Source organism: Phoxinus phoxinus (genome assembly GCF_949152265.1).
Source record: "Phoxinus phoxinus genome assembly, chromosome: 5".
Lineage (NCBI taxonomy): Eukaryota > Metazoa > Chordata > Actinopteri > Cypriniformes > Leuciscidae > Phoxinus > Phoxinus phoxinus.
Window position 1 is genome coordinate 811,595 of NC_136880.1, and position 220,906 is coordinate 1,032,500.

Sequence of the window (220,906 nt, forward strand, 5' to 3'; positions counted from 1 at the left end):
AGACTGACTGACTCCATCACGCCACAGACTGACCGACTCCATCACGCCACAGACTGACCGAATGCATCACGCCACAGACTGACCGAATCCATCACGCCACAGACTGACCGACTCCATCATGCTACAGACTGACCGACGCCATCACGCCACAGACTGACCGACGCCATCACGCCACAGACTGACCGACTCCATCACGCCACAGACTGACCGACTCCATCACGCCACAGACTGACCGAATCCATCACGCCACAGACTGACCGACTCCATCACGCCACAGACTGACCGACGCCATCACGCCACAGACTGACCGACTCCATCACGCCACAGACTGACCGACTCCATCACGCCACACACTGACCGACTCCATCACGCCACAGACTGACCGACGCCATCACGCCACAGACTGACCGACTCCATCACGCCACAGATTGACCGACGCCATCACGCCACAGACTGACCGACTCCATCACGCCGCACCCTTCCGACTCCATCACACCACAGACTGACCGACTCCATCACGCCACAGATTGACCGACGCCATCACACCACAGACTGACCGACTCCATCATGCCGCACCCTTCCGACTCCAACACACCACAGACTGACCGACTCCATCACGCCACAGACTGACCGACTCCATCACGCCAGAGACTGACAGACTCCATCACCCCACAGACTGACCGACTCATCACGCCACAGACTGCGCGACTCCATCACGCCACAGACTGACCGACTCCATCACGCCACAGACTGTCCGACTCCATCACGCCGCAGACTGACCGACTCCATCACGCCGCAGACTGACCGACTCCATCACGCCGCAGACTGACCGACTCCATCACGCCACAGACTGACCGACTCCATCACGCCACAGACTGACCGACTCCATCACGCCACAGACTGACCGAATCCATCACGCCACAGACTGACCGAATCCATCACGCCACAGACTGACCGACTCCATCACGCCACAGACTGACCGACGCCATCACGCCACAGACTGACCGACTCCATCACGCCACAGACTGACCGACTCCATCACGCCACAGACTGACCGACGCCATCACACCACAGACTGACCGACTCCATCACGCCACAGACTGACCGACTCCATCACGCCACAGACTGACCGACTCCATCACGCCAAAGACTGACCGACTCCATCACGCCACAGACTGACCGACTCCATCATAATGCAGACTGACCGACTCCATCACACCGCAGACTGACCGACTCCATCACGCCGCAGACTGACCGACTCCATCACGCCACAGACTGACCGACTCCATCACGCCGCAGACTGACCGACTCCATCACACCGCAGACTGACCGACTCCATCATGCCACAGACTGACCGACTCCATCACACCGCAGACTGACCGACTCCATCACGCCACAGACTGACCGACTCCATCACGCCGCACCCTTCCGACTCCATCACACCACAGACTGACCGACTCCATCACGCCACAGACTGACCGACTCCATCACACCGCAGACTGACCGACTCCATCACGCCACAGACTGACCGACTCCATCACACCGCAGACTGACCGACTCCATCACACCACAGACTGACCGACTCCATCACACCGCAGACTGACCGACTCCATCACACCACAGACTGACCGACTCCATCACGCCACAGACTGACCGACGCCATCACACCACAGACTGACCGACTCCATCACACCGCAGACTGACCGACTCCATCACACCACAGACTGACCGACTCCATCACGCCACAGACTGTCCGACTCCATCACGCCGCAGACTGACTGACTCCATCACGCCACAGACTGACCGACTCCATCACGCCACAGACTGACCGAATGCATCACGCCACAGACTGACCGAATCCATCACGCCACAGACTGACCGACTCCATCATGCTACAGACTGACCGACGCCATCACGCCACAGACTGACCGACGCCATCACGCCACAGACTGACCGACTCCATCACGCCACAGACTGACCGACTCCATCACGCCACAGACTGACCGAATCCATCACGCCACAGACTGACCGACTCCATCACGCCACAGACTGACCGACGCCATCACGCCACAGACTGACCGACTCCATCACGCCACAGACTGACCGACTCCATCACGCCACACACTGACCGACTCCATCACGCCACAGACTGACCGACGCCATCACGCCACAGACTGACCGACTCCATCACGCCACAGATTGACCGACGCCATCACGCCACAGACTGACCGACTCCATCACGCCGCACCCTTCCGACTCCATCACACCACAGACTGACCGACTCCATCACGCCACAGATTGACCGACGCCATCACACCACAGACTGACCGACTCCATCATGCCGCACCCTTCCGACTCCAACACACCACAGACTGACCGACTCCATCACGCCACAGACTGACCGACTCCATCACGCCAGAGACTGACAGACTCCATCACCCCACAGACTGACCGACTCATCACGCCACAGACTGCGCGACTCCATCACGCCACAGACTGACCGACTCCATCACGCCACAGACTGTCCGACTCCATCACGCCGCAGACTGACCGACTCCATCACGCCGCAGACTGACCGACTCCATCACGCCGCAGACTGACCGACTCCATCACGCCACAGACTGACCGACTCCATCACGCCACAGACTGACCGACTCCATCACGCCACAGACTGACCGAATCCATCACGCCACAGACTGACCGAATCCATCACGCCACAGACTGACCGACTCCATCACGCCACAGACTGACCGACGCCATCACGCCACAGACTGACCGACTCCATCACGCCACAGACTGACCGACTCCATCACGCCACAGACTGACCGACGCCATCACACCACAGACTGACCGACTCCATCACGCCACAGACTGACCGACTCCATCACGCCACAGACTGACCGACTCCATCACGCCAAAGACTGACCGACTCCATCACGCCACAGACTGACCGACTCCATCATAATGCAGACTGACCGACTCCATCACACCGCAGACTGACCGACTCCATCACGCCGCAGACTGACCGACTCCATCACGCCACAGACTGACCGACTCCATCACGCCGCAGACTGACCGACTCCATCACACCGCAGACTGACCGACTCCATCATGCCACAGACTGACCGACTCCATCACACCGCAGACTGACCGACTCCATCACGCCACAGACTGACCGACTCCATCACGCCGCACCCTTCCGACTCCATCACACCACAGACTGACCGACTCCATCACGCCACAGACTGACCGACTCCATCACACCGCAGACTGACCGACTCCATCACGCCACAGACTGACCGACTCCATCACACCGCAGACTGACCGACTCCATCACACCACAGACTGACCGACTCCATCACACCGCAGACTGACCGACTCCATCACACCACAGACTGACCGACTCCATCACGCCACAGACTGACCGACGCCATCACACCACAGACTGACCGACTCCATCACACCGCAGACTGACCGACTCCATCACACCACAGACTGACCGACTCCATCACGCCGCAGACTGACCGACTCCATCACGCCACAGACTGACCGACGCCATCACACCACAGACTGACCGAATCCATCACGCCACAGACTGACCGACTCCATCACGCCACAGACTGACCGACTCCATCACACCACAGACTGACTGACTCCATCACACCGCAGACTGACCGACTCCATCACACCGCAGACTGACCGACTCCATCACACCGCAGACTGACCGACTCATCACGCCGCAGACTGACCGACTCCATCATAATGCAGACTGACCGACTCCATCACACCGCAGACTGACCGACTCCATCACGCCGCAGACTGACCGACTCCATCACGCCACAGACTGACCGACTCCATCACGCCGCAGACTGACCGACTCCATCACACCGCAGACTGACCGACTCCATCATGCCACAGACTGACCGACTCCATCACACCGCAGACTGACCGACTCCATCACGCCACAGACTGACCGACTCCATCACGCCGCACCCTTCCGACTCCATCACACCACAGACTGACCGACTCCATCACGCCACAGACTGACCGACTCCATCACACCACAGACTGACCGACTCCATCACACCGCAGACTGACCGACTCCATCACACCGCAGACTGACCGACTCCATCACACCACAGACTGACCGACTCCATCACACCGCAGACTGACCGACTCCATCACACCACAGACTGACCGACTCCATCACGCCACAGACTGACCGACGCCATCACACCACAGACTGACCGACTCCATCACACCGCAGACTGACCGACTCCATCACACCACAGACTGACCGACTCCATCACGCCACAGACTGACCGACGCCATCACACCACAGACTGACCGAATCCATCACGCCACAGACTGACCGACTCCATCACGCCACAGACTGACCGACTCCATCACACCGCAGACTGACCGACTCCATCACACCGCAGACTGACCGACTCCATCACACCGCAGACTGACCGACTCCATCACGCCGCAGACTGACCGACTCCATCACGCCACAGACTGACCGACTCCATCACACCGCAGACTGACCGACTCCATCACGCCACAGACTGACCGACTCCATCACACCACAGACTGACCGACTCCATCACACCACAGACTGACCGACTCCATCACACCACAGACTGACCGACTCCATCACACCGCAGACTGACCGACTCCATCACGCCACAGACTGACCAACTCCATCACACCACAGACTGACCGACTCCATCACACCACAGACTGACCGACTCCATCACACCACAGACTGACCGACTCCATCACGCCGCTGACTGACCGACTCCATCACGCCACAGACTGACCGACGCCATCACGCCGAAGACTGACCAACTCCATCACGCCACAGACTGACCGACTCCATCACGCCACAGACTGACCGACTCCATCACGCCACAGACTGACCGACTCCATCACGCCACAGACTGACCGACTCCATCACACCGCAGACTGACCGACTCCATCACGCCACAGACTGACCGACTCCATCACACCACAGACTGACCGACTCCATCACACCACAGACTGACCGACTCCATCACACCACAGACTGACCGACTCCATCACACCGCAGACTGACCGACTCCATCACGCCACAGACTGACCAACTCCATCACACCACAGACTGACCGACTCCATCACACCACAGACTGACCGACTCCATCACACCACAGACTGACCGACTCCATCACGCCGCTGACTGACCGACTCCATCACGCCACAGACTGACCGACGCCATCACGCCGAAGACTGACCAACTCCATCACGCCACAGACTGACCGACTCCATCACGCCACAGACTGACCGACTCCATCACGCCACAGACTGACCGACTCCATCACACCACAGACTGACCGAATCCATCACGCCACAGACTGACCGACTCCATCACGCCACAGACTGACCGACTCCATCACGCCACAGACTGACGACTCCATCACGCCACAGACTGACCGACTCCATCACGCCACAGACTGACCGACTCCATCACGCTGCAGACTGACCGACTCCATCACGCTGCAGACTAACCGACTCCATCACACCACAGACTGACCGACTCCATCACACCGCAGACTGACCGACTCCATCACGCCGCAGACTGACCGACTCCATCACGCCACAGACTGACCGACTCCATCACGCCACAGACTGACCGACTCCATCACACCACAGACTGACCGACTCCATCACGCCACAGACTGACCGACTCCATCACACCACAGACTGACCGACTCCATCACACCACAGACTGACCGACTCCATCACACCGCAGACTGACCGACTCCATCACGCCACAGACTGACCAACTCCATCACACCACAGACTGACCGACTCCATCACACCACAGACTGACCGACTCCATCACACCACAGACTGACCGACTCCATCACACCACAGACTGACCGACTCCATCACGCCGCTGACTGACCGACTCCATCACGCCACAGACTGACCGACGCCATCACGCCGAAGACTGACCAACTCCATCACGCCACAGACTGACCGACTCCATCACGCCACAGACTGACCGACTCCATCACGCCACAGACTGACCGACTCCATCACACCACAGACTGACCGAATCCATCACGCCACAGACTGACCGACTCCATCACGCCACAGACTGACGACTCCATCACGCCACAGACTGACCGACTCCATCACGCTGCAGACTGACCGACTCCATCACGCTGCAGACTAACCGACTCCATCACACCACAGACTGACCGACTCCATCACACCGCAGACTGACCGACTCCATCACGCTGCAGACTGACCGACTCCATCACGCCACAGACTGACCGACTCCATCACGCCACAGACTGACCGACTCCATCACACCACAGACTGACCGACTCCATCACGCCGCAGACTGACCGACTCCATCACACCGCAGACTGACCGACTCCATCACGCCGCAGACTGACCGACTCCATCACACCACAGACTGACCGACTCCATCACGCCGCAGACTGACCGACTCCATCACGCCACAGACTGACCGACTCCATCACACCGCAGACTGACCGACTCCATCACGCTGCAGACTGACCGACTCCATCACACCGCAGACTGACCGACTCCATCACACCACAGACTGACCGACTCCATCACACCGCAGACTGACCGACTCCATCACGCTGCAGACTGACCGACTCCATCACACCGCAGACTGACCGACTCCATCACGCTGCAGACTGACCGACTCCATCACGCTGCAGACTGACCGACTCCATCACACCGCAGACTGACCGACTCCATCACGCTGCAGACTGACCGACTCCATCACGCCGCAGACTGACCGACTCCATCACACCGCAGACTGACCGACTCCATCACACCGCAGACTGACCGACTCCATCACGCCGCAGACTGACCGACTCCATCACGCCGCAGACTGACCGACTCCATCACGCTGCAGACTGACCGACTCCATCACACCGCATTGCTGCAGTCATGTTCATACTTTTCAGTTGGCCAGCATTTCTAAAAATCCTTTTTTTTTTGTATTGGTCTTGGGTAATATTCTAATTTTCTGAGATACTGAATTTGGGATTTTCATTAGTTGTCCGTTATAATCATCAAAATGAAAAGAAATAAACATTTGAAATATATCAGTCTGTGTGTAATGAATGAATATAATATACAAGTTGCACTTTTTTAATGGAATTACTGAATTAAATCAACTTTTTCATGATATTCTAATTATATGACCAGCACCTTTATAATGTTCACACAGGCATCTGAGATCACAATATGCATAGATAAACATATACAATATACAATTCAAAAAATAATGAACTAACCATCAGTTATCAAAAATTAAATAAATTGATTAGCTTGAGGAAAGACCATTTAAATCTGTTTTTCATACAACGGGGGAAAAAACATTTATAAATATGTATGTATATTTATACTGGGCAGCCTGTGATGCAAACAGCTAGTGTTTCAACATGCAGCTGTACACCGGAAACCTGGGCAAGCGAATAGTCCTCGAAATGATGAATGACCAATTTGTTTTACTGCTTATGCTCTTGGCACAGAGCTCCTGCAGAAAAAATAAGAATGGTAGGACCAGTCCGAAAGAACAAGCCAGAGCCGCCAAGTGCTCTGACCAATCCAAGAGACAGGGCTCGTTCTCATCTCTGTTCGCCGACACAGAGACACACGCCATCGTGTCCTACTGTCCGAAGATCCAACAGTGAGTGAACGAGAAGACAGGAAACCAGAGAAGATCTCATGTTACAACAGGACCAACAGTGGAGTGGACAATCTGGACAAGGTATTTGCTACTTTGTATTTTTTTTTATTGCTGATAATAACAACAATTATTATTGGAATTAAAATTAAAAAAAGTATTTTATACAATTATATATGCCTGTCTATAAAATAGTATATTGTAATATGTAATAATCACTTTGTAAATAAACACATTGTTAATAACTGCTATTCTAAGCTAAATGGCAGGTAAAGTGAATTGAACCGTCACTAGATGACAGCAGTAATACTAAATGTGTGTGTATGCTTGTGTGTGATATCCAGATTGTTGTAACACACACCTGTGGGAGGAAGACGGCTCGCTGGCCCATGCTGGTCCCTCCCATGATAAATAAACATCTGTGTATTTGGCAAATATTGCATTTATTTCACTTCAGCTGTGGTAAAGTATGCAAACACCACGTGAGCGGTCACTGCGGGAAGCAGAAAGTGTCTGACTTCACGTGTCCGTTTGCAGCTCCTCCTCGCCAGCACTCGCAACTCTCCCCGATCCCGTACATCCAGCCGAAGCCGATGTACAACACACTCTTCTAAACAATGATTAGTTAGTCATGTGACAATCACCTGATTACGCAATGTAGAGTAGTCACAAGAGAGAAGAAATTGTTAGATAAATATAGAGGAAAGAAAATAAAAAAATAAACCCAACATAATATGTAAAAATAATAATATATATATATAAACAATGCACTAAAGTGTAACAAATCAGAGTCAAAAATGTATTTCAAAACAGATTTTACAAGAACAATATTATATATATATATATATAATACATGTACAACAAAATATACAAATCAGAATCAACAATATATTCCCAATTTCAAAACTTGAATTTCACACACATATTATTTATATTAGAAATAATTATTATACATACTAAACCAACATTAATCATTGAATATCACATTTCTAAAACGAATACTAACACACATGCTGCATTATTTAACTGTGAAGTCTGAGTCTCTTCCTCCTGTATATGAATCACATTTACACATTAATCACACAGTTATTCTCCTCATAGACAGCAGTGAGACTCTTCTGTGGATCTCCTGATGGTTTCTGCTCCTCATGATGATTTCTCACTATGATATAACACATCTATCAGAGTTTGGTGATCGATCTTCATCAGGGATGTTTGGTGATTGATCTTCATCTCTGTAAAGTGGAACAGAAGAGAAAACAATCATTGTTCAGAGGAACAAAGTGCAAATTAGTCGCTATATTTCTAATATTTTTGAGCACAAATAAGTTACATTGAATTCCTGTAATCAGATTAATTACCAACTTTACATGATCTTGCATAGATATTTGTGTTTTAAATATACCGTAATAGATTTAAAACCTGAATAATGTTTGTGTGTGTGTGTCGGTGCGACTCCTATTGAGTCTCTGTAAAGGAGAAACTAATGAGTGTACGGCGTATGGAATAAACCACAGGGAGCAAATACTAATGTTACTTTGAGTTAAACACACACCTTTAGTTAAAGCCGCTTGTCCTCTAGTTTAAACATGTCTGTCGGCTCTTAGTAAATCACTGAGAGTAAAGTAAGTGTAGAGGAGTGTGACGTGTGGCTCGTCCCAGTAAAAACACACTGGAGACAGAGACATTTCTCCTGTGAGCTGAAGCTGGACCTGCACTGAGTTTAGCAGGAGTGCAGCGCTTTCCTACAATCTGACCAAGTCTGTTTTCACACTGAAATGATTCACTTCTACTGACACAGTTCATAAAGCAGGTGTTGATGTGTAAAGCTGTGACCGTGAGCTTCTGTTCTCTTTCCTCCTGTGTGTTCGACAGTTCAATAACTTCACATTGTGTTCTCACACAAACCCTTTGTTGCAATAAAGCTTAATGATAATTTCCTTTCACGAATGTTTGAAAGGTCTGTTCACATATCAGAGGAAAATGAAGATGTCTTTAATATCTCAGAGTGATGTTTCCTCACCTCAGGACACAGTTTGAGTCTCGTAGCTCGTCTCTGAGCCGCTGCTTTGAGTCTCCTATCTTATTGAGACTCAGATCAAGCTCTTTTAAAAACTGCAGTGCTTTTGAGTCAGTCAAAGACTGAGTTAGAGAAGAAACATCTGTGATGCCACAGCGATATAGACTAGAAAGACACAAACAGAGGAAGAGAGATTATCTTACAAACAAATCATGAATGTGAAGAATTTTACACAGATATAATGTGAACTCAGACTCACTGTGAGATATTGAGAATAAAGTGATTTAGTTTAAGAATAACAATAGTTCACATCTATGATGATCATCTTATTGAAGAGCTACAGCAGCATTTAGTGTCCAATAGTCTGTTCTGAAACCCAGTCACACTAGTTCTGTGCGCTGGAAGACACGGTTTCTTCTCTTTCATTTTAACTATTTATTTGACGTCGCTCTTCTTTATTCTCTGTTGAAAAGGCAGATTTCTGCATGTACACAATCAGTACATTGTATCAAATGCTGGAAATTAAACCATTACTATCTAGATAAAAACACATAAAATGTGAGCAATAGGGAAACTCCAGAAAGTGCACTGCTGTAAACAATGAAACATAAGCCCTGCTGTCTTCAGATAAATAAACTTCAGTCACACTGTAATTGCTGTACAGTATAATGACACTAACTGTAGTTTCTCCAGCTTGAGTTGTGGGTTCATCAGTAGATCACTGAGGTTTTTCACTCCAGAGTCTCCTAGTTTATTCCCGCTCAGGTCCAGTTCTCTCAGGTGTGACGGGTTTGAGTTCAGAGCTGAAGTCACATCAGAACAACCTTCATCTGTCATATCACACCAGCTTAAACTACATTAGCAGAGAGAGAAGAAAATAAGACAGGAGAAAAGAAAACTGTTTATTCTGTAACGTCACATCATCTTCATCAGCAAATAAAGCAGACAGAGGAAGAGATCTTCATCTTTATTTCACCAGATCTCAAAATACTACGGTGAAAATGTGTGCAGAAATATAATGTGAACTCAGACTCACTGAGAGATATTGAGAATAAAGTGTTTTAGTTTAAGGAGAGACACGGCAGGCAAAAACATCGGGTTTTCCACTGGTCAATTTTGAGATTTTGGGATATTTGTCTTCAATAACATGTCTTCTTTCAGACTTGTGCTGGAAAAAAGTCAGAAATACACATTTATGTCTTTATTTTACTGCACTTTGTCTGTTTGCGTGTGTAGATTTCTCATAAATTCAACAAAAGTTGGTGTTATAAATCATCCGCTGCTCCGCGATCTCTGTCTGCTCCTGTCATCACACACACACCGTTAGAAAGCTCTCTCTCTCCTGTACAATGCTGTCGGGTCCAAATATGGTCATTTCCTGTTTATCAGCAACCAATCGTGAAAGTAAAAGGGGGATTTAACTCTAAATGCGCAATCTCATTGGCTGATGCAATCTTTAAAGGGGCGGTATAATGCCCTTTTCACAAGATGTAAAATAAGTCTCTGATGTCCCCAGAGTGTGTGTGTGAAGTTTTAGCTCAAATACCCCACAGATATTTTTATATAGCATGTTAAAGTTGTCACTTTTTGAAGTTGAGCAGAAATACGTAGTTTAGCGTCTGTTCCTTTAATGCAAATGAGCTGCACAGGGGGCGGAGCTTCAACAGCTTGTGTCCTTTTACCTCACACACGCACGCACGCACGCACGCACGCACGCACGCACGCACACACGCACGCACGCACACACACACACACACACACACTGGAAATTTCTAAAACTTTTAGTTCATGTTCAACCCGGAGTCAGACGATGGAGAGACTCAAGAAGAAGTGACAACATGTAGAAGCAACAGGACATTTCTGAATGGTTAGTTGATGAGTTTATGCAGATAATTATTTTTTAAATATATGCAAATTAGCACATATTTAATTAGACAATGCCTAATTTGCATATTTAAACATTAAATTACAGAAAACTTGTAATACATTTTTTTCTCATCTTAATGTAGGCAATCAACTGGGAAAGTTTCATGGTGATATCTGCTAGTTACACATTTTACCCTATTCACCTGTAGTGTCTCGCCTTAAACTGTTGAAGTGATTTTAAGCATTTTGATTCTTGTATGTGAATGTGACTGACCTCAATATCTCCAGTTTACAGTGTGGATCCTTCAGTACGGCACATAAGTGCTTCACTCCTGAGTCTCCTAGTGTATTCCAGCTCAGGTTCAGATCTCTCAGGTGTGACGGGTTTGATCTCAGAGCTGAAGTCAGGATGAGACTCTGTTTCTCTGTAATTCTGCATCCATACAGACTGAAGACAGAGAAATAACAATAGTTCACATCTATGATGATCATCTTATTGAAGAGCTACAGCAGCATTTAGTGTCCAATAGTCTGTTCTGAAACCCAGTCACACTAGTTCTGTGCGCTGGAAGACACGGTTTCTTCTCTTCCATTTTAACTATTTATTTGACGTCTCTCTTCTTTATTCTCTGTTGAAAAGGCAGATTTCTGCATGTACACAATCAGTACATTGTATCAAATGCTGGAAATTAAACCATTACTATCTAGATAAAAACACATAAAATGTGAGCAATAGGGAAACCCCAGAAAGTGCACTGCTGTAAACAATGAAACATAAGCCCTGCTGTCTTCAGATAAATAAACTTCAGTCACACTGTAATTGCTGTACAGTATAATGACACTAACTGTAGTTTCTCCAGCTTGAGTTGTGGGTTCATCAGTAGATCACTGAGGTTTTTCACTCCAGAGTCTCCTAGTTTATTCCCGATCAGGTCCAGTTCTCTCAGGTGTGACGGGTTTGAGTTCAAAGCTGAAGTCAGGATGAGACTCTGTTTCTCTGTAATACTGCATCTATACAGACTGAAGACAGAAAGAGAAAAGAAAATGAATCAGATTTATGATGATCAACTAGCGTGTTTAGCTTCACCCAGCAGACTTTTGCTGACAAATAAACAGGGATATCCAGATGCAGGTAACACAGAGAAAGACTACACACTGCTCATTTAAATATACTACTTTATGTTCGTTTACACATTCATTTCATATCATTTTTAAAGGGTCATGAATTTTTTGAGATGTGAACAGATATGTACAGGCTGCACATCACTGAAAATAATAAAAGCACTTATAAGTTTGACCAAATAAGTGGAAATGGGTTAGTTTTGTGTTTTTCTGAGCAATACACATAAAAACAGCCCTAATAATATTCACAAATACACACATTTCTATAAATCAGTTTTTATGAATGAATGTTTTGCTGTAACTGTTGCTCTGGTCTTCGTCAACAACACGCGCTTGCGCCCCCTGCTGGTGAGGACGACTAACAGCAGATGGAGATTATGCTCGGTAATCTACTGCTTTTCCTGCAGTTCCTGGATGTCAATGTTGAATTTACTGTCGAATTTGAACCACTGAATTTGTGGAAGCGAATTTGTAAAGCGAAATAAAATGGACCGAATATTGCCTGTTGAAAATTATAGGTTGTATTTTTAAACAGTTTGAATATTTTGGAAGTGAAATATGAAAGGTGAATTTGGGTTATTGAATTTGTATTGTCCAGGAGTAATTAGCTGGTGAAGTGGATTCACTTATTGTAGAGTTAATGAAAGTTATCATGAGCATGGTAATGTTTTAAGCAGATGTCTTAACAAATGTCAGTAGACCGGGAAGATTTTAAAACGAGCCGTTCATTCATAAATACGCAAGATCCAGGGGTGATAGTAGAAACAAATCCTGAGCCTGAACTTTTTTCCCTGGGAGGTAAGCGGCCCCTAAGCCGAGATATATGATCAACATAATTGTCAAGCGGGATCCAGGGGTGTGCTCCCCTGGGAGAACATTTAGATAAATGGTCCCTTAAATGATTTTGATATTAAAATAATTTTTTACAAATATTTTTAATTAGGGATGCACCGATACCACTTTTTGCAGAACGAGTCCGATACTTTCCTTTTTGGTTCTCGCCGATACCGTAACCGATCCCTGCATTTTCACTACATTTGTCATTTTTAAATGTATTAGTAGATAAACCAAAATAATATAAATCATATCAGTTGGCTTAATTTGTTCATCAAATATATATTTCTTTCAGTTATTTTCAATCTTAATTAAGCCTGCTAAAATGCATTGTATGAGCTTCTGTTACTTTCACTCTTCATTCTATTGCTCTATCATATTTTATCTTTCATTTAATAGCACAGCACATATTTAGAGCAGCTCCAGAAGGGCTCAGTGCTGAGGATTGGGTCAGTGGTACACATTTAGACACCAGTGAAATACCAATTATTTCATCCAATGTTGATACTACAACAAAAACTACCAGCCTAATTAATGTGAATTAAAAACATCATTAAAGACAAGTAAGCAGTCAGCAACAAAATACGAACAAATAATCGAATTTCAAATAAATACAATAGAACAAAGACAGGCTACAAATGAATTAAACAGTGTTTTTAGAGTTGTTCGGGTAGATCTAACAGGTAGCCTACAGACATTTTAATAAAGTAATCAAATGTGAAAAAAATTGCATATTTATTACTGTATAAATGATATACAGATGTATATTTTTGTAAAGTTGAAAGGGTAGCCTAGTTAGTCAAGAGCAGCGAGTAATTTATTTGACCTTTGTTTATTAACATTAAAACACAGCAGCAGGTTTATTAAACAGCGGACCCCATTTAAACATGGCTACGTTCACTTGAGATAACCGACTTTGTTTACTAGGATACTCACCAAGACGGGCGTTTTTACATAATTTTGAGTGAATTCGTCCGTGCAAGTGCAAGACGTGAAAGACAATTTAATTCAGTATTTGAGCGCTGAGACACTGGTTTGCGCGGCGCGTGCTTTTGATGTTTGCGTTCATGGAACCAAACGTCCAGTAATAATGTAGGGAACCACTCGTTATACATAAATCAGGTAATACATAAATCAGTAATTTTTTACTTTACTTAAGTTACATATTTAGTTTTCATCCATATAACACGCGCTGAGTGTCGGCAATCAAGAGCATTTAACAGAATTGTGCGCGCCGGTTCTCTCTCTCTCTCTCTCTCTCTCTCTCTCTCTCTCTCTCTCTCTCTCTCTCTCTCTCTCTCTCTCTCTCTCTCTCTCGTCAGTTAACGTTAATAATAATCTACATGGCTCGTTGTGATGTCTGTGGGATGAGCTCGACCCTCTCGCGCGTCTGTTCCGCTGCGCGCTTAATCCACTGCACGGTTTTCTCTTGTCAGCTCGCGTATGGCGTTATATGTGAGCGAGTAATTGTAAGTTTTGAGCACAGAGAACTATATTTTGCAAGCACATTGCATTATATTTTGAACAGAAATTAACAATTTGCTCACAAAAACATCGTTTGAGCAAAGAAAAAACGATTCCGTGCTCAATGAATGTATTTGCTATTATCCATATTAACGTGCAATAATAACCCTCGCACGCAGTTTACTCAGGAGCTCTCTCTCAAACTTATTCTCTGCGCTCCTGTCAAGTCCCTCTCTCTCTCTCAACCCCTCTCTCTCTCTCTCTCTCTCTCTCTCTCTCTCAACCTCTCTCTCTCTCTCTCAACCTCTTAATTCTGTGCGCGCTCAACTCTTCACACACACACACGCGCGCTCAACTCTTCACACACACACGCGCGCTCAACTCTTCACACACACGCGCGCTCAACTCTTCACACACACGCGCGCTCATTATGCAATTGTAATTGCAGTGTAAAAACATTCTCCTCTGTATTAAGATTTTGACTTTTAATGACTTAATGACTTTTGTTAATTTCATTTTACTGATAAAAGCCATACGCCTTACTGTGAAAATAAATAAATGTAGACATAAAAACATATATACATAAATAAATGTGGAAATAAATAAAAGTGGAAATAAATAAATGTATAAATAAAAAAATGTGTGGAAAAATACAATTATACATAAATAAGGAAATAAAAGTATAAATACTCATTTATTTGTACTTTTTTTTTACATTTCTGTGTATATTTATTTGTATTTATTTATGTATTTTTGCTTTTTTACATTTCTTCGTATATTTATTTATGTATGTATTTATTTTTAATTAAGTCAGCTTTGGCATTCCATACTAGAGAAGACATCTATCCATAAAATTCCTTTTTCGTCTTTGTGCTGCGTGGTGATTGGAGACCAACAGCCAATCACAATTGACCTTTAATTTTCCGATTGGTTGATTTTGTGGCACACTTGTAACGCTGCTGTATGTTGAGCGCGCGTGTGTGTGAAGAGTTGAGCGCGTGTGTGTGTGAAGGGTTGAGCGCGTGTGTGTGTGAAGGGTTGAGCGCGCGTGTGTGTGTGTGAAGAGTTGAGCGCGCGTGTGTGTGTGAAGAGTTGAGCGCGTGTGTGTGTGAAGGGTTGAGCGCGCGTGTGTGTGAAGAGTTGAGCGCGCGTGTGTGTGAAGAGTTGAGCGCGCGTGTGTGTGTGAAGAGTTGAGCGCGCGTGTGTGTGTGAAGAGTTGAGCGCGCGTGTGTGTGTGAAGAGTTGAGCGCGCGTGTGTGTGTGAAGAGTTGAGCGCGTGTGTGTGTGAAGGGTTGAGCGCGTGTGTGTGTGAAGGGTTGAGCGCGCGTGTGTGTGTGTGAAGAGTTGAGCGCGCGTGTGTGTGTGAAGAGTTGAGCGCGCGTGTGTGTGTGAGGAGTTGAGCGCGCGTGTGTGTGTGAAGAGTTGAGCGCGCGTGTGTGAAGAGTTGAGCGCGTGTGTGTGTGTGAAGGGTTGAGCGCGCGTGTGTGTGAAGAGTTGATCGCGCGTGTGTGTGAAGAGTTGATCGCGCGTGTGTGTGTGTGAAGAGTTGAGCGCGCGTGTGTGTGAATTGTCAGATCACGCGAACCTGATTTATTTTAATTTTTTTTGCAGACACGTCTGTACGCCGGAAATCCGGCGTGACGCCGGAGCGAGAGAGCCTAAGTCCCGCCCCTCCGCTTCCGGCTCATGGGACCTTATTTCGGAAAAAATATGTATGGAAGTCAATGGCGAGAGATAACTTATCTTTTTATTCCGTCTGAACTGTCCCCTGAACTACACATATGATGTTTGTCAATTTAAAAGGTAAATATGAAAGTCAAGAAAGTCGCAGTTTGTCATAAAACAGAAGAGTAACGTTTAGTTGTATGTGAAAATCGCTCGATGAACTACATCTCTCGTCTCGCACTATGTAGCCTACGTCACAAGATCCGTTGCTCGTATGTGTGTATTCTGGCTCAAAACACGAGTCAGGCATGACGGCGTAACGTTAGGATTATAATGTAAGACTATAGAAAAAATGACAGACGTTAGCTTCAGTAAAGTTAGCTTCATTCATTGAGAGAAAAGGTATGACGTCGCATGTGCGCCTTCTGGGTTTGTAGTCTTTGTAATTACGTATTTTCACAGTCTTATACCTCAACAGTTTTACATCAAACTGCGACTTTCTTGACTTTAAAATGTATCTTTTAAATTGACAAACATCATATGTGTAATTCAGGGCACAATTCAAACGAGATCAAAATATTTGTTGTCTCTCGCCATTGACTACCATACAATATTTTTCCGAAATAAGGTCCCATGGTGGTCGACCGGAAGGGGAGGGACTTAGGCTCTCTATCAGGCCTGAAGATCGCTGTGAAATGCAGACCGGAAGTCAAAAGACAACGAGCGCAGCGCTGGAAAGGGGCTATACAGTATATGGTCTATATAATGAAGGTTGTGAAATAATTGGCTAATATTAACTCTACTTTTGGTGCTGTAATGATATTGCACATCACCGCGATAAAGTCCTCATCTGAGCTGCTTCAGCGGACTAACAACACTCAATGTCAATGTCACCATGTTTTAGATGACCAATCAAGTCAAAGTAGACGAGCTTTATGTTCACAGAAGCTGCGAGTCGAGCGCGAATTCCAGCGCCGCTTCACGACCCGCTTCAGTTAACGGCCATAAAGTGTGAGATATGATGTAAGCAGCGAAACTAAACCGCTGTTTTACGATAGAAGTTATGACCAACAGACAGAAATAATCAGTTTGCAAAGACTATCAATCAAAGCTCAGCTTTGGGAAGGGAAGATACACAGGTGAAGATAAGGAGACTGAGAGAAGAAGAAAGAGAGAATGTGATGAAGATGAGAGAGGAAGAGCAGGTATTGCATACTGTGCCCACGGTGAGATTATCATTATTACAATGGATTCATATTTAACACAGATATTATGTTCTTCGCTATTACAGCGGAAACTATAAACTCAGTTTAACAGCACAAGCACCTATTAAATATATTTCCATAACAGTATTATTGCATAAATATATATTTGTATACCTCGAATGTGTTTGAATACTTCACCAGTATCAGCACTGGGACTGTCCACTGTATTACTCCACTTGTCTGTGTAACTTGCATCATTAAGCCAGAAGGGGGCGACACGTGACTGTCTTTATGAGTGAGCAACTGAACCATTAATTGAACCGATTAGTCCAAAAACATTGATTAATTCAGGAAAGAAACAAGTTGCTGAAACTGATCTTTGATGCTCACACATATTGCTCATATGCCTCTGGACACAGAAGGATTGCATTTGATTGAAATGTAACATCTTTGCAAAATAATCATTGAATCATTTCTCATTCCTGTTTGGAATAAGTGATTGTGTTTTGTCCACAATAAGCATAACAACTATGCATTAAATTGTGTAGTGTGGATCATTCATTGCAACATTTAACCTAAAAAAAGCGCTATATAAATGTAACGAATTATTATTATGAGTATTAATCTGATTCTCAGGTTTAAAGGGCACCTATTATGACATTTAAAATGTTCCTAATGTTGTTGTGGGAGTCCCCAACAACAGTTCTACATGCATGCAATGACAAAAAACACTTTTGTTTTCGTATAATATGCATTTATTTGTACCTGATTTGCTCACCGACTCCCAAATGAATCGTTCAACGACTCGTTTTTCAAACCCCTCCTTTGCGCGACGCTAATCTGCGTTGATTGGTCAGATGACCCAGCAGTGTTTTCAGAGATAATACTTATTTTTAACACGGAGTGCAATGATGCTTTTATCAATTAAATTGTATTATAATAATGATTATAGTCCACTGCTTTATAGTTTGTAGTAAAAAACGAAAAATAAGATAAAGAATTTAATGTTATGTTAGCGAGCATAGCCCAGAGTTCATATTGTAAAAGCACAATCAGTCTTTGTTTGCGTTAGCCCGATGCATAAACATAACGTTTTTACAAAACAAAAAATGCAGTTACGTTACTACGAGGTATTATTCTATTCTATAGACAACTCCGAAAACAACGACAAACACTTCACATATCTCAATACAATTGTCATTGAAGACCTAGAAGCTAAACGGTGCTTACACAACAAACAAAATAATTATTAAGCATGCTACATAAAATATAAAAGCAACAATTATTAATAACACTTACAGGTTGTGATACGGAGGAGGAAGCTGATGCAAATACACTTGGAACTGAACCTTCCTTCAATATCAGCGGCTCGCGAATCCAAGTTTGATATTGCATTTAAAAAGCAATCGTCTTCAAAATGACGCGAACAAAGGCTCGGACTACAGATGGTACTCAACCAGAATGAGACTTTTACCGCCGCCGTTCCCGCGGCGGTAAAATTGCGGGGGTGTATTTGCTGCCTTTGACCGCTAAGTGGCGCTACAATCGCAGACTTTGAAAAGTGTCAGTTTATTCTCTCTATTGCGTAATCTGCCGCCGCGCCGCGGCTCATTGAGAGTGTTTGAAATGTGGTAAAACAGATCAATTCAAGTTAAACATGTAGTTAAATGAATTCATATAATCACAAGACTGAAATTAAATGTAGGCCTAATACATTTAATAAATAATGAAAACATTTCAACAAAACATTGCAATAGAAAAATATTAGACTACATCAATGAAGGCTTTGCAAGAGCAAGGACTTCAGCGGACCGATGATAGCGCAGTGGATAACGCAACAGTACGAGCATCACGGAGTTTCAAGCAATGCGAGATCGAATCTCACTAGCTTTTGCTGACACCGTTAAATGTTTTACCATTCTTGATGCTTAGGTAGGCCTAACTGTTTATTGAAGTCAAGCGTTTTGTTTAATTATCAATGGCACATTACAAATTTGCTAGATTCCAGTAGAGCCGCTGCACAGACGACAAAACTGATGAAGGAAGATTATCAGCCGATCGCGTCAGAAAATGAAAATGATGAAGCTATCTTTAATCTGCTAAATTATTGTTTTGTGAATCATCCACGAAATTGAGATGACTGACAATTGATTCCCGCCATAGCAAAGGAAGAAATTTTTAAAAACAGATCCTGGACATTTCAAGGTTTAAATAAAGTGTCGGGGGCAGTTTATTTATTTAAAACAGGGTTGCATCGAGTTAGAGTTTATTAAGTAAGAAACAGAATCTTATTCTTGCGACATTTTAAATCTGTATTGCCAAAGAAATTGCAGCTAAATAAACAATTAAAACAGTAGGCTAGTCTACAAAACGAAAATAACACGCGCTGAGTGTCGGCAATCAAGAGCATTTAACAGAATTGTGCGCGCCGGTTCTCTCTCTCTCTCTCTCTCTCTCTCTCTCTCTCTCTCTCTCTCTCTCTCTCTCTCTCTCTCTCTCTCTCTCTCGTCAGTTAACGTTAATAATAATCTACATGGCTCGTTGTGATGTCTGTGGGATGAGCTCGACCCTCTCGCGCGTCTGTTCCGCTGCGCGCTTAATCCACTGCACGGTTTTCTCTTGTCAGCTCGCGTATGGCGTTATATGTGAGCGAGTAATTGTAAGTTTTGAGCACAGAGAACTATATTTTGCAAGCACATTGCATTATATTTTGAACAGAAATTAACAATTTGCTCACAAAAACATCGTTTGAGCAAAGAAAAAACGATTCCGTGCTCAATGAATGTATTTGCTATTATCCATATTAACGTGCAATAATAACCCTCGCACGCAGTTTACTCAGGAGCTCTCTCTCAAACTTATTCTCTGCGCTCCTGTCAAGTCCCTCTCTCTCTCTCAACCCCTCTCTCTCTCTCTCTCTCTCTCTCTCTCTCAACCTCTCTCTCTCTCTCTCAACCTCTTAATTCTGTGCGCGCTCAACTCTTCACACACACACACGCGCGCTCAACTCTTCACACACACACGCGCGCTCAACTCTTCACACACACGCGCGCTCAACTCTTCACACACACGCGCGCTCATTATGCAATTGTAATTGCAGTGTAAAAACATTCTCCTCTGTATTAAGATTTTGACTTTTAATGACTTAATGACTTTTGTTAATTTCATTTTACTGATAAAAGCCATACGCCTTACTGTGAAAATAAATAAATGTAGACATAAAAACATATATACATAAATAAATGTGGAAATAAATAAAAGTGGAAATAAATAAATGTATAAATAAAAAAATGTGTGGAAAAATACAATTATACATAAATAAGGAAATAAAAGTATAAATACTCATTTATTTGTACTTTTTTTTTACATTTCTGTGTATATTTATTTGTATTTATTTATGTATTTTTGCTTTTTTACATTTCTTCGTATATTTATTTATGTATGTATTTATTTTTAATTAAGTCAGCTTTGGCATTCCATACTAGAGAAGACATCTATCCATAAAATTCCTTTTTCGTCTTTGTGCTGCGTGGTGATTGGAGACCAACAGCCAATCACAATTGACCTTTAATTTTCCGATTGGTTGATTTTGTGGCACACTTGTAACGCTGCTGTATGTTGAGCGCGCGTGTGTGTGAAGAGTTGAGCGCGTGTGTGTGTGAAGGGTTGAGCGCGTGTGTGTGTGAAGGGTTGAGCGCGCGTGTGTGTGTGTGAAGAGTTGAGCGCGCGTGTGTGTGTGAAGAGTTGAGCGCGTGTGTGTGTGAAGGGTTGAGCGCGCGTGTGTGTGAAGAGTTGAGCGCGCGTGTGTGTGAAGAGTTGAGCGCGCGTGTGTGTGTGAAGAGTTGAGCGCGCGTGTGTGTGTGAAGAGTTGAGCGCGCGTGTGTGTGTGAAGAGTTGAGCGCGCGTGTGTGTGTGAAGAGTTGAGCGCGTGTGTGTGTGAAGGGTTGAGCGCGTGTGTGTGTGAAGGGTTGAGCGCGCGTGTGTGTGTGTGAAGAGTTGAGCGCGCGTGTGTGTGTGAAGAGTTGAGCGCGCGTGTGTGTGTGAGGAGTTGAGCGCGCGTGTGTGTGTGAAGAGTTGAGCGCGCGTGTGTGAAGAGTTGAGCGCGTGTGTGTGTGTGAAGGGTTGAGCGCGCGTGTGTGTGAAGAGTTGATCGCGCGTGTGTGTGAAGAGTTGATCGCGCGTGTGTGTGTGTGAAGAGTTGAGCGCGCGTGTGTGTGAATTGTCAGATCACGCGAACCTGATTTATTTTAATTTTTTTTGCAGACACGTCTGTACGCCGGAAATCCGGCGTGACGCCGGAGCGAGAGAGCCTAAGTCCCGCCCCTCCGCTTCCGGCTCATGGGACCTTATTTCGGAAAAAATATGTATGGAAGTCAATGGCGAGAGATAACTTATCTTTTTATTCCGTCTGAACTGTCCCCTGAACTACACATATGATGTTTGTCAATTTAAAAGGTAAATATGAAAGTCAAGAAAGTCGCAGTTTGTCATAAAACAGAAGAGTAACGTTTAGTTGTATGTGAAAATCGCTCGATGAACTACATCTCTCGTCTCGCACTATGTAGCCTACGTCACAAGATCCGTTGCTCGTATGTGTGTATTCTGGCTCAAAACACGAGTCAGGCATGACGGCGTAACGTTAGGATTATAATGTAAGACTATAGAAAAAATGACAGACGTTAGCTTCAGTAAAGTTAGCTTCATTCATTGAGAGAAAAGGTATGACGTCGCATGTGCGCCTTCTGGGTTTGTAGTCTTTGTAATTACGTATTTTCACAGTCTTATACCTCAACAGTTTTACATCAAACTGCGACTTTCTTGACTTTAAAATGTATCTTTTAAATTGACAAACATCATATGTGTAATTCAGGGCACAATTCAAACGAGATCAAAATATTTGTTGTCTCTCGCCATTGACTACCATACAATATTTTTCCGAAATAAGGTCCCATGGTGGTCGACCGGAAGGGGAGGGACTTAGGCTCTCTATCAGGCCTGAAGATCGCTGTGAAATGCAGACCGGAAGTCAAAAGACAACGAGCGCAGCGCTGGAAAGGGGCTATACAGTATATGGTCTATATAATGAAGGTTGTGAAATAATTGGCTAATATTAACTCTACTTTTGGTGCTGTAATGATATTGCACATCACCGCGATAAAGTCCTCATCTGAGCTGCTTCAGCGGACTAACAACACTCAATGTCAATGTCACCATGTTTTAGATGACCAATCAAGTCAAAGTAGACGAGCTTTATGTTCACAGAAGCTGCGAGTCGAGCGCGAATTCCAGCGCCGCTTCACGACCCGCTTCAGTTAACGGCCATAAAGTGTGAGATATGATGTAAGCAGCGAAACTAAACCGCTGTTTTACGATAGAAGTTATGACCAACAGACAGAAATAATCAGTTTGCAAAGACTATCAATCAAAGCTCAGCTTTGGGAAGGGAAGATACACAGGTGAAGATAAGGAGACTGAGAGAAGAAGAAAGAGAGAATGTGATGAAGATGAGAGAGGAAGAGCAGGTATTGCATACTGTGCCCACGGTGAGATTATCATTATTACAATGGATTCATATTTAACACAGATATTATGTTCTTCGCTATTACAGCGGAAACTATAAACTCAGTTTAACAGCACAAGCACCTATTAAATATATTTCCATAACAGTATTATTGCATAAATATATATTTGTATACCTCGAATGTGTTTGAATACTTCACCAGTATCAGCACTGGGACTGTCCACTGTATTACTCCACTTGTCTGTGTAACTTGCATCATTAAGCCAGAAGGGGGCGACACGTGACTGTCTTTATGAGTGAGCAACTGAACCATTAATTGAACCGATTAGTCCAAAAACATTGATTAATTCAGGAAAGAAACAAGTTGCTGAAACTGATCTTTGATGCTCACACATATTGCTCATATGCCTCTGGACACAGAAGGATTGCATTTGATTGAAATGTAACATCTTTGCAAAATAATCATTGAATCATTTCTCATTCCTGTTTGGAATAAGTGATTGTGTTTTGTCCACAATAAGCATAACAACTATGCATTAAATTGTGTAGTGTGGATCATTCATTGCAACATTTAACCTAAAAAAAGCGCTATATAAATGTAACGAATTATTATTATGAGTATTAATCTGATTCTCAGGTTTAAAGGGCACCTATTATGACATTTAAAATGTTCCTAATGTTGTTGTGGGAGTCCCCAACAACAGTTCTACATGCATGCAATGACAAAAAACACTTTTGTTTTCGTATAATATGCATTTATTTGTACCTGATTTGCTCACCGACTCCCAAATGAATCGTTCAACGACTCGTTTTTCAAACCCCTCCTTTGCGCGACGCTAATCTGCGTTGATTGGTCAGATGACCCAGCAGTGTTTTCAGAGATAATACTTATTTTTAACACGGAGTGCAATGATGCTTTTATCAATTAAATTGTATTATAATAATGATTATAGTCCACTGCTTTATAGTTTGTAGTAAAAAACGAAAAATAAGATAAAGAATTTAATGTTATGTTAGCGAGCATAGCCCAGAGTTCATATTGTAAAAGCACAATCAGTCTTTGTTTGCGTTAGCCCGATGCATAAACATAACGTTTTTACAAAACAAAAAATGCAGTTACGTTACTACGAGGTATTATTCTATTCTATAGACAACTCCGAAAACAACGACAAACACTTCACATATCTCAATACAATTGCCATTGAAGACCTAGAAGCTAAACGGTGCTTACACAACAAACAAAATAATTATTAAGCATGCTACATAAAATATAAAAGCAACAATTATTAATAACACTTACAGGTTGTGATACGGAGGAGGAAGCTGATGCAAATACACTTGGAACTGAACCTTCCTTCAATATCAGCGGCTCGCGAATCCAAGTTTGATATTGCATTTAAAAAGCAATCGTCTTCAAAATGACGCGAACAAAGGCTCGGACTACAGATGGTACTCAACCAGAATGAGACTTTTACCGCCGCCGTTCCCGCGGCGGTAAAATTGCGGGGGTGTATTTGCTGCCTTTGACCGCTAAGTGGCGCTACAATCGCAGACTTTGAAAAGTGTCAGTTTATTCTCTCTATTGCGTAATCTGCCGCCGCGCCGCGGCTCATTGAGAGTGTTTGAAATGTGGTAAAACAGATCAATTCAAGTTAAACATGTAGTTAAATGAATTCATATAATCACAAGACTGAAATTAAATGTAGGCCTAATACATTTAATAAATAATGAAAACATTTCAACAAAACATTGCAATAGAAAAATATTAGACTACATCAATGAAGGCTTTGCAAGAGCAAGGACTTCAGCGGACCGATGATAGCGCAGTGGATAACGCAACAGTACGAGCATCACGGAGTTTCAAGCAATGCGAGATCGAATCTCACTAGCTTTTGCTGACACCGTTAAATGTTTTACCATTCTTGATGCTTAGGTAGGCCTAACTGTTTATTGAAGTCAAGCGTTTTGTTTAATTATCAATGGCACATTACAAATTTGCTAGATTCCAGTAGAGCCGCTGCACAGACGACAAAACTGATGAAGGAAGATTATCAGCCGATCGCGTCAGAAAATGAAAATGATGAAGCTATCTTTAATCTGCTAAATTATTGTTTTGTGAATCATCCACGAAATTGAGATGACTGACAATTGATTCCCGCCATAGCAAAGGAAGAAATTTTTAAAAACAGATCCTGGACATTTCAAGGTTTAAATAAAGTGTCGGGGGCAGTTTATTTATTTAAAACAGGGTTGCATCGAGTTAGAGTTTATTAAGTAAGAAACAGAATCTTATTCTTGCGACATTTTAAATCTGTATTGCCAAAGAAATTGCAGCTAAATAAACAATTAAAACAGTAGGCTAGTCTACAAAACGAAAATAGTTCAAAGCTACATAAATTAAGATTTCCTTTGCTTCTCTCGCGCTGGATCTCTTTTATTTTAGTTTATTTAGTCTCCCTGCACTGCGCGCGCCGGGGTCTCTCTCGACATTAAACAAGATTTCAGGGTAAAACCCCATTATACAGCTGATAATAGGCTACTGATGTCGCTGTGTGTCATCCATACAAATCACGAAAAAAAATGTTTTAACAAATGATTGAGTCTTGCTTCAAACAGAATGCCTGGTTGAATTCACCGTACAATAAAACGAGGTGGATCGCGAATAAAAGCGCTCTGTATCTGCTGCTCACTTGCATTCGTTTAGTTGGCAAGAACGCGTTTCGTCGATAGTTCATGTTTAGATAGCCTAATGCCAGATTGTTGACACACACACTACTCAAACGTGTTAAAATTCTACAAAACCAGTTGAAACAAATGGATTGAACACTTCAACTGAAAGTGTGTGTGAAACCTCTTTAAATACAATACATAAAACTACAATATTTATAATTTAAGGGCCTACATTTGGACACATCGAGAGATTTATCTTTAAAAGTAGCCTATTTTGCCTGGTCATCAGGCTCACTCTGCATATGAACAGAACATTAACACCTCCTGAACCCCCAACCCCCCACAGGCGATCTGAGTCTGAGACCGACTTAAAACAAAGAGAAGTCGGAATTCACACTAGACATTAGCATTAGGCTAGTAAAGTGTTGATAATGAAATAATTAAATTATTTAGGCTATGTAGGCTAATATTTCTGTCATAAAAGTTTATTAATAAACATTTTATTATTTCAATAATTGAAGAAATAAAACACTACCTCGGTTTGGGCCAGCTTTTTCCAAGCAAACCTAAATACAAACGCATGTTCATTTGTTGTCATGAATTCAATGTTCAACTCAATGTTAAATTCCACGGGGATCTTTGGATTACAACCAGGGTGCGCGATTTGTGAATTAGCTATTATTATTTTTTTATATATAAATCTCGAACCACAGTGCTTGCTGCTGCTAAACTAAATAACATTTATATAATAATTATGAACTTAAATGAAACAATATCGCAACATTTCGACAAATAAATTATCTGATCTATTTTTACAATTTAATTCAGGGTGATTTAGCCTAGAGACTACATTTAATTATAGCGAGATTTTCACCCTTGTCCGTTCATCATTGGGAAGCGCTCACATAATAGTTTGAGTAGATCCTCTGCACCTCTCGGTTTCATGGATTACCTAATCAGATAACATTTATTAAATATTTAAACATTTAAAGGCTTTAGACATAGCCAATTTCTAATCGTGACTGAGCGGAGGAAAGTGGCTTTCGGTTCATTTTTGTGACGCGCAGTTCCCAGAGACGACAGATACACTTTTGAATAAAAGTTTGAATATGAATAAAAGTTTACAGTTTTGAACGATGTAGGCTACTCTACTCTGATCTGTATGACTAAAAAACTACGGAGTAGCCTAAAGGGCCTAAGTTATTTTAGCTGTCTGTTATGAGAAAAATAAATCCAAATGAACGCGCAGCCGCGTCTGCCGAACACTAATTCAACATTCCAGAATAAAACCCGACTTTAGAACAATGGATAGCACCACTCGGCGTGGTGTGCCAACATACTTAATTAAAAACTTCAATATTTCATTCAAAATAATCTCAAAATGCTTTGTGACATTTTGAAATCCGTGCATGCATTAAGGCACTGGAACCATGAACTGAAACTGGTTCTGATTTTATTGTTTGTCGTTTAAACGTGCCTGTTGCATATCTTTACATATTTTAAATGGTCTATTGGTGAAGTTATTTATAGCATTGATTACTGTGGAGGGAGGATTCAAATAATTCAGCAGAAGCAGGGATGTTTAGACTAGAAGGAAATCCCCGTCCCCCTGGCAAATCGCACCTTGCTTAAAAAAACATGTTTTACAAACTCTTTATAGGAACCCAAAAAAAAAGGCAATGTATAAAAAAATGTTTTGTTTGTTTGATTGTCTGCATTAATAACAGGCTATGACATGCACTAATAGTCTAAAATAAAATGTCCAATAGTCTATGTTTGTTCGGGATTCGAACCTGTGTCATCCAAATGATCGATACGCAAGTTCTACCACTCGGCCATGAATTTACTTATTTAGAAATGCCCGGTTTATCCAATCTGTTCCAGAGAAGCGCTCATCATTCGTCTTATTCCTCAATAGAGTAGTAAACAAATAATCAGCTTCTTTGCACCTAATTTATTTTTGTTCGTTATTTTTGTTATTATTATTATTTTATCACGCTGCTCCCAACGGGCAATAAGCTTATGTCGCCCACCGACGTCTATAGCCTATAGGCTTCAATATGAAATAAAGGCTATAGCCTATTGTTCTCGTCTCTATTTTTAAATTATGATTCTATTTTTCTGTCCTAAACAATGTTCTACAGTAGCCTATTTCATCTGTCAATTGACATTAACCCCGCTTACATTTCAAAATACGGCAATAGCTGCTGTTTTGCACAATGTCCCTCTGCGCCACCTGGCGGTCATTTCGCGAATGACTTTGAAATGCGACTGGATTATTTTTACCGCGGTAGTTTTGCCGCGGTGCCTGTCGCGGCGGTAATAGGCATTCTGGTTGAGTACCATCTGTATACTTCTGTGGTATAGTGAATTGTAGCCACTTAGTCTTCAAATGCTCCTCCTTGGGCAGATGAAAAAAGTTTGCTTTTGAGAACTTCAGAACACAGCGTCTCGTCGCCATGATATTTCCCTGCTGGCCTTGGAGGCAATAAGTGGGCGTATCGTATTCAAATAACTTGACAAGTTGACGTCATCTAGTCAGAGAAAAAGCTTCGGTCTTCAAACGATTCATACAAATGACTCAGAGTCGACTCTCACTTTTGAAAGACAATAACTTTATATACGGTGCACTTTCATATTTCAAACTTTGCAGGATGTTTTTGTTCACTTAGATCTATGTTACACACTACATGAAAGGTACATTTCAAAATTCCATAATAGGTGCCCTTTAAGAATCTGTTTTCTGCTTGACTAATAATGTATGCTTCTGCCCACTGACATGCTTTTAAAGCTAATGATATCCATTTTTTGTCCTTCAAACACCTTAAATTGCACATGTGTAGATCAGGAAAATAAAAAATGTCCCCCGAACCCCCACAGCAACAGCAATTTTGGGACCTCAGTCTTTATAAAGTCCTGCGTACGGCCCTGCCTTCATGTTGCCATTGTCTTCTGTCTGGCTTTGTTCCCTGTGACTGCTGTTGGTGACCTTCATGTTTCTCAGTCAAGTCTTTGTTTTTTTTAGTTTTGTTCACGTTTATTTGAATACAAACAAAGCTTTTCAAAGCTTCAAATCAATTAAACCAATTTCGTGGCAAAATGATTCACTGTTCTGAAGTCAGTAAAAGTCCTGGCAGAAAACAAAGCCTAAGGATGAAGTGTGATGACACTGGTGAGTTTTGCAAGGGACTTTTACTGACTTTTCTCAACTCACCGAAGTGACGTCAACGTCCGGTCTAGCAGTAGCATAACCCATCAGGCAGGTGTTATTTTAATAAACTTATGATGTACATTGGAAAGTTTGTGAGTATGGAACCTATTTGCACTAATATAGAAGTTTGGTAATATTATGGACATTATTAGTAGGGCTGGGTATCGATTCAGATGTTCTGATTCGATTCGATTTCGATTCAATTTCGATTCCAGATTCGACTCAATTAATATAGATTTAAAACAAATCCTATATTTATTTATTTTTAAACGGTGAACATAAGTTTACGAGTGGTTAATTAATAAAAAGAAATAGAGCCACAAACCTGTACATTAAACTCTTTTTTTTATTTTAGTTACTCTTGGGTACATTAAAACCCAACTTCAAATGCATACAATGAATAGACAGGATTTTGATGCAAGATGAAAAATGTATGCTAAAAATTAGACAAGTCAGAACAGTCGCATGCCTTGATCAATCAGGATCAGGTTATTTTATGTTTAAGAGAAAACTAACATAAAATCTCACAGCATTAGCTGTAACATGGGGGCTGCAAGCCTAGAACACTGTAGAAAAAGTAATACTGGCTTTTGATGATAGGTATAAATAAATATGGGAAAAAAAAAAATCGATTTTTGGCCTTTGAGAATCGATTTTGAATCGACCACATTTTAAAAATCGATTAATCGAAAAATCTATTTTTTTGCCCAGCCCTAATTATTAGTGGGGTAAATTACGAGATACATATTTGGAGCCGTTAGCGCCTGCACTAAGCCATTCTGCGGATTTCTCTAAATAAGCTATAACTTTAATATTTACAATATTTCACAAACACTTGTTTAATCTCAGTAAATCTGCATGATTCATGGGTTCACAGAGATCATCACCCCCTCAGCGGTGAACCATTGACATTTTGAAATGTGTTGAAACAGTTATAACGTAACAAAGCCTCGATAACTGAAATCATGTGACTTTGCCAGTTTGATACACACTCCGACCCACTGATTTGAAACCAAAGATTTGTAAAGGTTTCGTAGCTTCATGAAGCGTGTTTCTAAAGCGCTCATCACTAGCGTTCAGTCAACTTGCCTTCAGTGGATCTTATTACAGGCAGACACTGATCACAGACTTTTAAAATGCACTTGTTAAATTATTACAAGTTACATTATATACTGCACCAAAATTTGACATTTAAAATTTTGTGAAATACAAACATTGATTGAAAGCAGTTATGAGCATTTCTGATTCTGATGTTACAAAAACATTGTTCTGCCTTTACAGTTACTGAAATAAATATTGACCCATGATCAAACTGTCTGTCTTAACCAAATATTTAAAGCTTGATATCACGTTTTAATTGTGTTTTTAATTTGCTGTTTAATTTTATTACTTTAAATTGTTGTGGCTCTTTGTGACGCTGAGGAAAAACTGCTCTGACTCAAACAAGTGAGGAAATATGATCATCAGCTAACATTACAACTAAAAGTAAAGTAATATTATAAATAAATGAGCAATACTCACGTCAGTGTGTTGAGTCGACAGTGTTTATCCTGCAGTAGAGCAGCGATCTGATTCACTCGTGTGTCTCCTAGTTCATGTTTACTCAGAGTCAGCTTTCTCTGGAGTAACGGGTTTATACCCACAACTCTATCCACATACTGACAGGCTTCCTCTGCAGCAGGACTCACAAACCTGCAGAAGAGTCAATTCAGTTCTCAACTCAATGTCTGTTGCACTACAAAAAAGATTGATACGATATATGTATTTTTATTTTTATTTGAACATTTAAATACACAAATAAACATAAATTTGAAGGAAACTAGAGCGACACTCAGTCCTAAAGCAAACTCATCACTTGGTCGCCTCCAGTTGGTACAAAATGCAGCTGCAAGGCTGCTGACCGGGAACAAAGAAATATGATCATGTCACCCCAATTTTAGCGTCCCTTCATCGGCTCCCGATTCATTTTAGAATTCAGTTTAAAATCGTGTTGTTTGTTTTTAAAGCTCTTAATGATCAAGCTCCATTTTATCTGACAGATGTTCTTACTCTTCTGTCATCTTCCAGATTAAGATCTGCAGACCAGGCTCTATTATCTATCCCCCGCTCCCGTTTAAAAACTAAGGGAGACAGAGCTTTCTCAGTTGCCGCCCCCGTCTATGGAATACCTTCCATTTACATTTTTAAATCAAAACTTAAAACGTATCTCTATTCCCTGGCGTTTTGATACTTAATATCCTTGTTTCACTGTTTGTTTTGTTTGGTTTTACGTTTCTGTGCTTTTATTTATTTATTTTTCATTACTATGTTCAGCACTTTGGATAGCTCTGCTATATTTAAATGTGCTTTATATATATATAATTTACTTACTTGCATAAGAACAGAAACGTCTCACAGAGCAGAAGGGCAAAAGCTCACTAGATCATGGTTTTCAGTATGAATACAGAGTGTGAAATTAAGAGAAATTAATTCTGGCTTTAAAACAGGAGAAGTGAGAAACGTCAGCACAGAGAACACTGGCTGTGAAACTGCATGTTTGTGAACATCTGGAGACTCATAGACCTGCTGTAGAGATGCAGTGAATCTGGGATTGATGCAAAACTATTGTATTCAGAAAACTATTTCACTAAAAGATTATCTAGAATTTTGATTTTATTTTATTTTTATTTATTTAATTTTATTTAATAGGGACACGTGTGAACAATAAACATGTACCACACTACAACATTTATAGCCAAGGCTAATTTGCAATGTCCGTCCCTAGAAGGGCTTTTCACATACATACATACAAAAATACATTTACAGTAACATTACCTAATTCTGACATTACATAAAGAATGTGCATTTGAGCGCAAACTAACAGTGATTACACACTTGATCTCTTTTTAAAATACGCTTAAGTTCATTTTTAAAAGCCCCCAGATCTGAGACCTGTTTCAGCTCGGTAGACGAGGAGTTCCAGAGTTTAGCACCCTGGACAGTAAAGGCTGACTGTCCGAAGGTCTTTTTTCTAACGGGCACTTTCACATTTCCATCGTGTGATGGAGCCCACTGATCGAAGTGGGACTATGTGACGTCTGAGAACATCAGGGGCTTGATTGTGCAAACATTTATACATTAATTTTAAGTTACAAAATTTAATAAAATTTTCAAAGTTAAAAAAGTTCAACCTCTGCAGTACTCCACAATGGTGTGTTCTGACAGATGTTTTATCTAATATTTTTATTGCTCTGTTGTAAATCAGTCTTAAAGGCCTGATTGTTGTGGCAGTTGCCTGTGACCAGGAGGTTATACAATAACTGAGGTGAGAGAAAATCATTGCGTGCATAAATGTATTTGCCGCATGAAATGGTAAACAGTGCCGTATGCTTCTGAAACTATACAAGTTTGCCCTGGCTGTTCTAGTGATCTTTTTAACATGACTTTCAAATGATAAATGGGAGTCCAGGATTAGTCCCAAATATTTTACTTCTTTAACCTGTGTAATATTTTGACCATTAATTGTCAGATGCAGTTCTTCCAAGGGGTGTGATCTGGAGTCAAAACAAACTGACACTGTCTTACTCAGATTTAGAGTTAGGCCTGAGTTTTGAAACCATACTGACACAGAGTTAATGTGTTGTTGCAACTGTGCAGTGATGGCCTCAACACTTTTGCCACTCACAAAAACAACTGTATCGTCCGCATACATTTGGAAACCTGCGCCCGGACAGCTGTTTGGTAAATCATTTATGTACAATGTGAAAAGCAGAGGCCCAAGAATTGATCCCTGGGGGACACCTGTTTTCAGTGTTGTAAAGGATGACTTTTCATTATTAATTATTACACATTGTTGTCTATGTTCCAAATATGACTTGAACCACTGTAAAGTTGTTTTGTCAAAGTTCAACTGGGATAATTTCTGTAAGAGAACATTATGATTAAGTGCGTCGAAGGCTTTTTTTATATCCATGAAAACTGCTCCAACTATTTGACCTTTGTCAATTGCTAGTTTAAGTTGTTCAATAAAATAGCAATTGGCCGTTTCCGTCGAATATTGTGGTCGGAATCCAAATTGTAGAGGGTGCAGTATGTCATTGAACTGTAAAAAAGACATTAGTTGATTGGCTACAATCTTTTCCAGAACCTTAGAAAAAATTGGTAAAATGCTAATTGGTCTATAATTGCATGCTAGATCTACCTTCCCGGATTTATATATAGGTAAAACCCCAGATTGTTTCCAATCATTTGGAAACTCTCCATTTTTAAAAGAGAGATTTACCAGTTTAGTTAAAGGTTTTACCAGTATTTCTTTATTTCTTTTTAGAAAGGAAGTATCAATGTTAAAAAGATCTTTGGCATGACTATTTTTTATTTTTTCAATGACAGCTAGCACCTCTTGCTCAGTTGTTTGTTCAAGGAAAAATGCATCAATTAAATTATTTGGTTGGTGATGTTCTACCCTGTTGTTCAAATCATAGCAATCCGACACTTCCTGAACCGACGAAATAAAGTAATCATTGAGTTCCTGGGCAATACGCTTACTATCATTTACAACCTCGTCCCCAATTTTAAGTTCACACAGGTGGGGTTGCTTTCCTTTAGGTTTCATAATGTTGTTAATTGTTTTCCACATCACTGACGGATTTCCTCTTGCCTCAGTAATTGCTGTGATATAAAAGTTGCTTTTAGCTAGTCTCATATCCTTTATCACGCGATTTCTTAGGCTTTTATATAGAACCATGTCAATGTTAAGCTTGCTTTTAATTGCTTGTTTTAGGATTTGGTCTCGCTGCTTCATAAGTTTTTTAATAGATTCATTTATCCAGGGTAGGGATCTCAATTTACCACTTTTCCCCTTTTTTAGGTATTTAGACAGAATTCCATCTATTTTATTCATGACTTGCTTACAGCTATTGTCCACCTCATCCCACTCCATGTTATTCCAATTTATTTCTTTTAACTCATTGTCCAATTTGGGAACATCATTTTTAGGAATTTTTAGTGAGTTATAGTTAGGCTTTTTGAGTTTTACAAAGCGTTTATTAGATAATTTTCTCACCATCAAGATCATATTATGATCTGACATTCCAGTCAAAAGGTTATAAGATTTCAGAATGCGTTCTTCTTTGTTTGTAAAAATTAATTCAATTTGCGTCTTACTCGATTTTGTAATTCTTGTAGCCCCTTTCACATGCTGCGTAAAGTCAAATTTGGTCATTAACATTTTTAATTTTCTCTTTTTACTTTTGTTAAACCAGTCAATGTTAAAATCGCCCATGACAATAATTTCGGATTTATATGATATTACCTTCAGCAGTTTCTCTAATTCATTACAAAATTGCTCATCATTAGTAGATGGTGGATTATACAACAGCAGAATAAGAAAATGCATTCTAGGAGAGAGAGAAATGTCAACACATAGGTATTCTATTGATGAGAAGTGTGCACAAAAATAAAATGGTTCATTTCAATTATCAAGGTATACTCCAGAATAGCAGCCCATATACTGACCCATAATGTCTATTTGACCTTTAGCTCGTATCACAACTAAACTGTGTTGACGTTTATCATCATCATGACAGAAGCATCTGATCTGAGGGTTGTTCCATAAAAGACGCCAAGAAAAGCGGGGATTAAACTCCAAAAGCCGACTTGAATGAACCTAACAAATAAGTTGGGGCTAAAGCGGTTTCATTAAAGGTCATTCAAGTTCACGCAATCCCACTAATTTGATCCAGGTTACATTTACATTTATTCATTTAGCAGACGCTTTTATCCAAAGCGACTTACAAATGAGAAACAATAGAAGCAATTAAACTAGCAGTAGGACAACAGTATGTAAGTGCTATGACCCTTCACAGTTCAATCCAACGCATTTTTTTTTTGAATAGATAAGAAAGTGTTAGTAGTATTGGATCAAGTGCTCAAGTGCTGCCGAAAAAGATACGTCTTCAGCAGTTTCTTAAAGATGGCTCCGGACTCAGCAGCTCTGGCTGAGTTAGGCAGATCATTCCTCCAGCAGGGAACAGTCATGGTGAAGGTCCGAGAGAGAGATCCAGTGCCTCTTTGAGATGGCACTACCAGACGCCGCTCACTTGCAGAGCGTAAGTTTCTGGATGGCACATAAGTCTGAAGTAATGAGTTCAGGTACAGGGGAGCAGTGCCAGTGGTTGTTCTGTAGGCAAACGTCAGTGACTTGAATTTGATGTGAGCGGCAACCGGCAACCAGTGCAATTTCGTGAGGAGAGGAGTGACGTGTGCTCTCTTCGGCTCGTTGAAGACCACTCTAGCTGCAGCTTCTGGATCAGTTGCAGAGGTTTGACAGTGCAAGCTGGGAGACCAGCCAGGAGAGCATTACAATAGTCCAGTCTGGAAAGAATAAGCGCCTGAACAAGGAGTTGTGTAGCATGCTCTGATAGGAAGGGCCTGATCCTCCTGATGTTGTACAAGGCAAATCTGCATGACCGGGCAGTGCTAGCAATGTGGTCTGTGAAATTCAATTGGTCATCAATTACAACTCCAAGGTTCCTGGCTGATCTTGATGGAGTTATGGATGACGAGCTGGATGGTGAAGTTGTGATTAAGTGCTGGGTTAGCCGGGATTACGAGTAGCTCTGTCTTCGCAAGGTTGAGTTGAAGGTGGTGGTCCTTCATCCAGCCAGAAATGTCTGTCAGGCAGGCTGAGATGCGAGCGGCTACCGTCGGATCATCCGGCTGGAATGAGAGGTAGAGTTGTGTGTCATCAGCGTAGCAGTGGTAGGAAAAGCCATGTTTCTGAATCATAGATCCTAGTGATGTCATGTAGATTGAGAAGAGAAGTGGTCCAAGCACTGAGCCCTGGGGCACACCAGTGGCTAGATGTTGGGTCTTAGACACCTCACCCCTCCACGACACCCTAAAGGACCTACCCGAGAGATAAGACTTGAATCACTGGAGTGCAGTTCCCGAGATGCCCTTCATCTTTAGGATTGACAGGAGGATCTGGTGGTTAACTGTGTCAAAGGCAGCAGACAGATCCAGGAGGATGAGAACTGAGGACTTGGAAGCTGCTCTTGCCAGTCTCAGAGCTTCAATTACTGAGAGCAGAGCAGTCTCAGTTGAGTGTCCGCTTTTGAAGCCAGACTGATTGTTGTTTATCTAGTCTAGGTTTATCTAGTCTAGATAACTGCGTGTGCACGCGTCTCTTAAGCAGCCCTAGAGGTCGATCATAGATCAAATCGATCCACCATCAAACTGCATATATTTTGTGCCGTTTTATGCGTTTGAAACATGGTGTTTGCAAAACTTACATTTCACAGGAATATTCTCCATCTGTAAATCGTAGAAAAATCGAGCAAATATTTCCATTTTGCTGCTAAACCTCATATTGAACGAGCGCTGCTGCGCGCTTGTGCGCCAAATCGGAGCGCGATAATTCTGACTATATACATTTTGCTTAGAAAAATAATAGGCTATGCGATATTTTATAACATCAGAAATATCTTCTAATTATAATAATTTATCTTTAGGATGTTGGATAAATTACAGTGAACTTATAGCTCATTACACTTATATTTTATACTTAAAATAACAACAAAAATTAAACGGAAGTAATTCAGGGAAGAATTTAAGAAACCAAATATAATAAAGATACAAAATATAGTTTTGGGTTTAGGACCTAAGCTACTTAATAAAGATGACTTATACTTATTTAGAATGCTGAGAATTACAGCTTTTAAAGCAAAAAAATAATTTATTTCATTTATTTTTTGGAGAAAGCAAGAATGTTTGGTTGGATTTAGTTTATACGGTACATTATGGAGAGGATAACATGAAATTAAGAGCAAAAGTATACATTTTGAAAAGATATGTGCAACTCTAAAATCAAAGAATATTATATAAAATAAAGGAATACATATTAGCCTATAACTAAATAACATTCCCTCCCTTTTAATTCTAGTTATTTGTTATTTTATTTATTTTATTATTTAATATTTAATATTTTATATTTAAATAATATTACTTGAATAACTTATTAGGAATTATGTGTCATTATAAGAGTTTGATATAAATATGTGAATGTTTAATTTTTCAATTTTTTTCATGGTAAAAGTGTCTAACTATGTACTTATTGGTTATTGTTCCAATTATGTGTTGGTGGGAATTATCACAAAAGAAAAAAAGTAGAAGGAAAAATAAGAAGGATTTATTGGGGGAAAATATTATGTCTTTAACCCCTTCCTCGGCACCCCCAATTTTGGCATACATGACATACCCAAAATAAAATGGTTGCAGCTTCTGAAGTCATTCTGAATAGACACATAACCAACATATATTTAGAAAGCCAACCCTTGAGAGTTTACAGTTCAAGACTCAAAATTAACCAGACTGTTATTAATATTGAGATATATAAGCTCAAACATAAAACAAAAACAACAAATATTAAGAATATATTTATTAAATGTATAAAAATATTATGTGAATTTAACTTATTACCACAACTAAAGTGTAGCCACAACTGTGGTCATGCTTGATTTCAAATCTGAGAATGATATATCTAAAATTATGCATTTTGTGAAGCCTATTGTGAGACCATATCAGGGGAGACTTTGGAGAAGGCTAAAAGATTCTCATCAAATATGTATTGCCTGTAATAAACACTCATTTACAGTCACTGACTAATGTCTGGAGAGGAGAACTGGCCCCATTCATGTTCTTTTCATTTAAATCGACCAACCTTTCACACCTCTGCCGGTATGAGACTTAATCTTCATTATTCTTTTGTCCTTATTCTTTTGTTTGAATCCAGCCAGATTATAGCCGTTCTTCTGGCATAATGCTTGGCCATTGACACCTAATGTACACGAATATTCCACCCATTAACTTTACTCTTGTTAGGAAACAAACAACACCACAAATATATTATTACTTTAAATGCGAATTCTTTAAAAAAAATATACATATAAGGAATAGAAAGGCTCCTGTAGCAGGTGCAGCACAACAAGTAGCTAACGTTAGCCTCCAGCTACATGACACAATTTAATTTATTAATATTACACTTTCATTTAAAGCTCACTTTAAAACACCATTGAGTATTTGTATCATATTCCGGTCGCGGTTTAAAATGGTTTCAAGTCAAAAAAAGATTTTGAAATATGTCATTTTTTGCATTTTATATGAAGCTATGAGCTATGCTAAACCCTTACCTTTATTTTTTATTCATATAAAAATACCCCGAATTGCACGAAAAGAACACACAAAACACATATACTTCAATCGTGCATTTAATAGCTTCTTGTTTCGGTGAAGAAATCTCACTTTCGCTTTGTTTATCACGGATATCCAGTATGATGAAGTGTAGACAGGACGCGTCATGCAGAAGAGGTCAGGTTGAACACGTGAGAGATGACTGACAGCTGTTCAGCAAATCATAGAGCTCCGAGGTCAAATCTCACGCGATCCAGGAAGAGGAGACACATATCTAGCTCCGTTCGCTGTTTGGCACTTTAGATCGCTTAAATCACTGGAAACTGAATAGAAATTTGTATTCTGTATGAATAAATAGTTTACTAGATTGTGATAATTATTCATTATTTCTCCAAATATGCGCACCATTCTAATAATTGCCCTGGCGGATTCTTTATATTTTATGTATTTGAACACAAATAAACCGGAGAAAACGAGAATGAATGTTTTATGAGTGATGATTTCTATTCAAAATAACGAACGTTACAGATTAATTATTTTGCACTAGCTGGCATAAATTAAGAAATAATGTCATAAACAGTGGTCAAATATCGAAACTGGAGTTTTAAACCTTCCTAAAAAAGGTAATATTGTCCAGTTTAAGTAAGAGTGTGATGTTTTAACTAGTAATGAAATTAACAAAACACGGACTATTGTAATGGGGTAAATCAAGTCTAATATAGTCCAATTACTAAGCACAGTAATCTTACCAGTTAAAATGTAATCTATGCTTTTGTAATTATTTATTGTAAATTTTGTGATTTTAACTTCTGCTTTAATAAGCTTTTTTATTCTATTGTAATGACCCGGCCGTCAGCACTAGCAGCTGGGTGCATTATGGGTAATTGTGTGTTGGGAGTTGATTTATGTGTTATTACAGCAAGATCGTTGAGTTTTTGTGATAGTAAAGTTATGTGTGTTATGTTCAAGTAAGGTCAGGTGTTCTTGGTTCATTACTGCCTTATGTAAAATGTGTCTCTTACCGTCATGGAGAGAGGTGTGTAAGGGAGGGACTTGGCGATAGGGCCTTGCCTGTGTGTTCGTTCTTTGATTAAAATAAATGGAGGAGAAAGACAACAGTACTGCCTCCTGCTGGTTTATTTTAACAATACTCAACCTGCTGAAACACTCATGGTCGTGCGGTGTATGGGACACGAGTGTTCATATCTCGTGCTAGTAATTAGCCTAGTAAAAGTGCAATAGCATAGCTTAGCTCCGGTTAGTCCCACGTTTTAGTGAAGAACTACAAGTTATTACAGTGGTGTCAGAAGTGGGATTCTAAAAGCTGTTTAGAAGACGCCATTATGGAGCGAAGTATAGGCGAATTAGAGCGTGCCATTCACGAGAACAGCATCATGCTAGAGCGTCTGACGAGTGAGACGCCGCGGAGGAGCAGGGCTCCGCACCAGCCTGACGGCGCCAGCGTTCACCGGACTGTGTACCGCTCTCCTAGTTGCAGGCAGAACGAACTTCCGGTCGTCTCACCGACACTCCAAATTAATGGCCGACTGGGCTCCCTCACACGATCGCCCGCTAAGCTGCCACGATATAGCGGGTTGACGCCCCTGGAGCCCTACCTGGCACAAGTCGACCTGGCCGCCCTCCACGATGGGTGGAGCTGTGAGGAGACAGCGATTCACTTGGCCCTCGCCTTGGAGGGCCCCGCACTCCAGGTCCTCATCGATCTGTCTCCTGAGGAGCGGCGTGATCTCCAGGCCCTCACTGCTGCTCTCAACCGCCGCTTCGGGCAGAGAACCTCCGCAGAACAGAGCAGGGAGGAGCTAACTAACCGACGTCGACGTGAAGGAGAGAGTGTGGGCGCTTTCGCCGCTGACATCCGGGTCTACGCCCGGAAGGGCTACCCTACCTTCCAGGTCGCAGCAAGGGAAGAGCTGAGCCTCCATGCTTTCCTGCGGGGTCTTACACCTGAGAGGCTCCGCCAACATGTCCGCCTATTGTCACCCCGAGATCTAAGTGAGGCGCTGAGAGAGGCTGAGAGAGCTGAGGAGGTGCTACAGGCTGGGCCGGCAACAGGTCAATCTCCACTCCAGCGTCATCTGACAAGAGCCGTAGAACGGGAGGTGGATGGGGTTCGATCTGAGGAAGAGGTCACCCGGGTTCAACCAGTGGAGACCCCCCGACGGAGGACGAGGCTAGACCGCAGCTACCGCTGCGGAGAACCGGGGCATTTCGCCAGGGACTGCCCTGCCCCGAGCCCCCGGCCCCGGGCAACGTCACCCCCGGGAAACGACCTCGGAGTGAGGCATTGAGGGGACCCTCACCCCATTACTCAGCACCCCTCCACTACGACTGCCCTACTGTGGGGCGCTGCGGGTTTGCCGGAGGACTGTACTTGGACTGTGTTGTTGACGGGCAGCCCTGCAGCGCCCTGGTAGATACGGGGTCCACCATTTGCTTGCTGCGAAAAGGACTGTTGTCAGGAACGTCCGGTCCTCTGCCGGAAGACTGGACCCCCACCATTACCGAACTGCTCACTGTCACGGGTGAAAGGACAGTAATGCCGGGAAAGAAACTGTTGTCTGTGGTGGTGGGGATGAGCCAGACAAGCCACGAGTTCTGGCTCGCCGATATCAGAGATGAGTGCATTGTTGGCTTGGACTTGTTAGCCCACTGGGGAGCACGTGTCGATGTGCCTGGGGCCGCCCTATGCTTAGGTAACGAGACCGTGCCGCTCCGATTGGGCCGGAGCCGTCATGGAAAAGCTCCGACCCCCAACCGCCACACGAGAGCGGCAGAGACTCAGGGGGAGCCCTATGGGAGTATTGAAGCTCAGACCACTGCATCTCAGCCACTACCACCACACGCTCCATCCGCCCCCCCGTCACCGGAAACTGTTGTTGCTGTTGAGGAGTTGGGGCGGCGAAGCAGTGAGCATCTGAGCACGACGCAGCAGGAGCAGCTACAGAATCTATTGGGGGACTTTGTGGACATTTTTGCAGCCCGTGAGGAGGACTGTACCAGAACAGCTCTGGTGCAGCATCAGATTGACACTGGCCCCGCTGCCCCCATTCGCTTGCGCCCCCATAGACTGCCTCTCGCCAAGCGCCAGGCTGCTGAAGAAATGATTAGAGAAATGGCAGCTAACGGCATTATTGAGCCCTCAGACAGTCCCTGGGCTGCACCCATGGTCATGGTGCGGAAGAAAACGGGCGCGTGGCGCCCTTGTGTGGACTTTCGGCGACTAAATGCGGTCACCCGCAAGGACTCATACCCACTACCGCGCATTGACGATGCATTGGATTATGTAGCTGGATCCTGTTGGTTCAGCTCTTTGGACTTGCGCAGTGGGTATTGGCAAGTGGAGCTGGCGACAGAGGCCCGGCCCAAAACTGCATTTACAATAGGGCAAGGACTGTGGCAGTTTAAAGTGATGCCCATTGGACTGTGTAATGCCCCAGCCACCTTTGAGAGGCTGATGGAGCGGGTCCTTAAAGACATTCCCCGCACCCGCTGTGTGGTTTACTTGGACGATCTGTTGGTCCATGCCAGAGACTTTGACCAGGCTGTCCACAACTTACGGGAGGTCCTGACGGCCATCCGTAACGCTGGGTTGCGGTTGAACCCGGCCAAGTGCAACATTCTCACCCGCCAGACGCAGTTCCTGGGACACGTGGTCAGTGAGAGCGGGGTGGCTACCGACCCGACAAAGGTGGCCGCGGTGAGGGACTGGCCCCCACCAACCAACATCACTGAGCTGCGGAGCTTCCTGGGCCTGGCCTCCTATTACAGGAGGTTTGTCAGAGACTTTGCAACCATTGCCAGCCCCTTACATCAGCTGACAAACAAGGGCCGGCGGTTTGGGTGGTCGGAGGACTGCGCTGCGGCCTTTCAACAGCTAAAAGCGGCTCTCATCGACGCTCCTGTCCTGGCCTACCCTGATCCCAACCAACCATTCCTTGTGGACACTGATGCCAGTAACGTGGGGGTCGGGGCCGTACTATCCCAGAGGAGGGAGAATGGAGAGCAAGTGGTGGCCTACTATAGTTGCAGCCTCAGTCGCCCAGAAAGAAATTACTGCGTCACCCGGCGGGAGTTGCTAGCGGTGGTCCTAGCCATCCGTCACTTCAGGCCCTACCTCCTGGGCACCAGGTTCACACTGAGGACAGACCACGCTAGCCTCACTTGGATGCTGAATTTCCGCCAGCCAGAGGGTCAGGTGGCAAGGTGGCTGGAGATCCTTCAAGAATATGACTTTGAGGTTCAGCACCGACCAGGGCGGCAGCATGCTAACGCTGACGCCCTCTCCAGACGTCCATGCTTTGTTGACGAATGTCGGTACTGCAGTCGCCAGGAAGAACAAGGTCTGGGGCCATCGTCGGCAGCAGTAAGGCCGGATGACTTCGGCGGAGATGGGGAACCGTTCACCACCGAGCAGCTGAGGCAACAGCAGGCAAATGATCAAGTACTGGTGAAGGTCAAGGGCTGGTTGGAGGCCCAAACACGTCCGGACTGGCCAGCCGTGTCCTCCCAGGGGCCCGAGATTAAAACGCTTCATTCTCAGTGGGGCAGCCTGGAGCTCCACGAAGGCGTGATCTACAGGCGGTGGCAGGCGCCGGGGGGGGGATTGACCGTCTGCAACTCCTGGTTCCCCATGCTCTGCGGCCGGTGGTCCTCCGTTGGGTTCATGGGGCAGCTGGAGCCGGCCATTTCGGGAACTCCAAGACAGTTCGGCGGCTGCGGCAACGTTTCTACTGGCCGGGATGTCGGCAGGACACAGAGCTGTATGTTCATTGCTGCGATATTTGCACGGCACAGAAGGGACCCAGCCAACGCTCTCATGCGCCACTACAGCAGTACCTAGTCGGGGCGCCTATGGAGAGGATTGGGGTGGACATCTTGGGTCCATTTCCCATCACAGATGCCGGCAACCGTTTTGTCCTGGTCGCTATGGACTATTTTACGAAGTGGCCGGAGGCATATGCAGTGCCAGATCAGAGTGCTTCCACTACGGCGCAGCGACTAGTGGATGAGATGTTTGCCCGGTTTGGGGTGCCGGACGAACTTCACAGTGACCAGGGGCGTAACTTTGAGAGCCGAGTGTTCAATGAGGTGTGCCAGCGATTGGGGGTGAAGAAGACAAGAACCACTCCCCTTCACCCTCAAAGTGATGGACTAGTTGAGCGGTTCAACCGCACCCTGGCCACCCAACTTGCCATCTTGACCAGCCAGCACCAGAGAGACTGGGACCAGCATCTACCTCTGGTCCTGTGGGCATATAGGACAGCAGTGCAGGAGTCAAGTCAGTGCACACCGGCGGCGCTGATGTTCGGGAGGGAGCTCCGCACGCCGGTGGACTTGGTGTTCGGGTCGCCCCCCGAGCCGGAGATTGCTGGTGGGCCAGAATTGGATTACTTCAGGAAATTGAAGGAACGTCTGAGCACGGTCCATCAAATGGCCAGGGAGGCTCTGGGGGACGCTGGAGCCCGCCAGAAGCGGGCATACGATGCCCGGGCCCATGGGCCTACGATTGGGCCAGGGGACAGAGTGTGGGTGTTCTGCCCCCAGAGGAAGCGGGGGTTGTCACCCAAACTGACTCATCATTGGCAGGGACCTGGGGAGATTTTGGATAAAATTTCGGAGGTGGTCTTCCGGGTCAGAATGCCTGGACGGGGTAGACGGGTGGTGCTTCATAAGGACCGATTGGCACCGTACCACCCACTGGTCCCAGAGCAAAAGACTGATGGAAGCCAGAGAGGCTCCCCGAAATCCACTCCCAGCGCCGAAACAGACAATAACGGACTCAGGGCTGAGCCTGGTGCTGGGGGTGGAACACCAGGGAGGCCTAAGCGTGTTCGACGCCGGCCGGGACATTTGTTGGATTTTGTTGTGGGAGATTAGGGTTGTGGGGACACTAACCCTCTTGGGTGGGGGCTATTGTAATGACCCGGCCGTCAGCACTAGCAGCTGGGTGCATTATGGGTAATTGTGTGTTGGGAGTTGATTTATGTGTTATTACAGCAAGATCGTTGAGTTTTTGTGATAGTAAAGTTATGTGTGTTATGTTCAAGTAAGGTCAGGTGTTCTTGGTTCATTACTGCCTTATGTAAAATGTGTCTCTTACTGTCATGGAGAGAGGTGTGTAAGGGAGGGACTTGGCGATAGGGCCTTGCCTGTGTGTTCGTTCTTTGATTAAAATAAATGGAGGAGAAAGACAACAGTACTGCCTCCTGCTGGTTTATTTTAACAATACTCAACCTGCTGAAACACTCATGGTCGTGCGGTGTATGGGACACGAGTGTTCATATCTCGTGCTAGTAATTAGCCTAGTAAAAGTGCAATAGCATAGCTTAGCTCCGGTTAGTCCCACGTTTTAGTGAAGAACTACAAGTTATTACACTATTTTAGATTGTAATGTTCTAATGTTCTTCTAATAACCATAAAAATGTACTACAGCTGCCAATTAAAACCAGAGAGAAATGTATTCATAAATCTTTAAAACTATCTAATTAAATCTTGGGCACAAAACATTCAGCCAGTAAGAAAAGAAAAACTGTAGGATATATATCAACGATAACATAAACATTTCATATACAATTTAACACGTTTGTAGGTCTATATTATCTCATTTATCATTGTAGCCTTATTTAAGTAGATTTTCTTGTATATTTATTTTTGGACTGATAGTGGTTAATAAAGTCAAATAATGTATGAGAGAATATCAGTCATTGTGTTCCTATTGGTCAGTGTTAGAGGATCTGTGCAGAGGATCTGTGCAACAACTGAGGCTTAGCCTGACAGTTAGCCTGCCCTGGACCAGGCTAGTTTCCCAGCATAAGTTGCCAGAGTAACTGAGTTTGAACTATTTTAAGTTTGCTTTATGAAAAATAATCAATCGACAATAAGTTTGACTAACCAAAATAAGCCTGGCTTGTATTCTAATCTTGTTTTATGGAACAACCCTCTGATCTTGATCATTTTGATGCAACAAATTGTCAAGCTAATTGTATAGCTAAAATAATATATTAGTTATGAATATTTAGCCTCCATATAACTAATTTAGTTAATTATTAGATTCCGTCTCACCTCAGTGTCTTCAGTTGACAGTCTGGATCCTGTAGTAAATCATTGAGCTCCTTCACTCCTGATTCTCCAGGATCATTCCCTGTGAGATCCAGCTCTATCAGGTGTGAAGGGTTAGATCTCAGAGCTGAGGCCAGAGCTTTATAACCTTCTCCTGTCACACTGCAGTTAGAGAGTCTAGAACAGAGGGGAAAACACTCAGCTGAATAATCAGTTAAACCTGAACAATATAAATCTGAATGATCGCTCTTCCAGTCGCCTCTTCAACAAGGAAGCCCATCTTAGTCGTCTTGTTAAAGGGATAGTTCACACAAAAATGAAAATTAGCCCATGATTTACTCACCCTCAAGTCATCCTAGGTGTATATGACATTCTACTTTCAGATGAATACAATCGGAATTATATTAAAAATATGTCCTGGCTCTTCCAAGCTTTATAATGGCAGTGAATGGCTGTATATTTTTCCATCAAAGTGCATCCATCCATGATAAAAGTGCTATGGGGGGTTAATAAAGGCCTTCTGAAGTGAAGCGATGGGTTCGTGTAAGAAAGATTTCCTTATTTAAAACTGTATCGACTAAAATAACTCGCTTTTTTATTAACCCCCCAGAGCCGTGTGGAGCACTTATTTTACAAGAAAAGATATTTGCCAATGGCCCTCAGGATCTGTAGCTCTTATTCTGATATTTAATGCTAGATCTTTCCTTTTCTTGGAACAAAATTAATGCTTAATGTCACTTCAATATTTCTCGATGGAAAAACACAACAACAATAAAATAGCAAAATGACAGGATTGATATGGTATACCAGGGTTTATACAGAGATTCTTAAATTGAATGTACTACCTTTTTACCACCTATTTTACTACCATCACAATATTTTTACTACCAACACGGCTTCAAACTCCAACTGTCGCAGTGTTAAGTAAAGTGACAAGTAAAGACATGAAATATCTTTCCAAAATGAATTAATAACATATTTAATCACAATTTAACCCCCTGGGGTCGGCAATCACGCCGGCGTGATCTGCTCGCTTTTTTTCTTATCAGTACAAAAGAGATTTAAAATACTCTGTTGGTTTTTATCTCACATTTAAGTGTTTTACATCATTCGATCCAGTTAAGTTTCTATTTTTTTATGTATACTCAGAATAAAAACAAGTGTTGTGTCTTTCGCCAAATAAAGAAAAATAAACATGATGCGCGTTCTGCCTTCTCTCTGTCAGTAAAGTCCATTCTGAAACGCGTCTGAAAATGAACTGTAACTCAGCGAATACTTGTCACTCAGGAACGAGAGATTTGTCTTTATAAAGCTAGAATTCTCTTCTTTTCAATGAAGTAATTTATATTAAAAAAAATATATTCTTAGTTTATGTAATCCGTTTGAAACCAAGGAGAGGCACGGTTTTTCATTCTTCCTTCATTATTTTTTATGAGCTGAGGCCGCCACGCCCCCCAGCGCTATTCACATGCTAATAGTTGAGGTGATCTATACGCATCGCACACGCCCCCGATCATTGCCAAGAAAAGACGCAGTTTCTCGTCAGATTCACGGATAGTTCATCGCGTTTTGAGGATGGCACGCTTCTCCGGTAAAGTCGTCATTCAGATGATTATGGACAGCGAGGAAGAATTCACCTTTTCCTCAGAGAAATATCGCATCAGACGGAGAACGGCTCCATTTTCAAGAGCGAATTGATCCAGCCGGAGATACAAGTTCGAGTAAGTTGTTTAGTGTTATATAATTCTTTTTCTGATTATAGAACTCATATGAATTTTCAGACTATATTTTGCTTAGTTTTGGTTAGCTTTTGACATCTTACAGGAAAGATTGCCTTACAATATCCCTAACATTCGTGTATATGGTCGTTTCAATGTGATATTACTCTCTAAACATATTTGTATTATATTTCAATCCGTTTTGATTAGCTTATGACACTGATTATCATGCTAAAAATACTGACTTTTGCGTAATGTAGCTTATTTGCGAATATCTGCTTAGGTGTAAATATGATTTCGTGCAAATATATTTCAGCATCCGGTAAAATGTGATACTGTCTAAATACTAGACATTATATTTTTATATATAAATGTTCGGTTTTGGTTAGCCTATGACACACGCTAAAATATTGCCACAGATGATTGTGAATACAGGTGTAAATGTTTGAAATGCTCTAAATGCGTGCGCAGATAATGGCCATCAACAGCTCGCGGTGACGCATCTATGGCCCATAAATAGATATTTCTCCGTCCTATGGCCCATCAACAGATATATAGACTACATGCATTGTGCGTCCATACCCATTAATCGCCCATCTTTGGATAATGTATGCTAACACAGTTGTTTTTATTTTTTTAGGAATGTGTTTGCATCACACTCTCCTTCTCCAGCAGAGGGACACGCAGGTGTCATTCAGTTCTCATTCGAGAATGATGGTAAGTGCACAGACGTAATATTTTACTGATGAAATGTAATTGTGTTTACAATATACATAATATACTCGTCATAATATACAAGTAGGGCCTACCTATTCTTGTGTGAAATTACAAAATCGGTTGTCTTTTTCTTAATCCATGGCCATAGTGATTGATAGCGATAATAATACAGTTTCTTTGATTGTGTTATCAACAGATGTGACAATGAACATGTCCAAGCACCGGTCCCGAAGAGAGCCATGGCAAACAAGCAACAGGTCCAAGTCCACCCTGTCATGGAAAACCGAGACTGATGTTGACATGGTTGCACAGACTGCGTGATTCCTGCCTGGGAAACTGGACCGCAAGTGACCTCTGTTTACTCACATTCGTCCATGAGTCTGTTTGTAACAGTATACACTACCTTTCTTTCTTTTTTTTAAAGGGTGTGTTAAGTTATATTGTTAGGAAAGATTTCTATTTTGAATAAATGCTTTTCTTTTTAATCAGTGAATCCGGAAAAAAATATCACAGGTTATAAAAAAATATTAAGCAGCACAACGGTTTCCAACATTGATAATACCTGATTATCAGATCATGATATTAGAATGATTTCTGAAGGATCATGTGACACTGAAGACTGGAGTAAGGATGCTGAAAATTCAGCTTTGATCAAAGAAATAAATTATATTTTAAAGTATATTAAAATAGAAAATCATTATTTTAAATTGTAATAATATTTCACAATATTACTGTTGTTTCTGTATTTTTTATCAAATAAATGCAGCCATCTTCCAAAAATATTAAAAATGGTAATGTGTCCAAACGTTTGACGGGTACTATATGTTTATATATGTACGGTAGCACTGTGGTCTTGTGAGGCACAACATTTAGTTCCTCCACATAGAGGAATTACAATAAAAACAGATTAAAAAACAAAACCTTTGAATGTCCTCTCATTCTCAGATTCTCCTCTCTGCCTCACAGCACCTTGATGGGGGGCATTAGCCATGGATGGGGGAGTGTCTATTGTCTCCCCTCATTCATATTCATGGCCATCAACACCCCTACGCATAAAGCAGTACTGGCACAAAAACTGACTTGCAAAGTTTAAATCATTATATTGTTGTTTTGTGAAAGAGTGATCAGAATGATTTTCACATCATTTTGTAGTAAACATTCTAGCCTACAAGAATGGTAACTCAAAAGTCTTGTGCCAAACTATTCAGTATGAGTTATATGAGCTCATTGCAGTGACACATTTTTTCCCAAAACTTACTAACCACGCATAATATTTTTTTTCTATAAAATGCAAACATGTACTTCCATTTTGCTCACATATTATTGTAGCAGAGTTTGTGCTGCAATACAGCATAATTATGTGTTGGCCAAAGGTATGTTGTAAGTAGCTGAAATAAGCACAAATGTCAGGGCATGTCAAAACCTCTCAAGGGCCCCAAAAACCCCTCAGACCCCAGGGGGTTAATGAGGCAATTATAACTTAATTTCAACACTGGGAGGGAGTTCAAACAAATAACTTCAACACTGGACACAAGCCAAGCACTGTCCAACACAGACAGACAGACAGACAGACAGACAGAGAGAGAGAGAGAGAGCAAATGTAGCAATGTCATGTAGAGAATTGTCGAGAGGCCTGGGAGAAGTTAGGAAGGCTCAGTACACAGGAGTGGTTTTCAAAAATGTTAGTGGTGGTTTATTTTTGAAGCTGGATTTCACAGCTGAAGGTGTAGTCTTCAAAGCACAAATAACAAAACAAAGTAACAAACAAAACAAACACTTAATGTAACATACTGGTGCTAAAAACAAAAGAAAAATGCTGTGAGCAGCAAAAACTGGCACTAAACAATGCCTAGTGGCACGTCCACAAAAATATTCAGCATGTCTCACCTCAGACAAGTTCAAGCGTTTGCACAGTGTACACAGGCTGCAACCTTTCTTAACCATACTCAGACAATGGCTTTAATATACCAGTTTCCCGCCAAACACTAGTGGGTCGAACCATTATCACGGGGTGGAATCTTTCGCCGTGACACTCATTACTGACTTCCCCAGCAAAACATTAGTACATAAATAATATAAATACTGTTCAAGAACTCATTTTTGACATACAATGATAATAATACCAACATGCATAACATACAATTAAAAACTCAAATACTTAACACCTCATAGCACTAATGTCCCCCTCCATTTTGTAAAATGGTACGTTCTGGCTATGCGCACTACCAGAACCCACCTCCAAAACACAGGCTCAGACAGGTAAGATCTAAAATGTGCTATAACATGCAAACTTACACAATAAAGAAATCATTTAAAACAAACAATGACTCTCTCTTATCCATCACAACATTAACACATTGAATACTTGATGTTGGGACTGTCTATCCACATATACATTATACTCAATACACCCATTCTGCAAGCAGCACACCAAATAAATTCAAACTAACCCTAGGCTGGCACTCTAGTGATGATGAGATTAACCTGGTTCATCATCACATACCCCCCTCCTCAAGACAGCCACTCTTCAAGAGAGGCGTGACAAAAAATCTGCAATAATGTTCAATGTTCCAGCCCTATATTGGACTTTGAATTTAAAAGGTTGGAGGGAAAGATACCACCTTGTAATTCTTGCATTACTGTCTCTCATTTTATTAATCCATTGCAAAGCCCTATGATCAGTTTCGAGAACAAAGTCTTTGCCAATCAAATAATATTTTAACGTGTCCAAGGCCCATTTAATGGCCAAAGCTTCTTTTTCAACAGTTGAATAGTTAGTCTCACGAGGAAACAGCTTCCTGCTAATGTACTGTACTGGGTGTCGATCTTGCCCTTCACCCTGTAACAGTACCACACCCAATCCCAGTCCAGATGCATCGGTTTGAACCACAAAAGGAAGGTCAAAGTTTGGGCTCTGAAGGACAGGATCTTTGCACAGACAAGCCTTTAGATCTTGAAAAGCTTGCTCACACTTTGAGGTCCACTTGACTTTTATGGGGCTACTCTTTCTTGTAAGATCAGTTAACGCTGCAGCTCTGCTAGCAAAATTAGGAACAAATCTCCTGTACCAACCCACCAAGCCCAGAAATGATCGAACACTCTTCTTCGTCGTTGGGGGTGCACACGACAAGATAGCATGCACTTTATCTACCTGAGGCCTGATTGATCCTCCTCCCACGACATAGCCTAAATAAGAGACTTCTTGCTTGGCGATCTGGCATTTCTTGGCATTGACAACCAAACCTGCTTGTTGGATCTTATTGAACACTTCAGCAAGATGCTCCAGATGTTCTTCCCACGAATCGCTGAAAATGACAATGTCATCTATGTAAGCTGCTGCAAAACTGTCCACTCCTCTCAGCACCTGGTCCACCAAGCGCTGGAAGGTTGCTGCTGCCCCCTGCAGTCCAAAAGGCATAAATTTAAAATGATATAATCCAGAAGGAACACTGAAGAGATTCTCTGGTACTCGTTTCAGGAACTCTTTCTGCTTTTTAGGTGTAAGATGATCTACTGCTGGAAAGGTAATGGATTTTTGATCCACTGGGAAGTATTGCTCCTCCAGTTCCTCTTCTTCATCCACCTTTCTTGCCCACAGCTGCTCTGACCATGAGCCTTTTCTCTCGTGCCACGGTCTTAAGAGGTTAATATGAAAAACTTGAGACTTCTTCCTGCGATCCGGTAGAGAGATCTCATAATTAGTAGCACTTAGTTTCCGTAACACTTCATATGGCCCCTGCCACTTTGCCAGTAATGAGCTGTCAGATGTGGGGAGGAGCAGTAGCACCTTCTGACCTGGACTTAACGTTCTCTTCCTGCTTGACTGATCGCACCATTGTTCCCTATCAGTCGGTCACTACTACGTAGGTCGTGACCGACCAATAGGAATCTCGCTAGAGAGGCAAATCTACTTCGAGTGAACTTAACAAGCCAATACACATTGGCGTGCAATCATTTGCATCAGCTGCGCAGTCTCGCAGCGCGGGTATATAACGAGCAGCTGGTGATTGCACTGTAGCTTTTTGCTTCGGAGCCAAGCACTTCAATGCTTCTGCTAGAGTGTGACTTCTTCAAAGCCTCTTCTTTGGACCTCTCCTTCCCGGTGCGGGCGTTACAGCACGGCAGCGCGAGCAGTCTTTATTTATTTATTTTTTCTCTCTCCTCTGTCTTTTTGTTTCTCTGGTTGAGCAAAAAACAAAAGCTGTTGTAACAGCTGGTAAGGTGCGCCGTCGAGCGCTCAATAGCTGTTTTCACAGCTGGTAAGACCTGCCAGCGAGAGAGAGAGAGACAGCGCACAGACAGGTGCACATTCCTGTCTGTGTCCGCAGTGACTGCTCCCCTGCGTGTTTCAGCATCAGTGAGAGCAGTCCCTGAAAGAGCTTACACAGATAGAACGCGTCTTTAAAAAAAAAAAAAAAAAAAAGATGTCGTTCTATCTGTGTGTTTCTGGGTGCGGTCGTTACCTGGGGTCACGGGATGGCCACGATCGCTGCCACGTGTGTCTGGGCATTGAACACGCGGAGGCAGCGTTCGCGGATGAGTCATGTACCCATTGTGGGATGATGACCATCTCGGAGCTTCGGTCGAGACTCTTGTCCCTGCAAAGGGGCGGAGTCCCTGTGCCTCTGCCTCGATCCAATCCTCCTCAGAGGCTTGCTTCGGGTAGTGGCGCGGGAGACCTGAGGATTACGGTGAGTGCGCTTCCTTCGGGGAACCAACCCCCTAGGGACCCTCACCCCTCTCATGCTCCGCAGCCAGTTGAGCCGCCATCGGAACGTGCTGGACCATCCACGAGGTGTGTACCAGTCGTTTCCTTGGGGGCTCCCTGCGACGATCAGATGTCGATCGCTGCATCGGAGGGTGGGTCAGACCTCTCCGCGGACGACGACTCGGCGCCGCTGCCCCCTTCGGGTGGGTCAGCGGTGCCCGAGACGGACCCGGAGATGATGGCCATGCTTTCCCGGGCCGCCAACAGGGTCGGGCTCGTGTGGAACCCTCCACCGTGTCCCGAACCCTCGAGGTTGGACGATTGGTATCTCGGGGTGGCACGTGCTGGTTCTCAGCAACCCACCCCAGTGCCTTTCTTCCCGGAGGTGCATGAGGAGCTCACAGGGACGTGGACGGCACCTTTTACTGCCAGAAACCGTTCCGGTGGCTCCTCCTCCCTCACCACCCTTGATGGCGGGGTAGCTAAGGGATACACGCGTATCCCGCCAGTGGAGCGGGCTGTTGCTATGCAACTGTGCCCCAACTCCACTTGGCGTGGAGAACCGTGTCTTCCTTCCCGGGCCTGTAAGTACTCGTCGGACCTAACCGGCAAGGCTTACAAGGCCTGTGGAGAAGCTGCCTCTGCCATGCACGCCATGGCGTTGCTGCAGGTTCATCAGGCCAAGGCACTGAAGAACCTGCACAAGGGTGGTCACGACCCACTGGTTCTCCAGGAACTTCGCACCGCAACGGACCTCGCGCTTCGTGCGACGAAGGTCACTGCGCGGTCAGTGGGTCGTGCGATGTCCACACTAGTGGTCCAGGAACGCCATCTCTGGCTGTGTCTGGCTGACATGCGGGAGACCGACAAGCTCCGGTTCCTTAACTCCCCCGTGTCCCAGACCGGCCTCTTCGGCGACGCGGTCGAGAACTTCGCCCAGCAGTTCTCGGCTGTACAAAAGCAGACTGAGGCCATTAGACACATCCTGCCGCGACGGTCAGCTGCTGCCTCCACCCCACCGCCCGCGGCCCCTCAGTCTGCTCGTCGCCGGGGGCGTCCTCCTGCGTCTGCCCCTTCTCCCGCGCCGCAGCAGCAGCCTCCACCTAAACGGCGCCGTGGAGCCAGTCGCAGGCAGGCCGCCCCGCCCGTCCAGGGCCCCGCCAAGAAGACCGGCAAGTCCAAGGGAAAGCGGCCCTAGGACGGGCGACCCAGAGATGGAAGGGACTGCTCTCCAGGAGACGATGACCGCATCGCTCCCTCCCCCGGAAGAGGGCCGGGTGGAAAATCCTCAGTTTCGTTTTGTTTGTGTTCTGCCGCTGGCCTCAAAACCAGCGGTACCCAAATTTTCAATAAAAGAGCAGTTTCTTACATCTCTGGGTCCGAAGAGGACCCGGAGAGCAGTGGGGGGAGAGAATCCTCACCACTCTCATCCGCCTCCTCTATCGCCAGCGGGCAGCAGTGTGCGGTTCGAGAACGCAACCAAGCCGCCTCCTGCACCTCCTGCCCCGTGGAACCAGGTAAGTGTTGCGCAGCACACTCACACTCCGCTCCGGGTCGCCTCCCAGAGAGAGCCTCCCGAACCGAGACCCTGTGTTCCACCTCGCTGCCCCACTCCGGGTACGCCTACGGTCCCTTTGGTCCCGCTTGTACGGTCTCTGCGAGCCTGGCTAGCGCTCCCCAGTCCGTCTCGCTGGCTCATTCGGACCATCAGGCTCGGCTATGCGATTCAGTTCGCCCGGCGTCCCCCCAAGTTTCGGGCCATCCACTCCACTACAGTGAGAGCAGCCGATGCCCATGTCTTGCGTGCGGAGATCGCAGTCCTACTGGCGAAGGACGCGATAGAGCCGGTCCCTCCAGCCGATATGAGGTCAGGACACTACAGTCCCTACTTCATTGTACCCAAGAAAGGTGGTGGGTTACGACCGATCTTGGATCTGCGAGTTTTGAATCGGAGCCTCCACAAGCTACCGTTCAAAATGCTCACGCAGAGACGCATTTTCGGATGCATCCGTCCCCAAGATTGGTTTGCAGCGATCGACCTGAAGGACGCGTACTTTCATGTCTCGATTCTTCCTCGACACAGGCCGTTTCTGCGCTTTGCGTTCGAGGGTCGAGCATATCAGTACAAGGTCCTGCCCTTCGGGCTTTCCCTGTCTCCCCGTGTCTTCACGAAAGTCACGGAGGGGGCCCTTGTTCCCATGAGAGAACAGGGCGTTCGCCTCCTCAACTATCTCGACGACTGGCTCATACTAGCACACTCTCGAGATCAGTTATGCGAACACAGGGACCTCGTGCTCAGGCACCTCAGCCAGTTGGGCCTTCAGGTCAACTGGGAAAAGAGCAAACTCGCCCCCGTGCAGAGGATCTCTTTTCTCGGTATGGAGTTGGATTCGGTCGCACAGACAGCGCGCCTCACAGAGCAGCGCGCCCAGTCGGTGTTGAACTGCTTGAACACGTTCAAAGGCAGGACGGCGGTCCCACTGAAACTTTTTCAGAGGCTCCTGGGGCATATGGCAGCGGCAGCAGCGGTAACCCCGCTCGGGCTGCTTCATATGAGACCGCTTCAGCACTGGCTTCACGGCCGAGTCCCGAGATGGGCGTGGCATCACGGCACTCACCGGGTGGCAATCACACCGGCGTGCCGCCAGACCTTCAGCCCGTGGTCAGATCCCTCGTTCCTACGGGCAGGAGTACCCTTGGAACAGGTGTCCAGGCATGCTGTGGTATTCACAGATGCCTCTGCCACCGGCTGGGGCGCCACGTACAACGGGCATGCAGTGTCAGGGGTGTGGACGGCTCCCCAACTGCATTGGCATATCAACTGCCTCGAGTTGCTAGCAGTACATCTCGCTCTGAGCCGCCTAAAGAGGCCGCTACAGGACAGAGACGTGCTGGTCCGTACGGACAACACAGCGACCGTTGCGTACATCAACCGACAAGGTGGTCTACGCTCCCGTCGCATGTCGCAACTCGCCCGCCATCTCCTCCTCTGGAGTCAGAAGCATCTGAGGTCGCTTCGAGCCATGTATGTCCCCGGTGTGCTCAACCGTGTGGCCGACGAGCTGTCACGAGCTGTGCTCCCGGGAGAATGGCGACTCCACCCCCAGGCGGTTCAGCTGATTTGGAGAGAGTTCGGGGAGGCTCAGGTAGACCTGTTTGCCTCCTCAGAAACCACCCACTGCCAGCTGTTTTACTCCCTGACCGAGGGAACACTCGGCACGGACGCACTGGCACACAGCTGGCCCCGGGGCCTTCGCAAATATGCGTTCCCCCCAGTGAGCCTACTTGCACAGACCTTGTGCAAAGTCAGGGAGGACGAGGAGCAGGTCCTTCTGGTGGCTCCCTATTGGCCCACCCGGACTTGGTTCCCAGAACTCATGCTCCTCGTGACAGTCCCTCCCTGGCCCATTCCTCTGAGGAAGGATCTTCTGACTCAGAGACGGGGCACCCTGTGGCACCCGCGTCCAGACCTCTGGAAACTCCATGTCTGGTCCCTGGACGGGATGCGGAGGTTCTAGGTGACTTACCCCCAGAGGTACTTAACACCATCACTTCTGCAAGGGCGCCGTCCACGAGACGTGTGTACGCCTTGAAGTGGAACCTGTTCGTCGAGTGGTGCTCTTCTCGCCGAGAAGACCCCCGAAGATGTTCGATAGGGTCCGTGCTTTCCTTCTTGCAGCAAGGGTTGGAGCGAAGGCTGTCTCCCTCCACCCTCAAAGTACATGCTGCCGCTATTTCAGCCTATCACGACCACATAGATGGCAAAACCGTTGGAAAGCATGACCTGGTCGTCAGGTTCCTTAGGGGGGCGAGACGATTAAATCCTCCTCGACCCCCCTCCATACCCTCTTGGGACCTTTCCCTGGTGCTTCGAGCACTTCAGGATGCTCCCTTTGAGCCATTGCAATCAGCGGACCTAAAGCTTCTCTCCATGAAGACTTTGCTGCTGGTTGCACTGGCCTCTGTCAAGAGGGTAGGGGACCTGCAGGCATTTTCGGTCGACGAATCGTGCCTAGAGTTCGGGCCGGGTGACAACCATGTTGTACTGAGACCCCGGCCTGGCTATGTGCCCAAGGTTCCTACCACTCCCTTCAGGGACCAGGTAGTGAACCTGCAAGCGCTGCCCCTGGAGGAGGCAGACCCAGCCCTGGCTTTGCTCTGTCCCGTTCGCGCTCTGCGTATGTACGTGGACAGAACTCAAAGCGTTAGGACCTCAGACCAGCTCTTTGTCTGTTACGGAGGCCAGCAGAAGGGTAAGGCTGTCTCCAAGCAGAGGATGGCCCACTGGATAGTGGATGCCATCGCCTTGGCTTACCAAGTTCAAGGCGTGCCCTGCCCGCTCGGGTTGCATGCACACTCCACGAGAGGCGTTGCATCCTCCTGGGCGTTGGCACGTGGCTCCTCGCTAACAGATATCTGTAGAGCTGCGGGCTGGGCGACACCTAACACGTTCGCTAGATACTATAGCCTACGTGTAGAGCCGGTCTCCTCCCGTGTTCTCACCCTAGACGGGTAGAAGCACTGAGAGGCCCGGCTCTGTCGGCTTGCTGCACCCTACTGTGCACCCTTATTCTCCAGTGTGAAAAACCTGTGAGTCCTCCAAACACCCTCGGGCCGGACATGGCGGAGCGTCCGGTGCCAGGCCTGTATCCGCTGAATCCTTGAGAACCGGATATAGGCTGGGTCCCATATGTGTGACCCTACGGGGATCCCATATGTGTATATTCTCCACGGCTGCTCCTAAACGGAAGCCCGTGTCTTTCCCTTGGGCTAAGTCACCCATTACTCATATGCTGTACAACCCTCGGGTTAGTCCATATGTTATCTCCACTTAACTCCTTGAGAATGTGGCTTCTGCAGCGTTCCCCTCCTTCAGTTCGGGCACGCTTTCCCAGTGTTATCCAAAAATCTCACTGTATGGGTTATCACAGAACAACAGTGACAGGTTCTCTCTGTGTAAAGCCTCCTCCTATCGTCCTTCCAGGCAAGAAGGTGTAGAGGCTTGCACAGGGCGCTGGATGGGGTGCAGCAGCTGTGGCGCTTTGGTAGGGATTCCTATTGGTCGGTCACGACCTACGTAGTAGTGACCGACTGATAGGGAACGTCTCGGTTACGTATGTAACCCTCGTTCCCTGAAGGAGGGAACGGAGACGTAGGTCCCGTCGCCACATCTGCTGCCGCCCGCCGGGGTGGCCAGGTTATCAGGCTTGGCTCCTCAGCAAAAAACTACAGTGCAATCACCAGCTGCTCGTTATATACCCGCGCTGCGAGACTGCGCAGCTGATGCAAATGATTGCACGCCAATGTGTATTGGCTTGTTAAGTTCACTCGAAGTAGATTTGCCTCTCTAGCGAGATTCCTATTGGTCGGTCACGACCTACGTCTCCGTTCCCTCCTTCAGGGAACGAGGGTTACATACGTAACCGAGACGTTTTTGATGTTGTTGCGCCTTAGTCATGTTGACTCTTACCAACTCTGCCATCGAGTCCATCTTCTCCCTCATCTTAATGACATACGACAAGATATTGGTTTGCTCACTTGCATTGTCTCCTTCCCAGGCCTCCTTTAAGACATCCAAGGGTCCACGAACCTGACGTCCGTAGAGCAGTTCGAAGGGTGAGTAGCCTGTAGATGATTGTGGAACTTCTCTATAGGCAAACATCAAGTACGGCAACCACTGGTCCCAGTCTGCACCTGTATCAGACACAAACTTGCGCAACATTGTTTTCAATGTCTGATTGAATCGTTCAACCATACCGTCAGTCTGAGGATGATAAGGAGTGGTCTTAATAGGGTGTATACGCAACATTGAATATACTTGCTTAATTTGTCTGGATGTAAAGTTGGTCCCCTGGTCTGTAATTATCTCCTTGGGTAAGCCTACCCGTGAAAATAACTGAACAAGGGCATTAACAACTTGTCTCGTCTTTGTGTTTTTAAGAGGAAAAACCTCTGGATATCTAGTAGCATAATCTGCGACAACCAGAATATACCGATTCCCTGTTCTACTCTTTTCTAACGGACCCACTATATCCATAGCAATACGAGAAAACGGGATGTCAATAATAGGGAGACTCACTTGCGGTGCTCTATCGCCCTTTCTAGCTGGACTTACCAACTGACACTCTGGACAAGACTTACAAAAATCCATTACGTCCATATACAGCCTGGGCCAATAAAATCTACTAGCAATTCTGGCTAGCATTTTCTGCTGGCCTAAATGCCCCGCCCACGGTACCGAATGACCCAACTGCAATACCTTCCATCTCATAGATTCAGGGACCACCAATCTCTCTCCCTCCTCGCGTACTAGGTACAGCCTATCCTCTTTAATCACAAAATGATCTTTCTGCAGAAAAGCTGATACGGTGTTTCCCTTGTCTACCTTCTCAAACAAAGGTTTCAGGGTTTTGTCTTGCCTTTGCAGTTCCACTATATCATGAGGAAAGCATTCAATATCCTCTATATGAGGTTCAGGCAACTTTTCGACCATTTCTGTACCCTCAACTTTGTTCTGACGCCTCTCACGTCTTGATTTCCTAGTTTTAGTACCCCCACCAAAAGGTAAGTCTTGCAACAGCTGTTTACAGGTCTTATCATGCTTAGCCTAGGCTCTTGTTACCACCCTAGCTTCTGCTATCTCCCTGTCATTCTGTAAAAGATCTACAAGTACGGGCACATCTCTACCTAAAATAACTGGATAGGGCGCCTGGTCCATAACACCAACTGACAGATAATAAGCCTGACCACTTATTTCAATTACCACATCCGTTTTCGGGTATTCTTTTTCCTCACCATGAATACAGCGGACTCTCACTTTGTCCTGCCTCAATACTTTAGCTTCACCCAAACATTCAGTCCTTACCAACGTTTGGCTTGAACCCGAGTCAACTAAAGCTTTAAAGAATTTAGTCCCGATTTTTACCTCTATTACGGTGTCTGTATTCGACTCCACCTCCTTTAACCCCAAAGCAGATCTTGGTACATAACAAAGGCGGGTATTAGTAACTTTCTGTAAAGGGCAATCTGCTTTCTTATGCCCTGGCTGGCCACATCCATGACAAACAATCACAGCTTTACCCTTATACTGATTAACTGTCCCCTGATGTTTACTAGTGTTCATACCAGAACTGATCTGTGATACACCGGTATTAGAACCCATATTGCTCAGACCACTACCCCAACCATCCCCAGACTTACCGGTTGGGCTGTTGTTATAGCTCCGCCATCGTCTTGGTTGATACACCGATCGTCTTGCAGCCATAAAGGTCTCTGCCATTTCTGCTGCTTGTTTAGAAGAGGTAGGGTTATTCTGTCTCACCCATGTTCTTGTCTCTGGATTGAGTAACTTGAGGAACTGTTCTAGCACTATCTGGTCACCGATCTCCTCCTTTGTACGACTCTTAGGATCCATCCACTTCTCATACAAGTCTCTTAGTCTTACTTGCAGTTCTCTTGGGGTCTCCTCTTCTTGAGTGCTGTACGATCTGAAGCGTTGTCTATACATTTCAACATTGATTTCAAACTTGTCAAGAATAGCCTGTTTGACAAAGCCATAGTTTAATGAGTTGTCAGGCTCCATGGCCACATAAGCTGCCCTCGCCTTACCAGATAAGAGAGGTAACAAATGCAACACCCAGTCTTGTCTTGGCCATCTGCACGCTTGAGCAATACGTTCAAAAGTTGTTAAATAGTGTTCTATATCCTCGTCATGGGTCCAAGGAAGCATTCTCGGGTTTTGGAAACATGGCATTGCAGGTCCTTGTCCCTCAGTTGGATTCTCGCCCGCCGACGCAGATCCCTCATCCTGTAAGGGTTGTCGACCTGTATGAATGGTTGAAGGCCGATGCACAGCTGTATCTGCTGATGTAGCTGCTGGTACTGCTACCTGTGCCACTGACTGACGTTGTTGTTGGTCTTGATGAACTTCCGACTGCAGTTGTGTAAACTGATGGTGAAGCACCTGCCATTTATGCTCTTGACGCTGCGCCTCTCTTTCCAAGCGATCCTCTCTTTGATGTTGCCTACGTAAAAACGTTTGCAGCATATCCATAAGTTGGTCAGTTGTGCTCCCAGTTACAACTTCACTTTGGTCTGGCATTGTGCCCGTAGCTTCGGACTCATCTGGAACTTTAGACTCATCCCTTGCCTTTGCTGCATCTTGCTTCTTTGGTGGCATTTTCGATTAACACCAACAGTTTCTCCTGCCACCAACTTGAAAAAGGGTTTGTTGCACCACCAAACATGCAGCCTTCCCATGTACTAGCCTCCTATTGGCCTGGAAACACCGCTGCCACCATGTGTCATGTAGAGAATTGTCGAGAGGCCTGGGAGAAGTTAGGAAGGCTCAGTACACAGGAGTGGTTTTCAAAAATGTTAGTGGTGGTTTATTTTAGAAGCTGGATTTCACAGCTGAAGGTGTAGTCTTCAAAGCACAAATAACAAAACAAAGTAACAAACAAAACAAACACTTAATGTAACATACTGGTGCTAAAAACAAAAGAATGCTGTGAGCAGCAAAAACTGGCACTAAACAATCCACACGTCCACAAAAATATTCAGCATGTCTCACCTCAGACAAGTTCAAGCGTTTGCACAGTGTACACAGGCTGCAACCTTTCTTAACCATACTCAGACAATGGCTTTAATATACCAGTTTCCCGCCAAACACTAGTGGGTCGAACCATTATCACGGGGTGGAACCTTTCGCCGTGACACTCATTACTGACTTCCCCAGCAAAACATTAGTACATAAATAATATAAATACTGTTCAAGAACTCATTTTTGACATACAATGATAATAATACCAACATGCATAACATACAACCAAAAACTCAAATACTTAACACCTCATAGCACTAATGTCCCCCTCCATTTTGTAAAATGGTACGTTCTGCTATGTGCTATAACATGCAAACTTACACAATAAAGAAATCATTTAAAACAAACAATGACTCTCTCTTATCCATCACAACATTAACACATTGAATACTTGATGTTGGGACTGTCTATCCACATATACATTATACTCAATACACCCATTCTGCAAGCAGCACACCAAATAAATTCAACTAACCCTAGGCTGGCACTCTAGTGATGATGAGATTAACCTGGTTCATCATCACAAGCAAGCTAAGCTACAATAAAATGACAAAAGTACACATCACATACCTACATCAAAGCTACTTTATTAAAACATTGAACTAATTTCACTCCAAGCCATGGCTATCTAGTGATCAATAAAACTGTAAGACAAACTAATAGGCAAAAATGTCAAGATAGCTTATTTAACTGTTCTTAATGCTTTAACTGCTACAAAACCATGGCAACACAAACCAACAAAAACATCCTCACGTAGCTAATTATAAAAACGGGAAGAGTGTATATTGTAGAAGAGCCACACTGTTTGGATGTATACTTCATTTAGGGCACATTGGGAGGACACTTATAAGATCACTAACGTTAACGTGGTTCAAACCACAGGAGCAAAATTAAGACCTGCTCCAAACAGTAGCAGCCTGGCAAAAAAAAAGGACAAATGACGTTGAAGGTGAATTTAAGGAAAGAGTTTTCCTGAAGTCTGATAATATTCACTATGAACTCGCCCTGCTTTCTCACCGCTGTCTCCTCTGCACGCTACCCAGCTCCCCCGCAGCAGCGTCTGTCATCACCATGGTTACGGCTTCAGCCTAGACCACAGCAGAAACTCCGCTGGGAAATGTAGTTTTTATGAATGCTACCATGTTACTTAATCGGTAAAATAGTTTCACTTCTGAAAAGCTATTGATGTAGAAAATAGCGACGCTACTGAGAAATGTAGGTAAACTAGTAACGGCGCTGTTTTGAATGCCGTTTTGAAGTCTTTAAACCGAGCGTCTTCCAGCCAGAGGTCCGAAAACTTGCACTTGCCCATATTTACTTGGTAAACTCGCGCGGAGCAGAGGTTTACCACCAAGCAAAGGTACCAGCTTGAACCGCCCAACATACACATCGCGTGACGTCATTCCGTTCACTCACGTCCGACCTTTCTTTTCTCTGTCTTTGGGTCCGACTCAAAATAAAAATAAATTCATGGAAGTTTAGTAAGGAAATAGGCCTGCACACGTAAGTTACCCTAATTGAAAACCATATAGACCCAGTTAGATGGGGCTTCGAAAATTTACTACCTCGTCAGATGACGTTTACTACTTTTTACTGGCCTTAATTTGGCATAATTTAATTTACTACCTTTTACAACCCCGCGGAAACCCTGTATACCCACGTTGTAACAAATAAATAAAAGATCTTTGAATTTTTCACAAAAGTTATATTGCGCTTTTGCCTCCGGCATCGTCCTGTCAGTCATCGCACCTCACTCTAGTCATGTGACTCCTGTGGCTCAACTTACCTCAGTATCTCCAATTTACACGTTATATTCTTCAGTCCAGTGCAGATCAGCTCCACTCCTGAATCCTGCAGATTATTACTGTTCATGTTCAGCTCTTTCAGATTGGTGTCTGATCCAAGAACTGCAGCCAGAGCTGAACAGCTTTTGTCTGTTAAGTTACAATCATTCAACCTACAATAAGTCACAACACAGAATTAGATGGAACACATACAATACATGTTCTATATACAAATATTAAATACATTTTACATTTATTTTGTTACATAAACAGCATATACAGCACAGAGGCTGAGTTAAACTAACATTCATCTTCAAAAACTACTATATCCTGTAGGGCTGTCACTTTTGTGAAAAAATCCTTTTCTATTTTCGAGACATAAGTGTTCATTGAATCGATTGTAAAATCGATTTTCCATGTCTAAAGACGTTTCCATTTTCAACGCCAAATATAGGCAAATCCACGGACAACTAACCGGCATTAGGACGGACGTAAAGAGGGCGCTTGAGACGCACAATATTTCTGATGATTTATTGGCATGAAATTTCGTGTACGATTACAAACAGGAGTGTAACATTCTCGAAAAGCAGAGTGGACTGCCATAACATCAATGAAAAACATTACTGCAGGCTTTAGCATGGCTGTTTTCACGATTAGAAATGTCAAACAAATGTCACCTACGTAGCCTGTAGCTCGAGTCTGTAAGCTATCTGTAGCCTATGCTTGAAATGTTCTAAATACTGGCGACACCTTATGCAGAAGTGCTATAATTGCTGTCATGTGTGTTTATCAGAACCTGCAGTTGCTGTGTGATGCGCGTTCGCTGCGGGCGTATCGTGACGAGCTGGACGCGCTCTGAGAGAAAGCGCCTTTCAGACAGGGCACGGCATTCGCGGCGCTATGAGACCCATTCATTTCAATGGCTTGCGAGACATTCTGTTTTGTGAAAGCAGCTCTTTTGTTTTTACCTCCAAAACACACCAACAATTGGTCAGATCTATGCCATTGGACTGTGCGGTTCAATGGCTGAGCCATTCAATAGGCTACAGATAGCGCGAGACGTTTTGTTGCTGGGTTGACCAAGCGGTGCGCACGCCGCGGTCAAAGTTCAATCGCGCAAATTGCGTTGTATCTGAAGCGCAACGCTAAACCTAGTTCCGCGCATTCTGCGTCCTGAAAGCCGTTAAAATCGATTCCCTATTTTCATTTTCGAAACTTGTGTTGGTTGGTCCGATCTATTGTGCAATCGATTTTCGAACAAAAAGTGACAGCCCTAATATCCTGTGCATTAGTGTATTTAATCAGTGACAAATTTCCTAAATAAAATGAAGCATGTTTGAAAACAATATTTGTGTAAAGCTTTTATAGCTATAGGGTTTTTTCTTTATTTATGTCACCTGATGGAGTTTAGGTTCTTGCCACTGTTGCCTCTGTCTTGCTTAGTTGGGGACACTTAATATTCAACAATATTAACTTCACATTGTACTAGTTGAACTGGTGCCTGACTAAAATTTATGAAATTGATGGAAACATGTTGAAATATGAACTATAGACAGGTAGGCAACCTTTCAATGATAAATAAATATAGCCTATACAACACAAGGATATTTTTATGTTCATAATAAAAAACAGCATGGTATAAAACTAGGCTATGAAATTTATGATGCATATTATAATGTTTAGACTAGTGTTTACTGTTAAATGCTGTGTTCATTGATATCTGCTCCAACTTGGATGTTTATAATGTGCTAGCAATAATGTTTCATAGTTTGGAGCGGTTCGATCGCTTCAATAATGTTCTCTGCACACTCTGTGGGTTTTGAAAAGCAAAACGCGCCAAACATGTTTTTACGCCAATCTCATTTCATAACGTCTAAGAGATATATTTATATGTTCTCAGTTGTTTTTTTGTTTGTTTTTTTACAGGGACTAGATGACACTGATGGAGTCCTGCTGACTTGGTAAAATGAAAAATCAAACAATATGGAAATGACAGGTATGTACTATGTTTCAGGAATAGCACAAAGGTGTGATCAATGTGTTCAATAATGTACTTTTTTTGTCCATTGTTGTGTATCTTTGGATTATGTTGTGTTGTAAATAAATCCAAAAAATCAAAAAGCCATTCTTTTTTTAAATTCACTCTTCATTCTTTGTGCAAGGTTCCTCATAATGATATGGCCTGATAGCACCTGATAGGGCCATTATGGGTCTTTGTCTTTCTCAGGTCTGAAGCACATCAATATGCATGGGTGGTTCACACATACAGCTTTCTTACACAAGACATGTCTTACAAATTTTAAATCAATATATTGTTTTATCTGAATGAGTATGCAGGATGATTTTGATTCAAATATTCTAGGCTACGTGATACAATTTTCAAAAGTCTTGTTAATAAATAATCAGTATGGGTTTCATGACCTTATTTCAGTGACAATTATATTTAAAAAAAATCACAAACCATGCATAAACGTTATTATCTCAAAACTACAAACTTTCACATACAAGCTGCTGACATATTATTGTAGCAGAGTTTGTTCTGAATACAGTGTAATAAGACTTTAGCCTAGAAAATGTCACAATTAACAGAAATAAGCTCAAATGTCAGTGTATGTCAGAACACCTCTAGGACCCAGAAAACACCTCAGACCCCAGAGGGTTAAAGGCCTTTCACTATAATTCTAAAAATACCTCCAATTCACATGTACTTGTCTCTTTAACATACAATCTTTAATGATTTAACCTAAGAAATTGTATTTGTTTTTAATATTTCAATATTAAGGTCAATCGATGGCTGATGCAGATATGTTAGAGAGCAGGGTGGCCAATGGGTGATATATCATTAATTTAAAGATAGTAAAAAAGCATCCTTAACAATTGCTGAAATTAAATTTATAATTATTTTACTTAATTACTAAATTAGAAAAATATATTCAAAAAGATTATATGAAAAAAAGAGAGATTTTGAACGATAAAAAACTTTTTTTGTAGAAAAAACATCTTAAAATGTGTACATCAGATATGATACAACAGGCTTTTGATAAATGTTTATTTGTAAATCTCTTGATCTACATATTGCATTAAAATAATATTACATTAAACTACAGTTTCTATTACTCATAGAAATAAACATTTAAAATATCTAATTACTGGGAGAAACAGAGGGACAACTAATATATGATGTGGTAATATATAAGTACTTTATTTAAAGCTGCAGTCCGTCGTTTTTCCTCTTTGTCGCCATCTCTGTTCGAAATCTGCAATTGCAGTTATTCGCGGAATTATTAAAGCTAGAGTAGGTAATGTTGGAGAGCTAGCCAGATTTGAAAGTGGCACCTCTTCTAAGCTCCACCCCCTCCTGTCAGTGCTCCGTCCAAAGCTACGCCCCCCCACAAACATGAACGCGCATCCACATTTGGAGTCAGCTGCATGTACCTACCAGTAATGCGCGGGTTGATCCAAAATGAGCGGGTGCCTGCGCCCGCGGTTACGAGTCATCCAAAAATATTTTTAATGATATTCGGTTCGCGGTCGGTCGGGTCGTTTACCTTTGTAATTTATATAGTACTAGACACAATGTTCTATGAAATACATAGGTCTACACTTTATTGGCTGAATAACTGCGCGAGGATGACGCACGAGCTCAGTCAGAGATGACAGCGGGAAATCCTTATTTACCTTTTGAATGTTGAGCGCGTTATTAACTTTTGAATAAAAGCTGACGCGGGACAAAATGCCCGATTTCCCAACGCGTTGAACTGAGCAATGCCATTGTGCCATTTTAATAGGCTACTTTTAAATGCATATAGCTCAGTAATGTCAGTTTTATGTAGCCTATTTGCTGAGAGGGGGGGGGATTTTTGTTGGGAAAGTCCGGGGAGAGACGCACACGTCGATTAGGCTGGATAAACACATGCAGCATCTTAATTGTTAAGAAAATGAAACGAAATAAATGAATAAATCAAGCCTTTATTACAAAACACTGGCGATATCATACAGCATTCTAAAAAATGCGCACCGCTAGTTCCTCCGTCTATGGCCCATGACGCGATGAGCATTTACTATAGCTAGGCTACTTTAAAAAACGCGGGTCGGGTAAAATATTTTCTTTCTTTTTTTTTGCAGTCCGAGTTGCGGGCGGGTTAGTTGAAAACGTCGGTCGGGTGCGGGTTGTTTATACATTGACCCGCGCATCACTGCTGTGCACGCAGTGGTGCTCGGGCACGAGACATGAAGGCATCTGATTGGTTCTTTACATTCGCACCGAATGGCAGTGATTGGTCAGAGTTTTTACTGTCCTACAGCTGCTACAGAGGTCAGATTTGTTTCATTCCTTTTTCTGAACACATAATGTATTGACTACTATCAGAATGGAAGGACCATTTCACCCAGTATAAAAAAAAATGTTTCTGAACAGGATTACCAACCCTACCTTTAACTGTGCGTGGGTAGTAAATCGGCATGAAACAGCGCGGATGAACACAATGTATTGAGGAGAACCTGTCGCTGTGGATACTGTACTGTCATCAGCAATCTCAGAGTATACCTTTTGAAAGTGTCAACATTAGAATTTTCATCGGAAAATGTCATCTGAACAAGTAAGTAACATTCACGTTTGTTCTGACCAAATTCGGGGGGTGGGGGGAAGCATTGCAGTAGCTATATCATGCTGATTAAATCTAACGATTGCTTATATCACGTCAAAACGTGAAAAATATATTTTTTCTGTAGCCACTCTGAAGTCCGAAGTCTTTGGGTTTTACAACTGGTAAATCTCCAGTTGTCACTGGTGATTGTCGCTTTAAACTTTCGGGATCCGCCATACCAAGTGCTAAGCTAAATCTCCACCTCCATCATCCACACACGCTAGCCGGGGACTCCTTCTCTATGTGTACAGAAGTGACGTAATGACGCAAAGACATGCTCGAAATTCCAGCGGAAATCCACCAGTACCACTGGAATTAAAATCATTATTACAAGCTTACCGTTTTGAATCGAGGTAAGGCAAGCAGATCGTTTTGAACACTGGCTGGTTACGTTTTTTTTCAAAAATGTCTTTTTTGATATTTTTAAACCCAAAAAAGTGCCGGACTGCAGCTTTAAGTAGCCTGTTTTATAAAAATCTCAATGTTTTATACTATAACCTTTCAGAATTTCATCTTACTTTTTGACAATATTAATAGCATCTGTACCAAATTACATTATTTCCCCCCAGTTTGGATATATTAATAAAATATGTCTTTTTTTCTTCCTCAATATGAGTATGAGCTAATATATATATTTTATTTTTATTTTTTTATATATATATATATTTTATATATATTATATAAGTCATACAAATATGGTGTATTATATGATACAAAACAAACATGCAAACATGTTTACATGGTATTTTATATTTTGTCTTAAGGTTTGATAAACTGTCTACACACAAAAAAAAAGGCGCGATGTCAGGCTTTACAGGTATAGGCTCATGTTTATGATGGGGAATCACTATAGAGTAATGTAGATAAATGCATTTTAGATGAGAGCTAAACATGACAAAATATATTAGAAGACTTACAGCGCTCTTTTGGAGGTTTTGATGACTGCCGATAATCTAATGAGACACTCGTCTGATTTCTTGAATTTCTGAAGCTCAAACTCCTCCAGCTCTTCCTCTGATGTCAACAACACATAGACTAAAGCAGACCACTGGGCAGGTGAAAGGTCACCAGATGAGAGACTTCCTTTGCTAAGGTGGGTCTGAATCTCTTTCACCAGAGTTTGGTCGTTCAGTTCATTCAGACAGTAGAACAGATTGATGGATCTCTCTGCAGGAAGATCATCTTCTAATTTCTGCTTGATGTACTGAACTATTTCCTTGTTGCTCTGGTCATTGCCGTCTTGCTGTGTCAACAGACCTCGTAAGAGTCGTCGATTGGACTGGAGTGACAGACCGAGGAGGAAGCGAAGGAAAAGGTCCAGGTGTCCATTGTCACTCTCGAGCGCCTTGTCCACTGCAGTCTTGAGAAAATCAATCATGGTTTCATTTCTGTTTTCCGGTTCTGTAGACTCATGAGCAAACACACTTGTCTTGTTGATGTCTAGAAACAGATGTGCATAAAGGGCTGCAATAAACTCTTGAATGCTCAAGTGAACAAAGCAGTACATGGTCCCAAGAACGATCCCTGTTTCCTCCTTAAAAATCTGGGTACACATGCCTGAGTACACTGATGCCTTATAGACGTCAAGACCACAGGCTTCCAGGTCTGTGTCATAGAAGATCAGGTTGCTTCTTTCCAGCTGATGAAATGCCAGTTTCCCCAGTGAAAGGATGGCGTCTTTATCCCAGGAAACATCTGGTGTGTATTCTCCATCATACTTTCGGCGGCTCTGCTGGATCTGAAAGCGGAGAAAGTGTGTGTACATTTGTGTCAGAGTCTTGGGAGTGTCTTCAGTGTTTGATTCCTGCAGTGTTTTAGAGATCTTCTCATCCGGAGTGTTTTTCACATCATTATTTCGTTTCTCCTCCAGAATGTTCTGGAGAACAGTGGCTGAAATCCAGCAGAAGACGGGGATGTGGCACATGATGAAGAGACTCTTTGATTGTTTAACGTGATCTATGATTGTGTTGGCTTGAATATCATCAGTGAATCTTTTTTTGAAGTACTCTTGCTTTTGTGCGTCGCTGAATCCTCGTATCTCTGTCAGCCGGTCGATGCAGTCAGGAGGAATCTTACTGGCAGCTGCTGGTCTGGTGGTGATCCAGATGAGAGCAGAAGGAAGCAGATTTCCCTTCATGAGGTTCGTTAGGAGAACATCCAGAGAGGCTGGAGATGATACATCACGCCACGTCTCATTACAATCAAACTTCAGAGGAAGGCGACATTCGTCCAGTCCATCTAGGATGAACAGCACTTTGAACTGATTCCTTCTTGTAAGGTTCAGTCCTTTTGTCTCTGGGAAAAATTGAGCTATAAGGTCCATCAAACTTAGTTTTTCTTTCTCCTTTAAGTTCATCTCTCTGAATGGAAGAGGAAATATGAAGCTGATATCTTGATTCTCTTTTCCTTCAGCCCAGTCCAGAACAAACTTTTGCACAGAGACTGATTTCCCGATGCCAGCGACTCCTTTTGTCAGTACAGTTCGGATCTCCTCGTTTTGTTCAGGCGCTTCAAACAAATGTGTGCATTCAACCTGTATCTCTTGTGCTTCATGACGCCTGGAAGCAACTTCAATCTGTCTCACCTCATGTTCAGTATTGACCTGTTCACTGCCACCCTGAGTGATATAGGGCCACAGAGATCTGTGTAGATGTTATTCAGAAGTGTGGAGTCACCTTGCTTCACAATTCCTTCAAACACACATTGATACTTCTTCTTTAGGCCACATTTCAGCTGAGGAATTAAGAACAGCTCACCTAAACACAGGAACAGAACATAGATAGTTTGAGTCTTCATTTTCTCTCCTACATTTATAAGAGACAATCTGACAGATGATCATGAGTCTCTCACCTTCTAGAGCATCAGCAGCTTCATCTTGCTTCATCTCTCTCAGGTAATGTAGTGTGAGATCAAGAGCTGATTCCTTGATACTGGATCTGTTCTCAATAAAGTCCTTCACAAAGTGTTGTGTGTTCTCTTTTTGTAATATTTTCTTTAACTTCTCCAGTTCATTTTTCAGACATGTGATTATTTTTCTCTCAAGATCCTACAAACAAAAGTAAGAGAAAAGACAGAGTAACACAATTTAAGCCAAATTGTACATCTACATTTGGTCAACACTATTTATTCAATAATTATAATATCTGTAAAAAAAATACAATTGAAAGACTAGCAAATAGAAAAAAAAGAAAAGGAAAAAAAAGTGCTTAAAAGGAAAAATAGTGATCTGGAGGAATTACATTACATTTATTTTTTCATAACATATGTTTATTCTAAATATGAAACATTTATAAACATGTGTTTTCCTACCTGAAAGATCCCTAGAAGATTGTCTTTGAAATTCTTGGGAGTCTGAACGTCTGAGTCTAATGTCTTATATTGAAGCCTGTAGTCAAATAAATACACAGAGAGAGAAATAAACATTAAATATTAAACAAATTAGGGGCCGTTATATAGACAGAAAGAAATTAATTAACGTTTGGTGTAGGTCTAGGCATAGAGATATCTGAACATCTTTGCCAAGCGCAAACCAGTACAGAAGTAATCAATAAATTATTGGGGAGGGTCATGCCTTTTTTCACAATCATTTTGGAGGGTCATAGAAAAATGTATTGCTTGCGAAGGGAGGGTCAAGTCTATTTTGACTATAGATCTCAAAACTCCTCTGGTGGCCCCTTAAATAAATAATGAACAGTCCCTTAAAAATAATCAACCAGTGATAGAAATGTGTCTTAGGTTAAAAGGCTCACATATACACAGTACAATCACACACATCACAAAACTCAATTAATCCAAAGAAAGTACCTTGTAATTAAATAAACAAAGGCTTAAATACAATATACTAATAAAAGTATTTGGTCTTATTTAAAATAGAAATTGCAGTATGAATAAAAGAGTTCCTGTAAGCTGTGAATACTCTGATATATATTTGATCTAAACATGTTTAATGATTGGTATTCACTGACACAACTTTTAAACACAGTCAACATGTGACAAAAAAATAGAAACTCATGAAATACCTTTTATTAGATGATGGTGTTTTCTCACTGAAGTCTGGTGGATAATCTTTAGACCGGTCACTCTTCAGAGACACAGAGCTGGACACATGTGAGCCTGATCTTACACTGATGACACAAAGAACAGAGAGAAAACACTTTACTGCAGTTGTCCATTTATGACTATGGTTGAATGGATGGATATACACATGTTTAGTTTCATGATCTGTTTTCCATAGTGAATGTATGCCTCTTGTGGCTGCCTGTGTAATTGTGTTACTGGAAAGAGTTTCATAAGATTCCCAGGAATTGAGTTTTATTGTGATTTATTGTTTTATTCAGTCAAGTTCAATCACATACACCACTGTGGACAAATAATGCAACCCTATAATGTAATATAAACACACAAAATACCTTTTATTAGATGATGGTGTTTTCTCACTGAAGTTTGGAGGTTTTCCTTTAGACCGATCACTCTTCAGAGACACAGAGCTGGACACATGTGAGCCTGATCTTACACTGATGACACAAAGAACAGAGAGAGAGAACACACTTTAGTAAAGGAGGATCAACTGTGTGTGAAACACATCTGTGTCTTTATCTAATCCTCCACAGAAATACACACACTACAGTTTTATAGATAACCATCATTTTATTTTACTGGCTCACATTGATTAACGATTTCTTTAATATACATGAGAGATTAAACATGTTCAAAGATACTTGCCACTAATGTATGAGAACATGCCAAGTTTTTGTTTATTGACAGAAATAGAGAGCAGAAATGTCTGTGCGACACAGTTTTGTTAGCATACTTGGTGACAAAAATACCCAATGTACCTCCAAAACACACACACACACACACACACACACACACACACACACACACACACACACACACACACACACACACACACACACACACACACACACACACACACACACACACACACACACACACACACACACACACACACACACACACACACACACAGCAATGTCAGACTTTTAACTCCTCACTTTTATCATTGTGTTAACATGAAAAGTGCAGTTAGGCCTCGTTTACACTGTCAGTGAAATAAGACCCAATTCCGATAGTTTGCTCATATGTGGCACAGATCGGATGTCTTCTATGACCGTGTAAACAGAAAAAAATTGCATGCATTCGGATATTTCGAGATCGGTTTCAGGCCTCATTCATATGTGGAAATAAATCAGATATGTGCCAATGCGACTGTCATGTAAACAGACAGATGGGGTTTTCTGAGGCGTTAGGCGACGTCTCCACGGTTTAATGACGAGAGAATCCCCGACGCACATCTGCTGAGGGACGGACGGGCCGACGAAACGTCGTAGGAGAGGAATGTGGACACACGCTGACACAGGGGCGGAGTGGCAATCGGGAGAGTCGGGACTTTTCCCGGTGGGCCGGTATTGTTTTGAGGCCGCGAGGGCCGGTCTGATAATAATTATACATTGCAAGTTAGCAACACCATCCGGCGGCCTGATGTGCGGCCGCTGCCCGCTGGTCAAACTGTGCAGCCTCTCTCTTTTTTCATCTCGCTGCACCTGGAAAAAATGAGCGCGTCGCTTCAATTATGAGCGCACTTGCCGCCCGCCTAAATAACGAACTCGAGCGCGCAAAAGACGCAATATGTGAACGGCCCCTTAAGCGTACTGGTAGCTCGCAAGCGACGTTTTGGAGACCCCTGGTCTAAATGATGGAAAGGCAAAAAAGAAAAGGGAAAGGTGGCGTTGAGAAGGGCAGACTCAAAAGGTAGCAATTCAATAAACAAATCAATCTAACCATATGTGACCAGTAGCGGTGGCTTTCTTAATCTAAATCTATTTTATAGATTCATAAAACAGTGGTGTAGTCTACCTCTACGTGATACGCAGGTATACGCCGTATAGAAAATGCCAAGTATTTCCGTACCCACTAAAAAAAGCGTGAGGATACGTAACAACTTCGTTTTGTGACAGAACTTTCACACTTTCATTCATAAATTCACCGCGTCTGTGTTTGCAATGGACACAGATCAAATCGCGTGAATATTAAAAACTCAAAGAGACTGCAGTTGTTCAACGCGTCTCTGGGAATGAGCGCTCAATGTGTGCTCTACTACACACACACACACACACACTGAAGCAAGCGCGTGCTTGTGTCAGCGCTTCACTGTAGCTATGAGGACATGATGTAGGCTACACATGTGAACTTCATCACAGAGCTGCTATGAGAGTCACTTCATGAGAATTTCACCATTTCATTTGATAAAACTATCGCCATTCATTCTTATCATGCACACACAGAAACTGTAATGTCTTTACGACAACCTGTCAAAATAAAAGTTCGGTATAAACTCAAAGAAATGATGAAAGAAATTGCACAGTAAAATGTAGGCCTACTGTAAAATAATAATAATGATGAAATCTATTAAAACTTATTTTAAAAAGGAATATCACACAAGTTTTCATGTTTTAATTTAAACAGTAAACTTGCCAAAACAATAACACAATTTTCTTTCAAAAGCACCATTTCTAAAAGTAAATTTGTATTTGTGCCTATAATGTTTTATTTTTATTTTTTTTATTGTCAGCTGATAAAACCTGTCACAGTATACTCACTACAAAAAACTAGACTACACCACTGTAACTCCCCCTGTAGGGCCGGTGGTCTACGAAATTTCCCGGTAGATTTTTTGGTCCCACTCCGCCCCTGCGCTGACACATATCAACATGTCAAATGTCGGACCCACTGCTCCTCGCTAAAGCCAATATTTAAACACAATATGCTCCCGCCAGTCCTGAGATCTCTCACACTGAAGCACATGCGCAGGCTGCAGTGATGCCACTTTACTTCCTCCTCCGCCTCAAAATCACGCTGATGTTTGGAGAACTCTGCATATATCGCAGAGCTAGCATCAAGCATACTTCACATTAATCTGTGCAAGAGAATTGAACCCTTTAAGCATGCGCAATGTTTCAGATCTATGGCAAGTGTAAACATGAATCGGATACAGTTGAAAGAACGTGAAACGGACGGTCAAAAAATCGGATAAAGCTAACAAATCAGAATTGGGCATCAAGACCTGCAGTGTAAACTATTTTCAGAATAATAACAATTTAACTTTTTTAATTGATTAATTTAAACTAATTATTAGGCTATAATTTGTACCACTCTCCGCGCCTCCCCTGGCATGCTCTGCCCCACACTTTGAAAACTGGGCTTTATAGATAATGTCAGAGTTAATTTAAGAAGTTCAACATTGAAGTTGTGCAAAGCATTTGCAAATATAAAGCAATGCTTGAAGTTGTGTTATTGACAGGGAAACACAAAGTCCAGTGGAGTTTAAACTGCTAGTGTGAAACAGACGCAGTCTTACCTGTGTTTCTCTGAGAGACTCATCTGAGAGAGAGAGTCCTTTCCTCTTTCCTCTGACATACTGCAGCTAAACTGACCCTGGAAACTGACCAGCACTGCTTTCTGCAACACTCAATCCTTCAGCATCACCTGCAAATCACACCATTTTACACAGAACATCTTATCTAATGCGGAGTTATCATCAACAACAGCAAAAACAATGTATACAATAAAGTGAGTTACAGAAAAATATATTGCCATGCAAAATAAGGAAATAATTCATCATTATTCTGATTATTTTATGAGTTTAACTGACTAAATATAAATTAATTGGGGAACCGGAACTGTGTTTAAAACTCTGAGTGGGAAAACTGAACCCGATTTGTTATATTCTCTATTACGGTTTAATATCATTTTACAATCATATTTACCCAATCTTTATTAATTTGTTGAATTGTTTAAATTAATTTGTGAATTGTTTAAATGGTTTAAATTGTTTAAACATTTAAAGCTACTTTAAGTTCACAATGGTGGTTGATTTCATTACTTTCAAATTATCCTAAAATAAATGAGTAAAAGTAACCAGAATTATAATAGACAAACTGTATAACTACTAATCATAATGGTTATATATGACCTGAAATATTCAGTTTGATTCAACAATAGATTGTTGTTCATAGGCTTCTGTCTGTACTGTAAATGTCTAGGCCTACTTCAAAAATACTTTCGATTTCACATAAAAAAAAAACAGCCTAAAACTGAAGAGGAAATGGGAGATATTTTTCAGAAAAATATTCGTTTTCAATAAACCTTTCTCAATAAAACTTTTTTGTGTGTTTTAACTAAAAGATTGTAATTTCTGGCAGATTCTTCTGTTCTGTTCGAACAGCCTTCTGTAACTTCACATTTAAATCACGCCTAATGTACAATATGAAGTTCCTAATGATAACAAATGACTTTAATGGAGTATGTATTAAACTTACTTGCAGTCTTGTCCACTAAGAAGTGAATTTATCAGTATTTTAAACTCAGTTCCGCTTGTTGTCAGTCCGCGCGCCTCGTTCTCAGAATCTCTCGCTGGTCTCGATGGATTGTGGATTAAACACAGAAATGGCCGCGAGTGTTATTAGATTTGGTAAGCATTGTGCTAAATTGACATCTGTAGAAATGTTTTCTTGATCATAAGTCAGATCTTATCAAATCCAGTGAGCAACAGGTTAATTTATTTGTTTACTTGCTGGTGCGTTGTTACTTTCGTTTTCCTCTTCTTCGTGTGTTTTCCAGGAGGGGTTGTAACAGCTGAACAGTTGCACACCGACACCTACTGCACTGGAGCGGTATATTATACCACATATATCTCTAAATCATGTTTAACCCTCTGGGGTCTGAGGGGTGTTTGGGGTCCTTGAGATGTCTTGACATGCCCTGACATTTCTTCTTCTTCTTTGGCTGCTTAACGGCGGATGCGGACTAACTTAGCGCACTACCGCCACCCTCCGGATAAATTGTGCCTGATCATCATTATGGCTTACATCTTCGGGAATATTGTAGCCTACAAGCTACCCCAAAAAAAAAAAAAAAACTATAATCTGTCTATGAGTCTGGTATTTTTTAAAAATTGAAACATATATTTTATTACTCTATGATCGGAAGCCTTAAACAAAATGCCTCTAAAGATAAACCTTTCTCCACTGTCCTCTATTTTCCTTTTAATTAAAATCCTTTCTCTATTAAATTTCCTACATATCATAAAGACATGTTCCACTGTTTCTGGTACATTACAAATCTCACATTTTCCTGAATTATGTTTTCCTATTAACTGTAGTGTTTTATTTAGTCCGGTGTGCCCTATTCTCATTCTTGTAAAAATTCCCTCTTCTCTTCGACACCTTGTTACCATACGCCCCTGACCAACCCCAGGATTTATAGTATAAAAAACCCTCCCTTTATCTCCCCTATCCCATTTATCTTGCCACAACTTTTTAACATGTTTTTAATCACTGACTTAGCCTCTGATTTTGATATTTTACATTGAATAGACACATTTGTCGCTTTCAAAGCCTGTTTAGCAAACGTGTCTGCCAACTCATTACCAGGCACACCAACATGAGCCGGAACCCAAACAAACTTTACATGCGTCCCCCCATTTTGAATACTATATAGCAAAGTCAATATCTCACATACAATATCATACCTTTCACTTGAGTTACCTAATTTAAAATGTTCTAAAGCTGACAACGAATCTGAACACACAACTACTCTTAGTGGTTTAATTTGTTCTATCCACTGTAACGCCATCAAAATTGCTATCAGCTCTGCTGAGTACACTGACACATGATCCGAAACTCTTGCAGAAAACTTAATATCAAACTCTGGTATCACATATGCTATTGCTACTTTCCCTGTATCTGGTTGCTTTGACCCATCAGTAAAGATTTGCACGTACCCATAATAGTTATCCACATACCTCATAGCCATTTGTCCACTATCCCCCTTATCATTTTTAATCTTTTCATGCAAATTTATATCAGTGTCTGGAACCGGTAGTAGCCACGGTGGATGCGGTGGATAGACCACCGATGGACTAAATTCGAAATTTCCTACAGCCGCCTGCTTAACCTTTCCATGTATGCTTGCACTAAACGACTCTCTTTTACTTTTGGTCTGCTCCCATGTTGGAATAAGGACACTTTTAGTTGGATGGTCTTCCATATGCCCCTTTAAATTAACATAGTATGACAATGACATTTGCAGTCGTCTCAACTCAAACGGCATTTCACCTACTTCAACCTGAAGCGCTGATATAGGGGAGGTTCTCATCGCTTGCCCTGACATTTGTGCTTATCTCAGCTACTTACAACATACCTTTGGCCAACTCTTAATTATGATGTATTCAGCACAAACTCTGCTACAATAATAGGTGAGCAAAATGGAAGTTACATGTTTGCATTTTATAGAAAAAAAAAATTATGCGTGGTTAGTACGTTTTGGGGAAAAAAATGTCACTGCAATGAGCCCATATAACTCACACTGAATAGTTTGGCATAGTTTAGTTTTCTTGTAGGCTAGAATGTTTACTACGAAATGATGTGAAAATCATTCTGATCACTCTTTCACAAAACAACAATATAATGATTTAAACTTTGCAAGTCAGTTTTTGTGCCAGCACTGCTTTATGCGTAGGGGTGTTGATGGCCATGAATATGAATGAGGGGAGACAATAGACACTCCCCCATCAATGGCTAATGCCCCGTCACGGTGCTGTGAGGCAGAGACGAGAATCTGAGAATGAGAAGAGATTGTTTTTCAATCTGTTTTTATTGTAATTCCTCTATGTGGAGGAACTAAATGTTGTGCCTCACAAGACCACAGTGCTACCGTACATATATAAACATATAGTACCAGTCAAACGTTTGGACACATTACCATTTTTAATATTTTTGGAAGAAGGCTGCCTTTATTTGATAAAAAAATACAGAAACAACAGTAATATTGTGAAATATTATTACAATTTAAAATAATGATTTTCTATTTTAATATAATTTTAAATATTATTTATTTATTTGATCAAAGCTGAATTTTCAGCATCCTTACTCCAGTCTTCAGTGTCACATGATTCTTCAGAAATCATTCTAATATCATTTGATAATCAGGTATTATCAATGTTGGAAACCGTTGTGCTGCTTAATATTTTTTTATAACCTTTGATACTTTTTTCAGGATTTACTGATTAAAAAGAAAAGCATTTATTCAAAATAGAAATCTTTCCTAACAATATAAGTCATTACTATCACTTAACACATCCTTTCAAAAAAAGAAAGAAAGGTAGTGTATACTGTACCAAAAGATTTTAAATAAATGCTGTTCTTTAAAAAAAAAAAAATTCATCAAAGAATCCTGAAAAAACTATCACAGGTTATAAAAAATACTAAGCAACAACTGTTTCCAACACTGATTTTTTAAAAAAATCATCATATCAGAATGATTTCTGAAGGATCATGTGACACTGAAGACTGGAGTAATGATGAATCACAGAAATTAATAACATTTTAAACTCAGAGTTGATGAGCATAAGAGACTTCTTCTAAAAACATAAAAAAATGTTTGCAAACTTTTGACGGATACCTATATAAAATTCTACATATACCTATATAACCTATATAGACATATATAACTGTATAAGCGGGAATAGATCCCGCCCTCTTGAAAATGCAGTTCGTTGTCTGTTTTGCAATCTTCTTCCTCTGAGGAAAAGGTGAATTCTTCCTCGCTGTCCAGAATCATCAGGTTTTTTTCTCCATTCTGTCCCTGATGGAGTTTTGGTTCCTTGCCGCTGTTGCCTTGCCTTCTGGCTTGCTTAGTTGGGGACATTTAATATTCAACAATATTATAGATCTGCCTTAAAGGTGGATGATGATGAAATTGTTTTTTTGTATTATTTTCATGTTATCACTGTGAAGCTGCTTTGATACAATCTGTATTGTAAAAAGCGCTATATAAATAAAGGTGACTTGACTTGACTTGACAAATCTCTCGTTCCTGAGTGACAAGTATTCGCTGAGTTACAGTTCATTTTCGGACGCGTTTCAGAATGGACTTCCCTGACAGAGAGAAGGCAGAACTCAGCCATATCACCCTGTAGCCCAATACTGGTTTCCCACTGAAGCTAAGCGGGGCTGAGTCTGGTTAGTACTTGGATGGGAGACCTCCTGTGAAAACCAGGTTGCTGCTGGAAGAGGTGTTAGTGTGGCCAGTAGGGGGCGCTCACCCTGTGGTCTGTGTGGGTCCTAACACCCCAGTGTAGTGACGGGGACACTATACTGCCAAAAGAGCGCCGTCCTTCGGATGAGATGTTAAACCGAGGTCCTGACTCTCCGTGGTCATTAAAAATCCCAGGATGTCTTTCGAAAGAGTAGGGGTGTAACCCCGGCATCCTGGCCAAATTTGCCCAGTGGCCTCTGTCCATCATGGCCTCCTAATCATCCTCCTATACTAATTGGCTTCATCACTTTCTCCTCTCCACCAGTAAGCTGGTGTGTGGTGGGCGTTCTGGTGCAATATGGCTGCCGTCGCATCATCCAGGTGGATGCTGCACATTGGTGGTGGTTGAGGAGATTCCCCCCCTACTATGTAAAGCGCTTTGAGTGTCCAGAAAAGCGCTATATAAATGTAATGAATTATTATTATTATTAACTCGCATCATGTTTATTTTTATTTATTTGGCGAAAGACAAACTAACTTTAAAGAACTAACTTTAGCTGGAAAATAACATTATTCAAGAACCTCTATAAAGCCAGTTACCTTAAATTATACGTTTATCTCTGTAAAGCAGCTTTGAAACAGTCTACATTGTTAACAGCGCTATATAAATGAAGATGACTTGACTTGACTTGATGGGCCATATGGGTGAATTGCATGGACTGTTGGTTTTAACTAGCACTCCTTGTGTCAGCAACTTTTCTACAATAGGTTTGATTCCCTGTATAGCTTCCTTATTGATCGGATATTGTTTGGTGACCGGAGGTGGAGTCCCTGTCAATTTAACTGGTTCTACACCTGTCAACAAATCACAATCATCCTTGTCTTTAGCCCATATTGGATGATTCTGTAAGAAAGCATACTCTGGAGGGATTACATTATTGGTAGAAACTTGTGCTGAGGAAATTTTAATGCTAGCAGATTCTGAGGACATGTCAAGTAAAGTTAGATGTACTTGTCTCAGGAGATCCATGCCTAAAATTGCACCTGTATTCAATGGAGCACATAGCAATTTTGTAGTCAGAGTTTTCGGGCCAAATTGTACCTCTATGGGTGGGGTTTCATACAAAACAGAATCTCACCTATTTCGCCAGTTAATTTCATGGAAACAGACACCAGTTATTCTGCCAAGAGATCTCTTATTTATTTTACATTTTATATAAGACATAGGAGGGAGTGACAGTGGACCAAACAAAGGTCTTCATTTCAGATCTCGGTCATCTGGACAAAGAGCTTAAGTTTTTATATGCTGACTAAAACAGAAAATTGCATTACCAGAGAAACATGAGGTTCCAATTAACATGGGAATGTATATACTATCCCGGTGGAAACTATACACTGCATACACTGCAGTCTCTAACTCTTCCCGCACACACTCAGTCACCCAAAGTCTCTCTCCCCCACATATGTATTCAGAAAAATATGATTCATAAAATACAATGATTACAAATGATTATGAATGTATATAAAAATTATAAAAAATACATAATACTACTGATTATGAATAAAAGTAATAATAATACTAAAAACAATATTAAATTATGAAATTTGTATTCTTCAGTCCCTCCACTGGAACTACGGCCATCAGTTCCACACCATCATTCCCAGGTTACGACCCTATTGAAGTGATAGTGAGAAAGAGAAATAGACCAAGAAATAAACATAAAAGACAGAAGAATATAAACAGAAATGAGAAAGAACAAGAACAAAGAACAAAACAACAAAGAACAAAGAACCCCAACCCATGTTATGTTCCTGCATACTATGTGTCATTTAATGTCTATGTGTATGCATTTAAAATTAACCCCAATCATCTAAAATAAAAATAAATAATGCTTCTGCCAGTGCCTGAACTCATTAAGTTCTTAACTCCTTCAGTTCCGGGCCAAAACAACAACCAAAATAAATGTTGATGTTAAAGGATCCTATCCCTTGGGGTTGAAAATCAGTAAGCGGGTGTTCATAGTTTGTGAGGTTGTGTTTTGTGAGTAGTGTAGTGTATTAAATCTTCTATTTCACACCGTATTTCCCATTTCGGTTTTATCAATATGTCTCGTATCGAGAATAACTTACAACAATCTCTAATCAATGTCACTGGACTTGATTCCTGAAATAGAAGCAGAAAAATAATGAATCATCCCTCCTTTTTCCAGTCTTTAAAGCTAATGGATGAAAATCTCAGGCTATAAGCCGTCATCATTTTGTTCATTCACTAAGCAAGGTTTAACTTGTGACTAATGATACCATCTATCTGTTCCTACACCCTTCCCTTTAATGCAAACACTTGTTCAGTTGTTAAGAGTATCTCATATGCTCCCTCCCACCTATGTTCAAATCCTTTCCTAGCAATACGTTTGACCATAACAAAACTGCCTAACTCGGGAGTGTGTGGAATGTCAGTAGTGGTGTGTGTTTCATCCCATTGCTGTTGAGCTTCTCGCACTTTCTTTTTACTGTCTTTGGTAGCTTTGTCCAGCATTTTGAGATAGCGTTGTAACTTCTCTTGGAACAAAGTAGAGTCTCCTTCTGTTCCCGCAGGTGGCGGAGCATCAGGAGGTAGAACCATTGCTCTTCCAGTCATCCGTTCAAAAGGAGTTAGTCCTGTTACTCTGTTTGGAGTTGCTCTCAAGTTCCACAGAATAGCAGGTAATAACGTATGCCAACCTTGGCCAGTCTGCAGAATGGCTTTGGTAAGAGCGGTTTTCAACGATCTGTTCACCCTCTCTACCATCCCTGAACTTTCTAGCCGATATGGAATGTGGAATTTCTGTTTAATCTCCATCAATTTCATTGCTTCCTTCATCAGTTTTCCAGTGAAGTGAGTTCCATTGTCAGAATCAAGTTCATATGGTAGAGAGGAAAAACTTCTTCCACCATTACTCGTGCTGCCGCTTCAACAGTGCAAGTTTTCGTAGGGAATGCTTCCACCCACCTAGTAAATCTGTCCATGATTACTAGAATGTATTGGTACCCTCCACTGGGTGATAAAGGTCCTGTGAAATCGATTTGGAGATGTGTCCATGGACCTGTTGGTCTGGGTGCATGTGACATTCGCACCTTTATAGATTTCCCCACATTTGCTGTCAGGCAGATTAAGCATCTCCTACAGTAATCATCAATGTCTCTCATCATTCGTGGCCACCACCACGTCTCGCTGATTTGAGCTTTCATTGCTTTTGCTCCAGCATGCACTTTTCCATGCTACAGCTGCATTAGCTCTCTTCTTGTTCCGATAGGCATCACCACTTGTCCTGTTGGAATTCTCCAGATACCTTGATCATCTTTCGCTCCTGCTTTTATCCATTGTTCTTTCTCCTCATCTGTCTCTGTTTGATATGAAAGAAGATGGAGCTCAGGAATATCTTTTCTGTTTTCCTGTACCAAGGTAACAGGAGTAAGAGTAAGTAGAGCTGCTTCTCTAGCTGCTGTATCTCCTGCTCTGTTTCCTTGACTTTTTTTGGACTTGTCAGATTGATGTGATTTTACTTTGATCACGGCTGCTTCTTTGAAACTTTTTGAACAACTGGCCTGAGTTTATTGTTGCACATCCAGGGATTTATTCTGTAAATGTGTTTCCATTGTAGCCTGGTCCTACCAGACTCTCGTACATCTCATTTGTACAGAGAGTCTGGACACCCTCCATTGAAAAGCGTTAACTTCCTTGAAGGGTGGGTACTCTGTTGAAGTTTAAAACTATTGGATCTGCCCAGAGCCACTCTGGATCTGCCATAACCAATCGCTAACGTTTGGTCGTGAGTCTCGTGACGTATGTCAACTCAAACTAGCGCACGACCTCAGCGTCATCATTCTCAACCACTCCCTCTGTTCGCTGGTTGGACCAGTAAAAAATGTATTGGAGAAAACCCAAGAATATACCGCAAGCCCAGACGTAGTACTGAAGGAAAATGAAAATTGAGCGGAAGTACGTAGGAGGGCGGAGCCAGGCTATTTCCATTGCAGTTTTAGTCACATATCTTCTTATCAGATAAAACAATTATTCGCCTGAATTGAGCGTTTGACATAAAACATAAAATATGTTTTTTATGTGCATTTTTAACATTTTTCAAATGTATGCACATCTTGGCATTTCCAACGTTTTTTATGCAATATCCCAAAATTTGCATATAGTTAGGTGGATAGAAACAAATGCCACTACACACAGTTAACATGTTTATTGTATCTGTCCACAAAGATGTAGAAGTAAATGACACTTCAGTTCATAGAATTTGATCTAGAATTTCATCACTACTGGCTTCTGCTCACTACGACAACTTTTGGCGACATTTCCTTCGATGAGACAGCAAAGCGCTGGATGTGACGAAGCTCCTTCCACACGGTGGGCAGCGGTGCGGCTTCTCTCCGGTATGAACTCTCTTGTGTATTTTCAGGTTCCCTGACTGACTGAAGCTCTTGGCACAATGTGAGCACTTGTAGGGTTTTTCTCCCGTATGGACCTTTTGATGCTCTTTCAGATATTTAGCTCTAGAGAAGCTATTCCCGCACACCGAGCACATGTGAGCTTTCTCGCCGGTGTGTATTTTCTGGTGCTCTTTCAGGTAGCCCAGCTGCGAGAACATCTTTCCACAGAAAGAACACAAGAAAAGCTTCTGGTGAATTTTCTGGTGTATCTTCAGGTGCTTGGCTGAAATGAAACTCTTCCCGCACTGGCCGCAGCCGAACGGTCTCTCTCCCGAGTGCGAGTGCTGGTGGTTTTTGAGGATGGTGGCCTGCGTGAAGCTCTTCCCACACTCGTGGCACGTGAATGGCCTCTCTCCGGAGTGAACGCGCATGTGGTTCTTGAAGTGTCCTTTGCGTATGAAGCTCTTGGCACACAGCAGGCAGGTGAAAGGCTTCTCTCCAGTGTGGATTCGGATGTGATTCTCCAGGCTCTCTTTGCGTGTGAAGCTCTTCCCGCAGTGAGGGCAGCTGAACGGCTTCTCTCCGCTGTGCGTTTGAAGGTGCCTCTTCAGATCTGCATTTTTGAAGAAGCTACTGCTGCACTTCAGGCATCTGAAATCACGCTCTCCAGTGTGGATTTTGATGTGGCTTTTAAGGTTCACTTTGAGTGTGAAACACTTCTCACACTGAGGGCAGATAAATGGTGGTTTATTGGCTCCTGTTCTTTTCTGGGAGAAATCGCTTTCGGTCTGTGACCGACTCAATGATTTTTCTCCTGTTATGACCTTCTGAGGTCTCTGATACTGATGATCCTCATCCACTTCATTCAGTTCTTCACACTCCACCTTCACTTCCGTCAGGTCTAAAATCAGTTCAGACAAATAAAAAACACAAGTGACCAACAGTTTCATGGCAGAAAGCATCAGGGCTCCAGATGAACACATAAACTGATCCAGTGAAAATTACAAGTCATATTATTATTGTACTGCACCAGTACAATCAGTTCAGTCACTAATAATGTTTACTAGGGATGCTCCGATCGATCATCGGCAGATCGGTATATGCCGATAATCAAATTCTATGACTCGATCAATAGTCACTAAATTAAGCACATCTCATGAACTGATCGCAATTTTTAATGACGTAAAACCGCAAAAAGTCGCCGCTGACGCACATGTAAACTGTATACAGATGAGGCTTTTGCTCCATGTTATGCTTTGCATGCATGTTATCCCGAGGTTTTCCGCAGCCTGTCGGATCCAGGCCGTATCCAGATCTGATGAAGGACCTTCGCCTGGACCCGAGGACAACACAGTGCTGAAGTGCCAAATAGCCTCTCCCCTGTGAAGTATCCCTTTACCACTCTACAGATAAAGCGTTGTCGGGATCATTTTGGTTTCGCGTATCTACCCCGAAGTGATACAATTCTGTATAAAAAATTTAAGGCCAGACAAGTAGTTTAAGGCTTGGTTTGTAGGGAATTACAAACCTACGCACATATATTCAAATGCGCATAACTATAGAATTCATCCTTAAAGTCTGTGTAGAGAGAACGGTGTCGTCTTTGCGGCCTCTAATTTAATAACTAATGATTGTTGCGACGGAAGTGAATCAATCAAAACTAACTTTAGTTGGAAAATATCTTTATTCAAGAACCGCTATGAAGCCAAAACAATCTCTGTTACCTTAAATTATCCGTTTATCACTGTAAAGCCGCTTTGAAACAATCCACATGGTTAAAAGCACTATATAAATGAAGATGACTTGACTTGACTTTGTAAGAGCAGGTTGTCTCTATTCAGACGAGCCATATACAACATAATGATGAAGAGATCTTGAGAAAATCCTCATAGATTGATATTGACATGCTGCTTAGCTAAAGCTATAGGACTTCCAGGATCACGTCACAGCATGATGTTTTTCAACATCATTTAAAAGTTCAACCAATGGGCACTGTTTTACAGCTGGAGCGCAAGTTTTTCTCAGCAGTGTTGTAACATAAGAGCCTGCAAACATGATCAAAGTTTAAAAAGGTCTTCAATCAAATGAGTCCATGTACTTAACGATACCTTTTTTTTGTAGTGTTATAAGTAGGGCTGTGAATTTTTGGGTAGACAGCAAATCGATTCGATTCGCGATTCATAGGTTATCGATTCAAGAACGATTTTTGCAAATTCAGAACGATTCGCTTCCAGACGATTCACATTAAAATTCAATGCGATTCGATTCAATTCTGCATTTTTATGCATTGAAAGCATTATTGAAATGCTACCCCCAATGTGTCTTAGTCAGGGTGTGAATTACACAGCTGCCTTCTGGAGGGTCAGAGACTGGGGAAACAACAACAACAACATTTTGTCCATTGTTAATGTTAGTTTTTAATGATGCTATTTTTATTAACCTAATTTTAATAGCCTATAAATTGCCATTTGTAGAAATTTACATAAGCCAAGACTTAAAAAGGCTTTAAAAGTATTGTTAGTTGCTAACTATTGTGTAGGATATTGTTAATGGATACACAACCTTATTAAAGTGTTCCTTGTAGCCTACATTAAACATGCTTCCATGGAGAGACTACCTAAAAATATCATGCACTTTCCCAACTAAAGCTAAACTATCTTTTCCTCATGAAAAAAGTAAGAAAAGCCCTCTGTTCCCTTTATACAGAACATTTCCTTATGATTCTGAAAGAAAACAGTGTCTACTTTTGCTACAGTAATGAACAAAACTTTAATGCGCATCTGATTGATAGATAAACCACACGCTCTTATTTCAGTGTTATTAATGTTGTAGTTATTTCAGCAGTTTCCTTCGTACATTCAGTTTAACGTCATGAATTTAAATTTGATTTGTCATTCATGATTCAGCAGAACTGCACGTATGCATTTTAGACACCTATTATGTGTTTGCTCTTTCCATGCAATAAATGCACGCCCTTGACTTTGTGGGGTTTTACTTCAACTGCTCAGGACTGGTAATGTCAATGCTATGACCCATTTCCGTAGAACTTATCTTAAAGAAAATAACGGTGATGTTTCCACATTTCACATATGATGTTTATTTCATAGTGCCCACTCAATGACTTGGCAGCTTTATCAATGGCTTGAGCGGTTTGACTCAGGACTATTGCTGTCTCGATAGAGAGCTGTCATCTGCTCATGTGAACAGCAGTAGCTGTCCTAAGGAGAGCTCAAACATGGACTTCTCAAAAATGTGTAGATGAGACCTATACGGACCGAGCACGAGTGCAATACAGTGAAAGATGGTAAAGAGTGCAGCGAGTATCTGGGAAGGAGAGCTGTGATTCACGATTCAAAAATACATGTTTTAAGATCGATGCATATGCATCGTCAGGATTTGTAATCGATGCATTGAGAAAACGAGTATATCGTTACACCCCTAGTTATAAACCATTACTTTAAAGTATTCCACTTAGATGTGAAATAAAAAAAAATGCCTTCAGGGTTAATTGTTAAGGGGTTAACAGTGATGGTCAACAGAGAGCTGATATATCACCTATATAAAGCTTGAATGATCTGGATTGGTATCGGACGATCATGACAAGAAATCAGTAGTCGGTCTCAGCTGCAAAACTCCTGATCGGAGCATCCCTAATATTTACAGGTGTACAGTATATCGGCAGTAGAGGTGTAATGTTACACACATTCGTACCGAAAATTTTTGGTATAGGTTTTTCGGTTCGGTATGAACGTCCAAGTTGTCCTACAAATAAAACATGCTTAAGAGGTATGGAGGTGTGACGAGATCTTGCGATATTAAAATGTGACCATATTTCTCATCTAGGGCTGTCACGATTATGAAATTTGGCTGACAATTAACCCTCTGGGGTCTGAGGTGTTTTCTGGGTCCTGGAGGTGTTCTGACATGCTCTAACATTTGTGCTTATTTCTGTTACTTGTGACATTTTTAATGGCTAAGGTCTTATTACACTGCATTCAGCACAAACTCTGCTACAATAATATGTCAGCAGCATGTATGTAAAAGTTTGTCGTTTTGAGATAATAACATTTATGCGTGGTTTGTGAAAATGACAAACAAAAAAAAGTCACTGAAATGAGGTCATGAAACCCAAACTGATTATTTCTTCACAAGACTTTTGAAAATTGTATCACGTAGCCTAGAATTTTTGTTTCAAAACTATGTGAAAATCACCCTGAATACTCATTCAGATAAGACAATATATTGATTTAAAATTTGTAAGACATGTCTTGTGTAAGAAAGTTTTATGCGAGAGGCGTAAACCATGAATATTGAGTGTTTTTACACCTGAGAAAGACAAAGACCCTCCCATAATGACCCTATTAGGAGCTCTCAGGTCCTATCATTATGAGGAACCTTGCATAAAGAATGAGGAGATTTAAAAAAAATGGCTTTTTGAGTGTTTGGATTTATTTACAACACAACATAATCCAAAGATACACAACAAATGGCAAAAAAAAGCACATTATTGAACACAATGGACTAAAGTCACACACCTTTGTGCCATTCCTGAAACATAGTACATACCTGTCATTTCCCAGGTGTTTGATTTTTCACTTTACCATGTTCTGCTCATGTTGAAGTCAGCAGGACTATACCCAAAAAAATTCAATAAAAAAAGCTGTTTACATGCTGATTTTAAGGAAAACTAGGGCTGCACGATTTTGGGAATACATTTTAGATTTGTTCTGGTTAAAATTGCTTTTTAAAATGTACAAAATACACACACACACACATATGTATATATATATATATATATATATATATATATATATGTACATAAAATGAACACCAGGTTTGTTGTGCCTTGTAGGTGCAGGGCTGCATAAAATAATAATAATAACATTAGTATAGCAGGCATCGTTATAAAGGAACACTTCAGTAACACTACACTAGAGAAAAATATATTGATTATCATATGTTACTTTAAATGTTTACAATCAATATGACGTTATGAAATGAGATTGGAGTAAAAACATGAAGCCTACGTTTGGTGCGTTTTGCGGATCGGCCGAATGTTTCTGTCTGAGCCCGGCCCGCGTCCGACAGGCATAAAGATATTCATGTCCGAGACCGATAGTTAAAATCCCATTTTTTTTTCTCATACTAATGACACATGTATGTTTGTTTGTGTGGAAAGCCCGCTTTTATTAAGCAACTGTAGGAAGGCATTCGGAAATGTTAACAGATGAGCGCATCAGTGCGCACGGAGCAACAAGCGCTCTTAACGCATGCACGTGTTTCGTTGTCACGGCTACATAAACAAATGTCCGCACACAGGAAGACAGATGTTATGGTAATATTTTACACAAAAAGTTAACGTTTGCATCAAGTGAAAGCATCAGGCACATTGGCTACCTACATAATAAGCTGTTTTAAATTTAAAATGTTCAATGCCTTATCGCGCTGATGTGGGCTCAGGTATCCATCCTCTATTTCAAACACACACACGCGACTGACTCAAACTCACAGCACGTGCAGAGAACATTGACTGAAGCATCGAGCAACAGTTCGACTGCAATGTGAACTTTATGCAACAATAACACCAACTAATATAATACAGAATTATTTCTTACCTTAAAATCTTTCTTGTCTTCAAATCGCGTTCTTCTTCTTCTGATGTAAATCCAATGTAATCTCACAGCGTGTCTTCCAAACTCGACGACAGCAGAGGATTAATGAAGTTCGGTGCATTGTTTTTGAGGTAATGAGCGCGTTCACGTGACGTGTGGAATATTTGCATGTCAATATCTTTTGCGCGTGTGGGTGTGGTCACATTAAAACTAATGAGCAAGCTTTTGAGAAACTGGATATCTTGTTGGTTTTATACAAATGACTTAAACAGAGAATATTTGGTTTCTTTTTGAATCAGACAATTTAAAACTACACACTTAAATGTTTATAAATATATAGAGCTCACAAATGTGTGACAAGTATTCGCTGAGTTTTGTTTATGTTTAGAGACGTGCTCAAGAAAAAAAAGTTCACAAGACGGAGAGGCAGAAGAGACATCTCACAGATTCTTTTTTAATATTTATTAAGTCTGTATGACCACACCTGACAGAGTATTTTAAGTTTATTTAGCTGCTATGTGAAAAAAATAGTGCAAATCACGCCGCTGTGATTGCCGACCCCAGAGGGTTAATGTCTACTGACATATCAGGGCCATTTTATGATTAATTGAAATACATTTCTTACATACGGTTCCTTTAAATATAATGTATATATATAAAGTATATATATAGAGTATATATATTTATATATATAAAAATATCGGCTTTATATCGGCCACCCTGCTCTCCAAGATATTGGCATCAGCCATCAAAAAAACAATATCGGTCGACCACTAATTCTAATATGATGATTTGATGCTCAAGAAACATTTCTGATTATTATCAATGTTGTAAAAAGGTATGTACATTTTTTTTGGGATTTTTTGATGAACTAAAAGTTCAAAAGAACAAAAACTTTCTGAAATAGAAAGATGTTGTAACATTATAAATGTCTTATTTACTGTTACTTTTGAATAAAAGCAGGGCTCGCAAAATCCCGGGGCTATTGTGTTTTCTAGTCGGGCTACCAAAAAACATTTTCGCCTATGCCTAGAACATACTCAAGTATGTGTGACGCTCATGGTGTTTAAAGCGTCTGCCGTCTCACTCACTATATGGACATGAACACATGAACATATCCAGAGCTGCTCAGAGAACTAAATGACCATTTCATTTTATTTAAAAGAATCATCGTCAAATACACTCTGACTGAAACTCATAGGAGTTTAGTACAACCTGTCAAAATAAAAGTTTGGTTTAGCTTAAATAAATATATTACTATTGTACAATAGAATGTAGCCAACAGAAATTATATCAGATTTCTGAGAAAATAAAATACATTTCATAAGACTCTATTATCTTAAATAATAATGAATAAATTAAGAATAAAAATAAATTAAGGTTTTATGAATTCAATTGATTAGACAATGTTTGTTCAAATGGGAGTTGTGCAGCTTTATTTTTTCGTATTTTTTCAAAAGGTAGACTCATACTTCCATAAAAAGTTTGTTTTGTATAAAAAAAAAGTTTGTTTTAATAACTTCTCAGGTTACGCATGTAACCCTGGTTCACTGAGAGGGAACGAGACGCTGCGTCGAGATGTCCCACCAGGGGTGGTGGGAACACCCCTGCGTGTTTGCGTCGTGAAGCACGTGTATAATCAGTCCAATGGAGAGACGAGACATCATAGGCGGGTGACGTCATCGACCAGGAAACTATAAAGCACACCTGAAAACAGGCCGCGCCAGCTTCTGAAAAGCCGAAGCAAGGCGATCACAGGGATGCAGGGAGTATAGCAGGGCGACGCGGCGTCTCGTTCCCTCTCAGGGAACCAGGGTTACATACATAACCTGAGACGTTCCCTTTCAGGGGAACTCTAGCTGCATCAAGACGCGGTGGAAACACTATACCAATGACGCCATAGTAACAAATGCCTGTCCGTGTGAAATCTCTGCGCACACCAAGACGAAAGCACCTGCGCCCCTGTAATGGAGTAGAGGTCAACGTCAAAAACCTCACTAATGTGTGCGGCAAGGCAACATCCTGCCACATCACAAACATATTGGAGGGAAACTCCTGACAATGTTTTAGAAGCAGCCATACTCCTAGTATCTTGGTCTGACGTCTAACAGTGCCACGAAGGAAACGTTACTACAGGGTGTCTCCCCAAGGATATACCACTTAAAGTGACGTGGTATGCAGCTAAGGCCGCCATGTACCCTTTTAGTGTGGAGGGGGATAGACCTGCGGAGAAACACTCCTGCAGGAACTCCAGCACTGCAACAACAGGACAGATAACTGGGTCCAGCTGGTGCTCTCCGCACCAGGAAGTGAACAATATCCACTTCAAGGTGTAGAGTTTCCTCCTGGAGGGAGCTCTGGAGTGGAGGATGGTCTCAACAACCTCAGTTGAGAGACCTGAACTTATGAGCTGGGCCCCCTCAGAGGCCAAACCCAAAGTCTCCACAATTCTGGGAGGGGGTGAAGGGTCAACCCGCTTGCCTGAGAGAAAAAGTTCCACCCGAGCGGAATCTCCAGAAGAGAGCCGCCGAGGAGAGACAACTCTGGGTCCAAGAACCGTACTTGGGCGAGGAACCAAGGTTTGTTCCACATGACTTAGGCACACGCGAGATCCGAGATCGAGTAACAGAATCTTTATTGCAGACCCGTAATCTACGCGCAGCCTCAGCACACGCGAGATCCGAGATCGAGTAACAGAATCTTTATTGCAGACTCGTAATCTACACGCAGCCTCAGCACACGCGAGATCCGAGATCGAGTAACAGAATCTTTATTGCAGACTCGTAATCTACACGCAGCCTCAGCACACGCGAGATCCGAGATCGAGTAACAGAATCTTTATTGCAGACCCGTAATCTACGCGCAGCCTCAGCACACGCGAGATTCGAGATCGAGTAAGTAACAGAATCTTTATTGCAGACTCGTAATCTACGCGCAGCCTCAGCACACGCGAGATCCGAGATCGAGTAACAGAGTCTTTATTGCAGACTCGTAATCTACGCGCAGCCTCAGCACACGCGAGATCCGAGATCGAGTGACAGAGTCTTTATTGCAGACTCGTAATCTACGCGCAGCCTCAGCACACGCGAGATCCGAGATCGAGTAACAGAGTCTTTATTGCAGACTCGTAATCTACGCGCAGCCTCAGCACACGCGAGATCCGAGATCGAGTAACACTCTTTATTGCAGACCCGTAATGTACAAAAGGCTAAGCTTTAATGACGCTGGTGCCCTCTGCTGGACATTTAATTTGTTGCACTTTAGAATACACGTGTTATCTCTGAATCACCTGACTATCATTGCTCCAATTTCATTGGTTTAGATCGGGAGAACTGAATGTCAATAGAAAGTGTTCATGCCCAGACATATAACTATGTTGCTAAATTCTGCGGCAGTTTTGTATTGATCTCCGAGCTGATCTGGTCCAATTTCTAGCGGATTTTTGTTCATACTGTGTGCGTACATCTTAAAAGTAAGTAGTTAAATACTCTTTCATGTATATATTGGTAGATTTAATTGCTGCTACGTTATACTGCAGTTCTAAAAGTTTGTTTATTCCTCTGAGGTAATCAATGCACACGTAAGCTCGATTGTACATTCATCTCAGCATAAAACATGCTGAATTAGACTTTGAATGTTACTTTTTGAATAGTATGTGAATTGAGAAGTATGTGAATAAATAGTATATTTAATTCTATTTCATCTGATAGTTTATTTAACGTGAATATGTGTACAAATCTGAGGAAATTTACAGCTGCTGGACTTGTATAAATATGTCCTTATTTTTATGCTATTGCATTACGTTTATATTGTTCAGTTATTACTGTTTCTGCCTCATTGTATCTATATTCATTACTGTTATTATTGTTCATTTATAGAACCACACCCATACTGATGTATGAATCGAAAGACAACAGTAAAGAACTTTATTGTGGACATGGACCAAGTGATTTATTGTTCTGGCTGAACAATCTGTAGCGGTTGTCACCTAGTTAAAGATCCACACCTCAAAAGCTTTCATACAAAATTTGGTCCTTCGAGCCGGATCAGACAGCTACTACAGCATCAACATGTCCAGAGAAGAAAGACAGGTTGCGCCAGATTTACCAGCGGTTCGACCACGTCGACAAGTCATCCCACCAAGATACTTAGATGACTTTTATGTTGACTACACAGTGCCATGTCAGCTACTTCATGCTGATGAACAGCCAGCAAATGTTGCCACTGGACCTGAACCAGGTAAAAAGCCTGCCTTTAAAGAGTTCCTACGCACTGAAAGCGGACCAGAACCAACGAAAAATACGAGCACTAGATCAAGTGTAAGGAGCTCATTGGTGGAGACGTATCAATGTTTGCCGCAGCCACAGCCACAGCCACAGCCAAAACCCCTTACTCAGATTTCTCCAAGGCGAATAATTGATGCAGATCAAAGAGTTCTCTCCTCACTTCCATATACAGCAGCCACTGAGGGCAGGCCAGTTCTGCATAGAGATCAAGACGATCTTCCTCAGCCCATGAGGGCACTGCCTGTAGATTCACGAGGTGACCCTCTGCATTCTTATTCAGTCAGTCACAAAGAGATTGATTATCTCACTGACAACCTAGGAGAACTGAGACTACCAGGCTCTGTAAATCGGCTAACTTCAAGTCATCCTTTCTCTCCTTACGAACCAACTCAAGCCCAGCACAAGCTAGCTCATCAAGAAGATGCCACATATCCTCAACATGGTATTAGGCATATAGACAGACCACATGGTTACTACAGCACGGACCACAGAGGCCATAACTATCTGTCCACTGACCAAAGAGATCGCAGCCAATCTCCTGCAGCCGTTCAGTTTATGCCTCAGCTCTACAGCCAAGAGACAGCAGCTACTTATGGGACTTATAAAGATCATAGTCTGAACTGCAGACCCGTCAGCTATTCACCTCCCACTGAACCACACGGTTATCAGCAACCTCATCAAGGTTATTCAGCTACAAGCCCAGTCTATCAAGATGAGAGACTTACTCCAAGGGATACATTAGCTCACCAAGCACAGTATGAGAGACACTCAGACTGCTATGGTCGATCAGCTCCTACTCCTGCAGACAAACCAAGATTCTTGACCCCACGACAGTACGTAGATTACGCTCAGCCTGAGACATATCAGCCATATCACCCAGTGCGTCCTCCTTCTCCTACATATCCTCATGTAGAACCAACCTACAGAGGTCCTATTCCCACTATCCCTCATTTTTGCAGTGAGGATCCCAGAGAGTTTGCACGACTCAAAATTGCACTGGAGAATTTGCTACCTGTTGAGGCTACAGAACGTTTCAAGTACCAAATACTCGTGGATCATCTGAAGCAGGAGAATGCCTTGCTCATTGCAGACTCGTATGTTAACAGCAGGTACCCATACACCAACACAATGAGGTCTCTAACGGCACTTTATGGTCAACCACATCAACTCGCACTACAAAGAATTGCAGAATTGATGGATGGCCCAAAAATCAGAAGTGGTGACATTAAATCTTTTAGAATGTTTGCCCTCAAAGTGCGTGCATTAGTTGGAATGCTGGACCAACTTGGAGCTAAAGGATGGACAGAACTTAAATGTGGGTCACATGTTTCACGTCTTCTTGCCAAACTGCCTCATGATCTTAAAGCAAACTTCAGAAGGTTTGTTAACCCCATTCAGATCCCAGTTCCAACACTGATAGAACTCAGTGACTGGCTTGAATATGAGCTCAGAATACAAGAGGATGAGTCACAGTATGCCAGTAATGTGAGCAGAGCCTACTCTCAGCCACAGAGAGACCAGCAAAGGAACTTCAAGCCAGTTCAACGATTTGCTACTGTCTTGCATGGTGGTGAACAGAGTAAACCGGCAAGTGCTACAGCAGTCAAGAAGGAGAAACCGACAAAGTATTGCCCCTTTTGCAACACGGTGCAGCATTACTTCAACCAGTGCGCTAATTTCAAACTGCTGAATCAAGATCAAGTGGAGTCCTGGCTGAAGTCAAATCAGAAGTGCTTTAAGTGTGGCCGTGATCACCAGATCTCACAATGTAATCTTAAAGCCAAATGCAAAAAATGTGAAAAGAGACATCTAGAAATACTGCACGACTTCAATGCCAAAGTTAAACCTGAAACACGAGCTTCAGCAGAAAACAGTTGTCTTGTGAACTCAGAAGTAGAGACTTTGTATCTGGACAGACCAACTGCAAACAGTAAAGTTCTTTTGAAGGTCAGCCGAGTGATCTTGAGAAATGGTGAGAAGGAACTTGACACATACGCTATACTAGATGACGGTTCAGAGAGGACAATGTTACTGTATGAAGCAGCACAGCAACTTGATCTTCAAGGACTTCCTGAAGATATAGCCCTCCGTACTGTGAGACAAGACATACGGGTCGTTCATGGGGCGGCTGTTTCATTCTCAATAGCTTCTGTATTTCAGCCAAACAAACCCTTCACCATTGAAAGAGCTTTCACAGCCAAAGAACTGAGCCTCGCAAAACACACATACCCTGTTAAGTTGCTGCAGAAGAAATACAGACATCTACAAGGTCTGCCTATTCCCCCACTGCAGCAGGCTCAACCACTTTTACTCATTGGCTCAGATTACCCGCATTTAATCACAGCCACAGAGCCAGTACGTCTCGGACCTCCTGGTGGTCCAGCCGCTGTGAAAACCAGACTTGGGTGGACTCTGCAGGGCCCCTCAAAATTCCTTTCCAGTCAGCTGTCACCGCAGCAGTGTCTATTAACCTCCACTTTGTCACCAGAAGCCGAACTGTTCAACAACGTACAGAAATTGTGGCAAATGGACACACTTCCGTATAGGAGTGAGAAACTGATCACAAGATCAAGGCAAGACACAGGAGCAGTGCAAATTCTTGAGGAGAAAACGATCAGGGTGGCAGTCGGAGACATTCAAAGGTATGCAACACCCCTCCTCTGGAAAACAAATCTTCCACCTTTGCAATCTGCTAAAGAAGCAGTAACAGCTCATTTAAGAAGCACAGAAAACCGCCTTTTGAAGAACACAGATCTTGCATCAGTGTACATTAAAGAAGTGCAGAAACTTGAAAATGCAGGCTATATCTCGAAACTGACACCAGAGGATACAGATAAAAGCCAACACGCATGGTACATACCACATCACATTGTTCAACACAATGAAAAGCACAGAATCGTCTTCAACTGCTCATTTAAGCACAAAGGAACAAGCTTAAATGACCATCTCCTGCCTGGCCCTACACTTGGACCAACCCTCTTAGGAGTACTTCTGCGCTTCAGGGAAAATGCTGTTGCTATTAGCAGTGATGTAAAAGGAATGTTCCACCAAGTGGGTCTTCTCCCAGAGGACAAACCCTTTCTCCGTTTCCTTTGGAGAAACCTGGACCAGCAAAAAGCCCCCACTGTTTATGAGTGGCAGGTATTGCCTTTTGGGACAGTTTGTAGCCCCTGTTGCGCAACCTTCGCTTTGCAGAAACATGTTTATGACCACAGCACTCCAGAAGAAGATGTGCATGCTTCAGTAGAGCATAACTTTTATGTCGACAACTGGCTGCAAAGTTTCCCATCAGTTGATGAAGCACAGACTCTTGTAGTTAAGATGCAGAAACTTCTATCAGAAGGTGGCTTTGAATTGAGGCAGTGGGCCACTAACACTCCATCAGTCATCACTCATTTCCCGGATGAGCTGAAATCTGCAAACAGTCACCTTTGGTTCACTCAAAGTGGAGCAGACCCACAAGAGATGACTCTGGGCCTACGCTGGCAGTGCTCTTCCGATGTTCTTGGTTACAGATACAAACAACAGGAAAATTCTGTACCAACATTGAGGAACATTTACAAAACCCTTGCAAGCCAATATGACCCATTAGGCTTCCTAATTCCATTCACAACTAGAGCCAAAATCATTATCCAGCGCTTATGGGACAAGAAACGTGAATGGGACGACCAAGATCTTCCCAAAGATCTACTTCAGGCTTGGTTGACTTGGCAGAGTGAGCTGACACAACTACCACATGTCACATTCCCAAGATGTTACACCAAAGCAGATACTGAATTATCAGTTAGCAAACGAACCATGCATATATTCTGTGATGCATCAGAACGTGCATATGGATCAGTTGCCTATATCAGTACAAGTGATGAACATGGTGAAACTCAGGTTTCATTTGTTGCTGCGAGATCGAGAGTAGCACCCAAGCGACAACAGTCTATACCGCGACTCGAACTCTGTGCTGCCCTCACTGGTGCTCAGCTGGCTGCTACTTTGAGGAAAGAACTGACCATCAAGATCGATCAAGAACTATACTGGACTGACTCCACAACTGTATTGACTTGGCTTCAATCAGACTCCTGCAACTATAAGGTGTTTGTCGGAACGCGTGTGGCTGAGATACAAGACCTTACAGATCCAAAAGCCTGGCGTTATGTAAATTCAGAGTTGAACCCAGCAGACGACATCACCAGAGGACTCACTCTCTCTAAACTCTCAACACAAAGCCGATGGAATCAAGGTCCGCAGTTCTTAACTCAGCCAGTTAGCATTTGGCCCAAACAGCCACTTGATGTTGTAGCCGATGACATCCAAGAACACCGCAGTTCTACTTTCTGTGGAGCGCTATCCTCCAGTCAAACTGATATTCCAGATATCTCTCAATACAATTCACTTCAAGATCTGATTAAGGCTACTGCTATTTCTCTTCATGGGGCGGCAGACGAAAGTGAACTCTCTGCTGACGACTATACGCAAGCTGAACAGGAACTTCTGAGACGTGCTCAAGTTGAAAGCTTCCCAGAAGAAACAGCCCAACTCCAGTTAGGTAAATCTGTATCGCACTCTAGTCGTCTTCTAACTCTAGCCCCAGAGTATGATCACAAAGCCAAATTAGTCAGAGTAGGTGGACGCCTCCGCAGATGTAAGCTCTTGGACTCAAACACTCTCCACCCCATTGTCTTAGATCCTGCTCACCCTCTTGTAAAGCTTCTGATTCAACATTACGACAACCTCTTGTTACATCCAGGACCCGAGCGCGTGTTCACAGAACTGAGACGGAAATATTGGATCATAAGAGGCAGAGAGGCAGTAAAAAGACATCAGCGGAGTTGCTTTGAATGTAAGAAATGGCGAGGGAAGCCAGAAATTCCCATGATGGCGGATCTCCCCCAGTCTAACCTTAGACTGTTTCGTCCAGCTTTCTATTCGACGGGCATTGACTGTTTTGGCCCCTTCCAGGTTAAGTTTGGACGCAGATGTGAAAAACGTTGGGGAATACTGTACAAGTGCCTTACTACCAAAGCTGTTCATATTGAACTTCTATCGAGCATTGACACAGACTCCTTTCTCATGTCGTTAAGAAGGTTCATAGCTCGCAGAGGGAAACCATATGAAGTGCTTTCTGATAATGGCACAAATTTCAAAGGAGGTATCACAGAACTTCAGAATGCCTTCAATACACTTCACCCAACCTTGAAAGAGAATCTGGCTTCTCAACAGATTCATTTCCGTCTAAACCCACCAAATGCACCGCATTTTGGTGGATCTTGGGAGAGAGAGGTTAGGTCTATCAAGACTGCACTGCGTACCTCTCTTGGTTGTCAATCTGTTCCAGAAGAAGTACTGAACACGGTACTTGTGGAAGTAGAGGGAATATTAAACTCCAGACCATTGGGATATGTTTCCTCAGACATAGCAGATATAGACCCAGTGACACCTAATTGCCTCCTCATGGGACGTCCGACTTCTGCATTACCACAAGTTGTCTATCCGGAATCAGAAATGCTCAGTCGTAGGAGATGGCGTCACAGCCAGATTCTAATTGAAAACTTCTGGAAATGTTTCATACGGCATTACCTCCCGGACTTGCAACGACGACAAAAATGGCAAAGAGAATCAGAAAACCTTCAAACTGGTGAAGTTGTGATGATTGTGGACCATCAAGCACCCAGAGCCCTATGGCAAATAGGTACTGTAGCCAAAGTCATTCCTGGACAAGATGGACGAGTCCGCACCGCGATAGTGAATGTCAAAGACAAAAGTTACACAAGGCCTGTGGCTCGTCTGATTAAACTGCCTGCCCTACCTGATGACACCATCAAAGACTAATAAGCCTTTTCTTTAATTACAAATTTGTTAAACAAATTCGGGGGCGGCTGTACAAAAGGCTAAGCTTTAATGACGCTGGTGCCCTCTGCTGGACATTTAATTTGTTGCACTTTAGAATACACGTGTTATCTCTGAATCACCTGACTATCATTGCTCCAATTTCATTGGTTTAGATCGGGAGAACTGAATGTCAATAGAAAGTGTTCATGCCCAGACATATAACTATGTTGCTAAATTCTGCGGCAGTTTTGTATTGATCTCCGAGCTGATCTGGTCCAATTTCTAGCGGATTTTTGTTCATACTGTGTGCGTACATCTTAAAAGTAAGTAGTTAAATACTCTTTCATGTATATATTGGTAGATTTAATTGCTGCTACGTTATACTGCAGTTCTAAAAGTTTGTTTATTCCTCTGAGGTAATCAATGCACACGTAAGCTCGATTGTACATTCATCTCAGCATAAAACATGCTGAATTAGACTTTGAATGTTACTTTTTGAATAGTATGTGAATTGAGAAGTATGTGAATAAATAGTATATTTAATTCTATTTCATCTGATAGTTTATTTAACGTGAATATGTGTACAAATCTGAGGAAATTTACAGCTGCTGGACTTGTATAAATATGTCCTTATTTTTATGCTATTGCATTACGTTTATATTGTTCAGTTATTACTGTTTCTGCCTCATTGTATCTATATTCATTACTGTTATTATTGTTCATTTATAGAACCACACCCATACTGATGTATGAATCGAAAGACAACAGTAAAGAACTTTATTGTGGACATGGACCAAGTGATTTATTGTTCTGGCTGAACAATCTGTAGCGGTTGTCACCTAGTTAAAGATCCACACCTCAAAAGCTTTCATACACGTAATCTACGCGCAGCCTCAGCACACGCGAGATCCGAGATCGAGTTACAGAATCTTTATTGCAGACTCGTAATCTACACGCAGCCTCAGCACACGCGAGATCCGAGATCGAGTAACAGAGTCTTTATTGCAGACTCGTAATCTACGCGTAGCCTCAGCACACGCGAGATCCGAGATCGAGTAACACTCTTTATTGCAGACCCGTAATCTACGCGCAGCCTCAGCACACGTGAGATCCGAGATCGAGTAACAGAGTCTTTATTGCAGACTCGTAATCTACGCGTAGCCTCAGCACACGCGAGATCCGAGATCGAGTAACACTCTTTATTGCAGACCCGTAATCTACGCGCAGCCTCAGCACACGCGAGATCCGAGATCGAGTAAGTAACAGAATCTTTATTGCAGACTCGTAATCTACGCGTAGCCTCAGCACACGCGAGATCCGAGATCGAGTAACAGAATCTTTATTGCAGACTCGTAATCTACGCGCAGCCTCAGCACACGCGAGATCCGAGATCGAGTAAGTAACAGAATCTTTATTGCAGACTCGTAATCTACGCGCAGCCTCGGCACACGCGAGATCCGAGATCGAGTAACAGAATCTTTACTGCAGACTCGTAATCTACGCGTAGCCTCAGCACACGCGAGATCCGAGATCGAGTAACAGAATCTTTATTGCAGACCCGTAATCTACGCGTAGCCTCAGCACACGCGAGATCCGAGATCGAGTAAGTAACAGAATCTTTACTGCAGACTCGTAATCTACGCGCAGCCTCAGCACACGCGAGATCCGAGATCGAGTTACAGAATCTTTATTGCAGACTCGTAATCTACACGCAGCCTCAGCACACGCGAGATCCGAGATCGAGTAACAGAATCTTTATTGCAGACTCGTAATCTACGCGTAGCCTCGGCACACGTGAGATCCGAGATCGAGTAACAGAATCTTTATTGCAGACTCGTAATCTAAGCGCAGCCTCAGCACACGCGAGATCCGAGATCGAGTAACAGAATCTTTATTGCAGACTCGTAATCTACGCGCAGCCTCAGCACACGCGAGATCCGAGATCGAGTAACAGAATCTTTATTGCAGACTCGTAATCTACACGCAGCCTCAGCACACGCGAGATCCGAGATCGAGTAACAGAATCTTTATTGCAGACTCGTAATCTACGCGTAGCCTCAGCACACGCGAGATCCGAGATCGAGTAACAGAATCTTTATTGCAGACTCGTAATCTACGCGTAGCCTCAGCACACGCGAGATCCGAGATCGAGTAACAGAATCTTTATTGCAGACTCGTAATCTACGCGCAGCCTCAGCACACGCGAGATCCGAGATCGAGTAACAGAATCTTTATTGCAGACTCGTAATCTACGCGCAGCCTCAGCAAACGAGAGATCCGAGATCGAGTAACAGAATCTTTATTGCAGACTCGTAATCTACGCGCAGCCTCAGCACACGCGAGATCCGAGATCGAGTAACAGAATCTTTATTGCAGACTCGTAATCTACGCGCAGCCTCAGCACACTCGAGATCCGAGATCGAGTAACAGAATCTTTATTGCAGACTCGTAATCTACACGCAGCCTCAGCACACGCGAGATCCGAGATCGAGTAACAGAATCTTTATTGCAGACTCGTAATCTACACGCAGCCTCAGCACACGCGAGATCCGAGATCGAGTAACAGAATCTTTATTGCAGACTCGTAATCTACGCGCAGCCTCAGCACACTCGAGATCCGAGATCGAGTAACAGAATCTTTATTGCAGACTCGTAATCTACACGCAGCCTCAGCAAACGAGAGATACGAGATCGAGTAATAGAATCTTTATTGCAGACCCGTAATCTACGCGCAGCCTCAGCACACGCGAGATCCGAGATCGAGTAACAGAATCTTTATTGCAGACTCGTAATCTACACGCAGCCTCAGCACACGCGAGATCCGAGATCGAGTAAGTAACAGAATCTTTATTGCAGACTCGTAATCTACGCGCAGCCTCAGCACACTCGAGATCCGAGATCGAGTAACAGAATCTTTATTGCAGACTCATAATCTACGCGTAGCCTCAGCACACGCGAGATCCGAGATCGAGTAACAGAATCTTTATTGCAGACTCGTAATCTACGCGCAGCCTCAGCACACGCGAGATCCGAGATCGAGTAAGTAACAGAATCTTTATTGCAGACTCGTAATCTACGCGCAGCCTCAGCACACGCGAGATCCGAGATCGAGTAACAGAATCTTTATTGCAGACTCGTAATCTACGCGCAGCCTCAGCACACGCGAGATCCGAGATCGAGTAACAGAATCTTTATTGCAGACTCGTAATCTAAGCGCAGCCTCAGCACACGCGAGATCCGAGATCGAGTAACAGAATCTTTATTGCAGACTCGTAATCTACGCGCAGCCTCAGCACACGCGAGATCCGAGATCGAGTAACAGAATCTTTATTGCAGACTCGTAATCTACACGCAGCCTCAGCACACGCGAGATCCGAGATCGAGTAACAGAATCTTTATTGCAGACTCGTAATCTACGCGTAGCCTCAGCACACGCGAGATCCGAGATCGAGTAACAGAATCTTTATTGCAGACTCGTAATCTACGCGCAGCCTCAGCAAACGAGAGATCCGAGATCGAGTAACAGAATCTTTATTGCAGACTCGTAATCTACACGCAGCCTCAGCACACGCGAGATCCGAGATCGAGTAACAGAATCTTTATTGCAGACTCGTAATCTACGCGCAGCCTCAGCACACTCGAGATCCGAGATCGAGTAACAGAATCTTTATTGCAGACTCATAATCTACGCGTAGCCTCAGCACACGCGAGATCCGAGATCGAGTAATAGAATCTTTATTGCAGACCCGTAATCTACGCGCAGCCTCAGCAAACGCGAGATCCGAGATCGAGTAACAGAATCTTTATTGCAGACTCGTAATCTACACGCAGCCTCAGCACACGCGAGATCCGAGATCGAGTAAGTAACAGAATCTTTATTGCAGACTCGTAATCTACGCGCAGCCTCAGCACACTCGAGATCCGAGATCGAGTAACAGAATCTTTATTGCAGACTCATAATCTACGCGTAGCCTCAGCACACGCGAGATCCGAGATCGAGTAACAGAATCTTTATTGCAGACTCGTAATCTACGCGCAGCCTCAGCACACGCGAGATCCGTGATCGAGTAAGTAACAGAATCTTTATTGCAGACTCGTAATCTACGCGCAGCCTCAGCACACGCGAGATCCGAGATCGAGTTACAGAATCTTTATTGCAAACTCGTAATCTACGCGCAGCCTCAGCACACGCGAGATCCGAGATCGAGTAACAGAATCTTTATTGCAGACCCGTAATATACGCGTAGCCTCAGCACACGCGAGATCCGAGATCGAGTTACAGAATCTTTATTGCAGACTCGTAATCTACACGCAGCCTCAGCACACGCGAGATCCGAGATCGAGTAACAGAATCTTTATTGCAGACTCGTAATCTACACGCAGCCTCAGCACACGCGAGATCCGAGATCGAGTAACAGAATCTTTATTGCAGACTCGTAATCTACGCGCAGCCTCAGCACACGCGAGATCCGAGATCGAGTAACAGAATCTTTATTGCAGACTCGTAATCTACACGCAGCCTCAGCACACGCGAGATCCGAGATCGAGTTACAGAATCTTTATTGCAGACCCGTAATCTACACGCAGCCTCAGCAGTCAGCACACGCGAGATCCGAGATCGAGTTACAGAATCTTTATTGCAGACTCGTAATCTACACGCAGCCTCAGCACACGCGAGATCCGAGATCGAGTAACAGAATCTTTATTGCAGACTCGTAATCTACACGCAGCCTCAGCACACGCGAGATCCGAGATCGAGTAACAGAATCTTTATTGCAGACTCAGCACACGCGAGATCCGAGATCGAGTAACAGAATCTTTATTGCAGACTCGTAATCTACACGCAGCCTCAGCACACGCGAGATCCGAGATCGAGTAACAGAATCTTTATTGCAGACTCGTAATCTACACGCAGCCTCAGCACACGCGAGATCCGAGATCGAGTTACAGAATCTTTATTGCAGACTCGTAATCTACACGCAGCCTCAGCACACGCGAGATCCGAGATCGAGTTACAGAATCTTTATTGCAGACTCGTAATCTACGCGCAGCCTCAGCACACGCGAGATCCGAGATCGAGTAACAGAATCTTTATTGCAGACTCGTAATCTACGCGCAGCCTCAGCAAACGCGAGATCCGAGATCGAGTAACAGAATCTTTATTGCAGACTCGTAATCTACGCGCAGCCTCAGCAAACGAGAGATCCGAGATCGAGTAACAGAATCTTTATTGCAGACTCGTAATCTACGCGCAGCCTCAGCAAACGAGAGATCCGAGATCGAGTAACAGAATCTTTATTGCAGACTCGTAATCTAAGCGCAGCCTCGGCACACGCGAGATCCGAGATCGAGTAACAGAATCTTTATTGCAGACTCGTAATCTAAGCGCAGCCTCAGCACACGCGAGATCCGAGATCGAGTAACAGAATCTTTATTGCAGACTCGTAATCTACGCGCAGCCTCAGCACACGCGAGATCCGAGATCGAGTAACAGAGTCTTTATTGCAGACTCGTAATCTACGCGTAGCCTCAGCAAACGAGAGATCCGAGATCGAGTAACAGAATCTTTATTGCAGACTCGTAATCTACGCGCAGCCTCAGCACACGCGAGATCCGAGATCGAGTAACAGAATCTTTATTGCAGACTCGTAATCTACGCGCAGCCTTAGCACACGCGAGATCCGAGATCGAGTAACAGAATCTTTATTGCAGACTCGTAATCTACGCGCAGCCTCAGCAAACGAGAGATACGAGATCGAGTAACAGAATCTTTATTGCAGACTCGTAATCTACGCGCAGCCTCAGCACACGCGAGATCCGAGATCGAGTAACAGAGTCTTTATTGCAGACTCGTAATCTACGCGCAGCCTCAGCACACTCGAGATCCGAGATCGAGTAACAGAATCTTTATTGCAGACTCGTAATCTACGCGCAGCCTCAGCACACGCGAGATCCGAGATCGAGTAACAGAGTCTTTATTGCAGACTCGTAATCTACGCGCAGCCTCAGCACACGCGAGATCCGAGATCGAGTAACAGAATCTTTATTGCAGACTCGTAATCTACGCACAGCCTCAGCACACTCGAGATCCGAGATCGAGTTACAGAATCTTTATTGCAGACTCGTAATCTACGCACAGCCTCAGCACACGCGAGATCCGAGATCGAGTTACAGAATCTTTATTGCAGACTCGTAATCTACGCGCAGCCTAAGCAAACGAGAGATCCGAGATCGAGTAACAGAATATTTATTGCAGACTCGTAATCTGCACGCAGCCTCAGCACACGCGAGATCCGAGATCGAGTAACAGAATATTTATTGCAGACCCGTAATCTACGCGGAGCTTCAGCAAACGAGAGATCCGAGCCAAACAAATCTTTTTGGACTTTCTTCCCTGGAGAAGAAAGCCATCAGGAGCAGAGCTAAAACTCTCGATAGTGCATATGTTACACGTCGGGAATTTATAAATGAACACTGTCAGCCCTATTTAAAGGCATACAATGCAGCTTTCCGTTTCTGTCAAACAGCGACCCCTAGTGTCGCTGTGGAATACTTGTACTGTCGTAAGAAGCGTCGGGCATGGAACAGGCACAGAGAGACTCCGAAGATATTGACCAGGTGTTTCACGATTTCATACAAATATTAGGCTACTGCATAGTCTACTGAACTACTGATGATGGTAATAGGATAATAATAAGTTTATGTCAAGTGTTAGGCCCCGTTTACACGATGGGAAAACGCAGATATTTATCTGCGTTTTGGCCTGTCATTTACACGAAAACGCCGTTTTTATCCCAGAAAACGATCATTTCTAAAAACTCCGGCCAAAGTGGAGATTTCTGAAAACGCCGGTTATATGTTGCCGTGTCAACTGGGAGAAACGGGGTTTTAGGTTCTCTCTTGTCGATTCTGAGGATTCTGATTGGCTTGCATTGCTTTATCCTTCTCCCTACACTGCCGCCCATAGGTTTAGCATAGTTATAAAGGCGCTCGACGGCGTATTTATGCGGGTTGTGTGCACGATGTTATTATTGAAAACGGAGGGGGAGAAATATTCGTTTCTCTAAATACCCGGCTATGTGTAAATGTGGCCTTAGACTACTTTATAATAAAGCCTACTGCGTTTGACGTTTTTACATAATTGCAGCTAAATCACAAGTAAATAGCCTATAGTCTAGCCCTACTGTATAATTTAATTTGTGTTTTTTGATTGTAATGTAAACATTACAAAATGCCAGATGACATCAATAAAGTTAAATGAGTGTCGCATTATTTTATAACATTGGCTGTTAGGATGTCATTAGACATGATTATTGCAATTTATCATAATAGTTTGCAAATTGTGCTCGTTTACACTATTTACAACCTCTAGGCTTATTTATGTCCTGATAATTATGTGATATTGACTATTGGATTATTCTCATGATAATCGCAGGAATCAACGTCAATGGATGAATAAACAGCATCGTAAAAAAAATTACATACTACAAGCAAGCGCAACAACATACAACATAGAACGCAAACAAGTTTACAAATAAGAGATTTATTTACTAGTCCATCAACAAGATCGCCAGGTCAGCATCGCTGCTGCATCCAGTGCTGCTTTTAGCTCGAGTGAAAGCCTGACCGAGTGACTTTTCTCCGGTTCCTCACGCGGACAGATTCTCTTTTCCTTTTCCTAGTCTCTTCCGACCGCGTTTTCTTTGCTTTTTCCATCGTCGAGTAGCCTATCACGTCTGAAATGCGCGCAAGTGTCTTCGTGTTTACAGAGTGGCCGGTGCTTCATATGTTGTTGATGTGTGTGACCGTCGTTGCCGTAAAGCAAGTCGTGATTCTCGCGAGATTTGTCAGGGGCGCTCCTCTCAAACTTGCATTGCTGGTTTTTCCAGCGGCGTCCCCCCCCCAAGCTTTACTACCAGGATAATTCGCCCTACTATGAGTTTGTTTACCACCAAAATGACTTTGAAGCTGTTATATTAAGGTACAATTTCTACATAGTATGCCTTTAACTAGAGCTGACCGTGCATTCTCCACTCCCAAACAAACAACACATGAATCGCGTGTGTCCCCACTCGTAATGAAGCGAGGGCAGGGAGGAACACACGATCCAAAGCTGTTTGCTCCCCATTCTCTTGTCTATATATAGGACAAACAACAATAAATAGTAGTGGTGGGAGAAAAGGTAGATGCATCGATGCATGGCGATTCATTATCTAACGATTCAGAATCGATTCTCAAAAAATCTGAATCGATTCTCAAAAATTCAGAATCGATTCTCAAAAATTCAGAATCGATTCTGTGTTCAATTCACCACTGTGAACAATTCGCCACTTCACCACTGTGCGCGCCCGGTCACTGGCCAAACAGAAAAACCCGTTGATAGACGAACGTTCGTATTCTGGTGAATTGGCTTCGTTTAAGATAAAATAGACAAACTACGACCTGCTCCATCAAATTTTAAATCGACTGTGTGGCAACATTTTGGATTTCCTGAAGACACCGAAAAAGGTGTCGTTGATAAAAGCCATACTGTGTGCAAAGTCTGTGGCACCAAATTCAAATATTTCTGCAACACGACTAACATGAAGAAACATATTAGCCTGAAGTCACAGAGTTGCAGGAGGACTGTCCTACTACTTCAAAAGGAAGAGCTTCATCTCTGCTTCACAGTCTGCTGGGACAGACCTTCTCTGCTGCTTCAGATACACCACATCATCATCAGTCAGCCTGTGCCTTGGTTGAAGAGGAGATGACCAGATATTGCAGTACCCCAGCATTTCCTCTAACAGAGGACCCCCTCAACTGGTGGCATGTTAACAAGGTGTCATTTCCTTTGCTCTCTAAAATGGCAAAGAGATATCTATGCATTCCAGCAACCAGTGTCTCTGCAGAGTCTTCTCCACTGCAGGAGATATTGTTACAGAACAGCGAAGCACACTTACTTCTGAACATGTGGACCAACTGCTGCTCCTACACAAAAACTTAAACTTAAAAGTATAATATAAAAGATAAACTATGGTAGGCCTAGATGTTGAATATTTAAGTTCGTATTTAATTTGTCCCCTGACGTTTTTCTTCTGCATTAGCCTATGTTTTAAAGATTTTTTTGTGGCTCTAACCAAAGTAAACTTTTTTTTGCTTTGAAGACATTTTTTTTGTTAACGTGTTCTAAAGAAACTGAACAATTATCACACTTAATTGTGAATTGAGAACTGTTTATTCTTAATGATTGTTCTTTGCAATTGTATGGCTTAACATTCATTCAGAGCTTGATAATCCTGAATATAACTTTGTTAATAAAATAAAAGTATTGAAAGAAATCTTCATAATAATTATTTATATGGCAATACTGTCAAACAGATATTCCAACTATAAACAAAAAGCATAGTAACTCCAATTTTGGTTAAAATGTAAAGTGCATGTATTTGCACAGCAGGATAATTAGTTACCAAAAATGTATGTTAAGAATCGTTTTGGGAATCGGATCGTTACTCCCAGGATCGGAATCGGATCGTTAAGTGCCTTAAGATTCCCACCTCTAATAAATAGGCAGAGACAGATATACAGAGAGCGCTTGCTGAAGGCACAGAAGCTGGCGCGGTCTGTTTTCAGGTGTGCTTTATAGTTTCCTGGTCAATGATGTCACCCGCCTATGACGTCTCGTCTCTCCATTGGACTGATTATACACGTGCTTCATGACGCACTCACGCAGGGCGTTCCCACAGCGTCTCGACGCAGCTCGAGTTCCCTTGAAAGGGAAAACCAAAAAACCTTATCTGTTCTCATTCATTTAAGGGTCGCTGTAGACGTCTTTTAAATGCAAAATTGCTTGCTGGGTAGTTCAAGGCTGTCACATTTCCTCAATTAAATTCGAGTGCTCTATCTTAAAAAGTCCTCGATTGCAGTATACCCGTATCGATTAACCAGCAAAATACCAGAAGTGGCGCATTTCACGGACGAGAATCCATGAACCGCATTATTAGAGCGTTCACAAAGACTGTGATTCAATTAAATAAATGTATGCGCTGTGGGTTTCAGAGTGAAGCGTGACACTTTAATTATGTCAAATTTTTCTTTAGTTTTTTATTTTTTCCAACTCTGGCATCTGCCTGTTAACTACACAAAACACCTCATCAACCCCCTAGCAACCACACAGGACACCCTAGCAACTCCTAATGTGCCATTTCACCAGATTTGTAACATAAATCATTTATAAACCTACGCCAACACAGGAGAATACATTGAAATATGCAAACATCGCGATTTCAAAATAAAAGTTTAAACCCTCGCTTTGAGTTTGCATGTTGTGATTTCCACATGTTCTTGTTCAGGAAATTACAGCGGCTGTAGCATTTCTATCGTACAGAAAAGGCCAAATATTGAAGATTTAGTGAACATTTGAATTAAATGTTTGTGCGATATTGAACAAGGATTTGATCTGCTGTAAAGTGAAACATCAATCATCAGACCATTGGCATCCTCTGCAGGCATTTGTTATAATACATAATGGACATAAGATTATTGTTTATATTATGTATTAGGGCTGGGCGATAAATCGATTTTATCTATTAACTCGAATGTGTAGTGTACATCGATATGTTTGAATGAAAATCGGTTTTCTCTATAATATCCGCCGACGCCCCCTCTCTGGGCTCCCGTAGTTCCAGATGCGCTCAGCGCGTTTGCCATAGAGCTACACAAACAACATGGCAAATGAACAAGACCGCGGCTGCACAAGCACACCCGCCAAAAACATTTGCAAACTGAATCTGCAGGGCTGCCAACTCTCACTCATTCACCACGAGACTCAGTTGTAGTTCAGACTCAACTGCTCAGCCGCAGTCGTCACTTTCCACGCGCTCTCACGCCACACACCCATTTCTCAGGCAGAGAAAATCCCGAAGCAAAGAGGACACTGACACCGACAGAGAAGCTTACGGTACTATTGATATAAAACAAATTCTCAGCTCTCAGATTCTGTCAATTTAATTACAAAATTCAAACAATAAACACAGTTTTGGCGCTTGTAAATGTGACGTGACAGATCTCAGTTCAAGCGGCACGTGAACCGATCATCTGTTAACTACTAACTTAGTTAATATAAATAAACACGAATAGTCAATAGGCCATTTGAAAGATACAGTTCAACTTACCGAAATGTAATAAAATCGATCGATCAAGTGTTTTTCAACCGCAGAAAGACAGCTCAGTCACGTAACGTTACGTTTACCTTAGGAAAGCCATTTAATGACCATAGCACGTTAGTTGGACTTAAGAAATTGTCTGTAGAGAGGAGTATTTTGCTAAATATGATAACTATATTACATATTTATTATATTTTTACCTATATAATAAAATAGTATAACGTTGTCATTATAAATGATAATAAATTTGAGATGTTAATTTTAACGTTTAATAATAAGACCAGCTGACAGGGCTCTGTATGGTTACAGTAGGTGAGGTTTTTTTTTTGGAGGAGAAAAATTAACATAACACATAAACGTATCTTACTGTACCTAATATTTATCTGAAGGAATCGATATTGAATCAAGATCAGAATCAAATCACAAGAATTGAAATTGTGAAATTTGTGTCAAACAATAGCCTAATAAAAACAGTAGCATACAGTCAGTGTACCACCATGTAAACATTGTGTTGTCACTAAACTTCATAAAATTCTGTTTAGTCAACAACTGTTTTGACAATCACAATACACTTACCGGTATAATTGTGATGCAAGGTTTTTTTTTTTTTTTTTACATCCCAATCCACCCATTTTATGTTATGTTACGTTATGTTATGTTACATTTTCACTGGCAGGGGCTGCCATCTTGGCTTGTTGTTTCTGATTGCACTTTATATAATTAAATAGTCAAAAGTTGTGAACAATTTATTTGTCATCTGCAGATTGATTTTAAATAGGGGGGTGGGGGGGGTGGGGGGGTTCGGGGGGGAATCGATTAAAATCGTAAATCAGATTTTTTGTGGAATTGTGGAAAAATCTGGGATTTTTTTTTTAGGCCATATCGCCCAGCCCTATTATGTATGTATTTTAACAGTGTTGTTCTATAAATCCATATGATTACTTGCTTTTTACACTTTATTTGAACCAATTATTATTGCCTCGTTGTTATTATATATGTATTTTAAGTAATTCTAAAGGCTATTGTTCACTTTTTTATTGTCCATTTTTATTATCACAAAATATTATCCAGTTAAGATTACATGATTAATTGTCAAAATAATCAACTGATTACTTGTTAACAAATCAATCATTAGTGACAGCCCTAGATGAGTTAAAGGGGACCTATTATGCAAAATTGGCTTTTATAAGGTGTTTGACCAGAGATGTGTGTCGGCAGTGTGTGTAAACAACCAGCCTAAAAAATGGTAAAAATCCAACAAATACTTGTTTTTATAATCCCCATAAAGCATTAACAATCTCTCCAAACATGAGGTTTCATATTTCAGATCTTGTAAAGAGGGGCATAATAGCAGCCCTTTAAAACATTTCAAAATGCATTGTTTTGCACTGTGATTTAGTCAAATAAAGTTAAATAAAACTATTTTTCCAGTCATATATTTCATCATAAAAACAGTGTTAACTATTGCCTCATCTCATGTATCGTCACACCCCTACTATTACAGTTTTGTTAATATTTTGAATTATATTTTATTTACTTTTTAACAATCTCTTTATTAAGTTTTATAAATTGGCACACAAATGAACAAAGTACACTTCTTGTGTGCAGATATTATGTACAATAATGTCTAACATAAAACTCTAATGTGTGAGTGACGCTATACATCATTTCTGGGCTCATTTTATAATGATCATCTGCTTTAAATAAAGATGTGCCGTTTGTTTAAGCATCAGAACGCAACACGATGCAAAGAGGTCATTCTGGAAGAGCGACACGAGATGCTAAAAAACATTGTATTCGTCTGAGGGTTTTTAAACACAAACACTCACTATAGAGAGTGGAATAAATGTGATTATTACTAATTGAAAGAAAATGTGATTTTCATCAAACAGACATTAATGAAGAGTGAAGAATGATCACCTCTCTGTTCCTCAGTTTCTTCATCACTCGTGTCTTCACTCTCCTCTTTAATAAACTCCATCTTTACAATAGTGTCACTCGTTCTTCTTTTACACCTGGAAACTGTTGGAGCAGAAAGTCATTATTAGTAGGCTACTTAGAGCTGATTTCATCATACGATGGTCACATGTCTATGGGGTTATTATATTGTTGCAATATTCCAAATAAATAGATTAATATTCACAAATAAATGTAAAGAGATTCACAAAAATGTATCGAATGCACAAATGAATAGATTAAGATCCACAAATAAATGTAAAGAGTTTCACAAAAAATTATAAAATAAATAAAATGAGATTTGCAAATAAATAAAACATTTACAAATGTTTTCTTATTTTCAAACACAACTCTGCCTGGCATTTATTTTTGAATCGGTTCCTGTGCATTTGTAAATCGCTGCACACATTTGTGAATCGGTTCCTGTGCATTTGTAAATCACTGCACACATTTGTGAATCGGTTCCTGTGCATTTGTGAATCCCCTCACGCATTTGTGGATTTTGAAACACTTCTAGCGCAGACGTGCAGAGAAATCCACAAATAGGTGGACTCCACCCACCGCCTACTCAAGCCAATCAGATAACGGCCACATCGAGCTGGCCAATCGTAGCACGTTATCGCTTCAACCAATCACGTTAGGCTTTACGCTCGGGGCGGGAAGTGGGAACTGACTGATTCTTGCATCAATGAAAGGAGCACTGGAGCGCAGTAGTAGCGCTGAACTGTGTGTGTGGCAAAAACACTCTGTTTTCAAAAGATTGTTGGAGTTTAAGGCCATGGATATTTCCATCAGGATACACTCAGGGAATTATGATAATCAGAGATCCCGAGCATCATGAACAGTCTCTACACCGGCAAGAGGCGCGTCACAGCGCGTCAAAAGCAAATAGCCACTCACTGTCTATTCACTGCTGCCGCTGCAGTTTAAATCATGTAAAACTAGCATGTTTGAAATGTTAACACACATTCCCTATGTGACGTCTGCTTTATATGCATAATCGTGCTCTTAACGGCTCTGATCGTAGCCTGCTTATTGACCAGTGCTGGTTAAATCATATCGTGATATTGTACTGGACGCGGGGCATTCATTGATAGTAAACGGATGTCCGCACTTCTGATGTAGCGGCTACTTCACGCAATTAGGACAAATGTTTTTGCACATTCGCTTTGCCCAGTGTAGATTGCCTCGCACAGGGTAGACACGATGCATGACACTATACGATTTTGCCTTTTAAAGCACAATCGCAGTGACAAATAGCAATAGGATATAAATAAATGTAATGTAGAATACCAAATATAAGCCCAAATGTATAAATACAAAAACATTTGTCCCAATTGCGTGAAGTAGCCGCTACATCAGAAGTGCGGGCATCCGTTTACTATCAATGAATGCCCCGCGTCCAGTACACTATCACGATATGATTTAACCAGCACTAGTCAATAAGCAGGCTACGATCAGAGCCGTTAAGAGCACGATTATGCATATAAAGCTAAGCAGACGTCACATAGGGAATGTGTGTTAACATTTCAAACATGCTAGTTTAGTTTTACATGATTTAAACTGCAGCGGCAGCAGTGAACAGACAGTGGCTATTTGCTTTTGACGCGCTGTGACGCGCCTCTTGCCGGTGTAGAGACTGTTCATGATGCTCGGGATCTCTGATTATCATAATTCCCTGAGTGTATCCTGATGGAAATGTAAAGAGGCCTTAAACTCCAACAATCTTTTGAAAACAGAGTGTTTTTGCCACACACACAGTTCAGCGCTACTACTGCGCTCCAGTGCTCCTTTCATTGATGCAAGAATCAGTCAGTTCCCACTTCCCGCCCCGAGCGTAAAGCCTAACGTGATTGGTTGAAGCGATAACGTGCTACGATTGGCCAGCTCGATGTGGCCGTTATCTGATTGGCTTGAGTAGGCGGTGGGTGGAGTCCACCTATTTGTGGATTTCTCTGCACGTCTGCGCTAGAAGTGTTTCAAAATCCACAAATGCGTGAGGGGATTCACAAATGCACAGGAACCGATTCACAAATGTGTGCAGCGATTTACAAATGCACAGGAACCGATTCACAAATGTGTGCAGCGATTTACAAATGCACAGGAACCGATTCACAAATAAATGCCAGGCAGAGTTGTGTTTGTAAAATAAGAAAACATTTGTAAATATTTTATTTATTTGCAAATCTCATTTTATTTATTTGTGAATTTTATAATTTTTTGTGAAACTCTTTACATTTATTTGTGGATCTTAATCTATTCATTTGTGCATTCGATACATTTTTGTGAATCTCTTTACATTTATTTGTGAATATTAATCTATTTATTTGGAATATTGCAACAATAATAACCCCATACATGTCCGGTTAAAAAGGTGTGTGATGTGAGAGGATATAATGAACCATAAAATAACAGATGATTGTGTGAAGACTGAACCTTTTCTCTGATCGTGTTTCTGTGAAACCCTTTAGAAAGCAGTTAAAATCACTGATGCCACTGTAAGACTTTCAGTGTTTCTATTATAACATTAAGTTAAGTATTGTTAGTTTTATATGAATGATAAAACTCTTCTCACGTTTCTTTATGATTCATCTAAGTTACTTATATCCTATAAAAAATATTTACTATCACTAGCCGCGTTTCCATTACCCTTCAAATTGCGCAAATTGAAATTGCGAATTGAAAATACGCTCAATGGAAACACGTCAATTTCGCAAAAACTCTCGTTTATCGCAAAAAAGTTTTTACGCTCGCATGAGGAGGTTTTTCAGCCAATTCGAAAAAGGAATATTTCGCAAAACTGCAATGGAAACAGTTTTTGCGCATTTACAGTCACCTGACTTAGAAGACGCGGTGTGTTTGTGGTCCGTGTAGGCCTACGCAAATAATAATAATTATCATCATTATAACATAGGCTACATATTTAGATGAGGCTTTTATCCAAAAAAAAGGAACAAACCAATTCGTCAAATGTCATTCATAATACGGGTTAGACAATAATAATACAGAGCTGAGATTATCACAAATAAACACAATATTTTGACGCATATGTGTGGAGTGTGGAGCGCGCACTATATGGCACGGAGGCGCGGGCGTGAACATTTTCCTATTAACAGTGAAACAACTTAATATAGCCTACTCTATAATTTCTGGTCATACAGAAAATAATAATACATCATTTGTAACTACGTTTATTTGTGTAAACAATAACAAGAAAATGTTGTGCTTTTGTAGGCTAAAATAAAATAAAACAATCAGGCGCGTTTTCATGATCTCCGTGAACTGGAACGGGAGAACTGAAACAAAATATAGCCTATGTAGCTAAAGCTTGAAATGTCCACTTTAAAACGAACAAATTCGAATCGAAAGCTATACATTTTGTTCTGATTAAGTAATCCGTATGAAAGGTGCATTTCTCTCTAAAAGAGCATCTGCTTAACAGCGGAGATGGAGATGTTTTTAGCCGAGTTAGAAAACAATAGTTTAATAATATTAATGGCTCTTCTTATTCAGCACTGCGGGAAAATGTCAATTCCAGGTTCTAATTTGGCCTTAGAAAACCAGTAAAATCAACAAGTTTTCCATATTAATTTGTGAATATTTTACATGTTTAATAAAGGGGGAAAAAGTCATTAAACAAACATCTGAAAATTCGACGATATTTACATTTTTGCGCAGCAGTTGGTGTAGCCAGTTCAAATTAAAATAGTGGTGTTCAACTTTGCGTTTTAAAAAGAAAACCGTTTATTTTTCGTTTTTCAATTACGGGTTTAAAAAGGAAAAAACGAATGGACACAAAAGCAGCCTACATCGTTTGGAATAGGAGACAGAGTTCTTTATTAAATTCATAAAATAAACAATAATTAGCCTATAGGAATACTGGATTCTAAACTTCAAAGAAATGCCACAATCAAAACCTCAGCGCAGAAATGAGGGTGAAACACCCAGAAACTCCTTATATTTCGTTTGGAATAAGGGTCTTTCCTGCCATTAATGCTTGGATAACACGTACGTCTCTTCCATTAATAATGTCTAATGCGGTGGCTGTGAGATTATATAAACCAAGGTCCGCTGCCGTGATTTTTGGAATGACTTATCGCGAGAGAAAAAAGGACGTTTTAGTCTTATAACATCGGTTAATGGAAACGCTGTCATTTCGCAATAGTTTTTTATCGATATTTAGATAATAGCGCAAAACATTTGCGCAAATCTGTAATGGAAACGCGACTACTGTAACTGTAATATCATGTTTCTCTCTTGATGTCCAATATTGTCAGCGTTACACATGTGTCCTAGGAATTAATAATAACAAAGATATTAAATGTACAGAACAAATACAATGACTGAATTTATTTAAATCGGCCGAAATCTTATTTCTAAACTCAGTATTGTTTGTACTGCGCTCTCTCGTGTTAATTGACAACTTTATTTATGCAGAAAATAACCATTCCGATATCAGACAGCACGGTTCAGTATTTGACACTATATATAACGTTAGTTAGCCTATATTCAGCACATATACATGCGCCATAAACAGATATTTTAGCGGAGAAAACACGAGAATCAGATCAGGGGTGCGTTTCCCGAAAGCATCGTTAGCCAACTATGATCGCAAGTTCCGCCGTTATCAGCATAGTTCAACGATTTGGTGTTTCCCGAAACCATCGTTCCTACGAACGTTCGCAAACAGCATCGCAAACTTGTGTGGTTGCAACGACAGCTCTGGAGCTGTGGTTAGAAGCATAGTTTCTAGTTTACATGAGATGTAGACTGAATAAATCCTTATCTTTAGCAAAATAAGCAAGCTGACATTCGTACAACCCGTATTTTTTATTTAGAATACATACAAATGTAATTTACGTCTTTTAGTTTGTCAAGAGATTTAAAGCACCGTTTTTGAAGACTGCGCATGTGCGAACGTGCTCTACTATGTAAGAACGAGCCAAATATTGAGTCTGGTAATAAAGCAAAGTAACTGATAAAAATTTGAAATGGTCTTCAGATGCCATGTATGTAACTTATATGACGAAATCTAGCGTTAATTCGATCTCAAACAGATTAATTAAAAAAAGTTATTAGTCCACCACGTGCGAGACGTCATAAACCAACGTGGTTGAACGATACTTTACGACATTCGGTTTCGGGAAACACTCGTGACTAGATAGTTGATTTCTCCAACGATGCATCGTACTATGGTAGTTAAGCAGCGAGCGATATAGTTGTACGGGAAACGCACCCCAGGCTAGCGCTCACTGGCTTTACCAGAGCTGTCATAATACTGCCAGATCATTAGCAGAATGTTTAAACTACTGTAAATCATATACAGTTACCGTTCCTCCCGCTTTCCTCTCGCAGTCTATAATAATAATATCTGCAGAGTCTGAGCTCAGTCATCAATGGCCGTTGCTCCGCTGGCGCGTGACACCCGGAAGTGCACGATCTGCTCACAGGCGCGCGCTTCTATTGTCAGTTTCATAGATATTATATAGAGACTAGATGCCCTATTGGCTGCTGGGCACCGAGAAATACGGCCGTCATCTTAAACCGGTCGTACTCCTAGTTTCGTTGCTTAGCAGCAGTTAGATTCCTGAGCACTGTGGAGCATTTTCCTGTTCTAATCGGCGGACCATCGCAAATAGGGCCCGGGATTACTTTTCACAAGTACATTTTAACATTACCGTACTTTTGGTTGTGTTTTGTGAATAGAATATTACCAGATAATTGAGAAGGAGCAAGGATCTTTGATATTACTGTACAGAAATCGTAGCCAGCTAACGTTACTGCACCACTCGGCATGGAGAGGTTGGGTAAAGTCAGTTTATATAACGTTACTGTCTATGGGTAAAGTAATTATTACAAGAGCTTCTCGGTTATCAGACACAAGCATTCAACGGCCCTGTAGCATAAACATATACAAATATAGGTTATTTGTGTTTGCGCACGTGATATCAGGAAGCAATGTAATAACGTTAACTTACCTGTGTAATACACACATGACGGCGATGCGCAAATCGAGTGTGTGTGTGTGTGTGTGTGTGTCACAACTTATTAAAATATCTTACTTTACTGCAACTATCTGTTACTGCTTCATTATCATATTTATAGTGTGTGCTTTATAAAATACCTTATATCCTGTATCACATATTTTGATTTTGGACGTCTGGTCACTTTATATCTTTATTATTACTGTTAGTGTTAAGCCTACTATGAATATTAAAATATGGCGAACCATGTGTCCTTTATCATATTTATATTGTGTGATTTATAAAATACCTTATATCCTACATCACATATTTTGATTTTGGACGTCTGGTCACTTTATATCTTATATCAGAATATTATATTACTGTTAAGCCTACTATGAATATTAAAATAAGCCGAACCATGTGTCCTGTATCATAGCTACATGAATGACATTTGCAGAAAAAAAACCTGCGTGAAAAACAGTTCGGTATTCAGTGAGGTATGATTAATTAAATGCGCTGACAGCTCATTGCACCGGCCATACAGATTACACTGAGTGCAGCGGGTGACCGGTTTAAGATGGCGGCCCCACGGCTCGACCGCGCTAATAGGCAGTAGCGGTCGATAGGGCGTCTATATGATGTCTATGGTCAGTTTGACAAACCCGTTTTGTGCACTAGATGCAGGATACTTGCTGCTACTTCAAAAGGTTTCATTTTTACATTAAAACCAGTTAATCACATGGAATAACTCTATAGCCTACTTTAGTTTTATAGAAATCATTTTATTCTACATGCGTGCAAATGACTAAACGAGTGACTGATGATAATACATAATAGCGATGTAGGAACACATAGGCCTACACTATCTGAAAAAAAAGAAGATTTGTATGCTCATGAGGCTGCATTTATTTATTCAAAAAGCAGCAAAAACAAATATTCTTACATTATAAAATAATGGTTTTCTATTGTAACAAAGAGTATAGAAGAACAAGAGGCGAAACTCTGATGCTTTCTGGGTAACAGCCACTAGGTGGCGCGGCCGCCATTTTGGGGTGAAGATTCCAACTGGAGTTACTGGACAACAGCACAGATAACAGTTACCGTAACAGTTACACATAAACAAAGAATGACAATGAAGTCCAAGTGGAATAAAAGAAAGCAGTGACTTGTCTAAGTCTGTGAAATAAACTGTTAAACGGGATTTGATGATCAGTGATTGTACGTTATTATATGTTGTCATCATTCAGTTAGGATTTGATCTTTAATGTACTTTTTATATATATAAAGCAGCTGATATTGCCATAGCGACAGCAAGAAGCTAGTGGATAGTGATGGGAAGTCCGGCTCTTTTCAAAGAATCGGCTCTTAGAGCCGGCTCCTTCGCGAACGACACATCACTAGTAGTGGACTGCCGAGTCGTTTTCACCCCAAAATGGCGGAAACGTAGGGCTGCTGCTGGGCGCTGGTGTTGCAATGGAACGTTCTATTGGCTTTCACTTCTTGTCAATATACGTTCTTTGATTGTAATCAGGGGCGGAGCTAGACTCTCAGTACAGTGGGGGCGGAGCTTCATCATGGGGCCCTCTGCTACCAAGTCATTTTAAAATTAAAACCGTTAAAAAAACCTAAAATATCTGATGAATGCATATGTAATAATGTGCCACTTGTTGAGCCAAGTAAGCTTATATGTTAAATAAAACACAAAGAAAAGCCACATTTTTTGACAAATTTGTATTGACGAACAAAGAAAACAGTTTGCCAGTCAAGAATATGCAGCAATTTGTACAAATAGAGAGTGTAGGCCTATATTTGTTGTAGCCATTAAATAAGGGCATTTAGTTTCATATTTGTTCAAATATTATAATGTTATTTTTTCCATCTATGTTGATTATGAAAAGTGAACACCATGATAGGACGCATCGGGAGACATGGAGTCGGTCAGACATGATTTTGTTAATGGGTCAGACAAGATTAAACTTAATTTTCTTCATTAAGTTTTGTAGAAAGCCTTTATTTAAAGTGAATTTCGTTTTGTATAAATTGTATCTTAATTTTAATACATTTTTCATCAACCAATTTCATGTATTTAATAGCCTAAATAAGAATGTGAACAGGAGCGCATCTCATCATTAATGAACCGAAACTCAGACATGAGAAATATCTAAAGAAAGCTTTAAATGTCTTTAAACGAAACAATTCTAAAATGAAAAGAAATAGGCTACTCTCTGATTATGTAATCCAAGATGTGCATTTCTCAGTCTCTAGGCTATATAGGTGCGTTCACTACGGAGATGGCGATCGTCAACTTCATCAGCGACACGGACAGAAAAGACTAGTTTATTAATAAAAATCAATGCACGCGTGTCACCGGATTTACAAATGCACATCTTGCTTGTTGCACTCACACTCGGCACATAATATATTTATATTTTACTTTGCCAAGGCCCTGTGTAATGCGTCACTTGGCGAGGGCCCGTTCCTGTCCAGTGACGCCAGATCGGCGGCGTTTGAGGGGGCCCCTAATTGGCACGGGGCCCGGGGCGGCCGCACCCATGCACCCACGCTATCTCCGCTACTGATTGTAATATATTGTAAACTGTCATTTATTTATTCAGTGATGAAAGCTGAATTTTCAGTATCATTACTCCAGTCTTCAGTGTCACTTGTATGACAGCCTGGCCAAAGATTATCTGTATCCATGTGGAAATCGTGATGCTTCATTCAAAAGTTTGGATTTTTTTAATACGTTTATTCAGTAGGGAGGCATTAATAATCAAATGTGGGAGTACATTTATAATGTTACAAAATATTTCTATTTCAAGCTTAAATAATAACAGATAACAACTGAGCACCAAATCAGCATATTAGAATGATTGGTAACACTTTACAATAAGGTTAATCAGTTAACATTAGTTAATGTTTACTAACAATTCTATTATTCTTTTTTTTTCTGCTCTATATCATTCTTATTATTCATCTAAAAAATGTAGTCCTATGTTTTCTTGATCACTTGACTCTGCCTGGCATTTCTAAACTATACAAAGACAGTTGGTAAATCATTATAATAATATTAAAGGTTCAAATTAAATTATTTGTAGTCTTCTCACATTTAAATTACACATAATGAAGTTACAAGTTACAAATGTTAAAATCATATTTTTTAATGGTAATTCTGTTTCTACTCTTTAAATAAAATATATAAACCTTTAAATGGTGTGTGGCGAGCAGGACGAGGCCGAGGCCGCTGGCGTGATTGATGATGAGCGACACCTGCGCGCGCACCGTATCTCTCATGGAGGTGCGGAGGCATAAAAGGAGGAGTGACGACAGTGCAGAAAGAGACAGGACCAGGCCTGGACTCTACGTTCGTGCGTCCAGAAATTTAGGCAGTGACTTGTTGCCTCGCGGCCCTATCAGACATTGACTTTGCAGGCAGCGGTTGGGCACGAAGGAACCTCACGAAACTGATTTCGGACAGACTTCTGAGGCAGCGCAACGGTTTAACGATCTATAGCAAAGTAGAGCAAGCTTCGGTGATAACTAAGTGAATATTTAATGACTACAATAGTAATTTCTCAGTAGAAATGACGTCATAGGTGGAAATGTTTATAAAAAAAGTACATTAACACAAACTGTCCTCCTTTTCAAACAGCCAATAGTGTTTAGTTTATCTCAGACTGCAGTCGTACTTGACAGCACCATGGAAACGAATCCGAGCGCTGGTGATACGTTGGATTCAATAGTAACGTTAGAGGTGTAAATAAATTCTAGCCATTTCATTCTGAAAACGGAATAAAACTCGAGCGTTTGAGCAACCGAACACACATCTCCAACCCATATTGCTCTGTGATGTGTCTGTCAACAGTAGTGATGTACGGTTCGTGAACGAATCGTTCTTTTGAACTGGTTCTTTTTTTGTGAACCGGTCGAACCAGTTCCCCAAATCGAACTGAATCGTTCAAAACATATTTTGTATTTACTTTATTTTAACAAGCTTCTTGTCGTACTGCAATCAACAGACATCAAAATTGGAGCAGAACGGAGGTACGGAGCAGACATAGGTCACTTGAAAAGTGCAGGGAGAGTGCATTCTGCGAGAGTGAGGGCAGGGCGTTGATTTCACGGCTTTACTTCCAGCTCACTACTGCGCAGGTCTGGTCCCGAGATCGCTACTGCTCAGACTGAAGTCCCAAGATGTCAGCGCCAAATCGGGACAGTGGCGGCTTCAGTTCTCACCAATGGAAGAGAGCGAAGGGCATCCATCTTTTTTTTGCATCCATCTGAGCTATGCAGTCGGTAGGCCTACCGAATACAGAATTGATTAGTTCATCTCTTGGGTTCGAGTCGTTCGGTTTTATGTCACGTAAGTTTCTTAACTGTATGTTGTTATTAGGCTTCATATACGTAGGTATCTTTATTAAAGTGATTTTCCCCATCATAGATAAAGTTTAAAGCATTACCAACTCTTTAGTACCACATTCATATGGAAAAGAACCATCATGACAGAAATTCTAAAAATTATTAATTGTAAGAAATAAAAAAGCCATAATTTGATACCAAAAACGCAGCATGTACTATAACTGGTAAAAAAAACGGACTATGCGCTTGTTTGTAAGAAAGTTTGGGAATTATTAACTCATTTCTGTGTCCAGCGCTGTCACGTCACGTGACTAAATAACGAAAAAAGAATCGGACCCGAAGACTCAAGAGGTGAACAAATAATTTCTCTTTCCGGTACTGATAGCATAGCCTCTATGGGACTGACGGGAAGAACGAAAGACTCGGACCTGAATCTGACGACTCGAGAGATGAACTAATCATTTTTGTTTCCAGTACAGAACTTATAGGATGTTGCGGATGTTGGAGATATGTAACATTATTAGGCTTCAGAGGCCTATCAAAACCTAATTTCTAATAAGTAGAAAAAAGTAATGGTCCGTTTCAATAGGGGACGTCCCATACAGTATACACACCTCATATCAAACCCTTTTATTGCAGCATTTTGGAGATATGTAACATTATTAGGCTTCAGAGGCCTATCAAAACCTCATTTCTAATAAGTAGAAAAATATTAATGGCCAGGTCTTATAGGGAACGTCCCATACTATATGCATGTCACAGATTGTGTTGTAGAACGTTGATGAACACGATGATGAAGGCAAAGGCGCCCCCTCCTGGAAGGTGCGACCTCACGCCGACAGATGGATAGAGGAGGCTTAGCTGGAGGACGAAGAAGCCGGAGAGAGCCATACAAAACCGTCCAGGGTGGTGCAGATGGTAGTGACAGCCAGGGGATGGGCTTGAGCAGGGAAGAGTAGACGGAGACCCAGGCCACAGCCAGGACTGTGTCCCACGGCGGCGTTGCAGGAGGGAGTAGCCATGGAGTGATGAGTCCCGACGCCACCATGGGGACTACCGGAGGTGACGACAGTGATGGAGGGGGAGCACGCCGCGTAGCCAGAGAAGCGATTAGGCAGAGAGACACGAAGACCTGGGCCGCAGCGATGACCCCCTGAGGTGGAAGCAGGGATCCGGAGGTTAGAGGCTGAGCTGTAGTGACCGTGGGCGGCGCTAGCCAAAGCCGAAGAGGTGGAGGGCCACAAGGCAGCAAACCAAGTCCATGGCGAAGATGGTGCGATGTCCAACCCAATTGGAGCTGACGTACCGTACCGAGGGAGCTTGGCGAGGTCGAATGGTCGATGGTCCACTCTGTAGTCGAGGGAGGAAAGAGCACAGGTGCCAGGGTCAAGGTGGAACGGGGCACTCAGAAGCTGGAGGCGGAGCCACAGTCTCCTCACTCCCAGGAAGAGATGGCTCCCAGCAGGCTCAAGATGTAGCCACGCCATTGAGAGGAGGCTGAGATGCACTGAGGGACTGATGGGAGGATGAGATGACTGGGTGGCAGGAGTGTCTTGGGACTGCAGAGACAGACAGATCTGAGGAAACATACAAGTTTATTACAAGTGGTTTGGAGAGGTGCTGGGAGAGGGAGATCGGGCGGGACCAGCGAGTTCAGGACATAACAGACTAAGTCAGGCGATAGTGTGACGAGTCCCAGTTATTCCTGCTGTTGTCGACCGGTGGGTGTGGCTCAGGATGTGCACCTGTTTCTTCCTGTATTAAAGCTTAGGCTTTGAGAGCTTGGGGGATCTTCGCGGCATGGTAGCATCAACATGAGACTGTTGTGAGATTTGTTTGCGCCCGTTTAATTTAATTTAATTCGTTTATTTGTCAGGGACAATGTACACAATACATTAATCTTACGAGTTGTACCAGAGTTAGCTAATGCTATTTTCCATCTGCAGTCCCCGGGCAGGTGCACACAATATTAAAACATTACATTGCAAATAACTGTCAGTAGCACTAACAAATACATGCAATATTAGTTAAACAATGATCATTTAAAACTAGATGTTGAAATGAAAAACTAACCAAAAAACCATCACAGCCTAAAATATGTACAACATAATAATAAAACAATTACTTCAATATTACATCTGTATACTTTAAGTGTGCTGATGCTGACACAGCTGGTTATCGAGGATGTATTTCTTTAAGTTTCGAGATAAATTATTGAGATCTACAGACAACTTTAGACTGTCTGGAAGTTGATTCCATTGTTTAATGGGTTTAAATGAGAAGGCTTTCTGTGCAAAGGCAGAGGATATTTTCAGGATAGCACAATTTCTGTGAGCAGTGGAGCGGGATGTTCTGTTTGTTTGTTCAGAATAAAGTTTTATGAATTTTTTCATTGAAGGTGGAGCAATATTATTAACAATTTTGAAAACGGTTCTTAAATTTGTATATCGAATTAGGGAGTCAAACCATAACATTTTATACTTACTAAGAATATTGCAGTGATGATAGCGAGGGGCTTTTCTGTCAAGCACCTTTATTATAGGCCTGATTATAGACCGATCTGAGCGGTCTGAGTGTGGTCTCGTTGGCCTGAGACCAACAGGACAAACAGTAGGTGATGTGTGGAGAAATCATGGCATTAAAATACATGAAAGATGCTTCAGTTGTCAAACTATTTTTAATGTGTCTAAAGGTGGAGATATTATATTTAATAGAGTTGCACATTCTTTTAATATGTTTTTGAAAACTTAGAGTTTGGTCCAAATGGACACATTTATATTTTATCTCTGTCACAATGTAAATTTTTGTATTTGGTTTTTGTATTTAGTTTTCAAACACGATGTTGATTTTGTATTTGGTTTTTGTTCTTATTTTTTTATGTTCACCTTTGCTATTATTTTGAGCTTGGTTCTGTCTGACATTTTAACATAATTTGTTAGACAGAAATGGTAGTTATTTTGTAATTGATTTCCTGTTTTATATATTTTTCTATTTATGTAAATAAATATTTGTTGCAACAAATCCCGTTGGCTTGAATGTAGCGGCAGAATCACTCTTGCTGCTTGCGGTGGGCTCATGCTGCTGATCCTCACAGTCTGGGTGGTCTTGGCTGGGAACTGGGTTGTGAGTGGGACTGGCGTTGTTGTCCACAGTTCCGACGGTGAGTGGCGATCCACAAGACGCACTCCACAAATTCCATGAACCTCCCTCAAGGACCCTCCTCAGACAACTGCACTTTTGTATTCAGGTCGTTGTTCAGAAATGAGCACAGGCAGTTGTCAGAAAAGGTTGTCTGATGGGCTAGGTCGTGAATCTCCTCTAAGTGTCACTCCAAGGCACAGGAGGTGAATAGTAGGGAGGTCCTCAAAGTCCAAAAACACACACACAAAAATTCTAAATACATCACTTATCTTATCTGTCACAGATAGTGTTGTAGAACGCACACGAACACGATGATGAAGGAAACATTAAGATATGTCACCTAACCGTCACAGAAACATTTTTACATTTTCAAATAAGCATCCTTTACTATGTGTATTCATACATTTTTCTTGTGTGGGCCGCTGGATGTAGGTGATTTCAGGTTTTACTATCCTTGTGGGGACATTTGCTGCACAAGGAAGGACAAACAAGAACACACTCATACACACATGAGATGTACATACGGCATGGGACTTCCCCTATAAAAACTGACCATTCGTTTTTCTCTACATATTAGAAAATAAGGACTTTATAGGCCTCTGAAGTGGAATAATGTGACATATCTCCAAAATGCTGCAGTAAAATAGTTTGATATGAGGTGTGTATACTGTATAGGACGTCCCCTATTAGTACTCACCTTCGTTTCTTGTGCGCGAGTTGCTCTACGCAGACGACGCTGCCTTCGTGGCTCACACTGAACAAGAAATTCAGGAGATGTGCAATTCGTTTGCCGCTGCCTGCACAGAGTTCGGATTAACCATAAGCCTCAAGAAGACAGTGGTGATGGCTCAGAACGTTCCTGCTTCCCCTCACGTCACCATCAATGGCACAGTGCTGTCGGTTGTTGAGAAATTCATCTATCTCGGCTTAACCTTGACAGCAAACAACAGCCTTGATGCTGAACTAAATACCAGGATCGGTCGTGCCTCAACAACCTTTGGGCGGCTTCAGTCTCGCGTCTGGAACAACAGCCACCTTTCTCTCAAAGTAAAGGTGCGCGTATATGAGTCCTGTGTTCTTTCCGTTCTGCTATATGGAAGCGAAACGTGGCCTAAATACCGGCGGCAGGAGCACAAGCTTAATGCTTCTCACTTCCGCTGCCTACGACAGATCCTTGGCCTGTCATGGCAGGATCGGGTCCCGAACACCACCGTGCTGAAGCTCACTAACAGCAGTGACATGTACACCGCGTTACGGAAGAGGCGTCTCAGATGGATCGGCCATGTAGGTCGTATGCCAAATGAACGTCTCCCAAAGTCCATTTTCCATGGGGAGTTAGCTGTGGGACACCGCCCTCGTGGCCGACCCAAGCTCTGCTTTAAGGATGTCATCAAGCGGGACATGAATGTCTTTAACATCGACCCTGACCGATGGCATCACGTTGCGGAAGACCGGGCAGCTTGGCGGTCTGCGCTGACAGAGGGCACGACTCTGTCCTGCTATGCTTACACCAGCTTTTGCACAGAAAGACGGCATGTTAGACACCGTTCAGATCGCCGCTTGCGCTGCAAAAGGCCTTGAAGAAAGATAGGCCTCCAAAGTAGTAAAAAGTGACATATCTCCAAAATGCTACAGTAAACTGATTTGATATGAGGTGTGTATACTGTATGGGACGTCCCCTATAAAAACTGACCATTCAATTTTTCTACTTATTAGAAATTAGATTGTTATAGGCATCTAAAGTTGAATAAAGTGACGTATCTCCAAAACGCTATAGTATAATGGTTTCAAATGAGGCGTGCATAGTGTATGCACGAATGTCTCCTGCATGTATTGAATCCATCCTGGCCATGGTGACCAGGATAAAGCTAAGCTGTGCCATCACTGTAAAACAGTTTCAGAGACTGTTAGGACTCGTGGCAGCTGCGTCAAGATGGCATTTCGTTCCCCATAGTGTTGTCATTGACGCAGTGCAAGTTCCCTCGAAAGGAAATGTCTCGGGTTACGGCTGTAACACTGCATCTCTTTGCCACTGCTCCTCCTGACTGTGAGCGGCTTGCTTCATCGCGAAGCTAACGCTGTTGTGTGCCGGCGTGCCTTTGTAGCTTCCGTGTATGCTACGTCATCACGCAACGCCAATAGGATTGGATAAGTTTCATTCATACTTCAGATAACACTAAACATTTATACTCCAAAGGTGTTTTTACAGAACAGTCCTGTGCAATCTGTATAATCTCTAACATTTTATTGAACGAAACTTTTGAGGAAATATACAGTATATTACATGTATATACAATAAAACAATAGTTTCAGAATAAATACAGCAGCACATTAAATATTTAGGGAGTCCATAAAGACGTTGTGTCTAATGCGAGGTAGACATCTGTTTTAAATACATAGTGAAATGAAATAAAACACTTACAATTTAGCTTATATAATATAAACAGTTTTCCAGGCTAAAACTGTTTACAATGTCCAAACAAGATAATCCTGGATACTTGCTGTGCAAACATTGTTATAATGAATTAAACCACAGTGAACAAAGAATGAGGCAGAATTACAGACTTGTCATATGACCAACTTATAATACCAGTTAACATAAAACTAGTTAATAAATATTAAGACCATGTAAGAGCCATATACATGAGAATAAATAGGTGTTGATATGGTATGGAAGGAAACATAAGTTAAGGGTATGGTCCTCTAGCAGCGTGTGTGGGCCGAGTGAAGGCTTCAGTGTATGAGCTCCTGATGACACTGGGAATCAGCCGATAAATCATCAGTGGCGGAGATTCTCTTTCCACTCCAGGACGACACACACCAACAGTGTGGAGGCTGGCCGACGAGAGACGTCTCACACTGATAGAGAGAGAACACAAGATATTCAATTTAATGAATCAATCAATATTACTATTGATTAGCATTACCAAACATGGACGTTTTATTATTGTTTTAATTTAATACTGTGAAGCTGCTTTGATACAATCTGTATTGTGAAAAGCGCTATACAAATATTCTTGACTTGACTTGACTTGACAAGAGCATTTTAGGGCTAGTGTGCCTCTATAGGGTCAGATTTCTTTAGGATGGACAAGGAAAGCTACCTGTTTGGCCTTATAGAATCCGTGCTTATCACAGTTGGGCAGGTAAAAGCTTGTAAACTTCTCGCCTAACGTCTGCTGGGATTGTGCGATGACGTCCAGAGAGGCGTGAAGCTCAGTGTGACACGGACCCTAGACCAGCAAAAGAAGCATCACAGAAACATTCACGAGTAAACGGGACGGTTCATCAACAAATACAAGCTTGGGAACGACAAACCAGATCAGGCCTAAATGTAAGATGTGAGTATTTCAATTGCATCTGAAATTTCAATTACAAACTAATACAATTAATTTGATGCATATTTGTCAGTCATAAATGAAACGGGTAAGATTTCTGGGAACCAGGATTATATATTTATCATCAATAAATCAAATTTGTTTGCAATCTCATACATTTTAAATGACTAAATATGGCTTGGTCCACAGCTAGCCATATTTAAACCATGTTCATTCCTTTTGACTGAATACATTCGTTTAGTCAATGAAGAGAATGATCTGATTTGAAGCCATTTGAATAAATGCATTTTGAAAATATGATTACTTAATTTAAATAAAGATGCAAATTCTTACCCATTTAATTTTTTTATGACTAACAAATTTGCATCACATTTTATTAGTTGGTTTATATTAAAACGATGTAATCAAAATGGATGGAAATTTTATATGCAATTCAAATACATAAATCTTAGAGTGATGATGAATTTTGGTTGAAATGTTCTCTGAAATACAATGCAAACCGTTTTAAATGTGCAGAAACTCAATAGCTTCAGCCAGTAAAATGGCTTGTAAATGTAAGGGTCATACCTGTTGGATCAGTTTCTTTCGAATGGCGTTGACTTTGGCCTTGATGCTCTCCTGCGCCTCGGCCGCGTCCTGCGGGTCCAGTGGCCTGTTGAGTCCCAGCAGGTAATGCAGCGAGCCCTGATCAGACGTGATGTCCGTGTCCTCTAGAAAGGCAATTTAGACACAAACATGAGTTGTTTCTCTCCAGTGAACAATGGCCTGGTCTCTTGAAAGCAGATTTTCACTGATCAACTACAGAAACGTACCTTCCGTCTGGTCGTACTCGGTGCAGACGGCTTGACCGCGGGTCAAAGCGTGGAGCGGCCGCGGGTCGCCGGGCCTCGGGACGCACCGCAAGCCGGTGCTGCAATGAGCCGTGTAGACGCCACAGGAGTCTCCTCTCTTCAGCGCACAGGACGAGCAGCATCCACAGCCCGGCTCTCGCAGGACCTCGGCACAGTCCGGGGACACGGCGGGACAGGCGGCGAGCTGCTCCGGTGAGCATGGAGCGCAGCGGATGGGTTCCGGCCCGACCACGGGGGAAAGATCCGCCGGATGGACGAGGACGCTCACCAACATTACAAACACACACAGACCTCTCATAGCAGAACAACAAGCTGCGCGTCGCATTGAAACTAATATCTGCTGGTGTGTGTGTCAGATCTGGTTCTCTGAGGATGTGCGCCGTGTTTTTATGCTGTGACATGACCTCAGAGTGGTTAATCATCGACACACTCGTCATCTGGATTAATGCTGCCGTTTTTTTTCAGCGCATAGGTTTACTCCGGTTGCGTAGATGTCAATATTTACTCTAGAACGAAGTGTGCTAAACCGATTCCTCCGCAATATGGTTTGACACAATTTGTGCCCCGCTCCACCAATTACAGGCTCATTATGCTGCTGTTTAGTATACATTATTTATATAACAGATTCAATCCACTACTTTGCCCATCACACAATAACACTTATGTGAGCATCTCTCAAAGATGTGTTTTTGAGCACCACACTTTGAGTTAGGTCACAAAAACAAGGTCATGAGGCCGTTGCATAACAGGACGGGTTACTGTGAGGTCTTCAGCAATCATAACATGTTTGTCATGAGGCGCCGCACAGCAATTAACAGATCCTAGTGTAGTATTAGTCCAACTTTGGACACATCACAAGATCTCTTGCAGGAGGTCAACCAATAGGTCAAACTAGTTTGAAGACAACAGACACTACAGGTTTAAAAAAGGCCTTGAACATTTTAGTTTATTCCAGTATATACCAGTAAGCCTTAAATGACGAGCACATGAGTTCAAGCGTTGTTTGTCAGGTTGATGTTCTTCAGGATCACTGTAGGCTCATGGGTGTCTATACGCACACACACCATGAGCAAATCATTTACATCCCACCCACACACACATTTCACCCATAGATTGTGCAAGAAGAACGAAAACAGAGGACCGGAGAAGGAAAATTAAACTTCTGCCTTCATCTTTGCGAACTAGCAAGAAAAATACTCAAAAAAATGACAAAATACAAATGATGAGCTCTATTCCTCCATCGTAAAGCACGGCATCGCTTTATTCGACGGTGAGCTCGTGTGTCGTGGCCTCCTCAATGTCACGCATCAAATTCACCAGCCACGGCGGCAGATTCACCTGCAGGAACACTTCAGTTTCAACACATCTGTGTCATCTGGAAACTATGCACACGTTTCTTCATACTCAACAGAAGCTGCAATATTCCCTCAACAGAATTTAAGCTTATTAATTGGCTGAATTCAGATATCTTAGATTACATCTCTCTGAAATACTTGATTGTGATCGCACAATCTCATGGCAATATGCTAATATTTACTGTTGTTCCTAAATCAGGGCTGATGGTGCATGTCCAGCACAACTTCAGTTTCATGCCAACTTCAAGGAGAATGTAGTGCAAAATTACTAAATGACTAACTATGGCAATTTAAATCCTGCCGTTTCACAAGGGTGAAAAACAAAGTTTCATATTTTACTCTAGGGAGTTAGCTTTAAGGTATGTTTTTGTATACGTGTAAATATCAATTGATTTACCATGGCCGCTTTAAAGGTACAATATGTAGGATTTTTGCAGTAAAATATCCAAAAACCACTAGGCCACTGTTATATATTTTGTTTAGTTGATTACCTACAATATCCCAAGTTTCCAACTATTTGTAAATCGTGAGAAAATTGCGATTTTAACCAGGGAAATGTGGCGTCATATCCGCGTTCCCCTCGGTTTCCGCTCGTACTGCCATAGTAACCATGGCGACAGACGTGGACAACTGGCTTATGCCTAGCAGGACGCTAATGCTGTTGTTGTTTTGTTCAAACATTATGGACCATGGCAAGCAGACTTTGAGACAAAAAGAGGACTAAAACGAGGATCAACATCTTTCGAGATGCCGAGAGCTCCGCGACTAACTCATACCTTTTATACTACAGTTAAATCAGATCAAATGCATTCATATTATGAACAGCAGCTACGCTAATTATTTCCCATCTGCCTTTTTTGTTGTTATCTCGGGACGCCTGTCCCTATAACTCAAATAGAGTTCGTCAGCTCCAGTTATGTATCCAGCCTCTCATGGAGACTTCAGACGCCCCAACGCCTGTGATGAGACGACTCGACGCCTGTGAAGAGACGACCCAACGCCGGCGATATGTTATGCCCTAAATTTATGATTAACTAACTGTATTTTTCTATGTACGTTTTTGAAATGCATTTTCTGTAAAGCTGCTTTGAAACTATATGTATTGTGAAAAGCGCTATACAAATAAATTTGAATTGAATTGAATTGAATTAACTTCAACTTGACAGAGACACAAGTGTTGCATGTACTTATTTAGACAGGTGAGCAAATGTACATACAACTTATCAATGTTATTTAGTTCAACATGATGAAATGTTAGAATATGATCTGTATGTTATTTTAATGTTGATCTAGCTTACTGCTAGTCTCACATAGCCAACAAACAATATTCAACACACTCAAATACCGTTCAGTGTGATAGTGTAACTGTTAGAGCGAGTGTCTAGAGATTTGTCTAATAAACTGACCCGTGTGAGGAGTATTTCAGCACTTGCGTGTAGTTTGGTAGAATTAAATGTTTATATTCATTTATATCCGCGGGACTCCCGTTGCGTGTGGCTACGCATTAGCAATCGCGCCCTGCTTCATACCACAGTCGTGTTAAAAACATCAATGTATTCACTCATCCATAAAAGATCCATCAGCTTGACGACAAGATCCATAATTCCGCTTAATGCTTTGCGTCATCTATAAACGCCTTTGTTATTGTAAGAGGCTAGCGACCCCTGGCGGCAAAAAATCCTACATATTGTACCTTTAACCTAGAAACCTCAGTGTTGTGTTGAAACTGTGGTAAGTGTGTTTCTATATGAACACTAAGTTGGAAAGTCACCTTAGACATGTGTAGGACTGGATGATGTGCGGGGTCAGACGGTGACACGCTCGCTGGGTCTTGAGCAGTCGGTCCAGTCGTCAGTCTTTTCTGAGCCTGGAGCTCTCTACTGGTCTGATGTTTGCGCTGAACCCCAGAGTCGAGATCCAGAGACTCGTCCGGCTCCACATGCTCGGAGATGGTGTGCAGGGAACTCATGACCTCCAGTGACAAGCGACTGTCCTCAGATCATAATGAAGGAAAAAGAAAGAATTCAAAATGAATGTCCTGAAAATAATGTTTCCCAGCTAACAGGGGATGTTCTCAGAACTTTGTCTAACGCTGTGGCAAGGTTTTCTCAATGTTATGAACAAACATTCTTCCCCTAAAATTGATAGAGTAATCTTTAGTAATGTTCTCCAAATGTTAGCACAAAAACATTATTATACATGCCTCATGGAATGTATTTTTCTTCTGAAACATTTTAGGTTGTGTAACAGTTTTTTTAAAATGTTACTACTCGTTTCAAAACATTCAGGGAACATTCAAAAGTAACGTTCCCATAATGTCTGCAAAATGATGAAATGGAATGTTCCCTTAACGTTCGGATAACTAAGAACAAAAAATAAAAACATTAAAAAAACTGGATGTTTTGAACATTCAGAAATAAAGTTTTCATAACTTAATAGCAAAAAACTCTTAGAACATATTTTTGTTAGTGATGACAATCTTTCATTATTATGTCTTGGAAAACAATAACAAAATAGCTTAATATGTGAAAAACATGTCTGCAGATTCAAAGTCATGTGCTGCAACTGCAGAAACAGAAAATAACACATGAACTGCTATCATAGAGAGAATTGTGTGAGACTTAAAATATCAGATCATTTGGCCTTCATGTCTGGGCAATGTTAGTTCACTTCAGACTGTAAAATGTCTTGTGGTGCAACTCAAAAAGTCACTAATGATAAAAAAATCTAAACATTTCTTGAAAATAAAATAACGGGGACAAATGACGGATTTGAGGGCACCTTGATGCATTTTACAAATATAACCCTAAATAACACACTTACAAGAACGAGGGAGAAACGCGGACAAACATTTAAAAGGTCTAAAAAATATATTCATACATTTATGAGCATTACAGTCACTGAACAAATTATGTGTCAGTTTAACAGAAAGAATAAATGCACAGTTAATTTTTTTGTCCATTGTTTTTTAAATTGTCGATCTCATACATTTCATTTGAAGAAGACGTGTGCACACGCAGTGCTGGTTCATGTTTAGAGAGTAGCTATATGAAATGTGTCCATAAAAACTTTTTAACTCTTTACGGCTTATTCCGCACAAAAAACACTCTCATTCTCCGCTGTGATGCGATCTCATGTGTAACACGGCGCAGTGAGAGGATTGAACGCGCTCTTTCTCATTAATAAATGCAGAGAGTACCTCGGGGCCAGCGGATGTACACTGTAAAAAATAAAACATAGATTTTATTTATATTTAATTAATAAAAATGAGGCAACAGATTACAAGCAATATTATTAATTAAATTTAACAAATTAGAATTGAGTAATAATTAATCAAATTAATTCATTAAATGTTAACCATTTAAAATGAGTAAAATTTACAAAATATATGTTATTGCCAACATTGAAGACACCTGATGTTAACAAGCAGAATCACTGAAGTAGAAAACCATAATTAAAGTCACCATTATGGAGATCAGTGTGTGTTTTAGTTGGGCTCTTCATCCTTAAATTATTAACTTTAAGTTTTAGTTTGGCTGCTGTACGTGAGTTATAACAGCCAGATGAACAAACGGTGATCTGATGGTGTTGGTTGTGTTTTAACATAATCATTATTTCACAATCATTTGACCTGAATCACTGAACTCAAATGGAGTCCAATTTGTGACTTAAGTTAACTTTAGAAGTACTGGCCTTGTACACCATAATATTTTTTAACTTTTACAATGTAATCCAAATAATTTCTAAAAAGTTTCTCTTGTACAAAAAAAAAAAAAACAGACATCATGAATCAGCCTGTGCATCTCAACAATGGTGACATTTATAAAGCATGTTGCAGTGCATTCTGGGTTGCACCAATCACAACTCATTCATGGCTCCCATCATGCATTGCTGCATGAATAAATAATGAGCTTATGATCAGAGGTTGTCACCATTGCTGAGATTCATACGCTAAATCTTGATGTCTGTGTGCGCCAAAAAAAAAAAACACATATATTTTTTATTATTATTGATTTGATCATTTGGATTTCATTGAAAAGGCTAATAATATTATGCAGCTAGAATTAATAAAATACATTTAACTCATAAATTGGACTCTAGATGAGATCAGTGATTCAAGTCAAATAATTGTGAAATTATGAAACACAACCAACACCATCAGATCAACGTTTCTATTTGTTCATCTGGCTAATATAACTCATGTACAGCAGCCAAACAAAACTTAAAGTTATTAATTTAAGGGTGAAGAGCCCAACTAAAACACACACTGATCTCCATAATGGTAACTTTAATTATGGTTTTCTCCTTCAGTTATTCTGCTTGTTAACATCAGGTGTCTTCAATGTTGGCAATAACATATATTTTGTAAATTTTACTCATTTTAAATGGTTAACATTTAAGGAATTAATTTGATTAATTATTACTCAATTCTAATTTGTTAAATTTAATTAATAATATTGCTTGTAATCTGTTGCCTCATTTTTATTAATTAAATATAAATAAAATCTATGTTTTATTTTTTACAGTGTAGAATCATCACACACTTCGAAGAGGATCTACCGCCAGCAGATTTTGATATTCTAGGTATTATCAACTGGCCGGAATTTTGAGACGTGAAGGACTATAATAGTTTAGAGCTCGCTCAAGTACTGCGGAGCTAAACTTAATGAAATAATAGTGAAATTAGAAAATATTTAAGAGATTGTTCATTTAGTTGTATACATGCATGTTCTCATATCCATATATTTTGTTCTAATGTCACAAGTAATACTCTCAGGGTTTACTGGACTTTACACGATTCTTTTACACGACGATATAACAAAAATGAACATTGTCATGTGTAAACATTTATTTTTCTCACCACTGATTCCTGATGGTTTACTGGTCTTCAATCCTGCTCCTGGAGGGCCACTGTCCTGCAGAGTTTAGTTCCAACCTGCTTCAGCACACCTGCCTTTGTATTTTCAAGCGATCCTGAAGAGATTGATGAACTGATTCAGGTGTGTTTGATTAGGGTTGGAACTAAATTCTGCAGGACAGTGGCCCTCCAGGAGCAGGATTGAAGACCAGTGGTTTAGACCAGTGGTTCCCAAACCTGTCCTGACGCACCCCCAACACTGCACATTTTCTTTGTCTCCCTAATCAAACACACCTGATTCAACTCAACAGTTCATTATCACATGGGTTCATGAGCTGATGAGTTGCATCAGGTGTTTGATTAGGGAGACAAAGAAAATGTGCAGTGTTGGGGGTGCTTCAGGACAGGTTTGGGAACCACTGGTTTAGACGAGCGGTGTTTCCCAACCCTGCACCTGAAGGATCCCAACACTGCACATTTTCTTTGTCTCCCTAATCAAACACACCTGATGCAACTCATCAGCTCATGAACCCATGTGATAATGAACTGTTGAGTTGAATCAGGTGTGTTTGATTAGGGAGACAAAGAAACACAGCCAGCCATTGAGTGAGGACAGTCTGCTAACTATCTCCTCACTCTGGGGAGCAGGAAGGGGGTCAGAGCAAATTACAGTGCTTGACACTGTCGAAATATCATTAGTGCCGACATGAATAATAATCTTAGAGATTTACGATTAGCATTAGCCAGCACTTTTAAATTTACTTTGATGTCTGGCGCTCTGGCTCCCGGCAAACATGTGACTATGGTGGCTGGTGTCTCTATTTACATTTACATTTATTCATTTAGCAGACGCTTTTATCCAAAGCGACTTACAAAAGAGAACAATAGAAGCAATTAAACTAGCAGTAGGACAACAGTATGTAAGTGCTATGACCCTTCACAGTTCAATCTAACGCAATAAAAAAGTTTTTTTAAGACAGAATAGAGGAGAAAGTGTTAGTATTACTGGATCAAGTGCTGCCGAAAGAGATACGTCTTCAGCAGTTTCTTAAAAATGGCTCCGGATTCAGCAGCTCTGGCTGAGTTAGATCAGTCCTCCAGCAGGGAACAGTCATGGTGAAGGTCCGAGAGAGAGATCCAGTGCCTCTTTGAGATGGCACCACCAGACGCCGCTCACTTGCAGAGCGCAAGTTTCTGGATGGCACATAAGTCTGAAGTAATGAGTTCAGGTACAGGGGAGCAGTGCCAGTGGTTGTTCTGTAGGCAAACGTCAGTGACTTGAATTTGATATTTTCACGTTCCGTGTAGAATTGGCAATAACTAACGGAATCGGAACAGAAGAGACTACAGCGTCTCACGGTCACCCAGTTGCACGAGCTCTACAGCCGGAACCGAACGATCTACAGAGTTCACTAAGCTAGTCGCATCCAAAGCAGTTTCTAAAGCCCGTGCACTCTTACTATCCTCGATTAAAGTTTGGATGCGTGTCTCTAGTTCTGAAATCTTCTCCGTCAGCCTGACTATCTCCCTGCATTTATCACATGTAGCCCTCGGCGCTGACAGAGAATGCTATACGATACATGTGGTAGGCGGGCGGTGTAAGTGACAATAGCAGAAGACATTACTCTCCGTGTTTGTTGACTGATCCTATACAGTTGTTTGATGGACTAAAAGGCACAAGCGCACAAGAGAAAAAAAGACGGCAAGTACGGATACCCGGGTAACAGGCTAGGCAATGTTTGCACGTTGTGCCAGCGATATCGATTTAGATTAAAGCTAACAATGTCAGGTTAATGTGACTGACAATATTAGATAATATCAGATATATTGTGCTGATTAAGTTATACTAAGCCATATAAACAGCAAGGAAAGATGATTATGATGAAGGAATGGAGATTAAAACAAAGCTATACGGAGCAACAAAGGCAATTCCCTCAGGAGGAGCAACAGTGAAAACGGTACGGTTTGTGCCAAATCTAATAATGCAGGTAAATATCTGCAACATCCCAGTGAGTCCATTTACTGTGATCATGTTCTCATTATGAATGCGGACGGATGAGTCACAGTGACTTGAGTCAGAAGAAGAGCCCATTATGAATCACTGCATCTCATAAAATCATACAAATAAAGGCCAGGTACATAGAAGCCATGTACGACATCGAGGATGACAGCTGGAGTGTGTAAAGGGGTTTGAGCTTGTCATGCTTATGTGAACTCAGACAACAAGGAAGAGAGGATACAAATGCAGATATATATTTTTATAATAATGACCAAAAGATATCAAACATGGAAAACAGAACTAAACAAACCATCACAAAAGGAGGAACACAGAGGAAACACGAGGGCTTATACACGAGTAACAGGACTGACAAGACACAGCGGCAAACACTCAAGGGGAAACCAAGCAAAACTACAAACTCAGAGACTACTACACAAAAGCACACACAGGATATAACAGATCTGACATGTCACGTCTCATGGCCATCAAACAAACGCAGTCGTTGTACTTCAAGACTCTTTATTACAAAATCTTATATTGCTGAGGTTTACACTGTACAAAGGACAGTATATCATCCATCGCTGTATTTACAAAATACACTTCTGTATATCAGAGCTAAAAGGCAAATGACTTCAACCACCGCAAGCATCAAATAAGGCAAGAATACTGTATCGACAGTACAGAGATGCATTTGAAAGAGCGATTCATACCCTGAAGAAAAGCGTCATGACTCAAAAACATCAGCATGAAAATAGACATTTGCCATAGAAATATTGACAGAATCATTGTTTCTCCTTCTTCAATGACTCACAAACAGTCTCATAAATGTACAGAATCTGAGAATGGGCTTTGTGCTTGTAAACACGCACCAGTCGACAGGGATCTATAGTGTGTGTGTGTGTGTGTGTGTGTGCGTGTGCGTGTGTGTGTGTGTGAGACAGCGCTCGTCATGGACAGGTTGTTGACCTCCATGTCAACAGATGTTCACTGCACCCTCGTGTCCCCGTAGACCTCTCTATCTGACCTCATTACATCAAAGCATCTGCCGCTCTCCGGTAAACACCACGGTAACAATCTGAATACTGTAGAAAACATATAGTATCTAATAGCTTCGGTGTTTTAACAGAGCTGTTGACATTATCATGTTGACATTATTAAAGTGAATGCTGATGACAGAATCGTGTCCAATCATTACACTTCAGATTAAGATTTCATAAAATTGGCACATATTCAGCATGTTGAGGTTTGTCCCTGCGAATCACACACTATAGCACTATTCATATACAGCGGGTCCAAAGGCCTGACAATCTGGGATTCAAAATACAGTTTAAACCTGGAAAGAAAAGGAAAGTGTTAAGAAGATTATTTCAGAGCTTCTGAAAGACTGACACTTGCATCTTAAGTTCTACATTGATAATAGAATTTGTAATGAAGAATTTGTAGTCTTTTCAATATAGCATCAGACTGTTTGGACCCAGCTGTGTGAATATAAATGTTATATTGTATTTTATAGTGTTAGAACAGTCTGTCAGTGTGACTGCAGCCGATGACGATGATGAAGATGAAGAAGCTTTCTTTCGACTGCGATAAACTCCCTGATTTCTCTTGTTCTATAAACACACACTGCTGTGAAGCAACGCGTACTTTACATATAAACTCTCTGTGTCCTGATGTAAGGCCTTGGAAGCATCAGATATATATATGTTTATTGTATTAATATTAAATCAGAGTGCAGCTGTAAATGTGTTATTAACATTGGAGAGCTCTGATTCTTATTTCTCCAGTGTGGTCGACCTTTAGAAAGTGTGCCGCATGTGATGGAGACTGTGAGAAGATGAATTATAAAACCCAGTGCACTGTGTGTTGGGATGCAGAGCGTGTGCTTGTTCTATTGCCGTCGGTCTGCTGTAGATGTGTCTCATGCACACACTATCACATTCATTCAAATGCACTGGAGAGTTTCATACAAAATAATGCACAAACTCTAATTGTAAGAACATCTAGTATGTACAGTTCATATAAGATGTTGGCTTAGGATGCATAAAAAATGATGCCTTGCAAAAGATCACTTGAGGCTTTGAACGTTTCCGCAGCGCCACAGAATCCTTCATGTTTCAAAGAGCATTCACGTCTCTGTGAACGTGGACCTTCACAACCATCTACTTCTGGCTTGATATGCAGGACGGCACCTGAAGTTATCCAGGAGGATGTGGTGTGATGAGGAATCATTCACAGCAGGAGCAGGAGTGTGTGATGAAAAGGTCTTACCGCTGACTCGGTGAACAGAGAACGTTCTGCAAGGTTCTCCCAGCGTTACGAACAAACGTTCTTCCAGTAACGTCTACAGAACGTTCCTTCAAAGTTATCTGGTCTTTAATAACGTTCTCAAATACATTATTTATACTTCGTTCATGGGGCGTTTTTACCTGAAACTTTTTTTTAATGTTACTACTTTCTTCAGAGCATTCAGAGAACAGTTAAAAGTAACGTTCCCATAACGTTTGCAAAATGATCAAATGGAACGACCCATTAACATTCGCATGACCACGGGAAACAAATGTTTTTAAAACATTTAAAAAAATGGACATATAAGGGAAATAACTTAAAGGAGCGTTAGCAGAACGTTCTTAGCATGTGCTATTGGGCAGAAAGGGAAGACGGCGCTGATTCTGTCCAGCTGCGGACTCCTACACCTGCTCCTCTTTGGTCTCCTCCTCTTCTCCGACTGAAGGCACATTGGAGCTGTGAGCGTGCGTCCCCGCAGTGCTGCTCATGCCGAGCCGGGCCGCGAAGCCCGAGGCCACGGACGAGTTGCTGCCGGCCTTGTTCTGCGTGCTGCTGGTGCGGGCGATGGCGTGAACCCTGCGCTCCAGGCCGCCGGTGTGATGGGGCGCTCGGATGCCCGCGTCCTGCGCTTTGCCCTCCAGGAAGTACGTGAGCATCTGACCTTTGCCCTTCACGCTGACATTGCCACGACACACCAGGTCATAGTCGGTCTGAAGCTGACGGTAGACGTCATCTGTCACCTGGAGGAGCATTTATGTTCAAATCAGTATACGTACATGCATATTTATTTCTGTGTGCGTGTGTAAATATGTACAGTCTTTTCTTAAAGACTTTTCTTAAAATTCTTACACTACACAGATTGAGTGCATAGTGCATAGTGCACCATTTGGGACACAGCTTAATTATCACTACTGTAATGTGTTTTTATTTTACTTATGCATAATGTGAATTAAGAGATCATTATAATGCAGCCAAAGATCATTTACAGGGAATATAAATAATTACGCCCCGAGACGCAATGAGCGGTCACTAGTTTCTTGATTCTCTGCCGGTGTTCTGGATTACCGTTTGCCTGTGTTTTCTGCCCTACTGCTCATTTGGGTTGTTTGGCCATTTCTTTGACCTTTTGTATGGATTACGATTCTGGATTGTCCCAATAAATCTGCCTTTCAACCCTAGACTTAAAGCAGTTTGTGACAATGTTAACATTAAAAATAAAGAAATTTGATAAAAATTTACATGATTTGCATTGATTTGCATTACACTAATAGTTTATTACTATGAAAATAACGCCACAATTTAACTGTATCTGCAGGTTTTTGTTTATTTATCAAATTTAAGGCTTTAAAGACATTTTTAAGACCTGCACAAATAAAATGAATACTGTATGTCTGGGTAGGGCAATGTCTATGATAACATCCGAACCATAAAATGACTAAAAATGCATTTAAACAACTTCACAATTCAAATTGCCTAATACATTGCAAAAAATGCTTTTCTTACTTATGTCTTGTTTCCAGTCCAAATCACTACAAAAGTAATTGAGTTTTTTGCCTAAAACAAGCAAAATGATCTTAGCCTTGTTGACACCAGACCCTTCTCAGTTGTGTCTGTGGGTCTGGGGAAGCTTCATTCACTGCCCATTCCCAAAGGGGCGTCACCAACGGACGTCACTCAAATGCCTCTGGGCGCTATTGGACAGGCCTAAAACCAATCAGAGCGATCGTCATCGTGTAAAGCCCGCCTCAACGCTTGGAGCCTCGATTTGGAAAAATTGGAAATGGGCTCTTGGCCAGACAGACTTGCAGAGCAAATCTCTAATTTGCCAGAAGTTTGTCAGGGTTTTCCCAGACTAAAATTATCTGCCAATGGGGTAAGAAAAATAATCTTGTTTTCTATTTGAATTAAGATTATTTTCTTTTCCATTTGAATTAAAGGGGTGGTATAGTGCTCTTTTCACAAGGTGTCAAATAAGTCTCTGATGTCCCCAGAGTGTGTGTGTGTAGTTTTAGCTCAAAATACCCCACAGATATTTTTATATAGCATGTTAAAATTGTCCCTTTTTGAGTGTGAGCAAAAACACACAGTTTTTGTGTCTGTCCCTTTAAATGCAAATGAGCCGCTGCTCCCGGCACAGGGGGCGGAGCTTCAACAGCTTGTGTCCTTTTACCACACACACACACACACACACACACACACACACACACAGAACATTTCAAAAACGTTTAGCCTTTTATGTTCAATCCGAAGTCAGAAAGATGGAGAGACTCAAGAAGAAGTGACGACATGGAGAAGCAACAGGACATTTCTGAATGGTTAGTTGATGAATTTATGTAGTTTATGTGTAGTTATCTTCTAGTCACTGATTAGCATATTCTGTCATGATAATCTATAAACCGTGTTCTGGGGGCGGGGTTTATGTAAATTCTAGGGTTGGTGATGTCAGTAACCCGGGAGGAATGTCGTGTAGTTCCTACCAGCCGTTTGTTGTCGTCCTTAAAAACAATTTCTTTAAAAGCAAATATCTTCCTTTGCTTTGAACTTTGAGCGTTGTAACTTTGCAGATGTTGTTTATGATCAAACAGCAACATTACACACTAACTACAGTTAGAAAAGTTAAATCATAATCAACCACCCTTATTTTTCTTACCCCACTGGCAGATCATTTAGCTTGTTTTAAGCAAAAAAGCACTTATCTAGTAAATGCTTCTTGATTTAAGAATTTTGACATATTTGGACATATCTGTTAACAAGACAAAAATACTAAGTAAAAAAAGGCATTTTTTGCAGTGTTCATGTTTTGATAAAAAAAAAAGTTAAAAAAGTTTAATAAAAAAGTAAAAAAATAAAAAAAATAAAAAAAAAGTTTAAAATGACAAACCTTCCATTTCAGCCAGTACATTTTTTTTTTAAGAAAAGGGATGAGTAAAAATTATAAATTAACACATTTATATAATTTAAAAGATTACATTTTGTTGTTCTCTGTATAAAATGTTAATGGTCCTAAAAGAAGGTTTTACTTTCTTTATGCAAAATGTAAAAAAAAAAAGTCCTTTAATTTTGCCTTGCGATCTGACCGTGTTTTGTGAAATTCCCCCATAAAGACATAAATCACATGCATGACCGTGTCTGGCATACACGAGTACCTGGATCTTCCCCGGGACGCCTGTGCTGTCCATTCGGCTGGCCACGTTCACCGTGTTCCCCCAGATGTCATACTGTGGCCGGCGAGCCCCGATCACCCCCGCTACCACTGGACCCACATTAATACCTGCGTATTCACACACACACACACACACACACACACACACATCACAACACATCCTCAACAGCGGCTTCATTTAACTGAGCACTTGAACAAATAAATAATGTCCCGAAATATGATTCCAGAAATGAGGTTTTGAGTTTGGGGTTGTTGTGTTTGGTCATGTCTTTAATAGTATAGTAAAGTCAGTGGTGTCCAGAACAGCAAAATGACAAACCACATTGACTTTCACTGAACGGAAAATAAAGCACTGAAAGCTTGTCAAAATATCGTTTGTGTTTCACTGCTAGAAAGTCATACAGGGTTGTACATAGACAAGTAGAGTAAATAATGAACTGAATAAATAAAAAATGTGTATTTTTTCCCCCCTCAAATATATAAAAAAAATCTAAAATATAATTCTTGCTTCTTCTACGAATGGTAGAAGCGTGCGGATTTGGTGGAGGGATTGAGGTTTATCAAAGCTTACCCACTCTCAAGACAAAATCATTATATGACTGATAGTTGATTTCATCGAGAACGTCAAACATTTCAATGGCGTAGTCTGCTATGGTGCTCAAGTGGGCAGCAGTGGACTTCTTTGCCTATAAAGGAGAGAAAACAAGTCATCTTCACAGATGTTCAGTCGGTATTTCTGCCCTTTTAAACGTGTGGCTGATTAGTGACCTTGGTCCCGATGGTGGGCACCAGCCCCACCGCTGCCATGTATGTGCTGCCGATGGTCTTGATCTTCTCGATGTCCTTGTAGCACTCTTTGTCCATGAGCTGCAAAACAGGAGAAACAGGACTTAAGCAGATCAGGAGTGCCAGCATGAACACAGGAATGCTTACGATGTCCTGTAGAAGTAGGAAAAGGACCTCGTCGAAGTCAGCGATGATCTCGTTGAGCAGTCGCAGGCACTCGACGCCCATGTTGTTTCCATCCAGCTCGATGTAGAAGTCGTTGAAGTTGGGAATGGAGGCAAACAGCACTCCCACCTGAGCATAGGACTGGTAATAAAGATCCTGCCACACGAGAACCAGACAATCAGCTCAACGCTTCTCCTCCATTAATGTGCTCAAGACATAGATCTGAAGTCCTCTCACCATGTTCCTGGGGTTGGACAGTAGGAAGTGTTGAGCCACGTGAGCGGGCAGCAGGTTGAAGAGGATCCTCTTGTTGTCCAGTTTGACTTTCTCCATGCCGTCTCTCTCCTCCTCGGCCTACACACACACACACACACACACGCACACACAGAAAGACACGTTCAGTGGGATAATCCCAGCGGACAGGGAACGGTCTGCCAAAGATATGAACAAACGTTCAGAGTTATCTGCTCTTTAATAATGTTCTCTAAACGTTAGCACAAAAACATTATTTATACATCGTTCACGGAAAGTTTTTTTCTGAAACGTTTTAGTGCGTCTAACGTTTTTAAATGTTACTTATTTCAGATCGTTCAGGGAACATTATATTACAGTTTTTTTGGATTGCTTAAGCACGATTTTCAAAACAGGGCCCGTGTTTTCAAAACACTACACACAATTAGCAGAACCACACACCCAATTAGCAAAACCCTACAGATCCTTTGCATAATTAAACACACTTGTAAAAAATATACACTTCTGTTTAAAAACCACACTTTGTTACCATATGAAACACACACGTTTCACATTACTATACTCTGTTTGCACGAGTTACACTCTGCTGTGATAAACCTAAAACACTTTTAGCACTTCTACTTCCCTATGATTAGAGTAGGCTACTATCAACAAAGTATATATAATGTAAATTCACCAAACACTACACAAGACAATGTTGCAGACTGAAGAAACTCATTTCTCAACACGCCCAAAATGTTGACATGGAGATTCATAATACTGTAACAAAATGTCACTTTACGTATTGTACTGTAAGTTTACTGTAAAAAAATAAAATAAATAAAATAAACTAGACATTGTCTCTTCGCCTAGCTGGATCTGGCCAGAGAATTTCATCGCAAGCAATGTTGCAATGTTGTCATTAGCAAGACACCTTGGAAAGACGAATCCATCCTTGCATTGCTGCTACCTCCATCTGGTCACAGGCCTCCTCCATGGCTTGGATGAGGGGTACCTCAGCCTGGATACGGAGATCATACACCTTCCACCGCCATGTCGAGAAAAACTCTTCTATAGGGTTGAGGAATGGAGAGTATGGTGGAAGATATAGGACGGTGAAATGTGGATGTTGCTGAAACCAGTTCTGAACCAGAGCAGAGCGGTGGAAAGACACATTGTCCCAGACAACAATGTATTGCATATGAACTCTGCATATGATCGATTTGATTTGCTGCTGTTAACGTTGTGCAATTGGTCCAATAATGTAAGTATGAGTGCTGTGTTGTAAGGGCCCATATGGGCATGGCGGTGGAGGACCCCATTCTGTGTAATGGCTGCACAGTGTTATATTACCCCCACGTTGCCCTGGGACATTGACTATAGCCCTGTGGCCAATGATGTTTCTTCCCCTCCTTCGTGTTCTCGTCAGGTTGAACCCAGCCTCATCTACGTAAATGAACTCATGCTGGATCTCCTCTCCATCCATTCGTAAAACTCTCTGAAGAACAGTGTCAGACAAAATTGTGTAGTTCAGTGTAGATCTAGTACCTATTTTCCAATCGAAATGTTCTTATCACACTTGCCACTGTGTATCGGCTTAGATTTGGCTGTACTCGCAGTCCAGCCTCCCTCAGCGTCAGGCCGTGGTTGACAACGTGGTCAACCAGTGTTGCGCGGATCTCATTTGTCAGATTCGGTCCTCATTGAGCACCTTCTTGTCTTCCTCATTCTCCTCCTCATCTTACTCTTTCTCTTTCCATTGTGCTTGAAGACCGATGAACTCACCTGCTGCTTTTTATAGTGCTTATACACCTGATTGGTGTGTCTACAATTAAGCAAACAAGTGTTTGCACACCTGATGACTGTGTTGAACCAATTGGTTGGACGGTGCGGTAATTTGACAGTCAGTGCTTTGGTATTGCAAGGAAGTGACTTCATGATAGATTTTTGTGTGTAATGTATGTTAAGTGTGTTTAGTGTTTTGCAAATCACTGTGTGTAGAGTTTTGCAACAAGTGTGAGGTTGACAATGTGCTTATAGTTGTGCAAATATGGGCTGATGTTTTGCTTCTTGAGTGTAAGGTTTTGCTAATAGTGTACTACTTTTAATTTTAGTGTGTAAGCAATCCAAAAAAACTGTAACATGTTGAACTTCTGCGTTCCTGAGAAACTTTTCGTCCACTTGCAGGACACTTGTGATGGAAATAACATGAGGTGGGAGGAAACACTACATCTCAGTGCTTTTGCAAGTAAACACAAAAATCCTTGACGAATCTTTTGTTTAATTCAGTGGTTCGGAGTGTGTATCAAACGAGGCTTCGTTACGTCACAACTGTTTCGAAACGTTTGGAAATGTCAGTGGTTCACCACTGGGGGGCGATGAATCATGAATCATGCAGATTCACTGAGATTGAACAAGTGTCTGTGGGTTTAACCTGATCTCTGATCAGTTTTATACATTTGTAGACGTTTTATTTAGACATTAGTATAATTAAAATGAATAATAGTAGTTAATAGTCTCTTATTGGCCTGTTTAGGTGAGCCATTCATAGAACAAACAAAACAAGCCCTGACACTTGATAAAAGAACATTATAGACACTTGATAATCTGATTAGAAAATTGCATTTAAAAGATTTTACTTTCACTAAAAAACAAATCCAATAGATTTGTAAAAGGTGTTTGTAAGCATGTTTTGCCCGGGTTTTTGTTGCATTTACACTGTTCTGACCACTAGGGGTCCCCGTGGAGACGGGTGTGGGGTTGTTTCGAAGCCTCGACACAATAACGGCACATTTGCTTCAGTTTCAGTGTTTCACGAAGCCTCGATCTGCCCGCCACTACTGAAACCATGTAAAGTCAAGCACAGGTAAATCCAGTCCACAAAAATAACCCGAAACACTCAAAGATGTTTGCAAGGCAAGAGAAAACTTTGCACTGAGCTCAGCGCTTAAATAGGTCACCAGTAATAATCCTGATGCAATACCGGTGCAATAATGTCAAACTCAGGGGAAGAGCGCTCTGCTGGCGCTCAACTACACAGAGTTCACTAACTCTCAGCAGAGTACTAGCAGACTGTTGTGGACTGTTAGGTTAGGGTTCGGGCTAGTAGAATAGGTTCTAGTTGCAAAGTCACTTATCGGTGTTAGGTGTATAAGGTGTTACCCACACAACTTTTGCTAAGAGAACTTATATAATTTTTAAAATATAAATGTTCCCCCCATCTCATATTTTCCCATCCCCATGTCCCTTCAGGGGCTCCACACATTTCCGGCAGTGTTCCACAGATGGTAAAAATGCAGTCTCAGTGCGGGTTTCATTGCTTTTTGTTTTCCCCAAAATTAAAAACTGACATAAAGCCCAAGGAAAATAAAATAAAATATAGCTGCAAGCAGCGATTACGGGCCCAAGCCGGTGGCACCGCCACCCTGGTGCCTTTAGTTACACTAAAGGCACCGGGCTGGCGCTGCCACCGGCTTGGGCCCTCCATCGCTGCTTGCAGCTATATTTATTTATATATATATATATATATATATATATATATATATATATATATATATATATATATATAAAAAGCCGCCACCCCCGTTGCCTTTCGGGTTCCTGTGCACGACGGGCAATAACGTAACCCCGCTTTGACTGTCGAGAAGAAGTCTGCTTTAGAGCTTGCATCAGTGTGAGTCTTTCTGCTCCCCTTCAAACACACACAGAAAAGGGGGGGGCTGTCTGTGTGTGTGCCCTCCCTCCCTCCCTCCCCCCCCCCCCCCCCACACCCACACCCACACACACACACACACACACACACACACACACACAGAGAATGGCAGGGGGAACTCTGTCAGAGAGAGACAAAACCAAATTCAAACCAAAATATCTGACTTCCTGTTGGTCGGAGCTTATGACTGTAAATGAGAAAGTTGTCCGGATCGATAAGCACAATATAGAGACCGAGTTTTGTGACTGTAGGTAAAAATAACCCACCCACTTTAGTCAAAAGTATCTTGAAAGTAACACACTTCCTGCTGCCAGTTGGTGGCGCTATAACTTTGACTCACAATAGTCACATCCATGTGATCGCCCTCTTACAACAAACACACTGCTGAAGTTTCATCAAGATCAATAAATGTATGAAGACGTTATAACACATCGTGTTTCTCTTTTCTCGCCATAACTTCGTTTCCTCGCCACGGCCAAACCGTTCGAGATATCAAAAATCCGTCTGCAATTTAGCGTCCTCAATGTCTTGACTTCATGCTGACCGAGTTTGGTGGCGATAGGATAATTTTTCTTGGAGGAGTATATCAAATTCCAGGGGCATGCATTTTCATACAGCCCATGATAGCCGACTTCCTGTTGGACTGGCGTAAAACTTAGAGCACGAAAGTTGTTCGGCCCGATTAAATCTATATGTGTACCGAGTTTCATATTATTACATGCAAACGTGTTTGATTTATGGACCAAGTTTTCGGACCGCGTTCCAGGGGGCGCTGTCGAGCCCCCCTGCCACGCCCGGGTACCAGCTTCAGTCCGGCTCTAATGGCCGCGGCTTCTGACATTTGTGCAAAGTTTCAAGAGTTTTTGAGCACGTTAAGGCCCCCAAAAGTGCCCAAAAGGTAGTAATATAATAATAATGAAGAATAATCCGAAGGAAAACAATAGGGCCTTCGCCTTTTCAAGGCTTGGGCCCTAATAAATAACAGCATATTTTATAAAAAAAAATTTAACTTAGGGCTATTAATGTCAAAACTCAGAGTGGAATATCGACATAAGGTGTTTCCCACAATGCTTTTGCTAAGAGAACTTTTTAATTATTAAATATATATATTTTATTCTCATATTTTTCCATCACCATGTCTCTTGAATTCCTGCTGTGTTCCACAGATGATAAGAAAATGCTGTTAAAGTTTCATCACAGCATCTTTTATAAATAAAAAAAGTGTATACACTTTTACAATTTTTAAACTTAGGGCTACTCACTACTATTATTATGCCTACTTTCTGTTAACAAGCTGCTTGTTCTGCTAAAATTAATACATTGTACAAATATTTATTCAAAAATATTGATCTGTGACAGACATCGACTCAAACATCCCTGAAAAACCGGGCTAGGAGGACAGTCAGATTATGGTGTTGGTGTTGGCAGTGTTTCTTGTCCTGACTCGAACACAGTGTTCTCCACGTACCTGAGTGGCCCAGAGGAAGTCCAGCCGGAGCTTGAGGTCCATCTGTCTGGAGTGAAGGGCCAGAGCGGTGGAGAAGAGCAGCAGAGAGACGATGGGCTCCAGACCCCGAACACTCAGCCAGCCCCAGCTGTGTCCAAAACACACACCAGCACAGAGTCAACACACTGATTCTGCCCAGCTAACAACATGCTTTCCTGATCATCCCTTTACATCTGAATGTTTGCTAAATCAAAAACATCCAGTTGCTTAAAAAAGTTTTAAAACCGTTTTCTTCGTTATGCAGTCATTAAGGAAACATTCCATTGGATCATTCTTCCGACTTTATTGGAAAGTTACTTTTGAATGTTCCCTGGACGTTCTGAAACTAGCATTTAAAATAATGTTAGACGAATGTCCAACTAAAACAAAAAATGAACGGCCAAAACGCATTCAAAGTTTTCAGTTTTAGTAAAAACGGTGTTGTGTGAACGGCCGCTGAGAGAACCTTCCCCGAGTGTTAGAGTTCTGAGAACGCTCCATGTTAGCCGAGTAATAATAAGTAATACATTCTACAGACTTGTTTTCGAGCTGACTTTAGTTTAGTTCAGTTTAACTTTATGGTTCATTCTGTTTGTCACAGAGCGGACATTTGACATTTGTATCATCCATATATCCGAAAATACATCCAATGCTTACACATTGACACAAACTCAGAATTAAACAACTTTCCTAACACCCCACACAATAATATTAAAAAGATTCATACGAAAAATAAATTAATGGGGTCATGAACTGCATTGTTTTATTGCTTCATAATGTTAGTATGATTTTTACTTCAAAAATTGTCATAATTTAGAAATAAAGGCATTTTCCTAGCCTGATGTTAGCCTCTGAACGCTGTGTGTGAAGGGGCTTCAGTGTAAACGCCCACTGCTGTGATTGGCTGAAAGCTTCGCATATGAAACCGCTCCGCGGAGCGTTCTTTAATCGCTTTCTATATATAATTCAATCAGTTTTAATAACAGATTATTTACACCCTGCTAGGAGAAACAATGTGACGTTGAACGTTTAGTCACTTTGATTTACTGACTGTACATGAATCATTACATCAGAAATCACTGGTCACAGATCAGGCATCAGAATGAACAGTTACTTACATGTTGTGGCATTACCGTCGAGTCCATATCGTAAAAGCCTGCGCCGAGTTTGCGGACTGATTTACCAAGGAATCCAGTGAAATGTACCAAATACGAATAAATAATGTTCAACAGAGACATTCACATTGTTGAAAATAAATATCCACATTCCTAGCATTAGGATCCTTCTGAAGGTATAATGTTATTTTTCGTCCAGTGAGTGACCCTGTGCTCTTCTCCCAGTGGGCGGGGCCTAAGCTGATCTTCTTCCGCAGAGGCGGTCCTTCACTACCTCATTACGTCATAAAGAGGCACATTCCCGAACGACTCGTTCGCTGGTTACAATAAAAGCTGATTTTGGACTAACAAGGAAGTTTACCGTTCTGGAACTTTCAGGATATTTTTATAATATGATGACCTCTTATATGTCAAAACCTCAAGGAAAATTTTATTTCTCATTTCATGACCCCTTTAAAATAGTGCCATAGTACCAACTATTCTCTTGGATTCATTAAAAAAAAAAAAAAAAAAAATCACTACCAGTGGAGCAAATTATTATATATATTTGATGAGATAACTAAATATTCCAAGGCACTCACGTGGTTAAGCATAAAAGGCCTTTAATAAATTGGGCTTGTTTTACGCTTAACCAAAGTCCCTTTAAGACAAGTCATTTCACTCTGCGGCCATCTTTAAAATGCCTCTCTGCATGCAAGTGCAGCTCCTATCTCTTTGAATGGGGAAACATCAAATTCTCCAAAATTGTTCGCCAAGCTTACGATTAAATTTCCTATTTGAAATCACCAATGAAATCTAAAATGTAGTTTCTTCACGCTCTAATCATGACAGAAAACTATATTTTTCAGCTGGATCAGTGGAAACGCGCATCTGACTGTTTCTATAGGAACCGGAGATTCTAACAGCAACTGCAGTGATGCGATGACTTTACCAATCAGCGATTGGCTCTTATTTAGAAGGCGGAACTTATTCCGCCATATTGAGCGTTGCATTTTCCCCCATTCAAAACAATACGAGTGACTTGTCTTGTATTATTCTATAGACTTTGGAAGATTTTGTTGCTTCATCTGTTATTTACCTCACATATATCCAATAAGCACCAGTGGCACTGTACCTCTGTACAACACCCAAGTGTCTTGTTTTGGAAGATTATTATATACAGTCGTGGTCAGAATTAATAGCACCCCTGGTAAATATGATCAAAAATGACTATAAAAAAATAATCTGCATTGGTTATCCTTTTAATCTATCATTCAAAAAAATAGCAAAAATCTAACCTTTCATTGAAGTAAAATAATTGAAAGTGGGGGGAAATCACATTATGAAATAAATATTTTTCTCCAAAACACATTGGCCACAATTATTGGCACTCCTAGAACTTTTTATGAGTAAAGTATCTGAAGAATATTCCCATTAATATTTACCTTTTTTTAGGCCAAACATCATCCATCACAATGAGTAAAACCAAAGAATATAATTCTGATGTGCAGCAAAAGATTGTTGAGAATCACAGAATAAAAAGTGGCTGTAAGAGAATTGCTAAAGAATTGAAAATCCCCATTTTGACCATCAGGGCAATAATTAAGAAGTTCCAATCAACTAAAGATGTTACGAATCTGCCAGGAAGAGGACGCTTGTCTATATGGTCTTAATGCACGGATGGAGAATTGCAGAGATTAGTTGAGTCTTGAAATCAAAATCAAAATCAACACAAAATGATGTTTTATTAACAAGGTTCGGGAGGAACGCGTTCTAATGATCAAGCAATCAAGTCATTCCAACCAGCTGTCATCAATCAGTAATCAACAAGTCCACTCAATCAGCATGAGTAAAACCTATAAATATACGCAGTCGACTCACCCTTATTCCTCGACAGTTTTCAGCATCCCTCCACCACCCCATTGCCTCACACTTGCACGGTTATCTTCCTAACCAGAGATGGGGGGAATACTCTGGGTTCGGGCCCAATTTGCGAGCTCGGAGCCCTCCCCCCGGACAGCACTCCAAATACACATAACCGTTTACTCTCTGATCATTCGTAAGTGTGAACTCGTGAAAATGTGTTACGGAGCACAAAATGAAGATTCTGCCATGGCCGTCCCAGTTCCCTGACCTGATGAGTGGAGTGGAGTGAACTTAAGAGAAGAAGCACCAACATGGATTTGGGAATCTGAAGGATCTGGAGAGATTCTGTGTGGAGGAATGAAGGATCTGGAGAGATTCTGTGTGGAGGAATGAAGGATCTGGAGAGATTCTGTATGGATGAATGGAGGATCTGGAGAGATTCTGTATTGAGGAATGAAGGATCTGGAGAGATTCTGTGTGGAGGAATGAAGGATCTGGAGAGATTCTGTGTGGAGGAATGAAGGATCTGGAGAGATTCTGTGTGGAGGAATGAAGGATCTGGAGAGATTCTGTGTGGAGGAATGAAGGATCTGGAGAGATTCTGTGTGGAGGAATGAATGATCAGGAGAGATTCTGTGTGGAGGAATGAAGGATCTGGAGAGATTCTGTGTGGAGGAATGAAGGATCTGGAGAGATTCTGTATGGAGAAATGAAGGATCTGGAGAGATTCTGTGTGGAGGAATGAAGGATCTGGAGAAATTCTGTGTGGAGGAATGAATGATCAGGAGAGATTCTGTGTGGAGGAATGAAGGATCTGGAGAGATTCTGTGTGGAGGAATGAAGGATCTGGAGAGATTCTGTGTGGAGGAATGAAGGATCTGGAGAGATTCTGTGTGGAGGAATGAAGGATCTGGAGAGATTCTGTGTGGAGGAATGAAGGATCTGGAGAGATTCTGTGTAGAGGAGTGAAGGACCTGGAGAGATTCTGTGTGGAGGAATGAAGGATCTGGAGAGGTTCTGTGTGGAGGAATGAAGGATCTGGAGAGATTATGTGTGGAGGAATGAAGGATCTGGAGAGATTCTGTATGGAGAAATGAAGGATCTGGAGAGATTCTGTGTGGAGGAATGAATGATCAGGAGAGATTCTGTATGGAGGAATGAAGGATCTGGAGAGGTTATGTGTGGAGGAATGAAGGATCTGGAGAGATTCTGTATGGAGAAATGAAGGATCTGGAGAGATTCTGTGTGGAGGAATGAAGGATCTGGAGAGATTCTGTGTGGAGGAATGAAGGATCTGGAGAGATTCTGTGTGGAGGAATGAAGGATCTGGAGATATTCTGTATAGAGGAATGAAGGATATGGAGAGGTTCTGTGTGGTGGAATGAAGGATCTGGAGAGATTCTGTATGGAGAAATGAAGGATCTGGAGAGATTCTGTGTGGAGGAATGAAGGATCTGGAGAGATTCAGTGTGGAGAAATTAAGGATCTGGAGAGATTCTGTATGGAGAAATGAAGGATCTGGAGAGATTCTGTGTGGAGGAATGAAGGATCTGGAGAGATTCTGTGTGGAGGAATGAAGGATCTGGAGAGATTCTGTATGGAGAAATTAAGGATCTGGAGAGATTCTGTGTGGAGGAATGAAGGATCTGGAGAGATTCAGTGTGGAGGAATTAAGGATCTGGAGAGATTCTGTATGGAGAAATGAAGGATCTGGAGAGATTCTGTGTGGAGGAATGAAGGATCTGGAGAGATTCTGTGTGGAGGAATGAATGATCAGGAGAGATTCTGTGTGGAGGAATGAAGGATCTGGAGAGATTCTGTGTGGAGGAATGAAGGATCTGGAGAGATTCTGTATGGAGAAATGAAGGATCTGGAGAGATTCTGTGTGGAGGAATGAAGGATCTGGAGAAATTCTGTGTGGAGGAATGAAGGATCTGGAGAGATTCTGTGTGGAGGAATGAAGGATCTGGAGAGATTCTGTGTGGAGGAATGAAGGATCTGGAGAGATTCTGTGTGGAGAAATGAAGGATCTGGAGAGATTCTGTGTGGAGGAATGAAGGATCTGGAGAGATTCTGTGTGGAGGAATGAAGGATCTGGAGAGATTCTGTGTGGAGGAATGAAGGATCTGGAGAGATTCTGTGTGGAGGAATGAAGGATCTGGAGAGATTCTGTGTGGAGGAATGAAGGATCTGGAGAGATTCTGTATGGAGAAATGAAGGATCTGGAGAGATTCTGTGTGGAGGAATGAAGGATCTGGAGAGATTCTGTGTGGAGGAATGAAGGATCTGGAGAGATTCTGTGTAGAGGAGTGAAGGACCTGGAGAGATTCTGTGTGGAGGAATGAAGGATCTGGAGAGGTTCTGTGTGGAGGAATGAAGGATCTGGAGAGATTTTGTGTGGAGGAATGAAGGATCTGGAGAGATTCTTTGTGGAGGAATGAAGGATCTGGAGAGATTTTGTATGGAGGAATGAAGGATCTGGAGAGATTCTGTGTGGAGGAATGAATGATCAGAAGAGATTCTGTATGGAGGAATGAAGGATCTGGAGAGGTTGTGTGTGGAGGAATGAAGGATCTGGAGAGATTCTGTGTGGAGGAATGAAGGATCTGGAGAGGTTATGTGTGGAGGAATGAAGGATATGGAGAGGTTCTGTGTGGAGGAATGAAGGATCTGGAGAGGTTCTGTATGGAGGAATGAAGGATCTGGAGAGGTTCTGTATGGAGGAATTAAGGATCTGGAGAGATTCTGTATGGAGGAATGAAGGACCTGGAGAGATCTGTGTGGAGGAATGAAGGATCTGGAGAGATTCTGTATGGAGGAATGAAGGATCTGGAGAGATTCTGTGTGGAGGAATGAATGATCAGGAGAGATTCTGTGTGGAGGAATGAAGGATATGGAGAGGTTCTGTGTGGAGGAATGAAGGATCTGGAGAGGTTCTGTGTGGAGGAATGAAGGATCTGGAGAGATTCTGTGTGGAGGAATGAAGGATCTGGAGAGATTCTGTATGGAGGAATGAAGGATCTGGAGAGATTCTGTGTGGAGGAATGAAGGATCTGGAGAGATTCTGTATGGAGGAATGAAGGATCTGGAGAGATTCTGTATGGAGGAATGAAGGATCTGGAGAGATTCTGTGTGGAGGAATGAATGATCAGGAGAGATTCTGTGTGGAGGAATGAAGGATCTGGAGAGGTTCTGTGTGAAGGAATGAAGGATCTGGAGATATTCTGTATAGAGGAATGAAGGATATGGAGAGGTTCTGTGTGGAGGAATGAAGGATCTGGAGAGATTCTGTGTGGAGGAATGAAGGATCTGGAGAGATTCTGTATGGAGAAATGAAGGATCTGGAGAGATTCTGTGTGGAGGAATGAAGGATCTGGAGAGATTCTGTGTGGAGGAATGAATGATCAGGAGAGATTCTGTGTGGAGGAATGAAGGATCTGGAGAGATTCTGTGTGGAGGAATGAAGGATCTGGAGAGATTCTGTATGGAGAAATGAAGGATCTGGAGAGATTCTGTGTGGAGGAATGAAGGATCTGGAGAGATTCTGTGTGGAGGAATGAAGGATCTGGAGAGATTCTGTGTGGAGGAATGAAGGATCTGGAGAGATTCTGTGTGGAGAAATGAAGGATCTGGAGAGATTCTGTGTGGAGGAATGAAGGATCTGGAGAGATTCTGTGTGGAGGAATGAAGGATCTGGAGAGATTCTGTGTGTAGGAATGAAGGATCTGGAGAGATTCTGTGTGGAGAAATGAAGGATCTGGAGAGATTCTGTGTGGAGGAATGAAGGATCTGGAGAGATTCTGTGTGGAGGAATGAAGGATCTGGAGAGATTATGTATGGAGAAATGAAGGATCTGGAGAGATTCTGTGTGGAGGAATGAAAGATCTGGAGAGATTCTGTGTGGAGGAATGAAGGATCTGGAGAGATTCTGTGTAGAGGAGTGAAGGACCTGGAGAGATTCTGTGTGGAGTAATGAAGGATCTGGAGAGGTTCTGTGTGGAGGAATGAAGGATCTGGAGAGATTTTGTGTGGAGGAATGAAGGATCTGGAGAGATTCTTTGTGGAGGAATGAAGGATCTGGAGAGATTTTGTATGGAGGAATGAAGGATCTGGAGAGATTCTGTGTGGAGGAATGAATGATCAGGAGAGATTCTGTATGGAGGAATGAAGGATCTGGAGAGGTTATGTGTGGAGGAATGAAGGATCTGGAGAGATTCTGTGTGGAGGAATGAAGGATCTGGAGAGGTTATGTGTGGAGGAATGAAGGATATGGAGAGGTTCTGTGTGGAGGAATGAAGGATCTGGAGAGGTTCTGTATGGAGGAATGAAGGATCTGGAGAGATTCTGTATGGAGGAATGAAGGATCTGGAGAGATTCTGTGTGGAGGAATGAAGGGTCTGGAGAGATTCTGTGTGGAGGAATGAAGGATCTGGAGAGATTCTGTATGGAAAAATGAAGGATCTGGAGAGATTCTGTGTGGAGGAATGAAGGATCTGGAGAGATTCTGTGTGAAGGAATGAAGGATCTGGAGAGATTCTGTGTGGAGGAATGAAGGATCTGGAGAGATTCTGTGTGGAGGAATGAAGGATCTGGAGAGATTCTGTGTAGAGGAGTGAAGGACCTGGAGAGATTCTGTGTGGAGGAATGAAGGATCTGGAGAGATTCTGTGTGGAGGAATGAAGGATCTGGAGAGGTTCTGTGTGGAGGAATGAAGGATCTGGAGAGATTATGTGTGGAGGAATGAAGGATCTGGAGAGATTCTTTGTAGAGGAATGAAGGATCTGGAGAGATTCTTTGTGGAAGAATGAAGGATCTGGAGAGATTTTGTATGGAGGAATGAAGGATCTGGAGAGATTCTGTGTGGATGAATGAATGATCAGGAGAGATTCTGTGTGGAGGAATGAAGGATCTGGAGAGATTCTGTGTGGAGGAATGAAGGATCTGCAGAGTTTCTGTATGGGGGAATGAAGGATCTGGAGAGATTCTGTGTGGAGGAATGAAGGATCTGGAGAGATTCTGTGTGGAGGAATGAAGGATCTGGAGAGATTCTGTGTGGAGGAATGAAGGATATGCAGAGATTCTGTGTGGAGGAATGAATGATCAGGAGAGATTCTGTGTGGAGGAATGAAGGATCTGGAGAGGTTATGTGTTGAGGAATGAAGGATCTGGAGAGATTCTGTGTGGAGGAATGAAGGATCTGGAGAGATTCTGTGTGGAGGAATGAAGGATCTGGAGAGATCTGTGTGGAGGAATGAAGGATCTGGAGAGATTCTGTGTGGAGGAATGGAGGATCTTGAGAGATTCTGTATGGAGGAATGAAGGATCTGGAGAGATTCTGTATGGAGGAATGAAGGATCTGGAGAGATTCTGTGTGGAGGAATGAAGGATCTGGAGAGATTCTGTGTGGAGGAATGAAGGATCTGGAGAGATTCTGTGTGGAGGAATGAAGGATCTGGAGAGATTCTGTGTGGAGGAATGAAGGATCTGGAGAGATTCTGTATGGAGGAATGGAGGATCTTGAGAGATTCTGTATGGAGGAATGAAGGATCTGGAGAGATTCTGTATGGAGGAATGAAGGATCTGGAGAGATTCTGTATGGAGACATGGTCTCTGATCTCTTGTCAGTTGTTCTCCAAACTCATCAGGCATTATAGGAGAAGACTCAGAGAGCAGTTATCTTGGCGAAAGGAGATTGCAAAAAGTAATTAATAAAAGGGTGCCAACGTGTTTTGGAGAAAAGCATTTATTTCATAATGTGATTTACCCCCCACTTTCAATTCTTTACTTCAATAAAAGGTTCGATTCTTGCAAATGTTTTGAATGAAAGATCAAAAGGATAAACAATACAGATTCATTTTTTACAGCCAGTTTTTATCATATTTACCAGGGGTGCCATTAATTCTGACCACAACTATATAAAACCATGTTTTTGAGAGCTCAGTGCCCTGTATCAGCCGTCTCTCACCCTGAAGAGTGTCTCAGTCCACTGAGCTCCAGAACGGTGATGTACAGCACCACCAGCAGCAGTAACAGGATCATTTTGGGCAGCCAGGACACTCGCAGGAACAGCGCCATGGTCAGCGTGCCCACTATGCAGGATAGGAAGGCGTACTGGGCGCCTTCACATGGCAGCTCGGCCATGGTGCGGTTCAGCCCTCCGGCCGGGTCAATGATCGCGATGGAGCGCGTGGAGTTAGCGGACCAAAGCCATGGCAAACAACCCACCTGAGAGAGAGAGAGAGAGAGATATGATGGCTTCTAAACAGTATTGAAATAGTGGGACTATTGGTCAGATGCTCAGAATGATTGTAAGATGGTTTACCACACAGGCCTGAGCCACAGCGTATATTAAGAGCACTATGAACACACACAGAACGGTCCGGATCTGTATGGTGAGGCACCCTGGAAAACACTGGGACAGACAGACAGAGATTAGAGAAGACTTGCATGGTGGAAGATAATTTTACAAAATATGAACAAGTAAATCTACTTATTTCCATGTAAGGGTTAATGCCCTTCGAGGTGTCCATTGTCAGGTATTAATGGACGACGGCGAGGCGTGAACCGTCCGACACGCAGCGGAGGTCCGCCGAAGTCCATTACTGTAATACCTGACAATGGACACCTCGAAGGGCATCAACCCGCTTATACCATGTTCACTTGCCAAATAACACATTTTTAAAACATTAGTTTATATTTTAATTCGTTTTACAATCGAAATCTAACGGTTTTAGAACTCCTTTACTAGGTGTCCTACATCACTTTTTAATGGACACCCTGCAGCCAATCAGAATCGAGTATTCACCCAGACCATGGTATAAGGTCAAATATCTTCATCTGTGTTCTGAAGATGAACAGAAGAGTATGGGTTTATAAGTAAATGATGACAGAATTTAGTTTTTGGGTGAACTAACTAACCCTTTAATGCACACCTGTCCCTAACCTTACCCGTATCACATCTCAATAGCAGCAAAAGTGTTTTACAATAAAACATGAACACAATAAGTACATTGTACTTATTTTTCGATGTAAGTACATAGTACTTAAAGCCACTTAATATAAAGTGGGACCCAATTTTATATAGCAACCTTTAAAAAAATGTTACTGCAATGTTGCTAAGAAAATCTTAATATTTACACATATTGACACACACACACACACACACACACATATATATATGTATATATATATATATATATATATATTTGAAAAGCTTTCGACTGTCTTGACCCTGAACATGAAACTAGTGTGATATAGCTGGCCCGGGTGAGTGAGTTTCTTACCTGAACTCTGGTGATGTGCAGGTACATGATACACACGACTAGAAAACAGATGCAGAAGACCAGCAGCACCAGCACAACTGTCCCCCTGAGAGCCACAGACACAACAAAACATGAAAAATAATCATACTAGTCAATGCACAGAACAACTTTATATCAAGATACTTCTTCTAATGACACCCACCTCAGTTTACGATCATTAGTTAAGTATTGTGAAACAGAGAACTATGGTATTGTGATATTCCGACGCATATATCGTGACTTAAAGGGGAGCGTGCAAACCCTGATCACTTTATGTCATTATAGAGATGCAAGAATACAATACAAACAACAGATCTCATTAAAGTGCAGCTTAAAAAATATATATACGTTTTACGACTACTTTAAGATGCAATCATCAATAATTAGGCTAGGTCAAAGTTTAGTTGCTTGAATAAAGCGATAGCCTATTTCCAGCCCATACAGGAGTGTTCATAGAGAACAGCTTTGATCACCGTAAACGAGTGATATCCGCTGTGTTTGAGGGGAATGATTGGATAGCGCTACACTGTAGACACAAATGGGTGGTAAGATGATATAATGCAGAAATTAAATCTAAATTATTCTAAATAAACAGTTTTAAATATTGACGTTTATTGTTAAGGTCAACTAAATAAGTGTAATTGTCTTCTTAAACCTGGTCCATTGACAGTAATGCAGGCAGAAAGTGTTAGGCTGCTAATCGGACCTATAGTCAGAACATCATTACTCATCACGTCTGCAAAATGTAGTAACTCATTCATGCTTCAAAACCCAGTTACGGGAAGGGTCAACAGTGTCATTTATGATTTAATTACAGCTGTAATTACATGCAGGTATTTTTTTTTAAATATAAGTACAATTTAAAAACATGTATGTACACAATAAGTACATTTTATCAAATTATTAATTTAAATGTCTGTACATATTGGTTAAAAACACTTAATATAAAGTGGGACCGAAATTTTTTATTTATAAAGTACATTTATTTTTGTAGAAATGTGTTACAGTTGCTTGTTCATTTTTACACACGTAGTTTTTTCAAACGTATAATTCCAGATTGTCACTGTATGTGTTAAGATATAATACCAATCCTGTCAGTCCTCATACTATTGACCACGGAGAGCATTTCTCTGTCCCAACAATAACTGGTGTGTCAGTGAAACCCCGCGGTACGTACTGTGGTATGATGAGAAGGTAGAGGACGCCGAACAGAGCAGCGAGGACGAGAGACAGAACGACCGCGCCGGTGAAGTACTCGTCGTTCAGCTGATGATACTAAACACACACAACACACGGTCACAGAGCACGTGCTTCAACATGGTCAAACACAGAAGAGAAATGCTGAGCTGTCACGCTTTGGGTTTCTTGTACTTTGTCATTGTCATGTTTCTGTGTCTTGTCATGTGATTCCCTGTTTGTCATGTGATCCTGACGTGTGTCTTGTCATTGGTTAATCGTCTGATCATTGTTCACAGATGTCCCTTGTCTTGTAATTACTCGGTGTATTTAAGCCTTCATGTTTGCCATGTGTCTTTGTCTAGTATTGAATGTTTCTTGGTGATGTTCTTGTTTCCATTTTCTTTGTTTTATGTTTGATCATGTTTTGTTAATTAAAGTTGCATTTGGGTTCACTTCTACTTGCCTCCAGGATTAAATCGTTACCTGAGCAGTTACAGCAGCTCAAATTCTTTCATGTTCATGACTGAGTTTACACCATAACCAGACACAACACTGCGACGTGATAAAAGGCTTCTTTTTGGAAGGGCAGTTTTTGTCTGAAGCAGCCACAACAGTGACGTGACGATTCTGTTTGAGAAATGGTTGCGGTTACACTTTAGATTACAGCTCGGAAAGTACTGCGTAATTAAGACCAATTTACAGCGTAATTTTCGGTAATTATAGTGTAGCTACCTATGAAGTACTTGAGTGTAAGTATAAGGAAACAATATGTACAGTTTGGGAAATAAAGGGGTAACAACCAGGATAATTAAAAAAAATATATTTATACTGTAAGTATTATAGACCTAAGGGCTACATACACTGTGTACCTTTTTGTAATAATGGTGTACTAATACATACTGTATATGCTTTTCCTAAAAAGTACAGGGTACATCTATGCATATACAGATGTTTAAGTTTGGGCTTAACAAGTAAAGCTAAAACTATTGCAATTTTTTTAAATACTGTGAAATATACTCTTGTTCCATGTAGTTACAGGGTAAGAGTGACATTGCAGACCGTAAATTAAAGTGGTGCTTGTTACCCTCTTGTTCTATGTAGGTAAGAACAATAAAAATACATACACAATCTAATATCACTGACTCGGAAACATTTATTTGAAAAACACCTTATTACAGTTGGTCTGAAACGATAGTCTAGACTAGAGTTTAAAAAGTTTCAGTAAGGAATAATTGACTCCAGGCTGTTGAATTATTAGAAAAATAAAGCACTCCCGAGGTGGTAATGCAGTCACGACGCGAAGCGGAGTTATTTTTCTAATAATTCAACGGCCTGGAGTCAATTATTCCGCTTATACTACAGTTACCACACCTCGAAATATTGTTCAGATGATGTATTTCAAGACGTTTGTAAAGTTTTTGTCATTAAAATGCTCTTGTATGTAGGACTAGTTCCTTGCGCATCTAAACCCATGCTCCGCTGCTAATTCCAGAACGTCATTGTAGAGTTAGCGGAGGTTTGAGCCGCTGATAGCAGAGTAATGCTGGACACACTTAACCACTGACACATCCTCTGACTGTGAATGCAGCAGATTTTAAACACCGCTGTGAACACACACTGAACGCGCTGAACACGCGTGCATGATCAGTCAGACAGTAAGTGTGTCCCCGGCTTTATGCAGTTATTAATGCAGTTATGAGAGAGAGAGAAGCATGTGCGTCAATATTATTATTTATTTATTCATTCAATTCGTTTTAATTAATTCGTTCATTCTTTTTTTATTTTTCTATTGATTATATATAGGACTATACTTTATTTATTAAAATTAAACTGCATGTTTCCATTGATTGTGAAGTTAGACATTGAGAATTGCAGATCAAGCGCATGGGGCTGCATGTTTTTTCTTGTTATGATCTGTTTCCTATTTTCCGTTATTACAGTGAACTACGCGAAGTGATATGGAACTGTAATGCGGTCAAGACCTGCCGGAACTACTTTAGCCGTGCAGTTCCCTGAAAATAATGCACACCGTAGAACGTTCGTCAACCAATCAGATTCAAGCATTCAATGGGCCTCTAGTATAACATATTGTAATTTTTCTTACAAACACCAATCGTTTCACTTCAGAAGACATTAATCCATCCATTGGGGTCGAATGGATTACTACAGTTATTGCAGTGTTTGATGCTCCAACTTTTAGGAACACATGAGCTTGCATTTTATGTATTCCCAGAGATGTATTTTTTATTTTTCTAAAAACCTTCATTTGTGTTAATCTGAAGAAGAAAAGTTGTATTCATCTTGGATGGCATGAGGATAAAAGATGAGTAAATGGTGAGGCTTATTTCTGGGTGTACTGCATTTTCTTTTAATATATAATAGCAAGAGACATGATTTCTTCTTCAGATTCATCATTGGAAAGAAAAGAAAAGAAAAGAAAAGAAAAGAAAAGAAAAGAAAAGAAAAGAAAAGAAAAGAAAAGAAAAGAAAAAGAAAAAGAAAAAGAAGAAGGAAGAAGGAAAACATTGTTGATTAAAAAAGCAGTTTTAAACTAAAAAGAAGTGTTGTAAATCTGTTTTGAGTTATTTTAAGTTATTTTTCAAATAAAGGTTTCCGAGTCAGTGATATTAAATTGTGTCTATGTATTTTTTGTGTACTTACCCTGTAACTACATAGAGGGTACAAGCACCACTACATGAAACAAGAGTATCTTTACCCAATATTTAAGCAAAAGTTTAAGCACTTTTGTTAAGATTACTGTATAAATGCATAGATATGTACCCTGTAATTTTAAATTTTACATTTTTTAAAATGTTCTTACTAAATTGCTCCCAAATGTAAGATTGTTGTATCATAATATTATAATAAGTACCCCTTATTTCTATAATACTTACAGTATAAATGTTTTTTTAATTTATTCCCCAAATTGTACATACGTACATGTAAGTACTTTATAGCTACACTATAATTACAGAAAGTTACACTGTAAAATCGCTATAATTATACAGTACTTTCCGGGCTGTAATCTAAAGTGTTAGCGCAACATCACGGCTGGAACAACAACATACAAAGTATGATAATGATAATCTCAGGTTCTGATTATGGGCTTTATTTAAAGGGCACCTATTATGGAATTTTGAAATGTACCTTCATGTAGTGTGTAACATAGATCTAAGTGAACAAAAACATCCTGCAAAGTTTGAAATATGACAGTGCACCGTATATAAAGTTATTGTCTTTCAAAAGTAAGAGTCGACTCTGAGTCATTTTTATGAATCGTTAGAAGACCGAAGCTTTTTCTCTGACTAGATGACGTCAACTTGTCAAGTTATTTGAATACGATACGCCCACTTATTGCGCTCCAAGGCCAGCAGGGAAACATCATGGCGACGAGACGCTGTGTTCTGAAGTGCGACTCAAACTCAACTTTTTTCATCTGCCCAAGGAGGAGCATTTGAAGACTAAGTGGCTACAATTCATATATACAACTATACCACAGAAGTATAGTCCGAGCCTTGTGCTTTGTTCGCGCCATTTTGAAGACGATTGCTTTACCAACTTAAATGCAATCAAACTTGGATTCGCGAGCCGGCTGATATTGAAGGAAGGTTCAGTTCTAAGTGTATTTGCATCAGCTTCCTCCTCCGTATCACAACCTGTAAGTGTTATTAATAATTGTTGCTTTTATGTTTTATGTAGCATGCTTAATTATTATTTTGTTTGTTGTGTAAGCACCGTTTAGCTTCTAGGTCTTCAATGACAATTGTATTGAGATATGTGAAGTGTTTGTCGTTGTTTTCGGAGTTGTCTTAAAGAATAGAGTAATACCTCGTAGTAACGTAACTGCATTTTTTTTTTTTTTTTTTGTAAAAACGTTATGTTTATGCATCGGGCTAACGCAAACAAAGACTGATTGTGCTTTTACAATATGAACTCTGGGCTATATGCTCGCTAACATAACATTAAATTCTTCATCTTATTTTTAGTTTTTTACTACAAACTAAAGCAGTGGACTATAATCATTATTATAACACGATTGAATTGATAAAAGCATCTGTAACGGTCACCAGCTGGAGTGCCCTTGAGAGCCACCTGAGGGCACTCCACATCAAGACTATTATCATTCACTCACAGACTACATCTCCCATCATTCTCTGCCCGGACTCATCATCACTTGTCACTGATCACACTCACCTGTACCTCATTCACTGATTGCATTTCACCTGTGTCTCATCCTGTTAGTCTGTCTATTTATACCTTGTTCATTCATTCACTCACCGCGAAGTCTTGTTTTAGTGTCACACTGCATTTCTGAGCATTCTCCTGGTTTTCTTGTCTTTTGGTTTTTGGATATCTTGCCCTGTTCCCTGGTTTACTCTCTTGCCTCTGGTCCCTGGATTACTCTCTTGCCTCTGGTCCCTGCCTGTTTTGTTTGTTTGTTTGTACGGACTGCCTTCCTGTGTTTGACCCTGCCTGTTCTTTGGATTTCCCCTTAAATAAAGCTGCGTTTGGATTCTCCACCTTCGTGTCTCGGAGCAGTTCATGACAGCATCATTGTACTCCGTGTTAAAAATAAGTATTATCTCTGTAAACACTGCTGGGTCATCTGACCAATCAACGCAGATTAGCGTCGCGCAAAGGAGGGGTTTGGAAAAATTAGTCGTTGAACTAATCATTTGGGAGTCGGTGAGCAAATCAGGTAAAAATAAATGCATATTATACGACAACAAAAGTGTTTTTTGTCATTGCATGCATGTAAAACTGTTGTTGGGGACTCCCAAAACAACATTAGGAACATTTTAAATGTCATAATAGGTGCCCTTTAATGTTGAAAGTGTCTAATGTGAGTTTGAATATCATTTACGGCCATACTGAAAGTAATAATAGATAATTCATGAGATCTTGAGAATAAATTAAAGGAAACAAGAACATTCTAATTGTGTACTCTATGACACAGGTTTATACGGTCTCTCAGTATGTATTTTTAATCATGTTAAAATGCTGTAATATTTATGAATTTGATTATGTGCCTATCCATTTGGTTGCGAGTGCAGTGTGCCTGCAGACAGACTCCGCCCACACACTCTTCTGATTGGCTGTGATTTGTGATTGATTACAGTGGACAGAGTGGACACAGTGGTGCTGTCACATCAGTGATATTTTAGCGAAATACGGGCAATAAAGGTCTATTGTCAATAGTGTAGTGTATGAAGCACAGCTCACACTGCAGTCACTTTCAAACCAAGCAGCTTTGTGTTCCTTGACAACTACAACCAGTTGTGAAACCTGGTTTCACAAGTTCACACTTTCATATCATTTAATAGAGTAAAGGTTATGCGTATTTGGCGTGTTGGCCGAGGGGAGGGCTTCGAGCTCGGTATTTTGGCCCGGACCCAGAGTACCCCCCCATTCCAGGTTGGGATAGGAATAGTTAGAAGTGAGGAGATGGGGTGCTGGGAAACTGTCATAGAACAGAGGTAAGTCTGCTGTGTATATACCTCCTGATGCTAATTGAGTTCACTGGGTGAGCTCCTCCCATGTTAATTAGGTTAATTATCTAAACGTGGATTTCACCAGTGAAATTTTGCTGAACAACAGTAAATGTGACCGCATCCAACCGTGAGCCTGCAGGAGACTTCATTCAGTCCACTAGAACTGTTTAACCTCAGACACAGTGATGACACGTGATAATGGTGTGTTTATGGCTCTCACCTGGTGCTCTCTTTCAGAGTCTCTGTACATGAGCGTGAGGTAGTTCAGGTCAGCCGTGTCGGACTCCGTCTGCCGGGCCTCGATCAGACGGCTGATGTAGCGGTTGACGCGTGTCCCCGGGCTGCTCTGCGCGGCGTTGGCCGCCGTCGGCGTGCGGTTCCTTAGCTTCTCCGGAGCAGAGCGGAGAACCCTCCTCTGCCAACGGACGATCACATCATGAAGTTGTGAAGCCTTTATCAGACTGTCAGTCCAAATCTGATTTTTGTGCATATCCGATTGGAATCCAATCATATATATGTGGCAAAAAAAATCACATTTTGGGCCAGATTAACTAAACAGGGCAAATAAGCGTAATGATGGGATGGGAGAGGAAACTTCTGCAGGTGAATCTACTGACAAGGCGCAAATTAAAGAACACAGACGCAGCAGCTCATTTCCATAATGACCAATGCAATCTAGAGCAACTAGTGATCTACTAACAACACAGTCACAGCGAATTAAAAATAACGTGGCGTGGCACATTAAATGTTCAGATAGTGTCTTCCTCTGGCATTCCAAATAAATGAAGAGGAGTGGAGAAGATTCTCTCCCTTCTATCACACGCTGTCTGTTCCCTGTGGTTCCTCCTCCTACAGCAACTATCACAGCATGTCAAGCACTAAATGGGTTAACACATGCTTTTTCTGGGCGTTAAATAATGATGCAAAAAATTACGCAAATACCAGTAAGTTGACTAGCGCAAACCTTGCATGATTCATACTCTCCTCCCATACATTTTGCATCTGAAAAGGAATTTACAATATACAAATGCAAATGAAATAAGGTCAGCTGCAAAAATAACTGTGTCCATGCCTTTTCATCGCACATTTTTCACTGCGTGTCTTAGTAAATCCTGACAGTAGTTTTTTAATACCAAAAGAGGTGTTGCATTGATGCTTTTTATTAGTAAATCTGGCCCTAAATACAATTTTTACAAATCCATTTCAACCTACATTCATATGTGGTTTGAAATTCTTTTCACATTCATTCCACATTAATGGGAATCCAACTCAGTCCTGACTGCTCTATCTGCCACTTTATCACACCAAGAAAAATGTTGTAGGAAACATGCTGAAAGACATTGCAGAATGTCTCAGGTTATGACTGTAACCCTGGTTCCCTTAAAACGGGAAATGGGACGCCATGGGGAATGCCTTCATTGTGACCGGTGTCTGAACAAAAGACGCCAATCTATTGGCCAAAAGCAGTCTATGACATATGAGAATAAGTCTATGAGAACAAGAGAGCGCCTGCAAAATACATTATCAACTCTTTTGTCTGAAGGAGACGTACAGGCAACCTGATGCATAGCAACAAGACTCCGCGTCTCGTTTCCTTTCTCTGGAGACCAAGGTTACAGTCGTAACCTGAGACGTTCCCTTTTGAAGTGGAACTTCGACGCGGCATCTGGAGTTGATGCTATGGGGAACAAATACACACTCTACCATGCTGAGGAGGTGCCTGCCTTACTATGCTGAGTATGTAAACTATAGTAGCAATAAAGTAACCCGACTCTATAGGTCAATCAGATTCAAGGTGCGTCAACCCCCAGGCACAAAATTTTGAGCCACACACTTCTTAGTGGAGCCACTCTCTAAGCTTTAATTTCTCTAATAGCAAGAGACATTTCAGCTTCAGTGCTCTATTGCAAGGGAAGTCCCGGCCTTATAACCTTCCATCCTCCCTCGCAGGCCAGGTGAAAACCTAAAGGCCACAAGAGCAAGTTTCTGATGCTATATTGACAGTATCAGTATATTGACAAAGCCCTCAGGGTAGCTTGTCCAAAAGGAGTACTCAACTACAACCTTTGATTCACCACTACTTCTCGGGAGGTGAAAAGGCTCTCGCTTCATCAAAAAAGGAGATGAAAATACACAAGGAGCATAGTGGAAGGGCTATTACCACTTCAACTCAAAGCCTAAGTAAGGAGCTAAACTGCAGGGGAGCTAAAGCTCTACTTATCTAACCTAAATCCATAGGGGAGAGATCTCAACCCTGTCCATTTTGCCTCTGGGACCTGCTCAGAGACCTACAAGCACTAATTGAGCCAGTGCTGTTATAACAAGCCGGGAGGCCATAGTCCGACCACCCTAACTTGCCAGGTCCCCTAAGTATAGGTTGACCAGAGTTGTGAGCGATACCCGCTATAGGGGAGCATTAAGTCCTAATTTAGGACCCAACCATTGTTGGCGAGGAACAGACGGATTCAGATGAATTACAATTTCGTCTACTATGCTCCACCCTAAAGGAAAGACAGGGAGCATGTCTTTAAGATGCTTTCAACCCATAGTAATAGTTTTTAACTCTTATAATGCCGCTCAGCCAAGGGGGAGCCAATCCCTACTTCAACTTAGGGAAAGTGGAACATGAGTTACTAATTGTTCGAACTACCTGGGCTCTAAACTCCAAGGAGACCGCAGGGGAGCCATGTCCTACTTAAAGAACACATATAATTATGGGAGTGCAACTCATACCCTACCTAAATAGTATGCCTAAAACTCTATCACCCAGACTCAAAAAACCTGAGGGGAACACCCCTGCATCCTCGCTAAGGGGATCTAACACAATTAATGTCAGGAAGAGAGCAATCCAAGGTGGAGATTAATAATAACTCCAACCCTGTTCACCCCGAATCAACCCTAGACTGCAGGAAAACTTGTCCCATTTAGCGCATTATAGTAGCCACCCTTAAGAAAAAGAGGGGGGCTTCCTAATAACACATGTACTCAACTCAAGAAATGTTTCAGAGGACTGAGCATGACAGCTGGCCTTGGTGACAGGAGAATTATGTATATCATCACTGTCATCCATGTTATAATCAAGAACAAATGAGACTGAACATATAACATGATCAGTCATCAGTTTGTGAACTGCTAGTTTACATCAACCTATATCAGTAGCTGATAGGGTTGATGCAACAATGCCTTAGCTTCACTGCTCAATCTTAAAAATAGAGACAGGTGCTACACATACTGACAAGGAATTAAATTGCTTCCAGAAGCAGTAATTACCCATTTAGAAAGTGAGGGTCATAAGGATATACCGTGACCACTCGCCAGGTTGAGCCAGTAGCCGATTGAGGGACACTGAATTAATGTGAGATCGCATCAGTTCACTTCGACAGTGAATCAACACATTAGCCAGTTACCTTCAGTAACTCTAACTCCTAGGACTGTCTATCGACCAATGTTAGCAAACATGCACCTTACAATTAGTCCATGGCAGAGCCAGGTGTCAACGCTCACAGGACCTCACTCATCGTCGGTAAGGGGAGGGTGGAAGAATGAATAATGAGCTGCTCTTTCAGAGCGCCTTTTAGTAATCACTTCCATGAGGTCCTGCCTCCTCTTCTTAGCAGTGCAACGCTTCAACCCCCTGCTCTTTGGAGTCTCCCGGAGACGGGCCAGAAGGCTTAGAGGAGGCAGAGGGTCTGGACTCAGCTTTATGTGGGATAAATCACCAAAAGGCGGCAGACCTCGGCCTCACCTCCTTGAAACTCTTGAAACACATATGCCTACTCCACAAGCTCCAAGATGGTTTGGCACGGCTTTGAAGGGAAGGCCAGAGCCTTAAGTTAAGACGCCTCACCCTGTGAAAGATAAACCGCTAGTGGTACCTTCACAGGGGGCATCTTCATATATCGTGCTCGCCCAATAGCTCAAATGCTGGAAAGGAAAGATGCAAACCAAGTATGGTTTCTACCAAGACTTCTCTACCTCACAAAGAAGGTCTGGAAGAAATGTTAGGCTCATGGGGGAAGGACATTCATGGCCCACTAGGAATCACCAGTTTCTCACGCGATCAGGGCAGACATACACTATGAGTGGTGTGGACCATTCTATCCAATAGTTCCCCATTTGCAGGGCTGGTGGGAGAACCAGACTTAAAACATCATCATGTGGTTCTCCAATCAAATCCACTTTCCTTTCTGCAAACTGCAAGTGTGCTTCAAAATCAAGTAGATTGATTGAACTCGCCTGAGGAGATATTTAAATATTTACTACTTCCCCAAATTCCTCAGCCAGTTCAACTTACAAACCCCCATGATTGTCGCCGCAGCGCTGCCTTAGCAAACCCACGAGGCGCAGGCGATTGTCCCTCCCCCGTCGAAAAGAGAGACGAACGCGATCAGAACTTCCTTAATATACACTTGTCACAGTGGGCACATCCAGCTCCCTCTGGAGCTGCACATGTATGCTCCAGGGTGAGACAGATAACGCAGAGCTCTCCTCTGGTGTAAGGAAGCACCTACATGGAGGAAGACAATGAAGAATAACTCTTAGATCCACTCATGATGTCATAGACTGGAGTTAGCCAATAGATTGGCATGTTTAGTACACGTGTTCAGACACCTGGCTTTTGCAGAGAGGAAGTTCCCCATAACGACAACTCCAGACAATGTGTCGACATTCCACTTCGAAAGGGAAACAAGGTTTTAGGTCCCACTTAATAATAGGTGTCTTTAACTACTAATCGTTTTGTACATGTACTTATGTACTTAACTTCAATGTTGCATTGAAAACACTTGTGCTGCTATTGAGGTGGGATATACGGGTAAGGTAAGAACAGGTTTGGTGGTATAGGTAGGTTTAAGGGTGGATTAAGGCTACATCTACTTTAATCCGTATACAATTGAAAATGGCGATTTCATTTAAAAAACGCCCTCCGTCCACAGCAGCAGTTTCCAAAAGTTTTCCAAAAGTCGGAAAATGCGAAATTCACCTTACTGCGCATGCGTCAACCCTCACAAAAGCTCACTGAGATGATATGGACGGAAAAATAAAAAATAAAGTTATGGCGCAATTCCTCTGGCAGGACAATTTTATTTAGCAAAATACTGTATCTCAGCATTCACTGATGCGTCCAGGTGGCACTCAACTGCTCTCATGTTTTGCCGCAGAACAGCAAATGCGAGAAAATTTTCAGTCATCTTTGCAGGACTGTGTTATGAAAAGTGTGCAAAGTAACATATCTTAGCAACAGTGTAAAAGTGAATAGCACATAACAGGCACAATACCGATATAACCATTAATATCTATTGGTACAATATGCATCACATGATTAAACATGCATCATCGGTTTCAAATACCTCCATTTTGACAGTCCACACTACACCGCCAAAACATCGTTTTCAAATTTATCCACTTTGGAGAGCGTTTTCAAAAAGCTTCATTTTAATTTGTAAAAACGCCGTCTCAGTGTGGATGGAAGGCCAGAACGGAGAGAAAAATATGCGTTTTCAAGCGTATTAGTGTGGACAAGGCCTAAGAGAACAATAGTGTAATTATAGATGTAATTACAGCTGTAATTATTTGCAAGTATTTTTAAATAGAAGACCCATTGACTTCCCTAGTATTATTATTATTATTATTTATTTTTTCATTCTATGGAAGTCCTGGGTCTGTTTGGTTACCCGTATTCTTCTAAATGTCTTCTCTTGTATTCAGCAGGAGAAAGAAATTCATAAAGGGTTGGAACAACTTGAGGGTGAGTAAATGATGACAGAATTGTAATTATTTAGTTGAACTATCCTTTTAAAGACTTCACACTGTATAAAATGGTCCAGTTATGTTGTTGCGAGTAAAATGGCGAGTGAAAAAACCCAATATACTGCTAGTCAGCCTGGTCTACACATGCTGGTGTTGTTTTTGGCATAGGCATACCAATGCAATGTCATTATCATTAAAATTCAGATATACCGGAAAACGAAAGAGTGCCACAGGACTCACAAGTCAGATCACAACAGTTGTGATACACAGCGTGGACAGTCAATAATCTAGATCATATTCCAAATGTATGAACAAATAATGGGATTTGGACTGAAAGTGTGAACGTAGCTGGAGACTGACAGAGGCTGGGATGATCTGAACAGCTGTGTGACGTCCAGATCAAGACAACACACACCAGCTGCTTTACATCATTACCATCAGACACTGTTTGTTTTACATGCATCACACACAACAGCAGTGTGTCCTCATTCAAACAGACATACCTTGTCCCCGTCCTCACAGTTCATGACGTTGGAGAAGGGAATCTCAGCCTTGAACATCTTGCGGCAGTGCATGAGCTGCACTAGTAAGTAACACACGGTCTTGAACTTCATCTTTTTGGCAGGTTTGATGTCTGATAGGATCAGACCAGGAAAAATCTGAAAAAACACACACAAATATTAGTAAATAGATCCCATCCCGTATTCAGACTGAATATGAAAACGTTAATACATGTGATATGAAAATCAACAGATGTAGGCCTCAGGGACCATCCATATGTAACGTGAGATAAATGTAACGCCTGGTGTAAAAAGTATAAAAGTGTAAAAAAGTTACAGAAGTAAATAATTTAAAAAAAAACTAAAATTGCTATAAAACCAAAGGCCTATGTTTAGTCAAGTTGTGTTCCAAATTTGAAGTTAAAATCACAAAAATGTAGGTTACTGTGAGATGTTGTATAGGCGCTGTACCAAAAACTTTTTGTCATAAATATACATTTTACACATAATGTCACCAAATATGGAACCTTGAATCTCAGACTTTTCCAACAATATGTTTGGAAAGATTAGAAATTAAAATAAATAAATTTGTACAATTTGGGAAATTATGAAACATGACTCCGCCTACAAGGGGGAGGAGTCTGCCACAAAAGGCTTTAAAGTACCGTTTCCATGGTAACACAATTTCAAAATTTTTAAACGGGTTTCACAGGATGATTTTTTTGTGTTTCAGCTTTCAAATGATACCTAATTTATGAAGATTACTACATTTACATTCTCATCAGTTCTTGCTTTCCCTGGGAATCGAACCCATGACCTTAGCGTTGCAAGCGCATAGAAACGGAAAAGCAGGACACTGATCGCTGTTGTCATCTTCGCAGTTTGTTGAGCAGTGTGATCTAAGGTATGAAGAAGCGCACACACCTTCCTGCGGTGAGATGGCACTATGAAGAAGGTCTCGATGTCGTGCTTGAGCAGGAACTCGTGTCTCTCGCGGCCGTTCCCCGGCTCCACCTCATAATCTCCATTCAGACACTCCAGTGTAGAGCGTGTGATGTGCACCTTCCTGCGAACCAATCACATGACAGGACAACAGTCCTAAAACTGTCCAGAACAACACTCGGGAGACGGGAACAGGTTGAGGTGCTCACCCCGGCAGTCCGCCAGCCTCCATCATGTTGGCCAGCGTCACGTCATTGGACCAGACGTCGTACTGCCACTTCCTGAGGCCCAGCACGCCACAGAGCACGCGTCCCGTGTGCAGACCCACACGCATGTTCAGATCCACCTCTGTGGCCTCCGCCACCGACCTGCCGGCACAACCTGTGTTTTATCCAGCCGTCATCTAGAAGCACTCGTGTGAAGACCATGGTTCAGATGAAGCGGGTTTATTCAGCCGGTACTAAAACTATTTATTCTATCAGTCAAAATAAACTAAGATTTGATGTGTTTTTTGAAAGTTATTCTCTCCAAGGCTGGGTTACTTTGATCAAAAATACAGTGAAAACAGTAATATTGTGGAATATTATTACAATTTAAAATAACTTGTTTTCTATGTAAAAAAATACATTTTAAAGAGCCCCTGTTGTGCTTTTTTGGATATTAACGTCACAGTGGGCAGAGATGAGATAGAGCAGGATCTTATGACTTATTAACAAACTTAACATTAAACAAAGGTCCTCAGGATACTTGGCTTTCAAAAACTATTTTATATTAAATTATTACAGCCTTTGTGAGCAGAAGAGACTTCTCTTTATATATACAGTAGTGTGTGTGTAACTGTTGACCAGCAGGTGGCGCTGACATCAAACTGATGTGATGCTGACAGCAGACGCTTACAGTAACACACACTGTATAAAGTGTATCAAAACAGTTATGAATAAGCAAAGAGCAAAGCTGCAGGATAAAGTAACAGTGGCCACGGATGTTTCATTTATACAAGGCACTTCCAGCTTTCTAAGCTTTTATTAAATCATGACTTCATAAATAAATATTCTAATTCTTCAGATAAGTGTTTCACAGAAGAAAGAAAATCATACAGGTTTGAAATGACGTGTGTGAGTTTCCAGCTGATGTTCATATTAAGTTATTTTTGATATGTTCTCTGAATGTTCAAAATGCTTTTTCTTGGTTAAATGAACGTAAATAAATCACTTCATTTGATCATTCTTCAAACATTAAGAGGGAACGTTACTTTTGAATGTTCTCTGAACGTTCTGAAAGTAGTAACATTTAAATACTAAAATGTTTCAGAGAAGAATATTCAATGTATAATTATTTATTTTTGTGCTATTGTTTTGAGAGTGTTATTAAAGACCAGTTAACTTTCTATTAATGTTAACCTTGCCAGAACGTTCCCTGTCAGCTGGTAATTGAGGACATTTTTGAGTTATGCGGCAATTTAAAAAAAAAATCCAAACATCATCTGATGTGCTCATCAAAATACACAAGGACAGTTGTATCAAAAAGCTCTTTGTCACACTGCATGATCTGATGATGATGATATGAGCCATTTAATGTATGTATAATGTATAATGTTTGATGAAAATGTATAATCATAATTGACATGTATGAGACTAAGTGTAAGACATGAGTAAATCTAAACAGTGCTCTGGAGACCGATCGTGCGAGCAGGAGCACTGAGCAGTGTGTTTGAGGGAACAGTAGATTTATGGCCCTGCTGCCCTTGAACAGGAGGCACACACACACACACACACACACACACACACACACACACACACACTCACACACACAGACACACACACACACACACACACACACACACACACACACACACACACACACACACACACACACACACACACACAGGCAGACAGACAGACACACACACACACACACACACACACACACACACACACACACAGACAGACACACACACACACACACACACACACCACACACACACACACACACCACACACACTCACACACACACACACACACACACTCACACACTCACGTGATGGTGTCGATCATGTCCAGGCCCATCTCCACGCAGCAGTGAGCGTGGTCAGTTTTGGGCTGGGTCAGTCCAGACACACACACACACACACACACACACACACACACACACACACACACACTCACACACTCACGTGATGGTGTCGATCATGTCCAGGCCCATCTCCACGCAGCAGTGAGCGTGGTCAGTTTTGGGCTGGGTCAGTCCAGACACACAGTAGTAGCAGTCGCCCAGAATCTTGATCCGCCGGCAGTGGTTCTCCTGCAGAGCAACACAGGGAAACATTAAAGGGATAGTTCACTTTAAAATTAAAATTCTGTCATCATTTACTCACCCTCAAGTTGTTTCAAACCTGTATTAATTTATTTCTTCTGCTGAACACAAAGAAAGATATTTTGAAGAATGTCGGTAACCAAACAGTTAACTCTTTTAAAGAGTTAAACGTTTTTTTTTCCTACTATGGAAGTCAATGGGTACAGACTACTGTTTGGTTATTCTTCAAAATAACTTCCTTTGTGTTCAGCAGAAGAAATAAATTAATACAGGTTTGAAACAAGGGTGAGTAAATGATGACAGAATTTTAATTTTAAAGTGAACTATCCCTTTAAAGGAGAACTCCGGTCAATTTTAACATTGAGCTCAATTTTTAGTAAATTTGGAGTGCTGTCAATACAGAGAACAACGACAAAAATCGGTGTTGCCTACACCGTGTTATCCTATTTTTAAAATTTGCACCCTATTGACTTGAATGGGGTCTAATTTTAAACCTTATTTCTCTTATCGTCCTTGATGTGTCATTACAAGTGCCCAGCCATGTTGAGTGATTCCTTAAGAGTGAACACGAGTGAATCTGACTGCAGGAGATGTGGAAGATATTAATAAAAATGATGTTATTTCAGCCAGCGCACAGACCTGTATTTAGTTCCTGTTTTCGGTCGAAGTCCAAAGTAGTCGATTGTCGAGTTGACGTGCATAGGTTTAGTTACAAATGATCACGCGCGTGAACTCGACAATCGACTACTTTGGACTTCGACCGAAAACAGGATGTAAATACATGTGCGCTGGCTGATATAACATCATTTTTATTCATATCTTCCACATCTCCTGCAGTCAGATTCACTCGTGTTCACTCTGAAGGAATCACTCAACATGGCTGGGCACTTGTATGACACATCAAGGACGATAAGAGAAATAAGGTTTAAAATTAGACCCCATTCAAGTCAATAGGGTGCAAATTTTAAAAAGAGGATAACACGGTGTAGGCAACACCGATTTTTGTCATTGTTCTCTGTATTGACAGCACTCCAAATTTACTAAAAATTGAGCTCAATGTTAAAATTGACCGGAGTTCTCCTTTAAAGCTCGATCTAAACATGGACCGCTTTCACAGCGCACGCCTCGGACAACATGACGAACGCATTTATGATGTTAACTGAGACTGATTCGGGATAAATGTATATTCACTCTGACAGGGAACGGTCAGAACTTTAGCTAACGTTCTGATTCTCTCAAAGTGACATTCATAAAACGTTCATTCAAAGTTATCTGGTCTTTTTATAATGTTCTCAAAATATCAGCATATACATCATTCAGAGCTTTTTTTTCTGAAATGTTTCAGTTGGATGTCCATCTAGGCGTCTTTATATTTACATAAAACAACAGCAGTCAGGTAGAATAGTCATTGTGCTGTGAAACACTTGTGCCGCTACTGAGCTGGATACGGGTCAGTGTAGGACAGGTTTGCTGGTATGGGTCGGTTTACGGGAATTACAGAAATTAATCACAGCTGTAATAACACGAAGGTATTTTTAAATATAAGGAAAATTGCTGTGTGCCAACTCACATACTATACGTCCAAAATAGTATTCGTGAATTAGAATAAGAGCGTCCCAAATCGTAGTATGTTGAAATGAGTATCCCAAAGATACCGGATGGTCTATTTTTCCGGTCAGAATCCGAAGTGCAGATCCGTGAACACGCTGACGGCTAATATTACCCACAACCCATCGCGCGCTGGACGAGGATTCGATTAGAACTACAAACACGAATACTACTTTTTTTAAACTACCAACATGGCAGGTGTGTGACACCAATGGTTAAGTAAAGAGATTCAGACAAAGGGGTTTGAGTGATTAATAATCAGTATCTAACCTGACGAAATATATTGATTCAATGATATCCACATTATATTTCATTTGCAGCAGCATTATGAACTTTTGTAATGATACGTGTGGTCATTAACTTTTACATGCATCATTATGCACATTGCAAACACACGAGGAGAGTGTGCGCATGAAAGACCCGCGACTGCAGATCAACGTGCTGCTACATTTCTCTCCGAAGCGGTAGGAAATGAACTTAATATGAACGTGGAGGATTTTAACGGTGACAAGATGATTGACAGTTCAGTTTAAACAGTGGCAGTAACTAACCAACAGAGCGTCCGTTAAAGTAGTGTTTCCCAAAGCGTGCCCACTCTTGCTTCACACTCAGAAGTATGAGCTTTTCCCTTCACAAAAGCAGTACATACTTAGGGTGTAGTATAAGTAGGCGAATTGGGCAGCAAATGTAAAAGCATATTCACAAATCAGTGCTTAAACAATCACAACCTCTACAGTGTAAATCAAATGCACATGAAGACATTTATATTCGTGTGATCACTGATTGTAGTTTTACTCCGATTACTGATAGACAACACAACTCAAAGGAGAGCGAGATCAGATGCACCATTTTCATCAGAAAACATCTGAAAAACACCACAGACGCACAGGAGGAACACAGTTCAAAACACCAGAGGATCAGGAGCGACTCTTTACACACCAGCCACGAGGAAAACTCCTACAAACAGCTTAACAACTACAGGGATTCAAACCACGCAGCAACGCAACCGTATATGTGTCCTTCTATGACTGACACACGTCTCTGAGGACACAGACATACACCTGCCGCTCAACTAGTACAGACACACACACGAGGATCAGTAACACAACATGACGTGTGTATGTATGAGTTTGCTGGATTAACACGTTTCATTGCAAACCCTCCACACAGCGGGAAAAATATCAGATCTTCCTCAGATGAGACCAATGTACCGAGACCTTTCAAATCACACCACACAGAAATGTGAAGGTCACTTGCATGGATGAATAAACTAAGTGACTGTGCAAAAAGGTTTCAAATATAAATGTCATTATATAAAACAAAAAGAACCGCTTATCCAGTTTTAAAGACAGAAAAACAGTTAAAAAAACAGAAAGTGTGTTCAGGTCGAATGTTCTGCAGGAACAAGTTACTGTCACTGTACAGCGTGTAAACGTGAGAGACGTCCTACATGATATGTTATAACCGCTTTACAGTTACTTCTCTCATATATAACTGTAGGAGGAGAGGATCGAGGCAGCAGGTTTATCTGCTAAACATAAAAACACATACACGACAGTGAGCGGATCAAACATGCATGCGATAATGATCAACTCAATGAGACACAGGTGAGGAACATAATCAGTAACCAAGGAAACAAATGAGAACATGATGACGCTTCGTCCGAAATCGCATACTTCCCTACTATATAGTAGGCGAAAAACAGTCCGTGGCAAAAGAAGAGTCTGAATACTCATAAACGAGTCAGCTAAAAGTACTCGGATGAGCTTCTTCTTCCGGTGAGATTCTGAAGTGTGCATCTGATGGACACTTTACTCTCCCATGAGGCCACGGGAGAGGGTTTGTGAATGACAGTGAAGCGACGCAACTGATAATGGTGGATGTTGTACGTCCAGATTACATTCAAACTATTTACAGGTTGTGTAATTAAGTGCCTCCTCAAGAGAGTACCGTATTTTCCAGACTATAAGTCGCTCCAAAGTCGCATCAGTCAAAAAATGCGTCATGAAGAGGAAAAAAACATATATAAGTCGCATTGGACTATAAGTCGCATTTATTTAAAAAAATTATTTCACAAAATCCAAGACCAAGAACAGACATTTAATCTGGAAAGGCAATTTATTCAGCTCCAATGTAGCACACAGAACAACAGCTGAATAGTGTCCGGTGTGTTAGCGTAACACATTAACAGTTATTCAGCTGCACAATAGCACACAGAACATACACCTGAGGCTGAATAGGCTAAACTAACATTAGCCAGCGAGTCCAACAAGTTACCGGTCAGCAAGTTCACCGAGCTCCCGATCTCACTCCTCAACACTGAATCCATTGAGTTCTTCCTCGGTGTCGCTTCTGAACAACTCCGCTAACTAGAGCGCCCTCTCGCGGCTGTAGACGGTAATGTTTTCTCTTGGATCATCTCAGTCCGTATGAATTAACTTTGATATATAAGTCGCACCTGACTATAAGTCGCAGGACCAGCCAAACTATGAAAAAAAGTGTGACTTATAGTCCGGAAGATACGGTATGTGATTTTGGACGCAGCCTTAGAAACCATGACCACAGAGGAAACAGGAACTGAGAACACAAGACCCTTGGAATGAAATAAAGATCAAAATAAGAGTCCCTAAACAGAAATCAACAAAACTAGATGTGACAATAACAATATTTGTGTTGCATATAGAAGATAAATGATACATTCAACAACTATCTAATCAAAATGAATCTTTAGTCACAAGTCTTCCGCTCCATCTGTCTGCCGTACATGTTGTGCATGCGTTTCTTGAGACCCGAACCTTGCGAAATGGAAATAATTGTGTGACTTTCACTTCCTAACGTTTACAGATAAGGATATAATGGTAAAATGTGAGTTGTGCACTTGCTAAAACATGTCTAAATGTGTTAAACAACCTGTCACAGCACCTGACAGGGCGAGCCATGTTAAACTACACACTTGAGCATTTGTTTGAAAGCTTGTGCTCTTGAAAGAGTCTGTGACTGTATAAAGAGTGTCATCAAGTTAATGAGGCGAGCACTGTTGGCTTTATGACGGGTTGTTTCATTCTCACGCTGTCCCTCTTCTGGAGTTTCATAAATCAGGGTTCAGAAAGACAATAACCCACGGTGTGAAAACCCCTGTGATGGCAGGATTTTCATCTTTCACGTTACTACCTATTTACATATTTGTTTCTGGAGAAACAGGACATTTCAAAGCATTTGTCCTTTAAGACGGCTGGGGTTCAAATCCCTGGTTATATTCCCAACACACTACCCTGCCCTGGGTTTCAACAACACCAAATATGGTGGGGAAATTATAAATAAAAAAATGGCGATAAGTGATAAATGATAATAATATAAATGTCTCAGTAGAGCATTATTTGTTTGTTCGGTTCATTTCAATGTTGATTCTTTGGTAAAACCAGCAATTTGAGAGGCTTAGCAAACAGACTTTTACGGAAAAACATGGAACGCCAGAAATGCTGTAAAGTAAGCGTGTTCATGAAATTGTTTTGATATGTGAGGACTCATGTACAGTCAAAAATTCATGTCGCAAAAATAATTTATCGTTATTTATGAGTCAGCAAATTCACACTGTTTTTCTTAATAGCTAGGAAATTAAATAAATAAAAAACAATTAAAGAACACTCCCTTTATAATCGCAGGAGCTGTCAATCACTTTAAGTTGTAATTTGAGTTCTTCACTTTCACCAAAACTACCGTTATAATCAATGAAACTGTCTTCACTGCTCAGCGAATCTCTTGAGTTAGATGTACGAGTGCATAAATGCAGTTGTGAGATCATTACATCTGTGCTCAACAGCTGCAATCGGAAGATGTTGGCCAATCACAGAAGTGGGCGTTTACATTAAAGTCTTAAAGGAGACACACCGCTTTAAATCATAGGGCCAATGTAAGGGTACAACATGGTCATTTATGTCCCTAAATGATGAATGTAGAAAAATGTCATCAACATTATAAGAGCACCTCAGGAAACATTATATTTCCTGACACATTTCCCCTGAGGACTTCATGATCCAGCACTGTATCACACGCTCAATGGCAACATGTGTTTCTTCTCATCTCGATAATCCTCCACTGAGGTGCACGACACACTGAATATCTCTGCGTCCCGCGTGTACAGTAAGACAGCGGATAAATGCAAAGCCACGGATCAATATGTGTCAGGTGTAACGGATGAGACCTGCTTACTAGATTGATTTCTTGGTTTCTCCAGCTAACAGGGAACGTTCTCAGTACTTTAGCTAACGTTCTGATAAGCTTCTCTCAAAGTTATGAACAATCATTCTTCCAGTAACGTTACTAGAACATGCATTCAACAGTATCGGGTCTTTAACACTGTTCTCAAAATGTCAGCACAGAAACGTTATTTAGAAATTATACAGCATTCATTGAGCATTTGTTTTTCTGAAATGGTTAGTTGGACGTTCGTCTAACGTTTTTTAAATGTATCTGCTTGTTTCGGAACGTTCACAGAACATTAATGAATTAATGCTTATTAGTGCACCCTTATTGTAAAGTGTTACCGGGTTTTTTTCACTGGTCAATTTTGAGATTTTGGGATATTTGTCTTCAATAACATGTCTTCTTTCAGACTTGTGGTGAAAAAAAGTCAGAAATACACATTTAGGTCTTTATTTTACAGCACGATTTCTCATAAAGTCAACAGACGTTGGCGTTGTACATCATCCCGCTGCTCCGCGATCTCCGTCTGCACCGTCATCACACACACCGTTAGAAAGCTCTCTCTCTCCTGTACAATGCTGTCGGATCCAAATATGGTAACTTCCTTTTTATCAGCAACCAATCGTGAAAGTAAAAGGGCTGAATGCGCAATCTCATTGGCTGATGATAAATCTTTAAAGCCCGTTTTCTCATAATGACTTTTCTCTCATTCTCCAAGTCCGAAACCTCCACTTCAGTCGCACCGATATACACCAAACCTTCCAGTCTTGTGCCTAGTTATATTCTGAAGACATTTACTGAGGGATTTGTAAATATATTATTCCTAGCCTGAATTATATAACATTTTATTCCAAAAAACATGGCGAAAATCATTTACAGACAGTATATTCTGATTTACAGGATAACAAAAGTATATATCCATAAATCCCTCTTTATTTTTTCTCATCTAATATGTGAACACAATGAAAAAATATTTTTTAACCTGGCTTTATCCAATACTCAGTTTTTTTTAAATATATGCAAAATAGTGCATATTTAATAAGATATTGCCTAATTTGCATATTTAAACATTAAATTACAGAAAACTTGTAATACATTTTTTTCTCATATTAATGTAGGTAATCAACTGGGAAAGTTTCATGGTGATATCTGTGTGTTAAACATTTTACCCTATTCACCTGTAGTCTTGCCTTAACTATCATGTAACCAAGAAAAAAAACATTTTTTTTTAAAATGGCCGTTTTGAAGGTTCAGAGAACAGTCAGAAATAATGTTTTGATACTTTCATAGGAACGCTAGCTGGGATCAGGCTTGAGCAGAGTATTCCTGACAGACTCCTGACCTACATGACTCAGTACAATGGCCTTATCATGTAATCATGTCTTCAAAAGAGAATTTCCTTCAGTCATTCAGACCAATACAGTCTGATTATCTCATCTAGTGTGGCTCTTTCACAGCTAGGGCTCATTTATCTCAGATCGTCTCAAAGGGAAAGTGGAGCGAGTCGAACACTGAAACACAAGCGTAAGAGTGTGTGAATCTGCCATGGAAACAGGAGAGCAGAAAAAGCACAGTGAGATTAAAGTATATCACCTTCATCACAGACACTGCATACATTTGCATCATTCAGACAAGAGCCCTTCAGGAGCCAAAGCGCTTCAACTGAGCGTCTGTTCTTTAGCCTTCAGGAGAGAGAGATTATTAGATTGCACACGGACAAATCTGTGTCAATTTAGCCTCTTAATTTAAATCTAAATGAGGAGAAACGAGAGTGAAATAAAGCAGTACGCCGTCTGAGGCTGACTCAGAACACACTGAATATACAGAACACGAATGCCCTACAGGTGTTGACACTGACACTGCTTTTTATTTATGAGTAAAATAAGCTCGTCAGTTAACATTACTTTCACGTTCTGTCTCTGACGGTTTTACTACGCAATGATTTTCCTGCTTGGCAGCTGCTGTTTTTAGAAGCATGACATGCCTGCAAAACGCAACAACTGGTTTGACTGCAGCAGCAATATGACAAAAGACACCAAAGTTACTGGCCTGAGACTGAAATGTATTAAAGATGACATAATATTATTCCCCCCTTTTTCACAGTCTTGATTTGGTTTTGGGCTCTACTGGAATAGGGTTTCACGCTTGAATGTTCAAAAAACACATTATTTTCCCCATATTTAACATTATTGCAGCTCCTCTCACAGATAACACATTTAGGTAATATAAACGTTGTGGGAACAGGGTTTTAAAATGTTCCTAAAATGTTAAAATGTCCAATTTTATTGTCATGATTAGAATGTAATTTATAGGTTTCCAGACCATTTCTTAAAATGTATATAAATTAACTTGAACATTTACTTCTAATAATTTAAGAACGTTAAAATGTCCATGTTTTAACAACGTTTTTTTCTTGCTCATGCAAAAATCCAGCTGGAAATCCTGTGTGTACGTGTGTGAAATGATCCAGGTTTTCGTGTACACGTCTGGCCGGAGAGCTCGCAATTACAGTTGATGAGACACAAATTGAGCGAAAACAGTTTCATAATCTCCAACACATGGATGCAACGGATCAACAAATGCACATGGAATCCAGAAATATATGCAACAGATCCATACATGCATTCAGTTCACAAATACAGTTTCTTTGCTTTCAATCCAAAAGTGCACAAAAGTATTTGTAATTTAATAAATGCACATATAAATACTGAGGCGTTTGCTGGTCTTCTTCCTCGAGATGTCTGTCTGAAGTCCCAAGAAAGCATCATTTAGTTGACCCCCATATATGATGAACCTCTTGCAAAGGATTAGCTTCCTCAAATAAAGACCATTTAAAGTGTGCGAAAAATAGTAAATGTGATTTTACGAAGACAACATGCATGAAAATTATAGTCATTGTACTAAAATATTATCTGGAAAATATCAATACTAATTAAAAATAATGATTCATAATTACAATAATTTGTATATAATGAATAATGAATGAATGGCAATGGTCATTCGCAATGAATGAATGGTCCAAATAAAGCAAGTTTTGTCTCCCCCTAAAATTGTGTGGATCTCCTAGAACTCCCCTGTGAAACCTTCAAAACTGTCAATTTAAGTGTAATGTCCTTATATATAATAGAGGTATTTATACCCCACCAAAACATAGGGTCCCACCCTGGTGAATCTCTGCCATTTTCACCACTGAGTCTGCCGATGTACAAGAGCAAGTACCTAATCTTCCCAGTGACTCACCCCACAATCTTCTGCTGCTGTTATATGAATATCATCATCATTTTCATCATTTTCAAGCACCTCCACTCCAGCACTGAACTGTATTACAGAGCGGAACAACCTCAGCGGGAAGGAGCATAAGCCTTCACAGATGATTGAGTCTTCTCTATGGGTCATACAGGAGTCGTAAAAGCCTGTGTGAATAAACTGCAGTATTGTAAACCCACGTGGACTCCAGTCACTGGCATAGCATGACCGGTCAGCAAAACATTTACATCTTTATAAATAGTCTACTCACAGGCCTACTTACTAAACCGGTCTCATGAAACTTATCCTCACTGTATAATCCCAAATCATCATCATCATCATTAAACCATAACTGATCCCGGGTCAGCTACAGTCACAACTACTGAGCCTGCACGTCACACCATGTAAACACTTAATTGGATCAAACTGAACCTCCTGAAGTGGTTTTGCTCAAGGAAAACCATTCCACTCCACAATCCTCTTACATCTCTTGTGATTACTGGCATCTTTTCCATCACTTCTATATAGACTCGGTTAATCTAAAAGCTTGGAAATACAATACTTAACCCTGCAGTAATAGAAACCTACAGATAAGTCCCTCTCCTGTCAAAATTGTGTTCGATCAGCTCTCTCTCTCTTTTCTTTCACAGAACATCCAGCTTCAAAAGTTTAGAATCAGGAGATCTTTCTGTAAATGAAACTCTGAAATCATTCAGAGATTGAAATGGTCTAAATAGTCAAACTAGACCTGTCCACTGCCTTGGAGAGAAGGAATAATCGGATCCTGCTGCACTTCGCTGGCACGAGCAGGAGGTGTCCCGAGGAGGAGGAGGGTAAACACTGGGGTGCCCCAGGGCTCGGTGCTTGGTCCACTGCTATTGTCCATGTAAACAACTCCTGGTCCCTCATGGAAATACACTGTGGTTATTTTAAGTGTCTTGACACCTTAATAAAAATAAATAACTGCTTTTCATCATTTGTAAGTGTGTGTTTTTCTCACTCTAGATGAAAGCATCTGTTTAAGATACACTCAACTAATGTTTCCTCATTAAAAAAGTTTTACACTTTTACACTTCATATTTAGACTAAATAGCACAGTTTCTTTACTGTTTACATATAATGATTAATTATAGAATTATAGAAACACTAAAACGCATTTGAAAATGTTAATAAATATGTATTGCACTTGATGTAAGACAATGATAGCACACAATGTTTTAATTGCAAGGGGAAAGATGTTCAATATGCGGATGTGGTGTATATGTTTTCTATTTGCCCTGACGTATCAACACGTACATGTCTAGGGGTACTCCTCTTAACATTATTCATGAGTAGGTGTGGCTATTTCCCTTTCACATTTTCAGAACTGTGCTGAGAAGTGAGTGATGATGAAGGATTTCATGCCATATCAACATATATTTTCACACACTTTAAACAACATAAATAAAACAAGCAATCCAAACAATATAACCACAAACACAATCACACAGCTCAAACACAGCATAAGAACAGAGTCTAGAGCAATGGTGGACCAGCATGTGTGTGTGACCCAACAGACAGTCCAACAGAAGGAGCATGAGTGGATCAAATGAAACGTGCGGACAAACCGACCATGTAACGAAAGAATTCACACCACAGAACGAGAATCACGCTGCAACATCGAGCACAGACGTGCTGAAGATTTTTTAAGCTGGACAGAAAACATGTTGGTGTAATCCTTGGATTAAAGGATTTCACAGGCACATGTGAATGTAAGTAATTGTGCCTAGATTACATTGAGATACATCTACATGTTTATTTGCGTAGAGACACATGGCCTTCACATTAAAGCACCTTTACCTTCACTAACTGAGACAGACAGGGAGAGATTTAACCGGTGGGGTTGTGAGTGCCAGAGACTCAAAACAACTTTGCTTTAACCTTTCCATGGGTAAACTGAAAATGCTCACACAGCGATTCACCGGCTGATGTGTCAAATATTCACCTAAAATGTAACTAAATAGCAATAATAAACATTAAGTTAGAAAATACATGACATTCCAATATTCCTTACTATATTTTAATAAACAATCACGCTATTGGTTCTGTGTGTTTGGATCCTCGCTTCCCTATACACCACCCTGACAATTTGGTCAAAAAACATGCAAGAGTAATATAAATTGATATATAAGTGTCCTTCCTCTCTGACCGACTGCCAAAACCAGGGATTCTTCTTGACTCATACAAGTCACATGGTAACAGTCACATGACACCACTACAACACCAATGTCTACAATCAAAATTCAAAAGAATACATACGACCACACTTACATAAGTGCAATAAAACAATATCATATAATAATTATTATTTTTTACAGTAATAATGATATGAATCAGTAACCTGTCTCGACACAAAAGGTAAAAGACAGCAGGACAGTTAGAGCCAGTGTTATTTTAGTATCATTGATATACTATTATAAGTTGTTTTGATATTTTTAATTCATTGATTGGTTTTCATTTAAATTTTTGTCAATGTAAGAGCCACATAAGGACTAGTTCATCTGAAATAATAATTTAGTTTAAAACCAGTAAAAGAACATTTATAAGAAATATATTGGTTTAGTAATGTTTAGTAATGCATGATTTAGTAATGTTTAGATTTGATAATATTTCAGTATTTTGAGCTTCCAGTCAGATAGCACTACGTCATAGCGTAAGCGATTGGATGTAGTTAGTTTTAGTTTGAAGTTAGAGACGTTGGAAGCAACACAGTTTTTTGACCGTGCGTACCATTGTCTATGTATAATTTTGTTTTATAATTTTGTTTTGGAAGTAAACATTTTAAAAAGAAGACCGTTTGGTTTGCTCGTGTTTCAAATACTGGTTGTATTAGACTGACTTCAAAAAGTGGTACAGAAGAAAAAGAAGAAACTAGGTGCCACTACATTTAGTCAAAAAACTAAGCTAATACGAAGCTGCGCTGGATTACCTGAATAACGAAGAGGACGTGGCTAAATTGTTGCTGGTTTAAGAAACGGATCGGACTTTAGCGCCGAAAACGAGCCTCAGAGAGCCGCGAACAGACCGCAGTTTCTCCGCGGTTTTGGCCTGTCAGCTAAGAGAGAAGTGACGCTGCGCGCTGAAGTGGGGACTTTTTTCTTCAAAAAACGGAGACCGAGGAGAAAAAGTACGGATTGAAAGACGTGATACGGACGCGCGAGGATAATGAGTGAGTTTGGAAGAAAACGAAAGTAACTTCTCCCTGCAAAATGTATGCTGATAGCAAGCTCTGATTCAGTCAATGTGGAGTTAAGGCGATCGTTAAGAAGTTGTTTTGCACTCGGTTTATTAAGAAAAGTAAAGCAAAAGGAAGTGCTTTATACGTTTGCATTCAACTAAAGCATTAACTCTGCTATTTGTAAGATGGCTGATGAAGATGAGCATAGATGTATCGAGGATACAATGGAAAAGGGTAGGTCACATAAGCTGACAGAGAAGGCATTAGAGGAGAGATTGCAGAGGTGCATTGCACTGAGAAGAAGAACATTAGGAACTCTAACAAGCAAAAGAAAAGAGTTAGAAACAATGATGAGTGATGCTCAAAATTTACAAAGGGTGAAAAATATGATGGAAAATGATTTTGCAACGTCACTAAATGAGTTTAACCGTCTCAACAACGAAGTTGCAAATCTTTTGACTGAAGATGAAAAAACAACTGATCAAGAGAACTGGTTCGAACCTAAAATGGCAACAATCAGAGGATTTATGAAAACGACAAAAAATTGGATTGCAGCTGAGCATGAACTCATACTTCCAGTGGAAAAGATACTGCAAGAAGAAAACAATGCGGTTGATTATCTGCAAGAAACTGTTAAACCAAATGACAGCGTTTCACAGGTGGGGGTCTGCGATGTCACATATGCCAGCCGACATGGATCACAAGTAAGTCGCACCTCAGCTGTGTCACGAGTATCGTCAACAAGAGCTAAACAGGAAGCGGAACATGCAGCCCTGCTCGAACGTGCTGCTGCGCTAAAGAAAATGCAACAGCTTGAGTTTGAAGCAGCTAGAATCAAAGCCGAAAAGGATGAGTTAGAGCTGGAAACTGCATTAGCTGAGAGTAAAGCAAAATTAAAGGTGCTTAAAGAATATGAAAGATCTGAAGATGGTTTAAGTAGCTACGCGGCAGTGCAAAAGTCACAAGGTGGACACGTGAAGGAAAGAACTAGCATTATGCTTCCTCAGCAAGCTAAAACGAACACTCATGTTCACCCACAAACACAGCACTCCCAAATACAACAGCCATCTCAACCGGTCTCCAATTATGTCACTAATGCTCAACCTAACAAAGGCGATGACATACTAGCGGTTATGCAAAAACAGAATGTAATCACTGAGCTACTTGTAAAACAACAGCAGCTGTCTCATCTACCAACAAAGGACATTCCTGTGTTCAAGGGTGATGCGCTACAATACAAATCTTTCATGAGAGCGTTTGAGCACGCAATAGAGCAGAAAACCAGCAATGATCAAGACAAATTGTACTTCTTGGAACAATTTACGGCCGGTGAACCTCAAGAGCTTGTTCGCAGCTGTGCTCATATGACACCTAACAAAGGATACTGCGAGGCGAAGCGACTACTTCATAAGCACTATGGGGATGAATTACGGATTGCCAGCGCGTACATTGACAAAGCTCTCAAATGGCCTCAAGTGAAGTCTGATGATGGGAAAGCATTGAGCGCCTATGCAATGTTTTTGATTGGATGTCGCAATACCATGGAAGACATCGAATTTTTAGAGGAGATGGACAACCCAACCAACTTACGGACAGTGGTGTCTAAGCTACCGTACAAATTGAAGGAACGTTGGCGAGCTGAAGCTTATGACATGAAAGAGCGAAGAGGCAGGAGAGCAAAGTTTGCTGATTTGGTGAGCTACATAGACCGCCAAGCTAGAATAGTGATGGATCCCCTCTTTGGTAATATCTCAGACAGCCGCCCAATCCCAAGTGGAAAGACTGACCAAAAGGAAAAGCATTATGGAAGGAAAGAGGTACGTGGAAGCAGTTTTGCAACCAATGTTTCCACCGAAAGCAAAGGGCCTCTAGAAACGCTTGCTAAGTCAGCAAACTCAAGTAAAACTGTGAGTGCCTTTGATAAGCCATGTTTGTACTGCCAGCAATCTCACACCCTTGCCTCATGCAGCAAAATCAAACACCAACCACATAAAGAGCGTGTGGATTTCTTAAAACTGAAGGGCTTGTGTTTTGGATGTTTAATTCCGGGTCATCTTAGCAAATTTTGCAAAAGAAGAATTGAGTGTAAAGAGTGTGCTTTAAAGCATCCAGACATTTTGCACATAATGAAAAAAGAAGGTTCTGTCTCACCTGAAAAGAAAGATGGTCATCATGGAAGTGAAGTATCGTGTGCTCAAGTGTCTATTCTGCAAGAGTCCTGTAGCCTAACGGGGGCCGGAGAAGCAGGATGTGTGCTGTCAATAGTACCGGTGAAGATCAAGTCAAAAAGGAGTGACAAGTGTGTTGAAACATATGCCTTTCTGGACCCGGGAAGCACAGCAACTTTCTGCACAGAAGACCTGCAAAAGAAACTAAACATTAAAGGGAAACCAACACGAATACTTCTTAGCACCATGGGTCAAGACAAACCTGGAGAACAGAAGCTCATGAACAGTTTCATCATATCAGACCTGGAAGTGTGTGGGCTGGAAGACACCAAGTTCATTGAGTTACCTAAGGTGTTCACTCATAGCAACATACCTGTTCACACCGAGAACATACCTAAACAGTCAGATATCCAGAAGTGGCCTTATCTCAATGAAGTACGCTTGCCAGAGATAGAAGCAGATGTAGGCCTGCTTATTGGAGCTAACTGTTCAAGAGCAATGGAGCCATGGCACGTTGTTAATGCTGAGGATGGAGGCCCTTATGCCGTGAAGACTGCCATTGGCTGGGTTGTGAATGGGCCCTTAAGAAAAGAACTGGATGATGCAATGAATGAAACGCCTACCTTTTCAGTAAACAGAATTTCTGTGATGGAGATTGAAAAGCTGCTGGTCCAACAGTATAACACTGATTTTCCAGAGCGTAACTACGATGATCGAGAGGAGATGTCTCATGAAGACAAACAGTTTTTGCAATCTGTGCAGAAAACGACAATTTTTGAGAACGGGCATTACAGCATTGGACTGCCACTCAGGAATCAGAAGCTCCAAATGCCTAATAACCGTTGTGTGGCTGAACAGCGCATAGCCTGTTTGCTTAGAAAGTTCAAGAAGAATCCTGAATTCTTTGAAGAGTACAAGGGCTTTATGGAAACCATCATTGACAAGGGCTATGCTGTCCAAGTTCCAGTTCAACAGCTGAACCGTGACGACAACAGACTGTTTTACATACCACATCACGGGGTGTATCACCCAAAGAAAAGAAAGTTGCGGGTGGTCTTCGACTGCACAGCTTCGTTTCAGGATAGGTCTCTGAATAGTGAACTGCTCCAAGGACCCGACTTGAACAATACGTTAGTTGGTGTGCTTTTAAGATTTCGTGAGGAGCCAGTAGCTATAATGGCGGACATCGAGTCGATGTTTTATCAGGTCAAGGTACCGGAGCGTGACGCAGACCTACTCCGTTTTCTTTGGTGGCCCAACGGCAAGTTGAACGAACCTATGGAGGAATTCCGAATGACCGTGCACCTCTTCGGAGCCACTTCTTCACCGAGTGTTGCCTCATATGCACTGAAAAGAACTGCTGAAGATCACAAGGCTGATGTATCTCCAGAAGCTGTACAGACAGTTCTGCGTAACTTCTACGTAGATGACTGTCTGAAGAGTGTAGCTAACGAAGAAGATGCGGTAACCTTGGCTAAAGATCTTCGTACCCTGTGTGCCAGCGGAGGGTTTGCTTTAACAAAGTGGATGAGCAATAGCAGGAAGGTGTTAATGTCAATCCCTGAAGAACATAGAGCTAGCGAAGTGAAAGACCTGGATCTAAGACATGACGCTTTGCCAGTCGAGAGGACCCTTGGTGTACAGTGGGACACAGAAACTGATACTTTCACTTACAGTATGAAGCTGCAAGACAAGCCGATGACCAGAAGAGGCATTTTATCAGTCGTGAATTCCATCTACGACCCCCTTGGCTTTTTGGCTCCGGTCATCTTGCCCGCTAAACTCCTGCTGAAAGATCTTTGTAAAGAACAATACGGGTGGGACGAGAACATTGGTGGAAAACACGCTGAAGATTGGAAAAGATGGATCGAAGATGTCAGTCATCTCTCTGCCTTCAATGTGAGCAGGTGTTGGAAGCCTGTAGATTTTGGATGTACTGCAGCAGCACAGTTACATCATTTTTCAGATGCTTCAGAGGCCGCATATGGCACTGTGTCTTATCTGCTGCTAGAGAATAGCCAAGGTGAGAAGCATTGTGCATTCCTCATGGGGAAGTCAAGAGTAGCCCCACTCAAACTGGTCACCATTCCCAGACTCGAGTTGACCGCAGCAGTTGTCGCTGTTAAAGTAGACAAGATGTTACATCAAGAGCTTCAAGTTCCACTGCAACAATCTATTTTCTGGACAGACAGTACTACAGTGCTCAGATATATTGACAGTGAAACTGCTCGTTTCAAAACCTTTGTTGCAAACAGAATCTCGTTGATCCGAGAAGCAACCAAGCCATCGCAATGGAAGTACGTCAGAACAACGGAAAATCCTGCAGATCAAGCCAGCAGGGGACTGAAAGCTAAGAATTTGGTGCAAGGAGGAACCTGGATCAATGGGCCGGATTTCTTGCTGAACAATGAATGTGATTGGTCGGAACAGCCTGTGCGAAGGAAAGAAAGCCTTCAAAATGATCCGGAAGTCAAGAAGGGAGTTACAGTCAACATGATCAAAGTTGAAGAAAACATGGAACCAATCGACAAATTGATCAACTATTATTCGGACTGGCATAAATTAAAGAGATCAGTGGCCTGGATTTTAAAGGTGAAGGAAAATCTGTGGAAACTGAAAGAGAAAAGAAAGGAAATATCAAGAACGATCAGGCAAGCGGAAAAGAACCCTGAAAAGGAAAGTTCAAAGTTAGAACAACAAATGAAAAAATTCAAAGCAACAGAAAAGAAATCACTTACCATGGATGATCTGGTTGCAGCAGAATCGGAAATAATCCAATTCAGTCAAAGACAACAGTTTGGAGAAGAAATCAAAGTACTGGAGAAAGGTAAACAGCTCAGTCGCAGCAGTCAGCTGTTTAAATTGGATCCGATTCTTCAAGATGGCACGTTAAAGGTTGGTGGAAGACTCCACAAGTCCGCTATGCCAGAAAATGCTAAACATCCAGCAATTCTTTCAAAGCATAGCAGAGTTGCTACACTGATTTTGAGAGACATACACCAAAGAACAGGACACTGTGGACGCAGTTATGTCTTGGCACAACTGAGATGCAGGTATTGGATCCCACAAGCCAATTCTGCAATTCGAAAGATCATCAACAAATGTACAGTGTGCCGCAGGATTAATGGAAAGGTTGGTGAGCAAAAAATGGCAAACTTGCCTGAAGATAGGCTCTTGCCAGGTAAGCCTCCTTTCACAAATACCGGCGTTGATTTCTTCGGGCCGTTTGATGTCAAGCGGGGCCGGGGTACAGTCAAAAGATACGGCGTGATGTTCACTTGCCTCACTCTCAGAGCGGTGCACATCGAAGTTGCAGATAGCCTCGACACAGACTCCTGCATTAATGCAATTCGTCGCTTTATGTGCAGGAGAGGTCAAGTTACCATCATGCGTTCCGACAACGGCACAAATTTTGTGGCCGCTGAAAGAGAGTTGAGGGAAGCCATTCAACGGCTGGATAATGACAAGATTGAAAAGGCCTTGCAACCAAAAGGAATACAGTGGATATTCAACAGCCCAGCCGCTTCACACCAAGGCGGGGTCTGGGAAAGACAAATTCGGACTGTGCGAAGAATCCTTAACTCTCTTTTGAAAGAGCAAGCAGTGAACGATGATTGTCTTCTGACAATAATGTGCGAGGTCGAAAGCATAATCAACGGTAGGCCGCTTACAACTGTTTCAGATGATGTGAACGACGTAGAACCTCTAACACCCAATCACTTACTGCTGTTGAAATCTCAACCCAAAATGCCTCCAGGGATTTTCAGCAAAGATGACATGTACACAAGAAAGAGATGGAAGCAGGTCCAGTATCTTGTGGATTTATTTTGGACTAGATGGACACGTGAATACCTTCCACTTCTTCAGGAGCGCCAGAAATGGCTAAAGCCAAGAAGAAACTTCATGACAGGAGATGTTGTGCTATTAGTGGACAGTTCTTCCCCACGGAACTCCTGGCTCATGGGAAAAGTAGTTGAAACGTTGCCGGACTCAAATGGAACAGTACGAAGAGTGAAGATAAAGACCAAGACCAACACTCTGGAAAGGCCTGTAAACAAACTGTGCTTGTTGGAAGAGGCGACGTCAGAAGAGTAAAAAAAAGGGAAACAAGTTGATAGTTTATGGACATTTAAAAATAGTTTGGCTCTCAGTGTTTAAGTTTATAATTGCTTAGTCCTCCTGATTAACCAATTAGGGGCCGGGTAATGTAAGAGCCACATAAGGACTAGTTCATCTGAAATAATAATTTAGTTTAAAACCAGTAAAAGAACATTTATAAGAAATATATTGGTTTAGTAATGTTTAGTAATGCATGATTTAGTAATGTTTAGATTTGATAATATTTCAGTATTTTGAGCTTCCAGTCAGATAGCACTACGTCATAGCGTAAGCGATTGGATGTAGTTAGTTTTAGTTTGAAGTTAGAGACGTTGGAAGCAACACAGTTTTTTGACCGTGCGTACCATTGTCTATGTATAATTTTGTTTTATAATTTTGTTTTGGAAGTAAACATTTTAAAAAGAAGACCGTTTGGTTTGCTCGTGTTTCAAATACTGGTTGTATTAGACTGACTTCAAAAAGTGGTACAGAAGAAAAAGAAGAAACTAGGTGCCACTACAGTCAAAGTTATAGTATTTATTTTTTATTTTTATTTTTATTAGATTTTTTTATTGGTCGTTCTGAATCTGTTAAAATCTAACCACCTCATATCTCTGTGTGCAAAACAAAAACATTTGCCTATTATATGCCCCCCTGATCGACACCAGTGTGTGTGTGTGTGTGTGTGTGCGTGCATGCATGCGTGCGTGTGTGCATGCTTGCGTGTGTGTGTGTGTGTGTGTGTGAATAAAACAACCACCATCAGTGGCCAATTTTCCACTCCACAAACTGACAGAAACATCATGACATCAAACACACACATTCACCCCTCTTTCTCTCTGCACTCCAAACTCATCCTTTCCAGTCACTCTACTGTCCGCTTTATCAAATCCCCACTCACCTCCTTCAAGCCATTTCTTCTTCAGTTGTACCTACACTCACTCATATCATGAACACCTCTCTTCACACAGCATTAAGAGGCTCAGGTAACTCCATTGCTTGAGAAACCCACTCTAAATCCAGCACATCTGGAAAACTACAGACCGGTATCCCTTCTTCCATTCATTGCTAAAACACTTGAGCGAGACAGCGAGTCCTGTTCAACCAAGTCTCTACCTTTCTTACACAGAACAATCTCCTGGACAGCAACCAGTCTGGCTTCAGAAGCTTCACTCAACTGAGACGTCCCTGCTCTCGGTTATTGAGTCTCTGAGACTGGCAACAGCAGCTTCCAAGTCCTCAGTTCTCATCCTGCTGGATCTGCTGCGTTTGACACAGTTAACCACCAGATCCTCCTGTCAATCCTCAAGACAAAGGGCATCTCGGGAACCGCACCACAATCTGAGGTGTTGTGGAGGGGTGAGGTGTCTAAGACCCAACATCTAGCTACTGGTGTGCCTCAGGGCTCAGTGCTGGGACCGCTTCTCTTCTCCATCTACATGACATCACTAGGATCTGTGATTCAGAAACATGGCTTTTCCTATCACTGCTACTCTGATGACACACAACTCTACCTCTCATTCCAGCCAGAGGATCTGGCGGTAGATGATCACATCTCAGCCTGCCTGACAGACATTTATTACTGGATGAAGGACCTTCAACTCAACCTTGTGAGGACAGAGATGACAACTGCTCATGGTCTCAGAAGCGCTTGTTCTGTCCAGACTGGTCTTTTGTAATGCTCTCTTGGCCGGTCTCCCAGCATCTGTCAACCCTCTGCAACTGATCCAGAAGCTGCAGCGAGAGTGTCTTTATCGAGCCGAAGAGACGCATGTCACTCCTCTCCTCATAAACCCGCACTGGTTGCCAATTTAAACTCGCATCAGATTCAAGGCACTGATGTTTTCCTTCAGAACAACCACTAGCTCTGCTCCCCTATACCTAAACTCACTACTCCAGACGATGTGTCCTCCAGAAGCTTGTGTTCTGCAGGTGAACGGCGTGCCATCTTCTCAAAGAGGCACAGAATCTCTTTCACGGACCTTCACCTGGACTGCTCCCTGATGGTGGACTCCCTGCCCAACTCAACCAAGCAGAGGCTTTAGCCATTTTCAAGAAACAGCTGAAGACGCGTCTTGTTCATCAACACTTGATCCATTAATACTCAAAGTTATTATTCTATATCTACTTATATATATTTTTAAAATTGCTATGTGTACTGTGCTGGACAAACTGGGACTGGTCACAGCACTTGCATATTGTTGGTCATCTATAATCACTTATTGTTGGTTTGATTACTTATACTGTTCATAGAAGTACATCTCTCATTTGTGTCACTTTGGATAAAAGCATCTGCTAAATGGTTAAATGTAAGAGTGTGTGTGTGTTCTGCATTGGAGATATTCTATGGTCTCGACCCGTCATATGTGTGTGTGCTCTGGATTGCACCAGATTTATTTATTTATTTATTTTGACAATTTAAAAAAAATCCCCATTTTATCCCATTTCCCATCTATTCCAATGGGGAACAAATTGACCCGAGGGAATCTTACTTTACTTTTATTACTACCAAATAACTCCTTGAATCCAGTCAATTTTTTTGTGTATGTGTATTCCAAGTTCAAGTGTTATAAAACTGACAAGGTCTTGTACCACTCCTATGAATACTCAATTGTATTTTTAAATTAAAAGGAAATGAATTTCGGGTCAAAATGACCAGAGGAGAGGATGTAAAATATGTCTATAAAGCTATTTCAACTATGTCTATTTCAACTTCCTGAAATAAAATAAGTTTACTTTTTTATTTTTTTTATTTTATGGTTTTAGTTTTAGTTAACAATAATAACCCTGTTTAGAGTTCTTTCACTTGTACACAGTCCATACGATAAATCTACATTTACAGAATTGGCTAATAACGATCACATTATCATCAGTAACACAGGTCATTAATTACTGTTATGTGCACAGCTATGTTTATTTACATAGCAATGAAGTGTGGGGAAAAGCCTCTCAGAGCAAAGATATTTCTAACCAAGGTCATGAAAGTGTCTGGAAAACTAGCAGAAAGATATCTACTTCCGTAATGCAATCAATGAAGCGTCAAATTATAAGCCATGTCTTTTATCTTATTATTACTGTGAATATTTGAATGTTTCTCACCAACAAATACAGATACTGTGTGCTTTAAAAAAAAGGATTTGTGAAGCTCTTTCACACACACACATACACACATGACATCAGCTCTCGACTTTCAGATCACACAAGTTTGATCAAACTCCTCAGGGAACCGCCTGACATGATCACACGGCGTCTGTCATTTCCAGAAGCAGAACTCTTTGATTATGCAGACCTGTCTTCCTGTGGCTGCTGCATCAAATCACAATTTTATCTTTTATAAAAAAAAACTTGGATGGGTGAAATGCAGAGCACAAATTCTGAGCATGGGACACCAACCTTGGCTACACGTCACGTCACTTGTTTCACTTCCATAGCAACAGGAATGAGCCAATGAGAGGAGAGAGCAGGAGAGACTCACCGTGGCCAGCTCGTCGAACTTCCCGAAGAGCTCGTTGAGCAGTTTGACCAGCTCCTGCGCGGTGCACTGCGACGCCAGACTCGTGAAGCCCACGATATCCGCAAACAAGATGCTGGAGGAACAGAGAGCAGGGGAAGGGGTTAGCCGTGCCGTTTGCTATCTAATGCCACTTTACATCAAAAGGATCTCAAAAAGGAAGAAAAAATTAATACAAATCTGAAAGTAATATATTAAAGTTCATATTTCCTTTGAAGTAGTGAGCAGTTTAATATTTGTGTCACAATTTTATTGTCTGATTTGGATTAAATTATTCAGTGTAAGATGACAACTGTCAGGAAATATCCTGTGTGGTCTGAGCTCCGGCACAGAGGCGCTGGCCTGTCTCTGTCTGTCCACCGCCGGTGTCATGATGAACGGGCAGAGACGGGTCCGCTGGGGTTAATCTAGCAGAGGCCGAGCTGAAGCCCTGAATGTTCTTTGTGATGAGAATAAATCTGTTCGTGCTCGAGTTCATTAGACAGGAGTGGAAGCGTTCTGCTTTCTCTCGCAGAGGTGCAACTTCTCTGCCGTCAAGAGCTTTTATACGCAAGCAGATATTTCTAAATGTATCATCTATAAGCATAATATAAAGTAAAATACATATAAATCTGTCTGTTTGTACACGTTTAGTGCTGGCATTGATCTCTTGCACCATGAGCAGCTGTAATGTTTGCTCTGATCCTCTGCTGTGAACTGTGAAGTCGAGAATCTGAATGTCATAAGCCAATAAAAAAAGCAGGATCACTCATTTCATAAAGCGGTGAGCGAGAGCTCAAGGTGTAAGTGAAGAACCAGGCGGCCGATAGATTACTAATGATTACCCTGTGTGTGTGTGTGTGTGTGTGTGTGTGTGTGTGTGTGTGTGTGTGTGTGTGTGTGTGTGTGTGTGTGTGTGTGTGTGTGTGTGCGTGCGTGCGTGCGTGCGTGGCGTGCGTGCGTGCGTGTGTGCGTGCGTGTGTGTGTGTGTATAAACTAATGATTGTCTCCTCCATATACAGCAAATAGCCTTTTAAAGACTGGAACATCCCTCATCAAATGTGTCATATGACCACCATGCCTAGTTTTTGTAAAGCAAATACATTTCTGTAACTGTGTTCTCACTTAAAGGGAACATCCTCTAGAACAGGTTTTCCTGCTTGAATGTTGATTATTCTCCTCATATTCTCCATTGTTGCGGCTCCTCTCTTCCCAGTCTGTCAGTAACGCTCTGTTTACTTCCTGTCTCTATGAAGCCCCTCCTTCTGAAAAGCACACTGTGCTCTGATTGGTCGGCTGGAGCAGTGTGTTGTGATTGCTCGAGCGCTTCGAGTGTGTTTGGGAAATGTCCCGCCCCTTACCATAACCTCCAGTTTAACACACTACTAACTAACTCAACCAGGCCCCGCCCCTTTATTCTGCGTATTAATTATTATTATGAGGAATATTGTGACGTGTTCGTTCCCGGAAGAAACTCAAGACTACAATGGAGGCGTTTCAGGAGTTCAGAAACACTGACGCTGATATAGAGAAGAACTGGAGCTTTACATGATCACACAGCAACACTACACACTGAAGACAGATGAACATGGAGAAAAGCAGAATAGCTCCTCTTTAACTACATATGTTTATTGACATTTCTTCAGTATTATTCTCAATTCTAAACTTGCACTCAAATAAAATGTCTCCTACTGACTGAATCATTTCTTTTCTGTTGTTTTCCATTAATATGTTCCAGCATTCAGCACTTCCCCATCCAGTCAACAACCCCTGATACACCAAATCCTGTTTGAAGAGCTGATTCTCTGAGAAATACACAATCCAGGAGAGAAGCTGATCACGACCTCTGTTTCCACCTCCGCACACATACTTTCTGTCCTGTTTTATGTATAAACTCTGTAAGCAAGACGTCTCATGTGCGTGTCTTTGTGCATCTCAGGCAATGTATCTTGATTTAAGATATTCAGCTATTTGAATTTAGATATTTGCACTGTTAAGCAAGTTAAAAATAAACCATTTTTAACAATAAACAAAAAAACAGGAAGAACATTTTTCCAGGGCAGTAAACAGTTGATGAATATGAGTCAGATCTGAAGCTCACACACACCACAGTAACTGCGATAGGCTTCAGTCTCTCTGGTTCTCATGAGTGTTAATAAACCTGGTCTGATGACGGTTTGGCCACCTGTCATTTGACTGCCTCCCACTGTCATAGTGATATGATGAAGATGACGATGATACACACACACACCAGAAACACATGAACACTGACGTCCAGCTCCATCTGAGCTGTGAAGCGACACACACATGAGAGCGAGGCGTCCCGCGGAGTGTGTGCGGAGGCGCAGGAACACTGAGCCGCTCAAATGCCGCTCTGTCAGATCACAGACGCCACCGTAACACTGCTGCCATGAATTCAGTTTGCTGTGAGTGTCTTAATGCGTGTCCATCTGTGACAGAGTTCATGCTGTTGACGAGCAATCAGATGAGCATGAGTGACAGAGTCTTTCAATCAATGAAGATAATGAGTGACAGATCAGGACAGAGACAAGCACGAGTTACACATCATTTAATCAGCCGTTATGTGCAATGACACGTGATGAACTGAAGACAAGAGGTTGCTAGGGTGTTCTTAGTGGCTGTGGTTGCTGGGACATTATGGACAGTAATTATTGGTGTCTTATCACTTGGTGAAAATGTTTAATTGTCTAAAAAGGCATGCCCTGAAAAAGGTCGACCAAGCACAACAGACTGACCAATCAGAGCAGAGTAGACCAATTACAACAGACTGGGCAATCTGACCAATCAGAGCAGAGTAGACCAATTACAACATGCTGACCAATCAGAGCAGAGTAGACCAATTACAGCAGACTGGGCAATCTGACCAATCAGAGCAGAGTAGACCAATTACAGCAGACTGGGCAATCTGACCAATCAGAGCAGAGTAGACCAATTACAGCAGACTGGGCAATCTGACCAATCAGAGCAGAGTAGACCAATCACAACAGACTGGGCAATCTGACCAATCAGAGCAGAGTAAACCAATCACAACAGACTGACCAATCAGAGCAGAGTAGACCAATTACAACAGACTGGGCAATCTGACCAATCAGAGCAGAGTAGACCAATTACAACATGCTGACCAATCAGAGCAGAGTAGACCAATCACAACAGACTGGGCAATCTGACCAATCAGAGCAGAGTAAACCAATCACAACAGACTGACCAATCAGAGCAGAGTAGACCAATTACAACATGCTGACCAATCAGAGCAGAGTGGACCAATCACAACAGACTGGGGAACCGGACCAATCAGAGCAGAGTGGACCAATCACAACAGACTGGGCAATCTGACCAATCAGAGCAGAGTAGACCAATTACAACATGCTGACCAATCAGAGCAGAGTAGACCAATTACAACATGCTGACCAATCAGAGCAGAGTGGACCAATCACAACAGACTGGGGAATCGGACCAATCAGAGCAGAGTAGACAAATTACAACAGACTGGGCCATCTGACCAATCAGAGCAGAGTATACCAATCAGAGCAGAGTAGACAAATCACAACAGACTGGCCAATCAGAGCAGAGTAGACCAATCACAACAGACTGGGCAATCTGACCAATCAGAGCAGAGTATACCAATCACAACAGACTGGGCAATCTGACCAATCAGAGCAGAGTGGAACAATCACAACAGACTGACCAATCGGAGCAGAGTAGACCAATCACAACAGACTGGGCAATCTGACCAATCAGAGCAGAATAGACCAATAAGAACAGAACACTGGGTCATCTGACCAATCAGAGCAGAGTAGACTCTCAGAAAGGAGCTGAGAGTTCAGAGACTGAACCCTTTATTGACCTGTTTTAGACAGTGTGTGTAAAGAGCTGATGCTGCGATGTATATTATAAGAAAATGAGTGTATTGAACTTGGATGCACATAAACCTGTTGTAGGAGACGTAAAATAAACATGAACAATCTGTAAAATAGCCTAGCAGGGGCACTTTAACATGCTGGAGTTCTCCGAGTGATTTAATCTGTTGAGGTTACATGATGCTTCCTCACTGAATCAGAGGCGCCTGGGAAAAGCCGGAAATGTTCTGGATTAGTGATGACGACAAGATGAAATGGTTGTTTAATTTGAATGTGTTTAAATTGGCTACTTTTGTTTGTAAAGCCTGGATGAGGCGGCAGACTTGTTTATTTAAATACGTTTATGTATGTTGTGATAACTGGTCTTTTGTTGGTGATTTTGGTGTCTTCCCATTAGGGCTGGGCATACGCAAGACACAATAATAAAAACTATTCATTCATTCATTCACTGAAACATAAGTCACCCTTTAAAGTAAATGTTTAAATATTGAAATATATACATATGCATATCACTGGTAGAAATACTGAAAAATATTTGGCGTTAATATTTCAGTGATGTCATAAAGAGTCAACCGGGCAGGAGGAGGAATGGCGCATATTCCCTCCCTCTGATCTGGACAGAAATACTCTTGAGCATGAGCAGATCTCTGTCAGTGTGTGTGTGTGTGTGTGTGTGTGTGTGTCTTTAAGCACTGCCAGCGTTACGCAACAGTCTTTAGTGTCCGTTGCAGTAAATCCCTGCAGAGGTTTAATCTGCAGACCAGCGAAGTGTCTGAGAAACGCCGCAGGACACACGGAGCTGAAGGACCTTCACTGCTCACGGATCCTGTGCTCCTCGAGAACACTCACAGTAATACAGGGAACGCTGACTGAAGATCAGCAGAGAAACTCAGGACATTTTCATAAAACATTATGACAAACATGCATGTATTTGATAGAAGAATGTCATTCGCCGTGAGACTGAACATGTGCTGTAGTAAAGTGAACAGTAGAGGACGACCACTAGCGATAACTAGGGTGGAAAAATGGGTTTTGAACATTTTCCATTCAATTAAAAAAAAATTATATACAAATATATAATTAAATAAAATCCCAATAATGACTATACCATGAGAATGCATTGTTATTATTGAATCAAATTTATAAAGATAGCCCTGACATGTAGAAAATGTTACATTTTGTTTATTTTACTGCCAAATGTACAATTTACTGTACAAGAAAGGGCAAGAAATAAAGTAAATTCTAGTCTTTTTGTAATGTAATTTTATATATATAATTCATATCCACGTGAGCTCATGTTTCAGGTGAGTGTGTGTTCATGTAGTGTACGGTTTTATCCGTGCATCTACAGAGAAACAGAGGAATAACTATAACACACTATCAGCCACTGATGCCACTGATCTTTGCTGATGGGACAATAGTAAACTAATAAAGCAACAGTCAGCACTGTAAAATCAATGTGTCAGTCAACCTGAACTCATGCTGACTCGAGGTCCACCAGTCAGTCAGGGTGAAGAAAACAAAGTCATTATCAAGTTGACGTCAGTAACCGTTACATTTACAAAAGCCATCTCAGACCGCGTTACCTGACGTTGTCGTGCCGCTGGATGTAAATCTTGTGGAAGATCCTCTCGGGTGGTTTGAGGAAGTCTTCCTTCATCTCCATGGCCACGTTCCTGGGCAGCAGACTCATCAGCAGACGCTCCTGCATGAGTGGACGTTCACATGAGAGATCAAGAACAACAGCACAAGCATCTCTGAAGAATGGAGGAATCACGTGAGGTCTGACCTGCTTCTCGTTCTCGTCCTCCATGCGCAGTCGCTCCTCGATGCAGTTTCGGGCCTGGAGAAAGGCTTTCCGCTGCGCTCGCTCCGTCAGGATGCGTACGAACAGACCGGACAGATTCACACTGGTGAAGAGGAGTGTGTTTGCCACCAGCTGCCAACATACAGACCAGATCAATCATTACAAGACATGTTGACACGACACAAGCTTCAATATGACAGCTTTAAAGAGGAGCTAGAGGATCTTCATCTGTCTTCAGTGTTGCTGTGTGATCATGTAAAGCTCCAGTTCTTCTCTATATCAGCGTCAGTGTTTCTGAACTCCTGAAACGCCTCCATTGTAGTCTTGAGTTTCTTCCAGGAACAAACACGTCACAATATTCCTCATTATAATAATTCATACGCAGAATAAAGGGGCGGGGCCTGGTTGAGGTAGTTAGTAGTGTGTTAAACTGGCGGATATGGTAAGGGACGGGACATTTCCCGAACACACTCGAAGTGCTCGACCAATCACAACACACTGCTCCAGCCGACCAATCAGAGCACAGTGTGCTTTTCAGAAGGAGGGGCTTCATAGAGACAGGAAGTGAACAGAGCGTTACTGACAGACTGGGAAGAGAGGAGCCGCAACAATGGAGAATATGAGGAAAATAATCAACATTCAAGCAGAAAAACCTGTTCTAGTCGAGCCTGAAGACTACAGCAAGACTTTGTAAAAGAGCACTAGAACAGATTGTGTCAGTGGAGCAATGTGAACAACAGCATTAAGTGTGGTTGTGGTTTCGTAGTTGTGTTTGTCCTCATCAGTGCTGGTTCTCTGTTCATATTCAGGTCGTAGAGTTAAGAGACGTGAGTCTATCTCCTCTTTATTGGATTAGATTCGTCAGAGGACACACGCACAGTGCCTTTATTTAGCCGGCCTTACTCTGCACAAGCACATGCTGGACACTCAGTGCTTTACACACAGACCAACATGAGTAACGGTTCACTGGGGTTCTATATACAACTCTAGGGTTCTTGAACCAATTTTAAAGAACATTTTTGCCAAAAAGATTCTATATAAGGAGAAATGTCTTAAATGACTGCAAAATACTTTTATGTTTATGTTATTTCAATGTTTTCTACCGATGAAGTAAGTTTGCATGCTCTTTAATTCATAAAATGTAATAAAAAATTTGAACAAAATGTATTAATTAAACAAAATGTATGGTTCGATATAGAAGCTTTTCTTCTAGGAGTGTGTGACTCTTACAGTATAAAGTTCAGCATGTTTCTCTCTCTTTTTTCTAAATTCATCAGGATGAGGCCAGAATCATTCATCCGCAAGTACGCAAATACAGACATGAAGACTCGGCAACACACTAAATGCACAGTCCCACACACTGAACCTGTGTTTAAACAAAATGATAAAAACTACCCAATAACAATGATTTTTGCAAAGCTCAAATGTTAAGGGGTTGATAGAGTAATTATACCAGATGTGTTATTGTTCAGGTATTGTTCATATAAACATGTCAACTAGCTTTAACTACGTTGCTCAGCATGACTCTTTTGAGCATCACTATGTAGTTTTAGTTTTGTATCTGAGAGAGGAAAGTGTATCCACAGAAGGAGACAGTGTAAGTTCATGTCTACCAGAGTCTCTCGGGCAGCACTGAGAATCTAAAGGTGCATCAGTAAAATATAGCAGGCAAAAAAACATATGTTGTCTACTGTCAGTAGTGTATGAAGCACAGCTCACACTGAAGTCACTTACACCAAGCTTTGTGTCACTCAGTACAGTGAGTTCACATCTGCGTGTGGAAATCTTTGACCCTCACACAAAATTCACAATGCCTTACATTATGAACTGTTCACTTAAACTTTTCAGTAAGCAACTGCCCATGATACGTGTGTTTCAGGCCTAGAGGGAAATTAAACATTCATGTGAGTGACACTCAGTTCACATGTTTTTCCACTTCCATAAACAAGTAAACAAGCGCTAGACTGACGTATTTGACTGTTGTTCTCGCGTCTCGCACATGACACGGCAATCTAAAAACGAAAAGAAGTTCAACTTTAAAAACGTGTCTGCATACCTTGCTTGTTTTTCCTTGCACTGACTTGCGTCTCACATTTTTAACCACAAAAAAAAAACTTTCAGGGTGTCGTGGAGGGGTGAGGTGTCTAAGACCCAACATCTAGCTACTGGAGTGCCTCAGGGCTCAGTGCTGGGACCGCTTCTCTTCTCCATCTACATGTCATCACTAGGATCTGTGATTCAGAAACATGGCTTTTCCTATCACTGCTACTCTGATGACACACAACTCTACCTCTCATTCCAGCCAGAGGATCCGACGGTAGATGATCACATCTCAGCCTGCTGACTGACATTTATTACTGGATGAAGGACCATCACCTTCAACTCAACCTTATAAAGACAGAACTGCTTGCGTACTCGACCATCTCAACACTTCAGCACAACTTCTCCATTCAGTCAAGTCAAGTTAAGTCACCTTTTTTTATATAGCACTTTTTATAATACAGATTGTTTCAAAGCAGCTTTATAGTGATAACATGAAAATAATGCCACAAAGTTAGTTTCTGCTGTACATCAGATCTAGAAGAAAATACCATCACAGTCTACCTTAAGTAAGTTCACTGATGGTGCATTTTTGTTGTAAAAAAGTTATTAATTTAGTTAATTTATATATATATAGCCACTTTGGAGAAAAGAGTGATGTCATCGTCCCGCTCAGTTCAGCTCTCATATAATGGTGTCAATGCAGGCAGATCAATAATTTTGATTATTATTTAATCTCCATTCAGCTTGGCTTATCAACCATAACTCCTCCAGGACAGCCAGGAACCTTGGAGTTGTGATTGACGATCAGTTGAGCTTCTCAGACCACATTGCTTTATATAACATTAGGAGGATCTTCCTATCAGAGCTACACAACTCCTGGTCCAAGCTCTTGTTCTCTCCAGACTGGACTATTGTAATGTCCTCTTGACAGGCCTTCCATCATGCATTGCAGCAAGAGTGGTGCCAACCATTCCTGACATGATTTCCATGTGTTATTTTAGTGCTATGTCTGTATGCATCAGTCCCACAGGAGACCAGTTCTGATCACTAACCCTAACTTCACAGTCACATCTATAGACGTCTGTGGATCTGCTATGGATCATCTGAAGCCTCATTGCTCATGTCTGTGCTAAAATAGCTTTCAGAAGTGTGTCTGGTCTCTGTTCAGAGCCGTCCTACTTCGAGCCGCTTGTCCTCTGGGTGAATCTGGACCCAACTAACAGTTTCTGGGAACTTAACAACACTCGTAACTCTGAACTTTTGATTACACCCTGAAGAGTCATGTTTCCATGCACTAATCATAACTACAGTTATGGTCACTTTGTGACAACAATGTGCAATATCTTTACTGAAACTGTCAAGTGTCTGTAGTGTAGTGTGTTACATTTATGGTGTCTTAATTATTGTTGTTGTGTTGTCATGTGTGGATCCACCGCAAGGTTTGATATTTAAATTCATTGTATAATACATGCAATGACAATAAAAGGAATTGAATTGAATTAAATTAATTTCCCATTTTCCCCAAAAGATCAAATCCACATTTCTGACTTTCCATAAGAGGACAGAAATATCAAGCGATTGGTTACGTTGATCAGAAGAGAGAGTTTAAGGTCTTCAATTATTGCAAAATGCTTTCATGTTTATGTTATTTCAATGTTTTCTGCTGATGAAGTATGTTAATGAGCTGTTTAATTCATAACATTTAATTAAAAATCGAAACAAAATGGATTAATTACAACTAAATCTATAAAAGGATCCCATGATTAAACCCTAAGGTTCTGTATATGACGCGCCTGACAGCTTTATGGTTCGATATTGAAGCTTTTCTTCTAGGAGTGTGTGACTCTCAGTATAAAGTTCAGCAAGTTTCTGTCTTTTTTCTAAAGTCATCAGGATGAGGCCAGAAACATTCGTCACGCAAGTACAGACATGAAGACTCGGACACACTGCAGATGCACAGTCCCACACACTGAACCTGTGTTCTCATCTGAAAATAAAACGATGAAAACTACCCCAATAACAAAGAGGAGCATTCACTAGTTTACTGCAATAATGCAGTAGATGTAACACAAAGTATAGTGTGATAAATATACATACATTTTTCAAATAGATTTGTGATGTTAATAACCGGAAACGCGTCATCACAGTCTTTACCTCCTTCAACACCTTCCAGCAAATCAACAGATATTATTAAAGCGTTAACCTTTCAGAAAAGTGAATGATCGCAGGACTATTTTGTTTAAAATCAATCTGTACAATGGCAGCTATAATATGAGATTATCAATTAACATATTTCAACTTAATAAAGTCAAAGATCTTAGACCTTCTGATTCAGATTTTCCCACTAAAACAAATAATTTAGAAGATTACTGGAGTGGATTTACAATTAAATACTATGTCAGTCTTTCTCCTTTAAAATGTCACGTGTAATGCCACGTGTTCCGTTTCTTCCTAATTAACCTATTTGTAAAATTTAGCAAATTACAGAGTGTAAACATTTCTCTCCTCGAGCATGCACTTAACTGGAGAACCAGAGTAAGCAGTCAATCATACAGCTTGATTGCATGGCAGGAGTGTTTTAAACATGCGAACAAACAGATTGACGCAGAGCTTCTCGAACATAATCTTGATTATGCGTGATGATCAAATAGGCTAGATGAGCTTTCGAAAAGCCTGTTGAGCAGTCAGCTTATGTGTTGTATTTCCCTGCATTGTTGCAATTACTGCGTTTAACATGGAAAACGAATCGGAAGGGCATCGCTGTCTGAGCGCGCGCGCTCGCTGTCCAGTGCTGAACTCATGAACTATATTACGCGTGTGTGTAAAGAAGCAGAGGCTCACCGCTCTCCACAGGCGTTGCGTCTTCGCCGTCACCGACGCGGCCGCGACGACCGTGTGCGACACGGACACCAGCAGCCCGAAGAGCAGCGCGAGCAGCGTCCGCACGGGCAGCAACGCGTACGCCACGAACGTCAGCAGCAGCAGCGGCCACACGCCCTGCTCCGGACCCGCGGCGCCCGACGCGCCCGACGCGTGCGGGAACGGGCAGCACAGCAGCGCGAAGGTGAGGCTGAAGAACAAGCTCAGGTGCGCGATCTGCTGCAGCTGGGGCACCTGCAGGTACTTGACGTTGCTGACGATGAAGAGCGCGATGAAGACGACGCAGTGCACGGGGTAGGAGCACTTGGCGACGCTGAGGCCGGCGCCGGACAGCAGCAGCTCCAGCAGACTGAGCCCGGAGGACAGCAGGAGGAGCACGCACAGCGCCTTCAGCGTGGACGCCTGCTCCAGCTTCAGGTTGTAGTTGTGGAAGAGCGACTCGAGCTCCTTGCAGTCGAACTCGTCCTCGCACGCGATGACCCCGGGCGGGCAGTGGCTCCTCCGGCGCCGGGTCTTGACTTTCTGGAACGGCAATTCGTCCATGGCGCGAGGGCCATTCACGCGCCGGAGAGACGCGCGATCCGCAGGTGGTGCAGAGGCATGTCTGGCGGGAGAGATAGAGCTGGTTCGCTCGAGAGAGAGAGAGAGAGAGAGAGAGAGAGAGAGAGAGAGAGACTGGCCTCGAGCTCGCGCGGCTCAGACTGGATCACGCCTGCGCAATGCGAGCCGCGATAATTCTGCTGATTGACAAGAGCGCGGATCTCCGAGGAGCAGCGCGAGCGAGCGAGGCACACACGACCCACACACGGTGTTCAAGACACGGGCTGCAACTTGCTGTTTTTACAGGGGGGTAAAAAAAAAAAGTGAGAATTTTTTTCTGTAGATATGAAACATATATACAGAACAAATGTTACATTTGAAAGACCATGTTGCTATTAAAATTAGTTTAAGATCTTTAAACGTGTTCTGACATCCATCATAATAACACTGATGAGGAGAAAGTCATGATGAATCGAAGTTCATCACAAGCAGCAGAGATAAATGCACACAGTGACACACACACACACACACACACACACCATTCTAACAACACAAGACACTGAACATTCATTTCACAACATGAGATAGAATATAAAAGCCTAATCTATATAACTGATAACAAGACTAAGAAGAAACATTATTAAAAATTAATAATGCTTGACCCCACACAGACTGTTTTACTTAAAATGTGTGTTCTGATATTTCAGCACATCCTTGATAAATCTAGCCTGGGTCATTTGAATATGACCAATTACAGGCCAATCTCTAATTTACCCTTCCTGGCAATAAAAAAGAAAAAGAAAAAGTAGTAGCCTCTCAAATACGATCCTACTTAACTGTCTTTCTGAACCTTTTCAGTCTGGATTTGGCCAATCACAAAGTACTGAAACGGCTCTTGTTCGTGTGGCTGAGGATATCCTTGGATTCTGGGTTTGCAAACATCCTAATTCTCCTTGATCTAAGATCAGCGTTTGATGCTATCTGTCGTGATGTCCTCATTCCCGTCTTGTTCTGCTCTTTCCTGGTTCATTTCTTATCTCACTGAAAGAATGCACTCTAAAAAATGGGTTTTCAACCCAAGGGCTGGGTAAGGACAGAAAACATAATTTTACCCAGCATACTGGGTTGATTCATTTTTACTATAGTACTAGTTTTTTTTTTTTTTTTTTTTTTGCTTCATACTGTACATTAATTAATGTTTACGGATTAACTTAATCCTCTAAATAAAATAAAATAAAATCCACACAACCACTGGTTTGCATTGTAATAATTTTCTTATCATATTTTACAGTATAGCATATTTCATATACTGTAAAGTTTTGAATACATATTGCCTACATTTAAGCTCGTTTAACAAATCTTAAAAGTAAAATCACATGGTGCCCCTGTATGTTGCTGTGCATAAAATTAAACGATATTCCAATGACGAATATATAGATTTAAAAAAATGTACACAAACATGCTCTCTCCTGAAGAGGTCGCAAAAAGCCCGGGATAAATAACTCAAACCCCATAAGGTCTGACCCAGGAGCTGGGTCACACAAAAGCTACCCAAACACTGAAAAAATAACCCCAAAAATGTACCCAGAAAGCTCAACCCAGGATTTGAGTGGAAAAAATAACCCAATGTAGTTGAGAGTGTATGTCAGGTGTATAAGAGCCCACAGCTCCACTGACACAGGGTGTCCCACAGGGCTCCGCTCTGGGTCCGTTGCTTTTTATCCTCTACATGCACACACTTGGTGATACGCAAGTATGGACTTCGTTAGTTATACCGATGACGTCCAAATATATCTTACCACCGCCTCTGATATTCATCTCGGCCCGACTCACTCACCGCATGTATTAGAGAAATCAAGCACACGATATCTCTGAACTTTCTTAAATTAAATGACAGCAAAACTGAAATAATGCTGATTGGCTCCACCAAACCTGTTAATATAATGGACCTGTGCTTTGTCTCAGATTCAACACTCCTCAGATTGGGTTCTTGTTAAACTCTTCTCCCCTGTACGTAATATTGGTGTTTTATATGATTCCTCTCTTTCATTTGTTTCTGATATTACTTCAGTTGTTAAAAACTCTTTTTATCACCAGCGTAATATCGGATGTTTCCGCTCCTCAATCTGACTGATAGAAGCCCTCATCCATGCACTGATAACGTTTCGTTCTGGCAACTGCAATGCCTTGTTAATTGGCCTACAAGAAACACACACACATACACACACACACACACACATTAAAAGGCTACAGTACAAACTGCAGCAGCAAGAATGCTCAGCTCGACTAGACGTAGTTTGTAATATCTTCGTAATATTTCTTCTCTATCTGCCTTTACGATTTTATTATATCAAATGTTTTTCCGCCGATGCCAATTTTTAGGAGTTTGTACAGTAGACCATCATGCCAAATTGAATCGAATGCTTTTTTAAAGTCTACAAAACATGCAAAAATCTTCCTCTGTTTGTCCTTGATGTTTTTGTGGATTAGAGTGTGGAGAGAATAGATGTGGTCGGATGTGCGCTGTTTTGGTAAAAAGCCAATTTGTTCTCTCTCTCTCTCTCTCTCTCTCTCTCTCTCTCTCTCTCTCTCTCTCTCTCTCTCTCTCTCTCTCTCTCTCTCTCTCTCTCTCTCTCTCTCTCTCTCTCTCTCTCAGTGAATGCTACTAGAGCTAATACCGATCCTCTGATCTGACCTGCATGACACACACTTTCATGTTGATTTATCTCCGTCCTTCGGTTCACAGATGAAACATGCTCTTATCCTCAAACACTCTTAAAGTCTCCATGCATGTGCAAACAGATCTCAATGCAGTGTGAATGCTCTCAATGCAGATCTTGTTCGGTTTTCAGGATGACCTGCATTTTACACTTGACTTCGTTAAAAAATACTGTAAAAATGCTATAGTAAAACCTGTGTTTGTTCCTATAGGATTAAGGTTAGGATTTGGTTTAAAAATCATAAATTGACTAGTACAATCAGCATAACATTGAATTAAACATGATATTTTGGGGTAGAAAGACCCCAAAGGAGGAGTAATTATGTTTCGGCTCCCAGAAAGCCGAGCCAATCAAATTGTCAGGACGGGCTTTAATCGATGATGGACAGATGATGGGCCAGGTTGGGTTGAATTGGTTTTCCACAAAGACGACGAGTAGGGTGTAAACGGAGGTCGGAGCCAGCTGCAAATGGGTGGGTTAGCAGCAAGTGGGTGGAGCTTTACCCGCAAGTGGGCTGTACAAACTTCCAGAGGATTTTGATTGGTTTATTTAGTATCACCTGTGTTGTAGTAGCTATTGGTTTATGCTCCACAGTGGGTGGCAGTAATGTGTAAGTTTTGTTGCGATCCATCAGAAAACAAAGAAGAACACCGCTTTCACATGCCGTTGAGATGAAGGGGTAAGCTTGTTGTAGGCCTACAGTTTTTAGTTTGTTAAAAAACATATACTGTCTATGGTAAAAAAGCATAATAAATTCTGAAAAAGACCATTTCATAATGGCGTTTGCACAGTGTTTTTTGTCTTGATGTATTAAAAAAGAATAAGGGTAAAGTGTATCCAAATACATTTCTGTCGTTTTTTTAGAAGCACACAAATTACAAAATCTGTAACGTGCATGACAAGATCTTTTCTGTATTCCATTTCTACAATTTGCTCTCCAGATTATGCATTCTGAAGACCATAATAAGGTATTGTGGCAGTGTAATTTTTGTACGTTTTAGGACTGCATTAATTTTCAAATTGTAAATGTCTTAAATGTTTTGTAAATGGATTTTATATTAGAATACAACTCCTAACTTAATTGTACAATGCAATTCTTTTAATACTTGTTTTCATTGTTATGCATTTTTTCTGCGTAATCCACAAAGTAATGTATTTGAAACATTTGTTTTAATATCATAATTATTATTACTCATAACAATCAGGGAAATAAATGTGAAACGCATGTTATTGTGTTTTAGGTTCACTTATCAGTGAAAGATGTGCAGGTATGCCTCAAGTGCACAACATTTCACTGTCCACTTTGTCCTAAGGACAATAACAAATTTGATGAGAACTTCCAGGCAACAGGCCACCTTCAGTCCCATTTATCTTGGCTGGTAGTACATGGGTGTAAGTTGACCAAAATATTATTGTTATATTCACTATGAATAGGAGATCGTATATGCAATCATTTTTGACAAAAGTTGAAATTTTGTTGTATTCATTGGTGAATACGTTTATATATATATATATATATATATATATATATATATATATATATATATATATATATATATATATATATATATATATATATAAAAAATGGACCATTAATTAGATTTTTTTTTTTGTATTTACAAAAGTCTTAACTGTAATTTGTGATCAATGTAATGCATCCTTGCATTCAATTAATTTTGATATTGTACTTGTTCTATTGCTTACTTTATTTGTTTTTGTTGCATGACAATCAAATCGTGGAAGACATGGGAGAAAGAGAAACGAGCTGTTGTAGCTGGTATTGTCAGCTTTTTATATTTTGCTGATATTTTTTTGTCAAATTAAAAATGATTGGATAACTGTATCACATTTTTTTATTCTAATCCTCTTTCAGAAGAAGAAGAATGCTCTGCACTCCCTGAAACCTATGGGAAGGAAAAAAAACTGAACTTGCAAAAGTAAGAACTTTGATATGAAACAAAATACATACACTAATCTGGGTTTCAAACTATGTTACTATAATATTGGTCAGCTAATTTTAAATTATTTAAATTACTTAAATTACTTAAATTACTAACTAAATTACCTAAAAATCAATTTTAATGATGATTTAAAATGTGTATCATAGAACAACTTTAATCCACTTATATTTTTCTTTAAGAATGAGCTGTTAAAAGACGATGACCCTCCATCATGCTTCATCTTCAAGGTAGTTGGAGGAATAATGTTATATAATGTGCTTTTTAACATTGTTTAACGGCCTGTGCTAACTGTTGCTATCTTTTCAGTTATCAGGAGCGTTGCTGAAGAACATACTACTTGAAGTTCTTCTTCACACCTGGTACGTTTTGTGTAAATTGGTGATGAATAAACTAGTTGTTAGTCTAAAGGAAAACTAAAAATCAAATTTACTTATGTCATTCCTTGGAGTTTAAAAGTTCTGGACACCATTCACTTGCATGGCATGGACCTACAGAGCTGAGAAATTATTCTTAATGTTTGTAAATGTTCAATATCAACTATAAACCCTAGTTCTTGTTGTGCTTCTTGTGTATCCACCAGGTTATGCTGGGAAGGGAAAGCGAGGTGAGCTCCAGGGCATTTATTCAGAAACCTTCCACCCTGGATTTTGCCGTTTTCACTGCATGCAGATCAGTTCTAATGAGCTGATATAGTGTCCTTACAAATAAAAAAAGAGACTAAAAATAATAAAATAAAATAAACACTTTTGCAATCAATTCTGAGTGACTTGTACGTGATTTTATTCATTGAAAAAAAGAATGTATCCACCCTGAGATTTAAATGTAATATATGTGTAACACGTTCAGAAGAACATTAGTCTGCTATTTTTTTTTAAAAATGCAGTAAAGATGGATGGTAACTTTTTTTTTTTTTTACATTAACCAAATGTTTTTCATGTATTTCATGTATTTACACAATCACTTCACTGAGTCCAATTGCATCACATTTTAATATGTTCATTTACTTGATACTATAGAATATGTCGCTAATATTCAGAAATATGCTTGAATAAGGCCTACAGCCTGATGAATTTAAAACACCATCACTTTAAGTATGGTAAAAGGTGTAAAGACGTGACTTCATCATTGACAGTGAGTGGTATTGGACACACAATAATAACAAAGCTGTAAGAAATCAGACCATGATGAGGAACCTAATATTTGATCGTTTACTTTCATTACTGTCGCTACTTCCTGTCATACTCATTCACCGCCGTCCTCGGCAATGACAGCTTGAGGATTTCCGCATAAGCTCCTCCCACGTGTGGCATAAACTCCTCCGTCTTGCACATTTGTGAAATCCCTCCTACTTGCGGCAAAAGCTCCTCCCACTTGCGGCATAAGCTCCTCCCACCTGCGGGTCTCCGGGCTGCAGCGTTACATACATGAAGACGACTGCAGCTGGAGGATTGAGATGTTTAGATTCCGCTATCGCGTCTGTTATAAAAGAAATCGACAGCGCATTCATTTTAAAAGACCAACAGAGAACCGCAATCAAGACATTTGTCAAGACACTCTTCTTCAGCCTCAGATGAACTCGCTTCTCCAGCCTCAGATGAACACGCTTCTTCAGCCTCAGATGAACACACTTCTTCAGCCTCAGATGAACACACTTCTTCAGCCTCAGATGAACAGGCTTCTTCAGCCTCAGATGAACACACTTCTCCAGCCTCAGATGAACAGGCTTCTCCAGCCTCAGATGAACAGGCTTCTTCAGCCTCAGATGAACACACTTCTTCAGCCTCAGATGAACACGCTTCTTCAGCCTCAGATGAACACACTTCTTCAGCCTCAGATGAACACACTTCTTCAGCCTCAGATGAACAGGCTTCTTCAGCCACAGATGAACACGCTTCTTCAGCCTCAGATGAACACACTTCTTCAGCCTCAGATGAACACACTTCTTCAGCCTCAGATGAACACGCTTCTTCAGCCTCAGATGAACACACTTCTTCAGCCTCAGATGAACACACTTCTTCAGCCTCAGATGAACACTCTTCTTCAGCCTCAGATGAACACACTTCTTCAGCCTCAGATGAACACGCTTCTTCAGCCTCAGATGAACACGCTTCTCCAGCCTCAGATGAACTCGCTTCTCCAGCCTCAGATGAACACGCTTCTTCAGCCTCAGATGAACACACTTCTTCAGCCTCAGATGAACACACTTCTTCAGCCTCAGATGAACAGGCTTCTTCAGCCTCAGATGAACACACTTCTCCAGCCTCAGATGAACAGGCTTCTCCAGCCTCAGATGAACAGGCTTCTTCAGCCTCAGATGAACACACTTCTTCAGCCTCAGATGAACACGCTTCTTCAGCCTCAGATGAACACACTTCTTCAGCCTCAGATGAACACACTTCTTCAGCCTCAGATGAACAGGCTTCTTCAGCCACAGATGAACACGCTTCTTCAGCCTCAGATGAACACACTTCTTCAGCCTCAGATGAACACACTTCTTCAGCCTCAGATGAACACGCTTCTTCAGCCTCAGATGAACACACTTCTTCAGCCTCAGATGAACACGCTTCTTCAGCCTCAGATGAACACACTTCTTCAGCCTCAGATGAACACACTTCTTCAGCCTCAGATGAACACTCTTCTCCAGCCTCAGATGAACACGCTTCTTCAGCCTCAGATGAACTCGCTTCTCCAGCCTCAGATGAACACGCTTCTTCAGCCTCAGATGAACACACTTCTTCAGCCTCAGATGAACACACTTCTTCAGCCTCAGATGAACAGGCTTCTTCAGCCTCAGATGAACACACTTCTCCAGCCTCAGATGAACACTCTTCTTCAGCCTCAGATGAACACACTTCTTCAGCCTCAGATGAACACGCTTCTTCAGCCTCAGATGAACACTCTTCTTCAGCCTCAGATGAACACACTTCTTCAGCCTCAGATGAACACTCTTCTCCAGCCTCAGATGAACACTCTTCTTCAGCCTCAGATGAACTCGCTTCTCCAGCCTCAGATGAACACGCTTCTTCAGCCTCAGATGAACACTCTTCTTCAGCCTCAGATGAACACTCTTCTTCAGCCTCAGATGAACAGGCTTCTTCAGCCTCAGATGAACACGCTTCTCCAGCCTCAGATGAACACTCTTCTTCAGCCTCAGATGAACACTCTTCTTCAGCCTCAGATGAACACTCTTCTTCAGCCTCAGATGAACACTCTTCTTCAGCCTCAGATGAACACTCTTCTTCAGCCTCAGATGAACACTCTTCTTCAGCCTCAGATGAACAGGCTTCTTCAGCCTCAGATGAACACTCTTCTTCAGCCTCAGATGAACACTCTTCTTCAGCCTCAGATGAACACGCTTCTTCAGCCTCAGATGAACACGCTTCTTCAGCCTCAGATGAACTCGCTTCTCCAGCCTCAGATGAACACGCTTCTTCAGCCTCAGATGAACTCGCTTCTCCAGCCTCAGATAAACACTCTTCTTCAGCCTCAGATGAACACACTTCTCCAGCCTCAGATAAACACTCTTCTTCAGCCTCAGATGAACAGGCTTCTTCAGCCTCAGATGAACACGCTTCTCCAGCCTCAGATGAACACGCTTCTCCAGCCTCAGATGAACACGCTTCTCCAGCCTCAGATGAACACGCTTCTTCAGCCTCAGATGAACACTCTTCTTCAGCCTCAGATGAACACTCTTCTTCAGCCTCAGATGAACAGGCTTCTTCAGCCTCAGATGAACACGCTTCTCCAGCCTCAGATGAACAGGCTTCTTCAGCCTCAGATGAACACGCTTCTTCAGCCTCAGATGAACAGGCTTCTTCAGCCTCAGATGAACACTCTTCTTCAGCCTCAGATGAACAGGCTTCTTCAGCCTCAGATGAACACACTTCTTCAGTCTCAGATGAACACGCTTCTCCAGCCTCAGATGAACACACTTCTTCAGTCTCAGATGAACACGCTTCTTCAGCCTCAGATGAACACGCTTCTTCAGCCTCAGATGAACAGGCTTCTTCAGCCTCAGATGAACACTCTTCTTCAGCCTCAGATGAACACTCTTCTTCAGCCTCAGATGAACAGGCTTCTTCAGCCTCAGATGAACACGCTTCTTCAGCCTCAGATGAACACGCTTCTTCAGCCTCAGATGAACACGCTTCTTCAGCCTCAGATGAACACACTTCTTCAGCCTCAGATGAACACGCTTCTCCAGCCTCAGATGAACACTCTTCTTCAGCCTCAGATGAACACACTTCTTCAGTCTCAGATGAACACGCTTCTTCAGCCTCAGATGAACACGCTTCTTCAGCCTCAGATGAACACACTTCTTCAGTCTCAGATGAACACGCTTCTTCAGCCTCAGATGAACACACTTCTTCAGCCTCAGATGAACACACTTCTTCAGCCTCAGATGAACACACTTCTTCAGCCTCAGATGAACACACTTCTTCAGCCTCAGATGAACACGCTTCTTCAGCCTCAGATGAACACGCTTCTTCAGCCTCAGATGAACACTCTTCTTCAGCCTCAGATGAACACGCTTCTTCAGCCTCAGATGAACACGCTTCTTCAGCCTCAGATGAACACGCTTCTTCAGCCTCAGATGAACACGCTTCTTCAGCCTCAGATGAACACACTTCTTCAGCCTCAGATGAACACACTTCTTCAGCCTCAGATGAACACACTTCTTCAGCCTCAGATGAACACACTTCTTCAGCCTCAGATGAACACACTTCTCCAGCCTCAGATGAACACACTTCTTCAGCCTCAGATGAACACACTTCTTCAGCCTCAGATGAACACACTTCTCCAGCCTCAGATGAACACGCTTCTCCAGCCTCAGATGAACACACTTCTTCAGCCTCAGATGAACACGCTTCTTCAGCCTCAGATGAACACTCTTCTTCAGCCTCAGATGAACACTCTTCTTCAGCCTCAGATGAACACGCTTCTTCAGCCTCAGATGAACACTCTTCTCCAGCCTCAGATGAACACGCTTCTCCAGCCTCAGATGAACACGCTTCTTCAGCCTCAGATGAACACTCTTCTTCAGCCTCAGATGAACACTCTTCTTCAGCCTCAGATGAACACTCTTCTTCAGCCTCAGATGAACACGCTTCTCCAGCCTCAGATGAACACGCTTCTCCAGCCTCAGATGAACACGCTTCTTCAGCCTCAGATGAACACGCTTCTTCAGCCTCAGATGAACAGGCTTCTCCAGCCTCAGATGAACACTCTTCTTCAGCCTCAGATGAACACTCTTCTTCAGCCTCAGATGAACACGCTTCTTCAGCCTCAGATGAACACACTTCTTCAGCCTCAGATGAACACACTTCTTCAGCCTCAGATGAACACTCTTCTTCAGCCTCAGATGAACACTCTTCTTCAGCCTCAGATGAACACGCTTCTTCAGCCTCAGATGAACAGGCTTCTTCAGCCTCAGATGAACACTCTTCTTCAGCCTCAGATGAACACTCTTCTTCAGCCTCAGATGAACACGCTTCTTCAGCCTCAGATGAACAGGCTTCTCCAGCCTCAGATGAACACACTTCTTCAGCCTCAGATGAACACACTTCTTCAGCCTCAGATGAACACACTTCTTCAGCCTCAGATGAACACACTTCTTCAGCCTCAGATGAACTCGCTTCTCCAGCCTCAGATGAACACGCTTCTCCAGCCTCAGATGAACACGCTTCTTCAGCCTCAGATGAACACTCTTCTTCAGCCTCAGATGAACATGCTTCTTCAGCCTCAGATGAACACGCTTCTTCAGCCTCAGATGAACACTCTTCTCCAGCCTCAGATGAACACGCTTCTTCAGCCTCAGATGAACACGCTTCTCCAGCCTCAGATGAACACGCTTCTTCAGTCTCAGATGATCACGCTTCTTCAGTCTCAGATGATCACGCTTCT

General features: G+C 41.7%; 5 protein-coding genes and 1 long non-coding RNA gene across 7 annotated transcripts; 1 reads left to right on the forward strand and 5 right to left on the reverse strand.

The window, feature by feature from the left end:
* Nucleotides 1-8,600: 8,600 nt before the first annotated feature.
* On the reverse strand, nucleotides 8,601-29,079 carry LOC306998325 (ribonuclease inhibitor-like; the record flags this gene model as incomplete). The annotated part of the gene is made up of 6 exons (XM_079612290.1): nucleotides 8,601-8,952; nucleotides 9,741-9,902; nucleotides 10,417-10,590; nucleotides 11,878-12,051; nucleotides 12,450-12,623; nucleotides 29,009-29,079. The coding sequence occupies 6 exons, from the start codon at nucleotides 29,077-29,079 to the stop codon at nucleotides 8,880-8,882; spliced, it is 828 nt and encodes a 275-aa protein (XP_079468416.1). The 3' UTR covers nucleotides 8,601-8,879.
* LOC306998007 (NLR family CARD domain-containing protein 3-like) lies at nucleotides 28,077-76,391 on the reverse strand. The gene is given in 11 exon segments (XM_079611711.1): nucleotides 28,077-30,987; nucleotides 45,547-45,720; nucleotides 63,075-63,245; nucleotides 68,636-70,356; nucleotides 70,359-70,474; nucleotides 70,569-70,764; nucleotides 71,028-71,103; nucleotides 71,738-71,842; nucleotides 72,128-72,232; nucleotides 75,097-75,224; nucleotides 76,058-76,391. Coding segments are annotated over 10 exon segments (2,898 nt in total). The 5' UTR covers nucleotides 75,156-75,224; nucleotides 76,058-76,391; the 3' UTR covers nucleotides 28,077-30,812.
* Nucleotides 76,392-83,260: 6,869 nt separating this feature from the next.
* Nucleotides 83,261-118,504, reverse strand: LOC306998013 (uncharacterized protein). Its single transcript, XM_079611727.1, has 3 exons — nucleotides 118,343-118,504; nucleotides 112,977-113,078; nucleotides 83,261-85,092 (listed from the first exon to the last, which is right to left on the reverse strand). The coding sequence occupies exons 1-3, from the start codon at nucleotides 118,404-118,406 to the stop codon at nucleotides 84,095-84,097; spliced, it is 1,164 nt and encodes a 387-aa protein (XP_079467853.1). The 5' UTR covers nucleotides 118,407-118,504; the 3' UTR covers nucleotides 83,261-84,094.
* Nucleotides 118,505-128,709: 10,205 nt separating this feature from the next.
* On the reverse strand, nucleotides 128,710-136,956 carry igfbp1b (insulin-like growth factor binding protein 1b). Its single transcript, XM_079612291.1, has 6 exons — nucleotides 136,832-136,956; nucleotides 133,794-134,015; nucleotides 130,629-132,005; nucleotides 130,384-130,526; nucleotides 129,583-129,711; nucleotides 128,710-129,337 (listed from the first exon to the last, which is right to left on the reverse strand). The coding sequence occupies exons 3-6, from the start codon at nucleotides 130,990-130,992 to the stop codon at nucleotides 129,212-129,214; spliced, it is 762 nt and encodes a 253-aa protein (XP_079468417.1). The 5' UTR covers nucleotides 130,993-132,005; nucleotides 133,794-134,015; nucleotides 136,832-136,956; the 3' UTR covers nucleotides 128,710-129,211.
* A 2,423-nt stretch (nucleotides 136,957-139,379) lies between these two features.
* On the reverse strand, nucleotides 139,380-210,489 carry adcy1b (adenylate cyclase 1b). 2 transcript variants are annotated; one of them, XM_079613574.1, is made up of 20 exons: nucleotides 209,743-210,489; nucleotides 204,841-204,990; nucleotides 204,638-204,756; nucleotides 199,159-199,270; nucleotides 177,004-177,131; nucleotides 175,040-175,198; nucleotides 174,813-174,954; nucleotides 173,892-174,047; nucleotides 167,861-168,055; nucleotides 162,147-162,244; nucleotides 160,952-161,036; nucleotides 159,991-160,080; nucleotides 159,634-159,893; nucleotides 150,691-150,817; nucleotides 145,517-145,633; nucleotides 145,289-145,435; nucleotides 145,097-145,195; nucleotides 144,900-145,014; nucleotides 144,312-144,436; nucleotides 139,380-141,905 (listed from the first exon to the last, which is right to left on the reverse strand). In XM_079613574.1, exons 1-20 carry the CDS (start codon nucleotides 210,322-210,324, stop codon nucleotides 141,567-141,569), a joined length of 3,345 nt encoding a protein of 1,114 aa, XP_079469700.1. In that variant the 5' UTR covers nucleotides 210,325-210,489; the 3' UTR covers nucleotides 139,380-141,566. The 2 variants fall into 2 exon arrangements, with proteins under 2 accessions (XP_079469700.1, XP_079469699.1); XM_079613573.1 differs by having other exon boundaries at nucleotides 167,861-168,115; nucleotides 209,743-210,417.
* A 3,416-nt stretch (nucleotides 210,490-213,905) lies between these two features.
* Nucleotides 213,906-215,354, forward strand: LOC306999424. Its single transcript, XR_013797847.1, has 6 exons — nucleotides 213,906-214,009; nucleotides 214,283-214,309; nucleotides 214,785-214,818; nucleotides 214,915-214,978; nucleotides 215,182-215,229; nucleotides 215,309-215,354. It is a non-coding gene; the product is annotated as an uncharacterized lncRNA (long non-coding RNA).
* Nucleotides 215,355-220,906: the final 5,552 nt, after the last annotated feature.

What these genes read in the sequence shown, in the direction of transcription:
- igfbp1b (XM_079612291.1), bottom strand. Translation starts at nt 130,992, where the DNA reads ATGCGACGCGCAGCTTGTTGTTCTGCTATGAGAGGTCTGTGTGTGTTT. An exon ending in CGAGTACGACCAGACGGAAG is followed by an intron (nt 130,527 to 130,628) that starts GTACGTTTCTGT and finishes TTGCCTTTCTAG; the next exon opens with AGGACACGGACATCACGTCT. An exon ending in GATTCTATAAGGCCAAACAG is followed by an intron (nt 129,338 to 129,582) that starts GTAGCTTTCCTT and finishes TCTCTCTATCAG; the next exon opens with TGTGAGACGTCTCTCGTCGG.
- adcy1b (XM_079613573.1), bottom strand. Translation starts at nt 210,324, where the DNA reads ATGGACGAATTGCCGTTCCAGAAAGTCAAGACCCGGCGCCGGAGGAGC. An exon ending in CAGCGGCACGACAACGTCAG is followed by an intron (nt 199,271 to 204,637) that starts GTAACGCGGTCT and finishes CTGTTCCTCCAG; the next exon opens with CATCTTGTTTGCGGATATCG. An exon ending in ACTGTGAGGACGGGGACAAG is followed by an intron (nt 168,116 to 173,891) that starts GTATGTCTGTTT and finishes CACAAAAATCAG; the next exon opens with ATTTGGACTGACAGTCTGAT.
- LOC306998013 (XM_079611727.1), bottom strand. Translation starts at nt 118,406, where the DNA reads ATGACTGAGCTCAGACTCTGCAGATATTATTATTATAGACTGCGAGAG. An exon ending in AGAGGAAAGCGGGAGGAACG is followed by an intron (nt 113,079 to 118,342) that starts GTAACTGTATAT and finishes CTGCTCCAACAG; the next exon opens with TTTCCAGGTGTAAAAGAAGA. An exon ending in AGAAACTGAGGAACAGAGAG is followed by an intron (nt 85,093 to 112,976) that starts GTGATCATTCTT and finishes AACTGATTTTAG; the next exon opens with ACCTGACGGAAGTGAAGGTG.